This window comes from Numenius arquata, chromosome Z, assembly GCF_964106895.1.
Source record: "Numenius arquata chromosome Z, bNumArq3.hap1.1, whole genome shotgun sequence".
NCBI classification, from domain to species: Eukaryota; Metazoa; Chordata; class Aves; order Charadriiformes; family Scolopacidae; genus Numenius; species Numenius arquata.
The window spans coordinates 28,085,401-28,373,758 of NC_133616.1; the positions used below are offsets into that span (position 1 = coordinate 28,085,401).

The 288,358-nt window shown below is 40.4% G+C and overlaps 1 protein-coding gene across 3 annotated transcripts; it reads right to left on the reverse strand.

Annotated features, from left to right (window-relative positions):
* Window positions 1–26,709: 26,709 nt before the first annotated feature.
* SMARCA2 (SWI/SNF related BAF chromatin remodeling complex subunit ATPase 2) lies at window positions 26,710–141,369 on the reverse strand. 3 transcript variants are annotated; one of them, XM_074165785.1, is made up of 35 exons: window positions 141,219–141,369; window positions 130,935–131,195; window positions 123,198–123,321; window positions 117,749–118,078; window positions 116,838–116,939; window positions 114,382–114,631; window positions 106,880–107,006; window positions 105,499–105,672; window positions 105,097–105,270; window positions 100,618–100,788; window positions 96,482–96,535; window positions 94,866–94,996; window positions 94,572–94,632; window positions 92,965–93,065; window positions 92,522–92,669; window positions 89,698–89,861; window positions 85,260–85,326; window positions 84,610–84,720; window positions 82,861–83,103; window positions 82,439–82,552; window positions 81,674–81,781; window positions 80,983–81,069; window positions 79,478–79,524; window positions 77,918–78,084; window positions 74,989–75,152; window positions 73,292–73,519; window positions 68,749–68,826; window positions 63,829–64,047; window positions 44,643–44,860; window positions 44,460–44,462; window positions 34,524–34,629; window positions 33,613–33,714; window positions 29,554–29,686; window positions 28,272–28,414; window positions 26,710–27,621 (listed from the first exon to the last, which is right to left on the reverse strand). In XM_074165785.1, the coding sequence occupies exons 2-35, from the start codon at window positions 131,157–131,159 to the stop codon at window positions 27,586–27,588; spliced, it is 4,710 nt and encodes a 1,569-aa protein (XP_074021886.1). In that variant the 5' UTR covers window positions 131,160–131,195; window positions 141,219–141,369; the 3' UTR covers window positions 26,710–27,585. The 3 variants fall into 3 exon arrangements, with proteins under 3 accessions (XP_074021886.1, XP_074021887.1, XP_074021888.1); XM_074165786.1 differs by lacking the exon at window positions 44,460–44,462; XM_074165787.1 differs by lacking the exons at window positions 44,460–44,462; window positions 63,829–64,047; window positions 68,749–68,826; ... (24 more) ...; window positions 130,935–131,195; window positions 141,219–141,369 and adding an exon at window positions 46,657–46,749.
* Between the last annotated feature and the right edge of the window lie 146,989 nt (window positions 141,370–288,358).

Here is a 288,358-nt window from a genome sequence, read left to right on the forward strand (position 1 = left end):
TGAGCCATTTGGCCAATTCCTTATCCACTGAGTGGTCCATCCATCAAATCCATGTCTCTCCAATTTAGAGACCAGGATGTCATGTGGGACAGCGACAAATGCTTTCCTTAAGTCTAGGTAAATGACATCTGTTGTTCTTCCTTTACCCACTAATGCTGTAACCACATCACAGAAGGTCACCAGATTTGTCGGGCATGACTTGCCCTTGGTGAAGCCATGTTGGCTGTCACCAATCACCTCCTTATTTTCCATGTGCCTTAGCATAGTTTCTAGGAGCATCTGCTCCATGTTCTCGCTGGGCACAGAGGTGAGACTGACTGGTCTGTAGTTCCATCTGGGTCTTCCTTTTTTCCCTTTTTGAAAATGGGAGTTACATTTCCCTTTTTCCAGCCAGTGGAAACCACCAGGCTGACACAACTTCTCAAATATGATGGATAGTGATTTAGCAAATTATTCTGTCAGTTATCTCAGGATCCATGGACAAATATCATCTAGTCCCATGGATTTGTGCACCTTTACGTTCCTCAGATGGTCTCAGATTTGATCTTCTCCCACAGTGGGCAGATTTCATTCTCCCAGTCCCTTCCTTTGCCTTCTGCGACTTGGGCAGTGTGATTAGAGCTCTTGCCAGTGAAGACTGAGGCAAAAAAGTGATTCAGTACCTCAGCCTTTTCCGTACCCTGGGTGACCAGTTCTTCCTAGATCATCCTTCCAAGACATCTTAGTCTTCCTTTTATCTCTGACATACTTATAGAAGTTTTTCTTATTGCTCTTGATGTCCCCGACCAGATGTAATTCTATCAGGGATTTAGCTTGACTGACCTGTTTCCTGGTTCCTGGCCGCTCAGGCAGTTTCTCTGTATTCTTCCCAGGATACCTGTCCTTATTTCCACCATCTGTAGGCCTCCTTTTTGCTTTTGAGCATGTTCAGGAGCAACTTGTTCATCCATACAGGCCTGCTGGTTTTTTTGCCTGACTACTTCTTTCTTGGGATGCACTGCTCCTGAGCTTGGAGGAGATGATCCTTGAATAGTAACCAGCTGTCTTGGGCCCTTCTCCCCTCCAGTGCTTTATTCCATGTTACCCTACCAAGCAGACCTCTCAAGAGGTCAAAGTCTGCTCACCTGAAGTCCAGGGTAGTGAGTTTCCTATGCACCTTCCTTGCTGCCCTAAGGATCTTGAATTCTACCATTTCATGATCACTGCAGTCAAGGCTGCCCTTGAGCTTGACATTCCCCACCAGCCCCTCCTTGTTGGTAAGAACAAGGTCCTAAATAGCACTTCTATTCATTGACTCCTCTACCACTTGGAGAAGGAAGTTATTGTTGACACATTCCAGGAACGTCCTGGATTGCTTATGTCCTGCTGTGTTGTCCCTCCAAGAGATTGAAGTCCCCCATGAGGACAAGGGCTTGTGAACATGAGGCTGCTCCTGTCTGTCTATAAAGGGCCTCATCCACTCAGCTTTCCTCATTGGATGGCCTGTAGCAGACCCCCACTATAATGTCACCTGTCCCTGCCATCTCTTCAATCCTGGCCCATAAGCTCTTGGTCGGCTCCTTATCCGTCCCTGGGTGGAGCTCCACGCGCTCCAGCTGGTCATTGACATAGAGGGTACACCCTCTCCTTGTCTCCCCAGTTTGTCTTTCATGAAGAGCCTGTACCCCTCTATTCCACCACTCCAGTCATAGGAGCCATCCCACCATCTCTCCGTGATGCCAATGAGATTATAGCCCTGCAGACTTGCACACATCTCTAACTCCTCTTGTTTATTCCCCATGCTATGTGCGTTTGCATAGAGGCATTTCAGTTGGTACCCCAATGAAGCTGACTGGAGTGGCTGGAATTCCTTCAGGTAATCTTCTTCTGACCTGTGACCCTTCTCCAGGCTCTGGGGATCTATTGATATCCTAGGACGCTTACCTTATTCCTCATATAAAGATCTCCAGATTATTTGAGTTCAATTTCAGTTCAAAATGTCTAAACAAAGAAAAGGATTATATAGTAATTGGGAAAAAAAAGGGTCTGCTTGTTTTATGTAATACTGCTGGACCCAGGTACAAAACTTAAGTCAAGTCCTAAAGAAACACGTTTCTCACTAGATTTTTTAAAAATACAGATGTCTATATTCTGTCATCTTAAACTTAGGGTTTTTTGATTTCGAACCTTAGCCCAGGTGAGGACTTCAGTGCTTTTCCTGCAGCATGTATGCCAGAACCTTAATAGTTGCATAAAAAATCAAACCAAGCCTTCAAATTCTCCTGTGATTGCTCAGTTCTGAGCATTACCACTTTCCAAACCCCAAAGCTTGAAAGCATGGTGCAGTGATAATCTGGCAACTGCAATGTGTAGGAGGGTGGTCACAGGTGGTGCATGTTGGGAAATAAAAAGCTAGAATGATAAAGCAAAAACAGTAAAAAAATTACAGGGGAAGAAAAAAAAAAAAGAAAAGAGAAAGGCAAAATCCATGAAGCAGGTGGTTAAATGTTTCTGCGGATGCTCTGAGGTTTTTTCCAGAAGGATGTTTAACAGACACAGAAATTTTGGGACAACTGTTGGTGTTAGGAAATGTGACCAAAGAAAAAATCAAATCACAAAGCAAATACTGATCTCAAAGCAATCACAAAAATATCACAAACCAAAAAAATAATTCCCAACTTTGGTCCACAGCTGCTTCATGCTTGTTTGTTATGGATGTAGGAGGGAGTGAACCATGTGGATGACTTGCCCTGTATCCCCCATTTTGCTCCCAGAGCTCACCTGGAAGAGGGTCAAGCAATGCACCTTTCTAGGAAGAAAAATGAGATCTGAAAGCGAGTTGAGGGTAATAGCATGGCAAACCAAGAGACAGAGAACCAACGCAGGGAGAGAGAAGGAGGGATGTTGTGAAATGGTGGGCGATGCTAGCACATTTCCATGACCTAGGACAACAAGGAAGATGCATGAGGAGAGGTGGCCATCGTAGGGTGGAGAACGAGTTCAGGGGAGAAGGGAGTGTGAGGGCTCAGACTGCTGAACCAGCACTGTAATTACTCATCCTTAACTTGACAGCCAGTCCCAACATTTCATTATTCACTTGATAATTTACTCTTACCAGTTCAGCGGAAACCTGACAAATTCCCTTTTCTACCAAAAAGACTTTTCATTCCAGCCAAACCAAAGTGTTTGTTTTTGCAGCCTGTGTAACAAAAGCAGAGGAAATATAGCACCAAGCTCAAGGGTGAACAGAACAGCAGAGAAACAAGGTCTCCCTTCTTTCTAACCACTGAGGACAAGGGACCCGCATGCAGTGCCCTCCTTCCTCGCACCTCTGCATACTGCCCTGGTTTTGAGGCAGGGTTCTTGCAGGGGTGGTGGAGCTGTCCTCCTCCTCTGGGAGTCCTCCTGCTCCATGTGGTGCCTTCAGTTACTTACCAAGCAGCAGTGCGCAGTGGTTAGGAGACTAGCCACAGAGATAAAACATGATGGTTTACGCCCCAGCTCCACCAATATCACAGTGATTTTGTCACAGAGTTTCCGTAGCAGTCTCCTGGATCAGAGGAAGATGTTGAACCTTGGTCTTGCACACCCTAGGCAAGTGCAGCCCTTGGTAAGAAAAACTGTTTCACTGGTGACATGCCTGTTTCCCATCATCCTTCATCTGACCCCCCACAGACTAGGATGCTTGCTGGGGAAAAGGGTGAGAGTGTACAAATGCCATCTTAAGAGCTGTCTGCAAAAATGATAAAGGGATAGGGAGCCAGTTTCATTTGCACATTACATTACTAACCACTTGTGACCAGCAAAGCTTCAAGATGCACAAGCGCCTGGAATAATTAGGTCAGTCCTGTCTGGATGCAGAGACAGCTACATCAGGTTTTGCCGTGCTGTAGATTTCCCCAGGAAATCACAGCCATCACAATAGCAGACTTCAGGAGAGGAGTATAAAAAATCTGCTTTTGAGGGGGTACCAAAACTACCCTATTGCCAACAAACTGAAGGGGCTGTAAGAGCTGCCTGTATCTCAGCCTCCCTCTGCTCCCTGCAGATTGCTTGCATAAGCAGGTCTTCGACTTCAGAGGCTGGTGTGAATAAGCAGGGGAGATCCAACACACACATCCTGTTTAAACATAAACTTAATTGTCTATACAGCAGAACACATAAGTCCACGCAGCACAGCATGTGTTCAAACTGAAGCTCCCACTCGAGGATTTCTGTGGGTAGGGAAAGACTGTGGGACGGCAGCCTGAATGTTAAGTAGCCTCAGCATCTACACAATATCAAAACGTCATCTTACACTCCAAGAGGATTCTTTGACTAATCTAATTAACACTATTTGGCCTGGTATGTGAGGCAATAAGTGTGTCAGGCTGGAGTTTTCACTGTCTCCTGGTGGCACAAAGAAGGGAACGGGGGCTGCTGGCAGCGGAGCAGCGGGAGCGTGACTCCTGCGTGGCTGGCTGGGAGTCTGCAGTTGCACATGAATCACTGCAGTGGCTTAGTTCTTAGTGCAGGGGTCAAGTTCTTCAACGTCAGTGGGAAACATAACTGCTAGAGGAAGATGACAGAGTGTTTTCTGTAGAGATTTCCAAACCTAACGGTGGCAATTTGTTTTACAATCACATCACTGGGTCTCAGACAGTCCCATCAGTGTCCTTGCACTAGAAAAAGCAAGCAGTAACACCTTTCTGTTGCACTAGTCTCTTTGTTTTCACAATGTAACAAAGCAACTTCACTAACAAGGGCAGAGGAAATGTATCTGTTTTGGTTTTGTCTTGAATAGGAGGTGTGCAGGTCTCTGTGACAGCAAAGAGAAAACTTCCCTAGGTGTAAGCACCAGGCCCAGGATAACTAAGTTCTTGAAATTGGCTTCATTCTTATTTTGAGTCAAATATTCACTGAAGCAACTCTGTTTCCTTCTTTGGTTTGCATTAGAGGCCACACCATTTATTTTTCATTTGATTTGAAGTGAAATGCAGAAAGACTTGCTAGTTAACAGTAGCACAAGACTACAGTACAAGTGGATGATGTTTAATAAGAAGTGTCCACATGGATAAATTTTCCACACAAGCATTCAGAGATTTTTATACCTACACATAGGAGTTCTTCTAGCCTTTGATGCAAATTATTCCGAAGAAACCTTACTGGTGACAGAATTGTGGTCATATCCAAAATAATTAGATTTTGCCTTCAATTGCTGGCCTCAGAATTTTAAGCATTCTCTACAGATTGACGTAATTTCTTTCTTGCCTATCACCACAATATCAGTAAAGAGCTTAGATGCAAATACAGGGCTTTACACTATAAATGGAAATAGATCAATAAAGCGGCATAGAAAATAACTCACAAAACAGCTGTTATTGAACAATATTAGTTGATTATTTAAGGTACTCATCCACTTCCTACATTCAATTTCTCTTTATCTAGTAATTTATGAAGAAAACTATTATATTTTAATATACACTATGCTTATTGTAGACTCCACAAGATTTGTAATATACTAAGACCTCCTAGAAGCTTTCAGTTGTGGTAGTAAAGAGTGTTACCATACCAGGGACATTACATCATATAGTGGCCCTGGCTAGCCAGCAAAAATAATACCTTATGAAAGAGTTGTTGTAAGATTAGATTTTTATACCATAACTCACAAAAGAATACCACCACCTCAGGAAACAAAACATGACAGCAATTGAGAGAAATATACCATATTTCTGGACAATAACTGAAGAGAATATCAGATGGTATCCTGACAGGGACAGGATGACAAACTGGGCTTAACCCTATTAAGCACTGAAAATTAGTTAGAAGCAGTGATTCCAGGATCTGGCTTTCGTTCTCATCTAAAAGGCAGCACATACAATATGCCTATGTGTCTCCTGTTTCACTATTGCTTCAGGAAAAAAAAAAAACTGAAACATTTCCCTTCCTCTTATAGTAATTAGATGTTTCCTGGTGTAAACCCTATGGCCCTCCAAGGCTCCTTACCCTGTTCGCCCTCTGGTATTTAAGAAAGACACAGTACCCGCAGGGGTAGCTGTTCAGGGTTTAGTTTGTTTCCTCTCTTCAAGTCCTGTGCCTGCACTTTGAACACTCTCCCGCCTATAATAGTTATCTTTTCTGCTAAAATGCCAGTTATGTTGTTGGCCAGGGTGAGCAGGCAGGAAGCTACCCAAATGCGATGTTCTTTGGTGCCCTCTTTGGGACTGAGAGCCACAAAGCCCTCAGGGACAGCAGGGTGGGTGACGGATGGAGGGCTGGGAGCAGAAAGTGTGAGAAGAGGTTGGTCCAAGTGTAGCAGCAGGGGAGCAGCTGCTCAGCTCGAGAATGAAGGGTTTATCTGCCAGGTTTAACCTTGCTTTGCATTAACTGTTTGCACACTAAAGCTTTAGGAACAGTTCTCAATCCATCCATACCAGCAAGGGGTTAAACCACAGCACAGGTTGCCCTGAAGAACTGAATTACCCAGGCTCCCTTTGCAAGCTGTACCCACTCCTGGGTTCTCCTGGGGGCTTTCCCCTTTCATGCAGTCCAATCCTGTATTTAAATCTCTCCAATTAATTAACTGAATACTTGTGCCTGGAAAGGGGACCTCTGAGAGCTCTAACAGTGACTGGAGAGGCTGTTTGCCAAGGTGGGGGTGAAGGGGGGGGGCAGGTTGCCAAGCTTGCATCACTTTAACATTTCCAGGCAATCTAGCCTAATGGGACTGACAAGAGAAAGAGGCCAGGAAAGAAAGCCTGGGAACAGCTTACACCACTTGGCCTTGATTTGTTCTGCCAAGTACAAGGCATCTGTTTCGATGTTGTCTTAGAGGTAGGATGGAGCTACGGGGACCAGCTTAAGGCACTTGGGAAAACCACTGTAAAGTCCCCATGTCATTTGCAGTCCAGTCTTTCCTTCTGGAGAATCCCTTGAAAACGGCAACATCTCCAAGCCTGGTCACAGACAGGCATCAAAAAAACAGTATCTTGTCTTCAAACAAAAATTTCATTCATGTCTTGGAAGGTAGGACAATGTGCAAATAGTGCATCTCTCTTTGTCATAATAATGGCAATTAGCACATAAATTAGCATTTAGCTTTTAATGGGCATTTAGCTTCTTAAACAGAATTGCCATGAGAAAAGCAATGAATGGGTCAGTTTGCTTATTTTGGCCTTACAATAAGATGGCCAAAATTGAGAGTGAATTCTTCACAAAAAAATGGCAGCAGTTCAGAACTTGTCTGTGGAAGAAATCCTGTACATCAGCCTTCTTTCTCAGATTACAGTGTCGAAACATCTGCATGTGGGATGTTCAAAGTTACAACCCACAGTTTATTTAATGTTTTTCTAATTTAAGTCCATATTGGTAGTTGTTAGCACTGGCTTGTCAGGAAATACACAACAATAGCATCGCAAACAACTCGTGCAACAAACTGCTTGGTGAAGCACACACACCTAAAAGGGGGCATCTTATCAGTGTGTATACAGACTTGAAGGGAACAAAGCCGTCTGAATATGGTCCTGGGAAGCCAGCTCTAGGTGGCCCTGCTTGAGCAGGGTGATTGGACCAGATGACCTCCACAGGTCACTTCCAGCCTCAGCCTTTCTGTGACCCTGTGAAAAGCTGTGTTACTTTCAACAAAACTAATCCTATACAAAAAAACGCACACAGCTTGTTACTTGTAAGGACAACAGTGCTTCTTCATCTGTAGTGCATCATAGCTCACAGACTGTATCCTTACCTGGAGGATATTGTGTTAGAACAGTTCTTTGGAAATCAGTAGTTTTATGCCTATTACATAAGCAAAGGATGTCCTCCAGGATCTTTTCAAGTGCTATTGAACAATGTTATAAAGGATGTGTGTGAAATCAAACCAGAAAGTGGATGTGCATTGTTTTCTCTCCGTAGTGACAGGATACTGCAACCTACCTTCTATTCATGCATGCACTGCACAAACTGGCGGGACAGAATGAGAACCTTACTTCATCACCACATTTTGTCTTAGATTTCATGTTCCATGGAAGTCCAGTGCTGCTTCCTTTGAAATTGATGTTTAAATTATCATTAAGCTTAATAAGCGCAGGACTGGTCTACCTGCCTTAATTTGAGAAGTGAGTCTAACGCTAGACAGCTGAAATGAAGTCAAAACATTGTACAAGTCTTTTCTGTGTTCAGCATGTTCTTATGAGTGTCTGTGGACATAATCAGTGGAGAACGTTAACACAACAGCCTGTTAGCACAGAATTAATGGTTCACCAATGTTAGATTAGTGCAAAAGGAAAGGCGTAATGCTTATCTGCAATGCATAAAGCACAAGGCCAGTGATAATGCTATGTTTTATTTAACTTTATTTCTCCACAATTGTTTTTGTACATGTTAAACTTTCTTTTTTTCTGAGGGGTGTTGGTGCTATTACCCTTTCTTCCCCTCCCCACCTCCATACATCAGAAGAGAAAGACTTAGTTTTCCACTGGTACGGATGCATCAGCAGACCAATTTTCTAAAGGCAAAATCACTAGATGTTCACATTGGATATACGCTAACACAAACTGGGGTTTTAATCAACAAGGTTATGCTGCAGCAACACAAATAAATGAGAGCCTGATTGACTGGGCAACACTAAGGACTATTGCACAGCTGTACCAAACTTAAGCCAGGTTAGTGTGAATTAAAGTCTTGGGCATAACTTGTTCTGACAAGAGATGAGGCAGTGTGTGTCTGTGAGGCTATTACATTATGGGTATTGCACAGTGGGGTTCGGCAGAGCTATGCTCCGAGAGTGAATCCAGCCCAATGCTTTCAGATCATACACATTTACCCTGGAATGGTGTTGCTTGAAGTTTCAAGCAAAAGGGAATTCATAAGCTCATTGACATCAGATTCATTTTTGCTTGTTTTATGAAGGTAAAAGTAAAGGTGCTGTAATTAGTGCAAAGGTTAACTACCAGAATCAACCATTAAGACATGATGGTTTCTTTATTTCTTTCTTTTGCCTGATTAAGAATAGATTTTTTTTTTTCCTGAAGGCAATACTTTCATTAGACACAAATTGCAAGACTCCACACAGAGCAGCTGAGCAGAACTGCATGGTGTGCATCACTGCAAGTGACCTAGTAGTGCCTTTTGTGCTTAAGATCTGTTAAATGCAGGTACCAAAACCCAGCTCCATTACACTGCATAGGACGAAATCCCTTCAGATTGACATTTCCCCAAAAATTAAAAAAAAAAAAAAAAAAAAAAAAAAAAACAACAACAACAAAAAAAAGCTAAAACTAAATACTGTTTTGTGCACCTGATCAACAAAGCAAAAGATTCCCATAGAAATCTGTGTCTAAGATGATCGTGACTTAAACACAATGTATGAGACAAATTCCCAAGAAAGGGAGTAGTCTAGGAGACAAATCTGTAAATAAAGATACACATTTGGCAATGACTTTATTTTTTTTTATTTAGGCCTTTATCCCACTACTTCTATGACAGTATTACAGCAGAAGTTCATCTAATTCTTATCAGGACACTGCATAAACTATCTGGACTGCCTAATTGTTTGCTCTTTTACTGCTCTTCTATCTCTTTCTTACACTTAACAACGACAGACGTACAATACCCCCCACCAATGTCTCTGCTACAATGCATAACATTCTGATTCTGGAACACTGTGCTCCTGTTCCCTCCTCGTTAGATTATCATCATCAGAGCAAACAGAGCAACACTCACGTCAGACAGAACAGGGGTTTCTCAAGCAGTGCAGACAAAGGAGATTCTTCTCACTAGTCTTCTGTTTCTTTAGCTTGTAGCGTATCTTCATTAAAAAAGCCCAGACCATTAAAAAATGGTTGTCCTCTGTACTGTGTAACAAGGTCATGCCCTCAGATGTTTACTGAAATTCACTTCTTTTGTAGCTGCAGTCCTCTGTCTGCCAAATGTCTTCTCTGCCACTGTACTGCATAAAAGGAGAGAAAGAGCCACATGGAAAATCCCAGAAAGACTCCCTAGGTTGTCCTGTGAATTTTATCCATGTCTGCTCTGAAGACTTCAAGCTAGTCACAGCAGAAAGAATGTTTTATTGGTGCTCAGTTAAGGCCAAACATGCTACTGCTTGACTAGACAGTGGGTCAGTAAGCACGTAATAGCTAAAGTGTCACCTCAGGAACAGGGTAAAGAAATAGAGAAGTATATTATTTTCCTTGTCCTACTTAGGTTGCCTGGATGTGTCACAAAGATAAATGCATTCACCAGAATCCGAATTAACCTATTTTGTTAATTAGACCAAAACCACCTACAAAGCCAAAACATTTCAAGTTATCACCTTTTCCAGTGACAACTGTCCTTCATCATGAAAACACAGTCAAGAGCAAGATGAGTGCCAGCCATTTGGGGGTTTGGTATCAACAAGGAGCATGTTTCTACCATTTTACAAAGGCAACACAATGCAAAGCAAAAAACCTCCTGAGAACAGCTTTGAACAGCACATTTCCAGGCAAAGGTTGCTGGCTCGCTCATTCCCCTGTTTCCCGTGGCCTGAGTTGGAATAGCTGCAGCATGTCTTTCCAAAGCATGAGGTACCTGCAGCTCTCAGAGCTCTACCAGTGTTTGCGCCTTTGTTGTGGCTCACCGGTAAGCTGGAAATGCCACAGGTTACCTGGGCATCTGTAGTGAAGTCCCATACCTACTGAGATTTGCTAGAACACCTAACCTTGCTGGGCTTCTGCACAGACTAAACTTCTGAAAGGAGTCACAGAAAGTGCCCCTCTGTACCATTAGGCGCATATAAAGTTAAAACCTCAGAAATCTACTGGAAATCGAAGACTGAACTTGAATACACTAGTCTTTTTAGATACTTCCTAATATATCTCACCTGATAGTCTATCTTTTTCTTTCTTCCTACTCAGACACACTCAGCTTTTTCTATTCCAAGCAAATAATATAATTAACTGCAGCAACGGTACAGCTTATAAAAAACATTTGGTTTTGCTCACTGTAGCTTGACAGATACAGCAGCAATAGAAGAACAAAAGGAGAGACAGAGCAATGGGATGTTAAGCAAAGTTACTCTCCAAGCAGAAAGTCAGAAGCTCAAGAATCAACAGAAAAAGATATGTGATTTTGTCCCAAAGAAGTCACTGTAGTCATTCTCCCTAGGCAGGATCTCCCCCATGATGAACAAGAGGGATCCACACAAAGGTAAAATACTAATGATAAGCCTGGGAAAAGCTCCCCATTTATTTGGCCTTTGTAACCGTAGAACAGGGACAAACTGAAAGGCAGGTATTTCAGATCAATACCAGGAAACAATTGCGTACAGGTAACAAGCCCACAAAATTTAAGTGAAACCAGTAATTTAGGAGGATTATAGAAGGAATGAATATCAGACATTGGCAGCATGGCATCCTGCTACAGGAAGTTGGTGAAGACTAATTACTATCCAAAAGATCACTGTGCCATCACCATGAGAATGATGAAATTTTTTTCTTTTTTTGTTAGGCAGAGGCAGTGACCAAAGAGGAGGTGGTCAAAGGTGAGGAACATTTCCTCAACCCTTACAGCAAAAGGCACCTCAGTTGCTGAAAACAGTCCAGTCATAAAAGAGATGTCACTTGGTGGCAGTCAGCTCCATTATGGTTCTTCCTAAAAATAAAGCAGTTTCGTTTGTAGTGGTGGGCGTTTGAAGACGCAGATACTGACAAAACAGCACCTCCTTTATCTTCACATTTTCCTCTTGATGTTTCGGTAATGCTCCCATGTCAAATATTTAAAAGCAAGCCATATTTTCCCAATCAACATATTTCCTCCTCCAGAAATGCTAATGGAGACTGAGCACCAGAATAAGAAAGAAACACAAAGAGGGCAGCAGCGCTGTACTTTCATCTGCTACAGCAAGCAGCTGTCAACACTAGTATAGAAATTACCTAACAGACAGGCATCCAAATTTATGCTAAGTAAACATTTCTTGAAGCTATTACATACAGCAGGAACCTAGTTTTTCACTGGTCATTGCTCTGAGTAATTACTTCCCAGTCTTTCTTTCCTATTATAGGTACATACACCAAGCCTGTCACTTCATTGTGGAAAGCCGTCAGGTTGGTCAGACACGGTTTCCTCTTCATAAGTCCATGCCAACTACTTGCAGTCACCTTCTTGTCCTGGACAATGTCTGGAAATAGTTTCCGAGGTTAGCTGCTCCACCACCTTCCCAGGGATTGAGGTGAGGCTGAGCAGTCTGTAGTTCCTCAGATCCTCCTTCCCCTTCTTGGAGATGGGAGAGACACTTGATTCCTTCCAGTCCTCAGGATCTCTCCCCAGTCATGCCCGTCTCCTCCACACCCTTTAAAAATGATTGCCAACAGACCATAATGACACAGGCTACCTCCACCAGCTCTTGTGGTTGCATTACATCAGGCCCATGGAAGTCTGTAGGTCCAGTTTATTTTTATGTTCCCTAACCTGATCACCCTCCACTGAGAGTAAATCTACTTTGCCTGGAACTTTCCCACTGGTGCCTGAGATTACCGAGGGCAAGTCTTACCAGTAAACACAGAGGTGAAGAAGACATCGAGTACCGCAGCTATCTCTGTGTCATATGCCAAAGGTCCCCTGCCCGGTTTAGCAATGGGGCTGCATTTTCTCTAGTCTTTCTTTTGCTCCTGATGTTCCTGTGGAAACCTTTCTCCCTACTGTTCACATCTCTTGCCAGGTTCAAATCCAGGTGAGCTTTGGTTTTCCTAAGCCCATCTCTCCATGGTCAGACATCGCCTCTATACTCCTCCTGGGCCACCTGTCCCTCCTTCCACCTCCTGTACACCTTTTTTTTATGTCTGAGTTTAGTTAGGACCTCCTTGCTCATACATGCAGGCCACCTGCCTCTTTGCTTCATTTCTGCCTGTTGGGATGGACCATTCTTGAGCTTGAAGGAGGTGATGCTTGAATATCCACCAGCTCTTCTGAACTCCTCCCCAGGGCCATATCCCATGGGATTTTTCCCAGAAGATCTCTGAACAGGACGAATTCTGCTCTCTAGAATTCCAGGGTTGTGGTCCTGCTGTTTGCCCCTTTCCATTTAGGAACCTCATTACGATCTCAAGGTCCCTGTAGCCAAGTTTGTCCCTGATCTTCACATCCCTGACCAATTCCTCCTTGTTTGTAAGTATCAGGTCCAGCAGAGCACCTCTGCTCCTTGGCTCCCTGATCACCTGTGTTGGGAAGCTGTTGTTTATTTTTGCATTGGAAATGTCTTGACCATCAAATCTATTACTGCAAAAACACAGTAGGTAAGGAACACTTCCTTTTGGAGAGAATAGCTTGTTCTTTCATAGATGCAGGCTCATGTTAGTGTCCCTGCCACTGTAGTGACACAGCTCTGCTGTTCTGAAAAAAGCTTTTGGACCATCTTATGCACTCTCCTGCACAAACCGCTGCTCTGTTAGCTGCATTTATCACCATCCAATCTCTTCATCAGCTGTAGGATGACATTGAGTCATCCATTTTCCTTAAAAGTCAATCTCTTCATGTCAGTCTTGTAACACTCATGGCAACTACAATTTTGAACCTCTTTGTCATGTTGCAAACAACAACTCTAGGATTTATTTAGCTTAACTTTGCCATAGAGACAGTGTAGGGTTCTCTTGAGAGCACATTCCACAATAAACTCAGCTTTTTCATTCAATCTGTTCACTGTGAACTAGATGAAGCAATAGATATAATACAAAAATGCATTACAGATACAGAGGAGTCAGAATAATTAAAGCATCCATATGGCATATGGTCTAGACTCTGGGAGAGAGGTATCTACAAGAAAAAAAAAAAAAAAAAGGAATGATTGTTTTAACAAATAAGACAGCAAAACTGAAGAAAAATTTTAGAATGGCCAGGAGGTATGAATACAAAAGAGGATTTGGTCAGTGCTTCTCAGTGCGAACAGTAATGGCACCAAAGTCTGGAAGTCAATGTCAGTGTGTGTGAAAACAGTAACAAAAGGTGTACATCAGTTGTCTGAATGTGCATGGTATCTGATCAGTCAGACACTCTGACAGGGGCTAAATCGTAGTTTTACTTTCTTGAACTGACTGAAAATAATTCTTACCTTAAAGATGAAATTTCTTTAACAGGTATCCTTCCTCTAACTTGCATGTCTTCATTGGCAGGAAAGAACTGCCACTTCCTGGACATAGAAACCAGAAGCTCAACAGGATGCCGTAGGTTACTGAACCATCATATGCAATTCTAGTGGGAATGTAATTCTTTATTAAATTGAAATGAATAGGTATGGAAAAGCTGGGTGAAATGCCAGGAAGGAAGTATGGGCTGGATACTCCTGCCGTTTCATTCTTTAACTGCTAAAAACACTCTTTCAGCCACTGCCAATTCCTCTCTATAGCAAAGAAAGAAAATTGCAGGATCTGTGCTACGAATTAAAATGCCTAAACACGGGGACATGGCAAAAGCAAGGCTGTCTGATAATTTGCCGCATTAGAGGTCTAATTACCTCTTGGAGGACCAACAAGGGGCCTGTACGCAACGGTGCCTTTCAATGGGTCACAGTCTGGTGGTGGTGGTGTTTAGCGTATGCTCCAAGGACTTAGCACTAAGGCTGCTTGGCCCCAGGCTGTGATGCTGACCAAAGATGCCAACCTAAATGAGTTAATTCCCAAAGCCATTTCATGGGAAATTGGGAGAAGAGGTCAGAGCAGGAGAAATGGTAGGCTGAAAGAAAGCATAAGGAGGAAAAGAAAAGGAGAGCGAAAGACACCTGCTTATAATGCCTGATTAAACAACTCTTACAGAACTCTTACAAAAAAGAAAACCAAGCCCTCTGACCAAACTTGGGCAGAAACACACAGTAAAAATTCAGGGCTATTGTGCCTCCTAACAGAAGAAAGTTTGTGTGGACTTAATTTATTTTCTTAATTAGTTTATATATACAGCTCTAAACATATTTATTCAAGAAAGCCAACTTTATACAGGAGAAAACTTACAGACCTCCCAGAAAGACTTCAGTTGGCACTAAGGGAAAAAAACACTGCCACAAACAAAGCACTTTATTCCAGTGACTTACTGCAGCCAGAAAAGAAAACGGAAATAGCAGATCTACTTCTTTCCAGACTCGAGGTCAACTGGAGAGGAAGGAACTTCTTTCAGCCTGAGCAGGCTCTTCCAAGATCTGAATGTCAGCTAACTTTATTATGCCAACTAATTAAGACACAGACAGAATGAAGCTTTGCTTGAGCAGCGGGATCCCACCACAGGATTCAACAGATGGTACCAAGTCACATGGGGTGAAACTCCAGGGCTGGTTGACACCCACATCCACATGCAGGCTGCTGGTCCTATGCAGTGATGTCCTCAGGGATTTTATCTTCTTACATTCTGTAGAGAATGTAAGCAGAAAAAGCAGAAGCAGAAAATGGTTGCCTTTCCCTTTCTTATCTGAGATTTCAGATTCTTGTACCATTAAAAGGTTCAAAAGCTCTGTATGCTACAATGGTCAGCTTTGCTGTGCTATTCCTTGATCAACTAACAGCAGCAACTCTGTCATGGAAGGAATATTTCAACTTGTTTTGACCTGAAAGTTAGGAAAGAAATTACTTTTTATGTCTTTGAGTTGATATAGTAAAATGGCTTTGAGTTTCTTGACAATGAAGTCAAGGTTTACATTCTGTATGCTACAAGTTAAAAGAAGAAGTCTGCTCCAATGAGAAACCATGGTCATCTGAAGTTACTATTTTGATTAAGAATTAAATATATTTCATAGGTTGGCTTTTGGATTATGATTACTGGTGCTGTCCTGCTGGTTAAAAAGATGTCCGCAATGAGAAAAACACTCTCCTTCCAAACCTGAGGACAAGCAAAAGAGATAAAGTAACCAGGAACAGCCCTAGACTAACATAAGCTGAAAAGTTTGCAAATAAGAGCCCCTAAATTTGATTTCTAGCCATACACTGACCTTGGGGACTTAAGCACTTCCCTGCAGATTAAGTTTTTGGTACTTTTGGCTTTTGCTCTCTGCTAAAGGTTTATTTCCATGGAAACAGACACTGTATTTATGAAAACAAGGAAGTAGGTTTTAAAAAACAACTTTTAAAGAAAACCCACCTCTTTGTACCTGTATATGCCAAAAGCTGCTAGTTGAGCAGCAAACCGCATCTACACTGCATCTTAAAGGTTGGACTCTATCTTAAATGTCTTTTCCAACCTAAAAGATTCTATGATTCTGTGCGGTCCATCTGCCCACAGAGATGCAAAATTTAGTATTGCAGAAATCGGCCTGGTTTTACACACATCTGCCACATGCAGAAGGGTTTCAAAAAGGCTATTCTTGGTTGGCTGTTAGGGACGTTGTACTAGCTCAAAGTGTGACCAGCCAGCGGGGGCTTGTTCAGGGAATGCACAATTTAATCTCACTTCACTGCTTCATCAGTATAAATTATTGACACTGACTGGTCAGTGCATGAGTCTTCAGGTTGGAGCTCTTCAGAAATTCAGATTATCCCCCCCCCCCATCTTCTGTGGTACAGTTTAATTTATTAAACTGTTGTTTTCCTTCATTTTTTTGCCAGTTTTGTACCAGCAAAATAATTTAGTAGTGACGAAGCCTAGAAGGTGAAGACAGAAAAGACAACTATGGAGTTGAATTCTCCCTTCTGCTACTGGGCGCTGGAATCAAATCACAAACTTTCACCCACAGCCGGGGTTCCCTCCAAGCCATGGGAAGCGGGTGCCACCCTCCTTGCCCTGCGGTCACTGGGAGCTTGAGCATTGTGTGGACCCTCATGATTTGTTCTTCACAACAAGATGCCAGCCCTGCTGGCATCTTATCAGGTCCTCTAGATAAGGTGAAAGAACACGAGCAAGAACTTTTTCTCTATTTGCAAAGGAAAAAATAAAAATTTAAAAAAAAAAAGCAAACCCAAATATTAGGTAAACTGGAAGACCCTGAGATGTCGAAGCCTCAGCATGGGAGATCCCCCCATTTGCCCTGGGAGCTGCTTTTAAGGTGTGCTCTTGCTTTTGGTCCCTGCCTGAGCTGTGTCACCAGCAGGCCCTGCCTGGCCATGGGTCCCACTGAGCTACGGTAACCTGTGGACTGATGTCTGACATGCCCTTGGCCATGTCCCCAACCCCATGGCCAGGCCCTGATCATTGCCATGGGTCTGTCCCGCCGTCTCCTGCAGCTCCCAGCTCCCCTGCACTTGCCCTGCACTTCATTTTCCCTCCCTGAGAGGCCTGTTCCTCTGCTCCAGAAACATTGTCTGTCCTGGAGACATCAAATTTCTTAATTTCTACCTGTAGTACGTTACAGTCATTAATTTACAAGGAGAAAAAATAGTTGAAGAGTCTGAAGTACATGGTCATTAATCAAATTCCTTCCAAGTGCGATAGTTACTGGTTTATGCAATCTTCTTTCAAGTATGCTAATGATTTCAGTTGTTGCACCATACCAAAGCCTGGGTTATGTTTCCAACATGCTGAGATGGCATGAAAATACTCCATTACTACGTATGTGTTTAAACTCAGGATCACCTCTGTCATAAATACAAGAAGATGATGGATTGCTTACTGAAGTGTCACTGCAAAGCGTATTTCTCCCACCAAACCCCAAAAAAGCTAAGTACTTATATCCCTAAACGGTATTTTTTTTGTTTGCTTAAATCGATTTTCTTTGGTAATGTTTGCATTTTGATATAATCCAAAGATTTCCATCAGGCTTGAGATACAATAGTGCTGTACAGAGACTTTTTGGAAAAATGTTTCCTCTTACTTGATTTATTCAAGTCCAGAAAAAAATAGATGCATTTCTTTACTGAGAGGTTTGTCAAGCACTGGAACATGCTTTCTAGAGAGGTGGTGGATGGCCAGGCCTGTCAGTGTTTGAGGCATTTGGACAATGCCCTTAGCTTTATTATATTTATTTAGCTTTTTTAGACATGTTTTAGCTTTTGGTCGGCCTTGAAGTGGTCAGGCAGCTGGACTAGTTGGTCATTTCCAACTGAAATATTGTGTTGTATTGTATTGTATGGTATTCTATTCTATTCTAATGACAGTGAAAAGCAATGAAACATAAGCCAAACATTGAAGCTAACAACTGAGCAAACAGGCACTTTAACTATTTTTTTAAACTTCAATTAAGTGCTTCCAAAGCAAAAGGTAAGTATCTTTTCTAGCATCTAGTGATGCCACCTGTGTCTTAGTCTGCATGTCCTCATGTTCATTGTCTTCATGTTTCTGGCAGTTCTGCAAGAATTCTTTCATTTGGTATGTTGGTTTTGTTTATTTTTGTTGGTTGGGTTTGGTTGAGTTTTTTGTTTGTTTTGGGGGGGTTTTTTGTGGCTTTTTTTTTCCCCCAGCATGTATATCACAGAATAAGTCAACTCCACAGGTTGCTTTATTTTTCAGTGAAAAACACTACAGTCTGTGTTATGTCAGAATATCTGGAATCTGGTGTTGGAGCAGAAAAGGATTTCTGGCCTATTAGGAAAGCCTGACATATTGAACCAGCACCATGCTACAACTGCCTTCTGATGCTTTGGGAGGAAAAGAGGTCAATGAGCAAGATCAGTCAAGATTTTGAGGTCTGTAAAAGTTCATAGGTGCCTGAGAAGGGAAATTAAATCATATGGCATTTAGGAAAAACATAAACAGGGGGAAGGAAAGGATGTAAATCTGGTATCCAGGGTGGAGCAGGATGATTCTGTAATGGGGTTACACACGCATGTAAATATTGCTATTTCCAATTGTAGCAACATATATTTTTCATCTATTTCAGTAAAGATTCTAAGAGATTGCTTTTTCTAGTATTTTTCAAATGGACTATTTTTTTCCCATTTCTCCTGTATCTTTAACATAAGAATTTCCAAACCTTGGCATACTTTGGACAGGAGTTTTGGCGTTCAGTGGAACTCTGCTGAGGAATGCGCACTAGCAAGAGCACAGCGCTATTCTGCATTAGGATAGCGTATGTCTCAAGTTCAAACCAATCTTCTATAGACAGTTGCCTTCCAAAGTTGTTTTATGAGTCCACAAATGACACAGAGGAAAGACATAAGCACAGAATGATGTACATAATATAACCTTCTCTTTAAGTTAGCTGTCATTCACTCCTACATCAGGATTTCAGTGAGTGCTAGGTTGAGGGACAGCTTCACAGATTCACACTGTGAATCCTGATCTGCAGATTCAGAGGTTTAATAGAAATTGCAAGTCAGAGATACAGAGATACAAACACAGAGAGATACAGGAATATTTCTGTTCCTTCCATACATTATACTATTTTAGTCTTTACAATGGAAGCCTATCACAGTGGGCTTTGCAGGGGAAGAACATGAATTTCAGACAAAACCTCAGTGAGCCTGACTTTTCTTTCTTTCCTCAAGAGCATTAAAACCAGTCTGCTTTCCACTCACCATACACTTGCAGGTAGATCCTAGCACCGTTGGTCCTCCCAAAATATTTCCTGTTGTGATTTCCAGACTCTGCTTATGCTACACCACTATTCACATGGAAGTAGGAGCAGTCATATAGATGTGAATTAGACGAAAATATTGTTCATTAAAAATAAAAGCAGGCTACTAAATAGCTCAAGGGATCAATAGTAAAATCTGAAACCTGGCAGCTTAATTTTCATTCAGATTGGAGGAAATAAAAGACAAGCTTGACTTTATTCAGCCAAGAACTACTACTAGTTGTCATTCGTTTGCTGGTTCACATGAAATATTGACAGCATAACTCAAATTCCTATTGGACAGTATCCTCAGTGCAAAGCTGGCAGTGACTGAGATACAGTGGACATCTAAAAAGACTCATGACTAGGAGCGTAAAGAGCAAGATCCCTTTAGCCTGTAACAGTGGTTTCTCCCATTCAGACTTGAAAATATTTTCATGGGTACCTGACCATTTACAAGCAAAAGATGAAAATTCAGCTGTGTATCTTCTACAACAAATATTTTGTTGCCAATTTGTAACAATCTGCGTGAGCATTAATACTGACATAAATAGGGCTAGGGATTTTATTTAGTATTAATTCTACCTAGCTGTCTCCCAGCCTGGACTCCCCCAAGCACAGGCTGCTTGAGCTGCCTGTTTGAGGCCTGTTGCTTGAGAAAGCACATTTCCCTGGGCTCTCCTCCCCTCCTTCCCCTGCAGCAACGAAAAAGCTCCTTGCTGGGATGGAGAGACCACGTGGCCAGAGATGGCCCGTAGAGACTCCACGGACTATCACAGTTCCTCACAGCCCTCTGAAGGCATATCTGCAAGACCTTTCATCAGGCTGAAATCCATTTCTCTGTTACAGATCAAGAGACGCTTCAGCAGAGGTCTTGAAAATTACTTTCTCAATCATGAAAGTAGGTATTTTTTAAAATTCCTACTCATTCCTCATGTACCGAGTTTCATTTTCGTTTGAAAGTTCCCCAGGATTTGCCCTTAGGAAAGGCAAATCTAAATCTGAAAGGCAACATACAATCCTCTCCGAAGAGGGATCGTTTAATACACAGCCAGTGGGTTACTGCCTTTGACATGATTGAATCCAGTGTAAACCTTGGCACTGATTACTAAGTGTAAAGGCTATCAGAAGACAGCTGACACATTTACGTGAGACAGAGTGTTTTCTGGCAAAACTAGAGGGGAAAATAGGCCCTACCAGTGAACATGCAAAAAGATAAATACCTGTCCCACCTGAAAATGTTTGCACCTGGAATGATACAGCCTTCAGAGAAGAGTATTTTCTGTAGCTGGCCTCATGGAAGAATATTTTCTGTAACCTCTGTACCAGGGATAAAAAACGTATAGTGAAATGTCATGTTTATCTTTCCAGCATTTTTCAGGTTACTTGTATTACTACTTGAACGCTGTAGTCAAGTCAAACAGTGACATCACATGGTGTACCATCAGACCTTGTGCTCGCTGAAGAGCACGCACCCGGCACTGCAGCTGAACCCGGACAGATGAATAAAGTCTGGCCTTAGTCAAATAGCTGTCATTTTCTGGGTCACAGTGCTTATTAATGAAGTATATGGTAAGGCTGAGGTGGGGACTGATGGCTGAATAGGGTGACAGGACATTAGGAGGCATGATGCATTGGAGACAGTCTTCTGGCAAGCCCTCAGGGGACCTTTCGCTTTCTTTTTGAGCAGAAAAGTGTGAAGTTATCTCATATGAATAATCTCTTTTTTTTTTTTTGAAACGGTGTGTGAATTCTGTGTAGTACGTGTATTTTGGAGTGTAAAATTAGGATCTTTTCATGAAACTGTCACTGTCTGGCATTGTGTTTGTTCATCCTGTGTCTGAACAGAAACAATTCTGGGGTAAGTTAAAAAATATTTTGCTGTGCAAGCTAGCACAGCTAGTTTATTCAAAAATAACTAGAGATTGCTTTTTGCTCAGCAACTCCAAAGGCCAAACAGCCTCAGAGAGGTGGCCTGACAGGCCTCAAGGCAGGTGAAGCGGCTGAAAGTGAAAGACACAGCATTACGCAGTGCAGATGGTGCCTTTGTCATTTTGTAGGGTCAATGTCTGTGATCCGCTTTACCTACCTAACGTTACTGTGGCTGATCCCATAGAATCAGACAGATTAAAGGCTGATTAAAGCCAGATTAAAGGAGGGTACCACAGCAAGGAAGTGGGAAGGAAAGCAGCAACGCGGACATCTCCAGGGAGAATGCCATGAACTCTTGGAAAGCGGTGAGAAAGCCAACCATGACCGCCTGTTACAAGAGAGCTAACCCCCTGTTCCTCAAGGCCAGAAATCTCTTCTCAGGCAGATGTTAGGCCATTAAAACAAGCAGTCTCAAGGAAGCAAGCAGCGTTCTGTGATCAGAGGAACAGTGACACAGGCAGAACAGGCAGCAAGGCCACTTGCTGAATTCAGCCGGGATGTCACAGATGGGTATGAGATGGTTGCACTCACCTGAGCTGCGAGAGGTGATAGCTGCCCACTTTGTCTCCTTTATTAATCCCTGCGCACCATCCAGCGAAACATATTCACCTGAAAGAGCTGCTCTGTATTAGTTTCTACTCCAGGGACTGTAGGAGCAATGTCTCTCAGCTGCTAACTTGCACCAGGACCTGGCACAATTGGAAAGTCAGAGCATGCCAGCCCCAGACGTAGTCAGAATGACAGAGTAAATGCATGGCACTTCCTAAGAAAAAATGTGTCACTCAAGTGCTTATGAAGAGTAAACTCAAGCTTCTCCCTTTAACCTACAGCTTGGTGGCTGGGTCTTAAGTGGGCTGAACCTGTTCTGGGAATCAACTTGCTACATGTAAGACAAGCTTTTTTTTTTCTTTTTAATAAAAAACCCTGTCCATCTCATGGAAATCATCACTGTAATATACCTAGATTCTGATATGGATCCTGCTACACAGTGTCTCTGTATCTTCCAGATTCCCAAGTAGTGAAAAATTTTATTAACAATGCAAGCTAAGTGGTTTTCCTATAAGCACTCAAGATGAGCAGGATTTAAATCTTGACTGCCACACAGTAACAGTAGGATATATGAACAGCATGAAGAAAGGGCACCAAAAGTTACATTCAGTGGTGCAGCAACAGAAGTTGGTCTAATAAGGGTTTCCAAAAGCAGAAGTAAAATGCTCTTATTTTGATAAGATTGCCCCTTATGTAGTTCACATGAATTGTTAAGTTTTAAATACCTATTGTAATTACTATTTCTAAGTGTTTAAGTGCACTGACATGGAATACTTACCGTCTTTTGTGCATCTGCAGAATGTCAGACATGCTCAGCTTCACTGCTTTGTTCCTTGACCTTAAGAACTACTCAAAGAAACTTCAAGAACTGCAGGAACACTGACGTGTCCCTAGGGTTGTGCCAGCAGACAACAGCACTAATAGCAACAAGGTGTCCTGGTCTCAGAAATGGAGAAGCCCTAAGTGGATGGTCAGACAATGCCTTTTCCCCCCGTCTTCTCTTTCTCATTCATGTTAGGAGGACAAAGGAGGTAGGAAATAATGCTGCACAATGAAGCAGTAACTGCTTAAAGTCTGTAAGGCATCCAAGTGCATATAAAATTGATTGCAATGGAAGGTGACGGACAAAAGAGCAACTCTGCTGGAAGCCCAAGGGGAGAATGTACATAATAGATACTAATACAGTAACATGGAATATAAACCATGATACCAATAACACAAGCAGATATAAATCTGTCTCATCTACCTTCTATCCCTTGTTCAGCAGAGCAAGGTAAGGGGTGAGGGACTCCTAAAATGATACACAGTTCTACTGCGAAGGAGTCAAAATTGTGTATCATTTGCCTCTTCACCTGCCCTGAATCTACTTCCCCCTCTTCCTTATCATCAACACACACACATGAACTACTTGTGCTAACCCCTTTTGTGAACCTACAGAACTTGATTAACAGTCATGTTTGAGCTTACAGTTCAAGTCCCTATTCAAAATCAAAAATGGGTATTTTTGCAGGAATTTTAAAATATTTCAGAGGATGAGCAGAGGGGAAAGTAAGAGACCAGTATAAAAATCCCATTCTAAAAACTTCTCCTTTTGTTTTTTGCATGTTTTCTAGACCACACAATGTGTTCAGCAAACCCTTATTGTCCAAGCATTTTTAATGAAAATGTGACAGTAGCCTGTGCATTATTAATAGTCCTATTAATGAACTCCTTGGGTAGTTGACAGGACTGAGCACGTACCAACAGCACACAACTCTGAGGCTTACTACTACATCACTGTCTTACAGTGCACAGAAGCTGTGGCACTATTTGCCATGATACATCTCTCTGCCTCAACCATTGCTGAATTGCCAGCTTTATTCCCGAGCCGAGTGAGTGACGAGTACACCCTCAGAGCCAGAGAGGCGGTGGTCGGGTAAGACTCTGACACTTCTATTCTAAAAGCAGAATACAGGACAAGGGAAACAAAAATATACGTGGGTCTGAAAACATAGCCAGTGCAATAGTTTGCATTGAGGACGAGACTCATTTATGCAGGAAGCCATTCAGATCAAGGAGTAAAAAGTTTTGCATTTTCTTTGTTTGTTTCAGAAGGTGTGGGAGGGGAAAAGAAAAAATATTAATAGCATTTGAAATGGATAAAAGCTGTTAAATGTTATTCCTCTGGCCCACTTGCATCTGCTTCTCCTGGGAAGTAGGCAGCAGTGTAACAAGAAAACCTTCCAATATCTACTTAACTTTGCATATCTTCCTCCGTGCCCAAGCTACACCATTTCAAGTCCTGCTAGACATTTTTCTGAAATTAAGGTAGGAAATGAGTTAATTTCCCTCAATACGGATTGTGGTACTGTGCTTTTATTTATGTATTGTCCAAAAGGTACCCCACGTCCACATCAATTTGTACTAGAAAGGGAATCTCGTAAAAGTGTGCAAAAAAAAAGTGTGCAAAAATCCTTAACACGGATTTCTACATACCTTAAAAAAAAGATTTCCTCCTCTTTTTTTGTAAAAAATTTGGAAGGTTACATATGACAACAATTTACCCAGAACCTTTTTTTTCATAGACTGATGTGCTGAGGACACCAGAAAAACAACCCATCTTGAAAAATGCGGTAAGTTCATACAGAGAAAAAGCAAGATAATGATTAAAAATTACTCTGGCCAGAGATGAATTCAAACTCATAGCAAAGTAACAGGACCAACTGCAGCTGAGGCATACGCATGACTTACTGCTCATAAATCAATTTTAATCTAATGATAAAAATAACTGCATTTTTTCTTGAAACTAAGAGGGGAAATTGAAAATATTTTGAAATTATTTAGATCCGATAAAACATAAAGTGCAGCTAAGAATTCAAATGTATTTCTTCATGCAAACCGATATCCTCATATGACTTACAGTTATTGACTAAAAAAAAAAAAGTCACTAATTTTTAACAGAAATGTTGGGTCTTCTTATTTAATTTTTATTCTCCAGCTGAACACTCATCTGTAAATAATGAATTCTTGAAAAATAAATCAAACTGGGTCACTGCAAAGTCATCAGGGACTCTGGGGACGGGTAACATGATACTGTGCCTTTTACATCTAAGTTGCCAGTTTAAATCCAGTCTAGGCCAGCAATGTCCTAAGCCTACTGCCAGATGTTTTCTGTCATGCATAATGGGTTGTTAGACTTTTATCATTTTGCAGTGAAAAAGTAACATTTATACATGGTACCACAAAACTGTCACTGAAGACAAAATGGCTTCTGCAAATCAAACTATGCCGTATCATAGAAATGGCTGAGGTTGGCAGGGACCTCTGGAAGTCATATGGTCCAAACCCTCTGCTCACGCAGGGCCACCCACAGCCTCAGGACTATGTCCAGACATAGTCTTTCGACTATCTCCAAGAAGGAAGGGAGACTCCACAGTCCCTCTGGGCAACCTGTGCCAGGGCTCAGTCAGCCTCACAGTAAAAAAGTCTTTCTTCGTGTTCAGAGGAAACCTCCTGCGTTTCAGCTGGTGCCCATTGTCTCTGGTCCTGTCACTGGACATGACTGGAAAGACGCTGGCTCTGCCTTCTTTGCACCCTTCCCTCAGATACTAATTTACATTGATAAGGTGCCTTTGAGCCTCCTCTTCTTCAGGCTGAACAGCCCCAGCTCTCTCAGCCTCCCTTTGTATGTCATATGCTCCAGTCCTTTGACCATATTAGTGGCCTTTTGCTGGACTAGTTCCAGTATGTTCATGTCTCTCTTCTACTGGGGAGCCCACCATTGGACAAAGCACTCCAGATATATCTCACCAGTGCTGAGTGGAGGGGAAGGATCACCTCCCTGGACCTGCTGCAAACACTCCTCCTAATGCAGTCCAGGATACTACTAGCCTTCTTTGCCACAAGTATGCATTGTTGGCTCATGTTGAACTTAGTGTCCACCAGGACCACCAGGTCATTTTTCACAAAGCTGCTTCAGACACAGGTCTCATCAACGTGGCCCTCTGAGATCAGTGGTACCTCTCTGTGAAATACAGGGTCTTCCTATTCAGATAGGGCACACATTAGGAATGAAATGTTTGAAATTGCTAAAATTAAGCAAAGCTAACTTATCTCAGGGCTAACACACACAAATGGGCACCAAAAAACCTCATAAATCACTTTTCAGCTGAGCTAGACAAATCTGAAGCACAGTATAAAAAGAGATAGTGATGTAGATGTACACTGAGAAACACACAGTTCAGACAACAAAGAAAAATACTGTTTACAAATCAACTCCTAGGCTTGCACATTTTCTACTCAATATAAGTTCAAATGTCAGTTTTGATTTTCCAGAGTAGCAACATTAACTGTAGATACGTAGTTCAAATCTTTACACTACTCCTTCTTAATGCATCACAACTGATACCTCAAGATAATACTTAAAATAAACTGACTTATAGGTGGGTTGACTGCCTGAATCACTGATTGTATTCATGCCCACTGAAGCCTATGGACATATATTTCCTGAAAGGAAAAAAAAAAAAAAGTTTATTTTATTTCTTAATCACTTCAATTGTAATTAGGTTGTGAACTACACTTTTACTTCAAGCTATTATCTTACTACTTCAATTTTATTTTTCTTATTTTATCATATATTGCGTATCTTATCTTGGTCTCTGAAGATACTTCTATGGTATTTGAATGAGTTCTTATTTTACACACAAGACAGAACACAGTGGACCTCTCTACAGGAGACATTCCTGCCCTCTCATCCCTACTATAAGGTGACTTTTGTGGAATGCGTAACACAAGGCTGCATCTATTGAGATAAATTATCTCTTTATTTAGGAAAGCACCAACACCACACTCTTCAAAATTACTGGAATTTTATTTGCCTCAGGCTTATGACTTGCAACCAAAGACATTGTGCAAAGAAAGCAAAGATTAAGTACACTTTAGGGAAAAGGTGATAATCCACATTGGTAACATAGAAGATCAGTCTGATGAAAGAAGCCATCCATTACACTATAGAGATTGCAATATTCAATAGCATTTTTTTAACCCAACTTTTTTAATTAAGGAAAAAAAAGTTAAGCAAAGTTTACAGTAGACATAAATTTGATACAATTCAAAAAGCATTTTTCTGAAGATCATCAAGCATAAAGTGGAAAAACGTATATGGGACAAGGTGGATGAAGGCTAACTACTGTACATTTATAAGCTATTAAACAAAGTTGCATATATGTACCACAGTGTAAAAAAACAATACGGAACAAATAAAGACTTTTAAAACTGCCTGATGAAAAATAAAATAACCAGTGGCTGTTAATGGCTTCTCCTGGTTATCAATGCTACAAAAGATTTTTTTTTTTTTGTCTTTCTGATGCCACTGAAAAACATCCTATCAAATGACAAAACCAGGCACAATCAAACCATTACCGAGTTAAAACCAGCCCATAGAAATATACTATCAACCCACATTTTCCATCAAAAGCTTTTTTTTTTGTTGTTTTGTTTTTAAATCTTTTGAGGCCCATTTGGTCACAATATTTTACATTTTTTTTTCCTTTTTTACACCATGATATCATATGTTTGTCTGGCACTATCCTAAAGCTAGTTTATAGAGAATGAGCATACAGAAACAACCCAATGTCTATTTGACAAAATGAATTCACTGGGTGTAAAATAGGAGAAGGGAGAAGAGAAGGGGAAGGGGTCAGTTCTGCCAAGAAAATAAACCCTATGGATCACTCATCATCACTTCCGCTTGCTTCCGACTGGTCCTAGAGGTAAGAGACACAAGACAAGTCAGAAATTCTTTGCCAGCTATTCTGTGGAGTTTGTTAAAGAAGGAAAAATAAAAGAACGTAAAAGGAAGAAAAATGACAAACTGACAAATCAAGATAGCCTTAAGAAAGGTACTACGTTATCTAATACTTCACTCTCATGACATTTCATTTAATTGCTGTAGACTTCTTTAAAGAAGGAAAGACACAGAGTCAGGAAACACTAGATCTTTCTTTCTCCCCAGACACTTAAAAACAACCAGGAAGAGGTCTGTTTTCATTTGCTGCAATAGTAGAAGCACCCACAAAAAAAACCCCCAAACAACCCACGAAGAAAGAAAGAAAGAAATCAAGCTAAGAGTTTTTCATCTGTGGACAAAAGCAAACAGATCATGAGGTTTAAAGGTTCAATGAAAGTAGGAACAGCTCCAAGAAATAAGCTCCAAACTGCGTGTCTTTCAGCACTGGGACCAGATCTCACAAGCACACCCAGATACAGTTAACACCCCACCCAACTTTCTCAAGATGATAAATACAGATTAAAAATGTGCTTAAGCATGAACAGTTGAGAATTCTGACAGCAAGCAGGACAGGGTAGAGACGCAATCACTGCAACCACTTCCACAGTCTCAGTCAACAAAACTTACATTTTCATCTTGATCCTCATCACTATCATCATCACTCACGACAGGCTTGGCTTTTGCTCGACTTTGCCTCTTCTTGCCTTTTCCTTTCTCCCGACTTTTTTCATCCTTCTTATTTAGCTTGATTTTGACTTTCACTGATTTTGCTGAAAAAAGTTTAACAGCATACATTAATGTAACTTTCACTTATCAACTTCTAAATGCTGTCTCTGTTCACAGAAATTCACGGCTGCTATCAGCCTGGAAAGATATTCCCCTCTGCTCTTTATCTAGACTGTGGAACAATGAAGTAGAGGTATTTGCTTTTGCTTCTCAACTTCTTGATAGTTTTGTAACAATAATTTGTATTAAACTACAAAGAATAACTTTAAGTTGACCATGCACATCTTTTCATTCTCAGAATGCATGGTGTCTACAGGTGGTGGTATATAGTCCTGTGAGAAGATACACATCCTAAAATATTTTCTTCCTTGCACATAGAAATGCTTATCCCTTGCACAAAACAGACAATTTTTTTATTTTAGAAGTACAGAAACGCAATGTCGAGGTGACTGGCAAATTTTGAGTTGATACCTTTCTGAAGAACATGTTAAATTCCCAATTCCAGAATATCCACTAATTTCCAAATGAACTGCTTAAGTCGCGTGCTTTGCACACCCATGTGACGTACTTGAAAGAATAGCTCAGGACCACGTACAACAGTTTCTGTCATACTGATGGGGTAGCTGGAGGGTACGGGTAGATGTATTGGGTGGCAGGAAGTGGAATGAAGGGATCCCTTCTTTTCCACTGTATCATGTTTCCAAGGCTACAGAGACTGAATGAGTGTCACCTCCTGCTTCTGAAACAATCAGTTTCACTTGTTGCACTGAAGAATATTTGCAATATCTTCTGGTTCTTAACCAGTTTTATATGTCACAACATACCTGAAGGTTGACCACCCATGGATAAAGACTGTCTCTAGCCTTTCCAGGCACTACAAATAACATTAACAGGACCAGAAGGGTTTATAAACTACTCATGGCCAGTCAGATCTACTTCCACAAAGTACCTCTGTGATTTGCTTCTGGCTTAAAAATAGCTTAGTATACTCTAAGAGGTATAGCCAGAACACACAGCCAAGAGACTTAAGATGAATGTTAACACCCAGAGCAGCAAACTTAGGAAGAAGTTACTTTCACCTATGGAAAATAGAACCTTAAAATCAGTCTCCATGCAGAAACTAGAAAACCTCCCCCTGCAACCCCAGATGTACTTTCTTCTCAGTATTTAGCAGGGGACTCACATTCTGACTCTGATTCTTCTTCTTCATCATCTTCTTCGTCATCATTGCTTTCATCCTCACTTTCTTCTTCTTTGGCAATCTTCTGTCGTGCACTTTTGAACACAGACTGAAGAACAATGGAATCCTCATAGATCTACAGTGTGAATACAAACCTGTATCAGAACTGTAAAGTCAAGCAGTATAAAAAATTCACAGCACAGACCTAAATTTCCAGTGCAAACCCACAGAGTATATGGCCTTTTCAAATACTGAATAACAATGCTTGTTGCATGAATTTTACAAGAAATGCCAACGTTAATTATTCATGCTCTAAATTAAGAAATTTGTCAATAGTGAGCCACAAAAATACAACTCAAAATGTGTTATATCTAAAACGTTCAGGTAGACTGTTTTCCTTATTATTGTTATTATCACAGGAACTATTAATGCGTCTTCATTGGATCATAACAGCCTTGAAAAACTGCCAAAGCAACAGACTTCAGCAGTAAGCACCTTAATTAAAAAATGGGTTATAGTTAGCAATACAGTTGATAATGACAAATGGCTAACCCTCATGTTAATTATCCTTAGTTTTTTCTAAAATCCAAAGTGGCTACAAAGAAAATAAATTATCCCAATCAGCTCATTCCTTCCTTCCTATAAGATCTAAAATGACTGGGGGGAAAAAAAAAAATAAAAATCAGTCTTGTTCTAAACTTAGCACCTGTTCTCAAACATTCTGTAGCTTGCCAAGTATCCTGGGTACATCAGATTTTCTCTTTAACCTTAAGCATGAGGGGACTCTCAAGAGTCAGAGAACTACATTTGGCTTGTAACACATTTCTCAGATTAGCACAGTAAAAATCTTGTTGTCTTGCTGAGTATCTGACTGGGACTCCATAATCACCTTAACAAATGAGCTTGTACATTTAGTTTTGTAAAACATCAGAAGCCAACCACTGGACAATTCAACACCAGACAATTAAGAACAGTTACTAGAAGGGTGCAAAGCCTTTGTATTTGATTTTATCGTCATTATCACTTGAACTACCTTGGCTGTCATACTACTCCTACAGATTATATTTCTTGTACAAAGACTCACTGGGCATTTGTGAGACAGATTACAGAAGGACATTTGGCTGCCATTATACAATCTGTATGTCAAAACCGGTAAAACTGCTCTAATACTTTGCAGGTTCAACAAAATGAATTGAATACTTTACATGAAATACATAATGTCTTGTTTTCACTTGACCACCAAGTCCTTTTTAGAAAAATTGCCTCTCACTGCAGATTGTTCCCCATTCTGTAAGTACCACTGTGCTTCTTGTTTTGAGATGTTTGACTGCTCTTGACCATGGTAAAATTTCTTGACATGTATATAATGATCATGAATGTTTTGAAAAGGCTTTTCTCCTATTATCTGATGACATTAGTGGGCTGAGTGACCCCATGGCTACCTTCCTCAATGTCAAAGGATTATTGACTTTCTCTTATTCCTACTTCTTTGCAAATCAGCTATTGATAGAAGCCCCTGAGTTCCTCCTGAAGGCCAATCATTTTTCTTATGCATAGGCCTAGTGTATTCCATTGTTCTTAGGAATGGCTCTTTCAACTAACCTTGTCCTTTCTCAGACCAAACACTTTAAGACAAAAAGAATTAAGGACATGTACAACATTACATTTTTTTAACGGTCACTACATATTTAAGGTATCACTGTGACCCAAACTTCTAAACAGAATTTCTTAGGGAAACAAAGGGTTTTAAAAAATTATTTTAACCTTCTTAATGTGGAATTCTTTGTAATATTCAGTATTTGTTTTGATCCAGAAAAAATATGGGGCTGCTTCAGGATAATCTGTGCAAATAAAAGTTTTCTTCTTTGGACCAAAATCCAATTCCAACAGGTTTCAAAAAAAACCAAGCAGCAGTGACAATGGAACTTCCTTCAAAAAGGGAAAAGCAATGACAACAGAACTTCACGACCAAGATTTGTGTGAATGTTCTTGATATACACATACTATTTTTAACCCCTTGCATGTCTGTGTTTCGTTTGACCATTACAACATGAAAAACTTTTCAAATTGCTGAGGTTGCACTGACGACAAAAGCCTTAAAACACAAAGTCTGTCTCTCTCTGAAAACCCCTCATAAGCAGTACGCATCACACAAACAGAACAAACATAGAATTTCACTTGAAGTCACTGTGTACTTAAGCAACTGCCTGAATTAGTCTTTTGGTTTCGGGTGCATACATAAATAACCTCGTTTACTGAAGTGAACTGGTATGTCAAAACAAAGGGGACCCAAACTATTACAAAGAACATGAGGTAGCCTTAAAAACTGGAGGACTGCTGTTAAGTGTCCTGCAATTCAGTGGAAATCAAAATGAATGCTAAGAGAACTTACCTGAAAGAAACCTAAAAAAAATCTTAGATACAAGTTATTTGGGCTTCATGCTATAAAAAGTATTACTAGCTCTGGTAATTAATGTTGGCACATTGGACTGGAAAATAATACTGCAGCACTCTGACACAGGTTAGGTTATTTCCAAACAGAGCAGCAATATCTACTGAACATTTCTACCCACTCAGGATAATTCCTGTCAATTCGACCACCTCTGCCTAACAAAAGACCAGTTTCCCATTAGCAGCTTCAGTCATTCTGATGAGAATAATTTCATTATTTTTCCCATTTTGCTAGTTATTTTTCTTTGTCTCTTTTTATTTCCTCTCCCAACTTTTACCATTTTCTACAGTCTCAGTGATACTTTTTGGTATTAGCTTTCCTTTTTTTTTTTTTCTTTTTTTATTTGCTTTTGTTATCATTAGATATTTATAGCTGTTTTACCACTATGTGACTAAGCAGTAAGCTGGCAATTTACATTTGGACACGTAACAAAATTTTGTCCCATGCTTCCTATAATCATTCATTTTCTCATTAAAATATTTTTTAGCTGATTTATTTATAGGTTGTTTCCATATAACTGAAGACAGTAAAAACACCACACATACATATTACAGAAAACATTTTCTGTCTCTAGATAGCAAAAATAATCACACAATGATCAGCTGTATTCAACAATTCTTCATAATTAATTGCATGCTTATTTTAATTTTTAGTTCTCAAATTTTAATATAAACTCCTCAGTTTAGCTAAGGGTCATCAGGAATGTTTAGGAATTTGAAGGATGCATTAGTATTAGCAGCATCAGCCTTAAAGCTTACTTTTACTTAGGTTTCTTTTAACATCATTTTTTTCCTCTTGCATATTATGGGAGTTGTCTTCATGTTCTCTGTTTCAATATAATATTGTGTTTGCATCACTCTATTTGGACCTCATATATAAAAACAATCACCCAAGATTATGTTTCACTGTACTGTGAGACAACTTTCTTATCTGTCATCCAGATTTTGTAGTGTCTCCTTTTGTGTCAGTGTCCTGCTCTGAATCCACAGCATTGAGCGCATTCATGTGTGTGAAACATCTGTTTGAGATGAAAGATTTTTGCCATCTAAACCTGTGAGACTCATCTGGGATTTATTATTACTGTCTGTTAAAAAAGATACTGATCTTTAAACATTAAAAAAAAAATGAAGAAAAAAAACCCAGAGGGTTCAGAGAGTATAAATCTTCATACACAAAGCTTTACTGCTGGACAAACCTTGAACTTATTTCTTCCATTAGAAGAACTGAAGAGTTCACTACAAGGTATTTCCTCATCATCCCATCCTAAACTGTACTATTACATCTGTTCCTTCTGTTATCCGCTGTGGTAAACGTAAGTATCACTCTACACGCACTGCCTTTTACCATAGATTCAAATAGTCTTACAGCAGCTCTAAACTAAACTCACAGATCAGAAAAATCTGATCCCAGAATTAGAGTCAAAATCAATTTCTCTGCATGCACGCTCTGCGGCTGTGTCCAGTGAATTCTGGATGATTCTAAGAATCTGGGCATTTTTCTCTATTCGGAGTAAAAATTAAAGCACAGGGTTTCTATACATATAATAATCCACAAGCACTGATAGCATTAGGTAGGGGAAATATGCTTAACACAAAGTGCTTCATTCAGACCTGTGATCCCTCCAAATTGAATGTCTGAGCATTGTGACACAGCAACATGACATCTTTCTCCAAGTCTCCAAGGCTCCGATACTTATGGTTGCGAATTCTTTCCTGTTGCATTTGTTGAGGAAATGAAGAGAGGTATGGATGGGCAGTGGAACAGAAGGAAAAAGAGCAGACAAGACACTGAATTAATATTTGATTTCAACACATGAAAAGCTTTCTTTTTAAAAAAATGTACGTAACCATCAAGACAAGTATCTGTTTAAAACAAAGTCTTAAAACATGTTGATAACATAACACTCAAAAAATAGACCAGGGTAATAGAGAAAAAAATAAGCAATTGCTGTGTGAACAGGGAGGGACAAAAGCAATAGAAATGGAGCTCTTTTGGTAAAGGAGTTCCAGTTTCTTCTTTCTATCACAGAAACCAAATAAGCTATGACATGAATTAAAGTCATAGTTATGACATCACGTAATGTTGCACCATGTGCAACGAACAGGCTACACCCCATTTGCCAAACAATGTTTGGATCTGACCTGATTGCTCCAAGTTGTGATGTTAGTTTAGGGATGACTACATTCCCCTAGAACCATTAAACCTTTGCAAATATTGTATTTTTACCGAACATGTGCTTGCAGATTCACAATAAGGTTTTTGCAAAAAAGACACTGAGATGTCATCTCTGAAAGTGTTCTTCATGTCACACTGCTACATTTTGATTTCATGTTGCAATTATAGTGTTATACTGTAATATACACTAAATGAAATTCCTAACAAGGTAACAATGTTTAAAGTCTAAGCGTAAATACAGGTACGTGCAATATTCATGCTGTTGTCATTTGAAAGACAACTTCATGCTCATTTTCTGTATAACAAAAAGAAACAGAGGAATCTCCACTTCCAAAAATGTCCTTACCTTTATCTTTTTGAAGTCCACCGGTTTTCTAATCAATTCATAATACTCTGGTAATTCTTTCCTAGATGGGAGCTGAATGAAGACTTCACTTAGCTGCCGTCCTGAACTGTTGAGAAAAACAAACCCATAATGCAAAGAATTACTACAACTTTCTCACAAAAAAACCATGCACACATATAAGATCTAATCATAAGGAAAAAAAAAAAAATTTTAAAAAATCAAAATTTTTTCTTTCAAAGAATTAGAAATTGAACCCTGCTCTGATTTTTAAATTTGGTACAGATAATTAATCTACAATTTAAAACATATCCTTTGTGCTGTTGTCCTAACATATCACCACTATTACAGGATCATATGTGTTTAAGGCTTTATGGAAGCAAAATGAGGATTTGAATCTGAATCTGACAGCGGTTTGTCAAGTACAGTCTTATCTTTTCAGTTTTGCTTCATAATTTTTAGCAAGTGTCCCTCCTATCACTACAAGTTTATCTTCTTCTTCATCACTTTATAGTTGTTTTGTACCTCCTCATCATAGCAAACTATTTGTTCATACTGATGTCCATTATACTAGACGCTAATTGCAATCGGATCAACAGATATTACAACAAAAAAAAAAATTATTAACTTCCATTAATGACTGTTAGGTTTCTGGGAAGATCATTGTAACTATATTGAAAATCACTTCTGCCATTTGTACTTCTTTAGTCATCTAAAATAACATGACGGGTTATCTAAAAACCTTTCACACTCTGTGAACATTGCCTATCATTACAGGTGTTCCCGATTTCTAAGATTTCCAGATTTCCCATTGTTCATCCTTTTTTAATAGCTGTTTTAACACTTCCAAATTGAGGGTTTTTTTAATCTTCTTATTTGTGGCTTCCTAAGTAATACATGGCTGTAAGTCACCTGGAGAGGAAATCTGCTGATGCCACTTAGGGGATAGTCTTTTTTTTTTGTTCCCCCCCTCTGTGTATGTCATTTTTCTCACAGATGAAGTAGCAGAGAAAAGCTCTGCTGACAGGAACTGTCATTCACTGCACATAGCACTCACAAAGCATTTCCCAGCCCACATGCACATGCCTCCTTCTCTCACAGCTACTCCAAAAAGACCCTCATTTGCATCTCTGGATGGTAACCCAGGGGTACCAAAACTTCACAGGAGTTGGGCAAGAAGGCTGTCAAATCCTGGTCCCCACCTGAGCCTCTCTCTTGCAGTCACCCTATGGGATCTTATCAGACACATTAAACTATTACCAGATCCAAGGTTAAATGAGGCAATTCTGCCATGGAGGATAAGGATGATAAAAAGCACAAAACAGCTCTGCCCTTTAGTCATGAATACCTACTATACCTTAGGCATTCTTTAATGACTGAAATAGCATCTGAATTTAAGGAGACGCTATTTTTCTTATGGACCTGATAGGCCAATGAGCAAGTAGGTATAAACAGGATTTCCTCATTTCCTAAGTAGTTGTTCACCTAATCCAAGATTTGTTACTGTTCTCTCTTTAGTCCTGGGACACTGCAGCTCCTTACACACCTTGCATCAGAGAAGACAACAACACACACGTTCTAATCGCAGCTTGCTAATCAGTGTTGTTCAGCCAATACCTGGGGCTCCAACTGGCAGCTACAGTATTTTTCCATTCAATGCAAATCTAGAAACCAAAAGCCTCTGTCTCATCCTGACAACTTTTGTCTGACTTGCAGCAGCGGACGCCGCTCCCCTTGCCTACTTAGCAGTACCTGCCGGGCTGCCCCCTGGGTTACAGCAAGACGATGGCACGTGGAGGAAGGCGCTTCTGGGCACTGCACAATGAGACACGGTGGCAAACCGTGCACCTGTCAGGGAAGATGAGAGTGAACTCTACCTACTCCTCACAGCTGTCAGGGTAGATGACCCTACAAGACCACCCGCACCTCACACTCCAGGCAGTTACTACCAATTTCAACCAACAGATCTGATTTATTTGGGAAGTACCCTGTTACTGAAATAGAGGAAATCATGAAAAGACCAGGTAATTGTTATCCCAAGTCTTGCTATTGCTCTCCTGCCAGCAAATAACTGTGAGACTCAGGCCACTGCACCTCCCATCTCCTTTGGTACTAATTCACACCAAAGAGACAAATTCACTACTTTCATACTTCCCCTGTCAAAATCGGAGGTGTTTATAATATGAATTTAAAGGCACCAGTCCTGTTAAATGATCTACGCGAGTGACTATGTCATGCCACATGACAGAACTTGTCTTCATCTCAGACTACCCTCTCAAAGAGAAACTGGAAGCTATACAAGGAAAAACAATGCATTAAATACACATTACACAACTGACTAAATTAAAACATGTTCTTTGCAAATTGAGGACTGTATTTTTGTTCTTGTTAACAAAGAGAAGTATTGAGCGCTCACAGCTACAACTGAGATCAATGAAATTTGTTCTGAACCTACAGAACACTAAGTACTCTGAGAAATCAGAGTACTTGGAGATCCCTGGTGTCCAAATGGTGTCTTAAAATTTAAGTTTCTATTCCTCATTTGTAAAAAAAGAATAAAATGCTGTGAAAAAAGTTCTGTATCTGCAAAGCATTCAGACTCCTTATGAGCATTATAAAGAAGCCCAGGGGGAACTCAACCATTCATTAAGCGATCAGTGCCCACTTTGTATATGCAATGCACTGGTCCTGTGGAAAAGCAAAGCAAAGCATAACACAGCATACTGTAACGTACCTTCCTGAAGGAATCACATTAGGTTTTTTTCTGTTATATCCTATTCTTCTATGTGCTTGACTTTACAAAATTAATATTTATTTTAATAAATCTGTGCAATATACTGACATGATATAGATGTAAGCTAATCCTTTTGCTAAAAGTTTGCCTAAAGTTGCTTTCAAAACTTTGTGCACTATGAATGTGGATTTGCTATGCCGAAGGACTGAGTTATCATTTCTGTGTTTTAAACTTCAGCAGCTTTTTTTTTTTAACAGTAATATCTATTTGAGAAAAGTTACTAAACCACTGGTGCTGGTGTTGCTTCAGTGTCTAACAACAAATAGAATTATTTAAGTATAAATGAAACAGCTACTAAAAATCTAATTTTGAACAAATTTAAAAACATGTTTAGTATATTTGTCCTATTAAAAAAGCTCCTGATGATTCTGGAGCTATATAATTTTTTTCCCTTTTAACATACACCCCCCCTTATATTGTATTTTATATTCAAAATATAATGGTAGTAAATTATTAAACAGCAATATCCTATTTTCAAGATATAAGTCTAGCCAACTGTGATTTGTTAACACATTCTATTAAACTAAGAATGCCAGAGAAAACCTTCAAGCTTTTGCTTGATATAATTAATTGCTGAGAATCATGTAAGGCCGTGAAAGAAAAAGCATTAAGGGCATGAAATATGCAACAGACAGAAGACTGGTGCCTGATTTTGTCTACTCAAATCAATAACAGCTTATTCTGTTCTATCATTTTTATAGAACGCCCTCTCACAAAGAAATATTATCTTCTGCTCCCTTTGTATATGTGCATCTATACTGTAAATTAATGTGATCTTTTCTTACATAATCTCAAATGGTTGTGTTGTGGATACAACAGGAGAAAATTAGTAATTAGTAACGCAACTCTGATTTCAATCCCTGTCCCCAGTTTTGCAATTAGAAAATAATAACCACAACAACTACCACATAAAAAATCATGCGCAGTAAAAATCACTTATGGTTACCTAGCAACTAGCAGGATACATGCCGAAGGGAAGAAGGACCAGAATAAATTAAAAGACCTGACTGCAAAAGAACTGTGAGTGACAGTTCACTGCTACTGCACCAGCTCAAAATGCTAGTCCTGTGCATGTTCACATAACAAATACTCACACGCTGTGTGAGTTAAAAATCATTAAGAAATACTGCTCATTTAAAAAATATTTTTGCTTAGAAAAATGTTTATGCTCAGTAATTCTGATTTTCTCTCATTTTTGTCAAACTGGTTACAAGGCACATAGAAGCATGTATTTCCACCCACTTATTCAGCATTATCTTCAGTGGAATTAAATGCAGGAACAACTAGGCCTCACTTGTATGAGGCTCTTTTTGCATTTATTTTCCCTAGCAGTATGTGGCCAGAAGCAAGCTGCCACCGACCTGTCAAAAGTATTACTATTATCAACACCCTTTCTCCTTTGGAATCAAAAGGAGAGACAACTATGAAGCTGAAACTACGAGGAGTTCTCGTATTTCTGGCAAATCTCAGACTTAACAAATACTGCAATTCAATTTAGAATGGGTAGAATGAAGGGTCCTGCACACTTGCCTTAGAGCACTCAGAACCAGAACCATGGCATGCAAGTTACAACTCCTATTCAAATGCAACTCACAAGGATGCTCTTTAAAAAAGAGCATGGTGGCAGGAGGAGAATTAAAAAAGCTTATATAGCAAAGGGGTTCCTCTGCATTGAACGACTTCAACACTAACTGAGCTATGCAGGGAGATGATTCATTTTCATTAAATGTATTTAACGGCTATTCCTTTTTGGAACTACGTGCAGTAATACATGGTGGACCTGTCCCCATCATTGAAATGGACGTGGGTAAAAATACTTTAAAATATAATTCCTGGTTTTGAAATATGGCTACGCGCTCCATAACTTTGGCTTGGCTTTAAATAAGAATTATTTGCTTTGCATGTTTGAATACTCAAGAGTACCAGTTGGCATAATTAATTACTAGTTAGACTAGTAATGGCTAATTACATTACTCACCATTTTACAACAGTTAAAAACTGGCAACTTGAGAAAACAGCTGGTAACAGTCTGAACAAAATCCATTCAACCCGGAGAAAAATACTCTCTCCCTGAGCTATGTCCTGTCAAAAGTAGAATACTACAGGCACGAATTTAAACATTCTGGCTTTAATGATGCAGTGATCAAAATGCTAAGCACCACAGACAGGGGAAGTCTCTTACCGAGCAGGAAGCATGGACAAGGTACAACAACCCCACCCTCCAATTTTCTGATCAGCTTTATTAAAATGTGGTCAACAGGCACCCACTATGGCGAGGAGGCTTTGTGAAGTTAACTGGTAAACCATGTAAGTCCTTATGAGCAGGTAGATCACAAATGAAAATCACTGTATGTAATAGAGCTATCAGTGTTCTGGGACTCTTGAAGTCAGCTGTTGCTATCTAAACAAAGCTGATGCAAACTAGCAGTAGCATCAAGCTGGCACCTAGACACGAAACATCAAACTGTGATGCAAGGCAGAGGAGGACAGTGGATTTGCAGGGAAGCTGAAGGATTGCAAGGAAGGAAGTATCATTCTTTTTGTCCACTTCATTTTAACAATCAGGAAAGGGAAGTTACACTTGTCTTCCTCTAAAATAAAAAATAAAGGAAAACCTTCAAAAGAGCAAAAGAATAGTTTGGGGGACTAAGCCTGCATGTGCATGATGCAGAATCAGCAGCTGAGGCTCAAATTTGGGATACAAATTCCTTATTCTGAAAAGAAAATTTATCTCCAGTAAAATTGTCTCTGCTTTCAAAAGACTAAAGCATTTAAACTGGACAAACTAATTTTGCTTTCTAAAAACATAAAATACGGATTAAACGTATGATTCTGTGATTATCCATTTCTATGGGCATTCTTAACTTTAGAGGGAAGGAAAGACAGGTTAAAAGCATCAGAACTGGAAAAAAATGTGACAGTAAAATTGGACTGATGCATTTCAACTTGCTCTCTTCTAAAAAGGTGTTTTATGCTGCAGGATTAGAACAAGGTACAAGGCCACAAAGGCACCTAAATCTTAGTTTAAGAAATAATTTCAACAAAATCCCAGATTAAGGTGTATTATTGTAAATGGAGTCTGCAAAGGTGATGCATATACTTTCCACTGGAGAATCGGGATCAGCTGTTTAACTGGAAAGGTGTTTCTAGGTCCTTGAATATGGGGTCTTGGTTTTGTGAATAATCATACAGTTTTTTAATCAAGGAACAAAGCCCAAATCTGTGTAGGTACTTCTGCACCATGATTCCATATGGAAAGTTTCCAGAACTTGTTAATATTAATGACTTGAATGTAGTCATGATTGTTTACACTCATATAACCTTGTGATCGCCATCCTGTATTTTACATATTTCCACACTCACCCTCTGTTTATGCTTCCCTTCTTTCCCAGGTGAATTTACTGAGAGCAATCATCTTCCCCTCTCAGATTGTGCTGTCTAGATAAATAAACCAACCTGTTTTCTCTTGCAAGAGTCTCATATGCTACTTATCACCGAAATAATTATTTACACTTGTCTCAGTGTAAACTAATCTTTCTTGAATGGAAAAGTATTCTAGTAGTACACACAGCAACTCAGAAGCAGTAGTGGTGTCACACATAATGGCATACACATATAATGAGTAATTTCCTCATCCACACAGGTAATAGTTCAGGGCCTATTTTCTTACAGCTGGACAATACTGATGGCTCGTATTTAGCTTTGATCAATAATTTCTTTGCCCAGGTCATTCTTTTTCTGCCAGTTCCACATGATGAGCTGCCAACTCAAAGAAAAGTCTCCTATTTTTAGTCTGTAAGCACCTTATAATGCACTCTGAGGTACTATATGTCATGCCAGCTCTTTTACTCCAGACTTGTGTTCAGTCCTCCATGAATACCATCCCAATATTGGTACTTTACAACTTTGTATTTTGGCTAGAACACTCCTCATCTTTTTAAATAATTCTTCAAGAACTTTCATGGCATCTTCTTTCCAGTTTGACAGTTCCTTTTTTAGTAGTGCCCTCAGTTACATCTTTTTCTTTGTTTTCACTCAGTTTAGAGGGTCCAAACAGCCTGAGTTGAACATTTTCACTGTGCCTCACATCACTGTCCTTTTTCTCCTTTTTTACTATTTCGTTTATGACATGGGAGACACCCCAGGTACCAGAATTCCAGGAAAATAATGCAGTTAGGCTGCCAGTCAAGTCAAATCTCAGCGAACACACTGAAGTTTTCTCTCATTCAGTGTGTTCCTAGTTCTCTAGAAAGATCCAAAGAAACTCAGCTTGTAGCTATAAATTGCTCTGTAAGAACTATTAAGCTTATCATTATTGGAATGTTTAATTAAAATCAGTATCATGTTGGGATGCGGGATGGGAATAAAAGGAAATATGAAAGTTGCTATATAGTACTGCATAAAAGAGGAAAACTTAAAGAAAAAGCTTGAATTTGCACTGAGGACATGACAGAGATAAACAGTAACTTGACCTCAATGCCAACTTCCACTGTCTTGCATGGAGTTCTTTAACTGGGGTTTGCAAGTAGCTGGATATCTACCTCTGAACTTCTTCAAAGAATCATATGCTGCATTTCTCTACAATGAACATCTACCTCAAATGTTGCTAATGTGTCTCTTTAATCTTATTTTGACCTTTTATAATAATCGTGCAGCTTAAACTTCAGTTTACTAGAGCTTATGGCTTCTTTTATTGTAGCCTCTAGCATTCCTAGAAATACGCAACCCAGCCCGTTTTGTTGGATGTTTTTTAAATAAGAGAGGAAAGTACTGTACTTGTCCCCAGTTGTCTACAGCAGAAGTCAAATAGAAGAGTTAGGAAAGTATTTGGAGACTCCTTCTGTGCATCAACATTATACAGAATCACCACACAAAGCAGCCAACTGGTACTCCAGATTTTTGAGGGCACCATGGAAAAATTTGTTTTTAAAAAGAAAGATTTTAACAAGAACAGAGAAGTGGTTCTGTATTTAACAAGGAGCTCTTCTCAAAAGCAAGGGGAAACATGAGAAAAAGCACGGAGATTTATTGGTTTAACAACAAGTTATCTTGATTTTTTTGCCTGCTGGCTTATTAACTGCAACAAAACTTACTAAAGACTGTAGAATTGGTTTTGACAAAGTAACTTAGGCCAAAGTCAGTAAGATTTTGAACGGGTGTCACCTGACCACCTTTTGGGACACAATCAGCTCTCCATGGTCCGGATCAGCCTTCTGGACTATCATAAATTAGAGACGAAACCTATATTATCACTGAAAATTTAAGCTAAAGACAAAGATAATTTCAAGCATTCAAATACTAAATACATAAACCCCTTTTTTTTTTCCCCCCAGATGAAGCTCATGGCCTACTTTTCTTCCAATTAACCTGTCCCTCTATACTTGTCCCAATTGCCTTCATACACACAAAAGCCCAGAGCTGAACAAACATGAACCTCCAGCAAAGATGAAGGGTTCCAATGCCTAAAACCCACTTAATTCTAAAGCTGCAAATCCTGAAAGTGTTCATCAAAATCTAGCACAACCTTAACCCCCCCAAATTTTATGATATTAAGGTTTCTTGATGCCTAAATTTACAATTCTGTTCTGTCCCAACTTTCATAAGATTGGGTGGTTTGATGCTAGCTCACAAAAAATTCTGAATACAGGAACTTGGAACTCTTCTGCACAGTTCATTGCACTGAAGAGCTCAGTTTAACAGGCATTTTTAATGCCTAACAGAATAGAGCTCTTTTTAAAGTGGGAACCAATTCTGTCTTGCATAAATGTTGTCTCCTGGGAGAAAAACAGTATGCCTTATCATGACATAATAGCATAATGGTTAACTTGTATGCGTGAGGATCAGATACGAACTTCCTGGGGCACAAGCAATGGGCAAAAATCTTTTACTTCCCCAGTAGCTATCAGTTACTATCAGTAGCTATCCCCTACTGGAGGCCAGCGGAAGTAACTTCATTTGCTATCTGAAAATGAGAAATAGGCACCCTGATCAGAAGTGCTTGGCTTCAGGAGAAGACTCAAAGCCAGGGATCCAAAATGAAGGAATGGTTCCTTGCAGCCCTGACTGGAATACCTGAACCTTAAACACTTCTCCCTTCTCAGCTATTCTGTAAGTTGAGAGTCACAGCAAGCTGAATACCCTGTAGCCAGCTTCCTGCTCATCATCATCATTGCTGTGAATCCTGTTCCGATGGAACAAACTTTTCAATGTACGCTAGAGAGAGCTCACAAACCACAGAATGCTACATTTCAACAGTTACGTGCCAGAAAAATCAGGCATCCCGATTCTGTGTGCTTCACCAGATAACCCCGAAGTCAACCTTGTGCAGGCAGATCCAGAACAGCAGTTGCAAAAAAGGAAGAAGTGCAATTTTCAGTCTGTGACTTCAAATGGGAAGTCGTTTACATGCAAAAATTATATTGTTATGTTTGTGCAAGTCATCTAATACAAATACTTCTTGATTTACTCTGAATGCATTTAATATTCATTGAGCTTGTAATTGCTCTTTATATCATTTAAGTAATTCAGTGCACATCAAAGAAGGCACAAGTGCACAAGGCAGCTTTCCTGATTTTTGGCAAATAAAGGTTGAGTTAAAAAACACAACGTTCTCAAACAAGTCTAATTCAAAGATGCTATTAACTAATTCTCAATTTCTTCTTCATGAAGCACAGATGATTTTCAGTTTGAAAGCATGCAAAACAGAAGTCTTCAAATGACATCTCAGATTAGAAGCTGTATTTTTTCCTAAGGTCCAGCTATTTGGGATTTTGTTATAGTGAAAATTGGGATTTCTTGACAAACAGGCCTCCAACTCACCTGCGGACAATATATTGTGCTCAGTATTTCTACAGTTTTCCCTTTAGCAGCTCAGATGCTCATGACATGAGCCCTGCATTTTTTGGGCAGTGTTTCAGGTTATGGTGAGACCCATGTTAACCTGCCTTAATAAATATGTAGCCATGTACTTGAAAAGATTGATCTTAACACATGCCGCATCATTAAACTGAAGGAAAATCTTTCTCAAGTTAAATGTTCTTAAGTACACCTCCTCAGCAGAATGACTTCATTTCTAAGCAGGAGCTCCATGCCTACTTTTTCTATTTCTGTTTCAACAACTTCCTATCGATGGGTCTTTAAAAAACCCACTACAAAGAGTAAGACTTACAGGATCAGGCCCTAAGTGAATTACTTTTCAGAAATGCTGTGTCAGCAAATCCTTCTAAAGACTCAAAACAAAAATGAAGCCACTAAAAAACGCACCGAGAGAGATATCAACAGAGAGGGAGAGAGGATGTGCAAAAGAGAGACATGGCCTCCAAGCTTACCTATCTTTGTAGTTTATCACAGTATCAATGATAGCATTCATTTGTTTTGTCAGTTTGGGTGGGTTGGGTGACAACTTCTCTGCAGGAGGTCTGCCTCTTCTTTTCTTTGCTTTCTCTCCATCCTCCTTCCCAGAATCTTTATCCACATTTCTTCGTCTCTTCCGCTTTTTAAGCCGGACTTCCTCTTCCATTTCTTCCAAATTGCCGTCTTCAATTGCCTGACAACCATGGATTCAAAAAGAATGATTTTTAAACAAAGAGATATTGCAAAGGGAAATAACAAACCGTATTTAAAAACAAAAATGCAGCCCCACAGGATGCAGACAATTCAACTCAAAATGTTCAGCTTATTTATAAACAAGAGTACAACAAGAAATCGAGTCACTGGCAATCAAAGAAACACTGAACATTAATTTGTTCTAAGAATCCCACTATCATCTGAACAGATGCATGTTTATCTGAACCTTGAATTCCACACCAACTCACAGTTTTACACACAATAATGGCCTGTGGTATTGCGTCAATAAGTGTACAACGAACGTTCATCTGTTCATGTCAACGGCAGTTCTGGCTTACGTAGTTCCATGCACAACAGACTTTGATATCGCATGTTTTCAAACAGGACAGTCTAAACCGTGCTTGCTCCCAAAGCCAGATCACACACAGTTCTTTCTGCACACAAACAACACACGGATACTTTACGCAAAACAACTCGACCTCACTTCCAAATAGTTTAAGCAACTTCCAAATTGCCTAAGCATTAAAGCCATCTCTAAAATGTATCCTTTTCTTCTAGAATAGTAACCAACACATAGGCAGAAGCACTGGCAGTACAGTGTTTTACTGTGAAAAGCACTCATAACGTGGGATGCAAAAAAAACCCCACCAAACCCCGAACCCCACACACAATGTCACAAACAATGAGCACTAGTTTCAATTACCTGGATGTATGCTTTTAACCAGACCCAGCAGCACTATGCAGAGGGATAAAAGAATTGCTACAGAAAACCAAACTAGGAATAAAGGGAACCTGTTCACACAATGACTATCAGATCCATGTGAAAAAGCAAGAAGCTGAACTTTTCTTTATTTGGGAATACCAACAAAAGAAACGAAATAAAAATACCGGGTCATAAGAGAACTAAAATTAAAAAGAAAAAAAAATATAAAAAAAAAAATCTTAAAACTAGGCTTTCTGATTAATGCTTTCTCAGAACATAACTGATGTTGATATTTGTCCCTTTTGCCTCTCAATATTGCCTTGAATACATGCAAATGCTAATCAATCCTTTCTCGTAGCTGAAAAGAGCTCTAATCATAAGGCAATTATCTTCATTTCTCCACAGCAAAAAACATGGCTAATATTTATGATCAGGTGAGCATAACAATCAATATAAAAAGACTGATTACAGCCCAGACATAATTTTTCTCAATTGTGTACAATGTCTCTTGAAAAACATTTTGTGAACAAAACCTAATGCACAACACAAAACAACCTCGCATGTTAAAAACACTATTGGGATTTTGAAAGCTGTTTCCTATGCATCCTCCGATATGCACATCCACAGAACAAACACAAATGCAGAATCCTGAGGGACAGCCTGAAACTAGGCCTTAATAATCAAAAGACAATTTACATCATGCTTCCACAGCATTCAGATAACCACTATGAAGGAGGCTTGAGATCTGATGAGTTAGGAAGAAAAAAGAAGGAAAAAAAAATAATCTGCACATAATTCATTAATATTCATTTGGCTAAAGCAGGACACCCACTATAAACCACTGCAGCTAATGAAGATTAAGAAAAGGAAATTTCTCTGCATATCTTGGAAGCTAGAAAAGCTAATAATAAATACAGCATGCAAGGCTGTCAACAGTTAATATTGCTCTCCTTAAGCACTCAGTTGTACACTGAAATACGGAGAACACCGACTTTTCATGTGTTACACACCTACACATGCCTGTGATGTAGTTCTACTGAATCTTCAAGACGGCAATGAAAAAGGATATTTACCTTACCACTATCAGCAGGCCGGCTATCGGAAATCACAGTTAGTGGGGATAAAATTAACAAGCCAGCAAAGCAGCGAGCTGCTAGTCTCTTCATCAGCTGATCAGGAAAAAAAAGAGAGCTGGGGAAAGGCTATGTTTTCATATACAAGTAATTTTATTTTACTGAAAATTTAATACTGAAAGGATTGTGGATACTCAAATCTGCTGTTTCATTCTACCTACTACAAGGCCCGAAGCCTTCCTCCTTCAGCCTGCTTTAATATTGACAACTACTTATCATATTTCTCCCCTTATTATTCTAGGCATCCAAATTAGATTTTTCGCTGGGCAGTTACTGATTCTTGTTAGCATTTTAATTATAATAGTACTATTAGACAATTTAATGTATGATTTTAAAACTAAAATAGGTTGCATGCATTTTAAAAATGGATTTGTTACAGAAAATGTATTCCTATTGCTCCACAGTAAACAGATCAGGTTTTGGTTATTGAAACTGATAAAAAAAAAATCTATTTTGATTTACAAGAAATTAAGAAACCAAACCAAGTTATCATTTTGTTAACTTTGGTAACATTTTTATGTCCTTCAGAAAACTGGCATTCACTTAACTAAAATATATTTATATTTTTGATTGCTTGACAAATTTTCTGCCACCAAACAAATAACATCACAGAGTTATGGTACTCTCACCATGGAGTTTACTAACATCTCATTTTAGAATTCTGCATAAAATTCTTGCTCAAAGTAGGAAATATTTTGGAATAAAATATCAGGACAAAGAGATAAGATAAAAGTAAAAAGATTTTTTTAATATTACACATGGAAGTGTAGTAAAGACAAAAAATAAAAATAAAACCCAAGTAAACTAACATATACTCTTCCACTCTTAAGATTAGTGACTGGCAGATAGAAAATTAACTCTTAGCATATTACAGATCTGCAAACAAATATTAAACTGTCTACTTAGCTAGTAATATATCAATCGATTACTATACTCAGCTTTCAAAATAACATGCATGAATGTAAACTTGGACAGCTTTCCTTAGTTTAAGACTTTAGTGACACCACTTGAAAATCAGTGTGACAATACCAGCAGTACAAAAATGTTGTTATTGTGACTCCTAACATTAGTTCTCAAGTGGCAAATTTATATTTTGTATATAAACAGTAATATTTAAAACTAAACCTGTAAGATTTATGCTGCCTCAAAAGATGGCTTAAAACTGTATCACATAAATCAGTTATCAGCAGACATTCATGCTCTGTGCATATGTCTACACATATAATCCATGCATGTGTGTATGAGCAACAAAATATTTATTAAACTAACTCATATGACTGAGCTCTTTGTTAGAAAAGCTTACTAGTCTAGGGCCGAAGTGCCACACCGAAGAGAATACCCTTCCAAACCTTTACCAGTACGATAATGATACAAATCCCAGACACAAATCTCCAGTTCCTGACAGATGATGGCTGTGCGAGAATGCAAGATACCACAGACATTTCCCATGCTCAAATGCCTCTGGATTAGTGAGGTGAACAGTAAGGGAGTCAAGGAAAATAGTACACAAATAAAAATTTAACACTTTCCTTCCCTTAAGGAAGCAGGACAAAAGAGTACAATAAAGTTTGGAGAATTCATTTTTTTGAAAGAAAGCTGTGAAAATTTAATGTCAGATTTTGCAACGGATTGGACACCTCATGAAGGGCAAGAAACGCCAGTGGTAGTGTGAGTATCCAATGCAAAGTCCAGTACTGCCAAAATCTTCCTGCTTTTCTGAACCTTATTGCTGTATCCTGGTCAATATACACAAAACAATTTCTTTGCTAAAGACACAGGCTTCTCAGGGCACCAGAATTTTAAGAAAGAGCATACTAACCATGGATTAAAGAAACCAAACCGCCTTCCTTCAAAAAGAAGTGCGTCCTTACCCCCCAAAGAAACCCTAATGAAAGACAAAAACCAACGCAAAACAGAAGTGGATTTTTCAGAAGGGAAGCAGAAGATACTTCTGAGGCTGCTAGCCTTCCTATTGCTACTTGCAATTACATTCTCCCCTTCATAAAGGAAAGTAGCTGTTTTGAGGTGGAAGTATTCTTGGTGAACATGGATACAGCTACACCAGCACCACAGAAACAAAGTAAAGATCAAATGGGAACTATTTTGTTTCTCTAACTGAAGAGCAGGAGTTTATGGATGTATTCTTAACTTGTTGAGAACATGACACAGCACCACGAATGAACACCCTTTCAGTTGAGAATTACGGACGCAAGTAAGCACTAAGACCTACAGCTCTGAATTTTGTTTCATGACTGCCTTCTGCAAGTTATAATTGTGTTAGTCTTACATTAGTTTTAAAATTCATTTTACAGGAATCGGATAATTTGAGTGTCATCACACAGTGAATCAACGGAGGTGCTCAGCATAAAGTTAGTTTTAATGGCCACGGCCTGTCTCTATTATACAGATGACCCAACACTGTAAGACATAGTTGGAGATAACCACAGTATTGTTGTGAGAAAGCTGAGGTGTACTGAAAGCTATTGCTACTATCTACAAAGAAACTGTACACACTAAACAGAAGTGGTAGGGAGCCATATAACAGATCTACTTGATAATGCTGAAAATACGTTCAGATTAAATGGGAAATGGGCACAGAACACGAGATCTGTTCCTGCGCCCCTCTCTGATTTTATCTTAATGAAAAGAACATTTAAAATAGCTTGCCCCCTTCCCTTCAGACATCAACGCCCCGTATCTCTCCAACCTCCAAAGTTAGAAGAGAGCTCGTGACTTACATTCCTATGTGAACAGATTTGCTAGCATGCTAACTAAATTCCATGTTTCCATAGAAAGCATATAAAATATAGGTGAAGAGAGGAAAAAAAAAAAAAAGTCATCTTCCCAACTCCCTGAACATAAATACTAACCCCATCATACAAAGTTTCGAAAAGAATGACCTTTTCCAGGAGCAACAAATAACTTACCTGGGCGCTGTACTGACTATAGGCCAAGAGACACTAAGCTTAAGGGCTGTTAATCACTTAAAACCAAAAAACATGTCAGTAATGAACCTAAGATGACTGCTTTGCAAACTGAAGTTCCCATTTACTAATTTGCAAGAGAATAAAGAAGTAAGACCCCACAGAAGGCTAATAATAAACACTGAAAGCACTAAAATGTCATCTACCTGCCCCGACCAATTTCACTCTTCAGCCTAATTCTTCAAGTCCTACACTAGTACTCTGAGAAATTCTACTTTATTTTTTTTCATCTTGCTCTCTTTGAAATCCTACCCCTCTTAATTTTACATTTTTGTTCTCAGATTGTATCTGACTCCTGATGAAGGCTTCAACTTTCCAACCTGAAGTTCATCACCTCCAAAAGATCTCTTCAAATTCCAGTTCTCCTGCTTAAATTTCCTGGGACTGCTTCTAATTTCCACACATTGGAATTATTTCTTGGCTCTCTACAGCAAGTTCCCTTACATTGTAAGTACTTATCTCTTGCTACACTACAGCATACCAGTCAGTATAGTACTGATGAAGAATGTGAAGAACACCAGCATAATACCTGACAATTAGATGAAAGGGTGTTAAGATACTCTACCAGCAGTGCAATGACTAAATACCTGAAGATAATTATAAAGATTGGTAACGAGTTATTTTAATTGAATTTCCTCTCCTAGTTGGATAGTACCACACAACAGACTTGCTAGACCAGTTTTGCTGGAACTGAAGTAAAACAGAGTATAGCTTAAAATCTGCCAAAGGCAAAGAATTACTGAAGACATCCAGTTTTTCCTTGCTTTCACTGCTGACTCATTTACCTCCATATAAGGAATATTCCAAAAATTCTCCATCCAGTACTTAAGTAAAAATGAAAGCACTGTTTTTTTTTAAAAACTTAAACAAAATGCAATTATTGCAACATACATAAACTTGTAATAAATGGTCTTCTCAGATATGCTGAACTTCCAAAAAATAAGTAGAAGGAGTCCTTCAGCTATACGTTCATCAGTCAGGGTCTGTATCTTCACATCACTGAAACTTGTTTCTTTTTGAGAAGCAGGAGAAGATAAGATTGTTTTCTGGTTTGCATTTGAAAACTAATAATAGCTGCTTAATTATTTGCACAGGAACTTCAGGTGCCTATTTTTAATTAGACATTAAGGAAAACAATAATGCAAATTATAAATAGTTTTTCCTTGCATTTTGATTTAAAGACTGATGACAAAAAGACCTGATAGAACCATACAAGACATACTTACCTTTAAAGAGAAATGGTCTCAGCCAAAGCAGAGAGCATAACGTTAAAAAAAAAAACAAACCTATCTATTTAAAAGTATTTATAGAATCAAAGATTTTATCTTTAGTGTTTTCTTTCTGGTCTGAGAAAAACATATCTGATAAGATATCCTAATATTTAATCTTAATGTAAAATATCCAAATGCTTAAGCTTAATCTTTAATATGACAATTACTAAGTAAGGCATGATGCAGAGCCAGCACCAATAAACTTTCTCCAAGTTACGGCAAACTACATTGGCAAGGACAAAAATTTATAAATCAATAATTATTCTCATTCCTCCCTCCCCCAAAAGGCAAAAAATGATTTTTAAATGGAACCACTCAAACTGATTTTGCACCTGTAAGCTTTTCATCAATTTTGGGGACAGAGAGGCTGAAGAGTACAGTAATGACCAATGATACCAGGACCCAGGGCCTGCTCAAGGAGCACATGGAAAGTGCTCCATTAAGGGGAAGGAACAGGGTGATAAGAAGAACTGTATCATGCTGACTATAAAAGTACTTTGCTTAGCCAATTAGACCATTGAGAAAATCATACTGTATTAAGACACTGAACATGGAACTACCAAACATCATGATTAATCTGTGGTCTACAGCTATTCAGCCATACTCTTTAAAGATCTACAGAACTAACTCTTAACTTTCTTCTACAGTTTTCAAAAGGAAGTGTGATTTACCCCTCCCATTTGACATACAGTTGTACTTTATGTCTTATAAGAAGATTTACTTTGAACAGCCTCTTGACCAAGCCAACCTAACCTAGGACCAGCAGAAAGAGGGAAAAAAATGCAAAAGTTGGATATCAGAAACTGTTGGTATCAACCTCTTACTCCTTATCACTGACCTGTTTTGTTGTGGTAGAGGGTTTTTGTTTCTTTCTTTCTTTTTTTCCCTGACTATTCTCCCCTTCTTCTTAGAAAGCCAGGTCACCTGCTGAACAACTCTTGTCACTTGGAGTAATAGCCTGTTTCTAAACACAGTGGAAAAATTCTCTCATTCAAGACTGGAAGACAATATGTAATGAACTTGTGAAATATTGTGCATGAAAGCTGCCAGATAATAAGCAAACATATTCTGAAAAGGATGCTATAGTAGCAGTTCTGAACTAAAGGGTATCTTGTGCAGTTCAGACTGCTCAGAACATTAAACCATATCAATGCTTCAAATAGTAAACATTGTTAATACATTGGCATTGGAAACAGTTTCAGGTACCTTTGGAAGTAAAATTTACAGACAAGAAGATGTAACTAACTTAAGAAAGACTGCAAGAATATCACTTATGAAAATCCTGCAGGCAAATTTATGGGGGAAAAAATAATAACCTTCAAAGACTCACAGTTGTAAAGGAATAAACTTAATGTGATCAAAGCTATTTTTCAAGACTGATTAAGCTGAATTAATTTTATTTTGCAATTGTAACTTCAAATGTTGTTACTAAATGACAACAAAACAGGAAATAACTATGATTAAGCCGTGGCGTGTATTTTTTTGACGTTAATACGATATACATTTTTCTATATATACTTGTTCTTTAATTGTCTGGAGAAAATTATCAATTATTTAATGTGCATACATGAAGATAATATTCAGTCGATATAATTAAGATGCATAAAAATGGCGATTTGCTTTTGTACATTTGCTTTTGTCTAAAAGATTTATAAATAACACACTTTTTTTTTCTGTACAGAAGGTCCTGATTTCTTCAAGTTTCCCTTGCCAAATGTGAATCAAATCAAAAACCAAAGACGAAAAACTGTAAGAACCTCTCAACAAGCTTGATAAGGACAGCAAAAGTCTGGGGGGTTTCTGATGACTGCAGGTGCCAAAGGCTTGCTGAAGTAAAATGGATAAGCAAGAAATCCAAGGATACCTTTGACAGGAACTCAAGTAGGAAGCATTTTATTTCACACTAATCACACAAAGGTCCTATTTAGGAAAGAGGGCTCTGACTGCCAACAAGTCTTCCTTGGTACCTGCTGCAGTCTTTCCATTTGTGAATGATTTATTACATACAATTTTCACCAGCACAGAAAAACAGCTGATGGAAGATACATGTTTCCTGGATTCAGGTTCATAAGCAATCCATCTTGAAGTCAAATCTAACATGACAGAGATGCCTCATTTTTTCCCCTTTATCTTGTTCAGTATGATGGAGAGGCATACGTCTATTGCACAGACAAGATTCGGGAGCATTTAGTGACTGGTTTTTTCAGTGAGGAAGAGTGGAAGGGGAAGATTTTCTTCCTTTTTTACTTTTAACAGCATATTCTCCCAGACTCACCCAGATTTTGACCCAGGAAAGCCTGTTTCAGCCATGTAGAGGACAGTATACTGACAAAGGTATTGTGAATTAATCGGTACTGCATCATGCTTTTTTCTTGACCAAGGACATTATCTTCCCTAGGATAGGGGGCAAGGAAAATTAACTGCATGAGGAGACTACCTTTTCTGAGAGATGCCAAGGGGAAGTGAGGGAGATTACTTTTCTCACTTTTTCCTAAATTTCTTTAAAATAACAAGTATGGTATTTAATCAGTAACATAACACTCTTCTGTTCTGGAACAGGAGATGTTCCATTTTCCTTGGCATCTCACAGTTTAGAAGGAAAATAAAATCAAGTTTTTATGGCTTAGTTATGGCTTAGTACTCTGGGTTTTACTTGCAGATCTTCCTTCTTAGGTCGAAAATAAAACTTTTACTGGAGGGATGTATCATTCTGTTGTCCTTCTGAGATTTCTTCTTCCATTTTTAATGATTGCTAAAACAGTTGATTAATTACTTTAGAACTTAAGAAAAAAAGTTTAAGGCAATTTAGTAGTATTTCTGCTAACAACCACATTCCAGTCAGGCTCACCAACAAAAGGTGTACAGCAGGAGGAAAACAACTCTAATGAAGCCATGAAGATACTCAACAGTAAAGACCAGACCCCAAATCAAGGAAAACCAGGAATTCTACAGCATTCCAAGTATTTACTGTCTGTCAGATAAAGTATTGTTTATTTTACAAGGAAGATCACGAATACAGAAAACAATCAGAAACACCTTTATATACAAACACTAATAAACAGGTAGGAAAGCTTCTCTTCCCAGTCTTGAAACAAGTATTTCCTGTTGGCCTTTACCTTGTCTTTCACAAAATACCGTTGCAGTTGCCAAAGGCCCTTGGTTTCTTAGTACCGTACAATCTTGCTTTATCTTTTTTTTCTTTGACTAATAGGGCTGTTTTTATGGACACTTACCTTTTTTTTACGGACATTATATTCTTCAGTTGTGGAAAAAGGTAAGAAATCCTTACTTTGTAATGTTACATGTCCTAGAAGGCTGGCACTGTAGCAATGTTTTGTAGCTCATAAACCAAAGACAGACCTCTTATATTTGATTTTGTTCCTTACGAAAAAAATCTCAAAATTCAATCCTTCAGAATGGGAATGAACGGATTATTTTTAAATTTATTTTAAGAAACTTTCCAGAGTTTAGCCTTTCTTCTTTCAAGAGCATTGCTTCCCTTTTCTTCTGAGACCCTAATAATTAAATCAGGGCTATAAAGGGTATAAAGACAGGGTTTATACCCTTACCAGCTCAGTCCTTTGGAAAGAAATTGCAGTCTTGGCTCTTTCTGGGACCACATTTGCTCCCAGTTAACCTTTCAAAAGTTTGCAGTGACAGTTTATCTTTTTCACGGTAAAAATAAATTTGACAACTCTAAGCACTGCATAACTGTAAGTAGACAGGACCAACTCTAATTCTGCAACACATCTGACACTGGGATACCATACCCTAGTAGAAAGTTTCCTATAAAGAACAAGCCACCTTTCCTCCTACCTATGGAAACAACACAGCTGAGGACTGTAACACAAAGGGAGGATTAGCAGATTTCCAGTGTGAAATCACTCATTTTAAGCCAAACCTCTAGCCTTAGAATAAGTTAATTACTTGGCTCTCAAGTGAACAGATATCCAGTGATGCCTTCTACTTGCTCAGAAAAACATTAAAAATATTTTCTCTCTTTTTGATCAACAGACTAACAAAAGGCTTCTATTTTACAGGTGAGCATAAATTTTATGTGTGCCCTGAAACACTACCTTTCTTAATGATAAAAGATGAGAAGCTTTTAATACAAAACTTAAACTGCCATTTTTATGTATTTTTGAAGAACAGTAGGAGGTAGCCCTTTAAGACAATTCCAATACAGGTTTCTTTTAGTAACTTTGCAGAATTTGGAGGAAGACAGCATAAAATGAAACTACGTCAAACTTTTGACAACTTGCTGAGAAAAGCTAAGTTTTATACCAAAACAACATTTTGTGAGGCTAACTTCTATCAGTGATGCAGTGAGTTCCATGTTTTCAGGATGCTTCTAAAGCTGCAGTTATCAGAGCATGGCAGGACTTACAGTAAAGCTCAACCCTCTAATATAGAACAAGGGGTAATGGCTTTAAAATAAAAGAGGATAGATTTAGACTAGATGTAAGGAAGGCATTTTTTACGATGAAGGTGGTGAAACACTGGAACAGGTTGCCCAGAGAGGTGGTAGATGCCCCATTGCTGGAAACATTCAAGGTCAGGCTGGACAGGGCTTTGAGCAACCTGGTCTAGTTGAAGATGACCCCGCTCACGATGATAACCTTTAAAGGTCCCTTCCAACCCAAACTATTCTATGATTCTACAGTTCTATGAATACGCACATCACAGTCTAAAACTGAAAATCTAACATGAACAGTATCTGTCTAGAAGGCCTTTTTGGTCTTCTGGGATAAATTACAATGCAAATCACAGTCTGGCAAGCAAAAACTATTACCTAAGCAAAGGCTAACTTCAGAATACAAAGAAGATTCCTGGAAAGACAATGAGGCTTAAGAAGAAGTGAAGTTTCTCAACAGAATAATGTGTAGTATAGTCTAAGTGCATATACAAAAAACTACAGCAAGGCTCTAAGCAGTAGCAAAGTCCTATGGTTCTGAGTTTGAAATCCAGCTAAAAATATTTTATTACATTGTCAGCTGCAACTGTATGTAATGGATATCCATTAAACCAAAATTTGTAACACTAAACTTGACAATTTCAGAGTACAGGATGAAATTACAGGTTTTACAATTACTGGAAAACTTTTGTAGAATTTTCCTTTTTTAAAGTTAAAATTCCACTAGAGTAAGGAAATACACCACTCCACTCATCAAGCAGAGTACTTCAAGATAACTCAGGAAGCTGATTGCCTAAGGCTTATGGCATGTCTAAGGATAGGCTCAGGAATTTTTGAGAAGTTCAGTCTGAAACTTTCCTGTTCTTCTGTACCTGCTAAGTTAGTACTTCCATACTTATTTGCATACAAGATGACACAAATTTCTTTCATTTAAGTTGCAGATTTCTACAGAAGCAGCAGAGCTCTGTGTATGTACACTGATCCATCCAAAGGATTACTTTTGCCTGTCATGCCTGCTTCATGGAAAACATCAGTGTGAAGCTTCCCATCACCTGCACAGATCTGCTTTCGAAATAACAGTCTCTCAATTTGCTCCTGATGACAAGGCAAAATATGAAATGCTTCAGCCTGTGCAGAGTGAATAAATACTTTGGCAATATAATATGCTTGGAAAGGCATAGGTAACTTCTTATCCATGTCGTAAATGCAAATCAACATAGGAAAATTTATTGCCTCTATTCAAAAATTTGATAGGTGACAAAAGGTCACCTACTGTATATGACCTACCACCACTACTGTCAAGGCATGTCAGAGAACATAACACTGACGCAGACTCAAGTATTAAAATATTTGCTGCTTCTCTTTCCGTTGCCAAGTGCCCCTAGCAACAGTAATATTTTAAACTTTAAATCAGATTTTGGTTTTTTTGTGGAGTTTGTGAAGTATTTAATAATTGTTCATGTTTCAGTTTTGGAAGTTCATTTGAATTTTGACCTTCCACATGAAGATTATTTCAGGCATTTTAACCACAGGGTCAAATATTTGCATGCAAAATTTTGCACTTGAAGCAATAATATTATAACAATGCCTGAAACCTAGAGTTTTAACTCACGGCTGCCAGGCTAAATAAACTTAGTATGTCAGAAAAGTATAGCTATTTCAAAGAAAATACAGTTTACTGTAGTCTAACGTTAGCAATACTACTCACATTTTTTTAAAAACACAGAAAGTTGTTTTATGACACTATTATTTAAATGTTTTCTAGGGCAGAATAAATGTACAATTCCCATTGAAACTGTGTTAATGTTTGTTATGGTACTTTACATGTAACCTCATATGGACAAAATCACACTAAAAAAAAAAAATCCTATGAAAATATGGCAAGATGTAGGTATTCCTCTGAAACAGGTGTTCAGATGTCCTGACCCGAAGTCTTTCTCACACAAAAACTATTTCTGGACCACTAAAAATTGTCTTACTGAGAGTATCTCTGAAATACTGAAGAGGTATTTCAAAAGAACTTTTTTAGTTTCCAAAATTAATACTCTCAATACTGCCTCCAGATTCTGAGAAAGATACCCAGAGTGTAAATCAGGTTCTTTTCTTTATAAACTAAAAAACCCATCTTGCCAAAACAGAGAACCAAAACTATCAGGTAGATGCCTTTAAATTCCCTCTCATACATCAAAAACCAAGAAAAGCCCCTTTCATCTAAACTGCTTCATTGTTTTTCATTTCACTGCAACTTACAAGTATCTTTTGTTTTTTTTTTTTCATTGTCTTAAATAGATTCTGAACTGAATTTCCTGAAAAGGGCATGAAAGTTAGATAGTATTACTCAGAACATAGACACAGCCTGGCTTTGTGAGATCTTAAAGTCACGCCCAACTTCCTAATCCTTCAAGAAATCAGGTTCCACATGCATAAAACTTAACAGCCTTATCTTGCACATTAAAAAATAGTACCTGGGGCATCCTGATGATTGCTGGTCACAAAACAGACAACACCCTGGGACAGTGGACTTTTTAAGCTTCCGGTGACAAAGTCTTTTAAAAGTGACTTTGTTTTTCCCTAGAGCTTAACAAATTCAATTTGATCTGCAATTCAATACTACAGAGCAGAGTTTAGATCAGAATGCAATTTTCTTCAAATGCCCTGGGCAAATACTCACCTACTCGACTGTTAAACAGGTTTAGCAGCAAGTCAGGACACTCTGCAGTTGTAACCAGAAATGGTATAGGGGAGTAAGGAAGAGAGAAAACCAGTGGTGGAGGGCTATCACGTACACCAGGTAAAGTATGCTCTGAGTAAAAGGTTATTTCTTTTCTCCTTCACAGGACCTCAGCCTTCAATATAGACTATATATATAAAAAAAATCTCCATTACAATTAAAAATAAAAACCAGTAGGTAAAAAGTGAAGCTAAAACAATTATGAAATGTAATGCTGATTTTCCACACAGCTATTTCAGTATCTAACAAACGCTACTGTAAGATCAAATTCCACCATCATGGTTTACAAAACCACATCTTGAAGTATTTCCTTAGTATTGATTCTAAAGTTGTATACATAAAAGTGAAGCTCTCTCAAAAAACACAAACCTCACTGAAAACTGTTAGTAATTTATGTCAAGTTATAGTAACAAGCTGGCCCAACTGCACTAGCTCTGATGCCAGACATAACTTTCAACAGGTCTAAAACTATTAGAGAGTTTGTAAAATCCTAAAGTTATGTAAAGTTCCAGCTGATGAGAAAAAAGTTGAAAATATGCCCCACATCTTCCTGCTAGGTAATGTGATTTATTATACCACATATTTACTTTAGTTAGTGAACATAAACAAAAAAAGCAAATAAAATCTATGTCACAACTCTGTTAAACAGTATTCACCAGATACTCTGTATGTATGAAAGCCAGCACTGGTTTTCTTTAAATATAAGTAAGTTTAACTAATTACAGAAAAAAATCTTGAATTTCACTTACAATTTTTAAATCAGCAAAACAAGTAGTCCACCATAGTTGACTTTTGCACGTCTACGTGAGGTAAACAAGACACTGCTCATTTTGGACTCAAATATGTTTCCCTGGCCAATATGCAAAACTATTTCAAATTAAATCCACAACTAGGGAATTAAACTTTATTCATGTCACCTAGCCAGCAATTAAATTGAATGAGAAGCTCAACCTAGGTGAAACATCTTAAGAGTTCTGCAAGAACTCAATCAAATCCTCTGATTCTTGAAGCCTGCCTTAAGCAATGCAGTCCTGAGTAGATGACCCCTCTAGAAAATAATCAGTCATGGGATCCAGCAAAGTATTTTGCAGTCCTGTTAGAAGTGGTGCAGGGATAGAATCTGATAGAGCATGAAATACCTCCAGAATATAAATGCTTTGTAGTAGGATCAGGAAGCAAATTCCTTCTTCCTGTGGGTTTTTTTTTTTTTTTTTAAATATGGTTGTCATGCCAACAGCTACAGAACATCAGGCTGCAGCGACAGCTAGTGATGAAGACTGCTTGTGTCTTACAGCTTCCCTGGGAGGCTGTTACTGAATTTCAGGTTCATTCAGGGCAGCAGCACAATCTCACTAAACACTGCGTATGTCCATAGGTTTGGCTTCTGTAATTATTTTGCCTCCCGCTTCCAAACTGCGATAACCTGACCTCCTAATACAGAGGGAGCTGACATACTTTGTCAGAACACATGCATGCATATCAACCTTGAGGTATATGGCAGATCCTGTGAGGATGTGCCATGAACTTAACTAGACTCTTCAGTGTTGGGTGTATCAGCAGATGTCTCAGATTCTAACTAAAAAGGAGCAGGCAGCTGATCATCACTGTCCAAGTTGTGGCTGCTGGCTGAGGCAAAACTCCACAGACACATAAAGACAAGAGACAGCTGAGGACTGGATATTCATATTATGAAACCAACTTACTAGTTAGAAATGCAAAGTTTTACTCCAGAAAACCCCATGAGAAGATGGTTATAAAGCTGTACCAGCAGCCATAGCAAGAGATAAAATGAGGGGCATCCCTTGCTGCTGGTAAATAAATTTCATTCTTCTGTAACACTGCAATAAAACCAGAAGTATCTATAGTTACCTTTGGAGAGTGGCATGAAACAAAACATGGGTAAAAGGATGTCTAATGAATTAAACTACCAATCTTAATTCAGAACTTTCTGGCTCTTCTATTTTATCCAGTCTTACTGACAGAAGCAGTTTACTGCATCCAAGTTAACATGAAATGATTAATTCAAGGTTTTCATGCAGTATGCACAATACTGTTAACCTTACAAGTTAAAGTGACAAAGCCACAAAATACAAATGCTTATAAACTATCTACCACAAATTTCTATGTTTACATAGTCAAAGATTCCCCTGAAAATGTTGTACAAGATTATCGCTTTTTCTTCAGTCTTCCAGACATGTCATTACTGAAGACAAAACTCTTACATTCTTTACATTCTCAAAGAAGACATAAAAGTGATGGTGATGGGAAGCCAAAGACAAGACAAGCCAAGACAAAGAACTGTTTCACACACACAAAAAATAAGATCGTGAAAAAACCCAGAAAACTTTAGATTTCAGTATCCACCTAATGGAGAAGAGTTTTTGTCCTGAACCTGCATAAGCAGTGTTACACTATAAATGTAATTCCTCTGAATAAAAAGTGTAAACAGTATTAGTAGTTCCTACTACAAACAAATGCATTTGTTTCAACACACTCTCAAGTCCATCTGAAAGCACAAGTTAAAATATGTATACAGTACAGTCGCTGTCGTGACTGCTATGCACTGTGAAGCAATCTGACTTAGCTTTAATTTAGCTAATTTGAGAACATGATGAACTCAATAGGGAGGAGGAGGGAGACTAATTTTTCTCAACAAGCCACTTTGAAAAAGGCATGTACCATCTTGACTGGCAAGGTTTCTGACCTGGCCTCACACAACCGTCTCAGAAGCAAACAGTGAAAACAATTACTACAAAGTAAATGGAAAATTGGTAAGAAATTATTTCCAGAATAGTCCTTAATGGCTCTTTATCAAATGGTCCAGTGCTTTTTAGTGGTTTTAGTGTCTTTAGGAAGACAGAATAGAAAGTATGCCTGCTAAATGTCTAAATAGCACCAAGCTGACCAGAAGTTCACCTGGGGACGGGCTTAAAATCCAGAATAATTTGGGTGAAGAAAACTTGGATATCATTCAACAAGGGCATATGCTAAATCCTCTTCCTAGGAAGGAAAGACTGCTATATAAAATATGATTCTGAAAAACTAGCCAGGAAGTAGATGCACAGAAAAGAATTAAGGGCTTATACTGGATCAAAAATTCAACACGAGTCAATACCTTTACTGTTAATAAAGTGAAATAGTGGATCATGGGGTGTAAGTATCCTAGAAGTTATGCATAAGAACTCCTCCTCCTCATTCAAATGAGGCTGCACCTGGAATTTTGATATCTAGCTTTTGACCAAACTTGCAGAAAGACATCAGTTGCACATGGGAGAAACACAGATCGGGGAAATCAGTGAAAGCAATCAAGAGATCTAGAAAATAGGAACTATGGGAAAAGACTGAATGAGCAGTGGTTGTTAATCTTAACATTTAACTGAACAGGGAAACAACTCTTCTATGACATAAAGATATGTTAAAAAAGAAAGGCAGCAGCCTGTTCTGCACAACCAGAGTGATCAGAAGAAAATGTAATTGGCTTAAAATCCAACAAGAGAATTCAGATAAAATATAAGGGAAAGCCAAGCAGTTAAATACATTCCCCCGCGGACTTCTAAATTCACTGCTAGGGAAGGCCTTGAAGAACAGATCAGATGAACATCTATTATAAATAACACAGGACTGGCTGATTCCGCCCTGAGCAGGAAGATGGATTAGATTTTTTTTTTTTAGAGCTACCATTTTTGATAGTAAAGTGCTTAACACAAATATCAGAGCCAACTCAAGACACAGAACATGCAAGCTGAAGCAAACTTCTATGTTCTTGTAGCCAGAGTATTTCATCATTAAAAATAATTAGCTTTAAAAGGCCTTAAGCAGAATGTACACTATACTTCCACTGAAGGAAAGGGTAAATGTTCAAGAATCCAGATGGGAGTTCACATTTCTAGGTCTTTCTTCTCCACTGACTACTTGAAAATGTCAAGTATCAAATATATGTAGTTTCATAAACTTGCTTAGATTTACAGCTGATGTATAATTCAAACCTTTGCTCCCCTAAGCTTTATACCCAGCAGCAGACTCTGGATTAGCTCTTAGAATAGTATTGCACCATGCACAAACATCACATTTGTAACTGAAGTCGGTAAGATATCTTTTGCAAAGTATACACTTGTAAATTCATATACAAATGTATATTCATGTTGACATTGAGTCTGTAAGTATTTTACGACAAAACATACTCTGTCAAACCACTTAGACTAGTTTTTCAAATAGAACACTTGATGTTTTTAAAATCATGAAATTATCAAACTTCCTGGTTTGAGAAGACTTTCCAACAATCAATCCTCACCTCCTTACCACTCCTGTTACTACTATTCTGAAAAGGCACATGCATTAGAATTCATTAGGTATGTATTTTGCAGAAGAACGGGAAGAATCCTCAAGTACAAGTTCTGAAGTTCTGAGTCAAGTTCTGAAGAGAAAGATCTGGGGGTCCTGGCAGACAGCAAAATGACAATGAGCAAGCAGTGTGCTCTTGTGGCCAGGAAGGCCAACGGAATCCTGGGCTCCATAGGGAAGAGTGTGGCCAGTAGGTCGAGGGAGGTCATTCTCCCCCTCTACTCTGCACTGGTGAGGCCACAACTGGAGTACTGCATCCAGTTCTGGGCTCCCCAATTCAAGAGGGATAGGAAACTACTGGAAAGAGTCCAGCGAAGGGCAATGAGGATGATTGGATGATTGGAGCATCTCCCTTATGAAGAAAGGCTGAGAGAGCTGGGACTCTTTAGCCTGGAGAAGAGAAGGCTGAGGGGAGACCTTATCAATGCTTATAAGTATCTAAAGGGTGGGCTGAAGGAGGAGGGAGCCAGACTCTTTTCAGTGGTTCCCAGTGAGAGGATGAGGGGCAACGGGCACAAGCTGGAACATAGGAGGTTCCACTCAAATATGAGCAGAAACTTCTTTATGGTGAGGGTGACAGAGCACTAGAACAGGCTGCCCAGGGAGGTTGTGGAGTCCCCTTCTTTGGAGATTTTCAAGACCCACCTGGATTCAGTCCTGAGTAACATGCTCTGACATGCTCTGGGCAATCCTGCTTCGGCAGGGGAGTTGGACTAGATGATCTTTATGGTCCCTTCCAACTCTAAAAATTCAGTGAAATTCAGTGAAATACAACAAAACCACAGATTTGGTGTGAGTTAAATTTAGAATTTTTACTTTCAGGTCCTAAATTCTTACATCATTTATCAAGGGTTTTGATATCAGTGGAGGAAAGAAATGCTCAAGACTTGGAAATGAAACAAAGACAACTTTTGTGAAAGTTTCCAAATTCTTAAAAGGGTTAAATTCAGGTATTTTTAAAAAAATAACAAAATTAAGCTTCTGCAACACAAAAAGCTGTAATACATACTGATCGCTGGTCTTCCCCACTGTAAAATAATTCATCATATATCTTAAAGATGACACTTACTAAAGAGTCTAAAGACCTAAGAAATATGCCAAGATCCGTGGCAACAGAAAGCTACCATAGTCCTGATTCAGCATTTTAAGTCTCAGCAATGCAGCTTTAAACTTACTTATGCCCTCAACACAGCAGCTAAAGTTAGATAATAAGAGTATTTAGGCCTTAACTATGACGTTATGCTCTCCCTAGTGCAAATTTGTAGTCTTCAAAAAGAAGAAAAAACCCAACACAAATCAATACATTTCAACTGTAAAAAAAAAAACCAAACCAAACCCAAACAACCAAAGAACAAAAAACAGACAACCTACCCGCAGCCATTGTTTCTCTGTGAGAGCATCACTGTAGTCCACATCCCTGCGTTGACGGGATCCTCTTCCGAATATTTTCTCTTCTTCTTCTTCACATGTAAGCCTTTCAACTTCAGCATCATCTTTAATAATCCAGGATGGTAATTCATCCTCCTCCATCAAGCGGGGCTTACGCTTGGGGTTTCTGGCATCCTCCCTGCGACGGTCCATGTCCATGCGCTGCAATGGCAGGTGGGAAAAGATAAAACAGTTTTAAGGGCAAATATCAAAATGAATCATGGAAATTCCTGGCGATCTAGCGATACTTGAAAATTTAAACCAAGTTTTTCACAGGTATTTCCCTTCCATGATACTTCTAAATACTTCTAAAATGCAACCAAACAAAGAAGCTACACTTGATCATTGATCTTCAGTCAACTTCTGTACTCCATAACTAGTTTCTACAGAAGTAACTGAGACAACACAGTACCCTAAGTGATACAAAGCAGATCATGAAAACACTATTCCATTAATTAAACAACTCTCTTCCTTTTGCACACGTTTTATGGTTTCTTCGTATTCATAAAGGTGATCTAAAGTTACTAAAAAAAGTAACTGCAAACACAGTAGTTTTGTAAGCCTGAACAGCAGAAGAAGAAAATTTAAAAGCTCTTATTAGAAAAAAGTAATCAAGAGAGAGAATTAAGGAATTCAGATAAAAGCTTGCCTACACAGTGCCAAGAGGTCAACATGCTTAAACCACTCAATTTTTCCTAATCTTACTGCTGTACTAGGCAAAATCAAAATACATACAAAAATATCAGATAAGATTAGGTAAAGAATATTAGAAGGTAGTGTTAAAACTTTAAGCTGAAATTGAAATAATTATATAAATTAATTTCAAGTGTGATGAACAACTACCTCAGAAAACAAATACGGATACTCAGGATACATTCCCATAAGCTACTGTAGACTCATCAGTGAGGTGCTTTATAATCCTCCCAGGGAAGCATCCACCTCTCTCCGTTGACTATATGCTGACCTAGGCTCCTATGGTCCCGTGAATCTCATTTGCATTTTTTAAAGTAGCTCGAATCAGATAGTACCAACAGCCTTACAAATACAATTTTTGAACAGTCACACTGTACTTAAACACTCAGTAATCAGTTGCTAAGCAGAGAAAACAAACAGGTGGCCACTGAGCATTTAATTTTCATATTTGAAAAACTAATATAAATACACTAGCACTAGAATTGGCTGTAGCGCCAGAACAGGCTACTGCTTTGGTCCATAAGCATTTGTAAAAAGCATCCTTGATAAAATGCAAACCCCTTCCTTGTGTACATGATGCCGCACTTTTACAGGATACCAACTAGACATATCGTCCTTTCACACCTCTAGCCAAGACACGGACATGCATAAATTCAGAGATATTACATGTGTATAGGGGCAGCTCAAATCCAGCCAAATTTACTAACTGAAGCTTCATGATGGCACTGTTGAATATATTGAATCTTCTCTCATCTTGGCACTTCTCAAATACAAGCATTCCCAAAATACTACCTCAGGCACAGCATCTTATAAGTGGTCTTCATCATCTTGTCTTGTGCCCTATCTGATTTCTAAACTCAGTGAAAAGCAGAATGTAAGGTGCGTGTCTTCAGTCTGCTGATCCAACTACATTCAAGAAGCAACTCTAAATACATGTGGGTTTTCTCCATCCTTCATTACCTCAGACAATGATAAATGGGCTGTATAGCCTTTAGTTTTTTATAGTAGACTTCCACAGGTCACCTTTTGAAGACCATCTCATTCAATCTGAATTAATTTCAAAAAATGTCTCACTCAAGCCAGACATGCGGCTTGGTTCATTGCTAACTTGGCAACCAGCAAGCTGCACTGAGAGATAGCCCAAACAGGATAGATCGGATAGATTTCTCTACTATTCAGCAGAGAAATTCAGGACATCATACTATAATGACACTAAGTATATGAAATTAATGCTGAAACTTCATTTATTTCCCCTGATGACCACATTTCTATCTCTAAGACAAAGACTGAACACTACAGTAGTATATTTTGATAGCTGTTTTCTGAAACAAAAGCACTTGGGAAGGAAAACACTCTCAGTTAATCTGAGGTGTGAGAGATACAAACAGCCATGAATTTTTTCTTACGATACTACTCAAACCACTTTTACCTCTGCGAAACCTCTTGTCCTATCTTCCCATGTCTTACCAAAACATGTATTTCCAAACCAGATCTACCTTATTTTATTATAACTAATAAAGTAACTGTATTTACACTGTCCTCAATAAGGCTTAAGTGCTGGAAATAAAAATATCCTATGTTGCTAATGATGACACATAAATGAAGAACTTAAAAGCGTTGGCAGGCTCAAGGCCTAAAACTTCCAGTTTAGAAAAAACACAGGACACTGCTGTCCTGTGAACGGTTATCTTAAACTTTCTAAATTGTAACTAAAATAGTTCTTAAAAAAAACACCTCAGCCACACAGTGTAAAACCAAAAATTTATATACACAGCTGCTGCCATATTGCCAATATGGATTCAAGGAGATTTTGTTGAGAGACCTCCCTTGAAAGGCCACTCTTCCACTTGAAAGGCAGTTTTCACATCAGGAATCTTTATTTAAGTAAATATAACGTTAAAAATATGTATTTATTTTTTCCAGGAAGAGTAACACTTGTTGAAGCACACTATTATGAAATGACAAGAATTGTACAGGTCACATTGAAACACTGATTTGTCTCTGAATATTTTCTAAACTTTTTTACTATGTGATGAAATGCCATCATTTGCAACGGATGCAAAAGGAAGGACAGCGTGACGTTTGAGGCTATCTCAAGTTTTTACTTATTGTTACATACGTGGAGCCTCTAACAGGGAAATTAAGTCCACTTGTACACATCCTCTTTCTGAACAGCATACTTAGCTCTACAGCTACATCTCAGAATCTATGCCAAAGAATACTCCTGACTTGAAAAGTGACAAAAGAACAGCTTCTCAAGGAACTCTCTTGCCTATTGTTTTGGAACCGCTCACTTTAAATAGCAAAATACATGCTTTTACACCTCTAAGCCTAGTTAAGTGAACAAACCAAAACACATTTTTCTTGGATATTGCAGTTTGCTGAATTCTGATTACATCTGCACAACCTTAACAGAGGGAACGAAGTCGCACAGTCATCATTGAGGTAAGGAGAATACGAACCTATCTTTGTGCTCTTTATCTGACTATGCAAGACCTAAAATATTGATAAAAAGAAGACAAACAACACTGACTGCCAAAGTTGTTTTTCAGACTTTTCTTTTATAATTAAACAGTTTAGTAAAATGAAAAAAAAATTCTTCATTAACAATTAAAATTATTTCTTAGCCATTAATATTTAACTTCACTGTTTCTAGTATTTTCAAACCCCTAGCCTTCAAACCATGTTAGCTTTGCATCTTCAAATTTTTATTACCTACTACTAACTCTTTACTCTCCCTTAAAAACTTTTATGTAAATTATATGAAAAACATAAATTCAGCCCACAGAGTGCTAGAACTGTCTTCACTCTAGGCCCCTCAACTGTTTTACTGAATGGCTGTTAATAGCCAGTTGTAGAAATTTTCTCCAAACAGACATAAATTCATCAGCTATTTTCAATCCATGGATTAGTTCTTTCCTTCTGTGGCTGAACAAGAAGTACTGAGAAGCTTCTTCCAATAGCTTTCACACAACTCAGGGTACTCACAATTTTCAGCCAATAATTTGGCTGAAATTACTGTTTTTGAGAATTGGATCAAATAGCCACCTCTTGCTTTCTGTCATGTGTATCTCTTTACACCCATATCGCTGAAGGAAAGTTTAAAAAGACAGGTGTCTGTAAGCACTCATTTTATGTGCAGCCTAGTTTTAGGGATTTCAGTTCTTCTGGGATAACATGAAATGTAACAGCGCAAAAGGACTAAACTGCCAAGTAAGCAATGACAAAGGGCACAGTCATGTGGGTGAATATGGCCTTTCAACTATGCACCTGAACAAACGCCACTGATGTAAAAAGTGCCCCTCCATGCTTGCGCAACAATGAAGTTTTGCACATGAATCCTTGAGCAGAAGATTGTGAGGACTAAAAACCTGTGGTCCGATCAATGGTTGTTTCTGTGGATATGCTTTCATTCATGCACACGTCAGCGTCTCTCTTGTTCCACCTTGCAGAACAAAGCAGCCTCTATAGAATTAGAGGGCATGGTGCTTTACCTTCAGTACTTAGGTATTCTCCTGTTGCTGTGTCAGTAACTCTCAAAGGTCCCTCAGCAATCCTTACAATGTACACACACTAAAAGTCAAGACCCATGCCTACGCTGACAATTTAGTAATTATTCCATCACTGTTGTAGCAGCACTAACAAAAAGGGAAGTACTAATAAGTTGCTTGCATTTGAATCACTGTCACTAGCTCTACTGCAGTAACTGTTCAACTGTTGTAGGAGCAGAGATGCAGCTTGACAAAACCATCAGCAAAGCCCAGTTAACTCACAAAGAAAACAACACTATCAATCTATTAGATTACTATCTTGTTAAGTTCCTCATAGCCCAAAAGTGGCAAGAAATTGAAAAACAAATGTATTCTGTAGATTTAGCAAGCCAAATCGTGACTATCAGTTTTGCACTGTAAATTTTTCAGGTCATGCCAGACTCTTACTCTAGATCGGCACCGTTCCACTATACTGTTCGCAAGCATCTCTGAAGCCTTTCTGTCACATAAGGAACTCCATATTTAAGCAGACTACCCTTTTTACTTCAGATAAACAATGCAAGTAAATAAAGCCTATTCCTCCAACAAAGTTTTCCAAAATTTGAATGACAAAAGCTGAAAGCCTTTTTTAAAAACACTACTTCTATATGTACTCTACTTACAATCATATCCTCCTTACCATAAAGAGATCAAATTCCTCTTCACGTCGAGCAATCATCTGATTCAGAGTTTCATCATCAGGAACTTCATCTTCCTCCTGGTTATATGGATGGATAAAGGTATTAGAAAGAAGCTACATGCAACTTGAAGTAACAACCTCCGTCAGGTCAGTGTTGCACTGACTCTCCTTCTGTCATGACACGTGTGAAACACTCAAAATGAAACTAAAACTTTTAAAATGTTCAGCAATTCAGAACTAACGCAAAATAGACATAATTAGAGAAATGACTGGGACCTATTACGACCTTCATAAATTGAGAATGAGGAAATGAGCAAATATGCAACCAGGAAATTTTGGGTTGTGGTTTTCCTGGGTCAGAAGCACAGTTAGGGCTTCAGTTAAAATATATGCATTTCCGTTTTGCTGTTCTACAGTAGTCCCTCAGACATACCATTCTGCATTATGAGCTCTTTGCTCTCTAAGCAAGGAGAATCAAAAAGTCCTCATTAAATGAAGGAAATAAAACATGTCATTATACTGGAAAAAACCCTGCTGAATCCCTCCTTCTCTTGACCATTATCTGCTTAAAAACTAAGATATGAACCTCTGACTTCAGACAAAACAAATTATTTCATAAAAACAGAAACAGTCCTTGGAAAAACAATTTAGAATGGCAGAATTCAACTAACGATGTTAAAACTGAACAACTCCGAGACCCTTTTTAACACAATCATGAGTCCACTGTGTTCAGTTTCCCTCCTTGAATTATTTTGAAAGCACATAGCATTTCAAATAGACAACAGGTAATTGGAAACTATAAAACTACAGCCCAGTTCCTACATAGGGCTTACTGAACCTGTGTTACAGCATGCTGCAGAATTTTTCTTGAAAACTCATGTTTTGTACTCAGTGGGAGTATAGAACGCTACAAATAGCATCCAAAAAACTAACATTTTGTAGCTTTCCTTTTTTCCAGAAATAAACAGAAAAGGCCTTCATCTATATCCACACATCTTATTTTCCCTCCACTGGCAAGATTTCTACACTTCGGAAAAAATACAGTTCTTACTAATGTAATTCCCAACAAACACTTCTGTACCTTAATATCCATATGTACACAAAATGTACCTATAATTTAGATTTTAAGATGAAAAAGGCAACACGGAAAATAACAGAGAGCTAGTTCTTCTCACTTCTAGTCAGCACTCCTTCAAGTGTTCAAGAAAAGGAAGTTACATAGTTACACACACAGAGAAAAAAAAAAAAAGAGTACAGATCCCTTCCTTTATGATCAATGAAGAACGTGACCCTCATGAAAGTTTCACATGCTTCCTATCATGTCAGAGCAACTTGTTATCTAAAAAAAAAAAAAAAGGCATCCCACAGCAGAAGCTGTAACAAGAGTGTCCACATAAGTCCTCAGGGGTTGTTACTGGGACCAGTGCTATTTAACATCTTTGTCGGAGACATGAACAGTGGGATAGAATGCACCCTCAGCAAGTCTGCTGACGACACCAAGCTCGGTGGTGTGGTCAACACGCTGCAGGGAAGAGATGCAATCCAGAGGGACCTGGACAGGCTTGAGAGGTGGGCTCGTCAGCCAGGCCAAGTGCAGGGTCCTGCACCTGGGACATGGCAATCCCAGGCACAAATACAGGTTGGGCGGAGAATGGCTGGAGAGCAGCCCTCAGGAAAAGGACTTGGGAGTGCTCATGGATGAGAAGCTCAACATGAGCTGGTAGTGCACACTGGCAGCCCAGAAAGCCAACCGGATTCTGGGCTGCATCAAGAGAAGTGTGGCCAGCAGGTCGCGGGAGGTGATTCTACCCCTCTACTCTGCGCTCGTGAGACCCCACCTGGAATACTGTGTCCAGCCTTGGAGTCCTCCACACAGGAAGGACATGGACCTGTTGGAACGGGTCCAGTGCAGGGCCATGAAGATGATCAGAGGGCTGAAGAACCTCTCCTACGAAGACAGGCTGAGAGAGCTGGGATTGTTCAGCCTGGAGAAGAGAAGGCTCCAGGGAGACCTTATAGCAGCCTACCTATATCTGAAGGGAGCCTACAGGAGAGCCGGAGAGGGACTCTTTGTCAGGAAGTGTAGTGACAGGACAGGGGGTAAGGGTTTTAAATTGGAAGAAGGGAGATTTAGATCAGATATTAGGAGGAAATTCTTTACTGTGAGGGTGGTGAAGCACTGGAACAGGTTGCCCAGAGAAGTTGTGGATGCCCCATCCCTGGAAGTGTTTAAGGCCAGGCTGGATGGGGCTTTGAGCAACCTGGTCTAGTGGAGATGTCCCTGCTCATGGCAGGGGGGTTGGAACCAGATGATCTTTAAGGTCCCTTCGAACTCTAACCATTCTATGATTCTATGATAATCTGTGGTTAGTCTGAATATTCCTGTTGCCAACCAGGTAGACTTGGCAGAAGAAAAAATTATAAACACCACTGCCAACGAAAAAATGCCTCCATGAACAAGTTACTTCTAATCACCTGTCATACATTCCTATTATTCTAATATATCCTTCTACATATACAGAAATTACCTCTGCTTTATCTAGTACTGCTAGAATTAAAAACAGGAGAGGAAAAAAAAAAAAGAAAAATACAGAGAGATTTCATGCTGAATTTATGAAAACTTCTAAAAAACTATGAATAGAATATGGTGCTGTACATTCAAGTGCAAAAGTTTTGATATGGAAGTTTAAAGCATGATTAGCATAGGAATATTTAACTAGATGGTCACTAACCAATCTCTTTATTAGATATGCTAGTCCGTATTTGCAAGTCAAAGTTGTTCTGATATTAAAAACTTAACTGAGAGATTTACTTTTTCTTGTCAATCACTCATTTGATATTCAAATTTTGTTTCCAGTGCTGTTGCAACGAAGAAGCAATGGCTGACCAGTGCTGGATAGACGGTGCAAATTCAATCCCTCTGACTCCCTCAGCAGTTTCAGTTTTGCATAGTCTCTGTCCGCAAAGAAATTTTACTTCAAAGCCTCATCTTCAGTCTGACCATTAGGCATCAGACTGCAGTATCAATGCTTACTTTAAAGACTGACGCTGGGTTAGGGCAAGCAAACCTTAGTTAAATCTGTGCTTGCTTCAGGAAGGCAGACCAAGTGTATTTGAACAACCACACAAGAAGTGAATTGCTCTGAAGTCATCTGTGAAATAAGGCATGTCAATTAGGTCTAAACTACAGTCCTGACTTTTGAAATACTTTCAGATAAATATTTTCTAGGGATTTGAAAACATAACAAAACTATGTCAATTTTAGAAACAAATCACAGGCTTACTGAAAATTGCTATTGGTTTCAAGTTCATCTATCTACTCATACAGATGGTGTTGGCTGCTTGAGAACTACAGTTTCACATAATCAAAAATGGTACACATAGATCATTCTGTTTCTGCATTCACACCCTAAATAAAAGACAATTACTGATAAAATTGACTGTTTGACAGCCTTCTTTAATTTCTTATGAGAAGTACTAAAACAACAATACAAAATTCTATCTTAATGATGTACAAGAAGACAAAGAGTTTAAACAAAAAGTTCAATTACTGAAGAAGTAGACTCCTTGGTCTTTGAAACTTTACACCACATAACGAAGGATGCCTGTGAAACAAGGCTACAGAATCTTTTCTTTCAGCATGCATATGGTACAGATGTACAAGGCATACTCAGGGGCAAAAACAGGTTTCAGACCTCTGTGTCTTTAACCGGTACAGGGTATTTTCAAGGTGGGAAAAAGTCATTGAACAATGGCATTTTTTTGTCTGCATTTTCAATGTAATTGATATGTTTATACACTCTCCCCTAAGTGAGGCTTTCATCCAAACACTGAATTTTGTTCACATTAAGAGAAGAGTCTGTAGTGATAGGCAAAAGAAGGGGCTCACTATTCCACAATCACAATTCCAGAGAATGGAATGAAAACACAGGGACATACAATCAGTAATTCTATAACCTCACTTCCCACTATTATAAGGAAAAAATTGACAGCTATTTTTAAACACCTATTTGTTTCTTGAAGAGGAAATGATAACCAGAAGTCCAGGTTGGACACAGCACCAGAAAGAAACAGCTGTTTTGCTGGCTTGTCCTAAGCACACCAAAGCAGATTTTAACTCTTACCCAGGATCCAAAAGAAGCTCTGTAAGCAGGGTCTTTCATGATTGACCCTAAGTAGTGCTAGTTGCTCAGCCTGTCTGAAAATCAGATTACCTAGTTTAACATATAAACTGGATTTCAGAACTCTTATAATCTGTTTTGGAAAAAAAATATTTGTTTGAATACAATTTTTTGCCAAAATTATGAAAGGGCAGAATGGGTTTAAGTTGCAATGCCTAATTCTACACTAAGATTTAATAATAACCATTACATTATAAACTATTACTGTGACCAAATAAAGAGAGAAAAATTAAGTTTCTTTCACTAGACGGTAAGAATATGATGACATTTCTAATTTCAAAAGGAGATGACAAACTTTGTAACTGACGAAAAAAATAACTTAGTACTTCCTGAAACATCCTCTTACTGATTAACTACCCTACCTCATTTTCTTCTTCATGCTCCAATATAGCCTGTAGAAAGGCTCTCCTTTCGTGGCTTGAAGATTTCTGATCAAACATTCCAGCCTGAATAACTTTTTGATCTACATTCAGCTTATACTTTGCAGCAGCAAGTATCTTTTCTTCCACACTGTTCACAGTGCACAGTCGCAGGACTCTAACTTCATTCTGCTGACCAATTCGATGAGCTCTATCTTGTGCCTGTAAGTCCTATTAGGCAAAGAACATAGAAAGTGATTTATACTGTAAGTGTACTACAGAAATAATTCTCTGCTTAAAGGACATTATAATGCTGAATTCTTTTTGGTATAGAAAGGAGTACTCAAACAACAGTCCACCACAATTCAGATGGCTCATTCTTCACTGCTTTCTTTCCCACAACTTCATCAGACCTAAGCAAGGGGAAAACCAAAAGGCAAAAAACATGGACATGCTCTGTATGGTACAAATGAAGTAAGCCAAAAACTTCTTGAAAGCAGGTGTAGTGACTGAGAATGGCTAATGTATTTACTTTTTCCCTTCTATTCAAAGCTCATCACCTTCCAAGCCAGAATGAACCCAGTTAAGTATCTCTTAACTGCAGGAAAAGAAAGCAACAAAATTACTAGGAAAAAAACCCATACATAAATTTATCTACTAAATGTCATTGCTAATTCTTAAATATGTTGACTAAAAATTATTTGATCTATTGAATCAGCTTTGGAATATTTGTGCTAAAACAGCTTAAATCTGATCTTCCTGATTGAAATCTCATATATACAAGACTGTGAATCAATGCCACTATTTTTTGGTCAGGTGATCGCACATAAAAATGGTGGAAGTAAAAAGTACACCTGCAGGTCATAGGTCAAGAATTTCTTCTATTAATTCAAAAATCTTATCTATTTTCTTTGGGGAAAAGAGAAATCCGTAACTCCTACAAATGATGTGTTTCTACTTCAGCATAGTCAGATAATGAATGGTATCACAGTTTTGTGCTACCTCATAATACAAAGTTTCTTAACATAGAGAAAAAGAAAACAGGCAATGACTTTGCCTATTTCAGTCCAGCACCATTTGTGCTTTTGCTACCGTTGTTAGCTCTTCCCTTCTACAATTCCCTTCCCAAGCACTACAAATAATGCAGCTGCTGCAACCTAAAGGTGTATTTTTAAGTTTGCATTAACAGGGAAGCTGAAGCTACAATATGAATTTGCTTATATAATCATTCTCAGAAGCACAGGAATATGGTAAAGTGAGGAAACAGAAGTTTTTACTTCTGGAAATATGCCATTTAAGTGCTAATTTCCTGAGATGCACAGCGCTCTGCACAGCCTTTACTAAAATATTGCAAGCTGCCTACCAAAGACTCAAAATGGGGCGATATATATTAATGTCCTAAGGGTTAAAGAGTGAGTACAGTTATACAAATGAAGCGGGTCTATAAGGCCCCTGGCTCTGAGTATTCCTTGAGACTCAGATAAAAACCATACACAGACACAGAATTACTTCATTGATTCAAACCAAAACACCTCCTGATTGTAGCAGTTTGCCTCACTAATTCCTCTCAAAGCATCATTTTTTGACTTACCTGAATCTATTGCTGTCACCCCAGGCTATATCCCCAATTTAAACAAGAAACCGCAAAAAGCATTACGATTTCTTTGCACATTTCATGAAGATAAGTAAATAAAAATAACCTGGTGAGGATTCCAGTCACTATCAAAGATTATAACAGTGTCAGCAGCCTGGAGATTTAAGCCTAGCCCTCCAGCCCTTGTACTCAGCAAGAAGATAAAGTATTGTGACCCAGGTTCATTGAACTTCTTCAACAGAGCAGCTCGATCCTCTGATTTTGTTGTGCCTGAAAAGAAATTAAAACAAAACCCACTCTATAACAAACATGTGAACTGAAATAATATAAACACAATGTCAGTTGCTAAAGGTACACATGGAAGGGAAATTTTAGCTCACTTGCTCTTTGCCACCTCTGCCACATTTTCCATACACACAATAAACACTGGCCACAAATGCTTTGGTCAATTGGCTATCGCATCTAAGGTACAGACTTCAAAATATCTCTTTTAAGTATTTCTTTCAACATTTCAAAAGTTGCCTTTAAAATATTGGCTAACATTGTTACACTGTTTTATGACTGACATAAATTTCAACTGAAGTTATATACAAAAACAGGAGAGAATTCCAGTTTTCTTTAGTGCCTTCTGGCCACAACAGCATCTAAATATTTTTATAAGTGACTTACAGAGAGATTTATCAAAATGTTGGTGTTGGGCTTAGAGCCGTTGAAAACTCTTAAAATGTCTTATCTTGAGGGTGATGGTGTACAATGGCTGAGGGAGAGCAGGCAAGGAATTCAATTATGGTGAAAACACAAAGTTCTAAGTAAAAACCAAGCCCTGTGCGCTCAGGCGACTGGATGAATTTCATGTACTTCAGCAACATTCCACATTGATCACCTTAAACCTGGTTCACTGTTTGCCCTTCCTTGTTTACACTTCTGTCTGTAACTGAAAGCCAAAGAAAGTCTGCTATTTTTATTCAGATATTGATGTATGCACAGAAGATGAAGTTTTTCTATTACTGGGATGGCAGCTGGCTGCCAGATGCCCACCCTCCCACACCTCTCTCACTCCCCCTCCTCAATAGTATGGGGGAAGAAAATAAGATGGAAAAGCTCCTGGGCTGAGATAAAGGCCGTTTAATAAGAAAAGTAAAAGCTGCGCATGCAAGCAAAGCAAAAAGGAATTTATTTACTACTTCCCATGAGCAGGCAGATGTCCAGCCACTTCCTGAAAGCAGAGCCTCAGCACCCGTAATGACTGCTGTAACGAGGAATCTCCCTGCATTGTCTTCCTTCCCCTCAGCTTTTATTGCTGAGCATGTCCCTTTGGTCAGTTTGGGTTACCTGTCCCGGCTGGGTCCTGGCTCACCCCCAGCCTACTGGCCTTGAGGGTAGAGGGGTGGTTTGCAGAGAAAGCCTTGACACGGTACAAGCACTGCTCAGCAATAGCCAAAACACTGGAGTGCTATAATTGCTGTGTTATCAATATTGCCCAGCCGCAAATGCAAAGCACAGCACTATATGGGCTGCCAGGAGGAAAGTTAACTTCAGCCCCGCCAGACTCAGTACAATCACACAGCCAAACTGCTGGCCCACAGAAACCCATTCCCTTAAGAAGCACATGACTTGGGTTGAAAACATTCTATGTCAGAAGACAGTTGAATAGAATCTACATATATATTACATTCCAGCACAGAAGGTATCTGTCATCACAAAACTGGAAAAGAAAAAAAAAGGGTTCATCTCACTAATGAATTACCAGCAAAATTTTAAAGAAAACAAGGAGCTGTATTTATCATACTGCATATTGCCTTAGACATTCTGGCATGAAAAAGAATTAGTTTTAAAATACATCGTGTAAAGTAATTTAAAATGTTTTAAATGTAACTAATATAATTAATTTCTCTTGAGTGGAAGCATTAAAAGACCTGCATGTCAGAGGCGCAAGGAGGGTTTTGTTAGCGTGGTATTATGTTCTTCAGCCAGTTTTGACCAAGACATCCTGTGGCACAGTGACAGAGCTCATTTATGCCTCAGTTTCATTACCCTGTTTTACAACTGAGGATAACAGTGTTTCAAGTTTATGTTCATTAATATTTGCATAGGATGAGAATACTTCCCAGCATTACTTTTTCTTCCAATTAGAGCGTGAAGCAAAGAGCCAGCTTAAAACACTGTGAAAAGAACATTCAAAAGGATCTTAAACTCTCATTTTAATAACGCTGCTCTTTATATTTTTCGTAAGTCACTGCTTTCTATTAAAAAGATACTCTGGTAAATGCTGCTGATCCTATGTAATACTATAATGTGTGAGATACATATTCATTATTTTTACTTAATGAGTTTAAGAAGGCACACATCATTAGCAAGGAAAACGGCCAAAATGGAAACTTCTTTCAAACAGGTTTAAGCCTCAGATAGGATATGCTATTTTTAGTTACTTCCCTTTCAATATAACTCCACTATGTTTCTAAACCATCTTTTCATTCAAAGGTAATAAGACATATCTACACATGAAGTAATTGAGGCTACTGACCTTCCTGTGAAATTCAGGAAGAAAACTACAGGTACTAGCTTACCTGTCACTGAAACTCAGCTATCCTGTCAAGAACAGCAGTTGAACTTTAAACTGGTACAAATTAATTAATTCTACTTGCATTATTATCTCCCATCATCAGAATACTTTCAGGCAACTTAAACAGTGACAACTGATGGAGACACAGAACTACTTAAGATCAAATCTACCGAGAGAGGCAAAAGTACACCTTGCTCAGTATCTTGTCTGTAAGAATAGGTAAAATTCTAGTAAGCTGCGGCCTAAGGGTCTACTGTCATAACTTCATAATAAATATCCTTAGAGACTCTTCCTTCATGGATTTGTCAAATCATTTTTTGTACCCGTTTGCACTATTGTACAAAACTTCATAGCACTGGTGTGCTAGGAAGACCCTAGGAAGAGAACCCAGGCCTCCCATGTTCAAACTAATGAAATATGCTGCTTCCTAACTCATTATTTCTTTTTTTTTTTTTTTTTTCATTTAGCTTACCATCAAGACGCAGGTAAAGGAAATTTCTAAAGGCAAAGTAGTCTTCCATAATGGTCATGAGTGACGTCATTTGACAGAAAAGAAGTACACGATGGTTAGTAGCTCGTAACTTTGGTAGAATACGATCGAGTAGCTCAAACTTCCCTGAGGCCCGATAAAGTTCAGCTCTGTTAAAGACAAAAAGCACAGTAAGTGCCAGAATAGCCCTCATTTAGAAAAGTTTTTAGTCATTATAATGCCAGTGTATAATAAGGGAGATTAATTTACTTAAGATAAACAAGACTAATGGCACTTTCTCTCTTTAAAACTGTTCAATTTCGTTAAAATAAAAAAATAAACACCCATGCGAATTCCTATTTGGAAAGTACTTTTCTTCAATTACAAAAACTGTATGGAGTTTCAGCCACACAGAATACCTTCCTTTATGAAACTTAATTCTGTTTCACTATTTATGAAAACAAACATTATTTCTCGGCTACATAAGCATTTTATTGATTAAGACATTCACCTGCTAGTTTTGCTTTCAACTGGCATTTACTGCAGCTGTGAGTTGTATTCATCAGGCATGTGTTAAAAACAATTCCCTTTCCATTCAACTACTATGTACATGACAATGAAATATTCCAAACTGAACTAACATACAGGGATAATGGGTGGAGTTTGAGAGAGAATATACTCTTTAGACATATAACCTTCGTAGTCATGAACACTGTTCAGTTGTTTTGATTAGCTGCTCTTCTGTCTTCTATGCTATGAATTGCAAAACAGACTCTTAGCACTGAAATTCAGTGCTAAGTAACTGAGAAAAATCAGTAAAAGTAAACAGGATGTATAAATCAGCATCACAGTGATATGCTTTAGAGAAGGAAGTTTCATGTAACTTTTTTCTAACCTTGAGCCTGTACTCTCAAAATACAATTTATCATTAGCAATGGTATACTTAAGTCCACAAGATTCACGGTCTTCTCATATGCACACATAGGTAATCAGCAAAAGACTAAGCTGTTTAGGAGACAAGTAGTCTGCTATACTAGTTAAGCAAAAACAAGAAATGTAATTAACACCTGAACAGGAAGCGGGTCAGATGGAAGATACACACCTTTCCTTTAGAAAGCATCCGTTTCTAGTCAGCTGCACAGAGAAGTGCCAAGAACAAAATTTAAATCTATTTCATTTCAAAGAATGGAATAAATGCTACTTTAATTTTGGAATAAAGATGGTAAAGAGGGAAAAGCAGAAGACAAAAGTAACAAGAAAGAGAAGAAAATCCTCACTGATACCTCTCTAAGAGTCATTCCAATGAATTTCAAATGGTACATAAGCTATTCATAAGTAAGTCTACAATCTCCTCTGCCTGTCCTTCTGAAAGAGATGTCAGGTCATAAAAAGCTCACATAACACTAATAGTACTGCTATCTTTTGCTTTAGATATGTGCCCTGCGGGTCCTCTGCCTTTCTATAAGCTGCTCAAGTTTGTTAGCATGCACCTTCAAGAAAAAGAATGTGATACATTAGTTCCAATACAACATTATGAGCAGGAGGAAAAACTGAAAGAGTTACCCGTTGATGACACCATTTGAGTAGCCTAAATGTTCAGCGAAGGACTCCTGCAGAGTTATAAGCAATAAACAGATTATTACAAACTGCACAGTAACCCAAAATTATGCATTCTTATATCAATTAAATTGGGGTTTGAGTTCATACTCTTGGAAAACACTGATCCGCTTAATGTTTTCCTGTGTTACTACCATTTAAAATTCATGGTTTGCAGAAGTCACTTCTGTCAGCATGCGGTTTACTAGGTTACAAATACAGTAGAACCTAATTAATTGATACTAATTACTGGAAGATCCATCTGCAAATTACTCTAATTAATTAGCATACAAGAGAACAAAGAGTGAAAGCTACAATGATAATACATCACAGTATGTATTTAATTATTCATTCATAAATGTAATTACATTCCAGAAGTTTACAACATTTTCTGTCTTTCCAGATATATTATTATATTTATGTATTTTGGCTCCTATTGAGAGATGCTATATAGATAGTACATTGTCGGTGAAATAAACAAGGTGGGTAGGACAATTTTTGTTGGTATCATAAAAGATTGCCTGCTAGTTATTAAGATCCTACACAAGGTGTTTTGAACTAGTGTCTCTCCATCATATATTAGGTCTAAGTAGAGATTAAGTTGCTCTAGAACATCTAAAATTAAAAAAAACCACCTTCATTTTTTTAAAGACAGTGTCTCCACAAGATTAAATGCTTTAAAAGTAGATTTTGGATTACCAATAAAAAGCTGGCAGTTGGCCCATTGGTTTGTTGAGAGATATTAGCTGTTTAGCTTAAATAATTAAATTTTAATTAGAATAAATTACTTAGGGTTATAATATTGTGTGATTTCTGCTATTTGCCTAGCTTTACTTAGCATGAGTAGTTAGATTCGCTAAAGCCCTTTAGGCTGCAACGGAGTTAATTTTCTTAGTAATTTTCCTAGCAGCTGGTACAGTGCGGTGTTTAGTCTTTTAGTATGAGGAAAATACTGACAACACACTGATGTTTTGGTAGTGTTTTCCTTAAGTCTGGAACTTTTCAGTTCCCCATGTTCTGCCAGGGAGCGCAGGTGTACAAGGCACGTAAACCAGAAGATAAGGAGGCTAGAACCGTAAGCAGAGACTGCAAATCAACAAGATAAGAGCAGTCAATGGCCTGCCTGCCTGGACACAGAAAGAATCCAAAAAGATGTTAGAAGACCCCAGACCCAAAATCATCATTGGACTGAACGATGCTTGAACAGTGCGTGAAGAGCGCCTGAAAGATAGGTATAGAGATCGCAGGGACCCTGGTCCTAGCAGTTGTGTGAATGCTCAGGCAGTGTCTTCTCCTTTAACTTGTTTATAAAATAAGTGACCATAATGACTGTGTTTTTCAAATGAGTCTTTTCAGCACAAATGATGTGGACAGAGATGTCCCTCCCATACGTGTAAGCTTCAACAGCAGTTTTCCATTACGTTAGCCATCTGAATTAAAGCAACTCTCAAAATCAAACCTGTCAGTCTTACCTCAATGTGCTGAAACATGTATGGGTGATTGCATATCTTTCTCAATTGCATGATAGTGTTCATAAGAGTTTTTGCTCCGCCTTTTCCCTGTGGGTACCACCAATGCAAATCAAATGGTTAACTGAATTTCTTACTTATTAATGAAGTTTTTGAAAGATATTTTAAATATTATATACTAATATATAATTATTAGTATATATAATTATTATTATTAGGCATAATATACTTCTACCCCAATCTGAACACTGCATCACTAATAAAAAAAACCAACCAAACAAAAAAAACCCCTCCAAACAGTAAAAACCCAGAAGCTACTGTGCAGTTGTCTTGCTGTATAAATCAATCTATCGTAAGGATGCTCCATAACAAAAAAGGAAGACCTGGAAGTAATCCACAAAGTGGAAGGTATGTTATTGGATTAAACTCGGCCAGGGGAAATGCTGGGGTTTTTCAAACATTGCCTGTTTGCAGAAAGGCACTGTAACTACAGTGAATACAAGTAGTATCTTTCCTTGTGAACAGAGCGCATGAGCTGCAGTCTTGTAAAAAAAAGCATGTCTGACAGAGATTTCTTTTCCCATAAAAGATACCTGCAGTAACAGCGTACATACTAATTTTATAAAACAGAAATCATATTGTTAACTTTTATCATAACACATTGCTTCCTATGTGGTTTAGTCTTCACTTGTACCTTCTTGTCTTTTTCAGAACCATCTGTGAGGAGGATTCCCTTGGCTTGCATGTGACGATACAGGATCTTCTGAAGAGCTGACATATCACATTTGATCACATATTCCACCTAGTTTAAAAAAAATGCCAACAATAAACACACGGACTAATGTTAGTAGAATGTAACTGTAGGTTCTTGTCATCCTAAAACACAAACCATAAACCTACTAATTAATACCATGTATGATTTCAGTGAGCAGCAATCCAACTTCAAATCTTTCAAATCAGAAGAGAATTTTATGTTCTGAATTAAAAAACACTTGTGCAATTTCTACAAGACACTTCTCAAGACTCTTGGAATATTAATGCAGGAGCAAAACCTGCCTGCTTTATAAAGTCCAGCAGTCCGTTAGGAATCTCAGTGAACTAGCTAAGGTTTTAACTAGTGCAGGAAGGATGGAACAGGGCAAAATCTAATCCTCAGTGTATGGCTGACTCACTCACAACTTGAAACCAGGTATTGTGGAAATAAGTTGCATGTCTTATATGGATGACTACAAACAGAATTACAGCTGTAAGACCGGTGAGGAATCCCGAGAATGCAGAAACTTCAGGTATTCAGAGCTTCCTCAGTGGCCAGCTTTCTTTGCAGAGTTATAAACAAACAAAGCACAGAAATAATAGATACTAAAGAAGTCCTCTTCTGTACAATAAATCTCAAAAATGAACATTACATAATGCTTTAAAAAAGTATAAAACCCCTTCCACAACTCCTCTCATTGCAAACCTTTTCTGGCAGTTGAGACTCAACCTCTTTCTTCAATCTTCTCAGCAAGAAGGGTCGGAGCACTTTATGGAGACGACGGATGATCAGAATAGTTTCCTCCTCATTTAAGTCAACCTACAGAAGTTTATAAAAGTCACTACATGACGACTCAGCATATTAGATAATGTATTCTCTCACATGAAAGGTTAAGTAGGTGCAACAATTACTTGCATGTTACAACCAAACTGACTCTGAGTCAAAAAAGACACCAATACTAAAATTTTCTAGCTTTATAAGAGAGATGGCTTTTAGTTACATCAATTCCCTAGAGTACCAGAGAGAGTTCAAAGACAAATCAATCTGTATAAGCTCCTTTCTCTTTTCATCAAAGTGTTTTGTTTCTGATGTTTTTAAAAAAAAAAACAAACAAACTGCCACAGTACCCTTTCTCCAGTCATGGCAAATGGAGCGTTGAACCACTGTTCAAAGGTGCTACAGCTCTTGAAAATGGTTGGGAGGAGGAAATTGAGAAGAGCCCAAAGTTCAGGCAATTTGTTCTGCAATGGAGTCCCAGTCAGCAGTATTCGCCTAGGGGCCACATAGTGAGTATTCAAGACCTGAGTCAGCTTGCAGTGATGGTTCTTCATTCGATGGCCTTCATCTACTATCATGTATTTCCATCGAATCTGCAAGAAAAGGAAGAAAAGTTGGCAAAGTTAAAGCAGGTCACTGTTAGTCAAATTCCTCCCAACAGGTAGAACAAAAATGCTTCAAACCTGAGACATCATTCTCATTTACAAGGAAAGTCTAATCATGCATTCTCCAAGTACCAGTGTCCTTGCAAGACGCAAAAATAGAAACAAACACTAGGTATGCTGAATCTGATACTGAATTTTGACTAGAATTACAACAGCAAACAGCAGATTCCTCTCATTTCTGGGAAAGAGATTAGGATGACTGGCTCTTTCTCTTCAAGGCCAGAGTACATTTCACAGGGAAAGTAAGAGACCACATAAACTTCAAATAAACCTATCTGCAACAAGAACCTTGAGAGGAGACAAAATCATTTTCAGACAAAAATAACTATGCTCACAACCAAGAGCCACCCTGAATTTTGTTTTGTTTCAGCTAATCCTATGTTTTTACTCAAGAAGGAGGCAGCATAATTACAATTATCTCAGTTTCTATTTCTTAATGTGAAAGCTTAAATGCGGTCATAGCAGATGCTGAAAGTTGCTCAAGCTCTCTGTTAGCACCTGGTGGGCAGTCAACCCATGTGCCACACTGACAATATGACTAGGAAAGCCTTGGTTTGTACTTTCATAGGTGCTAACTAATTCCATTTCCAGGACGGAATGAATGGCATAGTGTTGTCCTTCCTATCTTTTAAGAAGGGTGGGCAAAAACTAGAGGGGAAGGAAAATTCCACAGTCTCAAACTGTTCTCAAGTGTGCAGAATTATGCTAAGAAAATTCACTGCCTTTGTATCAGAGAGGAAATACGAATAATTTAAATGTATAGTATGTAAGAGAATAAAATAAAGTGAAAATGAACAACAAAGGGACAGTACGACCGTATGGTTTCTCCATATGGCTAAATACCTCCTTAGTCTGCTTTGTATGTACATGAAATAGTTTATAGTACAGTAGCTTTCAAATTAATTCATTACATTTGAGGCATGGCTGTTGACAGTTAGTGAGCCTTCGAGAACTGGGTCACGTATAATAGAGTCTGGATACCAAATTCATGATACAGTTAACTATTCAGTCATTTGTGAAAAAGTGCCCATATAGCTGGAAAGTCTCTAGTAAGAATGAGCTTCAGGTCAGAAACAATGGAAAAATAGTTGAAGTCAGGACTGCAGATTAGGCTAAATGCCACTATGCAGAGAGGAGAACTGTCATGTTTTTCCAAGGGTAGGCAGGTATACAGTACTGAGGGAACTGCATAAAGGAATAGTCTCCTGGCCACATTCAGGAACATGCTGGTGTCTACAGGGAGAAGAGGGAGAAGAGCTATGACTGAGAAGTCCAATAAAAAAAGAGTAACAGGAAAGTAAATGAAAGGTTCAACTTCTACTGAAGGACAGAACAACAACTCAGGACCTCCCTATAAAACAAAAATATTTTGTGCTATGCACCATTTGAAGGTGTCTTAAAGGTCTTGTTGTTAGGAGATGACAGTCATATTACCTTAGCAAGGATGTGTTTGTCCTTTATTATGTACTCATAAGTAGTCAAAAGAACATTAAATTTTCCACTTCGAAGCTGAGGAACAAGTGAGCGGCGCATTGCAGGTGTACCCTAAAAGAGAGAGAGAAGTAATTACTCTTTCTTCTGATGAAGAAAATCTATCATTTTTATTAAATAGCAGATACAGAAACTGTAATCCTACTGTACTGCAAACAATATATTGATGCCTTCCAGACTTCAAGGTGCTTTCCCTAAACTGTTGTTAGACTGTAAAGCTCTGTTTATGGGCACAGGAAAGATGTAGCTAGCGGTCTCGTCTCCTTACAAATTGCTTGGCCGTACCAGTACTACAGTAGCCAAACAGCAAAGTATTCTGCTGTGTATAAAATCTGAAGTAATTATCATTTGCATTACTCTCATCAGAAGCCTTGCAATGTGATAATTAACAATTTTATTCTGCATTTCACTAACCGAAAGTAATTACAGTTTACTATAGTCTTCTAAGTGTGATGAACTCTCACTGCTCAGTACTTGATATACACAACAAAACTTTACAAGCAAATAGTTTAGAAATGCATGCAGAGGCAGAGGAAAATCTGGGTCTATTCTCATTTCTTCAACTCTATAATCATATAAAAAGCAAATCAAACCTTGTAAGATATCTTCACCACAGAAGGAGCCCATTTGTCAAATTCATATGTCCAATTGGATAAAGTCCTATCATAGAGATTATAAAGAAAAAGTAATATATTTCATCATTTGCAGGTTAAACTATAAATGTTTCCAAGTGATTGCCAACTTTTCAACACGTCGTGTAATCAATCCCCATAATTAACAGTATATTTTAAAAAATGCACTTAATATAATGTAATAAAATACAAGCATCTCTGAGAGGGGAGTAACGAGAAAAAAGAGTGAAACTCTCTTTCAGCTCATATTCAAGGGCCTCTTTGAAACCAATTCAGAGTAGTATTTTATGAGCATCTTTGTATTTTGTAGTATATTAAGGATAAAAATGATAACCCTGAAGAAAAAATAGATTTGTAAGTTCTTTTATACTACTTATCATCCGAAAACTGACGTTACAACTTTTCACAGAATCACATGGAGTTGGAAGGGACCTCTGGAGATCATCTAGTCCAACCCCCCTGCCAAAGCAGGTCCACCTAGAGCAGGTTGCATAGGAACGTATCCAGGTGGGTTTTGAGTATCTCCAGAGAAGGAGACTCCACCACCTCCCTGGGCAGCCTATTCCAGTGCTCTGCCACCCTCAAAGTAAAGAAGTTCCTCCTCATGTTTAGGTGGAACTTCTTATATTCAAGTTTGTGCCCGTTTCCTCTTGTCCTGTCACTGGGCACCACTGAAAAAAGACCGTCCCCGTCCTCTTGACACCCACCCTTTAAGTATTTATAGGCGTTGATCAGATTCCCCCTCAGCCTTCTCTTCTCCAGGCCAAAAAGACCCAAGTCCCTCAGCCTCTCCTCGTAAGGGAGATGCTCCAGGCCCCTAATCATCTTTGTAGCCCTCTCTGTACCCTCTCCAGCAGTTGCCTGTCCTTCTTGAAGTGGGGAGCCCAGAACTGGACACAGTGCTCCAGATGGGGCCTCACCAGGGCAGAGTAGAGGGGGAGGATAACCTCCCTCAACCTGCTGGTCGATGCACCCCAGGATGCCATTGGCCTTCTTGGCCACAAGGGCACATTGTCGGCTCCTGGTCATCCTGGACAGTCCTGTCCACCAGGACTCTATGACCATGTGACCCGCTTTCTCGATGAGGGGAAGGCTGTGGACGTTGTCTACCTGGACTTTGGTAAGGCCTTTGACACCGTCCCTCACGGCATTCTCCTGGAGAAACTGGAGAATCATGGCATAGACAAGTGTACCCTCCGCTGGATAAAAAACTGGCTGGATGGCCGTGCTCAGCGAGTTGTGATTAATGGAGCAAAATCTGGTTGGCGGCCGGTCACCAGTGGTGTCCCTCAGGGCTCAGTTTTGGGGCCAGTCTTGTTCAATATCTTCATTGATGATCTAGATAAGGGGATTGAGTGCACCCTCAGTAAGTTTGCGGATGACACCAAACTAGGTGGGAGTGTTGATCTGCTTGAGGGTCGGCAGGCTCTACAGAGGGACCTGGACAGGTTGGACCAATGGGCCAAGGCCAATGGGATGAGGTTTAATAAGGCCAAGTGCCGGGTTCTGCATTTCGGCCACAACAACCCCAGGCAATGCTACAGGCTTGGGGAAGAGTGGCTGGAAAGCTGCCTGGCAGAAAAGGACCTGGGAGTGTTAGTGGACAGCCGGCTTAACATGAGCCAGCAGTGTGCCCAGGCAGCCAAGAAGGCCAACGGCATCCTGGCCTGTATCAGGAATAGCGTGGCCAGCAGGAGCAGGGAAGTCATCGTGCCTCTGTACTCGGCACTGGTGAGGCCTCACCTAGAGTACTGTGTTCAGTTTTGGGCCCCTCACTACAGGAAAGACATTGAAGTGCTGGAGCGTGTCCAGAGGAGAGCCACCAAGCTGGTGAGGGGTCTGGAGAACAAGTCCTATGAGGAGAGGCTGAGGGAACTGGGCATGTTTAGTTTGGAGAAGAGGAGGCTGAGGGGAGACCTCATTGCCCTCTACAACTACCTGAAAGGAAACTGTAGAGAGGCGGGGGTTGGCCTCTTCTCCCAAGGGAATAACGACAGGACCAGAGGAAATGGTCTGAAGTTGCGGCAGGGGAGGTTGAGATTAGATATTAGGAAGAATTACTTTACTGAGAGAGTGGTCAAGCACTGGAACAGCCTGCCCAGGGAGGTGGTGGAGTCACCATCCCTGGAGGTATTTAAGAAACGTGTAGACGTGGCTCTTCAGGGCATGCTCTAGTGCCCGGGATTGTTGGTTTGTGGTGGGGTGTTGTGTGTGGGGTTTAGTTGATGGATGCTGCTTGCTTTTTTTTTTTTTTTTTTTTTTTTTTTTTTGGGGGGGTGTTGTTGTTTGTTTGGTTTTGTGTTGTGTTTTTTTGTTTGTTTGTGTGTTTTTGTGTTTTGTTTTGTTTTTTTTTTTTTTTTAATGTGGTTGGACTCGATGATCTCAAAGGTCCCTTCCAACCACTAAGATTCTGTGATTCTGTGATTCTGTGACTCCTAGGTCCTTCTCCTCAGAGGTGCTTTCCAGCAGGTCAGCCCCCAACCTGTACTGCCACATGGGGTTATTTCTCCCCAGGTGCAGCACCCTACACTTGCCTTTATTGAAGTACATCAGGTTCCTCTCTGCCCAACTCCCCAGCCTGTCCAGGTCTCGCTGTATGGCAGCGCAGCCCTCCGGTGTGTCAATGACTCCTCCCAGTTTTGTATCGTCAGCAAACTTGCTGAGGGTACACTCCATCCCCTCATCCAGGTCATTGATGAATATATTGAAGAGGACTGGGCCCAGTACTGACCCCCGGGGGCCTCCACTTGTCACAGACCTCCAACTAGATTCTGCGCCCCTAATAACAACTCTCTGAGCTCTGCCTGTAGCCAGTTCTAAATCCACCTCACTGTCCATTCTTCTAATCCACACTTTCTAAGCTTACTGTGTCTGTGTAAGACTGTGTCAAAAGCCTTGCTGAAGTCAAGGTAGACAGCATCCACTGCCCTCCCCTCATCTATCCAACCAGTCATGCCATCATAGAAGGCTATCAGGTTAGTCAGACCTGACCTGACCTATTTTGAAATATACTCTCATGAAGCTGATAACAGAATTCATCTGTGTTCTATTTGAGTAGAAGTACTCATAGTGCCACCCACTGCCACTATGCAGGTCCATTTTCACACTGTGTTTCTGCTGTTTGATCACAACAAATAGGTTTTTATGGCTAACCTAGTTGCTATCATGATACAGTAGCAATAATAACCTTGAGGATTTTTGGTTGCTTTTTTTTTGTTGCTTTTTTTTTTTTCCTCCTTACTGGGCCTGGAGCAGCAGTCCTAGCTATTAAGAAAAGGTAGAGAAATGTGGCTTTTAAAATGTATGCAAGAAAGAAACTTCAGCTCCTCTCTTTTAGAAACATATGAAAAAGTATTACAGAGTACTTAAAAAAAATAAGATTTTTTTACTGTGCCCATGTGAAATCTGACATAAATAACACTCTCCCTTTAACTTTTTTTTTACTTTATAGGTCTTCTCCCACTCATTTCTTTTCCCACTAGAGCTCATAATTTTTATTCATACAATTATGAACAGCTGTGGTATTTATGTTAGTTAATCAGTACTGCAGCACAGCTAGAAGACAGGATACCTCAAAAGAAATCAAGAGATGGCCACAAATAAAGTTTGTCCCAATCTTACAACAGATTTGCATGCTCAGCACAATTGGTGGACATATTATCTAACAAAAAGGCCAGGGAACTTCTGCACATCAATCAAGTCACACACAAAAATAAGCAAAAAACTCCTCAATAACCGACATCAGTTTTACAATGCCTGACAGTTCTTATTTAAAACATAGCACTTCTCATCACTAAAAGCCACACCTCACCTCTGGAGAAAGGAAAATGCATTAAGATAAATGTGTAAAATAAGTGGCATCTTGGAAAGCTAAGGATAAGCAAAAGGGAGCAGCACAATGAACAATCACAATCTGGACACCTGACCAAAGTGTCAATATCACTCATCAAGGCTACATTCAAGGCTTTGAAAGATCATCCAACCTCATTAAAGCATGATTACTTGATATCACATGGGGCGCCAGCTGTTTAAAGAATTAAACAAAGATTTTTAATATCACAGTTAAAAGCTGAATAGGGAACTGCAGGCATGTAATATGAAAGAAATACCATCCTCCTCTTGTGGCTTAAGAGTGAATTACAGTAAATTTACTACTCAGTTTGCCAGAAGAGTGGACAGTGAAACTAACGGAACCAAGCGCTTAATCAGCCTTCTGGTCACCCTTACAAAGCCAGACAATTACCTGGGAAGAAATGATAAAAGAAAGCACTGAATATATGCTCAGTGTAATCCTACTGTGCATCTGATCTTGTCATTACATGAAAAACAAGTGTGTGTTCCAAATAAACCAACCTGCAATGCTTAGAATAGTAACAGCAGAAAGAGATCCTTCACTTACGAAAGGGGAACAATGATGAGATAGGGGCCATTGAGTCTTTTGTGCTCCATCAGGTAAGTGATAAGTGCAATGGTCTGTATTGTCTTTCCTAGCCCCATTTCATCAGCCAAAATTCCATTCAGATTATTATTATAGAGTGAAACCATCCATTCCAGTCCCTGGAGCTGAAACAAAGAATAATAGTTTCAGTTATTTAAAACCCAGACAAATAATTAACACCAGTACTACAGAACCAAGGTTCTGATGTCCCTGACTACTTAGACATGGGATTTCCTTTAATAATACTATATGCATGAGGATCTCTGGCTATCTTAACACCTTCTCCCCAAAACAAAACAAAACGAAAACCAAGACAAATTTCTGGTAAGATCTATACGGAAATCATCACTCCTGTTTAGCAGAGCCCGTAAGAAGTCAGATTTCATACATGGAGGTTTTTTGGTACTGCATTCAAAGCAACAAAGGCACTCACATGTAAGGCTGATAAATACTTAACAAGAGTTTGTTCTTCAATTTTAACACTGTCAAATGTTAAACTTTCTGTGTATATTTCATGTCATTTGCTTGTGTCAATTCAAATCTTTCAAGACCAAATCCATCAAGTTTGCACAAAACATGTAAGCCTCACACTTGCCAACTGCATCACCGGTATGCTAAAGCTCTTGCAGCACATTTCCATTTAGTGTCTGCTGCCCATATCTCCACATGCCAGAGTAGGCTTCCTTTGTCCAATTATGCCTGGTGTATAAAATCCAAGAAAGCTGGAAGAAAGCCAGAGTACTGTAGCTAAGAAACTTCTACATCACAAGAGTTTCAAACTCCAAGGAGTACTGCTAGAAAGCACTGGCTCAGAGTATTCCCTGGTTGCACAGACTTTCACGTATGCGTGTACCACATTACTCATGCAAGTGCAGAGCAAGTTTTTGCTTTTAAGATCCAGACTCTTGGTGTGTCTCATGCATGGAGCGAGAAGTAAACTAATAGGCCTAAGAAAGTTCAGAGAGAAAACACTACAAGCTTGAAGTAACTTTCTGCTGTCCCTGCAAGAAACTATCCAAAATAACATTGCCATCTTGCTGGCTTTGTGTACACGCTGACTGATTTATATTTAGATATTACTCAAGTCACCATCAGAATTTGTTCTGCAACTGCATGTCCCACTTACAAAGCGGCTTCAGAATTGAGAATGGGAGAACGCTTTTCTACATCATTAAACTTTCTCTACTGACAAATACCAATATGAAGGAAGAGACAATCTGACTAAAACTGGCAGTAAGAAACATGAAAAAGCAGAAAAGAAGTTGAGAAGGATATAAAACGCAAAATCTAGAGGACAGGGAGATATAGGGAGTGATGGGGAGAGTCACAGAACAGTCTCCTTCAAAACGTTCTTGCTAGAACCAAAGCCAAGCCTCAATGTTGCTGACATAAAGCTCTTTAGACAAGTGTGCCTCCTACGTCTGGTGCAATTACTATATAAAACAGACATCATTGAGAACAAAACTACTTACGCAATTGCTAGTTATCATATTGAGCAGATAAAGGACCTGCTCTAATTGGTAATCCCTGTTACCAAATCCCTGTTGGGTAACTCTACAGACTGAATTATTTTGCTTTGTGGCACACAGGGAAATTGCATTGTAAAACACAGATCTACATAATTTAAGAATATTTCTATGTTCCATAAGTAATTACAATTCAGGAAGTAAAGGGATTATCACTATCTTAATTTCCCATCCATGAGTACTTTAAGTCAATATGGCCATCAAATTACTATTGTTATACACTATTCATTTAGTATATCTGGTAAACCTTCCCAGACAGTGAATCAGGATTATTTAGTAAAGAAGACTGCTGCCTCCACCTGTTGGCTCCCTTTCATTGGGTGCACAAGCTGGACAACGTATCGACATTGAGGCAGCAAAAATAAAGAGGGCCTCATAGCTGAGAAACTGGCATATTTCTCTACATGGTTTGTCTTGTCTTAGTCATGGTGTTCCTCAGTGGTGCCAGAAAAGTTATTTAGCCTATCATGTTCAAAAATCAGTCACTGAATGACACATTGCTCTTTTTATTGAGGGCTCATACTGAGACACCTCGAAGTGCCAAGGATTCACAGCAGAACTCAAATTCAGATGCAGTTTTGCTATGAACAAGTAGGATCATGGGATTATTCAGTTTGGAATAAACTTCAGGCAGTCTCTAGGCCAATTCCCTGCCCGAAGTGGGTCCAGCTAGAAAGCTGTACAACAGCAGAACGGATGAAAACATGTACTAATGACATTTTTAATCATACACGAATCTAGCTTATGTCAGAATACAGAAGTTCCTAATTACCAAGTCCACTGAATGTCTGTAAAGAATATGAGACATCAACCTCCATAGTAAAATATTTTTCTTGTTTTCAAATTTTATCTATCACTACAGTGAAATATGAGGATCTTAATTAAAAAATAAAATCCTAAACTTTTTAACATTAGAACAAGATAGATACTGTTAACCCACCACAAATCAAAACAATAAGCAGAATTGAAATTCCAGGTCAATGAGAAAGATAGCAAAACCAAAAAAATATTGGTCTGCAATGAAAAACAAAAAGTTCCAGGTATATAAAGAAAGAAGGTATTATTATTCAAGCAGTATATACAAAACATTATCTGTGATAGGTAGCTGTCACTGCATTGTCCATTTAATTTCCAAATTCTAACCTACTAGAGATCTTGCATTTCTTAACAAATTTTCAGCTTGCCACTTGAAATACCACATTGAAATGTCGAGCATAATTCCAAGTTTTAAATATTTTAACATTTTAATGATTTGTCACCTGATAATGTTTTAGTGTGCCATTAATAAGAAGAGAAGACTGCTTTTCCACCCTTTCAGTGATCGCATGAGCAACTGTGTAGTAGGACTGAGACCCTCTAGCACTATATTGCATGCTATATTCATCATCCACATCTTGCTTGGCTGTCCTGGAAAGCAGAAGAAGAACTACAGTCAATTCCCACAAACAGTTTTTTTGAACACAGGCCACACATGTATGTCTACAGAAACTCTGCAAACCCCCACCTGTGGCAAGTACACCAACGGGTGCAAGCTACTTTATAAACAGTACACAATTAATACCAAATGATCATGATCTCCTGCAGACGTTCATGCCAGAGAAGCTACCACAACTCACTGTAACCTAGAGCAAGCTACTCTTGGGAAACACCACTGTAACAAATCACAATTCCTAGCAAAAAACAGCACCTAAACAACACTCACTCAATGATTTGCTTTGCATCTTTCTCAGAAACTTCCTCACTGTTCGGATCCAGGAGTATCTTCTCATCTGCTTCCAACCTGCTTGATTCTTCTTCATCATCCTACAGAATATAGAAAAAGAACAGGATTTCTGGGAAGTGCAACATCTTCCTAAGTCATGCTTTTAACTGGCATTCACATATTCGTAGCTTTCATTCACCAACTCTTTATGAGAGAAACCTAAATCACAAAGTTCAACTTAGGCTTATTCTGCAACAGAATTGCGCTGCAGCAAGTGCAGAAGACCATTTTTGACATACATTAACCCACAGAAAGCCATGATACTTTGAAATAAAAAGTATTTTCCCCTTTAACGCCATTACTTAAAAGCCTTACTCTGTCTATCATGTTGATGGAGAGGATTCCAATACTGTGTATATATTTATATCGTTCCAGATGCGTGATATTTTAATAAAGCTTAAAAACTGCCAAGAATTGCAGTCTTAGGCTTCTAGTTTCTTAACTTTTTTAAAATAGACGACATTTCTACTCTTTCTAAAACAACGTGATGTTTTCTGACTACAGTTGCAACAGATAATGAACAACTTAAAATCTCACTAATGCAGATGAACAAAACACTGCTCTGAATCATGCACATTTAATCTCCTAAGAATTATTTCCCTAGCTCTAAACAACACCACTGCTGAAGAGTTTATGCTAAAAATGTAGTAACATCTCTTTTAATATTCCTCCTAGAATCTGACAGGTATCAGCCCCCCCCCTCCTTTCTTACTACTGAGAGTCTTATAGAATTGCGTTAGCAGTAATTAGCCATACAAAGGCATGTACATCATACAGTCCAGTCAGATTCAGTGGTCATTTAGTGTAGTATTGTAAAGACTGCCAGACTTAGGAGTTCTGAGTTCTATACCTAGTTCTGTTGCTAGCCTGTTGATTGAACATGGTCGTTCTCTATTCCTCAGTTTTGCTCTCCTTTAGAAAGTACTTGTCTGAAAAATGCTATGCAAGTATTGGTATTGATTATTCATAGTGTCTGGTGTTATGACCCTGGAGTATAGGGATCTTTGCATGTGTTAATTTTAAGATTCTATTCAGAATTTCTGTAACAGTAATATTTAAATTACTCTTAAAGTACTGAATCAAGCCTACCCTAAACAGTCTGAACCTAAATCCTTGATATAATCCCTTTTTAATAAACATAATATATAAATAATAACTGTGTTATTCAGAATTGTCAATAAAACGTCCACTGCGTAAACATTAAAGATGTTAATTTAATTAAGCACAAAGCCACAATACAGCCTTTTATGACATATATTTTAAAATAGGAACCTGCTGATATCCTCTGGTTCACAATTCTTAAAAGTCAATTTAAAATATTTACTTTTCCTGAGCCCGATTACCAGTTTGGCATTTACAGCATATATAAAGGACAACTGCTATGAACTGAGAAGAATTACAAAACCAGTTACTTTTCCTGTTTTTATTATTCTTAAAACACCCACTATCACTTTCCCTTCCTTCCTTATGAAAAACAGGAAAACACCACATGGAGTAAGTACTTGTTTTTACTGTATTGCTTGTATATTTTTTTTAAAGACACATACCTCCTCCTCATATTCAGAGCCACTTTCATCTTCACTGTCTGACCTGGGAGCAACTTCATAGCTGTACAAAGATGACAGAAAGATTATGAATTACAGATAACATGAGGAGGGATTAGGTACAACACACCTCCTACTCAGCTTATACCTAATAAATTAAAAAGAAGAATAGACTAGACAAGCCAGAACAGAATAGAACAGAACAGGTAAAAAAGAAAAAAAGAATAACTAAGAGAAGCCCATGAAAAATATAAATGCAAATAGAAAAAGCAGCCTACTTGTATGCTAACTGCTTACCCGGGGTTCATTTCCAGCCAAGCATCCAGCTGACTTGCTTTTGGTGCTTCTGGTCCAAGAAGAACTTTGCCTGTTTCAGTGTGAGTCACTTTGACTGGAAGGTCACTCATCTGACTGCTCTCATCTATGGGCTAAAAATTCAAATGAAATCTTATACCATAAGGCAACTGAATTTCATGCTTGTCATACATAATAAAAAGAACTAATAGCACTTCCAAATTCCAGCTGTAAACAAGCAGTGCAGTTTTGTTATAAGAAGCCACCCCTTCCCACGTGGCTATCAAGCAAACACTGAGTCACAGTATTTCTATGTGTAATATATTCTAAGTGACATCCACAAATACATCACAGTACTCCAAATAAATTAACAAGAGCAGCATGGAAAAAAATACACCATTGGCTTCTGTGTAATGACACAAGGTATGTATGTTTATAGGCATTTAACCCTGTTATTTATACCAATATACACCTATAACCAAAAACATACATTGACCTTATGACCTTTTCTCTTAAATAGAGAAACAAGGATGTAATACTGTAGCTAACTTTTTAAGTAAAGGCCTATATTAAAGATTCGCTGTCCTGACTTCTTTAATTAAGCTGATAAAGTACCAGCAATAACAAAACTTTTAACTTATTCTGGTGATCTAACAAAACCAAGATGGCATTACTTTTTCTGTTTTCTCTTTGCCCTGTTTTCTTTGCCCACAGATTTGCTACTTTAAAACCTTTTTGCCTTCTACTACTGCTTCTACTGAAGAATCTTTTCCTCGTATATATATATATACACAAACAAGAAAAAATAATTCTGAACGTTTATAAGTTCCCAAAAGTAATGAAGTTACAAGAATGTTATATGCATTTTTCTTGTGCAACCATAACTATATTAAAGGATTTTGCTATAACTCTAACTACATCAGCAAAAATATCACTTGCAAGTATAAAAAAACCCTAAAAGTAAAATAATAAATACAATTCTAAAGTCTTTATATAAAAACAAAATGGAACAGAAAAATGGCATTAACAAAACAGTTCTTAATGAGGCAGCATATGCTCTGCTACTGAATGAAAAATACTATTCAAAGAATGACACAGAAAAATTAGTCATTTCCATTTTCTTCTGAGGAAAAAAGAACTTTTAAATGTCTTAAGCCATCATACTACTATAGTCTGTTCTGTGTCTGAAAGCTAAATACATGCAATGACAACAATGTATTTTATAAAAATGGGAAGCTAGACTATATCATGTTTACAACCTCATTTTATGAAGTAAATTATGCCCACACACAGACTGCAAGAAAGCCATTTACTTTTAAGCATGTAATAAAGCTGAGAGGGATTCTTCAGCACACTCAGTGATAGACTCAATATATTTTTCTTTTGTCTTCAACTTTCTGAAGAGAAACAGGCCAGCATAAAAGTTAATCCAGGTAATTTTTATTCCTGGTTATAAGCAACAGCTCTTTTTAGAACACTTATGGTGATGATTTTTTTCTTAAGCTGTAGCAATGGCACACAGAACAATCATTGGATATTAAAAACAAACAAACAAACGAACAAAAAACCCCCCAAGAAACATAAAACAAAACAAACAAACCACCTTGTAAAATTCATACCTCTCCGTCAGGACCAAGACCAGATGCCATTCCTTCTGCATTTTCTTCAGCCTTCTAAAACAAATGAAGAATTGAAAAATATCACAGTCAGATTACAGGTATAGAGAGAATATTTTATATGAGATAAGCGTTTTGGACCATGAATATGTTCCACTCTATTTCTGAATTGCCTGGGATGCATGTAATCCAAGGTATGGTGGATATAGGTAGAGATAGCCACAGAATAACTACCATACACATAAACCATATACTAGTATGAACAGGGTACCTACAGCACCTCTAGTCACTGTAATAAACTGCATTTAAGTGTCTGGCCTACTGAATTTCTGGTTCAGACAGTTCAGTTGCTTAAAGACTGTGCTAGTACAAATAAAATAGTAATTAATCTTCATGGGATTTACTATTGATTTCCTCTAAAGGCATCACAAATCGTGTATCTGTGCAGGTACTTTTATTTTAGGTACGTACACAATTACTAGAGAACTAACTAGAAGGAATATTTGGGAAGTTCTTTGCACTTTATCTCAATTTAGTCTAGGCCAGAGTTACTGAAATTACAAACAAAAAGAACCTTGGAGTTCTTAGCTGGAGTAAGCTGGATTTTTTTTCTCCCCAGGCACCACTGAGAAATAAGCAGTATCTTCATCAGAGCCTATCCTCATTCACCCTACTTAAAAATGTCACTATAGTATGAGATAATGGAAGACCTACTTTGCTTCTGAATTGGGACTTTCCTAAACAACTCTGGCAATGAGCAAGAAAGGATAGAATACAGCTTCCGCTCCTGTCACAGTGCAGGGCTTGTGGTACTGCAGCACAGTTTTATTTTGGTTACCAATGCAAAACAGATCAGACCAATAACAATATCGGATCTCTTATACCATGTTTTATAGATAAACGACTTCCAAGTATGATTAATGTGTATGATAAATTTACATAATCCAGTTGTTTCTTTTATTTAAGAAATATACTTCAGAAATAGGTGCATTTCGGACTATTGAGATGACCCTCGATATCTGCTTCAGATCAAGCCTTAAGCCTCTGTCTTTGCCATTGAAGCCCATTTCCCAAGGCATGAACTTCAAATGAGCATGCAGCAGCAGGCATGGGTCAATTCTATATTTTAAAAGAAGTTTATTCTTATTTCATTTATATAGCCTTCAGACTTCAAGACACATGCCTAACCATCTTTGTTAAACACTTTTTCACTAGTATTATCAAAAATGGAAGTCTGGCTAATAAGTCAGAAAATTCACAACCTACAGTTAAAAACAATTTTGGAAAGCAGAAACATATGTTACAAAGGAGATAAATGTAAATAATGACAGATATCTTGCACTTGTATTTTGGGCTATGCAAAGATGTCTTTTATCTTGTCAATTTAATCCTTGACAAGGAAATAACAATTTTGCAATAGCAGGAAGCTACATTTTCTTCATTTTCTGTATAATGTCAAGAAAAACTACAGATATAGGTGAAAGGTTGCATAGCAAGTCAAACAAAGGGTAATATTTGTGTACACTCCTGTAACCTTCATAGATGAGCAAAAGGTTGGTGGAAAGAACTTAGTAACAAACAAAAAGCTGCAGATGATCAAGACTGAGCTAAGATTTTTTTTCTCCTAATCTTTCTTTAGGTTTTAGGCCGGGGTATTTATAAGCACTGAATATTTATGGGGCATATTTCATTTTTGCTGCAGTGAGAGAGTATTATCTCTGTACCGACATGGCCAGAAGACACTCTGTTCCTCATACATACTTCAGCTAAACCTACGTAGAAATAGAACCATGTCACAGATGTGGACTGTTGAGGGAATTAATGTTTTTCATTAAAGCAGTGCATTTACTCCACACATTATCCCATTAAGGATTATCTCTACTGTGAATTCCGTACATTAAATCAGGTCTGTTCTCACTGTTTATATACAGATCAGGAACACCATTTAAGTTACATCTTTACCTTCTAAGCGGGGGATTGTTCCCATGCCCATGTTAAGAACATATTTTCAACAAAAAGTACAGAGGTTTTGGAGAGGGAAAGGAGAAAACATGGAGCATTTTTTAGACCATTAATGTCCAAAGTCAGAATGTTTTATATGCTGGTATGTATTAGCATATTTAAAGTGCTGCTGGTAAACCATGTAAATATATTGTTTATATTTGTATCAGTAATTAGTAGCAAACCAGGCATGGAAACAGATTATAAAAATCCTCTTATCCATCCTGCAAGAGATAAAAGGTACTGAGAGGTCACAAAAATGACAAGTCATTACTTAATGATTATTTTACAAACAGAATTATTTTTTCAAAAATAGCACTGTTCAGTTTCCACACGTCTCTCTCAAGGGGTAAAAAGCTTCATACAAAGAAAAGTAATTTTGAAAAGCTTCAATTAAATGTTATGAATGCACAATGAATGATACTACTGGCAGAATATTCACTTATTGTAATAAACTTACCCAGATTCTTTCCCTCTTCTCGTTTCCAATGGTCTTACAAAATGGACTGAGCCAAGTGTAGAATGTGGAGGTCTAGAAGAGTTCCCCTCTATGAAACAGCTATACAAACCAGACTTTTCCCATCTTTGTACAATGTAATTTGGATGCACTGGATCCTTTCGGGGTACTTTAATCCTAATTTACAAGCCTGTCCCAATTTTGCCTGTATAAAGTTTATTGGCAGATCAATGTTAACAGCCCACAATTTTCTAATCCTGCCTCCTTCTCACTTTCTTTGGAATTAATGACAGCAAATTTCATCATAGAATGGTTTAGGTTAGAAGGGACCTTAAAGATCATTGATTTCCAACCCCTCTGCCATGGGCAGGGACACCTCCCACTAGACCAGGTTGTGCAAAGGCCCATCCAACCTAGCCTTGAACACTTCCAGGGATGGGGCATCAACAACTTCTCTGGGCAACATCTCCCAGTGTCTCACCACCCTCACAGGAAAGAGTTTCTTCCTTATACGTAGTCTGAATCTATACTCTTTAGGTTTAAAGCCATTACTCCTCGTCCTATCACTACACTCCCTGATAAAGAGTACCTCTCCAACTTTCCTATAGGCCCCCTTTTGGTATTGGAAGCTGCTATAAGGTCTCCCCAGAGCCTTCTCTTCTCCAGGCTGAACAACCCCAATTCTCTCAGCCTGTCCTCACATGAGACGTGCTCCATCCCTCTAATCATCTTCATGGCCCTCCACTGGACTCGCTCCAAAAAGTCCACGTCCTTCTGAGGTTGGGGGTCCCAGAGATGGATGCTGTACTCCAGGTTGGGTCTCACCAGAGCGGAGTAGAGGGGGAGAATCACCTCCGTCGACCTGCTGGCCATGCTTCTTTTGATGCAGCCCAGAATGCAGTTGACTTTCTGGGCTGCAAGTACACATTGCTGGCTCATGTTGAGCTTCTCATCCACCAACGTCCCCAAGTCCTTCTCCTCAGGGCTGCTCTCAACGCATTCTCCACTCAGCCTGTATTTGTGCTTGGGATTGCTGTGACCCAGGTACAGGACCTTGCACTTGGCCTGGCTGAACCTCACAAAGTTTGAACCTCACAAAGTTTGCACGGGCCCACCTCTCAAGCCTGTCCAGGTCCCTTTGGATTGCATCCCTTCCCTCCAGCATGTCGATCACACCACACAGCCTGGTGTCATCAGCAAGCTTGCTGAGGGTGTACTTTATCCTACTGTCCATGTCACTGACAAAGACATTAAATAGCACTGATCCAAACACCAAGCCCTGAGGAACGCCACTCATCACTGGTCTCCCCTTGGACATCAAGCTGTTGACCGCAACTCTTTGAGTACGGCCGTCTAGCCACCTCCTTATCCACTGAGTAGTCTGTCCATCAAATCCATGTCTCTCCAATTTAGAGACCAGGATGTCATGTGGGACAGTGTCAAATGCTTTGCACAAGTCCATATATATATGGAGATAGATAGACAGATAGATAGATTTCAGTGGGGAGATATATATCTTATATACATTTCAGTGGAGAGAGATAAGTATTAAGAATTTGCCAGTGTAGATGATTTTAGATACCCTGGTATGGGTATGACAATTGGATATTACTACACTTATCAACATTAAAACTGGATTTGAAGAAGAGATGGACTAAAAATACCGGCTGCAATTACTTGCCTTCTTTCTTCTCCTTCTCTTCTTCTTCTCTTTGGCTGCTTGTGCCTGTTTGTGCTCCCATACCAGGTTAGTCAAGTTAGCCACATACTCATCTGTCTGCTGCAATAGGTAGGCCAGTCGTCTATCTTTCTTTTGGTCAATCAGCTTACGGTAGCCTTCTTCATCTTCAGCCTAGCAATACAAACCAGACATCAGTCATGACAAAAATGCTTTCAAAGAAACATCAACCAACTCCTGTGTCCATAACCATGTGTTACCTTAGTTAGGTCATTATGATCTGCATAGGGGAATAACTAGATGGGTAAAGAATTTGTCATATGATCAAGCCCAGAAGGTCATATATTTGTGTTAATGGGTCATAGAATCATCATGGAATCATAGAATGGTTAGAGTTGGAAGGGACCTTAAAGATTATCGAGTTCCAACCCCCCTGCCGTGGGCAGGGACACCTCCCACTAGAGCAGGCTGCTCAAAGGCCCACCCAGCCTGCACTTGAACACTTCCAGGGATGGGGCATCAACAACTTCTCTGGGCAACCTCTTCCAGTGTCTCACCACCCTCACAGTAAAGAGTTTCTTCCTAATAGCTAACTAGGTTTAAAACCGTTACCCATCTTCCTATGACTACACTCCCTGATAAAGAGTACCTCTCCAACTTTCCTGTAGGCCCCCTTTTGGTACTGGAAGGCTGCTATAAGGTCTCCCTAGAGCCTTCTCCAGGCTGAATAACCCCAACTCTTTCAGCTTGTCTTCATAGGAGAGGTGCTCCAGCCCTCTGATCATTTTTGCGGCTCTCCTCTGGACCCACTCCAACAGGTCCATGTCTTTCCTGTGCTGAGGGCCCCAGAGCTGGATGCAGTACTCCAGATGAGGTCTCATCAGAGCAGAATACAGGGGCAGGAATCACCTCCCTCAACCTGCTGGCCACACTGCTTTTGATGCAGTAGAGGATGCAACTGGCTTTCTGGGCTGCAAGCACACATTGCTGGCTCATACAGCTTTTCACCCACTAGTACCCCCATGTCTTTCTCCACAGAGCTGCAGAGGGTCATACTCTATCTGGACACAGTAAGAGGGATACCACAGGGTTCTATCCTGGAGCATGTCGTGTTTAACATCTCTATCAGTGACCTAGAGGAAGGGATGGAGGGCACTCTAGTCAACTTTGCAGATTACACAAAACTGAGGGATAGCAGTCAATATGCTTGCGGGCTGGGCTGCACTTCAGAAGAACATGAACAGTCACAGAAGTTGTGCCACTTCTCACCTTAGGGGTTTTCATGACATGTCTGAAAAAAGCCTTGAGCAACCTGCTTTGAATTCAATGTTGGCACAGCTTTGGGAACGTGGCTGGCCTAGAGAGGTCTCTGTCAGCCTGAGTGACTCTGAGATTCAGGGATTCTATGATTCTAAAAATCTCCTACTCTTATGCACTAATGACTGGAAAATCTACAGCAGTTGCAACACGTAAGGAAAGGTGGGAGGAGGGGGGAAAAAATCACTTAATGTGACATTGAACAGATTACAATGTCCCAAAATGGAGATGCTTGGTAAGTCGCCTACAGAGATGATTTTTCCAAGACATGAAGCGTAAATAGCCGACACCAAGAGGAACAACATGGGAGTGGGTACGAACTTGTGTTCAGTCCTTTGTCCAGTACAAATACAGATCTTTTTCTTTTAGGTGTTAGAAGAAAATTTTCTTTTGAGAAAATTGTCATCTTTCTACCCTGGTGTTATTTCATCTTTGATACAGGTCACTATCAGAGACAGGATTCACCAGATAAGCCATATCTCTGAGTCATTCTGGCAACTTCTGCATCCTTATGGCACTGCTGAAGTGTGTTGTTAGGGCTAAGAGATACCAGGAAACACTGCTTTCATGTGCTGCAAAGAGATAATGCATTTGAGCATGCCGGAAAAATACAAGGAAAGCAGCAGACATGCCTTTGTCAATTTTGGCTAAAACAGCAAATAAAGGAAGAATACAATGTGTTATAAAAATCAAAACACAACTAAGAAAAATTTTAAAGATGATTAATTTCAAAGACAGCACTTTGGGAGATAACAAGAGATCTTCTTTCTTTCTGGAGACACACCAGAAATGCAGGAAGTTGGCAAGAACAGCTGCAATATTCAAATTGAGCTTGTGAAATTGTTTGTAAAATTCAGTTGTAATGTTCAAGCCATTATAGAAGTACAACACTCAAAACCTACCTTTTAGAATAATAATAATTATAATAATACTATTATTACTGAATACATAGTCATTGGTATCTAGCAAAGGTATTTCCTGTATACATTCAATCTTGTCTTGGCAGTATCTTTTTAAATTTTTTAAATCATTCCAATGCCCATTCCTGCATGTGATATATACTAGTATTAATGAGCTGTGACACGATCACCATTTTGAATCGTAGTCAATGAAGGACAATCTGTGGAATGAATTCAACATGCCTTAAAAGATATGTAAAGAGTTTTAGACACAGCACATCTTCCTAGATAACACTAAGCATCTGAGAGGAGAAGATGTTTGTAAAAATCCCTTGTACAGATCTGCAAATTCAAAATCACAACTGCACTAAAACTAAATAGGCAAAATAACCCCACTACAATCACACACTCTTAGCTTTTGCAGAAGGATTTAACTGAGCAAAGACTTCTGAGTGCAAAGCCCTAAACTGAAAATGCCTATGAAGTGCTGTATCTACGGTAAGAGTTTAACCACAGCCTTGGTGAAGGAGTCTTAGGGGAAAGCACGGATATTCTGGACGCGTGATATCCTGTGACATTTCTGGATATTGAGATCCACTTCATACTCTTCAGCAGTGGAAGCCAGAATCACAGAATGATATGGGGTTGGAAAGGACCTCTGGAGATCATCTAGTCCAAATCCCCTGCCAAGGCACGTCCACCTAGAGCAGGTTACACAGGAACTTTCCCAGGCGGGTTTTGAACGTCTCCAGAGAGGGAGACTCCACCACCTCCCTGGGCAGCCTGTTCCAGTGCTCTGACACCCTCCAAGTGAAGAAGTTCCTCCTCACGTTTAGATGGAACTTCTTATGTCCAAGTTTGTGCCCATTTCCTCTTGTCCTGTCACTGGGCACCACTGAAAAAAGACTGGCCCCATCCTCTTGACACCCACCATTTAAGTATTTATAGGTGTTGATCAGATCCCCCCTCAGACTTCTTGATATTTTTATTATTTATGGTACTACATGTTAAGACTGACATAAGCTAAACATTGCAATGCACAAAAATATTTCTAACGAATCAAGGTTTTTTTTTTAATCAGCTTTTTTTCCTCTAATAATTAACATTTTTATGATCTTGGTTAGATAGACTGCTGACAATTATCTCTAATTATAAAAAAGCTCTATAATGCAGATTACTATGCAATTTTAAGAAATGCTCTAGGGCCTAAACATTTTTTATTCTCTTATGCAAGTCCTTCATTTACATTTTATACACACTGTTATTTCTCAGTTTTTATCATTTTTATATTTTATTATTTCTACATTTTGTTTTGTGATTTTTAAAACCAAACTATTTAGTCCTCATTTATGGTGGGAACAGATTCATGCTGGACAGGGACTAAAGTTTTGCATTACATTTGCACTCATACTAGATACTTACTGTTTTTTACCAGCCTGTTTCAAAGTAGGCCTGTCAATTCCCATTCAATTCTATGTTGGCAAAGTGTTAAAAAAGAGGGAATGAATGTTTTAAAAAAACCTTTTTCAATCCTAGTTGCTAACATACTTGTACATACATTTCACTCCAGAATTATTTTAACTCCTGAAATGTAGGCAGCCCACCAATTGCTTCCACGGTTATACACAAACCCATTCTACTCTATCCTAAGAACATTACAACTGATATTGTGAGGGTGCAAGGAAGGGAAAACTATGAAATAGCAAGGAATACAGTCCTGGAGCACTAATGGGCAGAACTGACTGCTACTAATTCTCAAGATACATGCATTACTGCTATTGGTTATGTATTTTTGTGTGTGAAATCAGCTTTATATAGAAGTTGCAGAGTAATGCCATGAACTCATGGAATTCATACGGGATCTTCAAAATTACAAACCTAGTAATAAAACACACTCCAGTATTTATATAATGGACCAATACTGCTGCAGTTATATAACAGTATATGAAGTTAATGAGATTAAGTGATGTTATATAGAAATGGCTGTGCTAAATTTCTGTGCTGGCAGAAAAAGACAATTATCCTTATCAAAAACCTTAAAAGAAGAAGTAGCTGTAGGTTAAAATGAACAGTGTCACCTTCATTACCATCATCAGAAACACACATAATTAAATTGCAGCAGTTTTAGATTTATACTTTTTGCATTACAGAGGCTTTATTCTGCAAAGGAAATACATGGGTGTGGCTGAGATAGTATATGAAATATTAAAAGGATACAGTATGCAATTTTAGCTAAAATAGCTATATTACTTCCTTTACTCCTTACCATTAGTCTCCTCATTCTTTCTTTCTCAATTCTCTCAGTTTCTTTTTTCTGCTCACGCTCAGTGTTGGCATGCCAAGTTGCCACAGCTTTAGAAAGCTTCTGAATTTTCCCAGCAACTGACCGGTGGTACTCTTTAAAATCTTTAGCGTGCTGCAATATGCTATTCAGGTATTCCTAAAAAGAGAAACAAGTTAGTGCAGACATGTGGGCAAAGCACCAGATTTGAAATCAGGAATAGAGAAGTTCTAATCTTATCTTTTTTCCAATTGCTTATCACACGATTTGGGTTTTTTTTTAATCTTAGAAACTCCGAAGGTAAATAAAATATCTAACAGAGAAGACCAACACAGCAAAGCGAAGTGCATTTCTGCCACGGGGCAAACAGCTTATAAGTTAAAATACCTGATGCTTCTGCCTACGCTTTCTCTCCTGTTCTATCTTCTGCTGTTTCTCAAGCTTTTCTGTCATACGGGCCTCCCTCAGAGTCTGCCGCTTGCTTCGTTTGTAGGCTTTGGAGTTCAATGCTGTCTCCAGCGTTGTGTCACGACGCATGCAGGCTACTACCTCTTGTCTTAGCTACCAGAGGGGAAAAACAAAAAAAATTTTAATACATGGAGGAACAACTTTATACAGGGGCATGGCAGAGTAAAATCGTAACAGTCCAGGAGATGTCCTAGCCTCCTCTTCCTTTCAATTACAGTTAGAAAAGATCCAGCATCTATACAGTTGCAACAGCTATGCCTGTCTCCCTAAACAAATCTTCAGCCTCCACAGGATTGCCAAAAGTGTTAGTCTTAATTGTAATTTCTTCCTTCTTTACAAGATGCTGCAAACGACTGTCCTGCTGCAATGAAAGGGGCTAGCCAAGACATTACACAAAGTAACACACGAATAAACAACATACATAACATACTTTCTAGAGCTGGACCTCAGGATAGCTGACAACTCATTTAACTGCCAGTCGCACAGGAGACAGCAGGGAGAGGTAAACGTTAAGGGCTTGCCACAGTCCCAGCAGAACAGCAGGGAGGTCCTGCTGCTTTTCATCTGACCTCTGACAAAACCTCATTAAAAACGAGTGCCAACAGTAGAGGGAAGGAAGACTTGGACATCGTGGTACAACTACTGCCAAGGCTTCTGTCAGGAAGTATTTTTGCTTGACCTGCCAAATCACTTCTATGTTCTTCCAAACTAGCTGGAAATGCCAATGGCAAGAGGCCCACAGGAGCCTGGCAGTGTGATTCTTTTTCTGAGATTCATTTGTTGATACATGCTGTCAAGATCCAACTTATATCTTAGATATTATCTTGTTATGCTTAATTTTCGAAGTCTGTGTGCCACACTGGAAATTCTGAAAAAAGATCACAGAGAAATACCACACATAACACCAACATACAACTCTTCCTAAAGCAAGGAGACTTGTGACAAATATGAAGTATGTCCAAAAAGAGGTGTCTATTGGGATTTGTGTGGGAGATCAGCTTGTCGCCTGTACAACTCTTGTTTTGTCTCTGTGCCAATGCCAAGTTCATTATGAAAGACACAGTTACACTTTAGACTGGAAGATAAAGTAGGAAACGAAAAGAACACTTTTATTAACAAAATAAAATAAAGTCTAGGTTAAACATTTCTGTGACTTGCTTATTGGTCAGCTTTGTTCTCATGTAAAACCTCCCGCTTAGGCTCAATGCTGCTGCCAAATCTCTTGCCAGTTTACTCTTTGCTACATGAACACGTTTGGCTGTGACCTCTATGAGAATTTTCCTGATGCAAAAGGCATTACCTGGCGCTGGAAATTCAGTAACCTAAGTGCCTTCAGCTCCACTGTAGCCTTGGTTCGCAGATCAGGGGGCAGAGAACCAGGCAAGTTCTCCAGTTCCTGGATTCTGTGAGCAATTCGAGCCTGAAGCCTAAGTAAAAATAAAATTGAATAAGACACCAGACAAAATCTGTAAGTGGTTATCAAAATTATACAGTAAAAACAGGCACTTTGTCTCAGGCATTTATTTGGCTTTTACTAATTGTTTCTGAACTAAGAGGCTTTTTGCAGAGATGACATTAGGTATCCTTTTCCACTTTGAAAACAAATTGTCAAATAATGAAAATACCCCTTGGCCCTTCTTTTAATTTTAACTAAAAGAATATGCATGAAAAAAAACTTGGGAATTTTATTTTACTTATACTATAGTGGATTCTGTTTTCAAGCTATTTTGATGGGTATTGTTTTATGCACAGTGAGTCAGTGATGACATAGACAGAACCTTCTTTAATATCTGGAATGCTACTTGCTGATTTTATTGACAAATGAAAAGTTCATAAGTAAAATATTCACACTTACATAAGTGTTACACTGTAAATCAGATTCTATTTCACTCTTCCTTTTCAAGCTCCTTTTGCATTCATTTGGAAATTCAAGAGAGAGGGAAAGAGAGAATAATGGACAAGCCAGATAGAATCTGGTTTTTTCTATTTTTTTACATTAAAAACCAAGTCATAGAGCTAACAGTTACATAGTTTTTGTGGGTTTATTTCTAAATCACTTGATCACTAAAATGGGCACAGACCCCAGAATTTTAAGTTATCCAGAAGTTGCATCTAAGTTTAACCGAATCAGTGACCTTCATTTTCCACATACTTTAGGAAAAAAAAATGGCCCCAAAACCCCAGCTAAAACCAAACACACACACGCTCCCCAAAACCAGAGAGTTCTCTCTCTCCCAAAATCAGAAGCCTAAAGGCCCAGGAAGAGGAAGGTATCTTATCTCCCTATACTGCACAGAAGTCACAAAATTTCCCTTTACTTTCACAAAGCACAAAACATCAGATCACATTAGGAAAAGGTGTCCGCTGCCGTTTTCCCGCAATGAGGACTTTGGAACTGCCATGAAGGGAGAAAGAAAACACTTTCTATAGGGCTTCTTTACATACAGTGATTGTACTTCCCCTGCCCTTTCACTCCTTCATGAAACCACAGACCACAGCATAGTGACATAAACTCTCATACACTCAACACATCAGCCTCACAGCTGGAAAGCAGACCACACATCAGGCAAAACGGCTGCACCTGATACGTAGAGCCAGAATAAATTGAAGTACTGGCATCTCACAGTAACTGCATGCATCGTGACTTATGTAAAATTTGAAATGCAACTGGAATCACTTGTACAGTTGCAGACAGTATCTCTTCTGTAATAGTACTCCTTAGAATCATAGAATCATAAAATGGTTAGACTTGGAAGGGACCTTAAAGATCATCGAGTTCCAACCCCCCTGCCATCGGCAGGGACATCTCCACTAGAGCAGGTTGCTCAAAGCCCCATCCAGCCTGGCCTTAAACACTTCCAGGGATGGGGCATCCACAACTTCCCTGGGCAACCTGTTCCAGTGCTTCACCACCCTCACAGTAAAGAATTTCCTCCTAATATCTGATCTAAATCTCCCTTCTTCCAATTTAAAACCCTTACCCCCTGTCCTGTCACTACACTTCCTGACAAAGAGTCCCTCTCCGGCTCTCCTGTAGGCTCCCTTCAGATATTGGAAGGCTGCTATGAGGTCTCCCTGGAGCCTTCTCTTCTCCAGGCTGAACAATCCCAGCTCTCTCAGCCTGTCTTCATAGGGGAGGTGCTCCATCCCTCTGATCATCTTAGTGACCCTCCGCTGGACCCACTCCAACAGGTCCATGTCCTTCCTGTGTGAAGGACTCCAAGGCTGGACACAGTATTCCAGGTGGGGTCTCATGAGCGCAGAGTAGAGGGGTAGAATCACCTCCCGTGACCTGCTGGCCACACTTCTCTTGATGCAGCCCAGGATCCGGCTGGCTTTCTGGGCTGCTAGTGTGCACTGCCGGCTCATGTTGACCTTCTCATCCACGAAATCCATCCTTCCTAAAACTCCTAAACTTCCCAAAACTATGCCTTTTTTTTATATTACCAAAAGACTTCTGCAATTCCTAGAACAACAACAAGGAGGTAATGCTGCATGACTGCTGAAGACTACGTTCTCAAGAGAGCAAGAAACTGAAGCAGCACTAGGTTAGTTAAGTTTTTTTCATACAGACTTAAAAGTAAATCAGAAAGAGTTACTTCCTAATATGAGAAAGTTCCATAAAAAGCTACAGATGTTTGTCCAGGCCCAGAGAAGTTCATGATCTCCAAAGGAAAAATTTCATTCAGGAAGTGCCATTGGCACATTTTGTTCTTTCAAGTGTATATACTTCACTAAAAAAGTCCACATTTTGTACAACTTCACCTGTCACTGCATATTCCAGTTATTTAGAAAAGATTTTACTGCACCTAAGGATGCAAAATCTTGAGAATTAAATGGTTTTTTAAGATATACTATTGTACCTCCATACAAAAAAGCAGCCAAGATGTACAGAGACTACTGCTCTAAATCACTGATGGGTGCTCTGCCTGTTGCTTATTCACACATGGGTGTAATCACACATCACAACTATGATTTATTACTTTATTTCACTCTCCAAATAGCTGCAATGCTTCTCCTGAAACCACCACCTACAAAACAGTTACAGCCAAACCCCAGGCTCACTGACTTTAATGAAATTTTAGGGAGTAGTAACAACCTTTCCAAACTTCTCTAAGCTGTGAACTTAGTTAGGCAGCTGAATACTGAACATTTCCCTTTTTTTTTCTTTTTTGTTAGCATTAAGTGTTTGTTCTTGTACTATACAAAAAGATGAGCATAAAAAAGTTAATCTAGGTTCTTCCTAACATAGCTTGTGGTTTTACGTAACTAAATGGATGAGTAACTTTGCAAACAAACACAAAGTGAAATGTTCACTTTTTAGTTGTGCCAAAATTGGCTTGTTACTTTAATTCCAGGTATAAAATAGGTGAAAGTGCCTGCTGATGTAAAAGTTTACACAGTAGAATTTCAAACAGCAGCCAAAGCTGGGATGGGGTTTATATTTCTGTTGTCTAAATTATTAATAAAAATCCAAATATACAACTTTCTTGAGATATGACTAAACATACTGCAAGCCTATACAGTGTGCTTATTACGTCCCATCATAACACTAAGCAGCCCACCCCCACATAAAAGGCTCTTCACACTGCTAATCATTTTCTTCATTTTTCTCAACTCTGGTTTATAAAAAGGCTGATCAGAGATAAATGCATGTGACATTCTATTATTAAATTATACAGGAGATTATTATTTCCAGGATAACTTTTCCTCCAATGTTTTTGCTCCATATGCTGAAGTGAGTGCAAAAACAGAGGTCTGCACTGAGCTACAACCACACTTCTACAGTTTTGTGGGTGATTACCCTCCTTTTATAATCCAGCCAGAGGGAAGGACTAGGAAAAAAAATTAATACAATCATTATTTCTAAGTCAGTACTAATACTACTTCAGAAAACTCCCACTGAAACCCAGGTCCATTCTCTATTAAAATAAAATCCTGGTCAAAAATGTATAAATACTAATGAAAATCTACAGCACACATGGAAGAATAATGAAAAATTGCAGCCAGATGGGTTACATATAAAACAAAAAAGGAAACTTATTTTGAAGTTTTATTTTGTTATAATTATATTGTTTAGGGCAATTACTACTAGTAGTAATAGAAGTGGTATTTTCTTGAGTAGTCAGTAGGATTTTTAAAAGAATTCTGTGACAGACATCCCAACTCAAGTGAACGCAACAAGTACTTCAGGTGTGTCTCATCACAGCTACCTTCTAGTCTTTAAAGAGAATGACTGCAGTTTGACTACTGCTATCTTCATGGAAAAATACAAATAGCCATTAGGTAAACAGAACCAGAAGAAAAAAGCTTCCTAGATGCTTTTTACAAGCACTTGAAAGATATAATCTCACCGTTTAAAGGATAAATTTAATTAGACTTTGCAGTTCAGCAATTTATCTTCATCCATGCAGGAAGTGGCTAGTGCCCCTTTTCTTCGCAAAACAAGATCTTTTTGCACACCTCTTCCTCATCAACTGAGGTCAACAGCAGAGGTTATGTTTGCACATTCAAACATGTCTGGTATGGATGCCATGCAGTAAGCAATGAAGATACACAAGAAGAGACTTTGCAGATAACAACAAAGAAACCACTGACAATCTACAGGATTGTAGATTGTGTTAGATCTACCACTAACAAGTGGGTTTTTTTAATTACCAATGAGAAGGTAGAAAAAAAGTGCTTCCACACAGTAGAACAACTTTAAATTACACACATTATTAGCTTCAAGGGCTCTACTCATTGAGACTAAAAAGAAGTATGGTAATTTTAAGTAAGTGTTAAGGAGAGTTTTATAAAAGCACAGTATGAATTTGTCATTCTGGCCAGATTTAAAGGCACATAACAAGTTTAACAGCTCTCCACATATGAATAATTTAAACTTCTTATATGTCTAAGAATTTTAAACATCTAAGTTTCCTTTTATCCACCTTTAGTCACACAGAGATTAACAACTATTATCATATAATCTCATCATACATGCTACAAATAGCTTCTCAGCACAACAGCTGAGAATATGACAGCAACATTAACTCTCCGTTTTCTTTCTCTTTGTTAATATATACTGGAGCCTTTTTTATAATCAGATCAAGGCTTTTCAGGGAGAAAAAGCAGTCTGCTGATGTTTCCTTAGATTCAAAGCTTTTTCAGATCCTGCAATACATTAATAGGTGCATTACTGCTTCTCCATCTGCACTGGTCTATTTAACATGTGGTTAGTGAATAGGAATGCTATACTGTACTTTTAAGTGCCTATTTGATGAATTGTTTGATGAAACAAACTACATAACTCCCTAGTAACAAGGACAGGATAAAAGAATTGCTATCACTGAAAAAAAAAAAATTAGATGTAACTTTGTAGCAGCAAAAACTAAAGTACTTCAAGTTTACAATATTGTTCTATGTGTAGGACATGCTCTAATACGTAAAACATGTATATGATCTATTAAGAAACAGAAAAGTGTATGCAGTAGCATGTATTCTCCCCCAAAAGTTTGCCATTACTTGAGAGGTATACATACAGCAAGATACATGGCCAAACACCTCAGCTTTAACATGTAGCTCATAAATTAGTGCTAAATTACTGTCTCCCCAGCAGCACGCTTTACACCTTTAGTCCAGAAACACCATGAAACGAGAGAAAAAAAAATATCAAAGAGAGAAGAAAATAAAACCCAAGATAGACAAGCGATGCAAGTGAAAACAATTGCTTACCACCCATCGACCGATGCCCAGACAGTCCCCGAGCAGTGGGCCACCACCAACCTCCCCACAGTTTTATTGCTGAGCGTGATGATGTCATATGGTACACTAATATCCCTTTGGTCAGTTGGGTTCAGCTGTCCCGGCTGTGTCCCCTCCCAACTTTCCGTGCACCCCCAGCCTCCTCGCTGGGGCACTGGGAGGAACAGAAAGGCCTTGACACTGTGTAAGCCCTGCTCAGCAAGAACTAAAACATCAGTGTCTTATCAACACAATTTTCAGACCAAATCCAAAACACAGCCCCACACAAACTACTATGAAGAAATTTAACTCTATGCCAGCCAAAACCAGTACAGTCACTGAGTAAACCTAATACATAATTTACAAGAATTCCTAACTTAATCAGGTTCAAAGCTCACACTTTCATACAATAAGGCAGTATACCAAAATTTTACCTTTTGGGTCTACCTATATGTTTGAAAAACAAATCCCTGAAACATCTACGTGATAATTCTGTCTTTTCATGAAAATTAGTAATTCAAACAGTTTTCTAAGTATTCGAAGTATAATGCCCCTTTATTAAAAAAGTTAACTACTGAGAGATCTCAAGAGACAATCTTGTCATAAAGCTTTCATTTACTTCACTAGTTTCAGAATACAAATGTTTATATTCACTTTTTTATATTCCCTTTTTATGAAAAAAGTGTGAATACATTATGTTTCTGTATTAAACTTGCCTATACTGAAGCTAAGTCGAGGACTGTCCAAAGCACAAAGGCTGTTAAACTGATTTTTTTAAAGCTTTTTTCTGATGTTACTTATACAGTTTGAAATAATTAGAAGATTTCCAGAAGTTCTAAGCATTCTGATATGGAAAGCAAAACCAAATTCCAGCAGTGTTCAACATTAAAAAAGCTTGGATTAGTATCTATGTGTTGGCATAAAAAAACCCAAACAAACAAAAAAAACCCAAAACCAAACCAATCTTCTGCTGCAGAATCTCTGTCAAACTTCCATCTCACTTACTCTGCCAAGAAGATCAGGGTATTTACAACCTAATGTATATGCTGTATCTGCAACCACTTCTCCACGTTAGTAAATGCAACACTGCTATTTTCTGTCACTCCTCACTTTCCTCCATTTATGCATACTAAGACATAATAGTTTGGCACAAACTCTAGACATGGCACAACATCCTAAAACATTTCATGGTGTTTTACCTTTGTAAAGCCAAAGTCATTAAACCAGGGAGATCACCATCCCTTTTGGCTACCTTCCCTTACAAACTCATTGTTACAGTAACTAGAAAATGCATCATCAGTCCAAAAGAAGCAAATAGGCTAAGTGCAGTTTCTTTCCTCTTACTGATAATGATGAGGAACATATTTTAGGTGCAGGTCAAGATCCTTCTGCTCGGCAGATTCTCAAGGTCAATTGTTTAATAACCTTGTTCATGAGAAGAGGGAAGAAGTCTCTTTCTAACTCCACAAGAAATGTCATCCTCTGTACATTGTAATGAATATAATTCACCATCTAATTAGGGCACTCAGGAGGCAACGTGTAAAGATCATGCTTCCTGGTAACTTTTTTTTTTTAAATCTTGTCTGCAACCTCCTTAATATTCTCTCTACTCTTTGGTAGTCCAGCCAACCCCATCCACCGCCAATAAAATTTGGTTTTGCTGTGGCCACTAACTCATCAGCCTTTTGACTTCCACTGCTCTCTTCCAACCTCCCTTTTGTTTACAATTTTGAAAACTTTCTGCACTGAATTGGTTTCTCTGTAGACTGCAAGGATTTTGATTTCCTAACTTTCAGTGTTTGCAGCATTCAAGTAATACAGTAACCCAGCCAAGTCCTTCATCCTGTTTTAAACTTATCTAGTTTGCAATGATACTGCCAGTATGCTTTACTAGCTGATAACAGGGTAGAATTAATTCATTGTTTGGTCTGATGGTTTTGTACTTCTCTTTGATGTCGCCTCTCTCTGGAAACTCAATTTATACTGTTGTCACTACAGTGGTTGATTCAAGGAATGTCAGTTAAGAAAGTGAAAAACAACAATCTGCATATGCATTTGAATCTTGTTACTCCCTTTTACCTATATTCACGTTCTTGGAGTATTTCAACAGGATCCAATCCTTGTGGCTTCTGGATAGGGCTGATGCGATTCTGCTTTTGCTGCAGCTGAACAATGGGTGAAGGCTGTCCAGGTGGTGGCTGTGGTACAGAAGGTCCAGGCATGGCGGCAGCAGGCTGGGCAGCAGGGGGGGCAGGAGAAGGCCTCCCACTAGGGGGTGGCGCAGGAAGCTTTTGCTGCGCATTGGAGACACTCAGATCTGGGGCTTGGCCTGAATCATAAAAAGTACAGAATAATAACATGAAATATGGAACGCAGCAAGAAAATCAAGATGGTTTCTGAAGACAGAATGTGAAGTAAGGTAAACATTAAAAATTACCAGAAAAAGCACACGGAGGTAGCTACGCTCTGTATTTAAAAAAACATACTGAAATGCAAGTATAAGATACATTTGAGGGAGTAATCCAAAGGAAAACAAACCACCCAAAATTTTATGAAGAATGCCATTTCTTTTCCCATTCCTGTAGTCTTTTAATTCTAGCATTAGAAGCAAAACAGCTGCAGAACTGATTTCATGCAAGTGTACGACCTAATTGTGCCTCCTGTTCACTATCCTTGCATCACTTAGCAGAAGGAATCTCTAATCACAGCCTCACAACAAGCACAACTAAGCCTTCTTTTTAGAGCTCTACCAGAACTAGATAATCATATTAAAACTTCTACAACTGTACTTAGATCCTGTCATACATAAATAGCCTGTTTCATTATTATCTCCTATTAATGTATTTAAGTATTTCAAATATCAGTAATTAAATTACCACTTTATCTTACAGCATTCTAATCATCTTGAAAATTAACTCCCCAGTTAACATGAAAATAGTACCTGCCACTTATAAGACACTAAGGGTCATAGATTTTGGTATGCCTTTAGGACAAGTCATCCTTGCATTCAGATGTTCAAAAACAGGCGTTGACAAGAGACATACCTGCAGTCTTGTAATCAAACTTAATTCAAACCCAACATCCTGAAATCTACATAAAAGGATTCCTTCAGAGGTCACCATTTGTCGTTCACACATCTGCACCAAACTCCAGAAAAGGAACTTGGGCACAAGCTGTAGATTCTGTACTTAGCAACAGTGCATTTCAGCTTATAAAAAATAAGGAATGAAACTAAGCCACCAAAAGCCTCTGTGTAGTCTCAGTTTTCCAGGGATCATGCAAACTGAACTGTAAAACAAACACTACCACAAACAACTATGTAATGAATGAAAAACAAATTTAAAGAAAAAAGGATAATCTTTAAACACATCAAGTAAAACATCCAAACAGATACAGCAGGGACATTTTTTTTCTTATTAAAAAAAAACAGCAATGAAAAAAGACAAACAGTAAGAAGCTTATAGTTAAACAGGACAGACATATTATTATGACATACTCGATTATTTTGATAAACTATCCATCCAGCAAATCTGTATACCTGCCAGCATTTTTTAGTAGCAGTATTTGAGCTAGAAGGCACTGTGCTTGGTAAACTTACATACACAAGCTCTCAAGAAACACTTTTCCCCCTCTTTATTATCCTACTCAAACTTTAAGTATTCATTGGAAGTATTCCAAGAAAAGCAGTTCTACATCTGATTACACACTGGTACTTCATTTTCTTTTTATGTTGCCCCAAGTAGCTGAGTAATGACAGAGAATTTTTTGACATGAACTATCATAGTCATCACTGTCCCTAAATTTACCCACAAGCAACAACATAGCATAACATTTCTAACATACGAGAAGCCTGCGTTATTTGCAAGCCTGCAATATTGTATTTATTTTTAAATCTCTCTTAAAAAAAACAACCAAAACTTCAAATAATATATATTACTAGGGATTTCTAATTCTTTTCAAAACAATACTTATACAATTCTACTTTCAAACAATAAAATCAGCCTGTAAACCCAAATCTGAATTATTTTATTCAAAATCTGATTGCCACACAAGGGGAAAAAAAAGTTACTCTGTTCATTAGATCTCAAAGACTATACTGTACTTTCAAAGCAATCCCATTTAAAAAAAAAAAAAAAAAAAAAAAGGCAGCCTAATTCTACCATGGTTTGAAAACTTTTATTTAAACTAGCAGAAAGACAAGCTTGCTGCAATTAAGCATGCTCAGAACATAACTTATTAAGTAGATTTTATGGGTTTCCTCCGGCAGCTTACATATTTAATTCCGATTGTAAAAAGGTGCTTCATGTTCAGGCTGCCTAGCAATTGCAGTAATTTCATATGGTCATGTCACTCATGGATGAATAACTGGTTAAACCCTCCTTGATTCAAGTGCTAGGCTCAATAAAGGTTACACTATCTCTCAAGATTTTTACCTTCCCTTTCTTTTGCTCCTGCATCTTTTCCCCAAACTCTATCCACACTATTTAACCATAACTTTGTACATGATATAAAATTATCATTATATTCCAGTATACCTTCAGTCCAAGTTTTTGGGGTAATGGCAGCTGTATGTCCAGGCATCCCTGGAGCAGGCCCTGGTCCAGTTGCAGCACCACTCATTGTATGTAACCCAATACCTGCAATTTGACATAGTAAAGAAACTTAGTAAGATACAAAGCGTTTTCAAGTATTCAAAAATCATTCTGTTTTCTGGCATGCTAGTCTATTCAAGGAAGTAGTATTTTTCTTCAGTATATATGGATTTAAGTAGATTTTATTGTGAAAAAATGTATGTAATGAGGCATATTAAAATCATCTCTCCTAAAAAAACCTTATTTGGTAGCAAAGCCACACCCACTGATCCGAAGTGACCAGCGATATTACTAAAACATTACTATGAAGAAAACAGTGTAATCTTAACCCTCGCTTTCTAATGCAAACTTGGTAATGGAAGTGTTCAGAAACTAACAGGTGCACGCTGTTTAATGTAACCCAGTTTTCTTAGGAACCAAACGTGCTTGCTTACTGCACTGTAACATCTATTAGCATAGGAAAAAAAAAAAGAACATTTTGTTTTCCTTATGTTTTTCACTTGATAGCACACTATTCATGTTTTGTTCAACAACCTAAATAATCAGTCAACTTGCTGCAGATTTTTTCATAGCGACAGGAAACTGAAAATTCACTGTAAGAAAAACAGTAAAATTGCAATCAGTAAAGTATGATTAACATTCAAAAAATGTCAAGCATAATCAGGACGGACACATTACTGCACAGTAAGGTCACACTTATCTCAGTTCTGACAATACCCTATTACTAATAAATGTGTTTTACACACTTGCTCAAGCTTACAACCGAAGGTCTGCACAGCACCCATTTCTTAATTTTATACAGGTAGAACTTCAAGAATTACCTGCGCAATGACACAAAGCCTAGATTCACTTACCAGACTGTCTGTTGAAGGCACTGGGAGGCTGCTGCTGTTGAATGCCAGGCAGGGTCCTCTTGCCCTGCACAGCAAGCTGGAGGTTTTCTGGTAAAGGCTGACCTCTAGCTAACATTTTGTATGCTAGAATCTGAGCTCGCAGCTGATGCAGCTGTACAGGGCTAAAAGGGGAAGGACCTCTGTTAGGTTGATTCATAACTTGTGGGTCTCCTGGTATAATAGGTCCTGGCTGGCTGGGAGTCATCTGGGGTGGAGTTGGACCTCCTGCAGACATTGGACTGGACACATGTTCTGGTGCTCCTAGTGGAGATGGGTGTGGAGACATATAACCTAGAACAGGTAAGAGGATAACAAACTTATCTCTCTGGTTAGTCAAATCTAAATTCCATCGAATTTCCTTAACATTACAGAGAGTATAAAAATGTGTCTCAAATCAGGACAGCTGTAGTTTTTTTCTGCAAGAACAGAAGTGCAATCTGAAGTTCCCTGGGATATCACGATAGCCACGTGAGCTATTCTTTGAGAAAAAATATGACTATATAGTCCAGTAATTCCTAAAAACAACAATTACCCTCACATTCGGAGTAAAATAAACTAAAACATGAAATACAATACAGATGCATCAGGATGTGGTACTGTTTCACTAGAATGTTGGACAAATATTTCACTGTGGAACACATGTAGTGAAGTCTGCCGATTTTACAGCTTAATATTATCAGTTTATTTCGATGCACACACATCAAGGAATACCCATTCATTGATAAAAGCCCTCTTTGCAAAAAAATCATAAACATATAGAAATAGAAGTAGATGTATTCAATTTCTACACAATTGCTCTTTTAATTTATATAGATTAGAGGTTTGAGCCAGTCAAAGATTGTTCAATACCTTTTACCATTTGGGTGCTCAAGAACTTGGAACATCAGCTGCAAGCACAAAAATCCCCTTTTGAAGAAGCTTCTGAAGACTGTTACCCTCTAAAGTTCCAGCAGAACAAGCACAGTTCTGAAGCAAACAGTGCCTGTATCTTAATACAGCACTTGTGAATGCAGTTTAAGTTTGAATTTTAATTACACAATACATATTTCTTTGAGCTTCACAAAACATCCAGAAAAGAGATGGCACAGATTTTTAGTGAGATTTCCAAGAATATATAGTATATCAGAGACAAAATATGAAGAGTGATCCTTCAGGTAATGCACAACATTTTAAAGATGTGCACCAAGAGTGAAAAAGAAGTAATGATACTTATTCACTTCATCCTGCTATTGTGCAGCACAAATAATGCTCTTATCAACTTGAAAAGCCTAAAAAAAATTAAAAAAAAATAATCAAGAGATCTTCTGGTTTACTTCCATATTCTTTAGCAAGCCATGGATCACAGAATTCCGAAGTTCATTCCACATTTCATGGTTCTGTGATACCAAATCTACTCTTTCTCCACTGTTCCTGAGACTTTAAAGTGGAACTACATCAATTTTATCTATACACAGATCAGAGAAGCAAGTAATTTGGCCATCTCTTTAGCTGTGGTGTAAGATATTGAGCACTTGCTTTCAGTCCTGACAGTTCCAGCTGCAAGTCTGTGACTATGTTTTGCAGAGAGAAGTTTTTAGAAGTGGACATTTTTTGAGCTTTCTAGATATGTATTAGTTACAGTTTCTCTCTCCCTCAAAGTCCTGATCATTAAGATTTTTGGTAACAGGAAACTAGGAAACAAAATTCTAGTAAAATATCTCAGGATATCCCAAACTTCTTGTAAAAGCTCTAAAATGTGCCATTTACAGAACCTAAATTTTGTGATGCTGTACAGAAGTTTTCCTTTTTAAGTTTGGAAACTTTCAGAAGATCTAGCAGTGCGACAGTACACGCAGTCACAAGCCTGCCCTAATAAAGTTTCTACACCACCTGCTTTTTTCTTATCTTGTTATACATACTCTAATACAGGTGAGCATGTACGCATGGGCTCTGAATAAGGACACATGAAGATTCACAAAGGTTGAGTTTAACCAGTATTTGTCACAAAAGAAAAAAAAATTAAAGACAGTCCGCAGGAATGTTTAATATACAGGCAAAGACATACACCTTTTTGAACTTTGCAAACACACTTTCATCTGTTAGGAAGCACCTCAACTGCATTTTCTGTGGCACACGTGAATTTCCACAGTAAGTGTTAGTAGGTTTTTAAATACCTATTTCATTAATTGTTACTTGCTGAACTGCCAGGTACCCCTTCCTCTAGATTTTCCACACAAAATTGTGTTTTCTATTCTGCATAAGCCAGTCTGTTTAATTTAACCTTCAGGATGGAAGATAGCAAAAGCACTGAGTGATAATGTTGCAGAACATCTGCAAGAGCAGAGTTCTCTGTGTTGGCAAAGGACAACAGATAACCTTTAGTCTTGAAAAAAGAGAGCAGAAGATGCCCAACACCAGGAAAGGGAGGCCAAACAGCCCAACCCATCATTTAAAGCCATGGTAACTTCAAAGCTTTATCAGGTCTCTCCAGGTCTTATCTAGGTGAGTTCTGGAAACATCCAATGATGGTGATTCTTAATCACTCTCATGGTGAATTTTCTTTCCCATAAGTCCCATTAGAATTTCACTTACGTAACTTGTGACCATTACTTTTTGTGCTTTTGCTGTGCACCTCTGAGAAGAGTCTGGTTCTGTCTTCTCCATGTAGAAGAGGCTACATCACAAATCTTTATTAAGTTTTCAGCAGTTAAAAAGAACCGCTTCCTTAACTGTATCCATAATTAGCAACACTCTTTTCATCCCTCTTTGTATCAACTTGTTGTCATATCTTTCTGTCAAACATGTCATAAACAATGTATATTCTTTACAGTATTGACAATGGAAGAAATCCTAGTTATAACACTTGACAAACACAAGTATTTTTGGAGAGCAGATTGTATAAAAAGTTTCTGCTCTAATCACTTTTAATTTCACTTTTGTTAACAGAAGCAAAGAACATCTTTCTCATCTGTTTTAAAGCTCAAGAACCAGAGAGCTAAAAATTGAGAGATCTTTTTTCTCACTTTTAATCTATAAACAAACAGAGAACAACACATATGAGTTCTAAACCCTGGTAACAAATATGAGATAGAAAGAGTCACAGTTTTACCAGTCCAAACGCTGGAATACTCAACAGAGGTCTTGACTCCCCAGTAAAAATTAAGAAGACTTAAATGATAAAGGAGTCTGAGGATCATATATGTCACTTCAACCACCAATTAAAGTTAGTTTAAAAAAAAAAGGAATCAAGTACATGCCCACAACACACAGCTGGAAAGCATAAGGTCTTGGAACACAGTGGAAAATATGTTTATGTTGGACCGAGGCTACAAACCTTCTTAAAGTAAGCAAAATGTTTTGAACTTCTTCAGCTACTTCCCATCAAATGTTTGAAAACAGTAACATTAATTAGCACATATATTTATCTACTTCAATTTGAGGCCTACAAACAACACACCATGAAAAAAATAAACCTAGAACTAATGAGGTGCAATTTATATTTGACGTGCATATAGTTAAAAATTGTACATAACTGCAACGAAAGCTCAACTATCAAGACATCCAAGAATCTGTAAGGAAGTGAACCTTACAGTAAGTGTTGGTTTCTAACAATGTACCAAATGCAACTGAAGATTTTGTCAGGATTAGAATATTCACCATGCATCTTCCCATGGATTCTCAGAGAACTCATAATGTCCTCTCACCATGAGTGTGGGCATTTATCACTCTTTTAACACATTACCTATTTTCACAAAACTTGTAGAGTCTTAGAGGACTCTAATCCCGTGGCAAATCAGGAAAGCTTCCAATAGGCTGAAAGGCTATTAATGTTATCTTGGATATGTACAGTAATGGGGAGAAAGTACAAGGCTAGCAGATGATACTTTCGTCAGCACATATCAGAGTAGCCTCAAGTGCCATCTCCATTTTTTGAGAACAGATAATTGTGTAAAAAGAAAAAAAAGGAGATGTAGAGGCAAAGAAAGGTAAAACACTCTTCAATAATGTCAACTAGAGTATTCAAATATTAGAATGTGGTGGGGAAAGAGGGGTCAATCATTTCTTTTAAAAGCTTGCTTACAGTAAAACTCTAGTATTCCCTGTTTACCTTGCAACAGTTGCTAGCATACACCAAAAAGAGACCAGGGATCTTTAGTCTTTAGCCTGCCACAGCTGCTACTAATGCAATCATTTTTTTGCAGAGCAACACAACCTGGAAGTCTGATCTCAGCACAGGAAAGAAGAATACAACTCAGAGCTACTTATATTTGAGGGATTTCAAACTTATGTTCTTGCATTTTACATATATTATGTTTGAATTGGACCCATCTTCATCATCAGACTATGCGCTCTGTTCATTTAAAGAAACAGGCTCATTACAAGCAAAAGAATGCAAAGTCGGGTAGCATTTTCTGCTGGGTGATCATCCTTACAAGTCACTGAAATCAGTGGAGAAGTTTTAACTGACAAAGAATTTGCCCCTGCAAAGTCAGTTCTATTTTACTAAGTGATATTGAAAGCTGTAATGGAAAACAGTACTTTCTGATGTTCAAGGTCCCAGACAGGAATTCAGTTGACAAATCACAGACTAGGATCTAGGTCATGGCCCACTGAAAAGTTACAATGCAGTTCAGGCTGAGTCATTTTGCTGATCTTTACCTGTTTTCTCCTTCCATCATTTCCCTTACCCTACATAATAAACACGTAAATGCATCAAACAGGGACCATGTCTTATTTGTACAGTGTGTGTCAAAACAGGATCCCAATTTCAGCTGAGATTCTTCAGGTGTTGCTGTAATAGGCAATATGTAATATGCAATATACAAAGCCTTATCTGCTGAACTAATTAATACTAGCAGGCATTACTAGTTAAATCTCTAACATACTGAGCTGCTTATAGAATGCATGTCCTCTTATGTTGCAAACTAAAGGACACAAAGAATGCACGTAGCAATGTGGTAAAGAGTTTCTATTTTCTGGCATAAAAAAAATTGAGAGTAACTTTGATCAGCTCTTGACCAAACATTATAGATACTAAAGAAGGTTTCTCCAGGTTTGCTTGGATTCCTATCATTCCTTCACCACAGGATTAAAATAAATCATATTATATTGCATTTACATTTATAATAGCCACGTAAGCCAGGAAAGAACTAGGTGGGTTTTTTTTTAGAGATGTGAACTGAAATCTGTAATAGACTTAGGCCAATTTTGCCTTAGCCATAGACTTGAACCTTAGCTTTTTTCCAATACATGACTGATGGACGTTCCAGAAAGCAAGGGAATTCAGTTATTCACCTTGCCCTGTGATATCACTTCAGCTTTTCCAAACAAAGCTGTAAGGAAATAATTGGAAACCTGCTACTTATAACTACAAACTCTCTGTGGAATACAGGGGCCCCAAAATCATACAGCATGCACAGTATGGATAAACCTTGGCTATGCTGGTCCATTGGACTCTGAGGTGGGCCCATTCCAGGGTGAGGAGGTCGCATACTCTTCATGGAGCCACAATGAACATCTTCAACCATTCCTTTTTCATGCAAGCCATCAATAGACTGTGAAAACAAAAGTAAGTATTTATATAGAGATAGTATATAAATCCACTATAAAAATCCAAAGCACTTTAACTCAAAATCTCAGCAAACACATCAAGAGTAAAAATGCCTCTTTGCAGACATTCAAAATAAATACAATAAGAACCTTTAACCCTGGAATCAGACATTTGGGGAAGCTCAGAGCACCATTAGACTGCTTGTTCCCTCTGTTTCCTTTTTGCTGTTTTTTTTTTTTCTCTCCATATGAACTCTTTTTCAATGTCAGCGAGGGAAACTGTCTGAATACAAACACACGAACTATATTGGCCTCATATTACAAAGCAGTGTAACACACACCATCTTATGAAAGTACAGCCTGTGGCTTGGCTTCAGTTATTTTTAGCCCAAACTTTGCCCTTTCAGTTACTGCTCTACCGGAATGTCCCAAACACTGTTTCTCTTCAAAAACAAAGCTGACATTGCAGGAGGTATTTTATTCTTTGCAGGCAAAAACAGGGATGGGCAGTCAAGGAAAGGGAAGGCACAGTTCTACTCAAATACTTTTTCCCTACAGTTCCTGTCACCTCATTCACTCCTCAAAAACTACAGTTCCCATGGTACTTGAAACGGAAAACAGGGCCAAGTGCCTTCTTCAGAGAGCGAAGACAGCTTCAGGTCAGAAAAACATGCTGAAGGCATGCAGGGCACTGGGAAAGGCTCCATAATAGAAACTGAAGGACTCTGAATGTGAAAACAGGGCAAAAGAAACATCAGGAGGAAGATGTCTTAAGCAAACTATAAAGTTTTACCTGAAAGCAAAAATTACATCAGGTCCCTAACTAGGGAAGAGATTAAGCTCAGTAACTTCCGCTTAGAGGACTACAAGGCTTTGTAGGAAGGAAATGGCATCACTTATCTTCTCTCTACAAAAATAAGTAGCTCTGCCCCTCTCTGTAAGACATGCATGCATGCACACTAACTACTGTTCTTGCAAACCATACCTGTGAACGGAGACTTTGCGGTGTATTTTATGTAAATGCACACCCATTTATGGAGAATTCTTTTTAAAAAGAGTTAAGAAAACTTACTCCAGTAGAAAAAACAGGCAGTTAACAAAAACAGTGTGCAAGAAGCTACATCAAGTCACAGAAAAACAGTCAAATTTCCTCTTTTTGAACAATTTGTTGCACATGGATCAATTTAAGCAGAACTAAACATAGATCATCCTTTCTACAAAGGAAAAAATAATTCTAAATTTTAATTTTTAAACCCTTCTTATAAATTTTCCCCTTTCCATTGCAATCATCAGGTTTGATTGAAAGTATCTTTAAACACATGGGGTTTTTTGGTTTATCAGAATTTTTGAGGGATTTAATTAACATTTTTCCTGTAAGAAACTAGAGGTTCAAAGGCAAAAAGTTACAGAAAAGAAGTAAAATGGATTTTTTTATGTTTCAGCAAATCATTTAGTTGTCATGACAGTATAAAAACATTTGTGAAAATAATTTGTATCAGAAAAATATCTGTTCCTTGTGAAGCTATTTCTGATTACAAGAACTTGGGATATGGAGTAGAAATGTATAGATAAATGACTGACACGTTAAAATAGTTCCACTGTGCTAACCATTACCCTTTTCTGAGGCATGAAGATCCCTCCCTCTCCCTTCACCCTTACTTACAAAGATAACCAAAGCAGAAGAGAATACTCATTCATATTCTGCCCGCAGGAGCTGAATACTACAAAAACTGAAACCTGTAAAGCTGGATCCATTCCTATTTTATCATGGTACGTGTCGGAGACTTAATCTTTAAGGTCGCCAAGAGGAGGAGGAGGCTGTGCAGGAAATAGGATCTGATTTCCAGAACGGAGGCCTCTAGCCCTACACATCTGTAGTGTGACTGCAGGGAGGGGTGTCACTGCACTAATGGGTGGCAGCCTCTGTGAATGCAGGCGGCTCGGATGGGACACAGCACGCATACCCACCCAGCGTATCAGAAGTACCAGCATACAGAAGGTGGGGAAAGGAGCTGGCATTAATAAAGAGCAGCAGCGAAGAGGAAAATAATTAAGTGGCCTTTCAAAAAGAGAATTTAAAAAAAAAAAAAAAATCAAACAGGAAAAGAAAGGTAAAGACGTGACCACAGAAGAAATCATCAATTGAAGGAAAGAACTGATCAAAAGAACAGGTTTTTGTAAGATAAGTACTTAAAAAGAAAAAATCAACAACAAAAAAATCCCAAACAAACAAAAACCTGTAGCAAACTGAAATGCTTCAAGTCTAATAGAAGGGAGCCTAAATATAGCAAGAACAGGGTTTGCGTCTGTGTGTTTGCAGAAATTATGCTCTGAAAAAACTGAAAGTGAAATTCATTAGAAACATATTAGGAAAGGTACATCTTATTAATGAGGTGGGTTTTTTTTACTAACAAAGCTACAAAAGATGAAGATGGCATAAAACTCTTTGAAGACAAAATTAGTTTTAGTATCACAGTACTGCTAATTTATGCAAAGAGACTTGTATTTCCAAGAATATTTTTCATCTAAAAGCACCTCTGCTGTCTCTGGAAAAACTCTGTAAAATAGGGAAGACAATTCAGCATAGGACTACAAGAACTGAAAACCAGTTCTTTTTCATAACTTCAAGTCACTGTGTAACTACAGAGTTAGATGATAACTTTCAATCTATGTAACAGGCTAAAAATTACAGAAAAGATCTCACACACAATCCAGATTCTGTAAATTCTTTAGTCCTGGATAAATTATTAAAGATATCTTCCACAATGACAATGTTGGCATGAAAAACGTAACCTGTACCACCAATAAAGCATTACTACCACATTGGTACACTTTTTCAAAATTCTTTTAATATGACAAAACAGAAGGGAAACAGGAAGTGGAGACATATTCACCTTTGAGTACACATTATTATTTTCATTGGTCCCCGTAAGTAAGAACAAGCACAGAACAGGCCAGATACATAAACAGTGCTTCCAGAAAACATAACGAGGGATGAGCTTCAACTGTATGCAAGCCCACACCTACAGACTTGGCAGACTTACAGACTTTACATAATGCCTCATGTATAAGGAACATTTTGCCTACACTGCTTTTACTCCGAATTTAGTAACTGAAGTCTACTCACAGACAGTGTTGCATCACAGTTTAACCTATTTCTAGGTAAACCATCAGATTATGGTGTCTTGTTTTGTTCCCTTCTCCTTTCTTAAAAAAACAAACAAACAAAACATCTGCCTTGAAATCAGAGACTGAGTATCAAACTAGATTTCTTCTAGACTATGCATCTTCTATAAAAAAAAAAAGTTACATAGACCAAACAGCAATGTATTGTCACATAACTGCACAGCATAATTGAATGCATCAGTGATGGACAACCAGACTGACCATGGCTGTCCTTGCAGTAGGGACTTGGCCAACAATTTTGTTAATCTTTTACAAAACACTAAAACCACCATTTTACACAAGGTCTCTGCTCATTTGTCAAGACTGTGTCCTGGTTTGAGGTAAAACAGAACTAATTTTCTGTTCAGTAATTTTTCCTTTTTAGCTGGGCCTCTTCTAACTAACTAAACTCTGAAATTAACAGCATATTGTTCAGAAACTGCTCGCTCTCATACTGATAAGACCTGATAATACCAAGGAATGGTATGCAGAGAGGCCCTTGCTTATACTTACTGCTAGAACAACCAAGGTCAGGTAAATTTGTTATTTGCCCCATTGGAGGGTTGGAAGCAGAAATGCGTAGAGGGGTCACACCTGTAGGGAGGAGCGGACAGGACAGGTGACCCAAACCTGACCAACAGGGTATTCCATCCCATCTGCATCATGCTCAGTAAAAAAGCTGAGGGATCAAAGGGTCATCTCTCTTCCTTCAATGGCCGATATCTGAGGAGGACCCTGTCTGTTCATCTGCCTTTGATCCCGATCCGAGCATTCCTGACTCCAGATCCAGAATCCAGCTCCTGTCCACCATCGAGTCCAGCCTGAGACTTTCCCCTGTGTCTGCTGGTGATGTGATCATCACCCTGGGAGCTTGATATGGTTTTGTATATACTGTATACTTCCCCCCCCTCCTTTTTTTTTTTCCTTTTTTTTTTTATTATTTATTATTTCATTATTTATTAATATTTTCATTAAAGTAGTTTAGTTTTTTCTAAACTCATAAATCTCTTTAATCTCTTCCTCTCCTCTCTTTTCCTTAGAGGGGGGAGGGAGGGGCCATCCGTCGTTCTGATTGGTCCATCTGGTCAAAACCACGACAGGCTGACACCACCACCTTCCTTCTTTTTTTCACTAAGGTAAACACATACAACAAAAATAAAGAAGGAAACATGCCTGCTGAATAAAAAGGCATTACTTCCAGGACCGTGAAAAGATTTTACGATTCTCAGAATGCCTAATGTGCACAGGCCTGTTAGCCAACAATATTGGAAATGGTAAACCATTTGCCTTCTGTTTTAATGCAACACCTTAGTGAAAAAATAATATATGTAGTAAAAAATACCATTTTTGTAGGAAAAGATTATTTTCTGTCACTCACTTCTTCTCTCACCCATCAAAAAGAGTAACATTGTCCATGATATCATAAGAATTTTTCCACAGCCAGTAATCATTTACAGCACACCCCATTACAAATTCACAAAAGTGATTATGCATCGAGTCACAATTAAATGGAAGAGAAAGTAAACAAAGAGCTCACAGTATTCTTCCCATCCCTCAAGTGAGAACCGTGCAAATTAAATAGATACAATGTATGTCATAACTGACAGTTAAGCAGTTAAAATCATGTGGCCCAGCTGGTGCATAAGAGCATACAGAAGGCTGTACCAGTTCAGACTAAAATAATGTAACCCTATGTTCTGCATCCAAAGGAGGTCGTATATGGATGCTGAGGAAAAGTAAGATTAGGGCAACCATGTAACAATGGTTTCCTTTAATATCTTCCCAGCTTCCCACTACTTTCACCTCATAAGACTCTCTGAGGCTGTTATGGTTTGATCATTTAGCAGCTTCCCCCAACCCCCAACAGACTTCTAAGTACTTATCCATAACTGTACATGTCTTGCATCCAAGATATACTTCAGTAAAATTTGGAACTGGAAGTATTCCCGTGGCAATTTGATCGATAATCTAAAGATCACTGAAGAAAGCAGCAAGAAAGTTAACCGATTTATTGTTTCTGTCAAAACTGCACTATGTAAATCCATAATAAATTTTCCTGTGGAAGGGTTTGCTGGTTACTACATATTTTAGGAACTGTGATTTATTAATATTAATTTGTATCCATCAGTATTTTCTCTATTGTTGGATAGTTTGGATTTTTTTTTTATTTTTTTATGCATTTTATTATTCTTTCTAAGATAGACACACATCTAAAATAATGAAGGCGTTTCACCACTTAGTTTATGAATTTTAAAAGTAAGAACCACATCCCATTGTATACGTGAGATGTATACGTGAGATTGCATAATTGGGATGCTTTCTGTGCAATCTCACACTTTTACTGCATTTCATTAGGGGAAAAAAAAAAAACAAAAAACCCAAAAACGTTTTACGTTACATCATGACTTGAAAATCAAACATTTACTTGGTCAAAATGCAGGTGGCTGGCCAGTTTTTTAAATTACATGGAACAACACTCAAGCAGTATTTGCAAAATAGTCTAGAGGTATCCTTCCACAGCATTACTTAAACAGAGCCTCCCCTCAGTTGTCACAAAACACTATTTCTGGGGTTACATGGGAAAACAGATCAGAAAACTGATCTAGACTGAAAAATTAACCAAGATTTTTTTTCTCACCTGGATCAGTTCAAGAGACCCCATTTTCTAGCTTAGTCACACATATACAAAGGCACGCTGGAATTTGTGACATGGAGGACAGCAAGGCTGCTGCTACTAAAATAAAGACTTGTGGAATTACAGCCTTTGTTCCGTTATCAGAATCAAGATACAGAAAAGAGAAAGTAACTTTGTCACAACTATACTGACTGGTCATCTTTGAATTAGCCATCCAGAGTCTTCACATTCATGGTGCATTTTTCAAGACGTTTCAATACCACCTCAGGGGAAGAATTTCTACTCTGGCTCGCAGAACTTCTGAGATGCTTCTACAGTCTCCGAAAGAACTTTGTGGGATGACATTTGTATTTGTTTCTAGTACTAAAATAGCGTTAAATGTCTGAACACAAGGTGAAACACAATATAGTAGTTAAAAACATAATGTATGGAATATTCAGCTGTTCTAATGGAAAATTTCTGATGCAGCCCTCTTCTTCTGCAGGTACAGAATCTCTTAAAAACAAAAAGAAATCAGAGAACTGAAGGATGTAAAAACCCTGGCTGTCTATGAAGTCTGGGGCATCCACCAGAGTGCTGGAAGCTTGGACTGTAACTGACCCCACAAACAAGGAAATGCCAATTGCAAATGTTTACTCTGGCTAATAGCTAAATTACATGCTTCAAGATTCAAATGCAAAAGTTTTAGTTACTGAATGTACTGACCTCTCAGAAATTACAACAGTTCAGTACAAACGAGCAGCTGAATCATGGCCTCCTTCACTTCAGCTGTCTTTGTGCTGTTAGAAATTTTAATAATACAGTTCCACATGCAAAAGGTGGTAGTGTCATGTCCCTACTGACTGGATATTGTTTTAATGAATGAAACTGACCCATATGTGAAAAGAGCAACATGAAGAAGTCACCAATTCGTAAGGAAAAATAAAATATATTACCTTAAAAACTAAATTTTTATTGTAAATTTAATTTTTTCTATGTGCATATAACAATTCCAAGTAGAATCAACAACAGTTACCAAAATGTTTTCACTATCTTGGCTCTATAAGCTGTTACTGCATATTTCTGAGAGTAAAACATCAGTGAAGTTGAAATTATCCTAAACTCTAAATTTGTGGTACAAAACGAAATGAAAATGACAATACATAAAGAGACTGTTCTTATAAACAAAACTCCACACAAGCATTTCCTCAAAGCAAAAGACCTTAATGATAGTCTAAGCACATATGTCATTTTAAGTGTACGACAACAACCACGGAATTATTCACATGTTCTACGCTACATAGTTTTAAATTCCTTAGTAAGATGGAGACTTTATAAAATAACTTGGAAGCCAGCTTTTTCATCAACATAGGGGAGTAAGCAAATTCAGAAGCACAAGCCCTTTAAGTGTTAAAAATATTTAAAAAAAAAAAAAAAGCAAAACTAAAAAGCACCCCAGAAAAATGCAAGTCCAAACAGAGAAGGCGGCAGTGGGGGAAGATGGTTAGAATGGTCTACCATAATGTTTCAACACTATAATTCAATTTTTTTTTCCCTAGTAATGTATCTCTTACTAAAAAGTACAGTTTACAAATTAAGATTTGCAAACTACTAACCCTACAGTTCAAAGTACTCTACTAAGTACAAGGAAACTATGTTTAATCTGATACATGCATCATCTTCAGAAATAAAGACAGAAGTGGGAGGGTAGCTGCAGTTCTGCAGGTGATACACGAGGTGTAAAAGCAGTTATGCAGGTCTAAAACTAGTGTTAAGTAGTCCTTTTAATGAGTGGAGAGAACTCTAGGGAAAAAAGGTTCACTTATAATAAACTATTACCTTATGCATTTGGTGCATGCCTTCCTGCTGATAATCAGTAGGCCCCATTGTTGGCATTGGATGCGGGACACTGGGCGGACCAGGACTTGGCCCCATCATGCTGTGAACTGAGCCAGGAGATGGCCCTGGTCCTGGGCTAGGTCCTAGAATCGGTCCAGGTGAAGGTCCTGGTCCAGGGGAAGGACCAGGATGAGGCATGGCGCCAGGGTCCGTAGGCGTGGACATCTATTTTCTGTCTCCTTTTCAATTAGCAGAATAGCTCTAATAAAACAAAACAAAACAAAAAACAAAAACAGAATTTCTATGTGACATTAGGGGCACTGAAAAAACGTCATAAAATCTACTGGCAGTCGTTACACACACATACGCAAGCTGTCATCAGCAGAAAGTGCCTAAATTATCCTTAATTTGCACATTAGTTTAACCATCCTCCTAAAAGCCTACTATAAGGATAAGGATCGTGATAGTTCAGTCAATTTCTGGATGTTTGGATGTCACTCACAGAACAAAGCAACACCAGAGACAAAGGAAGTTCAACTGACTTGCTATCATCAGCTCTATCACGTGTGGTCAAGCACAGTACTACTAAAGGCAGGGACGATAGCTGTGCACCTCTTCAACATCTGAACACTTTCTGAACGTATGTTCAAAAATCTCCTCCTAAACAGATGTGACTGTGTTGAAATTCATACTTATGAAATTCATGGTAATGCAGCAAAACAAGTATTAAAAGGACTATTAAGACTATTTTCTGACTTTTTTTTAAAAGTTAGACATTAATGTAGGACCTCTCTGGTTATATCTGTATGCAATCATAATATCAAACAAAACAGACAACAGAAAAGACAATTACTTTGGACTGAAGAGTTATAATTCACTTGAGGGGTTCTGGCAATGTTATAAACCAGAAGAGTGAGGTGCAAGTAGCTTATAAAACAGTAAGTGCCCCAAGAACAAATGACAGGCTTTTACAGTCTGGAAAACCAACTATTACTATATTTTTATTTCTGTTTTCTTAGTGCAAAAAAAATGATGCAGGCTACAGGCTTGAAACATTCTTCAGTTTTCTGAGAACTTTTATTAATGTCTAATATTGGGAACTTTTTGTTTACTAATGTCAGAGTATCATAATGCAGTGGCACAGCTGCCATATTTTTACGAAACTGATGGTTAGCTGCTGTCAATGAGATCAGTCATGTTTCCTGGTATTCCTCACTCCCAACAGCAGCATTTTTGTGCATTTGATCACACAGTGATTCGTTATCTGAGCAGTTACACCAGCAGAAAAGTAACACTATATTTAAAAAAAAAAAAAAAAAACAAAAAAAAACAACAAAAAAACCCCAACCAACCAACCAAACAAACAAAAAAAAAAACACAAAAAAACCCAAACCATCTAGTGATTCAGGTCATTGAACTGACTTTCTGAAAGGACAGATAAGTCCCAGTGCAAGAACAAGGAAGCAAGTAGGATCACCACTTTCAGCAGTAGCTAACCATTAGATGGGCTTAGACTGTTCCCTTTATTTACTTTGGGTGTATTTTTATAGTGAGGTTACCTGCCCATGATTACTTGTCCCCTAATAATAAAGCAAATACAATGAAAAATGAGTCTTAGTAAAAAGCATTCTAAATTGGTACACTACAAGGTAATTACAACATAATAGTACACTACAAGGCCTAAGATGATTCCCTGTCCCAGCTTCTCTCCTTCAGAGAAGAGTGTTCCACCTTCCACATCTGGGTTTATCACTATCCATAGTTAGCAGTAATTACTTTCTAACATGAATAAGTAGTATAACCCTCCTATGACACTACAACCCTCCTCCACACTGTAACACTGCAAACACCCTTGCTTGTAGTCAAATTAAGAAACAGACACTCAAGAAAAACAAAGTACTCTCCCAAGGCTCCCAACAGCAGAAAGGAGGCCCATCTGCAAGATGTGTAAGGAAAAAAAGTGGACTGGTGCCTACTGCTAGCAATCAGGGAATTCAGAGCTTACAGAACTGATCATCTTTCTTCTTTTATGAGCAAGAGTCTTTACTTACCAGAACCCACACAGAAGATAACATGCTACTATACCAAAACCATTTTCACTTATTTACCCCCAATTACCTAATCGTTCTGTCAGGACCAAAACCTGCTTAATAGCTTTTGCTTATGAACTCCTTTTTGTTATGTTTTCATAGCTACTGCTCTCTTCTGACTAAAGGAAACAATTTAGAACAATGTTTAGCTCATTTAAAATAAAATATCCTCACCTGAAATAAGCTACCTTGGGATCCTACTTCCTTGCAAGGTAAAACAGGGGGATGCCTATGAAGCTTCTCTGTTCAAAACAAAACACTATAGTCATTAATTAGTCCCCTACAGCCCCACGACAGACATTACTACAAAAGGAATTAAGTTATCAAACATTCACACCTGCATACACAGCCACAGCTTCCTATAAGAGGCCTACAGTTTGGCCGTAGGAAGGACAACAGACATTTCCACACAACAAAGAGTTTTTATGAGTCAACCATTATGTTACAAAGTATTAAGACTAACACTCTCACAACTGACTATCTCTGCACCTTACAAGCCAAATTCAGTCCACTTGACAAGGTAAAACCTAGCACCACCACCACCAGTATCCAGAAAGATGTATATGGAACCACAATGCAATCAATTACAAAACTACTATCAGTGTACAGGAACCCAAAATACCCTATTTCACAAGAGACTTCTACCTACACCTAGGTAGAAAAATCTCCCCCTCTATTGACCTCTATGTCAAATTCAACTTGTAGTTCCCATAAAAACTAACTGGCTCCAGTCTCAGCTCCACCAGTTGCACTATCATTTACATATACATTAAGTATGTCCTGTACACAAATTTGGAAAAGTTGAAATTCTTTTTGATAGGCTAGCAAGCGCCCAACCTGTGAAAAACAGCAACCAGAGGGGAATGTTGCATCCCTTATTCCAGATCAAGTCCTTTCATTATCTTTAAGAGCAGATAAACTCACCCCATCTTACATAACTGAATTGTCTTAAACAGATTTGTATTCACAGATTTTTGTATATGAAGGAACATACTTCTATGGGGGAAAAAAAAACAAACAAGAACAAACTTTTAAGATCTATATCAGGAGAACACAAATTCTTGGAAAATACTACCTGAATGCAAGTAATAAATCCTGTCCAAAGATACCCATGGACATAAAGAGACAAAGCAATTTTCTCTGACAATAGGACTCCACAAAAAAACAGCCAGGCCCATAAACCAGAACACATTATACACAGCCCTCCCAACTAAGGATCTGCTCACAGAACAGAACTGCTAAAAAGCTTATGATTTAACATGTTTCAAAAACAGCTTCGTTTATATTTACTAAGACCAAGATTGTATAAAAAACCCAGAGAAATTAGGCACCCCACTCATTAAAATTCAGTAAGAGCTAGATAACTAATTTCTCTAGGTCCTTATAAAAGTCTTATTAAAGTCAAAGCAAAAATCTACAAAGAGACAACAGGTGCAACAGTGGCCAGGCTCCATCCAGAAAACATTGGTATTAGTTTGGGTAAATTCCGGTGCTTATATTGGAATAAGCAAAGTGAACCCAACTCCCTGCCAAAGTCAGTGTTGACCCATTTGTTTGGACTGCTTTTTAATGAGTAGTGCCTGTTAGAATTAGAAAGCAAAGGGGAAGGAAGGGGAAGGGGGGGGGGGGGGGGAGTAAATGCTTCTAACAGATTATAAGGACTTCAATAAAATGAAAAAAACAAATTTCCGTCTCGTTGTCCCAAATTATAAGGCCGCTGGCCCTGGTTCTCAAATGCATTATATACTGTCTAATTGTTTCTCAAGTGTCCAATCTTAAAATTTCCTCAAAACCCTCATGAGTGTAGTGTTATTCACATGACTTCAAACAAGACATATCTCTTCTTGAACTGTAATCCCTCATCACTTCTTAGGTTTATTTTATTAGGCAGGTTTATTTATTTATTATTTTTTATTTTATATTTATATTTTATATTTTTATTTTTATTTTATTTTTATTTTTAATATTTTTTATTTATTTTATTTATTAGGTTTATTATTAGGCATCAACATCACCAAATCTCTTTTGTGAGCCGCCCCAAATGGAACTAGTGGGGATTGAGTTAGTTGTAGTGAATCACACAGTTCTTCCTGTGGTCTCAGAGAATTTCTCCACCTCTGCTGGACACACTGGAGTTGAGACAGAGAGGAAAAAAAAAATATCTATCATTGTCAAGGTAACTTCCTATGCACCAGGTTTTGTACATGTAGCTAATTTATTGTGCAATAGTGTCTCTGTCAGCTCAATGTTTCAGGACCCACAACATCCAAGCATCCAACATTACATATATTTTGGCATAAACTTCCTACAAACCCTACAAACTTCCTACAAAGGCAGGGATTTCCTTCACATGAAGAAAGTATGCAATATTAGTAGACCCAAAACTAGAACACAGCAGGTAACAAACCACCAGCATTACTTTGGAATTCAAGACCAGCTGGACACCCAAAAAGATCCAGAGATTATAGACTGCTTTGACATAGGGCACACACTGAGTCTAAGAACAGATGGAGCAGTAAGTATTTATAGTTCTTCTAGCTGTTTCCCTACACCATCCAACATAACTTCTGCCTCTCCATGACTTAGTCAACCTAAGTTGAACTTCAGCCAGGAGGTTTTGGCCAGTTCCCCTGCCTCGGATAGGTAGTGTAAAGTAAGGGAAGTGCACCGCTTACATCTGATGAGGACCCACGCAACAGCCACATACACACTGCAAAGCAGACTTCAACTTTGCCTTCAGAGAAAAATAATTACAGCCTACTTCTCCCCACATGTCTCCCCCCCTGTCATGATTCACAGGTGGCTTCAAAAAGATATACTGTGAAATTGTAATACACTACAGGCTAAAGGAGTTACCTTTATTACACTAGCACAGGAAACATGAAATGATACTGTCAGTGATTCACAGTATTTGCTTAATCTGCTAACTATAATCAAATGAAGATGTTCAAAGTTTAAGAACTGATTAATAATGACAGCATTTCATTAAAATTAAAACAAATTAACTTAAAATCCTTAGAAGTAAATCAGTGTTTTGTATTGTATGACCCCGTAGGACACTGTGCATTTATCAGGATTTAACTATTGTCATTTCATCAAACAATGATTCAATCAATAAACAGGTTCACATGAAACAACAAAAAAATCAGTAAGGAGTCAAATCTTCAACTAACATAAAAAAGAGTTATTCAGTTCACATAAGAAAAGCCAAACACACTAACAGCTGAGAGATTCTGCCTTTGCATACTCGTGTATGTAACTTCAACACCTTCTGGAAGGAAATTTGCAGTTTAAACTACAAACTACAGAACAAGAAATGCTGCACCATAATCACTTATCCAGACACTTAGGCCAGAGAGAAAAATCTCTGGACACTGCTCATCTAGTTGTCTACCAAAGACTGTCTGCATGCACCCCAGCAGAGCTGGCAGAACGGGTAGTGTGCTTGTATCAGAAACTTTATTGTGGGCTTATGTAGCATAATGCTCCTTTTCACACGCAGAGACAGTTTACTTTAGGATGATAGTCCTAATACCCCCCACCTTCAAACCCTTACAAATATTTTTGTAGAAATTTGTATTCCCACTGTGTAGCTGTTTCAGTTTTTCATAAAGCAACTTCTCCACTACTCCAGCTTACAGCCTACTCTCTTATGAAAATCTAAAATCAGCACTAAGAAATGACTGGCTAACAGAGTCCACAGAAGTTAGGCTAAGCTCTGCTGCCAGACTTTTCAATAAAGAGGCTACAACACAGACATAGGAACCTTTCTGATAGCTTTCCACCAGAAGGCACTAGCCTTCAGGAAAACAGGAGGTCAGATAGCTGCAGTCAGAAGTTTGATTGCTTTTTAACCCCACAGTCACGGCTGACAATGCCCAAGACAAAGTCCATGTTTGCTACATATGTAGACTCCACTGTACATTTTGGGCGCAGAAAACTGACTCATGACAGCACTGGTTACGGATCAAGTTTCCATACTGTAACCTTTACTACAGGTATTAACCACAGTTACTGAACATCATCTTCGTGTTAGATTCTGAAAAACAAAAGCCATAATGAGAGGTAGACAGAACAAAAGGAATTTGTAAGATTACTGACAGGCCTCATCTTTACTTAAACAGCGTAGAAGGAAGAAGGGAGAGGATTGTGTTAAATACCAGCTAGTTAGGGTAAAATATCAGTGAAGATACGAAGAAGTTATTGCTTCAATTACAACAAACTTATTTTTAGCATTTTTTCCCAAAGGTCCCAGCTCTAAACGATCCACCTGGGTGCTCAAAACCTGCAGTGGCACATAGGAAATATTCTCTACCAAGGAGAGACAAACAGAAAAATGTTTACGCCTATAAAGTTATGACTTTGTGTGTGTCAGAAACAAATAAAACAATTTTCAGTATTAGTCTTCTTATTCTGCTATATTTGCAAACTACCAAAGCTGTGTGTGAGTAAGCCTTACTTCTTTCTCTTAGTTATCCTTCCCCATTTTACCTGGCAAACAAAGCATAAGCTTTTCTCTGCTGCCATTGTCATTGCCATGACAAGTGATCTTTATGGCATGATCTTCATGTCATCACATTGCTGCCACTTTCACGACGAGTGATCTTTATGTCCTAGCACTGTATTCACTACCCCACTAGAGGATCAAACAAATAAAAAACTAAACAAAGTTCAGAAGAGGTGGAGGTCCAGGAAACACTCTTTACACATAGAGAACTTGAATTACAGCAGAAAACACCAAAAATGTTATAGGCATCTTAATGAGTAATTTGCAAAAACGTTCTCAGTCATACGAAGAATGAAAAGTCTCCTTCTGCAAAGGATGACTAGTTCACAGCAGTATTCCTAATCAGGACCATGAAAAGTGGACATGCCAGTGCAGACATTTTTTAAAGTTGCTACTGCGTACATTCTGACCTTAACTTCAAAAGCCCAACAAAAATTGAGAAAATATATCTGTATATATTAATTTCATACAGACCTTTGTCAAGAATATATTTAATGTAAGAATAGCTGGAGCACTTCTCTTGTCAATTTTCAAGCCTCAGGTGTTGGTGAAAGCATTTTTCGAACTTGACAAGAAACGCTCACAGACCACTTCAGAAACGAACAAAAGAAAAGATCTAAGAAAAGATCTAACACACTGTTCTGGCGCATGTTCTATGAAACACCACAGAAATACCAGTCCTAAAGCTGAGACATAACTCATGAGAGAAATACTGTATTTAATGAAGCTTTACCCTCACCTCTGTCAAGTCCACATATGCTGTAAGATACACTTTAGATTTATTTTTAAATGCTCATTACCCATACAATCTTTTCGCTTTCTATTACTGATATGTATGGGCATAAAAATCTGCCTCCAATCCTACCCTTCTGGTACACCCCTTTTTTCCTTAGAATAACAAAAGGACAAAAGAAACAAAGTCAAAGACAGTGATAGGGCAATTAGGTTCCCGAAGAGAAAGTGTGCCTTTATTTGCACAACAATACTAACTTACACAGAGGAGCCTGCCCCACCCCGAACATGTAACTGGTATACTAATAAAGCAATTAAATTCGGGTACAATGTTTATTATCTGGGACTTAGGGGCTGTAGTTAAAACCAACTAACACTGAGGAAATCTAAACTAAAACAGAAAAGAGTGCAAGCGGAGCAACGGTAAAGGTAAAAAAAAAAAAAAAATCTTTATAGCTTCAATTCTTTAGTTGCTTATTTACTTACCTATCTAAAATATTCATCAAAAGACATCTTAAAAAGAACAGCGTTAACCTGAAGATTGGAAAGTCTGAATACCAAACATAAGCAGCAGACACCAAGGGAAACCAACTTCGGTGCGATCTATGCAGTCATGCTGACACTTAACCATCCTCTTTACTTGACCATAATGCACACTTGGGGGGGGGGAGGAAATCAAACGAAGAAGGGAAGAAAAAAAACACCCAACAGTTAACTGGAACTTCAGTTCGAGTCGAGAAGAGCTGTAACTTCTCCAGCCGTGTGAAGTTTGTTGTTCCACCATCATAAATTTGGGGGTGGAGACAAAATAAAAAAAAAAATAAAACCCCCCACAAAAACCAGCACCTCAATTTCCCCACGCACCACGGACATAATGAGTTTGGGGGGTGGGGGGGAGAGAAGGGACACCATGTTTCGGGGCCGGGCGCTCAGCCGGGCGGGCCGCCCGCTCCCTCGCTCCGCGGCAGCGCTCGGCCTCCGCGGCGCCCCGCCGCCCTTCCGGCCCTGCTGCCCGGTACGCGTAGGCCTCGGCGCCGCGCCGCCCGCCGCCTTCCCCCCGCAACGGCGGCGCACAACCAGCGGGGCCCTATTCACACACACACGCACTCCGCTCCGGCCTTTCTGGAAAGTTTTCGCCCCGGCCGACAGGCTCTAAAACGCCCCTGCCTGGAGATCCAGCCCCGCTGCCTCCTTCCCCCTACGCTCCACCGAGCAATGGCTGCGCCGCTCCCCGCGGCCGGCCGCGCAGGGCCCCGTACCTCGACGGCAGTAGGGAGGGGGGAGCTCGGCGACGGCAGGCGGGCGAGCGGCCGGGGGTGGGGGGGCATGCTTCAGGGGTGGGCTGGGTCGGTTTCCCCGACGCTCCTTCCCTCCTCCGCCACCATGTCACGCCGAGCAAGCATGTCCGCGCGCCTGTGTGTGGCGGCGGTGACTTCCTGATTCTCCGCCGCTCGCAGGGGCAGGGGGGGACGGGAAAGGCCACCCCCCGCACCGCCACCGGCGCTTGCCACCGCCTCCCTCTGCCCCGCGGAGCCCCGGAGACGGGGGTCCGCTGCCCTCCTGCCCCGCCCGGCCCCGCTGCCTGCCCCCGCCTCCGGCACGGGAGAGAACTTTTCCAGGTGCCGACCACCGCCGCTGCCCCCTCTCTCCCGACGGGGCAGAGGAGCCGCCTCTACCTGTGTACGCAACCTCGCTCCCGCCCGACGCGATCAAAAAAAATAAAATAAAAAAAAAAAAAATTTCCGCGCACACCGGAAATAAAATGCTTTTTGCTTGGAAGGCGATTACAAAATTGCAAGCGCTTGTTTTGTGCTACTCCGCTTCGCGACTGCTGCAAGGCGGGGAGGGGAAGGGAGGGCATGATTTCTGCATGGAAAACTTGGGGGGGGGGGGGGAAGAGGAGAAGACAAGCTATTTTGGAGAAGTAAATCGCGACACCTTTGCAGCGGGAGTGACTGACTGCACGGTTATAAACAGAGACTGAAAAGCAACAGGAGCCGCAGCAGCCTGTCGGGCGAAGTCCCAGCCCCCGCTGCCTCCCCCCCTCTCCGGCGTGTGTAGCGCTTGTGACAGGCAGGCGGGGAGATTATCCGGATCATGGCCTCCCTGCCTCTGCCGGGTAACGCCGCCACTCTCAGCAGGCTAGACCGCTCTCCCACGCACCATCTTCCTCCCTCCTCACTTCCCCTTCCCCGGCCGGGTCCACGCCAGCCCGTGCCACGCCGGAGAAAGACAACACACGCACCCCCCTCCCGCCGCGCCGAACACCCTGAACTTCACCCTGCGACCCCCCGGCAGCCGACGAAACGCAGCCCGCCGGGGCGGCCCACACCAAGTGGTCAGCGGGCGAGGCGCCCCCGGCCCGCCGAGCTGCCCCGGGAGAGCGGGGGGGTGGGGAGGGGGTTTGTTGGCTGTCGCTCCCCCGGATCTATGTCTCTCCCCGAACGCGTCGCCCGGAGCCTGTGACACGCTGGCACAGAGCGGTGGCCACGGGCTGGTTGTTCGTTGCCCGTGCGAGCCCGCGGGCGATCAACGCCGCACGGCGGCTACCGAGGCGCCGGTCCGGCGCCCCGCCGGCTCCCCCCATCCCTCCTCACAAACCAGCCACCAGCGACGCCGTGGGGTTTTCATCGCCAACCTCACACCCTCCCAATCCCGGAGATCTGCACCGTGATTATTCCAGAAACACTGGATGAAAACTTTCTTCTCTCCCTCCACCCACCATGGGGGGGGATATAAATATTTGGGGAGGGCCGGGCGCCGGAGAAGGTGGGGGAGAGGAAGCAGGTGGCACGACGGGGCCAGCGTGGGGAAAGGGAGGGAAGGAAGGTGGGCACGGTGCGCTGTCGGCGCGATCACCGACAATAGAGGCCGGCGCAGCCACCGCCGTGCCAGGGACGGGAAGCGGAGCGGAGCGGGGCGGGAGGGGCGGACCGAGTTGTAAGTGATATTTACCTTCCGCCCGGGAGGAGCGAGCGCCGTGCTGGGTGTCGCTCCTCTCCCCCCTCGGTGAGTCACCCCAGCCCGGAACCGGAGCGAGGGACTAGATTATGAACATGACTTCACCGGTGACAGCCATTCCCTCCTCTTCCGAAACTCTGGCCCCTCCTCCGCCCCCCCTCCCGCCACCTCCCCTTACCGGCGACATCGCCCAGGAAGCGGCCTCCCCATTGGCCCGCCGGCCACGGAGCGCCCGCCCCCCTGCGCAGAAAGAGCGGCTCTATTGGCGCCCGGTAACTGTCGTTCAACCTCGAGACTGGGGATGGGAGGGGCAGGGAGCGTTGCGTGGGTGTGCGGGAGAGCGAGCTTGGGCGCGCAGGCCGCGGGCCCAGCTCCTGCGCCGGCCGAGCAGCGGCGGGGCCGCCCCGGCTGCCGCTGGCGGTTCTTCCGCGCCCCTCCCCAGCTCGCAGGTGCTAAGGGGAGTGGAGGGAAGGAAGGGACGGGAGCGGCCTCCGTGAGGAGCCGCCGCCGGCGGCGGCGGGAGCAGTGTGGGGAGAGGTGAAGAAGCTGCTGGAACTCTGCCGTGCCGTCCCCAGCCTGCCGGGGCGAGCCCGCCGGGGCGGGGAGGAGCTGGCCTGAGTGGCGCTGGGGTCTCCTGTACCTGGCGGGTGTGGGGAGGAGGTGGGGGAGGGAGCGGGAGTCTCCCTGCCTTTAAGAAAAAAAGTTAAAAAAAAAAAAAAAAGGCATGGAAGGGCGTTGTCATTCGTCCCGAAACTTACACCCTGGCCCCCGATGGCAGAGGGTGCGGTCTGGACGAGAGGAGGCTGCCGAGAACGTTCCAAGCCGAAGCGGCCTGTCAGTCACTCACTCAGCCAGCCAGCCAGGCCTGTCAGTCCGTCGGGCTGCCGGCGGCGGGGCGGGGGGTGATTTACCGCACGGCCTCTGGGACGGGACGGCCCGGCCGCCGCTTGTCGCCGGTCTGGAGGCGGCTGTTGGAAATAGTGGCCAGATACGACAAGGCTCTGTGCCAAGAGCGGAGGTGGATCTCGTGTTTCTGGGAGGTGGCAAGGGTAAATAGTGCAATTATCTGTGTTCCGTCTTGCTCACTTCCGTCCTTTCAGATTTTTAACGGTTTGGAAGTACAGTTTTGGAGTCGGCGTGCTGGTGCTGTATTTTTCAGTTTATATTTTTTTTATGTTGCAGATCGCTTACCTGATCTGTAGCCAAGCGCTGCAGAGCTCTCGGGTTGTTTGCTGAAGATATGCCTGTTTATGTAACAAACGACTAAGTACTTCATTAAAGTAATGGTCCCGCCAGTCTGAGGGGTTTATTTTTTGAACGCCAGTTGTAGAGTCAACATTTAAAAAAAAAAAAAAAAAAATAGAGGCAGACTACCGCACGTGGGGTTGTATGTAATTATCTTTTTTTTTTTATCTCTTCGTATGGGAGGTGTTTGCCATTCTGAAGCTACTGTTAACTCTTACTGGGGATTTCGCTTTGTGCGACGGAGCAAAAATGTTAAGAGGAACTTCAGTGTTAAAATCAGTAGCTACTACAGATGCTCAGGTGGTAGTGTTTTAACCTGAAGTTCCTCTGCTGTGGCTAGGTGGAGTAGTTAAGGACCTGAAGCAATGCTGGGAGCACTTAAATGCACTTTGTGGTCATTAAGTGACAGCTATTGTTTGCGTGGTGTTTTTTTGTTTGAATAGGACCAGTAATCACCAAGTTACAATGACGGCTATACAGTGCTAATTAGTACTGTTTCTCTAGTTTCCTAAGGTGGCTTACTTAAGCGTTAACTTCATCTTATTCATTATGTAATGTGACTACCAAAATGATGAAAGATAAATGTGTAAGAATTAGTGCTGGACAGCACTAAGTGTCAAATAAAGCATTAAAAAACTGTATTGTCAGTTCATCATTGCCTGTGAAAAATATTTACTTGGGAACAAAATCAAAGAAAGCGAAACATTCAAATCTGTGTATACAAAATAGCCAGTATCATTATGTAAAACTCTTGATCCACGAGTACTGTATAATGTTGGTTTTAGCTTTGTCTTAAACTTTGAGTTGCAACCTAGTGTCTTGGAGATAAAAGAATGTAGTTAACATTCTTGGAAAATTATGCTAATGGAATGAAAGGGGGTAAAGTGATTCTTCCTTTTTTCTTTTTTTTCTTCATACCCTACTGTAAGTCTCCTTAGGCAGTCTTTTTTTCTTTATTTTTTTGTTTTCTTCCTCTCCTTCATTCCCCAGGGTAAATCTAAGGGCCCTTTGCCTTTTATCTCTCCAGAAAAGAAAACAAGCCTTAGGTAATGGAGGGGAAGCTTCCTTGTAACACAGCTCAGCTGCTTGTTTGACTCAGCGGCACTCAAACCATTATAAAACAGGTCAAGGCATTCTGTTTGGTAGAAGGCATACAGAGAAGAAAAAAAGGAATATAAAATTAATCTTTTAGGCAAAAGAAAAAGATGTCCACTTGACTTTGGGATAAATGCACCTATGTTTAGTTAATTATGCTTATTTTGGGAAGACTGCAGCAGCCAGTTTCAGTTTGGGGCCACAAAGGCTCCAGTTGAATGGGTGTGTTGCTGATGTCAATCTGAAGGCTTTTTCTCTTTGTATTTTGATGAAGTATCATCTAATCTCATTGTAACCTGTATTGAGGGGTTGGAAAACGTGTTTTGTAGAGGCAGGCATGTTCAACTGATGTGAAAATCTTTACTGAAATTGGTAGCACCAATGAGGGCTCATTATATGAGACTTGGGTGGCTAAAGCTTCATGCAGAGTGCAAACATGGTGAATAATCACATGCTAAAGGATAAATCTGTTTTCCCTGATTGCTTTGTCAAGGTTAGCAAAAGATGATGAGGTATTTTAACAGAATTAATACTTTGGATGATGCTGACAACAGTAAAATTGCACATGAAGTTTTCAAACTGGATAAAGTACCAGGATGAGAAGAGTTACCATTTTGCTGTGAAACTGAAGCTTGTTTATGTGAGGAATTATACCACTATAATTAAAACTGTTTAGAAACTGACATACCGGTGGAACTCTTGTAGGGATACTCTTAGACCAAAAGAATGTCATTACCATCAGGGAGTTGCAGATGTTTACAGCACCATTACCACCCCAAAACCGCTGCTGTAACAGTTTGTGGTGGCATTTCTCTGCTTGCTACCAACTCGGCAGAAAGGGGTATTTTTTTAGTGCCTCAGCCAGTTCCTAGCAAAATCCAGCTGCCTAGGTCAGGTGGCCAGTGAAAATGGGTTTAAGCTAGAACATTCCATGAAGACAGCTTCATGGTCCAGTTTGTACGTAAGTAACAAAACAGAACAAAAAGAATTTTTTACGTGTCCAGGGAAGTCATAAGTGAGCAAACTGAAGACTTGCCTTATGGAAATGTGCAACGTTTTTGTGTATGTCTGCTGCTTTAGTGGATAGTGGTTGCCCCAAAAAGCAAAGAGAAAAGCATACTTGTTTGGACTTCAGTCACAGCCTTCAGATGTCAAAATGGTGTGGAGGCAAGATGCTTCAGCATTACAGAGAGGTATGTTCATAGAGATCATCATCAGGAGGGGAAGTAAGACAGGCCTCCATGAGTTTGCTGTTAAGGTGGAAGTGTCTGGTCTTTTACACCAAGATAGTTCATGTGTCTTGGGTAGCTAGCGTACAAAAAACAGGCTTTTAAAAATGATTATTATTACACAGTGAAGACAAGGCCTGTGATAATGAAGTAATCACTGAGATAAGAAACGCTGGGTAGTGTCTGCTTTGCTGGTACTCCCCGCAAAAGTCTTCTCATGCTCTATTGTATATTGGGAACAGTACTTTTCCTGAAGTACGTGAATCCTAGAGGGAAGGGTACTCTTTACAGCCATCTATTGATATTAAGTGTGATATTATGTGTGCCATACTCCAGTGAATGGTGCATCTCAGCCTGATACGATTGACAACGAAGTAATCATTGGAGCTGGTTAGAATCTTTCCTTCTCTTCCGGCAGGTGTGACTGCTTTCTAATTTAAAAGTAAAATTTCTGTTCTCATGCAACTTCTATGAATGTGCCTGATAACTCATGCACTTCTCCCCTCAGCTGTTTGTTTTTTGTTTTTTGTTTTTTCTGGAGACATACATGTTCATCTAATCTTCATAGGTTTAAAATGTAGAGCCCCTTTCAAAGTAGCTTCCTTTGCTCTAAATTCTTGAGGTGTGTTTGTGAGTGTGATGTTGAAAAGGTAGTATTCAGCTGAGATCTTCTCAATGCTAAGTAGAGTGGAATAATCATCTCCTTTGTCTAAAGAGACTTTCTGAATACATTCCAAAATAAGTCTGTGTGTGAGAAAGGTGGGTTGGCTTGCAGTGATAATGTTAGTGTTCCTATTTTGTAGTCCACGAAATTCCAGAGTTTGGTTTGATGCTATATTTTAAGGGAGAGGAGAAGGATACTGTGGTGTTGATCTCTTTCTCTTCTTGTTCTTTTTTCAGGCTGCTGTTCTGCTTCCTAACCAGGTGGCTCCAGTTTTGTGTTTGTGTTTTTGCAAGAGTATCGCTTTACACTTAATTTTATTGAATTTTATCTTAATTCTTTTTGAGCTTCTCTGCAATCTCTCAACTTCATTTTCAGTTCCAATCCTCCGTTCTGAGCTGCTCATCAAATCCCACTAGCTTAGTGTCTGCTGCAGATTTTATAAACAAACTCATCACTGAAGCAATTAAAAAGAATATTGAATAGAACCATGCCCAGAATGGATTTCTCTGGGACTCTGAGATGTCCTCAGTTACTAAGCATTCATTCCTGGGTGCAAACCTGTTCTGGTTATGGCAGCCAGTTATCTTTTTGCACATTTTTGGTCAGATAATCTGTTTCCTAGTTTTGACTACTCCTGGTCTGTTAAACTGCCTGCTGGAAGTGGTCAAACAACTTTTGCACAATGGGACAAACTCAGAATGCTGAGCCTGTGCCGGTAGTTCTTGGAGAGTCCCTTTTGTTGTGCTTTTTGTGGTTAATGGAGTTCCTACTGCAAACGTGAATTTAGTCATCCTTAAACAGTCTCCAAGTTTATCTCTACGTACAAGAAACAGAAGTAAAATCTATGGTGATTTGCTTATTTCTAGTGTTCCCAGTATTAGAGTTGTGCTAATTGCAGGACAGTGAGGGAATACATAACGATAATTACAACTGTAGAATTTTGATCCTATGAGCACCAAAGGTTGTGAATGTACTAGACTGGGAAAATAAATTTTTTGTTGTATGGTTCTGAAGACTATGGTGATTCAATTTAAAACTAGTGAAAAACAAGCATAGAGGACCATGTTGTTTTCTTCTAATAGCACCCAACTCAAGCCAGGCTACTGCTCGAAGAATGGAATATATTACAGGATCAGTTCTAGTTTGCAGTATGAAGTTGGGTGAGAAAGGAAATCTATTTAGGCAATGAATACTGGGGCCTTTGGAAACTGTGACTTGCACTTGAGTTCTGAATAAGTCACAGTTATGTACCAGGGAAATTTTAGGACTGTTCTGTATATCAAGCCTGGTGTTCACAAAGACACAAAAACCTAGATCCTCAGATTAGGGAAATATTCCATAGCTTGCTCTTTTCTCCTCCACTTTTCTTTCCTCTCATCCAATTTTTGACAGTTGTGTTCTTCTCTTTTTGCTCACAAGTATTTAACTTTTCACTTCACAGCTTCTTCCTTTTTATAGTTACCTAATAATTTGCATTTGCATTGTGCTTTCTCCCAGTGTATTTGTTGCTGCATCAATGCTGTTCATGCCAGTGTTATGCATAGTGGCTACAAGGTGCAATTATACTACCTAAGAAGTAACTCATTTAAATAAGCTACCATTCACCATTTATGCAAAATTTGAGAACCAGTTATGAGTGCTATCTCCACTTCTTGAAATATCAACTTGGTTTTCCCCAGATACAATCATGTTTAAGACAATGGGATCAAAATAAGGCTGAATTTGGCCTAAATTTTCTAACTGCTGCTAACATGACTTATATCCTTCCTAAATAGGCATTTTCTCTCATACTTAACTTACATACATAACTTAATAGCACAAAAGAGGGGGTATCCTTGTCCTGGGAACCAGGGAAAAAAAAAATACCACAGGGAAAAATGTAAGTCTGATTCTGAAAAGAAAAGTAGAGATCTTTTTTCCTGTTTCACAGTAATTTGGGGGGATACTATTGCCTGTCTTGTCTGTGTTCAGGTTTGAGAATACAGAGTTGTGAATCCACAAGCAAAGCACAGGTTATATTAATATAATTCCTTTTTTTCTTTTTCTTGAGCAGGAGAATATATTTACAATTTCTCAATCATGGCATCTTTTTTTTGCCTAATACAATAGCAGCTATCAAATAAAATTATAAGACTTACTAGCATGTTCTAAGTCAACCACACAAAAGCCTGTTTTGTATCAAATAGCAGAATATGTTGAGGTTCCCTCCTACCCAAAGGTGGAACTTTTGAGGCAAGTCTAAGAACTTCTCATTAGCCTTCCTATCTCAAAAATGTATTTTATCAAAAATAAACCCAGTGGGTGTGATCATAAGGGAAAACAAAACAGTAAAATGGGGAGGCTAATGGTTAATTGAGAGAGAATTGTTTCAGTATTTGTTAAATATATTTTCAGCATGCAAAGGCATTTTTGGCATGTGTACTATAACACAGTTTCCCCGGGTGAGTGACAGCTATCTGCTCAGTTACACAATTTCATCAGAAAGGCCAAAGGCAAACAGCAGACTTGGGTTGTGTAAGCTTCTCCAGAGGCTATCAAACACCTGGATAAATTGGGGCCATCTCTACTGCCATTCAACTTGTAGAATAATGGCAGGATACAGCCTTCAGGTTGTTCTGTTCATGCTCACTTAGGAGCTCGTTGTTAACAGTTATAGGTAAGTAGGACTCTGGAGTTATTTTATTTTCTATTTATACTTGTTCCTCCCTAAATCAGACGCATGAACTTGAAATGTGGCTGCTTGATAAGGAAGGTGTGTGATTTAAGGTGTAGAGTTCTGATTGCAGCTAGAATATACTGGCCTTGTGAATATGCAGACTTTCCCTAATTCAAAGTTCACACCATGGTTAGGGTATAAGAACAGCTTTCTTCTGTTTAGATTTAGTCAATTGATCTTGAAGCTGAAATAAGTCATTCACCATGGGACAGTGTACAGGACACCTCTAGATTCAGCTATACCAGTGGAAGAAGATGTCAGCTGTCTGCCGCTGCTGTTTACGATAGCCACTGCTTGCACACAGCAATTCCTATCACTGCTCTCTGATAGGAGAAATTCAGATAAATCAGGTTAATTTTGTCTGTAAAGGTTAATGTTGTGAGCCAAACCATCAGATTTTGCCAAAGTAATGCTGCTACAGGCTGTTTTCAACATAGTACGGAGAACTTCATTCTTCACAAGAAATGTGGCGATGAATGAAGGCAACATTCAGTCCAAAAATAGGTGAATACAGAAAGGCATATCCATCAATAAACAGGAATTCATTCAATAATTATTATAATTATTATATTTATAATTATTAGTAATTCAATTGGTATTGATACAATTAACACTGATTAATAATTCAGTTAAATTATTTTTAATTCAATTCACATATTCTAGTTGTCAGGAACATTTCTATGTTAAAAAGATCCATGTGCTGCTTTCAGAAACCCTAATGAATTCGTAAGCCTTTATACATGTTTCACACAAATTCTGCTACCTTAGCTTGCATGGACTTAGTGTTCGTTGTTGCAATGACTTTGCCTGTGGTCTCTCTCAGAATTAGAGCCTGTTCACCCTTTACCATTTCACTCAGTGACATGTACATGTTAAAGACACTTGTGAAGTGTTGTTCTAATACAAAATGTTGTAATCTGCCTGAGTGTAAGTCATGATGATGTGCTTGAAAGCTCCAGGGTGAGATAGCTATAATGATACTTACTGTCCAGTTTTGTCTTGTGCAACAAATGTTAAGTTAAATAGCTGATATAGCTAGGGGCGTTAGCCTTGGCAAAGAAAGTTCTCGGAACAGCTGTAGCTACATACTGTCTTCATACCTTGGAAAATTTATTCATTTCAGCAACTTAGGTATAAATGTGGAAAAAACTGGCAGTACATAAAATTGTGGCACCCAGCAATGAAGACTATTCTCCCCAGCTTTGCTAGAGCCCTCCTGTGAGAAATTACTAATCTCCTCTCAGTTACACTAGACTCAAGTAATGTTCCTCTCATTACAGCTCTAACACAAATTCTGATAATTCATATAAAATATTTTAATTAGATACTACACCATGGCTAGGCTTCTTTTCCCTCACCCATCAGCCACATTACCAACCCTTGATGTAGGGCCGGGAGGAAAGAGCATGTTCCTGGAATTGGCCTACTAGGTTCTTAAATGTTTGTGGGGATGAACTCCTGGCAGAGGCTTGACTGTGCTGTTCCAGTGTAACCTGTGATAGCTGAGGTGTGGACATGGTACTGCTTCTGAGCCAAAACCATAAAATGGTGATTTTTGCCATGGGGCTTTGTGGATGTCTAGGGATGTGGAACAGGATGTAGGTCTATTGCAAAGATGTGGAAGAGCAGTTTGTTCTGAGGATCAGTTGGGGATTTGACTTCCTTGGAGTTATATAACTTTCCAATTGTGAAGGTGTAGGATAGAACTGGATGTATAAGCTGAAAAAGAGGAGAATTAGTAAACATGCAAGCTTCAAAGGCAAAATTATTCCTCCAAGAGAACACTAAAGAGTAGGGGTGCCTGACCCAAAGGAGAAAAGAGATATGCTGTTACTGCCTGTTTCACAAAGTCACCCTGCTATTTTGTTGAACTGAAAGTAAAGCCTACTGAAGAGATTTTACATCACAGTGACTGGGACACTCCATTGTCCTGGCTGGCGGAAGGCAGAACACTCTGTGTGTTAGTTTCCTGCAATGCTTATGAGTCAGAGCCCTACATCTCTTTCCAAGCACTCTTTAATGCTCAGGCAAAATGTAATACATGCGAGAGACCACTATTACATTCAAAACATTGTGTTCTGGCACACCTGTTTGATTTCTAGGACTTTTAAAATCCTTTATCAGTCTGAAAGCCTCTTACTGTGTCTCAAACAGACATATCCTCATGCGCTCTTTTTCTAAGAGAATAATCTGAACTATATTTTAATAAAAAAATTGTTAATAGGGTTACAAATCTGATTCTTTAAGTATTTTTGTGAATAAAAGAGGAGAATTGGATACTGTTTTTGAACAAGGTGAAAATAACCCATTTCTGATAAGAAGATGCTCAGAGGAGTTAAGTTCCGTGTAACAGGCTGATATCAATGGTTTTCAAATACTTCTGTTAGCAACTGTCAAGAAACAGAAATTATTTTTTTTCTTTCACTTCCTCTAGACTGTATGAAACATATGCAGTTAACCAATCTTCCTTAATTTCTGGCAATTTACCACTTCCTAAAAATACCTAGGACTTTTCTGTGAAATTACTTTAATGATGACTCTTTCCTCTATAAAGCGCGTGTAGGGTGACCTGCTAAGAACAATAACAAAAGAAAGCAAAGAACCTTAAATGTCAGGTCACTCCTTGGAGCAGGGCGGGGAAAACTGGGAAAAAGTCAATTACCATTTGTTGTCTGAGGTAGTTGTTTGGGTCATAAAGAGTCTTAAATAACCTGAAAGTATTTGCAAACTATTACTATAAGATGTTGAGGAGAAAGATGCCACAATGTCTTAACATACTAGTAACTGGAAGAGAGTAGATAGATAAGTTTAAAACCTCAGAATTCATTTGTTTAGGTGAAAAGATGAAAGTAACAAAGAACAGACCATCAGGTGACTGTGGGTTTGTACTGGAGAGATTTTTGTCTAGCAGGGATTTAACTCTAGTAGACTTGCTAGTTTCAGTAGATATAAAGGGATGCATTTAAATGGATCATCTCTGCTTAGAAGCTTTCACAAGCAAAGTGATTCCACTCCAGGGAAGCTAATGAGCTAGTTAAACTTACACTCCTTAGTTACAAAGACCCTGATACTAGTATCTTGGAGGATGAAACTGGGTAGATATGTCATTATTATTTTGTCAATAATGCCCATAATTTTGTGAATTGCTTTCTGTATTATTTATTGGCCCTGTGTGTTTACCTCCCGTTTAGCAGGACAAATGGATTTTTCTAGGGATGTCAGGGCTACAGTCCCCTGCCTCAGTGTTGCCTGCATCCATTCTGATATGTGCTCACAATAGCTTTAAGGACTCAGCTGTGTACCTTTTGCCCCTGATTGCCATCTGCCTTCCCACTGGACCCAGCACTGTGAACAAACCATCAAGCAGAGGAAGTTGCGGTCTGGGTGCTTGTGGAAGCCACTAGGATTTTTATGAAAAATTATGCCTGGATATAAGTGTATATTGAAGTTTTAGTTCTTGTATGTTAGCAGCATTTAATGCTGTATGTTACTATGTGTGGTATAGAGGCTGGTAAGTGTCTCAGGTGCATGATTGTATTAAACTTGCTCAGAAGCCTTTCAGAAAGCACAGAGGACCTGCATTTTGCTGGTGAACCTCTGAACCTCCAGTAAGGCTGGATGCAATATAAATAATTAGCAAGGAAGAAAACAAATTTGTGTGTGGGTAGATGCAAGCAGTCTGAGATAGAAGAGTAGTAAGACAACCATCCCCACAGTAACCAAATAAGGTCACGCTTAAAAGACAACTGGAAACCAGTACTGGCCTGTTGTGTAAGAGGGTCCTAAGAACAGGGAAACAAATATAATCATTTAGGAAAAACAGGCTAATATAGCCCTAATTGTAAGGGATGTAACGACAAAATAAAGCAAGCTAGCAACAGTGTAATTGGAGACGCAGTTGTGTAAGGACTGAAACAGATATGAAAGAAATGGAAATATCTAGAAATCTCCTGCAAAACATTCATTATCCCACACCACAGTAAACAAACAGAGCTATTTTGTTTGTACTTAGAACAGAGAGGTACATTATTGTTAATTAATAAATTTTATGATTTATGATCACAACCTTCTCTTGTTTGGGGGGGAGTGATAAAGGTTCTTGCAACAGGAAAAATTGATTTAAAGTAATGGTCACAGGTATGTCTCTCTCTTCCCTCTTTCAGCTCTTCTTCCCACATCTCTCCCACTACAGCTGGGTACTGTCCTGCCTATTAGGCTGCTGAGAAGGGACTAAGCTTGATACTTCTATCATTGCATAGGACAGCCAGAAGAAGAAAAGGACTTGCTACTTTTGTTGCTCATGTTTGTTTCTGCTGCTGCCTTGCATCCCTCAACTTTTTTCCCAGAAGCCATGGTTATGCAAGTAGGAAGTAAAACTGACTCTTCAGGTTGTACAGGCTGCTGAAGCAACTGATTATTGCTGTCTTAGCCCAGACAAAGTAGGTAGTCTGCTGTTCTAAGTTGCCGCCTACTTTGCCGTGGCCAAAAGCTAGTCCTTTTCACTTGCAAGTCTCTGAACAGGCTGCATTTTAGTACCTATGGAAGAGCTAAGTGTAGAGTAATCCAAATAAAGAATGCAAAAACACGCCTGCTTCTGAAGCCACCACAGTGAGGACTTTCCCAATCAGCCCCTGTGAGCAAAGGTGTGGCACAAACTTTTACACAGGGCAGATCCAAACAGGAACGATAATCCTAAATGTACCAGCAGCATGGTAGATTCTGAAACAATCCCAGAAGTTAAATAGAAATTCCCCACTTGAAAACCAATTGGCTGGTTGGACAGGCTTCTAGCTATTCATGTTGCCTCGCAAGTTAGCCTGTACAGCTGGCCTGTAAACCTGTGTTTATTGCCACATGAAGAATTTTGGAAGAAAGAGATCAAATCATATGCATGGGTAAGGGCAATAGCAGCAAGATCTCATTTCAGCCCATGGGCAACTTGACAGTAAAATTGTTACCAAAAGCTCATGGGCTGTTGAGGAACAAGCCAAATACACTGGAGACAGAGGGTCACATTGCTGTGTAGTCAGCACCCACAGAGAATAAAAATCACAGGGTGTAGCACTGCATTACTCTGCCAAATCTAGAGATGAGGCCCCATTATCAGCATTGTGAATATATCCATAGCTGTACACTCCTCCCTGTCTTGTCATCCATCAAACAAGCAAAAGTTTGGCCGTTCTGAAGAATGAAGGATCGCAATAGAGAATGTTGTTCCTTCTAACTACCCCGTGTTCCTTTTTTTTTTTTTTTTTGGTAAATCTGCCTTCAGATGTGCTGATGCACATGAAACCTGTAAACCTGTTAGCTTACTTCTGTACTCCTAGCTGGTATGTGTGGTCTGTCTGGAAGAAAAATGGACTTCTTGTTTATTTGAGGGAGGAGCAGAAGAAAGATAGTGAGGATGAGAAGTAAGAGTGAGAGAGAGGCCATAATGAGACTGAGAAACAAGCAGAGTTAAAACTAATCAATGGGAAGAAATTCAGGCCAAGGAATGTAAAATGGAGATTCTTGGCAGGTAGTGGAAAGCACATTTGACCGAGCCAGTTCTTTTGACTCCTCATGGCTGCTACAGCTTTTGCTGGTGTATAAGCGCACAACTAATTTCTATATTTTGTTTCATCTGATAGGAACATCCTTCATATGGAAGCTGTTATGATTGTAGTTGGTTAGAGGATAATCTCAGGGATAAAGTAGACTGCGTAGAGATTTTAAACAAGTAATCCTCTTAACATTCTACCTTCACTCATGTACACTTTGTTGTTTTCTGTTACAGTTAAAACAATGGTAACTAATTTGAGGAACAAGTACCTTAACACCGCTGCGATTGTGGAGAGGTTACTGCCAAACTGGGGAGTAAGGAAGTCAGCTTTCAGAGAAGATCTCAAATTTCAGTCATTACAAAAGTGCCATTTTCCAGGCAGGGTTATTCAACATGTAGCTGGACTCTTTCTTTTACATTGTTGGGTAATTTTACTGAAGAAACATCCTGGCTAGTAGAAGGCACTGGTGAGTATCATGGAATCATGGAATTGTTGGAGTTGGAAGGGACCTCTAGAGATCATCTAGTCCAACTCCCCTGCTAAAGCAGGATTGCCTAGAGCACATTACTCAGGACTGCATCAAGGTGGGTCTTGAAAATCTCCAGAAAAGGGGACTCCACAACGTCCCTGGGCAGCCTGTTCCAGAGCTCTGTCACCCTCACCATAAAGAAGTTTCTCCTCATGTTTAAATGGAACTTCCTATGTTCCATCTTGTGCCTGTTGCCCCTTGTCCTATCTCTGGGAACCACTGAAAAGAGTCCGGCTCCATCATCCTTCAACCCACCCTTTAGGTACTTGTAAACATAGATAAGGTCTCCCCTCAGCCTTCTCATCTCCAGGCTAAAGAGCCCCAGCTCTTTGAGCCTTTCCTCATAAGGGAGATGCTCCAATCCCTTAATCATCTTAGTTGCCCTACGTTGGACTCTCTCCAGTAGTTCCCTGTCTCTCTTGACCTGGGGAGCCCAGAACTGGATGCAGTATTCCAGCTGTGGCCTCACCAGTGCAGAGTAGAGGGGGAGAATGACCTCCCTCGACCTACTGGCCACACTCTTCCCTATGCAGCCCAGGATCCCATTGGCCCTCTTGGCACCAAGGGCACATTGCTGGCTCATGGATAGTTTACTATCCACCAGGACTCCCAGATCCTTCTCCTCAGAAGTGCTTTCCAGCAGGTCCACCCCTAACCTATATTGTTGCCTGGGGCTCTTCCTCCCCAGGTGCAGGACCCTACACTTGCCCTTGTTGAACCTCATTATGTTCTTCTCTGCCCAGCTCTCCAGCCTGTCTAGGTCCCGCTGGATGGCGGCACAGCCCTCTGGAGCGTCGGCCAGCCCTCCCAGTTTGGTATCATCAGCGAACTTGCTGAGGATACACTCTGTCCCCTCGTCCAGGTCATTGATGAATATGTTGAACAGGACTGGGCCAAGTATTGACCCCTGGGGGACACCGCTGATTACAGGCCTCCAACTTGACCCTGCTCCATTAATGACAGCCCTCTGAGTTCTGTCGCACAGCCAGCTGTCAATCCACCTCACTGCCCCCTCATCTAGCCCACAATTCTTTAATTTTCTAATGAGGGTGTTATGGGAGACAGTGTCAAAAGCCTTGCTGAAGTCAAGGTAGATGACATCTGCTGCTCTCCCCTCATCCAGCCATCCAGTTATAACGTCATAGAAGGCTATCAGATTGGTCGAGCATGATTTACCCTTGGTAAATCCGTGTTGACCACTTCCAATAACTTCTTCTTCAATGTGTTTGGAGATGACATCCATAACGGGCCTGTCAATTATTTTCCCAGGGACAGAGATGAGACTAATTGGCCTGTAGTTCACTGGGTCCTCCTTCTTGCCCTTTTTGTAGACTGGTGTGATATTTGCCTTCCTCCAGTCCTCAGGCACTTCTCCTGTTCTCCAAGACCTCTCAAAAATGATGGAGAGTGGCTCAGCAATAACATCTGGCCAGTTCTCTCAGCACTTGGGGGTGCATCCCATCATGGCCCATGGACTTATGCATGTAAACAGGTGTTTCTGCCTGGGATTGAACCGGAGGCCTTTCACGTGTGAGGCAAACATGCTAAGTGCTACACTACAGAAACCCATGCTAAAAAGTAGAAAGTTTGTTGTGAAAAGGACTGTGATAGCTACCACAAGCCCTGCAAGGGACCAGTATGACCCCCACATCAGACAGGAACTGAGGTCTGCAGCTATATTGGAGTTTGTGTCTAATGACCAGGCTTTCCTAGAGACCTTCTGATTTCAGGAATTGGGAAAGATGTTAGTGCAGACAGGGCTTGAAATGTCATGGGTGGAACCTTTCCTACTTTGTTTATGGAAGCACACATGTGTGATCTGGGTTTGTCCCTCTTTGGAAATTCTTCCCTTTTTAACTTAAATAATAGCAAGTGAATTCCTGCCAAAGTGTTCTGGAACTATACTGCACATAGATACCACATTTTTCTCTTCCTGAGAAATACTGCTTTCATTTCTTTTGTACCTTGGGTTAAATAAAGCAGCATTAATTTGCATTGGATGTTAAACTCTATTAGCAAACTGTATCAATGCTGCTCTTCAGATCCCTAACACTGCCTCCTGCCTTATATACTCCTGGCATATGGAGCCATGTTGACACATGACGGTAGAATTTCTGGCTCAGCATGCCATGGTAGTGAATTTTCTCCCCCAGTGCTTCCTTATGTCTGCAAGCATACTGTGGAGAATAATATTCTTGAGTTGCAAGTCTTATTTGGCCAAGCACCCAAATTCTGACAAGATAGACAACCCCCACTTCGAAAGCACAAAACCAGCATGCAACATCCCTGTAAGAAAGAATAAACTAGTGGCAGAGTGTCCTGGGTTGAGAGACACAGGACTAACTTTTCTTCTAATGCTGGGGAAAATTGCACTTTTAAAAGACTCTAGTGTCTGAATTTGTGAAAATATTTACCTCATAGCCAGCCAGGCTCCGTGGGATTCAAGGTTAGTGTTTTCGAACCTTGCCAGGTGCAGGGACAAGGAGGAGCAAGGCCTGGGCATTTGACCCAGGCTGGCCAACAGGAGTATTTCATACCATGAACGTCACATCCAATATAAATTAGAAAAGTTTGCTGCGTAGCAGGCTCTTTCCCTGATGGCGGCGGTCCAGACAACTCCTTGCCCCGGTGCCGGAGCCCTGAGGCCTTCCCTTCCTCCTGAAGCCATTGCGCTCCCAGTGTCCGATACTTGCTGTCCACTGCTGGGAGTGCACAGCTTCCTGCTGATAGAATTGGCTGAGTATAATTCCTGTATATCTTATATCAGTATCGGGATTAATACTGGTTCTTTAGTATTATTGTTAATTATTTAGTCTTAGTCTATTAAATCTATTTATATTTCAACCCTTGTGTTTCTTTGTGTTCCCCAATTCCCCTTTCCAGGTGGGGAGGGGTCATCGGGTGATGGAATAATTGTCTAACGACAATAGATTGTTATCAGTTCTCTCAAACCATAACACAGAGATATGGACAGCACACAGAGGTCAACTCTTTATCCAATGATCTAACTGGTAGAATTGTTGAATCTTTGTTGACATGGTGAATTTCCCCTTGTAGCTCAATAAATTGCATTAATTGCTTGATGGGAAGAAAAGGGATATTTTGAAGGCACTCTGTGAAACTACCACTGTGAAGAAGAATAACAACAGGTAGGTTTAAAAACTTGCGGGTTTAAATTTGGTTTCCATTTAGTAAAAAATTCTTTAAAAAACAAGCCTTGCAAGAATAGATAATGAAAATAAATAGTGACTTATCCTTGTAACAACTTGCTGAGTAACTTCATGGGGTGGAAATGTTTGTAGGAGGATGTACTTTGATTTCAAATACAAGCAGGGCTTTGTAAACATGTTCAAATTACTGTGCACACAGCGGCTTAGTTTGTGCGTAGAATCTACTCCAGAAGGGTTACATATAAATGGAGTACAAACCTCATGGTACAGCTACGGTACTATGCAATTAACTTCTTTAAAGGTTTGTTAAGATACTTTGCAATTTTCTTTCTAGTCCCACAGAAATTCTGCTATCCATTCAATCATAGATTTTTACATTACTAAGTTATCTTGATGCTATCTCCAAAAGCACATTACAAATCCACTGCAGTATCAGGCTGTGCTGGTCTTGCCTTGCAGCTGGATTGCTGATTGGGTAAGTAAGTGTGTGACTGCATCCAGTTCTAGAAGAGCCAATTTTTGTTTTTAATTGATGCAGCACACCAGGACTCGCAATCCACTATCTTCAAGAACCACCACCCACTTTTTGGCCAAATTTAAGACTGAAAAGAGGGGATCAAGTAGTGGCTGAGTCACTTCTGTCATGTGCCAACAAGTTGCTCATTTGCTGATTGGCCACCTGCCTTTGATCTGGATTATATCATACCACGGACCTGCTCCATCTGGCCACAGATCGAGGAATGTGAGCTGTAGTCAAGGATACCTGCAAAGCACTGGGAGCTGCAGTGAAGAGTCTTTGAAGAGAAGCACAGGGAAAGGCAAATTAGAGGGAAGGCAAGGGAAAAATAGAGGCAAGGAGCCAGTTTCTGATCTCAGCATCACTGATGTCACCAACGAGAATCTGGTCCACAGAGTGCTGGGGAAAGAAGAATAGACACAGGTCAGAGGAAAGGTGTCAAACAAGCACAGGTGACAGAGAGGGGATAATTAATCACGTCTCAACTGTAATCTTAATGACTACTCTGCTTTAACACTTGTAATGCCTCTTACTCACCCAAGAGCACAAAATTAACAAAATCTTTCCAAGACACTGGCTTCTCTGTCATAGCAGCTTCAGCAGTGATTTTTACTGGTGGCACCCTCAGCTGCAGATCCATCTGAAAAGCAACATGCACAGATCTAGTGAAGAGGGAAGGATTTAAATCTCCTCATATTTCAGGTGAAATCCTATAGCAACAAACTTCCTTATACTGAAGATCTACTTTCTTGTGATGTTCCACACATTTCTAACATTCCTTAATTTGCTGTTACTCTAAAGCTAGGTGAATACCAACAAGCTTTTTTTTTTTTTTTTTTTTTAATTTTTTGAAGCTTCAACTATACTTTAGAACACATTCTTCTCAAAAAAAACCCCCAAAAAATCCATAAAGCCACAAAAAACTTAACTTCTTGAAATATTTTCTTTTGAAAGTGTTCATGAATTGGAACTCTATTGGCGATTCAAAATAGATGAAAATAAATGTTTAGTTTGGTGCAAGGATTTTTTAGTTACTTCACTAGACTATTTGTTCTGAAAGTAGTTTTTCATCTTCTAAAAAAAATTATGCACAAAGAACCCCTCATCTGCTTCCATATATTCTTCAAGCTAAAAAAGTTATTTTTAATTACTTATTTGCCTATAATGACTCCATTCCAAATTCTTCCATTTTAGAAACATTTGCCCCAGCAAAAATTTTTTGATAGATTGACCTGCAGGCATAAAACTAAGGCAGAGCCAATAGCTGGTTTTGTGTGTCTAGATACTGTTAGGGCTAATGAGATTCAGTATTAAAAAATACATTTTGGCTACTGCCTTTCATGAAAGAGGACATCATTCTCTAAAATAAGGCTTTGAAATTCTTTATCCATTATTTGAATAGCAGTCTGATTTTCAGAAGTCGCACTGAGGGAAAGGAGGCATTGTCTCCTACTTCTGTTGTGCAGATACGTAGAGGCCTGATCTAGTAACAAAGTGCTAAACCGGTGCATTAGAAAGCGCAATAGTTTTTGCTGGATTTTTTTTTAGTGTGAATTTAAAGGAACTTGTCTTTGGCTTGAAGCTGACAGACTTTGTCAAGGTTGAAAAATAACCTCCCACAAAAAAAAAATACCCAAAGAAAATTCTGCTTCCAATTAGTGACAGTCTTAGACATAGCTAAAACGTATTAAAAATCATGGACCTGCCCCAAGAAACAAAGCTGTCATCTGAAGTCAACACCTCACATGTAAAAGATATTGAAAATTTCCATTTCCAGATATTTCTGTTGCAGTTTTAAAGTCCCTTATCTCAGACTACACCAACTACCCAAAATTGCAAGTGGAAGCAGTCTTACAGCTCAGACTTGAGCCTCTGTAGAACTGCTGCTCATGCAGAACACTTCTTGTGATCTCAGTAGGAGTGCTTGCAGTATGTAAGACTTGTCACATTTACAGATTTCCAGCTTGGAGCCTAAATGAAGCCAGTGTATGATTAGAGAGTTAACTCAGCTGACTGAGCTTTTTAAAACTCATTTGAATATGTAGCATGTAACTCTCCATATAACATACAGACCACAGTTTTTAATACTGCTGGACAAGGTCATTCTAAATTCGAAGAGACTTCAGTAGGGATAGATACCTATGAAGAAGAGTCATTGAGGGAGTCAACAGGGTCATATGATTCTCTGGAATGGAAGTCAAACCATGTTATTCAGCAAATATTTATGTGTAAGTTTAGGAAATATCTGTAGAGTTTTGCAACTCAGTTCCAAAGTTGAAGAAATTTTAGAATGTGAGATGTTGTGCTGCACTAAGTTTACAAAATATCTTAATGTTGTTATTTTGGAAAAATAAATATAATTGTGCTTTGCTTATTGCTACTGTACTTGTGTTTCTTCAGTAGAAATAAAATTTGTTTCCCTTTACAGCACCTGGAGCTGAGTTATGCTCCATGTCCTCCTAGTGTAACTTGTCTAAGAACTCATCCAGCTACAACGATTAGGGACAGAAATTTGCTCTAAGCTGCTAGTATAAACTTCAATATGCCATACATGCAGCCAGTTGACTTCTTACCAAGACAGCTTCTCTACAGATTCGACAATGAAGGATCTCCCCACAGCAATCCTCCTTGGAAGAGTGGTTTGCTTTTTGTTTTACACTCACTAGGGAATATGGGTGAAACCCAGAATGTTATTATAAAGTTTCCTTCCCTTCAAGTGTGATTGGCTTTTCTTTATCGTGTCTTAAACAAAAAGACTATTCATTGCCAAGAGAGCATTCTCCACTTTGCTGGGAGAATGTGTCACAGGATCGTTGTATGCAGCACACCCTCCTTAGTTTCCTCTCAGCAGTTCATCCTCTCCTACCTTGCAGTCCTCACGTCTGCTAGCTTGGAGGTGAAGCCCATTCTGCACTTAGTTTGCCCAAACCAGATTGCTCTTCAGCTGATACCAAATAAAAATAATCATCTTTCAAAGCTGAGTGTGCAGTTTCACCCATAAATTGCCAGCATTTGTTAATACAAAGGAATGCTTAAGATGTGTATTAATGACATAGGGTCATAATTCTGGTTTGGTTTTGAACAAGTGCTTTGAGAAACACTTTTTCAATCTCCTCGTAATATCCCTTTTATATGCTGCTCATTTGAGAAGATTCCCCTGATATGCAGATTGCAGCCAGGAATAACAAGGACGTACAAGGAGCTGTTAAGAAATGAGATGACACCTTTGACATGAATGAGAGGTCGGGTCATGGTACCACTGACATCATAGTGGTGAGGTTGCTGTAATCTGTGGAAGATAGATTGATTTGTTGCACATTACAGAATACATGCAGATATGTTCCTTGCATCTTATGTAGTAAAGAGAAGAGACCCTGAAATCCCTAACAAAAATGTTTCTGCTCTGCATTCTGCAGTGAAGAATGATATCTGAAGAATGTGAAGTATATATACTAGAAATGCATCAAAAACTTTCATTCTCTGAGGCTAAAATTTGTATTTGACCTGTTAGAAAAAAATGGAATTTAACATCATCCAAACAAATATTTTTCTGCTGGCAATGCCTGTTGTTCTCCAAAAGGGTAGTCTGGTTGTGCATAGTATTCTCCTTTCATTCATCTGTTTGTACAGAATTCACTCACAATCTCTCTAAGAGTAAAGAAATTGATTACTTCAAACCCATCTCATAGAAATGTCAGGAAAGACATGATCTTGTCCCCAAGCAAGAATATTCTTTGCACTAGCTTACAAACCACAGTCAGACAACACATGGGAAATTGCTTGGGAGAATTTCCATGATTTCTTGGTAAAGTTATGGAAGAGGTGCCTGTTTCTCATTCTTTTATAGATCAGATTGATATAGAAAGCACTCTCTATATATCTTGAGTAAAAGCACAATATTCTTTTAAGTTGCCTAGATGCTATTCAATCTTAGGAACTGCACTTATGTAACATGATGTAGGAACAGATGCCAGTCTTGATATGATGTTAATAAAAATATTAATATAAAATAATAAATTCTAAATGTAATTTATTCTTCTAACATGTTAAAATTATTTGATTCATTGATAGTTCTTCAGTCCAGTCACTCAGCCATTCTTGCAACTTCAGACGTTCCTAGGTAATGTGCCGCAAATACTGAAAAAAGTTGGGGTTTAAAAGAGGTGCTGAAATTTGTGGATTTTAGTCCTCACCATGGTTTGAAATAAGAAAATCAGCAAGGCATGCTTTAAATGCAAGCAGAAAGTCAAAGATGCTTCCAATATATGGCAGCTTTTTGTACCCTTCAGGAACTGGGTTTATATATTAAATATAAATAGCTGAGCTACAAACCCTTTTGTATTTCTGTTTTCTTCACCTTATGATGGGTTTGGTTGCAGGAAGAAATTATCCCTTCAGACTGCTTTAGAGTTTTGGTAGTCCAGCATATTCTGTGTACCATTGAAGACGTGTAAGGTAGTACTGATAAAATAAGGCTACTGCTGTTTTCCCACAATGACTTGGAAGTACTTCTTTAATGTAAATAACTGTAATGCTTCACAGCTGGTGTAAGTGGTTTGCCCATAACAAGTTCACATTTTGTCCAGAAACTGTAATTCTATTTTCTTCAAAAGTTGGATTTGCATTCTTGTAAAAGAAATTACAAGATGTTGTACTGTGTGTTTCTTAAAGCTTGAAGGTCCTTTCAGAAAAAAGATTTTTCAGCTTCCAGATATAACTACACCTGCAAATATAGTCAGAATGTGATCTATGCTATTTTTCCCTAATCTCAGTCATTTCTTAGCATTTTTCCCATAATGTTTCCCTAAGCATTGCAAATGAATGGGAGAACTGAATATGCCTAAAACAGTAGGTTTTGATCCACTATGTCATTTAGCTTTTTCTGTTACACCTGCCGTTGCACAGGAAAAGGAAGTTTTTATAGCTACGCACATATTTTTTTCCTTTTTAAGCTTTATGATTGAAAATGTAACCTGGCATGACTTACAGCAAAGAACACTGATTTGCATGAGTCTTTGAGTATTAATGACATTGAGTACCATCTCAATGCAGGTTGCTCAGCAGAAGTCTCTGAAAAAAGAGAACAAAGTCATTTTATAGGACTGAGACTACTACTACCACCACAGTTTCAATCACCAGAAATACTCCTCTGTGGGTTAGTATCTTTTCTGACAGATTCATTGACCTTACTTAGTTTAGCAATCATAGGTTTGAAAGGAAGTATGAAAGAGAATCCAAAAAAACTTAACAATTCTTACTTCTGACAGGATATTATAAAATGAGCACTTTGGTGTCCAAGTAATACAGCTGGTGAACAATAGTATACCACTGAGCCCAGACCATTGTTATTTTTTAATTAAATAACAGTAGAATGCATACTAAGTCAGGAATCAGTCTTTCATTTTGCCCTTCTTGAAACATCCAGACACTGTTTCCTTGTTTATGGATATGAAGTATGCAATATATTTTTTCCATGAATATGTTGACACCTTTATTTCCTTGGCCACTGCATCTTGCTTTAAGAAGGTCTATTAAGTTCTGTACTCCAAGAAGAAGGAAACAAAGAGGTCTTTCTTTCATATTTTTTCCTTCTCATTAGAAAAGGCATAGAACAGACATTTAGTTTAAGATTTCAGTTTCACAACAGTACAAAGATGCTGACAATAAGTGTTTGAAAGCTTCAGTGCCAAGGCTTGCTTAAGTACAGCACAGAGATGTAAAGCTGTTTATAAAATATATTCCGAATACTGCAGAACCCTGAAGGCTAGAGCATGAAAAACCATCTGGAAATAAAAGAAAGGAAGCAATATTGTGCTGAGGCTCTAACAGGCCCCATTTCTTTCGTGGGAAAGTTGTTGAGTGAGTGACCATGTGCTCAACAATAGACAATGCCTAAGTAAATAAGTAAGGGCAGCTTCTTAGTACTAATAATCAAGGTCAACATTTTTAAAAGTGCAATCTATTAGTTGTGGAAATATGGTGCCTTATCTTACAATCTTTCTCACAAGGAAAATTTTCTTGGCTACACAGGACTACACAGTGCTCACCAGAGTAAATGTACAGAGGCCAAGCTTTGTTCTCACACTGACTTTCTGCACTGTTGCCACTGACTGACTAACATTGGGCTTTGCTTTAGCAGAAACTGTGGAGGATGCTGGAATTCAGTCATAATGGTGTCTGCTTTTGAAAAAGAGAGCAGTGGGAGAAAGGAGGAGTCCTGTTGCCTGAAAAGTAAGAACATCTGCTAGAGTTATTAACCATTTTTTGGCTGAGTTCAGCAACAGGGCACTTTGTGGTTGATAGATTCTTCACCCAGCAATTCAAAACAATCTACTTAAAGCAAATTTCTCATTTCCAGAGAAGCAAACTTATGAGGCAAAACCTACTTTTATAAATGGGGCACCTATGCCATGACTGACCAGTCGTAATAATCCTCAGACCTAATTGCAGGTGCATGGTTAACCAGGATTTTTACAGCTCCAGTTACATTATTTATAATGTTTCCATAAGTAAGTGATCCATCCATAGATAGTGACAAATCTTTCAAATAGGTCATTTCACCTTCTTCAGCCGCCAAGGAGATACTTGGGCTTAGAAGCAGTTTCTTCTAAGCAAACTCCAAAGTTTACCAGAACTCAGATGTTCCCATTTTCACTTATGGTTTAAGGTTTCCCTCCTGCAGAGTGATTTAAATTGAGCTGGAAAAAGCTGAGCAGATGAAAGCAGGCAGACTTTCACCCTATTTCCATTGTTTATGACAGATTGGGTGGTGCTTGGAGGAAGGTGCATGTATAAACAAGCTCTATGGTAAAATACTGGCAAGTCTGCAAGTGCTGAAAACTGGGCATGCATCATGCTGAAGTGCTTCCTCAACAGAGAAAAACAATCCTTGTGGGTGCTCATCTCAGAGACGTTATACAAGATGTCTAAGGTTTTTGAAAGAAGTGAAGAGTGATACAGGTGCTGGACTTGTTATGCTTTCTTTAAAGACTAGTACACAGTGAATATGAAATAAGATGTGCTAACTTGCACTTTCAATAGGGAAAACATGTTCTTTAGGTTGGGTTAATTGAAATGTGGTAACTAAATTTAGCTGAAAGCCAGACATTTTTCCTTCCCTAGGAGTTCGCCACCGCTGCTGGGATGACTTTTTCCATGGTCCTTCGATTTACAAGAGGTTCTTTTTCTCGTAATATTAAAAGTGAGAATTTGTTTCATGTACTGTTCAACTTTTTCCATTGCGAGCTTTCCTTATGGAAAGTATATCCAAGTTACAGTGTCTCTCTGATCATGTGCTATAGTATGATTGCATGCTATGCCTTGTTTTGTATGCTGAGCAGATATTTCATTAACTTTTGCAAATGTTCAACCATAATATTAATTTTTTTCTGTAGTAAGTTTTCACTCACAGGTTGGGATAAATATGATATTAACTAGCATTTTTGCCCTGTCCCTTTAATTTTTATAAAATAAGCAGGTATTGCCCTTGTTTTGCAGGTTGGCAGTCAGGACAGAATAACTAAGTTTCTTAATGTGGAAGAGTTTAGGCACCTAGAAACTAAATGAACGCCTGCAGCCCATGCAGGTAACAGAACCACAGTCACTGAGGTTGGTGGGCACTTCTAGTAGAGTGAGGTACAGCAGGTTGCTCAGGGCTGTGTCTGTATGGTTTTTAATATCTCCAAGGATGGAGACCACACATCATCTGTGGACAACCTGTTCCAATGTTTGATCACCCTCACAGTAAAATTTTGTTTCTTGTGGTTAAATGGAATGTCTTTTATTTCAGTTTGTTTTCACTGCCTCTTCTCCCTTCACTGGATATTACTGAGAAGAGTCTGACTTCATCTTTTTTATTCTCTCCCACTGGGTATTTATGCACATTTATAAGATCTCATTGAGCCTTCTCTTCTCCAGACGGATCTGCCCCAGCTCTCTCAGCTTCTCTTTCTATGAAAGATGCCCCGGTCCCTTCATCACGCTTGTGGCCTGTCATTGGACTCACTCCAGGATGTTCGTGGTGGCCTAGACCTGATCATCTGCATATGCAGCACCAGCACTGAGCAGAGAGGAAGGATCATATCCCTTGACCTGTTGGTAATGCTCTTTCTAATACAACCCAGGATACCACTGGCCTTTTTTTCTGCAAGGGCATATTGCTGGCTCATGGTCAACTTGTTGTCCACCAGGACCTCCAGCACCCTTTCCAACAAGTCACTATCCAGCTGTTCAGCCCCCTGTCTGTAGTCCCCATTGTGTGGTGGACATAAACCCATCCAGAGGAACCTGGTTTTCATCATAAGGTACTCTAGGTACCTGTCTATGCCTACTCTGCAGCCGGCTTGGCAGGTCTGAGCACTCTGCTTTCCAGGTCATGCCTGAGCCTGTTCAGAGGTTCTTTGATAAGTGATGCTGTGCCTAAAACTCCAAAGAGTTCCAGTTCTGTGATTGTGTTTATAACATGCACCTGAATGTATACTACTGTCAGTGAACCATCCCAAAGGAGAGTGGCTGAGGTAATTTTTATTCTTAAATACAGCTGGCAATCCAGGTAACATCTTTTTTTTTTTTTTTTTTTTTTTTTTTTCTGCAACAGGACTTGCCCAGCAAACAAGGAACTGGACTTCTTGGTTTTTGGCAGTTTCAGCAAGTTCAAAATCACAGCTTCCAGAGAACCCAAGTTCAAATTAACTCATTTTATTTTCGGGCCAGTGCATACATGCTGTTGAACAGCCCTGGCATGATAGTACTTTTAAGAGCTCAGCTAGGCTGGATGCTGTTTGTAGGCCTGCAGCAACAAGCTGCCTTTCCAGTGGTGCTCAGATACCATGGCAACTGTCACTTTATAAATAAGACAGATAGCAACCCAAGACCCTGAGCCATCCTGTTGCCCAGAGCTACTGAAGCCTTGCAAGTTCCTGTAAACATTAAGGGTTGGACTAAGCATGATGTGAGCAACAGCAACTCAGGGAACTTGAAAGGAATTTGTCCCACTGTCACGCTCACTGAATTTACTATTTCAGTGTCAGTGAAATAATTCCCATCAAGTGCAAATTACTTAGAGACAATCTTTTGGGTAGAACTTAACTGGGCAAGTTAAACCTATTTGTCATAGCTATGACAAATAGCTATGTCAAGTATGTCATAGCTACAACAAATAGCTAAGTGAAGATACAAAATCAATCTAATTTTACTGCTTTATTAACATATGAAAGTCGGAAATGGCTCCACTACAGGTAAATCCCTATAGGGAGCTTCCATTAGAAACAGAAGATCCTGGCCAGGAAAGCAGGACCAGGCCATATTAGAAAAGATAATTTCAAGCCATTTACATCTGTTCATTGCAAAAGCAATTTGTCTTACAGTTGCGACATGGAGAGACAAGAGGCATTTGTCTTTGTTTTGAAAATGTAACATACGATAACAGTGGAAAGCATGGGACTGCCAAAGGGCAGACTGAAAGGACTCATGCATTTGCCAGGTAGGCCAAAGTTAGGATCATCTGCCAGTGGTCAGTTACTGATTTAAAGCATTTGTACTGGGTCTGCCAGGGATGGAGATAATTTTCTCCATAGCAGCTCCTGTGGTGCTGATAGCACACCAGTGTTTCAGGTACTGCTGGACAGTTGTTTGCACAGTGTCAAAGCCTTCTCTGCTCACCCTGCTCCCCCACCAGTGAGTAGATTGGGGTGCGCAAGAGGTTGGGAGTGGACACAACCAGGCTGATGACCCAAACTTACCAAAGAGATTTCCCATGCCATACAGTGTCATGTTCATCAATAAAACAGAGGGGAGGGGAGTTTAGGTAGGTTAGCAATCTTTTAGTCGGGAACTGGTGGAGCATCAGTCTAGCATGGGAGGTGGTTAATGATTGTCTTTGCATCACTTGCTTTATTTTGTTTTCTTTATTTCTTTATTTCTTCTTCCACTTCTCCTTCACCTGTTAAACTATTTTTACCTTGACCCATGAGGTTTTTTTGGTTTTACTCTTTCTTTTTATCTGTCCTCATACCACTAGGGTTGGTGGTGGGGAAGTGAGCAAGTGGCTGTGTGGTGCTTAGCTGTCTGCCAGGGTTAACCCGCAATAGTGTTTTAGTGTAACTCATGTAGATATGAGTTTTCAGGACAGCAGTGAGTGTTTAAAAGCCATGAACTAATGGAATCAAAGCTTTTTGTGGATCAGAGTTTTGTGCTATAAAGTGTATGAAAGCAGGGAGTATTGAACAAGCAGATAAATTCCCCTCATTATCTGGAGAGCAAGTGAGGCAGCACCACTGAATCCCTCCAGTCCTGGGCTTGTCTTGTCTTTCATTAGTCAATGGTGGTGACTGACAAGGCAGCATTTAAACTGCTGCAACCTTGACATGACATCTGTCAAGAGGGACGAAGACTGCTAAGAGCACTTTGCTTGCTTTGCTTGCTTATTTCCTTCCCACCTGAAAAAAAGTTTTACTGCCCATTTGTGATTTTCATGTTTCATGGAAAAGATGCGTTCCTTTGTAAGAGAAAGCTGGAAATGTGGGGAAAACTGTAATAACCATCATTTTGAATATCAAATACTTGAAATATTTGCTCAGTTTAGCAGGGAGAAAATTCATTTTCATAGATAAGTGGCATGCCCATAGAAAGCTGGTTAAGGAAGTAGGAAATGTTATTTACATGAAGTTCATACCCCAAGGATCTGATCCTATAATAAGAAGCTGACCTGGAAGTCAGTGCAGCTCTACTCTGCACGATCTGTCTGCAGGACCAAGTCCCTTGCTAAGGGTTAGATATGGGAATCACAGATACTAAGGGAAATGTATTATACTGGGTATGGCTGGATGGAGTTAATTTTCTTCTGGCTGGGGCTGTGCTTTGGATTTGTGATGAAAGGAGTGGTGAGGGCAGGCCAGTGTTGTGGCTACTGCTGAGCAGTGCTTGCACAGCCTTGGGGCTTTCTCTTTTCCCAACTCTGCCTTCCCAGCAAGTAGGTTGGAGAAGCATAAGAAGCTGGGAGAGGATGTAACCAGGACAGCTGACCCAAACTGACCAAAAGGATATCCCATGCCATATAATGTCACTATCAGCAATAAAAATGAAGGCAGCCATTGCGTGGAGACTGGCTGGCTATCAGCCTGCTTGTGGGAGATGAGTGACTGCCTTTGCATCACTTAGGTTTGGGGTTTTTTGTTTTGTTATTGCTTTCTTTCTTCTTCCTCTTTCCTTCACTTATTAAACTATTTTTATCCCAGCCCCTGAGTTTTCTTGGTTTTGTTCTTCCTATTCTCTCCTCCATCCGACTGTGGTGGGGGGATTGATCAAGTGGCTGTGTGGGGCTGAGCTGCTGACCAGGGTTAACCCACAACACATATCCTGCCTAAAGTACTAGTAATCTGTGGCATCTGCCAGACAGAACTCACACACAAGCTGATTTTCACTGATATGCACAAAGTTACTAGTGGCAAAAGTGTTTGTTGAATAAGAACCCAAAATGGAAAAGAGGCACCATGCCTTCTGAGAGGGATGGTGGAACAGAAGAGTCCTATAATATTCAGCCAAAACTATTTTGTGACAACTGGCAAACCTTAGTCTGTGTATCCATTTTATACAGATGTTTTCTGATCTGGTTTTCATGTAGCCATAAGCACTGATTTCTCCCCAGTGCTCTTTTGTCCCCAGAAAAAAGTCTTATCTGAAATCTTGTCTATAGAGTTGTGACCAGTATCCCTATAATGAAAGCATTTTTTAACAGCTATATGTCTGAAGGACTGATATCTTAAAAGGCACCAAGACATCTACATTGTTAAAAGATTTTAATATTTTCTTCCTCCCAGCCAGAAGAACCAACATCAATGGACAAAACAAACTTGGCTTTAAATAAAAGATTTTAATTATAATTTATAAGAAAACCTAAATGCTGAGCAAATACTGGAATTTGACTGCATTTTTCCAGTTCTGTAGGGTGCTATCTACACTGCAATATTGCCATAGTATAGCACTGTATAAGAAGTATTCCCCAGTAACTGCTTACATTAGTGTGTTACACAGCCACTAATACTTCACCTTGGGTGCTCTATCACAGAAAATACTAAAATTTAAATATTTCCTACTTGTGAAAGCTGAGATATCATCTCAATCTTATTCTTCTTGAATTAATGTGCTCTAACCAATGTTCTGTCAAACCGGCATTTGAATGCACATAACACTGGCATATATATATCACTAAATAATCATTTCAATACTATTGAGAAGAGATAGGATATGAATAGTTTACCAAAAAGTACAGATATTAAGCATGGGAAATACCTCTTCGGAGTGGCAGACACAGACTTGTTAATATCAACGATTACTTGCATCCAGTGAATTAGGGTTACTTGGACACGGCTGCCACTTATCAGGCAGTATTAGACATAATCTCAGACAAAAGTGCAGTTAAATAACAGGTAAATGAATTATAACATAAACCAGTGATGCTGCATGGATTTTGTGATTGCATTCAAGATCAGAATATGTAAAAGCAATCAGGACAAAGCTGCATGTTGTTCAGCAGATCCTGCGGTGGCTTTAATCAGGGGTTCGGAATTGAACTTGCTTAGGAACTTGTGATGAAGTTAGAGTTTTCTGTCTTGACTTACCAAGATAAAAATGATCCATGGTCTCTCACCTAAAGATGTATCTCCTTTTGTGCCTTCCTAGATCAGCTGAGCTCAGCTGACAAACTTATGTTCAGTCTGCTGCAGTTCATAAGAGGTGGGGATGCTGTCAGGGAGTTTTCAACTTTGGTCTAATTTCTGAGTCACAGCAGCCTGTAAATCTGTAAAATTCCATCTTCCTGATTACTTGCTAACTCTTTCTGTCCCCTCCCACTCAGTTGTGACATACAATGCTTTTACCAATCACTCTTGATAAAACAGCTTGAGCTAGAAATCAATGCTGGTATAAAAACTCAGAAGAGCAGCTTCAAATCCTCTTTCTCGAAAGCAAATCTATTTTTTTCTAATGAAGACATACCTGCTTACGAAAGTGATGGATGTGGCACTGTGAAAAGACATAAGCATGTGTTTAACTGTAAGTATGTGCTTAAATCCCGCAGCACTCAGTGAGACTTAAAGCATGTGCTCATTTGAGCTGAGGCCTCTATCGCCAATTCTAACAACCACGAAGAAAGTTGCTAAATTGATGCAGTAGAAGCTGAGATGGCAACAGCTTTTAGAATGTTACCTTAAAAAATATCTATTTTGCCCCTTGCTGTGCTTGTAAATACCATGACAGTAGATAACTTGCCTTTCCAGGCTATTTATTTATTTGTTTGTTTGTTTATTGTTAGGATGCATGAAAGGGATGTGGAGAATTGCAATAAAAATGTTTTCCATGTTTTTTGGGTATTTGAGTAGATGTTTATGGTCAAAGTTAGCCTGTTGGCAGGCCTGGTAAGGGTATAAGGAAGCCCAACGGAGGAATTTAGGGGATCAATGTATGTCAGATTTCTTCAGGGCTTCCAAGCAATGTTTTGTACTTGTGACCATTGCACCACCATGAAGAAGGTTCTTCCTCCTCCAGGCAAGGCTAGAATTACTGAAAGAACAAGACAAAACACACTTGTTATCATCATTCCTTCAGGTGTAACTGAAGAATAACTGGCTTCAGGCACTGAATGCTGGCATTGTGCACTTTGAGGTAAGGTGCATCCATTCTAAGAATTAAGCATAGACTTTATTGTGCTTTTTGCCCAGGCATGCTCAGGCAAATGAATTTCACTTGTAAGGTAGTGCTAAGGTGCCAATTTAGACTAACCTCCACAATACTTGAAAGAAAAAGTGTGAGCCTGCATCACGTACTAGCCTAGGTGATCTGTTTCCTTTACATGATCTGGAAGGATTGAACATGCCCATACCACAGGTCTGTCCACATAAGGCTGTTCAAAGCTTCAGTCTTTCAGGCAATAGTGTGGGTATCTTGGAGGCTTGAGTCTTTGCCAGGCTGACCAACAGCATTGCTCCTGGAAAAAGAACAGGTGCTGGGAGCCAGCCTGCTCACGTCTGCTGTCCAGACTGTGCTTCTTCCAGGGTGGGCGAAGTGTTGAGGCTGACTTACGGATGTACCTGCTCCCCTTCTCTCCATCTGCACATCCTCTGCATCTGAATATTACCTGGCCACTGCCTTGTGATTTTTGTTTCAGTCACCGCTTCTTCCTCCTCAGTCATGATAGCAGCATGCATTGTAAAATGTCAAAATAGGATTCAAAGACACAGTATGAATAATTAGACACTTTTATTTTTTATAGTAACAATATAAATCTTTTCTGATGATATCCTTACACACTAGACAGGGTGATTTGTTGTTATCGTATACTCCTTGCATTTCAAAATGCAGTGTGTTGTGTGTAGTGGATCAGGCATGACTCTGACAGTGTGACAAGTGCCTTTGTCACAATTCCTTCTGCATTTACACCACCCACTAGGTGACATATTCTGATAAATGAACTCTGCAATGCTAGATTTTCTGCCAGCACACGTGCTTGAGAATGTACTTGTGCTTTTGCTTTGAGTATTATAGCAGTTCATACAGAAAGTACTGGATTAACTTTATCACCTCCACATTAAGGAAGGAAAATATATGTATGCTGAGTATAATTAACAATAGTTACAGTGATGCATAATACGTTGTCTGTTGTCTCATGAGTTATTCCCAAAATATAAGTTACAGTACAGATACCAAATGAAAGCTCAAATTGGTTGAAGATAACTGTCTAGGTAGCACTGCATTAACCAGCAAAGAATGATGAAACACTAGTACTTATGTTAAACAGCAGGATGAAACCTTTTCACCATTTGGGGAATCCATGAAAAGCTTTCTTGCTATTTCCATTCCAGCTTAATTTTCTGCAACCTGGATTGACTCTGGCATCATTATATTTCAATTTCTCTCTACTATTGTGTTCATGACTTTACTAATCTATCATTATATTTGGCCTGACATTTCAGATGTTAGATACAAGCTGTGATATTTGTCTTGGCTATCACAATGAATGGGTTTGGAAGAGTCACCCGGAATTTTTTGTCAATGGCTCTGTCCACCTCTTGAAGAGCAACCTGATGGAACCACCTGCTATCTGATTTAGTTGTTCCTTCATTCTTCCCTCCATCAACAGTTGTTACAGAAATATAGAAAAAAGACATGTTTTACATACACACACAGAGAGAACACTCCTCAGCTGCTAGACAAAGACCTTTTTCTTCCTTCAGATAAATTGTAATACATCTGTGATAGCTCCTGTTAAAGAAGGTGAGTTACTACCTCAAAGTACACTATAACATACATCTGAAAAAAATCATCCTAATAAAATATGAAAGCAGCATTTTAGTCATAGAGGCATCACAGAACTGTTGAAATTGATCTGGATTATTTCCTTCAGCCTATGAAGGACTCACAGCCAGAAATTATAGGTCTGATAGGCTGTTATTAAGCTGAGGACCATACAGTAAGAGAAAAAGCAATTATTTCATTACTGAAATGCCCAGATATAATTGCCATTATTTTTTGCAGGTTGAACCAAGAGTTATGCTTATATTGATTGCACTCTGTGATTCAAGACTAGAAGGCCAATGTAGAACTAAGGAGTAACTTCCCATTAAGGGGAGATTAAAATTCCCTTGCCATTAATTGATACAATTTTTATTATAAAAGAAAATAAAGAGCCAGGTGATAGCTGCTCCATCTTTTTGCAAGGCAAGCTGATTCATACAAATCATTCACAAAGGGCTGGACTGAAATAAATTGTACAATGTGATTTTCATTGCCAAAGTCTTCTATAAAGCCTGTTACTGCCTGCTCCGGTCAAAGGAAAAATAGCATACATCACTGAATAAAATTAAAACACATAGAAATAGTGTGACCAAGGTATAATGATTTTGCTAGACTTCAGAAAAATACAGTTAACAATACTCAATGCATGGTGTAAGCTTACCACAAGGACTGATAGATGGACATGAGCTTGCATAAGAAGAGGGAAGCTGAAATAGCCATTTCAAATACAACCTAAACCATGAAAGTGGAGCTGGAGGTCTGGGCCAAACTACCTCTTAAGAATCAGGTATCCCAAATGAACAATGCAGCCATAAATAAACTAACAAAACATTCGGAGTAGACAGAAAAATAAAATGTACAGTGATGACATTTTCATGGTCATACATTTTATGGACCTCCAACACTACTTGTTTGATTTACACTTTTTTTTTTTTAATGCAGAAGTATGGAATCTGATGGAAAATAATAAAGACAGTATTAGAATGCAGCTCCTTCTGTGTCAGGGCGGAGGAAGTATTAATCAGAGCTACACAATAACTGCAAACATCTGAGAATACCCATAAATATAGTTGAGAAGCAGAGCTTTCCATGCAACATCAGAGGCATATTGAAGTGACAAGCTGCAAGAATAATTACCAAACTGGTGATGACCACTGCTGCTCAGTATGCTTTGCATAGCAATGAGTATGCTGAGCACCCTCGCTTATCCCAGCTACCCAGGCGAGCTATTGAGATTTTGTAATGTTGCAGGTAAATGAGAGTCAGATGGCAAAGATGTTTGGGATAAGACCTTGTACCTCTTTCATCACTGGAAACAGCATGCACATTCACAATGATAGAGGAAGACTTAATTCATAAAGAGCAATGAATACACTGGAGATTATTTGCTTATTGTGGGAAAAATATGGGGATGAAGCCACTCAGGCCACCTTGCCTGGTGTTAAAGCTGAAAGTGTTTTGAAAACATCTGCAAGGGAGTCTGGGGTGTCCCTGGGAGCCCACACCATTTTGGGAGGAATGTGGCAGAGGGAATAACCTGCAGCCCAAGATGTGTTTCCTTCTGAATTTGAAATAAGGTGTGGAAGTTTCTATCAGGAAAGGAACAAGAAAATGACGTTCCTGACCTTTTTTTTTTTGATATTACTATCACTTTTTCTTCAGGACCAACTTATACATGGTCTCAGTCAGATGTTTTTGAGACCCTGACACTACATTGCTCTCCACAGACAGACATATGAAATTAATTGTTCCTCCTTTGGTACTCCAGAAGTACAGCTCACTTTCAAATGAGGAAGCTGAAAGTGTTCCCTTTTTTTCACAAGGTCCATCTTGTTCGCTGTGGTCAGCTGCACAATCCAAAGAGAGCTGCTGAAAGGACCATGCTTCAAGGCTGTTCATTTGTTGGCATGACTTCTTCTGTATAGAAGGTGTGTTTTAAGGGATCTTTGTTAGCAATGACTCCAGTGAGGCTTATGACAAAATAGGAAGTGACACTGCAAAATATGCTAAATGGTGGATTCCCCCACTATTTTAAAATGAACTTGTATTTCTGTTCAAATAGATCAGCGCTCTGGCATTGATTTGTATTTACATCATTTCAGTCCGATATATTTTTAATGTAGTTTTGGCTTTGTGAGGCTCTGGAATAACAGAACACAAAAATCATATATCTGCATGGGGAATATGTTAATACACTCCTTATAATAATCTCTTTTCCAGACTGTACTTATGCCATTGAGATGATATAATTCAAGGCTAAGGCCTGGTGTGTCTAGCAGGAATCAGCTAAAATGGTTGAGCTTGGCTCTGCTTGGATTAGCCCAGCTCTTTGTGGTTTTCTTATCTCGATGCAAATCCTTGTGATTGAATTCTGGCTGTTAGGCACAAGAGTACCACACAGGAAGGGCAGCAGAAAGCCTCACAAGCCCATTATTATAAGTAAGAACTCCTTTCAACATAAGAACATTATATGACGCATGGTGTCACCAGAAAACATGAAAAAATAGACTAAGATGGCTCTTCTGTTAGCAATTAGAACATCAAAAAAATATCTAAACCAGGCAGTCCAAAGCACACATGAGTGTGTGCTCATATGCATATGGGAGCATATAACGTACATTGGAGGATTCACCTTGCTGACAAGCAAAGATATCTGCTGATATCTTAAATAGACCCCTAATACTTTATAACTTTGAATAAAGACTCTGGATTCATTTTTGATAGACAGTAAAATATTCTTACAGTGAACCACTTGACATTTCTCTTAGTGCTGAATGTGCCCATCTTCTGCTTATGTAAAAGTTGTCTTGTTTATTCATTTGTTCCTGACAGAGATAACATTTCAGATAAGAGCTTCCATTTTCCTTTATTGGCAAGTTATTCCAGGCAGATAATCCTCTAATGAAACATGAAATTATTAGTCATTATTTTCTTCCTGTTAGTCTACCATAGCCTTATACAACGTGTAAGGAGTGCATGAAAAAAGAAGTGATACTGGTGTTCTGCTGTGGCAAATGGAGAAAATGGAGAGAAAGAGGCTGTTTATTTTGTCAGTTCCCATTCTAACTCTAACAATGTGTCAGAATAAAGGGAATATGACTGTTATTAATGGACATTCACACTAATCAGCATAAGATTTTGCCTTTCGAACTAGGCGGTATAACGTGGGATTTTAATATCAAAGAGTTAAAACTTTTAAAAGATTTAAGTTTTTAGAAGCAAACTCTCCTGATAAACCAGGCGCACATGTTGTAATGCTACATTAATGAAGCTGATTTGCACATGAATAGAAGGCCAGCCTTCATACCTGACATAAACCAGGAGAAAACCAGGCTGCTGTCCCCAAGCACAGGAGACAAACATTGAGGCGCGGTGGAAAAGCCAGAGGATTAACTTCCAGGGTTAATTTCTCCTCTTCTCCCCATGTTTGCTCACAAGGCTTTGTCAGGCCTCAAAAAGGCAGCACTTATACTTAAAACTTAGTTTAGTAAGCTGCTTCAGCTCAAGTAATTATCAGGCCATTTGCTATGGAAAAGACATTCCCAGAACAGTTGTACTGACCAAACTTGTTTTGTAGGAAAATCATAGTCCTAACTGAAACAACAACATTGAAAAGCAAAATGTGTACAGGCTAAGGATGACTTGTGTAAGGAGAATTTATTGATGGGAGGGCTGATAAGATGACTTTCTTCAGCTAACTATCCCATTCCTTCCCCATGAACAGTGTAAAGTGCTCCTGAATCATCAGCAGTTACAGTCCAGTTATTTTGAGGTAAAATGATATCTACTTCATAACCTTTTATTTCCAAGACAAATTGAACTGAAATACGGTGTTTCAGAAATAGCCTAAGCCTCCGTGTGGCTAAGGTATGGTATGTTCAGTATTTTCCCTAATATGCATCAAAAAAACAGCTCTTGGGTCTCAGGTTAAAGCCTAGAGATATCCTGATATCCAGGAACAATCCCTTTTTCTCTGTGTTTCAGTACAACTGTTAAAGTAGAAAACCCGGTTTCAATTCCTTGGTGTAATCAGCTTATGTGACATTGCTGATTGTTCACAAGGGGGTACTGAAGTCCCCAGGAGAACTGACAAAGGGGACGGTTCACATTCAAATAACCCTTTGGCTCTGACAGTTTGGTGCTTGACAATGTTTACCCAACATTGTAGCAGAGCCACATGTGAATCTTACTCAAATTTTCCGGCTGCTAAAATTGTACAAATACAAGCCCATTCTGAAATGGGCTTTATCTCTTTCTTTCCCCTACTCCTAAGGTGTGACTGAGTAGAAGCAGGAGAAGCGGAGGCGAAATGAAGAGGCTTTTCACTGGGCAAGGCTGTCTTCAGCTCTGATAGAAGTAGGCCTCACTGGGTGAAAGGCTTGGCTGCGTTTGTGGTTGATTCAAGTTTTTTCAGTGTGCTCTTGCCTCCTTACAATACTGCTATTTATTTGTAGGAGTAGCTGAAAGAAAAGGTCTCTAACCTTTACTGCCAGGATGTAAGTCTAAATGCTGGATGAACAGAGCTGTTGGGAAGGGATCAATCTGCCAACAGCCAAAGGAGAAAGCTGGGGTAAACTGCAAAACACAAAATCAATCAACCATAACCCAAATCCTGCACAGAGACAGGCAAAACGCCAAGTTAGGTTGCCCATAGCATCAGAGCACAGGTTGCAATGGCCATCAGGCATGCTAAACAGCACATTGAGGGGCTCCAATCTTGCAGACCAACCAGCCTACACAATGCAAGTGTACAAAGACTCTCAAGCAGCACCACTAAATTCCCAAAAGATCATGAGTCATATGAAATTGGCAAGGTGGGATGCTCACACATAATTGTCACCAGGATATCTAACTAATGCCCACACAGATGCCCATCAGACCTAGGTGGAGTGCCCACTTTGGAGTTCAGCATCAATGCCAGCTCTTGGTACTCAGAATGAACCTGTCATGAATCCTACTGCTTACGGCCCTGAAAGAGAACCTGACAAGTTTATTTTAACATGTCATCCCTACCAAGGCAGACTTGCCTTGCTTGGCTTTGCTCTGCCCTGTCCCTCAGTTTGCACACTGCTCTCAGTGGCTGATCTGTTCTCATCTTCAACACACTTGGGGCATAGCGGAACTGTACTCCAGGTGTTTGCTTTCTGCACTGTCAGTGGTCTAGTGACATTCTTGTTAGCTAACTGGGTAAGCCAGAGCAAGTGAGGAGCATGACAGAGGATAACAAGTGGCACTGCCCAGGAGAGGAGTGTCCTGGTCCCAGCCCCATCCCAGACCTCACTGTGCTCTCAGGCAGGCTCTGCGCCAGCATCTCTGGGATTAATGCCTCTCCATTCTAGCAGGGCAGAGGAATGTTATTCATGCACTGAGGGTGGACCTACATGTCAAGACACCAAAGTGATTTAAAGACATTTTTAAAGGAGAGCCAAAGCACTGGACGTTGTTGATAGATAAATGTGAGCAGGACCGTTCACTCAGGGATCAGTGTGAAAATTTATCTAAGTCAGAGGTTTTCACCAGATGGCCTTCTCTTTTTTAGAATTTTTATAAACTTCATGAAAGGGAGATCAGGGCCACAGAAAGTTATTTTTTCCTACTTAGCAACTGGCAGGAAGGTAAATTTATCAGTCTCAGTGTGCTCCCTTCTGAACAGCAGCGGCCCACGAAGACGAAAAGCAAACAAGTATTCCAGCACAGCATGGCATGACTAAAATGATCTCCATCTTGTCTTGTGTACCTAGAGGAACAAACTTTTTGTTACAATGCAGATGTTATTCAGTCTTCATGATGTCTCACTCTTGGGACTTAGCTGAGGAGAAACTGAAATATGATGGATTATTTATTTTAGGGTTGGGATTTCATTTGTGTGTGTGTGTGTGTTTGTGTATGGACAGTTGCTGTTCAGTGGGGACTGAGAAACTAATTTTCAACTAGGGTGGACTGCATCCAGAGCAAAAGCGAGTACGTCACTTGCTAAGCCACCAATTCCTCTTTTCTTCTCTTTCTCTTCCTTCCCACTCTCCAAATACTCCCCATATGGCATCTCCACCCATATCCAAGTGCTCAAATATAAACTAAACCACACACTCCCCCCCTGCCCATCTACAAAAGAATTTGTTCCATTGCAGTGGGAAGCCACAATGTTTATTACATCTCTGTCTAAGATGAACCTCAAAGCAAGCATTTCATCCTCTCTCATGTAATCATCATAAGGTAGAAAATGAAATTTCCAAAACCTAAAAGCATGCTGCAGAGAGCTTCAGGGCACCGCATGTCAGTTTTTACTTTGATGTATGCTATGTTTAAAAAAAAGCCGGGGGGAGGGGAGGGAGAGGAAAAAGATGCACTGAGTGTCTTCCTTGAGATTTCCTCTCTATTGCTTAACTCTTTCAATGATAGAAAGAAGGAAGTAATCTCTCCTTGCTGCCTTGGAATGAGAATAGAAGTATTCTGAAGAGTCCTTGTAAGAACTTCATTTAGCACCATGGATGGTTTCACGTTCCCTCTTGCATCTTAATGAAGTAAGCATCACCTCAAGGATTGTAGTGAGAGTGTAATAATTGTTAAAGCATTGGTAAGATCAGCCTGCAAATGCCAGCTACTTTGTTTCCTGATGTGATTTAGAAAAGTAAGAGCTTTATCTCAGACTAGTGAACTTTAGCATCTGACCCAGAAGCAAGGAAGTGTCCTCGGGGAGCTGGGATTTATTGTGTGTGTTTATCCAGGCGCTGAGTGTTACTTTCTGAAATGCCTACTGCTGTTTATTTCCTAGGAGAGCAGAGTGTCACTCCTAAGGGTCAAGTGCAGTTGAATGTATTAATGTCTTTCACTCTCTCTCTCTCGTCTGTTTAGTAAGACGTTTAAGCGCACGCTGTACTATGCTCAGGAAGCAGAGCTGGATGTTTTTCTCTCAGTGGCAACCGAATCCACCCTACCTGCTTTCATCATTTGGGTGCGTCTTCAAAATAAGAGCTCCTTTTCTTACACTGTTTTCCTAAGCCAACCCTGTATCTCCCCCCTCCTCCCTGCCACCTCCTATTTGCACTTACAACTACTATCACTGTCAGCTGTGCCTGCCATCTGCTTCCAGACTATTACAAAGCTGTAATCATAGGACATTTTGAAATTTATTCATACAAATCAAAGACATTCAGTTGCTGTCAGGGATGGATTTAGTGCTTAGGAAGGTGCAGGTCTCCCAGCAGAGGCTTTCAGGGCCAGCAGCTGGCAGAGAGAGGCTGCAGCAGGTTTCCCTGCCCAGTTTGGCTGTCCTGCCTCGCTCCCTATCTCCAACGTTTCTGCAGTCTCAGGACTGGGCCCAGCTGAGATGAGCTAATTGTGCCAGATTATTTGCAGTTTAGTGGTGAGCTCGAATCTGGCTGAGGATGACACCAAAGTGATTTTTCTCTTGTGACTACATTTATGCCTGGTCTGGAGAAGTGTATAGCTACAGCAGTAACCTCTCTGTCTTGCTCCCTTTACAAATATGCTGTAGCTCAGTATATTTTTTCTTTTCCTGTTGTTTGGGACAGACACTGCTTTATTAAGTCTGAGCAGTGCCTATAATAGTGGCCTAATCCCTGTCAAGGGCCTCTAGGTGCTACTCTAGTACACGGTAGTAGTAATATTGGAATGCCAGTGGTGGGCTAGCTGCATCTTCCCACAAAGATAGTAGATGCTAAGGGTTACTCCTGCACTGCTCAGTTTATACTTTCAGCTTTTCAGTTTAATGGGAGAGGTTGTAATAGGCTATGTTTGTATTATAAAGTGGTGTGGACTGCTTCTGCTGCTCTAGGAGAGATTCTACAATGTGAAACAGCTGGTGCCAAGGACCCACATATACAATATGCACAATATTTCAGGGTGGTGGGATCTTTTTGCTTTGGACTTGCTCTACTCTGATCCCCCAGACTGAACATACATTTGGGGCAGGAGTGTATTAGGTGCACTCTTGGTGTGCAACTTCCAATTTGGCTTCATCCAAGTGGGGTCTGATTCATGCTCTGTGGTGCAAACCAAAGAGTGGGTGGTGGAGATCTGCACACTTCTGATCCAGATTTAAGAGCTGGTGTGCATGCACTGGTTTCTGCAGCCCAAAAAGTCCATTCTTGCTCTGTTGCTTTTTCATATTTCTGTTTGCATTATGCTCCACTGACTTGGAAACTATTTAAAATCAGTTTTAAAAACTTTACTCTTTCACAGTTTGACACAGGTGGTGCATTGGTGTGCTTTTTAAACTGTCTCTGCTGGGTCCCCTATTTTCCAAAATCACCTTCAAGTATGCCAGTGTTTTTATAAATGCCCCTAAATAAAAGCATCTTTATGTGGGAAAGGCAACAGAAATTTAAAAAGAGCTGTTACGTATTTCTGCAAAAACAAACCAATCCCCAAGAGGACTCCTTTTCCCCCCAAGACTTGTTGTGAGCTGGAGATCCAGCCTGAATGTAATGTGCCTATGACCTCAGTGAAGCAATGCATGCTGCCTGTGCTGCCCACGGCAGCTAAGCTGTTACAGGCTCAGCTAGTAGCTGGATGCAAGCCAGTTCAGGATCCTGGAGGCTGCAGATGCAAGCCAAAAAGCTGTGGTCAAACACTCAGCAGGTATTAGACCACAGAAACCAAATAAGTAGAAAAGCTTCATTTGGCTCCGTTGTTTCTGCTGAGTTGATGTGTGAGGAAAAAGAGGTGTGATCTAATGATTTGCAGTGGCAGTACAGCACCCAGAGGTCTGCAAAACCAGGGTGCTTTAATCCCAGAGGGTTTATTTTTTTAATTTAGGGGGGCATCTTCAAAACACACACAAAGGAGCTGACAATGACACAGGTGAAAGGGCAGCTATGGAAAGGATCCATGAAGGCAAACAGTAATGAAAGCAAAATATCAGAGACTGGGGAGAGGCCATGGTATATATTACTATCCTGGACTAAATGCCTGAACCTTGGTCCCATGGTGACAGCTTGTCATCTTTGCTGTCAGGTTGTGGGAGTAGCAGCAGAGATCTAGAAATGCTAGAGGAGGAGCAAAAGGTGATTGTGGGTTTGTGGCTGGGGCAAGCAGGAAGGAAGGCACTGCATCCTTCATGCTGCCTTAGGGAGGCCATTGTGGGCATACAGCAGCAAGGCAGGCAGCAGTACCTACCAAAACCCCATTCCAGTCCCAGCTAGTGATTTAGACCCCAGGCAAACGCAGGCTTCTTCATAATGCTAGTTCAAATCACCTCACAAAAGGACAGTATCATTTAAATGATCTGTAGGTTACTTCAGGTGCTGGTCAGAGAGGTGTAAGCAGTTCTGCTACATCCAAGATGCACCTGAGCAACCACTACTTAGCGGAACAAGTTGAACTGACCTTCAGTTCCTTGCTCTTTCCCGCACCTCCTGTGTGAACATATATATGCATGTCTTGGGATGGGATGTGGAGCCCCTTTACCTATTATGCTGCTTTCACCATCAGAAGTAGAAAAAAATCTCATTAATTCAGACAAGGAGCCTCATCACATTCATCACGGAGCTTGCAAGTCTTTGTTCTCAGCCATAACAGGCAGGTGTCACAACAGGGGCTGGAGCTAATGTGAAACATTCCTGTGCTGTGTGGAGTCAGCACATTTTTGGTCTCTCTGGGCACATCTACACTGGATGTTAGGTACTGGGTACATACCTCAAAGAGCCTTGAAGGAACCTGATCCTTTGTTGTCCAGGTCGGAATGGACTGTTTCCTTTCAGGCCCTCCCATCTCAGTTTCTTTTCTGTGGAAACCACAGTGGTATGGGGTGACAGTGTTCCCCAAGAAATAGACACCTCACCAGGACATGTGTTTAGGGTCTCAAAAGCTTTCCCAGGCTCTGCATCTGCATCCCTGTGGCTTATTTCACACTGCTTTGATGGGGACATGGCACCTCCTGACTGATAGTGCATCGCGGTCATCAGCAGGCTTCACAGCCTCAGATAGAGAGGGTTCGTACGATTACAGTCAGGGACACTGGAAATGAACTGATTCTTGGGAAGCAGAAATTCAAGGTGGGGCAAAAGCATTTTCTTCTTCTTGCTTAAATCAGCCATGCATAGCCTTGTCTAGGTTTGAATACAGGTGGGTGGTTGGGTTTTTTTTTAGGAAATGCATTCAGCAAGACAATTTAGAACAGCTTGGTTCCTGGCTAGCCAGAGCTTCACACCTTTGAATTGTGTTAGTTGTACATGCTTAGCTACAGACTCTGTCAGATATAAACCAATATGTATTAGGCCAATATTCTGTAAATTCTGAACCTCAGCCTGTTTCACACAGCTTCAGCCCTCAGTTATCTTATATACCTGCCTTGAAATGGAAAAGTATGCTGAAGTAATTATTGCTGTGTAATGGGAAATACAATTTCTCATTAAAATACTGTAGAAATTATTTTTATATGCAGCCTGCAGTGAAACATAGCTACAGATCCATGGATCATACATAGGCTACACAAAAATCTGTCTTTAGTAGTAAACTATGCAGCTCTTAAATGTTAGTTCTTCAAATCCAGCCCTGTATTCATAGTAGGACTGAAAACAGCATTGACTGCTGACTGTTCAGAGTAAATGAGTGCTCCCAGGACAGTCTTTAAAGGGGCATGTATTTGGAGGAACTCAACACCCAGCTTCCTAAGTTCCTAGATCTGATTTTAAGTAAGTAGTGAAATTAAGATATCCCAGTCTTTTGTGTACTGGTGTGAAAGCTAAGAGCTGAACAGCATATGGAGTCATAAAATAGTAAAAGGCAAATAAAAGTGAGCATTTGAGTTTAATTTTCTTTGTTTTAAAGTCACAGAGTGACAAATAACATAATTATTACAAATAATGGGATTTTTCAAGGAGCTTCTTATTAGCAAATTCAGATCGAGGCTTATTGTTTGCTCTCTACATGCAAATGATAAATATTTTGCCTTTTACAAAATAACTCTTTTCTAACCCAAGGGCTGATACCTGCAGCTAAACTTGTGCTTCAACACACTCTCCTGACATGAAAAGCACTCATAAATTACAATCTAAACTGCAATTTCACATCCTCTTAGAAACCACTCTAACTGAGGCATGGCAAGTCATTGAGCTAGTTGGCAGGGCAAAGCCTGTCAGTACATGAACACTGCAGGCATGTAACCTGTTTTCCCCTTCCTCCATCTGCCACATTAATTTGGGGTTGGGTAGGCATTATGCAAAACAGTAGCTGCTACCATTTCAGAAATATGTGTAATTCTCCTTCAGTTCACAACCCTTTCTCTTGCATCCTATTGCATCAAGATTTTGACATCACACATGTAGTGCTTTAATGAATCTGAAGGAAAGGGAGCTAAAAACATAATGGGAGCCATGGTTTTGCCAGGAACATAGTAGACCATGAGAAGACCATAGACAGATGGTCCACTTAATGCTTGTCTTTTACAAGCATGGGGAATATCACTCACACAATAAAAACCACGGCCTCAGGCCACCCCCACAGCTAGGAAACCTGCAGAGGAGAAGAGTGCTGCACATTTTTCCAGACCAGACTCGGAGGATTTCCAGTAACAGAGACTGGGGACACGCAACCCAGAGGACACTGAAAGGCCAAGCTCCTCTTGACCGCTGTAGGTAGAACAGAGCAAGGGAGCAGGGTATTGAAGAACCACTGGGGAGAGGCTTAGTGCCACAGAGGCTACGGAGAACAGCAGAGCTTCAGGGGTGCCATGATGCACCAGGTTACTAAAGCATTACTTTAGTTTACCAGGTTACTAAAGCATTATAAAGTTACCCGAAGTTTCTGTCTCTGTGCCCTGGGTACAAAGGCATGAAATGTTTCAGTACAACTGAAATTAGCTGCTCTTATACCCCTGTTCTTTGGTGGTCTCCATGCGGGTGCATGATGGGTGCCTTTCTCATGGGAAACATCCCTCTGAGACCACTGTGGGTTTTGAGCATCGCTACCACCCTTTTCTCCCCAGTGCCATCCCCCAACTCTTACTGTACCCAGGTGATGCACTCTGGATGTAGCTGCTTGTTGTTAGAGGAAATGTCAATAGTAAAGTAAAAAAGCTCCAGTAATGGGGGTGGGACATGAGAAAGTAAATGGCAGCAGCAGAGAAAGGGTGAGCGTCTTTCTCATCTAGAGAATTTCCCTTTTTAGAAGTAAAATCAGGACATGTAACAAACAAGGATGAATTGGAAGAAAAAATATCCCCTTGTGTCTTGTTTGTGTTTTCTCTTAGGCTCAGACTTGTACTGTACTGGCAGCCCAGACTCCTATTAGAGGCATCTGCTTTGAGTTTGGTGGTTTGGGTTTTTTTCTTTTCATTTTTTCTCCCTCTTATTTTGATTCTTTTCCCTCTCTAAGTTTCCTCTAGTAATATTTTTTCAGCTTTTGTCTTCTCTTCTCTTCTCTTCTCTTCCCTTCTCTTCCCTTCTCTTCCCTTCCCTTCTCTTCTCTTCCCTTCTCTTCTCTTCTCTTCTCTTCTCTTCTCTTCTCTTCTCTTCTCTTCTCTTCTCTTCTCTTCTCTTCTCTTCTCTTCTCTTCTCTTCTCTTCTCTTCTCTTCTCTTCTCTTCTCTTCTCTTCTCTTCTCTTCTCTCCTCTCCTCTCCTCTCCTCTCCTCTCCTCTTCTCTTTCTCCTCTCCTCTCCTCTCCTCTCCTCTCCTCTCCTCTCCTCTCCTCTCCTCTCCTCTCCTCTCCTCTCCTCTCCTCTCCTCTCCTCTCCTCTCCTCTCCTCTCCTCTCCTCTCCTCTCCTCTCCTCTCCTCTCCTCTCCTCTCCTCTCCTCTCCTCTCCTCTCCTCTCCTCTCCTCTGTCTCCAGGCATCGTTAGCTGCATCTGTTTGCTCAGTGCACTATCTTGCAGTTAGTAGATCATTCAGATGACCATGGTTCAAGCTTTAGAAAGACCTCCTCTTTCCCTTTTTTTTTTTTTTCCTTTTCACCACCTTTTACTGTCTGTAAAACCAACTGTGGAGTGGGAGAGAGGCTCTTTCTCCTTCCGAGGACACAGTGCCACCTTACTGGGAATTGGCTTTCCCTGACTTCTGCAGCTAATGGAATCATTTCCCTTCCTAGCTACTTTGATATGTTTCTTTCTCTATGTCTCAGTGAATGAGGCAGCTGCATGTGGGTTATTGGCAGCCAGGCACTTTATCATACCCTCTCTCAAGTAATGGGTTTGATTTTCATGTTCATTAAGGTTGCTCAACACCTGGTAAAGTGCTGCTTTTAGGACTCCCTAGTCTCCTGAGTTGGTGTAAAAGGGGTTTTGGCACAAGTGAGAATAAAGACCAATACTGTCATTACCTGCTGTTCAGAATGACTTGTTACTTACTTTTCTTTGTGAAATTGGTGCTATCAGTGATACGAGAGAGGCAGGATGTTCTTGCCACTAAAAACAATGCACAGTGACTGGAGGGATTTCAGACTTACTCGCATTTTTTCCTATTAGGTAGTGTGTAATGCCCAGTTTTGGTCTTCAAAACATGAAAAAAATACTTCCCTTTTTAAAGGTGCTGGAGGATTCATCCGCTTTAGTATTAACTTTCATTTGTGCAGCACAGATGGCTCCACCTCCCCTGTCTTCACATGGAATTAACCCAAATGCCTCATCTGCAATAATTATTTCTTGCAGATGCACTCATTTTCTTCTCCTTGGATATGTTCATTTGCAGGATGTTCATGAGGAGGGCTTTTGTGTAGACTGAGCTTTGTCTGTTTCAGAGGTGGATGAAGTCTAGTTACCACTAAACACTTTGAAAAAGATATAATTCCATATGTTGAGTTTGGGTGGAGCAATATTTAGCATGAAAATCAATGGTTACCTTATTTTTCAGTGGTTTCCCTTGAACAAAAATTGCAGAGGAAAATCATGTATTCCTTCTTGCACTTACAAAACATTAATCCTAATCTATGCTTAAAAGTAAATAGGTCCTAAGAGTTTAAAAAACCTGGCATTTTATGTTCCTTCCATAGCTCCTTTTTCAGTCAAAACTTTCCCTTTGAATGACTCACGCATAAGTCATTTCCACTATATTGGCAATTCTTGACCTCATACTTTCACAATAACTGTTATAATTTGCTTCAGTCATTTTCTTTGTTGGTGGGATGACATGTGCCTCCATTAGAGGATGTTTTAAGTCCCTTTTTTTGTGTGTGAAAGAAACAAAAATGAATGTCAACTCTGAGTAGGTTTTCTCTGTATTTTAAAGTCTCCCTGTAAAACTATCTGGTGCATCATCTTGAAGGAGACAAGGAGTGTGAGTTTGCGACCGTATCTGCTTGAGGTCACAGTTTTCAGTGAGTGTAACTATGCCAAAGCACTACATTGCACAATGAAAAATATTGCCAGCCTTTGTCTGCTAAACAACCAGGTTTCAATGTGCTCCACTGGCAATCAGTTTTGTCTTCATAGAGGGTCTTCTGGAGTTTGCAAAACACGGTCGAAGATACAGAAATGCTTCAGTAAAGTAATTACGCATTCAGAAAATCTCATAATAATGGGGTATTATATTTAATTTTATATTGTCCTTATTTTTTAAAAGGTGCAGACTATTAAGTTTCAGAATTCAGGGAGTTCACATCTTTTTGGTGTTTCTTCAGGTTGCCAGAAAACTTTGAAAGACAATGAGATTCCCATACTCTCCACTTTTTCACCTCAGAAACTGTGAATGCTAGAGACATCATTGATAGTAAAGACTTTCAAACAGTTCTGCAGAATTGGGTAAATCTGACAAGAGTTTCTGCAATGGGGGTGAATTTACACGTATTTCTTACATACACACACTAATATATTTGCTGCAAGAGCTCCCTGATTAATTTAAAATTACAGTATGATGTAATGCTTCCACCCTTTGTCCCTTTATTGAAACATTAATACACGCTTTGCACTAGGAGATGAAAGCAGTATTTTATCACCTTCCACCTCTGTCTTTTATTTTTTCTCTAATTCTTTCTACACTGTCATAGAATCATAGAAACATTTTGGTTCGAAAAGACATTTAAGATTATCGAGTCCAACCATTACCCTAGCACTACCAACTCCACCACTAAACCATGTCCCTAAGCACCACATCTACACATCTTTTAAATACCTCCAGGGATGGTGACTCAACCGCTTCCCTGGGTAGCCTGTTCCAATGCCTGGCAACCCTTTTGGTGAAGAAATTTTTCATAATATCCAATCTAAACCCTCCCTGGTTCAACTTATCCTATTACTTGTTACTTGGGAGAAGAGACTGACCCCCCACACCACACCTTCCTTTCAGGTATTTGTAGAGAGCGATAATGTCTTCCTTCAGCCTCCTTTTCTTCAGGCTAAACACCCTTGTTCCCCCAGCCATTCTGCATGAGACTTGTGCTTGAGACCTTTGTTGCCCTTCTCTGAACATGCTCCAGCACCTCAATGGCTTTCTTGTAGCAAGAGGCCCAAAAGTGAACACATTATTCGAGGTGGGGCCTCACTAGTGCTGAGTACAGGGGGACAATCACTTCCCTAGTCCTGCTGTTCACACTGTTTCTGATACAAGCCAGGATGCTACTGCGTTCTTGGCCACTTGGACACACTGCTGGCTCATATTCAGCAGGCTGTTGACCAACTCCCTCAGGTCCTTTCCTGCTGGCAGCTTTCCAAGTCTGTAGCACCACATGGGGTTTTTTGACCCAAGTGCAGGACCTGGCACTTGGCCTTGTTTAACCTCATACCATTGGCCTCAGCCCATTGATCCAGCCTGTCCAGGTCCCTCTGTAGAGCCTTCCTACCCTCAAGCAGATCAACACTCACACTCAACTTGGTGTCATCTGCAAACTTGTTGAGGGTGCACTCAATGCCCTCATCCAGATCATTGATAAGGATATTAAACAGAACTGGCCTCAATACTGAGCCCTGGGGAACACCACTTGTGACCAGCCACCAACTGGATTTAACTCCATTCACGGCAACTCTTCGGGCTTGGCCATCCAACCAGTTTTTTTTTACCCAAAGGGTACACCTGTCCAAGCCACAAGCAGCCAGTTTCTCCAGGAGAAAGCTACGGGAAACAGTATCAAAGGCTTTCCTAAAGTCTAGGTACACAATATCCACAGCCTCATTCTCTAAGTGGGTTATCTTGTCATGGAAGGAGATCATGTTTGTCAAGCAGGACGTGCCTTTCACAAACCCATGCTGACTGGGCCTGATCACCTGGTTGTCCTGTATGTGCCATGTGCTGGTACTAAAGATGATCTGCTCTATCTCCTTCCCTGGTCACTGAGGTCAAACTGACAGGCCTGTAGTTCCCTGGGTCCCCTTTCCAGCCCTCCTTGTAGATGGGTGTCACATTTGCTGAACTGGGACCTCCCCAGTTAGCCAGGACTGCTGATAAATGATGGAAAGTGGCTTGGTGAGCCCTTCTGCCAGCTCTCTCAGTACCCTTGGGTGGATCCCATCAGACCCCATAGACTTGTGTGTGTCTAAGTGGTGTAGCAGGTCCCTAATCATTTCCCTTAGATTATGGGGGCTTCATTTTGCTCCCCATCTTCCAGCTCAGAGGGCTGGGCACCCACAGGACAATTGGTCTTACTATTGAAGACTGAGGCAAAAAAGACATTAAGTACCTCAGCCTTTTCCTCATCCTTTGTGACTGTTTTCCTCCACATCCAATGCAAGCTGAAGATTCTCCTTAGCCCTCCTTTTGTTGCTAGTGCATTTAAGAAACATTTTTAATTGTCTTTTACAGCAGTGCCCAGATTAAGTACTAGTTGGGCTTTGGCCCTTCTAATTTTCTCCCTGCATAATGTCACGACACCCTTGTAGTCCTCCTGAGTTGCCTGCCCCTTCTTCCAAAGGTCATTCTGTTTACTTCTACTTATAAGTTCAGTCTTTTAATTTGCCCTGTGTAGTGTAATTCTTTTCAAATTACCTGCTCCTTTCCTATTTGGCAGTGTGGCTACCTCATTCTGCTGCTTTTCTTTCTCCCATGATCATCCCTCTTTTTTTTTCATCCTGCTGTTCTGTATGTAAAAGTAAAGATCCCTCCTTTACTGCTGCAAAACTTTCAGGGAATGAGACTTTTGCCTGCTCTTTCACCTTTGGCAACAAAGGTAAAAGCTTTATCATTGATTCAAATGATAAAACTGGTAAGAGAAGCAGGGAAAGAAGCCTGAGATCAAGCAATAGTGCAGATATGATTGTCTTCTTGGTCCTTATGAGTCTTATCGTTGCTGGACCTCCTTTTTGCTTTCACATGTGCACGTCAGCGATAAATACTAAGCTCTGGAGGCGGGGCTCTCTGGTAACGTCCTAGGCTGATGGTACTGGGCATAAAATTCCCATTGAATTCCATGCCCTTCAGTTTTTTCCTGAGGACATTGGCTACTCGTTAACGTAAGTAATCAGCATTATTTCTTTTTGTGGAAAAGTACCTCAGTGGGCTTTTTTGGGTGGGGGGTGGGGGTGTGGCAGAATGGGGCAAATAAAAAATGAGTGAGTTGTCTTTTTTATTTCCTTTGTACAGCACATCTGCCCAGTTGTGCCCTGCTTTGCTGCTGACTGCCCCTTAGGAAGCAGGTCCAGATAAGCCTATGGGAGCCTGGACATTTCTGATGGGCGGCATCCCTTTGGAAGCTCCAGCTGGAAAACACTGGCTGCCATAGTCAGGGGGGACGTCTCCAGCACTCAGTTCAGATAACATCCAGACATGCCAGACTTAATGGCTCCCATTAGCTTTTCCATCAGCTATGCAATTGCCTTTTAATTGTCAGCTATAGAGGTGGCATGAATTGCTCTGCACGCCAATACCTTAGACACGTTGCATGAGTTTTGAGGGATGTGTAGCTTCTGAATTCAACACCCAACAGTCAACACATGGATTTCAAAGTTGCTGGAGAGGCTGTTATGATCCTCTTGCCTGACCTTCTGGCTAGCCTGGGCCTAAGAGTTGCATGACACAGTGCCTATTTTTAGTCAGCAGCTCCATTTAAGTGCAGTGTTTTCATCATCAAGGCATAAGAAAGGGTTTTGGAGAAGAAAGAGGAGAGAGGATGACCATCTTCCTGTCCTTCTTTATTATAAATTCTCATTTGTGTACAAATCAGTTTCTGTTTATAGCTTGCATGTGACAGCAAAGATTAGATGTACTAAAATTTGAAAATAGATTCCTTTTGATGTGTACAAAGTTTGGAGCTCTTAGGGGATGTTATCACTACAAATAGTGCACCTAGAAAAAATGTGGGTCAGGCAAATGTGAAAACTTACATTACTTTTGTCATTTTAATGTTTTTTGACAAGAACTTCATACATGTGTTCTTATCAACATTATGCACTGGCTATGGGAAAGGCTTTTGCTTTTTTATGGCTTCTCACACCCTGATAAGAAGTATACTTTATCCATAGTTTCATAGAAGTGGAATTAATATTGTAAGTGTTGAAGTGGGGTCCTGTGTTTCCTTCTTCCCCTGGCTCCCTGGAAAAAGCATAAGTTGTAAATTACATGTAGTTCTTTCTATCTATAAAGATAATACTAGTTCTCCCTTTCAAACTTCTGCTTTTTGCACTCACACATTAACACACTTCACACAAGCCGAGTTTCTTCCCTGCAAGAATGCAAGTTTGGCTGTGTCCCCACCATATTTCTCCACATATTAGGCTACTCCCATTTTCACTTAGAAGTGGCATTAGTGTCATAAAGCTGATTATTTTTGAACCAAGACTCTTCTCTTCATGCTATAATGACTGAAGTAAAGGCCATTTCCCATCACTTAATGAATTACTGCAGGAGCCAATAGCTTTTAGCACAGGTGGCCATTAGCTGCCGAGAAATAACTGACCCCAAGCTTATTATTTATTGGCTGTAAGTGTCCAACCAGACAGTCATTACATCAAGTATGAAATAATGTAATTCCCTTTTTAATGCATTGAAAAGTTGGTGGCTGAACTGCCCATTGCCATGGATACGGCAGCCTGCTAACAGGCGGCACCGGGTGCATCTCAAGGCACTGGTCACAGGAGGGACGATCCCACCCTCCACTGCCAGCCCCATCCTGCTTGTGTGGGAGGCAGCAAGTGCTGGAAAGGCACTTCTCCTTCCCACTTTCAAAGATGTTACTCCTTCAGGTACGAATGGTCCTTTTCAAGGAGCGTGCCGCTGCTCTGCAGTTGCAGCTCCAGACTGTGAAGTATACGAATGGTCCTTTTCAAGGAGCGTGCCGCTGCTCTGCAGTTGGAGCTCCAGACCGTGAAGTGCCAACAGAAGCAAAGTTCACGCTTTTCCTGACCCTGGGTGAAATTATTCTGATTTGAGCCACATTTGGGGTTAAACTTAGAAAAAATCCAAAACACCTTCCACAACAAGAAATGTCATCAATGAATTTTGGTAGATTCTGGCTTTTGTGGGGAGCGGTAGGGAATCCTTGCAATCAGCTATTGTCATGACATTTTTTGGCTTCTCTATTTCCTGCTCTTTAAAGCAGGCTAGTTTCCTTCGAAGGGAGTATTTTCAAGGCTTCAGGGTACATTTTCCTTGAAACTGCATAGTGAAGATGCGCTTTGTCCTGGTTCAGAACCATTCCCAGGTAGGAGGACACACTGTTTCAATATTATTGTCTTAGGCAAGAAGTCTCTTCAAAGGAGAGGCTGAAGAAACCAGGCTGCCTGCACTGGGATGTGCACAGAGCTTGTCCTGTGTGCAGTACCAATTGCTGGGACATAGACAGAGGCCCACAGCCGCACACAGGTAAGAGTGAAGTGTTTCATACCTTTTTTGCACGGATAATAACTAAGGAGGAACTAAGAGTTTTTTTACATGGTTCAAGCTGCCTACAACTGAAGCTTGCACTAAAATTAAACACTACTGCATTACCTAAATGTGTGCGCATTATATGGAATCAGGGTTCTTATTAACAGCCCTGTCCACAAAGTCTCAATGAAACACATTTGAAAATAGATCTCATTCCAGTGTAGAGAATTTTACGATTATGCAGGCTTCTGATTAAATAAGTTTAATTAATAAGTTAATAAGTTAATTAAATAAGCGATCCTTTTTACCAAGAAATAACACAGATAATAAAGTTTTACTTGCAAATAGCTAAAGCAAAAAAACCAAAAAAACTTACATTTCTCCTTAAAGCTTAAAAAGTTTCTGACATTTTCTCCAGGTCAGAGAAATGGCATGCAAATACTTGTTCTGCCATTCAGTCAGTGAGGCAAAAGCTAAAATCAATCTTTTACCTGGAATAATTGCTCAGCAAACAGGATGCATGTAATCCATTTTCAATATTAATACTTCAGTTAAGATTCAGGTACCGTATTTAACTTCTTATAATGAGCACAGTTTTACAATGGATGTGTGGAGTTTGCAGTACATAACATCACTGACAACTGCAGAATTCTTGTCATGTGCACCAGAGCTGGATTAAATATAAGTGCATTTCTCTGGGCAGTAACAGAGCGTAGAGAGATAAATTTGCAACGTATGCCTACTTTACTGTATATGCACAAATCTCATTTTCCCTGTTAATTCATCGCATGGACAAATTTGTTACCATTTTATTTATCCATGAAGCTATGTTCTTGCTGTTATATTGCATCTCAGTTAGGTATGGAAAGATTATTAATCTGTGAGATCTGCTATGGTGACAGCTCTTGTGTGTCTCCAGATCCCAATGATTTGGCAATATCATTTCTAATACCCTCACACAATTTGGGGTGAAGACCCTAGATTATGCACCTCACTCTCTCATTTGTTAGTATCATAGGGATGGGTGTTTTAATTTCTGCAGTAGCAGTGACTTCACTGAATCATGGATTCCTGATTTTCTTTGGTGCTAGCTATATCCTGAGAGGAGCAAACAGGAACCGAGAGGTCATTAAAATAAATCTCTCCACCTACTGCCTAGTTTACATTCAGGTTTTGATGCACTGGTGGAAAATATATTCCTGTTTCAAACAAAGATTAATTCCTAATTGCCACAGTCCTGGTGAGGATGCTTTTGCAGCTGATTAAGAACTGTCCTAACAACCATTTTTTAAATTAAGCTTTTAAGTTGCAAACCTGCCATGATCTATGAGTCACCTTCCTCATGGACTGTTGGGTACTGCCGAGCCTGATTTGAGCCTGGCTTTATAGCATCGGTGCGGGTTTAACTCAGATGAAACAGCAGCAGTGTGTGCATGAGGACAGCTCGGGAAGAGGGGCACGAAGGGATCTTCAGGGGTTTCTAGGGACAGGCCTTCACCTCGCACTGACTATTGCTGCTCATGGGGGGTGGTCAACAGCATGGTCCCTCAGGAGCATGCAGGCTGAAGAGGCATGCAGGCTCTGCCACCTTTCTTGTCCCAAAGAACAGTCCTTTGAGAGCAGAAGGTACCTTATTTAGTGCATTGGTGGGAGGGTGCACTGCAGAGGCAGCACTGAGTGTGGATCGGTGGAAATAACTGTGTCTCAGAGGGTTTTCAGATGGTGATTTTTTCACATGCACAACACTGTAGGTGGAAAAGCAAAACCAGGGGGGACAAACAAAATTTCATTGTCAGCCACCGCAAGGGTGGGAGTAGTAAATATTCTTAAGATGAAGGGATTAATTTTTCTACCCTTTTTTCATGGTTTCCTATCATTTCTGGGGAGGTTTGCTACCTCTCAATCCCCCAAGGCTCACTCTTGCGTCTATCCTAATGCAATCTATAGGGTAGGTTCTCAGGTCCCATGTGTAAATATCTAATGGCTGCCACATAAGTACAGGAAGGTAGGAAGAGGAAGCATGGGGCCAGTGCTTGTGCTTGAGAGAAGATTCCCTCCCCTAGCTTGGATGCTGGGTTTCATGTCATGTTGCCATGTTTCTCCACAGAATATGCAGCAAATCTCTGTATTTCCATCTTCAAAAGTGGACCTCTTGCTGTAATAGAAAGTTGCACAAAACCAGAAGCATGTTTTGAACTTCATGGATATCTGTTTGCCTAAGACACATGTAACTCTAGTAACACATGACTGCAGGACACACAAAAAAGAAACAAACAGAAAACACAATGAAAAACCAACCAAAACAACCCACCAATGAATGATCACAAGATTATTGTTCTCTGACTTTAGGGAAATCTGTTTAATCTCCCATAACAGACTATTCACTAACTAAACACCCTGGTCCAGTCACTGTGAAGCAGCAAACTGCGCACAGCCAGAAATAGCAGTGGGAAAGAATGCACATTGTGCAGCACATTCCTCCCACCACCCTGGAGATACTGAAGAAACAGAAGGGGAAATCTCCTTCATACTGGACCCAAGCCACCCTCAGCAAAACTTTCATCAGAAAAAGGCTATTAGTAATGCCCAGTATTGGAGCCCATCTTCTAATCTATGCCAGGTTTTTATTAGGATTCACTCACAAACAAAACATGTAACAAGACTGTAACATCAAGGAGCCGGTGAATGTAGTGTCTCATACAGAATGTGCTCCATTTTTAAAGCGTGACTCCCGACAGTGGGCACAGCGCAGATCCCAAAAAAGACATTCAGACATCATCCGCCCTGTGGAGGGTGCAGCCTGTCCTTGCTACCACCCAGAGAGAGGAAAAAGAACAGACCCTGTGCCATGAGAGGCAGTTCTTGCAAAGGAGAGACAGACACCCTCTCCTGCACTTGAGTTTGTGGTCACAGGCACAAGATCAAAGGGCAGTACGGTCTTTAATATGGGAAGAAGAGTGTGTGATTCATGATGAAGTTTATCCAACAAAAGGCTCTTTTGCCTAGCAGCTATCAGTGCTGGTCCTCCCTCTCCTCTTTTTGTCATAGTATTTTTTTTCAGAAACCCATTCAGGACTCAGGCAGCAGAAGGAAAACAACAAGATGGGATTTCCCTCCTCTACCCCCCCATCCCACTGGAACGATTTTATCACATAACAGTCAATCTAAATAGTGTTCATTGCAGTGCAAATCATACTTTGCATGCAAATGCAAAGACAGTGTTACCACAGGAATGAAGTCTGTTGAGGTATGGGGTGAGGAGAAGCTGGCTGCTCTCTACCGAACAGATATAAGTGGTGCAGCAAGAGGATTGCAGATTCAGGGAGAGCAGGAGAAGTATCACTCCTCCTTTTACCAAACTCTTAGCTTTGACTTTACCACCAGTAGGAGACATTTTCAGATTCAGGAGGCCAACAGGGAGTTAGCAGAAGGGAGATTTGTCCTCTACGCAGACAGTCAGGCAGTTCAGACCAGCCTCGTACCTTTTATATGAAAGCAGAAACATCTGTGTACTCTCCAGCTGGCATCGCGCCTCTATTTACCATCACTCCTCAGCTTCAGAGAAGCAGTAAATGACTCCTTGGCCACACAAAGACCAGGGCTTTGTGGGAAGACAGATTTAGCCTGCTGCCTGCTGTATTACCTTGGCCCTTTGGACTGAAAACGCTCAACAGCCTGTTTCCATATATTTTATGCTATGCCCCAAAGTCACATCATAATCAGCTAGCCAGCACTGCTGGTACCTTGATATCCCTGTGCTGGAGGCAAGAGCGTCCAAATACACTAATGTACTACAGACCACCAATTGCCATTTCCCAGCAGTGTGCAGCTGATGCAGGCGATGGAGATATTCTGCCCTGACACTTCTCCCATTCCCACAAGAGCATCACAGCATGCTGTCAAAAGAGCTCACTTGTCAAGTGGCAGCCATCCATGTTAAATAACTGGGTGCAGTGTTTGAAATCCCCCATCTTGTTTTTATCGCCAGTTGTTAATAACCCTTCACTGGTTGCCAACAGCTGATGGTATGCAGCAAACATGCGTGTCCAGCTGTGTTTGTGAAACACAAGGATATCAATTTGATCTAAGTATTGCTCTCATCTTGGTTGCCCATGCTTTGTGCACCCTTATCTGAGTTGCTTCAACACTTCATACCTTCTGTTTCTCCTGCTGCTCCATGTCAATATTGTCTGTTTACTCTGCAGAGAACATACAGGCTTTATTTGCACAACAGTGAGTACAACAGGGCCCCAGACTTGGCTGGGGCTTTTGGTAGAGAGAGTTCCTCCTGCAGATAAGGCTTGAATTTTAGTGTTATTCTGGACTCAGGCTGAAAGATGCATACACTCATTCAGGTTAGGATTCAAACAAATAGTGAGGTGACAGATACCACTTCTGCCTTCTGGTATGTAAGCAGAAGAATTAGCAGGCTGCAACCACACTGGCATGCAGAGCCTGGAACAGACTCTGAAACTGACAGGCATTCATGTTTGTGTCAGCTGAAAAAGAAAGCAGCAGCAAAGAATGTAGAACAAAGAACAGCAATACTTCCGAAAGTTTCGTGTTGGAAACAAAGAAATCTCAGCCACTGGCAGAATACAGCAGCTGAAATTTCCAAAAAGCAGAAGGATCAATTTTAAAGTGCTCAGCATGCCCAGTCAGGGCCAGGTTTTCAATTTAGCTCAGTTCCCATGGAGGCAGCTAAACAAGAGCCAGATTTTTAAAATCACTCTGTATCCAGCTGTTTCCACTACAATAATTCTGGCCCAGTTTTTAAACAGACCTCAGCACCACCCAACAGTCTGTGTCATTTCAAAAGCTTGCCCTCGGTGACTTCGCGCCTAGGGTCAATGCTTCACTAGATACTTGTCAGAGGCTCCGATCACCACCATTTCTGTCTTCTTGCTCCCTTTATGAGCCCTGATGTGGTCTGAAGAATATCAACTATCAAATAACTGTTCTGGGTATATGTGGAGAGGGAATATCAAGGGATGCATCACATAGACTGTGGCACGGTGAGCTTCACAGCTCTGCCAATTTACCATGGGCTTTTGAGCTGCAAGAGCCAGCATTATGTTTGGACCTGCCAATCATGCTGACTCATGTCAAATTATGTCATCTTCCAAATGTCTGACTTCGGAGGTCTCAACCTATTTTCACATGCAGACGAAGCCAAGAGTTTCTGTCTCCTGAAGCCTTCAGGAAAGCTGAAAAGACAGCAGACTCCATGATTCAGGCAAGGCTGTGTGTCAGGTGGCATAAAACATTATCTGGATATCAACACATTCGTAGAAACTTCAGTCTTCCTTCATCAGCATGTCAGTGTGAAGTCTTTCAAGGGTGGGAGTAACCCTTTCCTAGGAGAAGTTAGTTAGCCTGAGAGTCCTAAGCCACACACAACTGTAGTTGTGTAGTCTCTCTCCAACTTTCTGGAAATTTGTAAGAAGAGCTTGATAGACAGCCAACACGGATGGGAAGGGTAACGTCGTCTGCACTAGTGCTTACTGTCTTACATGGTACTTGCGTAAGTGGAGAGGTGAATTCGGTGTAGGGGATGAAGTACAGAAATTCTTAGAAATGGAGTGGTCTACAAGAAGAAAAGAAAAAGTAGAGATGTTCCCTTTTTGGGCGTTGTTCTTTTTTGGGGATTTTGTTTTGTTTTTCTTTTAAACGAAGATCCAGGATACACACAGGGAAGGGCAGGAAACAGAGCTGATCAAAAAGGCAGCCCACCCCACAGGTGGCCTCAGGCTGCGCACACTGAGGCATGGTTAGCTGAAGACACTTTTCTGCTTTCAAAGCTAGTTTAAAATGTCCGTTTCTTTCAAAGCTAGTTTAAAATGTCCGTTGCTCAAACCAAACTCCCTGAAACAAGAAAGGGCTTAAAATGCAGGTGAATTTCAGTCTCTTTAAAAAAAAAATATGCTGTTGTTCATTTCCCTGTTGGAGAGGGATGTATCTCCCCATTTGAAGCTTCCTCCTCTGCCACTCCTTCCTTTCATTTCCTCGAGCCCCCTTGCTGTGTGACCGTGTGACACGCAGCCATTCAGTGAGAATCGAGAAAGATATTGGCAGTTTGGGAGCTGTTGTTCCTGCTTATGTATGCAAAGAACATAATTGCTAAGCGCATCATCTGTTGTAATTTACACATCCACACACAGCATAGATGAGGGCAGTCTTCACATAAGAATGCAGTGCCTTATTTTCTTCTTCTCTGCTTTTCTGGATAGGAAAATATTGGGTCTCCTGGACCTCATTGTGCCAGGTGCTGCACAAATGTCCTAAAAGGTGACCCCTGCCCCGCATAGCTTACATTCCCAATATTCCCTGCAAAGGAGCAGGACAGGAGACAATATTTATTGAACTCTGCCACTTCACACACAGGCAGCACAACTGTTTGAAACAACTTGACTAAAATCATATGTAGGGGCCTGCATCAGGTGTGAAAAGTTAGGAATACCAAACCCAGCATTACAAAACAACTCTGCAGTCACAGACTCACTGAAGCAAGAGCTGTGTTGCTGCCAAATGTGACCTAAGCAGGAGGCAACCAAGGAGCAGCCAGTGAACACTGGTCTGAAAGATAAAAATAGCAGCTCTGTAATAATAAGAGGAAAAAAGCCTTAAAAAATATTCAAGAGAGACCACGGGAGGGATTTCTAATTGGTTTCCCTGTAATTGTTTTGACTCTCACTGTGACAGCAATTTGACTTTTCATGACCTTCTGCATCGGAAGCTGAGCCAAGATGCTCTTCTCCTTGAAAACCCTCAGATGCAGGTCAGATAGAGTCCCTACCTGAAAGTGGAGACTGCGCAGCCATATTGGAGACCTCAGAAACCAGCACTGCATTCCGTAATGACAGGGAATCTTCCCACTCCCTTTAAATAAATCTGAAGTTCCCAGTGTGCCTTGAGTTCCTTCAGGTTGCACCTCTGGCACAAGATCTGCCAGTAACCCTTTAGAACCCTTAGCAGTAGATCTTCACTGTCCAAAGACTCTTTTCAGTATGTGGTAGACCCCACAGATATTTATGTTAAGGTCCTTTACTCGTTGGCCTCTGGCTGTGTTGTCTCAGGAGATGACACGGAGCCTCACCTCCTTGGTGCCTGGCATGTTACATCTCCATTTAAACAGAGGTTGAGAAGAGAAAATTTGCCCTTAGACAGCATCCTTTAAAGCTGCATCTTGTGCAAATGCAAGGACGGCCCACTAAGCATTCACAACTATTGGCATGCCAGTTACCTCCCAACCTGGCTGTTCAGCTCAGTAAAGCAGAATGCTGCACTGTTGGATGCTACCTTGTTTACAACACCACTAGAAGCAGGGGATCTGGGGGCTTTCATTGAGCACCAGGCATTTTCCACACATGTGCTTCCAGGTGACACTTTGCATGTTCATGCAAAGTGCTTCATTTGCTCCAGCTGTGCCAAGGGGATGTGCTCCCCCCAAGCCGAGTCACAGCCACTAGAGGGCATTTGAAGGACACCAGATCAATGGGTAGCAGGTGACCAGCCACCAGACAGAATTGCACAGAATCACAGAATGGTAGGGGTTGGAAGGGACCTCTGGAGATCATTTAGTCCAACACACCCCCCCAAAAGCAGGTTCACCTCAAGCAGGTTGCACAGGAATATCTCCAGAGAACGAGACTCCACAACCTGTCTGGGCAGCCTGTTCCAGTGCTCCATCACCCTCAAAGTAAAGAAGTTTTCCCTCATGTTCAGATGGAACTTCCTGTGTTCCAGTTTGTGCCCATTGTCCCTTGTCCTGTTTCTGGTCACCACTGAAAAGAGCCTCGCCACATCCTTGAGCCACCCCTACCTGTGTGACCCACTGTGCCAAGCTATAGCATGCGGCAAATGGTCTTATCCCACTGCTTTTCTCATTCTGCCTTTCTGCAGTTGCCCCTGGTTAGTGGGTTAGTGGTTTGCAGCAGATATGGAATAGGTTGCTCCCATGGCATATCTGAACCTGCTGCTGTAAATGAGCAGTAGCTGGAGCAATGCTGCTGGACATGCCACTGAATAACAACATCTCTTTTGATGGCACTCTTCAAAATAGCTATGAAAGTAAATACCAGACATAGCTTTGCTTGTCAGTTTTAACAGCTGCCTGTGACCCCCTAATTTATTTTTCCTTGACAATAAGTAGGAATTCCATGATTTTCCATCCATTCTCTCTCAATGGAGAGATCTGTGCTGAAAGGACAATATTTAGCTAGACCATACACCTACACTCTCCATACCAACCTCTTTCAAGTCCATTTCAGTAGATGGAGGAGTTGAATGTGGCTTCCTGTATTCTTGATGTAGGCCATAATCTTCAAGACACAAAACATTTGCAGGGATTTCACCACCATGTAACTGTGTTCCATCCAAAGAGAATGTCTGACACAAACCATATGAATCCTTTCAGTTAAGCTTAAACAACTCCTCCAGTGGTGCCCTCTTTTCTTCCTCTTTTTTTTTTTTTTTTTTTTTTTTTTTTTTTGAAAGGAGACTAACATTATAGAAGTAGCTAAGTAGCTACGGGACTACATGCACAGTGGGTTTCTGTGCAGATGGGTCCCCATGGAACAAGTATGCATTAAGGAGTTCCAGGTTTGTACGGCTGGCAGCTGCTCTGCATGTGTTGGAGAAAAGGGAAAGGCAGGATGAGGGTGAGCTTCCACATGCTGTGGGCCAAGAAACATCAGAATGAGAATGCCTGGGTTGATACTTGCCTGTTGTCAGGTTTTTTTGGAGTCTGAGAATGACCAAGTGTTACCTCATTTATCTCCAGATCGCCTTGCCTGGCAACACTTCAAAATCTCAGGAATGTCCTTCTGAAGAGCAGCAGGAGTCTTGCAGGGTTGGTGCCAGGAAACCTAACACTTTCCACGCACATGAAAGACAGGACACTAAGCCAGCATCGAGTAAGACAGGTTAGACTCTACAAAAGCAAAAGGGGAAATGGCTTATCTATCCCTCAGACACACTGGACTCGGGCCAGTTAGATTTGTGGTGGGGATTGGGAGCCCCAAGGGCACAAATCCAGAGTGAGACTCAACCCCTAAGCCTGGCATGGCAGCACAACACTGTGACTCATCACTATGTGCCAGGATGCAGCTGGTGTGGTGTGGGAGTGGTAGGCTTTAGCTCAGGACACACACGTTTGTGATGGTGTGAGCACCTGTCTTCTCCTGGGGGCAATCAGGCTGGACATGTGACATAGTGATGGTGCATTTGTGCTTCTCACTGTGGTTGCTGCAACACCCTTCAGCTTTCAGGAGCCTAGTTTGAGCACATAAAGCTTCATGGTCAAGAGAAGTACTTTTATAAGACATTCGCTCCTCAAGTCTTGACAGCATCTCAGGAGTCAGAGCTGTGATTGTTTTTATGCTACAGGTAAGGACAAGAAATATTTCCTAGGACACAGTAGCAGATCTGTGGATGGAGCCTAAGAACCTTGGTATGTAATTCTGAGCCCAGCACCCAGCTTTTTATGTTACAAATTAGCTTTTACAGCTATTAAGCTACCTGTCTCCTCCATTCATGGATTAAGACCTGGCAAACCACAAACTGAGCTAATTGGTATATTTTTTCCCTTAAAAAGATGTTAAAAAAACACTTGTACTGGGAAGTGTGAGTGATGATACATTCTGCCTGGAGGAAAACAAGTTATCTCTCCAGCAGGCAAACTCAGACCCCCAGGGCTCTGAAGACAACTCAGGTTAACGCTTTCTTGTTTTAGACAGTTGAGGATTTGAGAGGGCTCATTTGAGGCAGGAGCAATGGGGAAAATTCTCTCCTTTCTTTCTCTTGCCTTAGGTGACTGTCACACAATAGCTGATGAACAGGCTTCCTCAAAGTCATTATGGTAAATTATTGGCAGATTACATATCAGATGCAACCGGCAGTTCCTGCAAATCTTGACAGGACCATCCTTTAATGATATACTGGTTTCAAGGAGGCCATAGATGACATTGCTGATCAATAAGCTATAGATTTTCCCTCCCCTGCCTCTCCCCCAGCATGGGGAGCTGTTTGGAAAGAGGACTGAATTAAACAAATTATTACATTATTTCTTTCATAGAGTGAACAGAAGGCACTTGAGTTGCACAGTTAAAACTCTCTACTGCTGCTGGTTTCAGGGTAGCTATGTCAGTTTAGGCTACTATGGTGACACACAGGTGGGAGAAGAGTAGCATGGTACCATAATCCTGTATATCACAGGAACCTGGTATTTTCCTTGGACTGCTCTGCAAATTCTAGACTGGAAGGTGCCTTCGGAAGTCATCTGGTCCAGACCGTGCTCAAAGCAGGGCTATTGCAGATACTACAGTCTGAAAGGACATGTTGGCTAAGGTGGCAGGTCATGCACATCAGGTCTCAGCCACCAAGAGAAGATGCGAGCTTCGCAAATAAAGTTTCATCAGCTACTTTACTAGTAGTCAAGGCTGCAGAGGTACTGGATTTTAAGGTGAGCTGAAATCAGGTGTGGGAACCCTAAGATACCACCTTTGTGGAATCTTCTTGGCTTCTGGTGTGTGAATCTTCCTCTTATGATGTGACAGGGTTACACATGGCTGCCATGCCCCAGTGAAGTCAGCATGAAAAGGTTATTTTTGCTATACCAGAAAGGAATGGGACAAAGGTAGAAATAGACTTTCAGGGCAGCTGCAAAAAAGTCTCGTGTTTGAAAGGTATATTTGCTGCCCTATATATCAGTACAAGTGTGGGAAGTGCTGAGATACAGAACCTTCAAACAAAAACAGTGGAAGATTAGGTTCTGCAGGAATGGACTTCGTATATCAGATTTTCATGTTTTGCAGAAATTGAATAAGTTATCACTATCGTAGTGGAGCTATGGGAAAGTGAAGCTACTGAATGTAGAGATTATAATCCTTACATAGGTTTATATCAGGATTACATCAAGAGGAAGAAGGGCTAAAGTGAACATTGGTCAGACAGTAAATACAAAATGAGCATACTCTACACTGACTTCTGAGTAAACAAATACAAGCTCGAGTAATTTCTTAAGTTATCCAAATCATCTTTCTGACCTGTGTTTGCAGAGAGGGGTATTCTCCTTAGTGTATAAAACGCAGTTTGGTGATGGGTACGCATCACCGTATTTGTCAGTGTTTGTGTGAGTATTTGTGCTAATGCACTTACTAAAACTAGTTGAAATGCCTGTATCTGGGGGCGTTACAATTAAAAATATTTAACCAAAAATGGACATTCTTATAATTATTTTTCTCCTCCAGTGATAACATTTGCTGTCCTAAGATGATAATGAGTTCTGCTATGAAGGCTTTGAGAGTCCGAGTGTAACATGTGGCCCTGAACTTTGTCATCTTCCTGGTAGAAACACAGAGGAGTATTTGGAGGTGTTTATGTTTTCTGGCAAAATACCTAGTTTCCTACAGTTAGATATATTGGCTACTTGTAGATTTTAAAACTTTTTCTAAGCAGCTGTTTCTATTTTATGCAGGGCTAATGCCGCATCAAAAAATCCTTAGCCTTCTCCTCCAACCCCTTCAGTTCAGCCTGCTGGAAGAAAGGTATGTGCTCTGCTTTTTGTGCAGCCAAGGGTCTCTCGGGAGACAAATATTGGTGGGTGAGGAGAGTGCCCCAAGAAGGAACACACAAGCCTGAAGTGTAGAGCAGCTTCTGACTTTGATGGGCTTCCTTTCGTTCTTGTCCTAACCCACTTCCTACACTGGTATTTGGAGTGGGTAACTAACTTAATGTAGGGATTTTTATGCCTCTCAAAATGAGACATTGTTGTACAAAATAACGTTTTTAGCTGGGTAGTGGGATGACGTCTCAATTACACTTTGGCCACCACATTTTTTCAATATTGTAATCACAAGGATCTTTCTGGGGAGAGTAAATTACAGGCAAAGTAGCTTACTGAGAAGAGCACTGTTTTTCTGTACCTCATCCATAGAAGTAAATAATAGCTAATAATGTGAACTGAGCAGATTTCTAGTGTAGCTGGCCGAGGCGAGTATTTGCCTTCTGCTGAACACCTTCTGTTGCTCTCTGCAAAGACAAGCTGCTAGAATGACCTCAGCACCTCTTTAGCTTTTATTCAAAGTCACCAAGATGTTTACTATTCCGTTTCCTCCCCCATCTCAGCAATAAATACCTACACAGCAAAGGCCTGTAAATCTGCCATTCAAGCAGCAAAAACAACAACATGCCAATCCAGTCAATGACTCCCTCACATTGTTTTTATTATACAAAGAGGGCTTTTTCTGTGCTCCATCCAAGAACGCCATCCTGCAGGGTTTACTTTATAATCACAGAATCACAGAATATTTTTGGTTGAATGGGACCTTTGAGATCATAGAGTCCAACCAACAAAAAAAAAAAAAAAAAACCCACCCAAAAAATCCCAGAACACCAACACCAAAACCAAACCAAACCAAACGCCCACAACCCCACCCCACCCACAAACAGACACAATAATAAACCAGAGAGTTCCAGCAGAGGTGGGCAACAGATCAGAAGAAAGATAGGGCCATGTACACTAAAACAGGGTGAAAAAGAAGAGAAGGCGTAACTATTCATGAGCATTTTCTTAAATCTTGAATTACCTGATGATTCTGCCACATTCACTTTCCTACATAGCTTATGTTTTTTGGAACTGGACTTTCACAGCTGTATTTGTGAATAACTGGATATTTAAGTGGTGTTGTGGTTTGCTATTCTTTCCTGCTTTCTAAGAAAAATTACTTGTTTGCACTTTTTGCTGCTGACCCACTAGTATGGGATGATCAGAGAGTTGAAGGAAACTGTTTGCAGGCAAATCATGAACTTGTATATGTCTACAAAGCATATTTCAAACTTATGAACAAAACAATCTGTCAGAATGCAAGCCAGTGCATACGTCATTTGCAAACTGAAGAAAAGACTGTTTTCAGTGGGTAGTCTGCTCATTACAATTTGTTCAGCACCAAAGTGTGTGATAAAGCAGAGAAGAAAACAATCTTGTAATGCCTTTCTCTAGCTGTAGAAGCAGTAACATTGCTCTGATTTATAAACACAGCAGAAAGATGGGGTTAAATAATCTTGTTCCGCTGTTGTTAGTTTGCTTTTGAGAGCTAGGGTAGATGTCATCTATCAGCATTTTTGTTTCCCTATAAAGATAGATAGATTTTCAACATTTCTTTATCACTTAGGAGTAAGGCTAAAACACCTGCAGACAATTAAAAAAAAAAAAAAAAAAAAAAAAAAAGAAAGAGAGGAAAAAAGGAAAGGCCCAGAAATCAAAAGCTGCAATCACATTGGCTCAGCGGTTTATGTCCTTAAGGACAGATTGTCTTCCATATCTCTGGGCTCAGCCCGTGGCACAGGCATCCACACATACTCCTCCTTCAGAAAAAAAGCCAGGTTCCATTGTAGCACAAAATTATGTAAATAGCTTTTTACCTCCTCCAGGAAAAACAGAAGGAGGAGGAAACAACCAGGATGATTTTATTTATTGTTGGATTTCTCAGCATAGACAGCTAAATAAAAAACAAACAAACAAACAAACAAAAAACCACAAACAAGGCACTTGCTTCAGTAGGTATGTTTTAAACCTGATGCCAGGAAGAAGATAGAAGTGGTGGGACTGAGAAATGGAGAGAAGGCTGGAGCCACTCCTCTTTGATGGAAGGATGCTGAAAGCAATCAAGGGGGAAGAATGAGCAGAGAAAGGAGATGTGATCCTTGGGACAAGAGGGAATGGCAGCAGTCTTGAAAACAAGACGAACAGAATTCAACCCTTTCTGCAGAGAAGATAATGTTAAAAGGAACAATCAATCAACCGCAGAAGCTGAGACCAGGAGATCCTGAAACGGGGTGCAGTGTTGGAAGCACGAGAAGAGGGAAAAGGAAGAGGGCAAAAGTCTCAACAATAAGGAAAGCCAAAGTGCTGCATCAAGACAGAAGGAGGAGAAGAGGTCAGTGCTGCTTCTGTTCTTCTGCACGGCAGCAGTGAGGGCTCGAGGTACATGCGCAGCTGCACAGGGAGAAGGGCATAGCAGCACAGAGTATGACTGCACTGCAGCTCACTAAAAGGAGCAGCTTCCACAAGAAAGGAAGAAAGATGCACACCAGAGTGGTTTAGCACCAGCTGTGCTTGTTATTTTTTTAATGGGGTTTTTCCTTGTGTTGTACAAACAAACCTGATTTTGAACAGGATATTGTCCTTTCACTGCTTTTCCCTGCAGCTCATGCTCTGTCAATATCTCCTACCCTAAAATACAGACCACATCGTAATGATGCTGCAGTGCACTGTGTCAGAGACAGCAGCAAGAACTTCACTTTGATAACTGTGCTGCCACTACAACAGTAGGTATAAAAGCCCTTCAAAAAGAGATGATCTATTAAGGTGTTTAGTAAATTTTGTCAAGAAACAGTGCAAAATCACGAAGTAACCCGTTGGGCAACGCATAAGGCCCGAGGAACAATGGGAAGCCAGGGGTGACAGCTTTTTCCTGGCATCAAAGTACCTTGTTGATTGCAGTGTTGTAATAATAGCATTTCGCAGGCAGCTGTGTTCCTCTATAACACGCTGTGTGGGAACAAGGGAAAATTAAGGGATGCAGAGCTGGTGCCCGGCTTCTCCTCCAGCTGGATCTGGCCCCAGAGAGAAGCAGTGCTGCCCAAGGCAGGAATAAGGACCACCTCCATTTTCCTTATTGCATGCTGAAAGGTCAATTCTAAGAAGAACAAAAATGGCAGCTTTTAAAAAGCTGTCATCCTAGCTACTTGAAAATATCCTAACAAAGACAAGTTAACAGCTTGCTCCTATCTTTTTTGTCTCTACCTATTATGAACTCCAGTACCCTGCTATGACACAGGACTTAGAAAACTATTTCTGCAGGCCTCATTTAAGAGCTATCTGTGGAAAGATTATCTAAGACATCTATCTCAGGTACTTAGAAAACCTTAAGACATCTTTATGGCAGAGAGCTGGAGTTACCTGACACACTGGGAATACAATCCAATTACATATCTATTGCAGGAGTGGAGCCAAAAAACCAAAAAAAAACCCAAACTGTGCAAGTTTTTGCATTTTTTTAACTGCAGAAGACTGGGGACTCAGTAACCCTACCAATGTGTTAGCCTCAAGGTACTGTGTTCAGCATGCTTGTGTCTATTCCCCATACCCTTGCAGTGCCAAGGAGGTCAGGACAAAATTTCCTTCAGGCATGGTAGCGGAATGGTGTGCATTAAGGACAATATTCAAAATGTGGCTTGAAGCAAGAATAAAATATGGTGTCTTTAGAGCAGTGTTATTTCACAGAAACACCACCTTGTGTAACTGCCCTTGCCAAATAGCCAACTCATGATAAAAAAGGAGAAGGTGGGTAGGGCTAGCACAGAAGCAGCATGGAAATGCCCCCTGAGGCTACACTGGCAGGTTGGGCTGTGGGGCTCCGCACCGAAGGCAGAGGAGGAAACAGCAACCAAAGTCAGGTGGGCAGCATGAGTCAGGATAATTTTGTGGAGACCCTGGTACTCTTTCTGGAGCCACTGGTCACAGCCCAGGAATGCACTTTTTCAGGAAATGCATAAAAGTGTATATATGTGTTCTCTAAGGACCCGGAAAAGAGGACATAAATTCTGGTGCCAGTGACATTCATTTAGCTGTCTTTCCCAGAGCAAAGTAGGCAAGAATTTATTCAGATAGTTATGATGATCCTCAACATTGCTTTATTGAAACTTGGGTAAAATTCTACTATCCTGATATCCCCTTTTTACTTTGTCGTTGCTCAGGCAGATTCCCAAACAGTAAACAAAAAGGACTTCAGGATCTAACTCAGCAAATTTATTTTCTCCCATAACAACAGGAGAGAATAAGTTTTGTTCTGCTCTAAGAGTACGAAAAAGATTTGTAAAGCGTGTCCATAGAAGAAGTTTCCTCTTCAACCCTCCTTTCCTGGCCACAGAAGGCCTGTTACATTTCTACGTATCCATTTTTCAGCTTCAGGAAACAAAACAGTTCTCTGTCCCTCTGCTGAAGTTTGCTCCATTTGTATTATAACCGGTCATATGATCCTAATTGCAGTGTCACTGCAATCCTTGTTAAACAGGGGGGAATGCTTGATGCATAAATCTTCCCATGCTAAATTTTGCATGCCACATTATTTCTAGAGTATTTAGAAATGCTGCATGTAGCCAGCATTTACCCTCACTGCTGTGGCACTTTCAGTCTCAGTGATGTGCTTGTTCAAGACACAATACTGAGTTTTCTTTGTAAGCAATACCCACAGTGTTCTAGAGCAGAACACCTTAAAGCATAAACTCGCCCACTGAGCAACATTCGCCTTTCTGAAGCGGACAGGCCTATACATCAAGTTCTGCTTGAATCCCTGCACTGATCATAAACCCTGTGAACAGACTCCAGCCCTCTTTTCCAGCCCTCTTTTTTCCTCCAGCACTCTTTTTTTCTGGAGCCACAAGCAAAGCGTAGGAGTACAATAGCCATCCGCTTGCCCATCAGTCACGCAACCTGCTGTTTCTAAGCATGCCTTTCCCTCTGCCTTGACCTCACCAGGTTTCCAAAACGATGCACCAGGAGAAGGAATCCTTATCAGATATGCCTGCGACAGTGGGCTGTGCCTCCGATACCAACCAGTGCACCAGTCCTACCAGTGTATTGAGCTGGGGTCGGCTGCAGCAAGCAGGAACAAGGTTGAGCCCTGGTGAATTTTAGATCAGCTGCAAGATTGCAGGCAGTCCTGCCCACTGCAAAAGTACAACCCTCCCCTCAGGCCAGGATAGGAAGCCTTCACCTCACCTTAGCTAACCTTGACAAATGCTCACAGCCATGTATTCTCATATAAATTGCTGCTGGAGACAGGCTATTGACTTCAGTTCCTGAAACAAAATGGATCAGAAAGAGCTGTACTTGAAATGAATTTAAAAAAAATAAAAATTTAAAAGTCTTATTCTGTTTTCCACAAGCAGCAGAAACTTCTGAGTTTGCTGATGGACATCACAGTAAACAGAGAACAGATGTTGGAAATAAACCCTCTTTTTCTTGGATATACTAATACAAGGCAGTAGCCCCATGGTTCCCCTAGCATTTGTGGTTTATGTCATACTGTGAAAAAATCCACTTAGGGATTTTACTCCTCATCTGTCAGTAGTTAAAGTGCTTGTAATAAGGTCTTGAACCACACATTCAAGATCTGATGATTAAAGATGCCCGCAAACCTGCTCAAGATAAAACAAAACAAAACAAAACAACCCAACCAACCAAACAAACAAAAACAATTCAAAACAAGCTCTTTAGGGAAGAGAAAGTTTTACCAGCATGCAGGTGCCACATGTAAACAAAATTCTCCCAAGAAAACATAACGATCATCATGAAAGATTTCCTTTCTCAAAAGGACAACGAGGCTTTGTGAGGACATGCGCTTTTAAGGGAGAAGGAGTGCAGTAGATGTTTCAGAGTTCTGCTGTTTGCTTCAAGTCATGAAACAACTCACCTCTCATCCTCATTTTCCTCCTTTTCTCAGATCAAGGTCAGGATTTCAGTTTCAGTTGGCACTGAAATTTTTCTCCTCTGAAGAACTCCAGGAAAAGGGTCATGCTTGAAAACAATCATTTGACTTCTTGTGAAGTGAAGCAGCTGGGGAATGCTTAGAGAAAGGACATCCCAAGGTTAAAATGGAGGAAGTGGTCCTTCCCCGAGCGTCTTCACCGGCTGTCAAGCCTTACACCTTTCCTATGATTAAACTTGTGAGCACAGCAATAGCTAGTCTCCCTGCCTCTCTGTGACTGCTTCTATCTGTGCAGTTGTGTTGGGGTCACTACTCTAAAACCTGATGCTGTCCTCAACCTTTCCCTCGCATATTCATTTGTCACACTGACAGTTTTCCACCCGATGGGTCCACTGGTGGCGGGAGAGTCTTTGTGAGAGCGAGTATTTGACTGCCTGCCCTAAAATAGCCATTTCTGAGGCTAGCTGGAGAAAAGGCACTAAGTGGTAATTCCTCCCCTCTATTAACCAGTGATGGGGACTTCCCATACAAAGCCCCAGCACACATTTCCCAAAACATCGTTTTGCATTTAACATGATGAGCGTCTAAATCAAACTCCTGGCCTGAGCAGCCCTTGAGAAAAAGCTCTATCATAGGAGTCTACTCTCAAGACTGAGGTGCATGAGCTCCCGCAGCATGAGTCTCCCTACAGCTATTAATCTCTACTCCAGCCTGCTCTGGGAGAGCCAATCCACCACCGTACAAGTTACAGAAGTGTCTAGCCAAGGGGCCTGACATCTCCAAGGTCCAGATCTTAGCAGTGATGAAGCAGCTTTCTTTGAACTGGGGCCCTATTAAAAGTGCTGAGTTGTTTTATTCATAACAGCAGACACAGGAAGGCCATGCTTCTGCATTCAGGAAGAGGATATACTTAAACAAAAAATGGGACAGGGAAAAAGATAAATCTGTTGGTTTTACCTGAAAGAAATAGCCCATCTCCTGAGCAGGTCACCTGGGCAATGGTCTGGTACACTAACTGTGTAGAACTGATGGGAGATCTTGTGCTTATGTTGTCTTCTTCAGTTTAACATGAGCTGAGTTAAGTGAAAATCCCATCACAAATTCCTTCGTAGAATTTACTATGAGGAAAATTTGACATTTCCTTTCTTCATTCTCTGCTATCTGTGATTTTGTGGCATGTCAGCAGCATTCAGCAATTTGCCCTCATATTCAATCCCTTGAATATTTTCCAAAGACTCTGAAAAATATTATCACAGCACCAAATCCAGATGGCAACTGGGTTCCTCATTGTGTAAGATGCTATGGAGATGCTATGGAGATGGGGAGAGCAGAGCTGTACATGACTCGGTCTACCATTCCTCCCTTGTACCTCCCCGCAGCCAAGGGTGTACCCCACTGCCAGTGGAGTCCTCAGGCTAGTTCTAGAGCTCTTCCACAGGCAGAAGAGTTATAGCACTGATCTCCAGCCTTTTATTTACAAGCTTTCCATGAAATATGACATACATCATTGAGCACGTGTTTTGTGTCCTTTCCCAGTTGAGGAAATGTGCATGAGGAAAGATCCCATCATCTTCTGCTTGTGAAGACAGAATCTGTGGCTAATGTGCCCAGCAGGGTCTTAAAGATTGTTGGAACTTAAAAAAACAAACAAACAAACAAAACACAGTAAAAATTTACAAAGCAAACTGAAGTGAAAACAAATTGATTTTCTTTCATCCTTAACAAGCAGTTGAATTTTTAAGTCTGCTACTTTTATAGCCACATAGTTTTTTCAAGCTATGGGCTGAAAATTCAGGTAACATCAACTAAGAGAATATTAACTATTTTGTGTGTCACATTTGAATTAATGACTGAGACATTTTCATTCTCAGAGAAGTGTTCAATATGGAAAAGTGCCTTCTGGGAATGCAAATAGCCCACACAATATATTTGGCAATGATAAACAAATGAAAATTTGCACAGGTGTAATTAAGAACAGAAGAGACAAACCTGTGTGCAGAACTGATTTACAGTCAAATTCACCTGCCTTGAAAACCCAGATTAGATTGCATGTTGCTGTATTATCAAACTGGTGTTTCAGTACCTTGGATTACCAGGTCTGCAGAATGGTGTAAATTAGCTGATAACTGTGAAGTCAACCCTTTAGGGTCAAATTGGTTTAAACTTTAACAGTGTCAATGGAGGGGCAGGACAGGGTGGAGGGACTAGTGGCTCCTCGGAAGAGCTGAAAGTGTGTTTTCTCAAACACAAACATACAGAACTGCAAGCCATATAAACTACTGAAGCAGAAAGTAGTGTCTACTTTCATGACAGTATGACTTTTCCAAACAGTGCACCAAAAGATAAAGAATATTCTTTACCTTGAAGAATTAGCACTTGCAATGCAGAAGTAAAGACAAAAGACTATTTGGGACATACATAAGATGTAAGAAAATGTCACATCAGATGTGGAAGTCATCATAAACATCTAAATGAACCCAACTCTGCTATTGCTAATGTCAAGAACTCAGTCCCTAACATCACAGCTATAGCTCAAACTAGATTTTCTGCAAGTCAGAAAGCTTACTAAATCTCATCACAGAAACAGACCAGTTCAGTTCTTTACTCCTCCTTTGCATCAATCAGTTAAATCTGATTTCAACTAATTTCAGGAAACAGAAGAAGGTATGAAAGAATCTAAACATGATTTCAGGATTATTCTGTCTTCTTTATAATTAATTAATACTCAAAATGCGTAACAACCAGCAGATGTCTCTGCAGACACCTGATCAGCAATACGCACACGAGAAAAAGCGGGGATGGAGGTAATTTAATGAGTGGGCATTTCTCTCAAAGATTTACTTCCAGAAATGTCAAACCTACACAGAGAATTCTGAAAGAGCAGTCACAGACTGACAGCATTACAGCAGTATTCACAACAAAGGAAACAGCCTCTTACTTGGTTTTACAATAGTAACATGAACGCCTATGAACTCTGCTGTCTGATTGGTTAATCAAGAATAGTAAGTTTCTCGATTTCGTGGTTTTGCCCATATTTTTCAAGCTATTTTTGTTATCAAAAAGGGCAAACTTGTCTCTGCCATTTTCGGAGCTGACCCATGCCTGTGGCATGAGATCCTACAAGTGGGGACGACTGTCACAAGCATCCCCCACTCTGCTCCAACCCAAGGCATGCAGCTTCAGGCTTTCCTTTGCTAATGTATACACAGCAACATGTCAAGAAGTAGTATTTACCCTAGCAAAACAAGACAGTGCTGTACATCAAATTCCCTCCGTGGGGAAAGACCGAGATAGAAAATGAGCCAGATGATAGTTCTGAGTCACACTATTTAACGCACTGTGGTAAGGCACTTAAATGTTATGACTGTGAGAGCAATAAAAGAAGCTATCTGATAACAAAGCACGTATTTCCTACCACTGTGAACTGATTTGTAAGCCCAGTGAGTTGCTGACTTACAGCCTGGGGTCTCCCCATAGCATCATTTTTATTGAACCCTGCTGATATTCAGGAATGCCTGGCAGGTAGATTTGGGTAGTGTTTGTGCCTTGTACAGAGGCAGTCCCTCTTGCCAAAAGGTTATGCCTGGGCTGTTGGCTTCTGACTTGGGACAACTGAGGAAAACATCTCGGGGAGTTCAGCGGGAAGGCAGAACCACTTTGAAGCCATTTTTTACTCTTTCTGAATCCTGGGTGGTCCAAGAACATGTGTAACTTGCAATTGACTTCAATGCAGCCTGCTTATAGACTGCTGTAGAAGGAGCCTCTCTTCCCTCCTGTAACAGATGACATGAAATGAACAATGGAGAGGTAGAGAGGCTGTTGGGTATGAGTGCAGCTGTCGCATCTCTCCCATGCCACACCAATGTTGTGGGTGGTGTGGAGCACAGGTTGGGGTTGCATGCTGAGAAAAGAGCCCGTGCTCTGCCTGCTGTATCCCCTGACCTGTCAGATCATGTGCAAGATACTGCCCTTAATTTGGCAAATGAGTCTCTGGTAGTAACACCTACATGCATATACATGCCATTTTATGAGAGGAAAATATTAACATGTACATCACTGCTTTTGATTCAGTTCTCAGAATATAATATGTGCATAGGACCACAGTTTGTCAACTGTCTTCTCCTGATATTTTAATTATTAAAATTCAAGAACATCTTTTCATTCAGGTAATGCAATAGGAAAATCCTACTGGCCTTATGGTTTTTGGCTAAAGGCACATAACAAAGGTGGTCCTTCTTCTCCTTCCCCTTCCAAGTGAAGTGGTGGGTCATTCAGTTTGCAGTGGAATAAGTCCAGATGGTGGGAGATATCTTTATTATATGATGTATGTTTGTATAAATGTTTTTATTTTCCCCTTTCTTTAATTTCCATGAATTGCATTTTATTCCCTCCCTTTCTTTTAAATAAGTATTTTTATGTATGTTTTACCACTATTTTAAGAAAAGCCTGCAGTTCATACGTGCGATACAGGATATATGATGCTGCCACAGGAAAAGTAGCAAGTGTTGTTACAGACCTTCATCTTAATTATGAAAATTTTTAATTTAAATGTAGGGCTAAGCATACAAAATACAGTACTAGACCATCTGTTAGTTTTCCATCTGGGCTCATTTGCAAAATACTCTGTTTCCCCCCTAAACACTATTTATAATCTTCCTTGGAAAACAAATATGACTAATCTATGGTACACTAAAGATAGCTATTTGCATGCAGCTTTTAATAGAAGTGGCTATATGGTTCAAAGTAGTAACAAAATATATTTATTTTGTTTTGCATGCAGGTGTAAAAGCTCACACGGCTTCTAAACACATACCAAAAAAAATCTTCCTATCGCACTTCTTTTAACTAGCAAAAGGTGAAAATCCTCAAGATGTCTGATTTCAATGAAAATTTACAAATGTGGATGAACAGTTAACATTTTGAAGTCTCTGACCAGGATTTTTGCAGTGTTTCTGAAGTGGTTTGAATTTCTGGCTTGCTCAGTCTGAAATGTCCCCAGAGGCCTGATCTCTGAAGATGAGCAGTCAGGTCATTACAAAGTATCTTGAGCTGAATATCCCAAAATTAGTGTAATCACTAGTCATTTGGTCCAAATCCATATTCCACAGACCAGTAGAAATGTGTATAATGGGTCTGACCGTACCTTGAAGCAGCAGTTGCAGGGAGTCCACTGAAAGCGCCCTGAGAAATGCATGCATGGGACTGACTGGACCCCACCCTCCAAGACCTTCTGTGGGTCACTGGTGGTGTAATCCAGAGAATGAACAGTGGGCTGCTGTGACTTTTGTCCTATTTTCTCTCTCCACCCAGCACCACAAAGAGGCGAAGGTGTCCTTCCCTACTGGCTACTCCCTAATTACTCTTTTACACCTATGATTCAGGTATCATGAAGTACCTTCTCAGGTTCTCCTTGCCAGCCCTAGCACATTGTCTTTTGCCAAATTCTATTTGTGAGTTTCCAGAGTGGAAAGCAAGGAGGGGCTTATTTCAAGGGTTTCATGATTTGAAGAGTGAATATTCAGTAGTATCCTACTTTCCTCTTCCCATTCTCTTCATTTTTCAGTGGACTGAAAAATGCCTTCAGACTCCCTTGCTTTGTTTTAATTCTTCATTAGAAGGCCAAGACTGATTTCTCCTGACTAACTTGCCTGCAGAGTTCTGAATAAGTTCTTTGTAGTATCATGTTGAGTCTTTGTGAGCAAAACTAGAAAAATTGGGTTCTAGAAAATGCATTAAAGACGTCTGGATTAAATTGTCAGGCTCCCTGACATTGCCCCTTCAGGCTGTCACATCATATTGCATTGGTCTTGCCTGTCTGTCTTCCTGCTGTCCCTGTTTGATACGTTTTAAGTTCTCTGCAACAAAAACTGTCTCTTTTTTCTCTCTCACTTTCAGTAGTATCTGGCATTGTTGCAAGCTGAAGCTTCCAGGTGCCATTACAATACAGCCCTCCGCTCCACTCCAGAGTTGACAAAAAAGTGGTCCCTGACTGCTGATTGTAAAATGGACCACACTTGAAAAGATGCGATATCCCCCACACAGAATCCTTACCATAGCACCTGCAAGACCTGAAAACTCTATACAGCAAACCAGTTTTTATTTTATGCTAATAACAACAAAATGATTTGCAAAATACCACCTGCCTTTTTAATTTATCCCTGTCAAAAATTAACAAGCTGGCTTATTTTAGAGTGTCGTATACATTTACAATTAAATAGAAGTTCAGAACAGATGCAGGAGACACAAGAGAGAGAACATACTGCGTTTAAATTACTATAATGCAAACATCAGTAGCTATTTACCAACAATTTAATTAACTTCTCCCTCCCCCCGCCCCATGCCACCTCAATTTCAGTTCTTTCAATAGCATATGGCAACTGTAGAGTGCATTTTTTAAACATTCCCCCTCCAAAATCTTTACATACTTAGGACTGGAGGTGACTCGGGAGCTGAAGAACACTCTGTGGCACATGGTAGGCAGAGGTGCCTGGCTCCACAGGTGAGGCTGAGCAGTGTGATACTGACCTAGACCTCGGTTAAACTTTAGGCTATGTGGTGTTCCCCTTCAAAGGGCTTCAGACCCCTTTGTCTACAGGGAGGCTTCGGTTCCTGTTAGTTGGTGTGTTGCTGGCGATTGCCCTACCCTTTGCTCAGTCACCCTTTTCTGCTCGTGTGACAGCTGCAGTTAGACCCACCACTTCATAGCTGAACCATCCAAAGGTGTTACATTGCTGCGCCTCGTCAGAACCAGCTGTGCAGGCTGCCTTGTGGAGTGTTGCCTTGCAGGCTCCCTTGTTGCTTAGTGGGACTCGGCCAGCACAGGGAGTTCCACATGCAGTTAATCCTTTTTCTGAAGCCTCTCCTTTCAGTTTCCAAGGATAAGATACAAAAACATGAAATAAGACTCTTAAGCGGCTCACTGGTAGTGAAGTTTACTCTCAACCCTTCGAAGGTCCCTCTTCCTGAGCCAGCACCAGTACTTATCCTTTCCTGCTCAGTCAGAAGTCCAGTCACTTTTCTGCTGCACATGTTTTCTGCATCTGCGACGCAGGAAGGAGAAAGGCACTTATATACCCTAACAGCAGCCTCAGGGGTGATATCTGTGATGCTTGCAAAAAAAAAAAACCCAAAACACAGCAGCAGCAGAAAAGGGAAGAAAGGAGAGGAGAGGAGAGGAGAGGAGAGGAGAGGAGAGGAGAGGAGAGGAGAGGAGAGGAGAGGAGAGGAGAGGAGAGGAGAGGAGAGGAGAGGAGAGGAGAGGAGAGGAGAGGAGAGGAGAGGAGAGGAGAGGAGAGGAGAGGAGAAAAGATACTAGCTATGGCAGAAACTGTTTTCTATTTGTGGCGCAGGAGGAAAATTTTCCTCACAAGAAAGTCTTGTGTCTAATTTAACACTCTAGATGTGAGCACTTCCAGCCTCTGGGATAGTATGAGGCAAAAGGCACAAATGGCATAACTTACATTCCTGAGTAGGCCAAGACTGGTCCAAGCAGTTACTCTGTTTATACGGGTTCAAAGGAAGTGATTGCTAACTCTAAAGTTATAAGATGGTATTGTTTCACAGAGATGTAATAAAATTTGCAGTCAGTCTGCAACAGGCATGAGTTTCAGGGTTTAACATGGCCTGTAGGGGCTAAGGGTAAAGCCTCCACAGTGGGTACAATTAAATAGAAATGACCCAGATCTTAGAAATACACAACACCCACATTTTTTTTGCCAGTTCCCATGAGTCCAGATTTTTGAAAATTGTGGCATCAGATACCTGCAAGTTAATTCTTTGGCAAATGCTCTGTTGAGAGGTCTGTCCTCAAGGTTATTGTTATTTTAGCCTCTGTGCTGGTTACTGTCATGCAAACAGTTACTCCTTCTAACAGGATTATGCAGAATCTGTTCTGGAAATTTCTCCACACTTTAAGTCAAACTCTTAAATGTATTTAAAATGCTTTAGAAAACTGCACTTAGAGAAAAAAAAAAAGTTGGATGGCAGATTCATGGAATTCCTTTTCCCTCTGTCTTGCCAGGTTAAAGGAAAATGTTCTATAGCAACATAGAAGCAATCACCCATCCATTAACAAAAAGCCCTGATTTATTTTTTCATTGTAGCAGGTTTAATTGAATTTAATTTATCAATATGTCTATTTCACATACTTTACTACTCAACACTTTTTTTTTTCAGTCATTTGGGTTGCTTATAAATAAACATTTGTTAATGCCAAATGAATCAGCATTATTAACTTTACACAACCTGAAATGCCAGTCTCTCACTTTCTGGGATGTGTGCATATTCAGCAATCCCTGTCTAGAGAATTAAAAACTAGGGTGGTTTTTTTTTTCACTTGTGCAAAATAGAAGTACTTTGTAAATGGGAAGAGTAATTTCTGGAAGAACATTATGCAGCTGGGGATGATGTATTTTAATGCGGCTCCATTTGAAGTTTAATCTTGAAATAATTTGAACAGTGGTTTAGTCTGAACCTTTCCTTGGTGATCTGGTGACATCCAAGCTTAGTTGGTAAAGACCACATGCACTGCATGTGGTTTTACTTTGAAATTAAAGACAGTAGATATTTGACAGGGACTTTTTCAAAACCACCACAGTGGTATGTGTGTCTGAAATTTTTCACAGATATAGTGACAAGAAATGGTCAATCCTGTTCAGACAGGTAAGAACCGGTAAGAACAGGCTTGTATATATAGGTCGTTAAGTCTTCATGTCAAAATCAAGAACCAGCCTTTAAGAGGCTTTTTTGCATTCTCTTCTAGGATTTTTCCACATTCATCTTAGCCACTTCATAATATTTCAATATACAAAACCAATGGCAGGTTTGAGCACATGTGTAAACCTGGCAGATGTTTCAGTTGCAGACATGTCATTTAGGGAGATGCATTGCTTGCGAGCAAAGTAGAACAATTTTGATTCTTCAGAGTGCAAGGAAAAACTGTGAGGTCTGTCTTTATCCTCTGTCCGTATCCTTATTAATTAAACAGTATCCCACAATAATCATTACCACTGAATAGCATCTCTTCATCATCATAAGGCATCGTCAATGGCATTTGGCCATTCCCAAAAGGGACAGATAGGCCCTGCCCTCCCTCCTGGTGGATCCAATACAGATACAAGCTCTTCCTTGAACAGAAGTCCTTACAAGGATTGCATAAATGGACCTCTCCAGGAACGGCCGCATGGCACTCCTACCTTGCTCCCCAAGACCTGTGCTTTTCCAAAAACTACCTGATTAGAGAGACTAAACCAGAAAAGTCAGACTTTGCACTCTCTTGTTTATTCAGTCAGATTGTTGCTCAGCACAAACAGCTCTGAGCTCCACAGTCTGTGGTGGATTTTTTTTTCACTAGTGACTAGAGTAAATCCAGTCATCCTGCTGAAGCTACCTGGAATGTGGGGAAACCAGAGACAGATCAGTCTACCCTGGTGAACTTCACCAGTTTGAGAAAGGAATGGGGATGGGTTTCATACAGCTGTGTGCAAGGATAGTGAATATGTCTCAGATGATGTTTTAATTGCCACAGAAAGATACTTCCTCCCTAATCTGAGTATAGTCATGTTTTTTATTATATCTTCCTTCTTACCATCGTTATTGGACAGAACTGTGCACCCAAAACCCTGGTTAACTTTAATAGGACTTGTAGAAGTAAGATGAGCCCATTGAGTGACAGCATTTTTGAGAACACAAAAAACATCTTGGGAAGAGAAAGCTGCTCTGGTGGGAAGTTGCTTTCCCAATGTGCAATCCCACTAAAGCAGGGAGTAACATTAAGTCTAGCCTGCCATTCCTGAACCCACTTGTCATCCCAAGCCCTCACTGTCCAATGGTTGAGACAGAAACAGAAGAAAGTGCAGATATTACCGTGGGAGAAATACCTGTTCAAACAGCTGTTAACGCTGCTTTCACTTTACCAAGCCTCTTCTCTGCCTTGAAGAGATCATTGCTCCCAGGCTGACATCAGAGGCCAGAGGGGCAGTTGCATCATGAGGACTCCAAGCAGCATGACTGATGTTGGCTGTAAACCAGTAGCAGAGAAGACCTCCAGAGTTATTGCTGAGCCACAGGGTCTGCTTAAGGGGCTCAGGGTCAGGCCCTTGCTCACTCAGTGAGGCAAGGAGCTGCAAACTCTTGAGGGAAGTAAGGGGGAACAGATTTATCTCAGAGATTTGCAGCTTAGTCATTGTGTTCTGTGTGTTTTTTTAGATGGAGACTGCCCTCACGTGCCCTCTGGTGCAAAACTGTGCAAATTGAAAACCAGGGTCAGGATGCTTCCTGGCTTTTGAGACAACAAGACAGGGCAGAATGTGGCTACAGGACCATAGCAGGAGAGGGTGGGACCTTACTGGTCCTTATTCCCCTCTGCAGAGGTTGCAGGGCTGAGGCACCCTCCAGGCCCCTCCTGCTGCTGCAACACTCACCCCCACACCCCTTGACAATACACTGGGGAGAAAACTCTGAACAGCAGCACATCTTCCCACCCCATCACCTCACTGGGAGTTTTATCTCCAACTGTAAGGGTCTGTTCTTTCTTTCCCTTTCCTGTTCAGCAAGATTTTTCTTCCCTTTAATGTCTCACAGCTTCCCTTGGCTATAGTTCTGAAAATTACTCTTCTCCCAGTCAGAACCTGAGCCTATATTTAAGAGATGTTTTACATTAACACAGTTGTATTAAAATGTTCTCTGTTGCGATATTCTGATTTATCTATAGATCTTTATTTTTGGATACTGTTGCTTTCTACAGCTTTTTAATTTATATAGCCATTTGTTTTGCCTGTCAAAACATTTTTAATTTTAATTACTGTGTATCATGCTTCTGGGTATAAAACTGTCAGATAAATCTGTCTGCATAAACGTGTGGGGAACTGCATGTGTTATCACTCAACAATTGCTGGTGGGCAGTTAGCAAACTTTTGTCTGAGATCTGTGTTCAGCTGCTGTAGAAGAGCACCAGTAGGGTGAACTGCTGATTAGTTGTCAAACCATGTGCAGTTATGTCCTTGACTCTGCATAACACAGCAGATTATTCAGACTGCACAGGCCCTCAGCAAAGTAGCGTGCACAGCCAACTTTACTCCAGTCAGTCAAATCCAAAGTGTTGATTTGGCAGGACACCCCAGACAATAGATTTGTTCTCCTTTTAAGAGAAAAAGTGGCATCATTTGCTGCATTGGGTGGCCAGCAGATAGGTGACTCCCTGTCAGTCCCTAGGAGCAAGAAATCATGTTTGTATTTGGCCTTTTCAACAAGGGTAAGCCTATTTCAGCGTGCAGTGACTGGAGTCTACCAGCATCCTGACATGCTTGTTCATCTGGGCCATGCAGACACTTGAGAACCTGCATCCACACTGGGCCCAGAAGAAGAATTGTGTTTTGCCCTGCTGTTTTGTGTCTGGGGAGCTGATCCTCTATCCAGACTTGTGTTTGTCTAGTAGTGCAACTCCACCAAACAAGACAGAACTTTCCAGACCTCCTTGGACCTCTGGACCTAAGACCTATTTTGATTACAACCTATAAAAGTTTTCTCCTCATCTTTTTCCAGTATTACACAATAACTTTCTGTGCACATGAATAGTTAGCAGTATTGGTGCTCCTGTCAAACAGCTCACTGCTTGGGAGACACAAGGGAAAAAGTCCTCATGTATTGCACACACTACCTACTGACCTTATCTTTGTTTGCTGTCCTTGCTCCTGCTGTCACCTCTGGTGTTTATAGTTGAAGCTCTACAGAGGCAGGACAGCACGTCTGCGTATACAGGGCCTGGCACAGTGGAGGAAGCCAGCTCTGCTCTCCTGCACTACAGATAAAACATGATTTCAACCTACCAAGCACAGATAGGGAAAAAAGGTAAGGGAGAAAAAGACAGTGGATGTGCTGGTGTCAGTAGCTGCTCTCACCCAGCACAGCCAAGGATCTGCTGCAATGTTCCTGTCACTGTTCTTTCAATTAATCCTGCTGCAAGTTAGACACAAAGTAAAGCAGATCTTTTGGCACACTTCTCTTCCATTTACTCCTTATTTGGCTTATGTCATACTTGTGACTATTTTGCTGGTTTTGTTATTGAAGATGTATTGTTTCACTTTTTAATGAACAGTCTCTCTGAGGCAAAGAGAGAATTGCAGTGATCTTTTGCTATATCCATCTTTGCTTTTTCATTTTGTGCCTCAGGTGCTCAAATTGAATGAACTTTACTGCCATCTGGAGATGTAGTATTTTCATTTCTGTATGTCATTCTGCCTTTGAATTTCATTGAAGAGCCTCATTCTGGGCTTTAAGGAATAAAAGCATTTCAGTGTTTTTACTTAGTATAATGTTGTACTCCTCTCCATAGCAAATAGGTGCTGAAAAAGTCAGCCCTGGCATTTCATAAGAGCATTTAAGATTGAACCAAGAGAACTAATCCGCCTAAGGGCAGGCCCCTACCCAGTGAACGTGCATTTCTTTTGGTGTCAGGGGAGGATGATGCCAATGCACTGCAGTCCTGCCTGTGGTTGGTCCCAGACCCAGAAGAATGAACATCTGAAACCTACCAGTAGCTGGAACTGGTGGAGTGGTAGATGGAGCAAGTGTCACAGGTGGAGGTTTTGTGTTTGCCTTACTTTCTGCCACCCTGGTGTAAGCTTTTGTACCAGGCATAGTGGTGCTGTGCATGTGTAACAGGCCACCAGCTAGGACACACACCTAAAAGGGATACATGATCTTGTACAAGAGCCAGGAAATGTCATGTCAGGCCCTTGCAAAACACATTTCTAGCCTCCCTTGGAACTAAGACAACATTATTTCAGCACAAAAACTACAGACTATCAAAGGAATTAAGTTTAAATCAAATGAAAGGAGGTGTTTTATTGCTCAGTAGGCAGTAGATCTGTGAAGCTCCTTCCCAAAGGAAGCTATGGACACAAAAGGTTTGTATCCCACCAGAGGAAGATGGGATTAATGTTTAGAAGACAGTAGGTTACTCAGCAAATCACAACAGGCTCAGGAAATGGCCTGTGCAGAAAATAGGTGGAGGATGAGAGAGTCCTGGCGGCATGGCAGGGGAATATGCTTATATTGTTCTTATGTTTTCCTGGACATCTGCTAATGGCAAATGGTGCAGATGGGATGCTGGGCTTGATGCACCCTTTATTTGAGACAGCACAGCACTGCTTATGTTGTATTTTCATCATGACAAACCTAATGGCGGGAGGTAAAGGGATTGATGCAAAATAGGTGGAGTGTTGAAATTATGGATTATTTAACATTACCATCCTTTTCACTTGACACTTAAATGTTGATTAATTTATGAAAGCTGCTGCTCAAAGAAAGTAGTAAAAGTAGGATAGCGTTCTGATATAATTCCACATAAACTCTTTTCCTAGTTGGCATAATGAAAAGCACGTTTCATCAAAGCACAATAACCTTAACTCAGACCCTTGCTCAATACTGCTTTTCACCTGCAGTCATTCTTACCAGTAATCTTGCAGTATTTATACCATATTAGTTGGAACATCTGTGAAGTTATGTGCCTTTTTTTTAAGAGACCCACACTTGTACTTTGATGAGGGAACAGTATCAAATGCAGGTCAGAGTGAAGGTTATTGTGAATGTTTTGCTTTGCACTTGCTGAAAAGGAATATTGCTACAGTCAAATAAATTATAATCCTGGTTATGCTTTTAGTTGCTTTAAAGGGCCTGAATCTGAAGGGAAAAAAAAAGGCAACAAAGAACTTTCTGCTCTTGGAATACCATCAAGGCCAAAACTTTGATTAAATTGGCACGAACTGTTTTATGGCTAAGTTGCACTTGCAGAGAAGAGAACTGAACAAGGTGACAAGCTCTTTGAAACCCATTCCTCCTTCCCCCACCAATCTCACCTGCTATTTTATGCCCCAGCCGGTAGCTGGAATTGCAGCACCTGTGGTGTTTCAGATGTTGTGCACTGAGTCGCAACAAATTGTGTATGTTAAGGCACCATCTATAGCAGGGACATTTTTCAGTTGATTCCCACTGGTTCAGTTTCACTAGCGTGTGACCTCAATGTTCATTCTGCACTCCTCACATGACCCACTTGTGGTCAGTTATCGGGCAACAAAACCTGTGTTAACAGGGATTCAGTGAGACTAACTGTTAGCTTCCAATTACTAGTTGTTCAAGGTTTATCGAGCGTTGTGTCTTTAATTAGGGAACTAAGATGTAAACTGCAGTGTCCTTTACAAAGTCAGTCCTGTGGGAATAATTTCAGGAGCCAGTTGCTCTTGCTGGATAGTAATTGGGAACCCAAAGGGATTCACATATGAATAGTAAATTAAGGTGCACGGTAGTAGCAGGAATTTATACCTGGAACGTTAGAATTCTTAATGACCCCATTAAAAGGAATAAGGTCATTTGTTATTTAAAGGTTTAGGAGATACTGCGTTTTCTAAAGATACAAAGCACGCACAAGGTTAAGAAGTACAAGGGTGAGACACGAGGGGCTTTGGTTGTTCTTTGGTAAGTGCTGCCAAGAAGAGTTAGCCTTCTGAGATGGAGCATTTCTTATATTTTTTTAGTGACACAATGTCTTAAAGTCCCAGGTGTTGACTGCCTAAAAAGAAAGAGTGAAGTTAGGTGAGACTATTTCATATCTCTCATTTTTTAAGTGTTTTACATGCCTGAGTTTCACAGGGCAGAGTTGGCAAGCAAGTGGGTGGGATTTACATCAAAGAGACTAAGGGATTTTAAGTGCTTTGGGTGTTCTGGCTGAAGAACCAGAGTGGACAGCACTTTCTAAAATCAGTAGGACAGACTCAGTTTTCTGTTGTAGAAACACCAAAGACAGAGAGCTCAGTTTTGTGAATCATGCTATGAAAGTGAATATAAAAGGCTGGGATAATCACTGAAGACAGGTGAATATACTGTATGGCCACACTTTGAGATTCCAGCTCACAACAACATTTTCAAAGGCTTGGTTTGAACACATGACTTAGTCCTGAGTTTTTTCACATCTCATCCAAGCACTGACATCACCATTTCTATTCTGGAAGCCATCTCCTTAAAAATTATGCATTAGCATTTAATCCTGACATAAAGGAGGAAATGTATTTGTGTAGCTTTGGTAAATTTCACTGGATCTGAACACCACTTCCCTCTTGTTTCTAGTCACTCTGAAGACACAGCTTAGGGCTAGCCTTAAAACTCAAATTCAAGCCTTCTTCAAAGCTAAATCCATGTGCTAGACCATCTCGGTCAGCCCAAGCAAGTGTAGCTGAAAGAAAAATCTTAGAATCATGAGTAAAAGCAATTGGATATTTCATGACAAGAGCATCATGAAACTGACAAAGAACATCTAGATCTGAGCAGCTCTTTGCTGCCAGGTTCCCCAGCCAGGAGCATTAAGTGTTAGCTACACTCAATAAGTGGGCTACAGCTCTGTAGCAAAGGAGCCCACGCGCACATACAGAAGCTTGCTGGAAGTGGTCAAGCCATTTTAAAATCCTGTAAAATTAACAGAATGCCAGGATGTTCAAATCTTACACAGAATTCTTGGCAGTAAGAAGTTTGGGCCCTTCACAAGACAGAGGTAGAGGTTGTGAAATTTTGGGGAGAAACAGGAGCTTAAGCCTCCAAGCTTCTCCCCTTAATTATTCACATAGCAGGCATTCATGTAACAATGTTCATGTTGTTTCAGAAGGCTGCTTAGGCTGCCGGTCTTCCCTGAGAGCAAGCGCAGTCAGCAGTGACTGTAGGCTACAGCTGGGTCCTTTCTCCAAAGATCTGGGAGGCTCCCAGTCCTCTGAGGAAAGCAGAACACCAGTGCCACAAGAGATATCTTGCCTTTGATCACCTATATTCAAGGTTAATTATGCCCTTCAGCTGGATAAGTGTACTGAAATACTTTTTTTTTTTTTCTTAAAGGCACATGACCAGCTTTCAGGAGCATTTTGTCTTCCCTAAAATTGCATCTCCTAATCTTGGAAAGGTTAGCACTTGGCAGTATAGCATCATGAGATAGTAATACCAGTTCTGCTCACACAACAATGCGAGAAAAGCCTGTGCTAGTAAAGTCTAAAAGCTACAGACCTTCCAAGTTAAATATATATATAGTGCCTTACAACTGGAGCACCATATGATGAACTGTTATTTTGCTTCTGATACCTGTTATCTTGCTTTTAAAAGAAGTTCCATAGAACAAGAAAATAAGCCCAATTTTGTATGGGCTTTTGTCCTATGGAGTCGTGTCCTCTGCAGTCACGTCTCCACAGTAATTAGCTTTCTTTCCCTCTACCCTTTGCCAGAACTACCTTCAGATTCCCTCTGCCTTCCTGGAAAACCTCCTTCACTCCCCATACTATCAAAATGAGACAACATAGTTCCAGGTTACTTACATGATGACAGCTAATGGTCATCCAGCCAAAAAGGCAGTGATTGAGAGCTTCACTTTTTCTCTGCTGTTAGTGGAGAAACCAGTTGAAAATGTCTCCTACAGCCAACTTTCAATTTCCCACAAAACTTCTATACACTCAGCTATTTTTGAAAAATCTGTCCCGATCAAATTTTCTTGAGTCCAATCTCAAGGCATCAGAATGCAGGTTACTGAAAAAGTGATCATTTAAGCTCCTACTCCTTCAGAAGCCAGGGCTAATAAATTTCATTCATCAGCTTTTTGTTGATTAAAATAGCTCAGTCAGCTTACTGTTCATTTTCAAACCATCATATTGTGAAGGTAGTCAATATTTTTAATAGCTGTGCATAGTAGCCAGTGTACATAAGTACATTTATTGATTTAAAAAATGCTTTTTATCAACAAAATGTCAGTTATTTTGTTACCAAGTGTGCCATTAGTGATTCTGCAACTGCAATGAAATGGTCCTGGTAATTTACAGTATTTTGGTGACTGGGTCAAAGGAGCACCCTATATCATGATGTTAACTTTTATGCTATTCATTGCCAGACTTTTAAATAGATAATCAGCTGGGGTTGGCTGCTTATGCTAGTAGCTTGTTAACTTTTCTGGCAGAGGGGAAGCAACCTAAATGGTTAAGTCTGGGTATGAGTGCGAGTTGCATATATGGTTGCCAGCACCCAAGAGTTCACAGTTTCTTTTGGATGACAAGACCCTTTCCTGGTCTGCTGTTTTCCAAGAAGGGATGTTACCAAATGGTTTTATTAATCATCCTGTAAATAAAATATGATAGCCATGCTGAACATACCTTCTAGTGTTGGTCTTGCCTTCTGCTTGCTGATTCTTCCATGTGTATTTCATGTGTGCAAGGCAGGAAATCATCAAATGAGCTACTGGCCTTGTTCCCATCATTGTCAGCATGCTTTTATCTCACTTTTATCTCAAGAAACATGCACTGGAACTTAACTCTTCAAATATTTCTAGAGGCCGCTATCAGCTTCCCTGACTGTGACAGAGCTCTATGTGGACACAGGTGACAACCCAGCAAACTGACATTAGAATAAATAGTCCTCTGACATGCATCTAACTACATGAAGAAGTCTAACAAAATTTGACTGAAAGGTCAAATTCCAGTTTCCCTTCATGAAATTCTGTTTCATCTAACACACCTACAGGTGTTTTGACTGCAGTTCTCCCTGCAAGCTCATCAACTTCCCAATGATCAACTTTGATCCAAATCAACTATTCTTTTTCATGCTCAGCGTTCATTAACTACGCATTTCTCCTGCACTCATCCAAACAATTTTAAAAATGCATCACACTATATGTCCTCTTGGAAACAGCAAGGTTACCTGGGGATAGCATTGCCAGGAGTGAAGAAGAAGAAGTCAGATGAGCGGGATGAAGGCTGGTGATGGTCAAGGAGGTCAGTTGTGGAAAGAGTGCAGACATGAGCTGGATGCTGTGGGCTGTGGAAGGGCACATGCTGGTTGTAGCAGAGGAGAAGATAACTCGCAATAACTTCACATGTCCAGCTCTGAACCATGTGGCCTTTTCTTCTCTTCTTCGTTCTTAGGGGTAGGCAGCAGTGGAAGGTCATTTTTCTGTTTCCTGTCCTTTAGGCAGGGTTCAAAGGGATTTTCCAATCCAATACAGCTGCTACAGTCCTGGGAGTGACCACATTCACCCTCAGGATAACCACAGCTTCCAGGGTGCTCTGCCCAGAAAAGTGAGAATCGTAAGTGGAAATCCTGTAGGAGAAATGAGGGACCTAACTGACTATCCTCAGGAGGCAAGGCAATGCATCCTTGGGGTCACAGTCAACTTTACATCGCATAACCCAGAGCCAGCAAGCCACAGGTCAGAGCAGGACCCCAGCTTCTCTGGGCCATTATTCGTGAAGCTACATCACATTTCCTCTGCATGTGTAAGATTATAAAACCTGTGAATCTGGAAAATCTTTACAAAGATAAAAATAGATAGTATTAGGCACAAAAAATGTCCTTTCAGTACTACCTTTTAATTCCCAAATTCTCCTTAACTTTGAGAAGTTAATTCTCCAAACTTGAACCCTACAAATAGATGGAAAGAAACCCTCTTTGTTGATCAGGATTCATCTCTCTAGTTTCTAAGAGCTGCTCCATCAGGGCTACAGCTGAAATGCTCCACCTGAATCTTGAGTGTCTTCATTTTTCAGATTTCCCCTCAAGAGGAGCATATTTTCATTATGTTCTAACAAGTGGAGGTAGAAAAAAATAGAAAAAGGAAGCAAACTACCCCCTTTCCCAAAACACAGGAGCACTTTAAGCAGGGACTAAAATGATCATATAGGATTCATTAGGGAAAAACAAAGCATGTTTCCTTCACTTTGCTCTACAGGAGTCCTACTGAACTCACAGAACAACTGGCATCAGCTCAAAGACAGCAAGCAAGTTTTCATACTCTTGTCAAAGTGAATCATTTCCACAGCTTCTGCTCCAGCTTGAAAAGAAAACGCCAACATTAAAACAGATTATTCCACAGTCTCTTGCCTGGCTAAGAAAACCGCAGTATGATCAGTGCTAAGGACTGCCTCACAGCAGTGATTACCTACACATTAATTTCTTCACATTTCCTTCTCCACGTGTCTCTCTTTTCTCAGTCAAATAGTTACCAACAATAATTGAAATAAAAAGCAGAAGGAACCAAATGCAGGCACTTTTTTTCTGTGCTGACAATGCAACCCAGTTCTTCAAGTATTCATGAGACACTTGTAGTCACAGCCAAAAGGTGGTATTACACAGTTACTCGCCAGTAACAACAGCCTTAATGTTCAGATGAGCCATGATCATTCTCATTATGCACACATTTTCTGGTTGCTGTGATCTGCAAGCAAACATGAAAAGGGCAAGTAGAATACCCCTTAGGGATTTTGGTGAAGCATTAAAAAGCCGAGCAGCAGAACATGACTTTCATTTGTCTTGAAGTACAGACTACCAGGGCCTTCTTTCTTTTTCTTTCTCTTATGAGGTTGTTTGTGTTATCAAAGGTAACTTAAACTACTTGGCCTGAAAAGATGCAGAGGTAATTACCTCCTCTGTGAAATTTCCACAGCCTTCGCCTGAGCAGTAATGCAGCTGAGGACAAACATGAGTAAAAGCTGTTTGCCTCCCTTTACTTAGGACAATACAGAGTTTATTCACTGCCTAGCCTGGACTATCAGACAGGTGAATTTTATTCACTTTTACACGTGTTCTTCTCTGCTTAGTGGATGTGGAGGAGACAGGAAAAACAGAGGGAACAATAGCCAGAGAGGAGCCTTTCTTCCACAGAGGATAAAAATGATACAGAGGAAAATAGTAATGGCTTCTATTTTTCTATCAGATCTTCAACTACCTCAGAAACTTTTTAAAGATCTTTCTAGCTCCTTGGGTTTTCTAGACAACCTATAAAGGATAAGCAAGTTGATTATGTTACCCTATAACAAAGGCTGGCAAAGTTAAAGGAAACATAAAATCGTGAGCAATCTGTAAGGTTAATAACAAAGTGTCTGTATATTTAAAGATACTCCACTGCCACAACATTTGTAGACAAGTGGCCAGGCCTTTGAGGCTGCTCATTCATCACTTTCCTTGAATATGTGTATAGCAGGAGGGAATCAAGCTGAAACAAAATTGGGAGTTGTTGCTGACAATGTTTGTTTATATGCTTTTTTATATACATCTCAGATTTTACAAATTAATTCTTCCTATTTTCCTTGCCAATAGATTATTAATAGTAAGCTAAAAGATACAGACAGCAGCTTATAAGAATTATTTGATGAGCTATTTAAGAATGTTAAGGATACCAGCACTGTATTCAAAGCCAAACTTATTTATAGCAGAAAGTAATTTCAGTACTAATGTAATGTTGGATCTGATGTACACTGTTATGTTCTCTTTTATTAATGAAATCGTAAGTTTTTAGCTTCAGAGACCTGCTGCCATTTCTGTGGTTGTCTTTCAGCGAAGAGATTACTTTAACAAATGATGCCACAGAGTATCAGTAAGTCAGCTGGGTTTTTACTTTAGGACTTTTTGAATTAATGGCCTAATCATCATGGTATTTTATTATAAAAGCATTAATCAGGAAGAACACATTTGCCACAAGTAGAGGATGTCATAGCACTTCTCCAGGATTTTCACTGTAATTCAGCTTTCATTACCTGGATCATTATGGCAAAGTGCATTTTCAGACACTGTGGTGCCATTATCAGAAGTACTATAGCACTTTCGATAGAAGATACTTTCAGAAGATGTATTAGGAATGGAGGGACTTGGCAGCTGGTGAACCAGGCATTTACATTTATGTCACCCAAGACACACATGGGATACACTGTTGTAGGTAAAGCAGAAATTTGACTGTGAAAACAAGTACCTTCACCTCTGAGGGTGTGGCCCAATATAAAGTTAATCCTGTGATCAAGTATTTTCTGTTATTATACTTGCTTTCACTATGCTTTCTTCACTGAGCTTTCTTTTCACTTCAGGATTGCCTGAGGGTACAAAAATGAAGGATCATGCAGAGCACACTGAAAAGAAAGGACATGTAACTGGTCTGCTGCTTTGAGAGGTTATCTGTGTGATATTTTCTTGTTAGCTGTGCCCTCCAAGTGAGGTGTCCAGCACAGTAAATCACAGTGCAATGGGCTCTTACCTTTTTTTTTTTCCAGTTTGTCACTGAAGGATGATATTCTGTACTTCTCCTTTGCATTAGTCGTGTACATCCAGAGTAGCCAGATTCACTGACCACCCAGCATCTGCTCAGGACAGGACTAAATACTCTGACACATTTAAGGCATCTCTAGTTCCATGAATGCATTAAAAATAAAATTTCTGTAAAAAACTTTTTTAAAAGTTCCAGAATATTTTGGAAAGGCCAACAATTTCATACAGAATTTGCTTTTAGATGAAAACTCCTGTATGTACTCATGCAATTTTTCAGCAACAGCAAGACTCTTTTTCTTCTAAAATGGTGGCCAGTACCTTCATAAGTAACATGGCCACTACGAAGACAAATCAAGTAAAATCTTTATTCCAAAACAACACTATCCTGTATCTCCCACAGAAAGGATTTATTTCTATATACTTAAACATCTATCCCCAAAACAGAGTAGCCAGAGATCAGGTTAGGAAAGCTAAAGCCCTGATAAAATTAAATCTGGCCAGACACATCAAGGGAAACAAGAAAAGCTTCTGTGGGTATGTGGGTCATCTTTGGAAGGAAAAGGGAAACCTGGTCACCCGGGATATGGAGAAGACAGAGGTAATCAATGACTTTTTTGCCCCAGTCGTCACCAGCAAGGGCTCTAAGCACACCACCCAAGTCACAGAAGGCAAAAGCAGGGGCTGGGAGAATGAGGAACAACTGACTGAAGAAGACCAGATTCAAGACCATCTGAGGAACCTGAAAATGCACAAGTCCATAGAACCTGATGAGAAGTATCCGCGGGTCCTGAGGGAAATGGTGGATGAAGTTACTAAGCCACTATACATCATATTTGAGAAGTCGTGGCAGTCCGGTGAAGTTGCCACTGTCTGGAAAAGGGGAAATGTAACCCCATGTTTCAAAACGGAAAAAGGGAAGACCCAGGGAACTACAGACTGGTCAGTCTCACCTCTATGCCCAGCAATGTCATGGAGCAGATCCTCCTGGAAACCCTAATAAGGCACATGGAAAATAAGGAGGTGATTGGTGACAGCCAACATGGCTTCACCAAAGGCAAGTCATGCCTGACAAATTTGGTGGCCTTCTACATGGTTACACATTGGCAGATAAGGGAAGAACAACAGATGTCATCTACCTGGACTTGTACAAAGCATTTGACACTGACCTGCATCACATGTTCTTGTCTCTAAATTGGTGAGACATGGATTTGACAGATGGACCACTTGGTGGATAAGGAATTGGCTGGATATACACAGTCAAAGAGTTGAGGTCAATGGACCAATGTCCAAGGGGAACCAGTGAGAGCGGCGTTCCTCAGGGTTCAGTACTGGGACCAGTGCTGTTTAGCATCTTTGTCAGTGGTATGGACAGTGGGACTGAGTGCACCCTCAGCTAGTTTGCTGACAGCACCAAGCTGTGTGGCACAGTCAACACACTGGAGGGAAGGGATGCCATCCAGAGTGACCTGGACAGGCTTGAGAGGTGGACCGATGTGAACATCATGATGGTCAACAAAGCCAAGTGCAAGGTCCTGCAGCTGGGTCACAGCAATCCCAAGCACAAATAGAGGCTGGGCAGAGAGATTGAGAGCAGCCCTGAGGAGAAGGAATTGGGGGTGTTGGTGGATGAGAAGATCAAAATGATCCAGCAATGTGCACTTGCAGTCCAGAAAGCCAACTGCATCCTGGGCTGCATCAAAAGAATCGTGGCCAGCAGGTCAAGGGAGGTGATCCTGCCCTTCTATTCCGCTCTAGTGAGACCCCAGCTGGAGTACTGCGTCCAGCTCTGGGGCCCCCAACCTAAGAAGGACATGGACCTGTTGGAGCAAGTCCAGAGGAGGGTCACAAAAATGATCAGAAGACTGGAGCACCTCTCCTATGAGGACAGGCTGAGAGAGTTGGGGTTGTATAGCCTGGAGAAGAAAAGGCTCTGGGTACACCTTACAGCAGCCCTCCAGTATCTAAAGGAGGCCTACAGGAGAGATGGGGAGGTAGTCTTTATCAGGGAGTGTGGTGACAGGATGAGGGATAATGTTTTGAACTGAAAGAGGGTAGATTTAGATTAGATATTAGGAATAAATTTTTTACTGTGAGGGTGACGAGGCACTGGAAGAGGTTGACCAGAGAAGTTGTGGATGCCCCATCCCTGGATGTGTTCAAGACAAGGCTGGATGGGGCTTTGAGCAGCCTGGTCTAGTGGGAGATGTCCCTGCCTATGGCAGGTGGGTTGGGACTAGATGAACCCTAAGGATCCAACCTGAACCATTTTATGATTCTAATATGGCAGCAGTCCAGAAGGAGAGATTTTCATTGATCATCCTGCTTAATTATATCTGTGTGAGAATTATCATGCACTTTAATTAGGCACCTGTTCTCTCTCCACTTACAAGGAAAAAAGTTTTAATTAGAGTAAAAAAAGCAAATAATTAAAGCACTCTCCTTCTCACTTTTCCCCCTCCACCTTCCCCTCCCCCCCAGATAATTAAAGGAAAATTGGCTTTAGTGTTCAGGCATTCATCCAGGACTCAAATCAGTTTTTATATATAAAAACAACAAATCTAAACTAGGTTTTCCGTTAAATAATGTAAATGCGGAGTTATATTACGGGCATTTGCAGATACGATGTTTACCACTTTCAGTACTGGGAACCTCTGGTCCTTTACACTCATAGGTCTGGGGAAGTAATGCTGTTCCTTCCTTTCCCAAAATACCTCAATGCACATTTACAAGGGGAAGAAGACTTTTCAGAAGGTGGTATTTGTAAGCAACACTGAATACTGCAAGTGGTTAAGGTAGCTAATAGCTAAGCAATGAGCTGCAGCTCTTGTGCAAAAGACAACATATTTTCCCCATTTTACAAACAGTTAGCTCCCACCAATAGAATTCATGGATGCAGGTAGTTACTGGGTTGAATATTTTCATGTGATGTGTGGAAAAGTTTGTGGTTCTGGGTCCACGTAGGTTTTGTGGGTTTTGTGTGGATAAAGACCAGAAGCTGGCGGGCTGAATTTCTATCCCCTTGTTGTGGCTCTGAGAGCTGACCACCTTCCAAGGGAAGGCAAAAAAATTCAAAATTATAATTACAAGCCAAATTTTGACCGTTTATCTTATGTGTAGGGCTGTATATTGTTATATTACATAAATAAGTCTTAGGAAAGCAGGCAGGTGTGTTATATTCCCTTTTTCCCAGCATGTGCTCCTGACAAACACATACACCTGACGTGTCTGGAGCCACATGCGTCTGTTCCCTGATGAGCACGGAGGTACCACCCTGATACTATGCAAGGGCAGGCTGCCAACCCAAACATCTGCTGAGCCGCTGCCTCTCCTCATTTGCTCCTCAATTGCTGTGTGCACGGAGGGGCAAGCCCAAAGAGCTGCTTCTCCTCCCCTCCCATTCCTCCTGATGGCTGATGCAAGAGCCTTGTGAAATTCACTCCCCAGCTGTCTTGCTCAGACATGTCACCCACGCCAGGATTCAGCCCTGGGGCAGGTAAACGTACTGTAAGAATTATTCCCTGGCACCTTTTCTTGGCAGCAGGGGAAGGCTGGCAGCCCCAGCATGAGCCTGTTGCCTCTGCTTCGGCAACAGGCACACTTCCAGCTCTTGACATAGCCCAAAGTCTCATTCCTTTCCCTGTGACCACCGCTGACCTGCAGTGTTATCCATGGGGGTGGAGGGGAGAAGAGCAAATCAAGGGAAGAACGCGATCCCTAAAACCTGGGCGAGCTGCAGAATGCCTCTAGGAGGAGCTTGCTTATTATTTTCCATCTCTCCTGGCTCCTTCCACCACCCCTGAGCTGGGGCAAGCCCGGGCCTGTTGTTTAAATATATTTTGTCAGAAAGTAACACTAGCTTTCTAACACCTGTTTGCATTTTCATAGAGACTAACATAGGAAGGAAATGTTATTCTAAATCAGCACACACATGGTCCTATCTCAGGTTGCATCCTTCCTGGGGGTAGAGAAGCACTCAGATGATTTTCATCTGCTTTCTTTTGCACAGTGCGGGCTACCCCACCTTTCCCACCCATTACTGTGACCATCCCTTTTGGGGCCATAAGGGAAAGGCTGTACTAAGGACCTCATAACTAATATTTCCATATCAGAAGATGGAAGATATTATTTGTATTAGAACTAGCATAACAGCCCTTTAAATAAGACTGGTGTTTTATTGTCTGTGAATGCATTCAATATATTTTAAGAGACTTATTCTGCTATGAAGAACTTGTACTCTAGTCAGACCTGAATGGGTGAATATGATTTGGGAAACTGAGGCACAAAGCAGCGCTTTCATGTGTCCCTAGTCCTACAGAAAAAAACAGATATGCAATTCTGCCCACAGTAAAATAAATCTTTTGAGGACTAATTTTGTGCTCAAGGAGATGTTAGAATATGGCAGATAGAGGCAAAAATGTGTGTAAACATGTTCTGGAACCAGCACCAAGTTCTGGGCAGTATTAAGTTCTACTATGGGCACAAATTAGTCCTGGACTACAGAGGGACAACAGCGTGCACAGATTAAAGGCTGGAAGTGGCAGCCTTTAATCTTAAAGGCTGGAAGTAGCAGATTAAAGGCAGCAAGGCTTTTGACACAATCTCCCACAGCATCTTCATAGGTAAGCTTAGGAAGTGTGGATTAGAGGAATGGACAGTGAGGTGGATTTAGAACTGGCTACAGGCAGAGCTCAGAGAGTTGTTATTAGGGGCATGGAATCTAGTTGGAGGTCTGTAACAAGCAGAGTCCCCCAGGGGTCAGTACTGGGTCCAGTCCTCTTCAATATATTCATTGATGACCTGGATGAGGGGATGGAGTGTACCCTCAGCAAGTTTGCTGATGATACAAAACTGGGAGAGGTCATTGACACACCGGAGGGCTGCGCTGCCATACAGTGAGACCTGGACAGGCTGGGGAGTTGGGCAGAGAGGAACCTGATGTACTTCAATAAAGGCAAGTGTAGGGTGCTGCACCTGGGGAGAAATAACCCCATGCGGCAGTACAGGTTGGGGGCTGACCTGCTGGAAAGCACCTCTGAGGAGAAAGACCTAGGAGTCCTGGTGGATAATAGGATGACCATGAGCCGACAATATGTCCTTGTGGCCAAGAAGGCCAAGGGCATCCTGGGGTGCATCAGGAAGAGTGTGACCAGCAGGTCGAGGGAGGTTATCCTCCCCCTCTACTCTGCCCTGGTGAGGCCCCATCTGGAGCACTGTGTCCAGTTCTGGGCTCCCCACTTCAAGAAGGACAGGCAACTGCTGGAGAGGGTACAGAGAAGGCTACAAAGATGATTAGGGGCCTGGAGCATCTCCCTTACGAGGAGAGGCTGAGGGACTTGGGTCTTTTTAGTCTAGAGAAGAGAAGGCTGAGGGGGGATCTGATCAATGCTTATAAACACTTAAAGGGAGGGTGTCAAGAGGACGGGGACGGTCTTTTTTCAGTGGTGCCCAGTGATAGAACAAGAGGAAATGGGCACAAACTTGAATATAAGAAGTTCCACCTAAACATGAGGAGGAACTTCTTTACTTTGAGGGTGACAGAGCACTGGAATAGGCTGCCCAGGGAGGTGGTGGAGTCTCCTTCTCTGGAGACATTCAAAACCCGCCTGGACACATTCCTGTGCAACCCACTCTAGGTGGACCTGCTTTGGCAGGGGGGTTGGACTAGATGATCTCCAGAGGACCCTTCCAACTCCATGTGATTCTGTGATTCTGTGAAGTGCATTAGGTTTCACCCCCAGCTGAGGCTGGGGAGGGGGCAGTGTTGATTCCCCCGTGGCTCCCAAGGTCAGTGGGACCTGGTACTGGTGTGTTGCTGGGGTGAGGAGCCAAGATGGCGGGCTGCTAGTGCAGCGACACCTCCCTCCCAGTTGAGACTGGGCAGCTCAGGGCACAGGTTGCTCCCTCCTGTCTCAGTTTGCCTGCGGAGATGGCTGTAGGCAGCTGAAACCACTGCAGCCAGCAGGCAAAATGGTTGTTGGGCTTCTCTCAGAATAAGACAACTAGAAAATACTGCTGTATAACAAAATTCTGTTACTCACACACAGAGCAAGCAGTGTTATCACTTGAAACAAGCCATAAGTCTCATCAGTCACGTATACCTGGGTTTCTTTCCCCTGCACACATCCTCAATGAGAAAGGCAATAATCCTTTTCCAAAGCAAAACCCTGCCTCTTCATCTTCAGGCTAGAAGGGAAGACAGCGTCAACAACTTAGGAGTTGGATTCCTACCTGAATCTCTGCCTGAAATGGAAATGGTCTTGCTGTCATGGTTTAACCCCAGATGCCCACTAGAACCATGCAGCCACTCACTCACTCCCCACAGTTGCTATGGGGGAGAGAATCAGAAGAATAAAAGTGAGAAAGAGCTCATGACTTGAGATAAAGACAGTTTAATGGGTAAAGCAAAAGCTGCACACACAAGCAAAGCAAAACAAGGAATACATTCACTGCTTCCCATGGGCAGGCAGGGGTTCAGCCATCTCCAGGACAGCAGGGTTCCATCACACATAGCGGTAACTTGGGAAGATGAACACCATAACTCCAAACATCCCCCTCCTTCCTTCTTCTCCCCCCAGCTTCATATACTCAGCATGACATCATATAGTATGGAATACCCCTGTGGTCAGTTGGGGTCAGCTGTCCTGGTTGTGTCTCCTCCCAACTTTTTGTGCGCTCCCTGCCCACTCGCTGGTAGGGCAGTGTGAGGAGCAGAAAAGACCTTGAGAGCTTAGCAACAACCAAAAACACCAGTGTGCTATCAACGCTATTTCCCATCCGAAATCCAAAATACAGCCCTACATCAGCTGCTAGCAAAAAAGTTAACTCCATCCCAGCTAAAACCAGGACACTTGTTCTTCAAACGTTCTTTTTTCCAGCATTACATGTCTATATGTACCTTCTGGACTACACCTGGAAAAACACACCGAAGACCTTGCTTGTCTGAGATCTCACAGCTTCTTTCCAGACCTAAGGAGTTTTAAATGCATTTGCATAAGCAAGCCAAGTTGACTTGTCACTGAGCAGTGATTTGCTATATATCTGACAGGATTATAAAATCATTAACCGGTGGAGCAAAAGGAAAAAAAAGGAATCAATCTGTGCCAAGACTAAACACTGATCTGATTGAAAGTTTCCTCATTATTTTATTCACTGATAATGTACTAGATATCTTTCATAGAACACATACATGAAGGAATGTAATAGCAGAGGACTCATCTAAATTATATCCCAGTGCATGTAGCCATCTGGCAAATCACTTAAAACATGGCCTTGTCCCACATTATCTACATTATGTTTTAAATCAGTAAAGGCTGCAAAAATTCAATCTAGATGCAGAGATCCACTCTGCTTCATCAATTAAACCAGTACAGCAAGTAATAAATCATAGAGGAAATGTATTCTTTCATTATATTGACAAATTATTTAGAGTGCTAGAAAAGGTCAGGGAGGTCATCTGGTAATACATATGAAGTTAAAAACACTTCTAGGAAAGTAAACAAAGACATTTTTTTTGTCTAAAAGAGCAGATGATGTGGTGCAGAGTCAGATAATGTATTAACATCAAAACAGGAGAGCTCCATTACATTTGCAAAGTAGACAAAAAGTAGATGATTGTCTATGATAAAAAAAACAGCACAAAACCAGAAATAGTCTGAAGTAAGGCTAGATTGGTATCAAATTGGTGGAAGTTGAACAGATGTGAATATGAAGCATTTTTACAGAATCACAGAATCACAGAATCTTCATGGTTGGAAAGGACCTTTCAGATCATCGAGTCTAACCACAAAAAAACCAAACCAAAACAAAAAAAAACCAAAACAACCCCACACATACCCACAGCCAGACACAAACCAACAATCTCGGGCACTAGAGCATGCCCTGAAGTGCCATGTCTACATGTTTCTTAAATATCTCCAGGGATGGCAACTCCACCACCTCCCTGGCAGGCTGTTCCAGTGCCTGACCACTCTCTCAGTAAAGTAATTCTTCCTAATACCTAATCTAAACCTCCCCTGCCGCAACTTCAGACCATTTCCTCTGGTCCTGTCATTATTCCCTTGGGAGAAGAGCCAACACCCACCTCTCTACAACCTCCTTTCAGGTAGTTGTAGAGGGCAATGAGGTCCCCCCTCAGCCTCCTCTTCTCCAAACTAAACATGCCCAGTTCCCTCAGCCTCTCCTCATATGACTTGTTCTCTAGACCCCTCACCAGCTTGGTGGCTCTCCTCTGGACATGCTCCAGCAGCTCAATGTCCTTCCTGTGCTGAGGGGCCCAGAACTGAACACAGCACTCGAGGTGAGGCCTCACCAGTGCCGAGTACAGAGGCACGATCACTTCCCTACTCCTGCTGGCCACGCAATTCCTGATACAGGCCAGGATGCTGTTGGCCTTCTTAGCCACCTGGGCACACTGCTGGCTCATGTTAAGCCGGCTGTCCACCAACACCCTCAGGTCCTTTTCTGCTGGGCAGCTTTCCAGCCACTCTTCCCCAAGCCTGTAGCATTGCCTGGGGTTGTTGTGACTGAAATGCAGGACCCGGCACTTGGCCTTATTAAACCTCATCCCATTGGCCTTGGCCCATTGATCCAACCTGTCCAGACCCCTCTGTAGAGCCTTCCAACCCTCAAGCAGATCAACACTCCCACCTAGTTTGGTGTCATCTGCAAACTTACTGAGGGTGCACTCAATCCCCTTATCCAGATCATCAATAAGGATATTAAACAAGACTGGCCCCAAAACTGAGCCCTGAGTGAATTATTTGACTTGGAAATTATCCAAATTCAAAATTAGTGTTATGTTTGCTAATAAATTAAAGATGAATCATGAATAGTGCATTTTGCTCAGTTACAGTGATAACAATACAAAGTGGTCAGGTTTATGATTCTTACAGCAAAGTATCCAGACTGATGTTGAAAAAGACCAAAAATTGAAGTCCAAATAAACTAATTTGTCTTTGTTGGTGAACCTGTAGGATAGTATGACATCTTATGTAACAACATCAGAGGTGTAATTCTGGTAATTTCTGGCATTCGGACTTCTTAATCACCTGTATGTATAAATGAAGAATTAGGAAATTTTTGCAGCCAAGTTTAAAAATTTCATGTGGCAGATATTAGCTTAGGCATTTTCACTAAGCCCCACATAAAGATTATAATCAAAACCACTCCTCCACTGGTTGTTTTGCTAGCATTAACCATGCAGTTTTTACTTACTGTTTTTATCTAAACCCACTGATTTTCAATACTGAGTCTTAGGAAACTTCTTACTCAAGTGGTTTTAGCTGAAGAGAACACTGCAACACAACATCTTGATTTGTGAAATCACCTGCTTCTATAGTAAGATTTTCCAAAAGAAATGGAAATGTCTATTTGCTAATTTTACAGACAAGCCGTGACCTCTTTAAAGCCAGCCTCAAACAATGTAGTCCCTTTCATAGGTGTGTTATAGCCGTATCTTTTGATGCATGTGGAGCAAAAGACTTGGACTTGCCACCTAACTTCAGGCAGCTATGGCTTCTGTCGTATACATTGCAGCCCACTGGTAACAGGCATAAGACAAGGACTTCCACAGCCAAGTAGTTCAGCTGAGACCTAGATCCCTTCCAGGGGCAACTGTCCTTTATACTGTGAGCACTGAGTGGCTACAGCCCTGCTTTTGGTAACGCGGGTGCTTAAAGCAGCTGGGATGAAGTCGAGTGCCACGAGGATGGCTCCTGACTAGGAGACAGTTTGTTCAGTGGCATAAGTCCTTTCCTTTCCCAGAGAATTGAAAGGACTTAACCCACATAGATGTTTAACTTGGTCTGTGTTGCCAGGTTTGGGGCAGGGAGTGCTGAAGGAGAAGACAATCAGCTCAAGGAAGAAAATAAACTATTAACCTCACATTGCTGTAAGCATTGGCAGAGGAAGAGAAAGCAGCAAGACATGCGATATACATTTGTGTTTCCTACTCATCATGCAATCCTGAACTGAGGCATGCAGGAGTGGCACCCTCTCCTGCAGACTTTTGGGATCAGAAAGAGCAGAACCAGAGGCAGAGAAGCACCTGGCTGGAGACTGGGGACTGCTGCTGGAGCAGGGAAGCATGCTCCAAGTTGTCAGGAATCTCTTCTGATGTGTGCCTGAGAGACACCTCCCCACCTTGGCAGCACTATTTGTGGGGATGCAAGGAGCTGAGTCTGTTGCTGAGTCTGTGAGTTTGTGGTGAGCCACATGATCGTCCATGGCCAGAGACATTAAATTGAACTTTTGGCAGGGAGCAGATAGCCCATCCCCTGCAGAAGCACAATCTCAGGGGACATGAGTCTGGGCAGGATTGCAGTTATTGCAGGATTGGAGGCTGTAGAATTGCAGACAGCATCAGCCTTTGCCTTTCTGTCTGTGGACATCCTCTGGGTTTTCCTGGAGGCTTTGGATTGCTGCACATTTCCAAGGATATGTATTCTGTTTCTCCTGCTACTTAGAAACTTTCTGGAGTGTTGCATGAAATTAAGTGACCTTCAGACCATGCAGTCCCATTCAACTTTCTCATCCTCTCCTTCTGTGAAGGAGCCCATTAGCAGTACTTGCACCATCACAGTTGAATTATGACTTATTCTTCCCACAAAGGTTCTTTGGGACCCTTTGGGTCACAACATTCATGATTTGAGAATCCTGGTGGTGCCATTCAACTAGCAGGATGAGCAATTCATTCTCCATTAATTACTTTCTAGGCTCATTTAATTGCAAAAAAACCCAATTATTAGACAGGGACAAAACTCACCCTATTTTTATCTCAAGCTACCTAGTTCCTGGACCTTGACAGCTTTCACTGAGGTGGTTCCAGCAGAGCAAGTCTTAGGTAAAATTATCCACATCACAGGCGGCACAGACCCACAAAATGCAGAACAACCCTCTCCAGTACAATCCAGGGCAGTGTTCCAGGGTCTGAGGCCTGAAAATGAGAAAATTGCTTCATGATGTAATATTGTACAAGGCAGGCAGAGGAAATGATTACTGTAATAAGCTTCCAGAAATTATTTTAATGTCTTGTGGGTAGATTAAGATATCTGGTGCCCTTTGTCACTGCCAGGGGATGACGCAGCATCACTGCAGGAATTTGCTCAGCACACATTCATAATTTCTTGTCCTTTCCTTGGGTAGCAACATGTCCTTCCCCAGTCCTTTCTCAGATGGGCCAAACTGTCAGTCATGTTTGGCCATGGTCCTGACAGGGACTTCTGCAAACAGGTGTCTTCTGGGAGTCCGTACTTGTAATGCATTGCTCCCAGTGGCTTCAAAATTAGCATTCAGACATCAGATGGTTGAGTTAAGGGAGAACAAGGAGGAATCCATAGAAATTAGCAACAGATTGGTAATATCAACCAGCCACTTTAACTCTTGATAATAATACTAACAGGTAATAACATATTCCCAGCTAAAGCAAAAGGAATTGGCAGTAAGGCAAACACCACTCAGGGCACACAGCAAACGCTGGCCTGCTGTGCTTACAGATGCTATCAAGCATCAGCTCCTGAGCTCTCAACGTACAGTTCTCTCTTTCACCCTAAAGATCCAGCTGAGCTCAAAGGCTAGACATAGTTTGATGCTCCTTTGAAAGGCTGAGTAGCAATAATCAACCGCAGCATTTACAAAGTGCTTCTCTCTGGTGTTTTACAGACATTAATAGATTAATTCTTGTGTCTCTCCAGGGAAGCAGGAACTAAAACATCCCTTGCAGGAATGAGGAAATTGAGAAAGAGGAGCTAAACACCTTCACATGGCTTATACAGATTCAGTCTCAGCAGAAGCTGTTGAATTCAGGAGTCTGTGTCACCCCCATCTGCATGAATGCTGCTGGTCCACACCTTCCCCTCTCGGCACAACAGCAATACAGTTGCCTCCTCCACTGTGTGTGCTTGCCGAGACCTGGGGCAGCAGCATCATATTCTCAGGTATTCCAGTGGATGTGGTCATGCCACTGCTAAGATTATTTATAACAGGTACAAAAGCTTGTTCTTAGAGTGCTGGTAATATATATAGACATAGTAAAGGCTCATTAAAGACTAAGCCACACTAATAAAATGCAAAGGTTGACATTTAGACTGGAAAATACTATGATTTAAAAGCAGTGGCCAAATATTGGATCATCTTATACATTGTTAATAAATCAGAACAAGCAAGGCACACAATATCTGGTGTAAAAGTTATAGCTCTTATCTAAGTCTCCCAGGTAGGGACTCTAAACTTTCTGTGCCAGGTAAAACCCAATGCCTGTGTGGGAACCTCCTGCATGTACACTGATGGCTTCATGTACAGTTTGACAGTGCTGAAATGGCTCAGGGGATGACATTTTGTAGAGAAGGTCTTGCTGTCACCCCTCTTTCGGGTCCCTTTGTTCAGGTGTCTGTAGTCAGGTGCAAAGAGGTTCTGCAAATAGCATATGAACAATTTTACAAGTACACACAAGTATTTACTGACTGGTACACACGAAAGGTATGATTTTATGAGCTACAAGACAGAGCTATATCCAGCACCTCTCATAAGGCATCCAAGGAGCCTTTGTTGGCCCAGCAGGTAACATCTGGGGAAAAGCACCCACTGCTGTGGCTCCCTGGAGCAAACCCTTGGCATTACAAACCCAACATCTTCCACCAGCTCCATCGGTACCAAGGACTCCCCATAACCCGGCAACCAGCTTCCCATTTCTTTCATCAGAAGTTTATTCCTCCTCATGTCAATATCTTTCCTCTCAAATTCTTGAGCTACCTTGATCCCCTGCCTGTAATTTTAACTTTGTTGTCCTTATTTCTTATTTTTTGCAGAAATTTGCAGAGGGCTTTGCCACAGGTCAGCAGCTTCACCAGCAGTTTGAGTTGAGGTTATACAGCCAGCTCTGAGCAGAGTTGAGTCTCGAATCCCTGGACCATGAGGGGCAAAAATGTAACACAGAGGGAAGTGCAGTGCCCTCTGCATCACTGTCATATTTACCAATCTGTTCCGTACCTCGTTGGAAAACATTTAGCCTCAGACATTACCCACTGTTAAGCACTTTATGTTAGACTGTGCACTGATTTACTCACCAGCAACCCAACTGAAGTCTGAGATTATGAGAGGGGTAAAGAGCAGAAAATTTAATAGAAAATTAGAGCACCTGAGCAACTGAACAAAGTATTCCTATACAGGCTGTAGTCCTCTGCAAACTCAAGGGAAGGAGGAAATAAAAAGAGGATTTATGTCTTAAGAACACAGGGTATTCCCCAGCGCAAGTATCCATGCTTATCAATGCCTTCTCTGCATAGTACTGCCAAATGCAGTGTGAATATTCATGTGAGCAGATTATGGCTTATACAACTGTGGCCTTTGGTGTTTCACCTGTCACGGTCTGGCCTCTGAGGCATTGACATTTAATCCACAGTCTTGAATAATGTCATCTTCTGGTGATGAGCATAAAAATCTTTTTATGCAGAAACCCTGCCATTCCCACCTCCAACTAGGTGCATCCTTTTGCCTTTGGATAGCTAGGACATACTGGTGACTATGACAACGGTCTCCAACTGGGGTTTTTAAGACACCCATCCCCTTGGGATTAGCGTGCCTTATGTCCGATCATTCTTTCAGCCCTAACGCTATTTAAGTTTTGCAAATAAGAGAACACTTAAAAGTTGTAGATTCACAATAATAGAAGAAATTTACCAAAAGATCAAATTTGTTAATGATGAAGATTTTTCTTGGCTACTGCAATGATGTCAGTTGCCTATGATTCTGACTAATCAGTCCCTGCAGTGTTCTTTAAGGCTTGCATGTCCTGGAGAGTTTTAGATCTGTATCTTTTCTGCTTTTATGACTAATGATGTCTACAGGAGCCACCTCTGACAATTGCTTTGGGCAACCTGGTTTTTTTCCCCCACTATGTGCAGAAATACCTCCTCCTTGTCCCTTCCCATCGTTTAGTTTAACAGCTCCTTACCTCCAAAGACCAGCTGGAGAGGTGTTATGTGCTGAAGAGGAGCTTGGGTCATTTTTTATCCGCTTTCCATTAAGGTCACTTAATTAATATTTCTATTAATTAAGAATTAATATCTGGAATAATAGTACCTGAATTAGAGCATTGCTAGCTTCAAGCTTAAACCGTATTTTTAACTCACCAGTCTTTTAAGATTCAGGGGTACAACTTTACAAATCATATATTCAAGAAGTTATTAACCAGACAACAATCATATATTCTACTAACCTGGAAATAAGTTCACTCTCACCACCACAGAAAGTCTAATCACAATCTCTCAGCATCATAGAAAGTCTCACCTTGATCTTTTGATCTAAATGAATAACAAAACTGGAAAGTGAATTATCTTGATTGGGTAAAATTTCTTTTACCCCTCTGTAGTTTCAGAGAGGAGCATAGTCACACCAACACTGCCAAATATTCATTATTTAAGTGCTGTGCTATTAGTTTTCACCATTTCCAACTAAAGTGCAGCTGTCTGCATGACCTGATATGTTCCCCTATACAGTATTTCAACAGCTGCTATAGAAGCTGGTGCATCCCCTAGAGTTCCCACTTGATGCCTTCAAACCACAGGCTAAGCTGTTCAAGTTTTCTAGTTTAAGATTTATTTTACTCAATTACAAAACTCCCAGAAGCCCTCCTGCTAGCTCATAAATGACAGAATATATTCGTCTTCTTCTAGCCAAATTAAACCAGGAAGGTTATAGAGTAGCACAACCAAAGCACACAGTGTGTGAGCAACCAACCAACAGTAAGAGACACAGTACAGGGGACATTAATTATTTTACATCCACAAGAAGTTCTCACTAGGTTCATTAATTTTTTTTTGCATACATTACGTTGGTTGTGTAGAAAGCTTAGGAGTTTGTGTGAGAGAGAAAGCAAACCAAACTGACAAAACAGGAAGGGGTTTGGCTATTGCAGCACGGCGAGCGACAGCAGCCTTTCAAAAGGCTGGGAGTGCAGTGGAGGAGTGCTGAGTTTTCATGCCAACTCTTGCTATGTGATACTCCTTTGCCTCCCAGGATCTCAAACTGCACCACCAAAACAGGCATAATTATTTCCATTCCTAGCAGAGTACCTTGGGAGACAGAGATCACGCTTTGTCTCTGGTGAAGGGAAATAACACCTGGCACATAAGGCTGCCTCCCTCTTGACAAGCAGTTGTGCCATCAACGTGAAAGTCTCAAAAGACAAGGTTTTGTTTTCCAGTCAGCTGTCTGACCTGCTCTTCTCCCAATGAACAAACCTCATTTCAGAAACAGGCATTTTACAAAATCTCATCTGAGGTGCGTTTACACCAGTGTAAGGCTCTGACCTCTCTACTGGCTGGACCACCTACAGAGGTGTGTATGTGGATCTGAGCTAATGGAGCTGTTCAAGCAAAAATATCTGCAGGGCTGCAGGTATGACTTCCAACCCCAGCCTTCAAAAGGTAGGGGGGGTATAGTTAAAACAAAGGCCAGAGCACATTTTTGCAACCCCTAGAAGGTGAGGATGAAAACCTAATACTGGATGTGAAGACTGGAAAGTGAGTGAGCAAAATAAGTCAGGTAGAGCACCACATTGGTAAGGAGATGTCTTTCGCAGTGTTGCTTTGAACAGACTGTGGGGAATTAAACATTTACAATATGTTCAGCTACATCCTTCCAGAACTGCAACCTAGACAAATGATGAAGGAGACAATGTGTGAGGGCCTCAATGTGTGAGTGTCACTTCTGCTAAGCTTTTTGACTTTAAAATAGCTAAGTCTGCATGTTCGACAAATTCTGAGAGTTACAGTAAAATAAAATTCCATTTTTACTAAAAATAAGGACTCTTTCACCTCCTGCCACTTCATCTATCTGCTCTCTGTTGTGACAGCCCAACTCTTCCCTTAGGTCCTCACTCCTGTGGAGAGCTGCCTCTGTCAGATGATCAGGCTGTAGCTCTGGCAGAGATCCGTAAGCACAGGAGCTCATAACAGTTGTGGATGACACAGACTGACAGGGTGGCAAATAACCATGACGACTCAATGGGTATAGTAGTGCATATATATTAAGTATGTAACAGTATCTATAAAATACATAAATACATAATATGTATATATAACATATGAGGTTTATGTATACACACACAACTATTTGTGTGTATGCATGTTTGTTTGTGCAACCTGGATTGCTTGGAAAATTGGAACTAGTCACGGAAAATATGCATTTAGTACACAGCCATGGTCATACAAGGAAGGCCTGCAAGTCGTGCCAACAAATGAATGGGCTGCAGTATGGACAAAAGTGTGAGAAGTAGAAGACAGCTCAACAGGAGTTCATCTGTCAGTGCAGAGGCAAAGTAGATTATTACAGCTCTTGGATGGATAAAGAAGAAAAGCGGGTAGAAGCTGAAAGTATGTTTTTCCTTCTGAGTGTGACATTGATGAGCTGGATACGGGGTGTCTGTACTGTTTCGAAGTTCACACACTCAACACTCGGATATGCACACACACAGAGAACCATCAGACATGGACAAGATACAAAAAAGACCTGTAAAATGATCTGATAGTGTGAAGAAATGTCTTACAGCAAGTATTTAGAGACTCCTTCCTAAAGTCTTTAATCATTTTAAGTTATAGAGAAAAAAAACAAAAACAAAAAAACAAAAAAAAAAAAAAACCAAAAATGACATATAGTTTAATTACAGCATACAGATACCTCCTTGGACATAAAACACTAGGTATTCAAAAGCCCTTTAATTCAGCAGAGAAAGACAAAGCAAGAACCAGTGGCTGGTTGAAGGATAAAGCTAGAAATATTAAAATGAGAAAACAGATTTTTTTGTGTGATTTTTAGCTGCTGGAGAATGCTATCAAAGAAAGTAGTGGGACTCACAACATGCCTTCCTAGAAGATACCCTGCAGTCTAATGGTACTTTTATACTGCCCTCAGTGTATAGAGTGGAGATGGTCAGATGAAATGAACTTCTCTGATCTTAGACTTTGTGAAGTGAAAGAAATGAAGAAATACCTTCATTCTGCAACTCTTCACCTATAAAGTGTGGATTACTGATCATTTTCTGGTTTGGCTTTTTGTTGCTATTTCTTTTTTTTTTTTTTAATGTTTCACTAGCCAGCATGATTATGATTTAGTCAGATAATTTATATTTATTTTGTCTCCTGCAACCACTTTTCCCAGTGGCGAGCTGGCTACTTTTGGCACTGAGGCCCAGCTCATTCCTGCAGCAGCATGATGGGTTAACAACTGGCTTAAGCTTGTCAAAGGCAAAAGTTAGGATCTTAGTGATGGCCTTTAACAAACAGTGTACTAAACATCACTGGCCACATTTGACATTACAGCTTCTGCTAGCTTTCTTTCAAAGGAAATGCTGACTTCTCTAGTATTCATTTTTAATTTTTTTCCACTCTTGTGGTGCTGACTGATGACTCCAGACAGCAATAGCCGGTGCTGGTGAAGATGTCAGAAGACTAGCAAAACTAAGGGTAATGCAGCATGTTTGCCCGAAGGGAACATTATGCAATGAATTAAAAGTAGGAGCTGGTGCCTTTTTGTGATTATACTCCAGGGCCTACTGTTTTCTGAACTATTAGTTACAGTTGTATTGAAGATAGTCGTTACAAATACACAGAAACTTTTCTGCAGTGGCATTACCTACAGGTAATGGGTTACAAAGGGGCTACAAAGATGATTAGGGGCCTGGAGCATCTCTCTTACGAGGAGAGGCTGAGGGACTTGGGTCTTTTTAGTCTAGAGAAGAGAAGGCTGAGGGGGGATCTGATCAATGCTTATAAATAAAGGGAGGGTGTCAAAAGGATGGGGCTGGTCTTTTTTCAGTGGTGCCTAGAGACAGGACAAGAGGAAATGGGCACAAAATTGAATGTAAGAAGTTCCACCATGAGGTGGAACTCATGAGGAGGAACTTCTTTACTTTGAGGGAGGCAGAGCACTGGAATAGGCTGCCCAGGGAGGTGGTGGAGTCTCCTTCTCTGGAGACATTCAAAACCCGCCTGGACACATTCCTGTGCAACCCACTCTAGGTGGACCTGCTTTGGCAGGGGGGTTGGACTAGATTATCTCCGGAGGTCCTTTCCAACCCCATGTGATTCTGTGACTCTGTGATTACCTCTACACAGCTTAGGAATTCCATAAAATATCAGTCTGATTCTCTGCAGACATGCAGATATGTGAATCCTGTCTGACAGTGTTGTTCATGTCATGGTGCTGAGCTCTTGAAGATACATGGAGCCAAACTGTGGTTCCAGTGCCTTAGGCAGCTTGTATGGCTCTCTACAGGGTCTGGTTGCAAGGGAGCTTTTTTCTTCACAGCAGCTGGTAAGATGATGTGGTTTGGATTTTTGACCAAAGCAAAGTTGACAACACAGTGATGCTTTATGTATGCCAATCAGCTCTTGCACAGTGTGAAGGCTTTCTCTGTTTCTTTCTCTGTCCCTCCAGTGAGTAAGCTAGGAGTGGGCAAGTGGCTGGGAGGGGACACAGCCAGGACAGCTGACCTGAATTGACCAAAGACTTATTTTGTGCCATATAACAGCAATAAAACTGGGGCAGGGAGTTTTTCTAAAATGGATGTTTCTCGGAAACTGGCTGGACATTAGTGTGCTGGTGGGAGGTGGTGAGTGATTGCCTTTGCATTAGTTGGAGGTTTTGGGGTTTTTTTCTTCACTTATTAAACTGTCTTTATTTCAATCCATCATGAGATTTTCTCATTTTTGTCCTTCCAGTTCTCTCCCCCACCTGCTGGAGGGAACCAAGCAAGCAACTGGGTGAGGGCCTGGCTGCTGAGGTCAGTCTACCACAGGTGCCCACATATGCTGATAGCAGATGATAGGAGGAAACCATTTTGGCATAGGTATGTTGGCTGTCTGACTCCTTAGCAGAAAAAGAATCAAGTCATGAAGAGAGCTAAGGCCATCATCGCAACTTGCCCCAAGTCTGGACTCCAGCTCCACCCTGTAGCAGACAAGTCAACTGGGGAGTCTGTGTTGTCTCCCACCTCTAAACAAGGTATCCACCTCTTTAACCAGTAAAATACACCGAGCATCAGTTATGTTCCTACAGCCCACTTGGAACAACAAAATAATAGCTGTGGCTAATCCTGATTGTATTAGAAATGTGGATAGGGCTGTTGTTTGAATAACTTCCCTTCAAACTGTGTAGTGAACTGGCACAAATACACCATTTTTTAAAAAAATATTTTTTGGTAGTAAAACCTAAGCAAGTAAACTTCCTGAAGGACAGCCCTCACCCAGATGGAGGCTGGTGGGGGCACACTTCTTTTTCCCCAGCCAAGTCCACTTTGGTCATTCAATGGTAGCAAACAAGAGGAGGGCAGACTCTTTTCAGTGATGCCCAGTGACAGGAGAAACGACAATGACTAAAAACTGAAACACTCTGAACATCAGGAAACTTTGTTTTACTGTGAGGGTGACTGAGCACTGGTACAGGTTGCCCAGGGAACTTGTGGAGTTCTCCCTCCCTGGAAATTTTCAAAAGCCACTCACTCAAACATGGTCCTGGGACACCGGCTCTAGGTGGACCTGCTTGAGCAGTGGGGGTGGACCAGATTACCTCCAGAGGTCCCTGCCAACTTCAACCATTATGTGACTCTCTGATCTTCAAGAACAACCAGTGCCCAGAGGGTTTGATGAATATCCCAGCTACATCTACAGCCACTAATTCTCCACACCCTACCTGGGGTGCCCTTAGGGTGATGGCAGCTGGAGCTATGACCTGTGAAGCGAAATTATACATGGTCAACTTTGCCGGGTTTTGGCTTTATTGGCAAGTAAATAACCATAACAGGATTGATCATATGCTGCCTTTTCCTATATTCAGGTCTCCTTCTCCCTTTAACCCTACTGTACATCTCCCGTCTACAGGAAAAAGTCCATATAAGTTGTAGAGCTACTGCCTACCAGTACTTGCTAGCAATTCCATTTGACTGCATGTGAGCATAAGATACCTAAAAACAAAGTAACACAAGGGAGGAATCCTGCATCTCAGTGCAGGCTCCCAGACTCTGCCTTCCCCACTATTAAACAGTCCCATTGTGAAAAGAGTTTTGTTTGGGATGGGCTCTTTAGAGATACTTGTTAAACAGCAGAGATTGAAGCAGGTATTGCTCTTATTCCAACTTTCATTAAGTTTACACAATACTAAGTCACAAGTGCTTGTTAATCACTTTCAATAGCATGAACTTCTCGAACATCGCACTTGTGTTGATATACAAAATAAAATAATTTATTGAAATAAAAGGTCAACTGAAAAAATCATTGTCTCTTCCAAGCTTTCTGTATTTGAGTTACAAGGTTATTCTCTTTACTGTAGGAATAATAAGGATTATGTTTCACCGAAGGCTGCAGCGTATTATCCATCTCTTCCTTTTATACCATGGAAGATGTTATTTCAGGTTTTGTAGATTCCTAAGGTAGAAGAAGAGAACCTTATTGTCAAGCCCGAATGTTCTGCATGTGCAAGCATGCTCTAAATGAAATAAGACAAAACCAGACCAGCCTGATACCTGAGAGAAGAAATTCTGTGAACTAGGGCAACATCTTGCTGTTTGCCTCTTGGAGTGGATCCCCAAAACCATAAAGAAGCAAATCAGATTTGCATATTTGTGATTTCCTTTGAAGCTTAAATTTGTGAAGTATGTGCTACTTTCATTTACACTGTCAGCTCTGCTCCGTCTCAGATCTGCCTGAGCTTTCTGCTCCTGAAAGAGGGCTAGGACACTTTAGAAACCGTGTATGGGTTGAATATTTGAACACTGGCCAGGCTAAGCCTTCCTGAGCCTCCTGATCCTTCGCATAGACATGATGCTCATCCTGCTGCTGTTGGGGACACAGAGGGAGAGAATTCGCTCTAGTGCTGCATGTGCCACAGGACAGAGGAGGCACTGAGCATCCGCAGTGCCACGACAATTTTGTGTCTTGGAATTTTTTATGTTACGGCGCTTGTTCCCAAAAAGTTTTTGCCAGTTATTTTACAGCAGATATGACAGGCAAACAATGTGATTTTTTCAGTATCTTGTGCATAGATTCACACTGACACAGGCAGAGAGCCAACTAATGAATCCAGGTGTTTTCCTGACTGGCCTTGACTTCTTGCCCCACAAAATGCAACAAGACATAGAAGGGATAGGGCAATTCAGGCTGGAAGGGACGTCAGGAGGTCATCTGGTTCAACCTCTGGCTCACAGCAGGACTACATGTCTTTAAAGCACGCAGGACACCAAAGCCAGTGTTAAAATTACATGCTCCACTGAGGAAGTGATTAATCCTATCAGCCCTATGTTAGAAACAAACGAAGGTGATGGAGCTTAACAGCTTACAGGTGAGAGCTGCCCACATGTACCCTTGGCATCAGCTGCAGCTGCCAAGAAGAACCAACCATGAAGAAGTAGATCATATCTTGGCTTGGCCCAAGGTCCCCATGCACTGCAGTGTGTGAAGTCACTTGTGACCTGGCTATCCTTCTCTTTTCTCTGCAATCTGAAGGACTTTAACACATGATATGCTCCTTCACAGTATAGTTTCAGATCTGAATTTCATCTAAATGAGCTTAAAGCTTGATATGGAAGGTAGTTTCAGGGTTACTCAGAAAAACAGCATGGGTGGAAGATCTAAATAATCTGTTGACTTGCTTTTTTGGAAACACCTCTTTTGTCTAATAAAAGTTAAATGGCATTTTGCTAAGAAATCTCGCACTGTCACCTGTGATTCTTCAGCTCCCAGTGAAGGTACAGTAAGTAGTGAGAACAGTCAGATCTGAGTTTCAAAGAATCTCTACAATACATTAATTTCTATTTCTATCCTCAAGGTCTTGAATTATTATTACCACATACCTTCTTAGAAGGCTGAAAAGTGCTTTGCCATTGATGAAGATAGAATATCCCCAAATAAAAAGGTTTGTATCAGTATCTGAAATTCCATGTGGTTATTTGGAATTCTTGGACCTGTTTCTTTTTTCTTAATTACCAGTATAAGTTTATTTACACCTCTGATTCACCCAAGAGAGATATGCAACACAGAGTCTTTACATCTCAGTGGCTAATCTTGCAACAAAAGCATTTTCCAAGAGATACTGAGAACTTCCTGCATTCAAATGGTCTAGTAACAAGAATTACAGAGACCTGTGGGAAACTGAAAAGGATGGAGCTAAAAAGCTACAGTAAATGCAATTAATTTAAACTAATCACGAGGGGTGTAATCTTTGGGGGAAGAGGGGGATCACAGTAGTCATTATTTCAGTGAATGGTTTCTAAATACATTGATAAAACAAAAAATACTGTAAGAATAACAACTTGCTCAGAGGAAAGCAGGAGTGTTTGGCTTGTTCCTGACTCACCCTTTCTTTCTTTGACACTTCTCCTGTCCTCTTGATATTGTCCGTAAAAGTCACCCTTTGGTATTATTTCTGACCACATGCTCTTGGCAGCTTTCAGTTTAAATTTTGCATCATTCTCAGTGAAGTTTCTGCCAGATTTTGATGTCCCTCAGCACATATGGGAGCCCATAAATGTTGAGGAGTGAAAACCTGGCTGTCCAGTGCTTGTCAAGACATGGCAAGGATGTCCAGCCATTTTAAGCAGCCAGGAAGAGGCACTGCACTGTCACACAGTTGTTTTCCTTCCCTTCCAAAGATCCCAGAGTTTCCCCAGCCTGACCTAGGTAGGAGAAAGGAGAAATCCCAGAGATATTTTTAAAGCCAAGTCTCCGGCATGATCAGACAGGTTTGGTTTCTTTAAAATGAATGGGTGGAGACAGGGGAAAGGGAATTGAAACTGTTTTGAAGTAATAGCAACTTTGACTGCCACAATGGGGTGCAGAGATATGTGATATACTGTGATTATTGCAGTTTAGAGGCTTCCTCTTCAGACCACGACATTTTTCACTCTTTTCGGAAACAGTATTACATTACAGGTGTTATAACTTTTCTTCAGAATCAGACTGGCCAGGGAACTGTAAATCTGAATCATGGCTGCCCTCAGGAAACCTGCCAGCCTGTAAACACAATGAAATGAGTGAGATGAAAGCATCTGAGTGAGAAAATGAATTTTAGGCATTCCACTGAAGTCTATTTAGTTTTTACAGTCTGGCTCAGCATCTAGAAGCAACAGCTGGGGAGGACATACTAATTCTCAGTGACTAATGCTGGGAAGATTACCTTAAACTTGAAATCTTTGCATTGGGGTCCAAGAAGGAAGGGAAAGTTTATTCCCTCAGTATCTCTCATATTTTTTTTCATGCTGCAAAGGCATGATATGCCACCTTAAATAGCCAGCTTTCCCACTCCTGAAAACTTACTTGATCAAACTAATGAAGTTTGCAATAAGGAATTTATGTTGAAAGGTAGCTGAAAGTGTAGGTTGACCATAAGAGTAACTCTTCAGGACATTATTTGTTTTGCAGCATATTTCCTTCCTTGGCATATTTGCTTTCAAAGGTCTGTCTCATTTTTAAAGGGGTCTCTCAGAGACTTTTGCTCACAGCTCCAGCCTAGCAGGGGTAGGTGAACATAAGCCAACAATGTGGGAACAATTCAGGATGGTTTTTTCATGTTCCTCCACCTGAACCTGAGCAAAGGTTACTTTTAAGGTACAAAATCCTTCTAAGATACAAAATAATGTCATTCCTTAACATGTTTATCCCCAGCTCTGCTCCATCATTATTCATTTTTGCACATTCCTGTGTGTCATATGAGCACAATGAATGAAGCCAAAGCACTGCAAGTACATTTCCTGTCCAGACTGTAACAGACTATGAGTCTCATGTTAGCTCATTCTCACAAAATTTCCAGAGCGCTTGCACAGATTTTGAAGAGTGGAAGAGCATCCAAGAAAAACCCATTGGTACCTATGCCAAATGTTCCTGGCACTGTAGCAACCTGAAGAGTCACCTGAATTCCTCTAATATCTTTCAGACAATACTCATATCTGTTAGCTTAACTTTTTTCCCCCTACTTCCCATAATCCCTAAGACCCTCCTGGATACATTCCAGGGGCTATTTCTTTCCATCTCCCTTATAAAGTTTCCTGTGAAGAAGGCCATGGGGTTTCGCAGATAAGGAGATACTGGGAAACTGCAAAAGAAGAGGACAATGACTTCACCACTGTGATTACTTATCCCCAGCTACCAGGACCTTTCCTTCGTTGCCAACCTGTCATTAACATTCCCACTGATTTTTTTATACAATTGCCATCAGTTAAAACAAACTTTCACTGTCCAGCAGAAACAAGACTAACACATTGTCCTTCAACCCATTCTCTTTTTCTCAGCTGGAAGAAATAAACTGCTGCTTTATTTAGCTCTATCAGGCTCATTTTGACACAAGGGTCCTCACGGAGCAATAAGAGCTGCCATAGGCTTTAATGTGACGAAGAAATTCAGAATGGTCATTGATTGCCCTAGAAAACAGAATTCCCTATTATAGGGCCAAATTTTGATTTCTGAATGAGTGTTGTTTGGTGCTGGTAAACCACATAAATGAAGCAGCAGATTCTTCTGCTGCCTTCTAGGAATATGGTTTGGATAGAAGACTGTGTCTGAACTAGGGGTAGAGATGAGCCAATCCTACAGTGACAATTCAGACTGTCTACGTGTCAGCTGCTAGAAGGCAGCACTGTGCAGTGCTATTTTTCAGGCAGTCTCAACACAGCAGACCACCTGCTTTTCAGCTCAACAGGTCGTGGAAACAGAAAGGCTGCAGTCACCTCATCACTTCTCAACTAAATGGGCAGTTGATGGAGACTTTAGATGGAGATGGAGACTCCCAGAATTACTTCCTTGATTACCAAAGTCAGAGGGCCTGTCCTGAGCATCATGGGGACGATCCTATGTATGACTCCTAAGAGTCACCAAGTAAAAGGAAGGTATTTGCTAGTGAAAGCAAGTATGACACACATTCGTATTAAAAGTGTTTACTGATGGAGACTGAGGATGGTGGGGAGGGGAGGAAGGTGTATCAGAGCAGGAAAGAAATGTGGTATAGGTGTCAGAATTTGCACAGGTGATTCCTGCTGCACCAACTTCTTTGGTAGGTTGAGCAAATGGACATAGAGCCAAAAAGCTGTGATGGTCAACTGCCAAACTTCACCCATTCTGGATTTGTTCTGGTCCAGTGCAAAAATTGGCACCAGTTGACACCAGTGCAAAAATTAATCCCTTTCTGAACATTTGGGAATTTACTGAGTTTGGGGTACCCAGCTGTCCCTTGAATAATGAAACTCTTGTGCTAGGAGAGATAAAAGGCTCCTGAGCTTTTCCTGCAAGGTCAGTAACAGGCAGCAGATATAAATAGGGCAAATGTCCAAAGGGTCTTTCAACTTTCTTTCCCGTTGGATGACGGTTTCAGTTTTTCTGAAAAGAGATGCTGGAATTAAGACACCCTTTTTTTTTCTTTTTTTTTTTTTTTTCCTGAAAAGGATCTCCCCCTCACTGTCTTTCCTCATATCCTTGTTCTGAGATGTGGATATATGTTTACTTTGCAGCAAATCTAATTTGGTGCACAATATTCACTGACATTGAGGATTTGACCTTGGACCGATTAGTTTTAGTTAAAGACTCCTAAATAAATAAATAATGATGTATCTCTCTAAGAGTCATGCAGTCTCCAAAGCTTATAAAACAATTGAACACCTAATAATTTTACGTGTATACTTACAGACATAAAAGCACACAAAATTTGGAAAGAATTGGTATATTTATAAATTGATGATGTTATTTTTAAGTGCAGATATGAAAAAAGCACACATAGGCATATTACGTGTGTTAATTATAACATTATATATATAATATGCTACAGAAATTAGGAATTAGCAAAGTGTTCTGCTTAGAAGTGTGTTACAGAGCAGTAAGAGCAGTTCTATCCACCTATCCCGTATGCAATACTGTGAGAGGCGAATCTGATTACCTCACAAAACCAGTTATGTTTTGTGATCATATTATAAATGGTTTTGATTAAGCTGTTAAAACATTCTGGAAAATAAATTTCTGTCTTAACCATAGTATGTGCTTCTATAGAAGCTTGTCTACTTTAAGATTATTTCTGCTGATAATGGGTCTAAAATAGTTTTAGAACACTTTAAAGAAGGTTTTTAAACTCTTGTCCATCTACATGATGGCAGGTAGACTACAGTGAAAACTTTAGGATTCAGAATGATGTTTTGTGAGTTTCCAACTAATATCTTATATCATGTCAAAATACAATGAAAATCACAAGACAAAGTCACTTCTGTGACTGGGTCTGTGGCTTATTATTCAGCCCTCCAATGGTAACTGAGGTTGCAGCTTTCATAAGCTAGACCCAGATCCTCAGCTGTATTTCAGCACCTGCCTCCTATGTGGCACCAAGAGGTACTATGTCAACAATTTCACAGCCTGAGCCTGTTTCTTTCCAGGCAGCACAGTTCAGGCCACCAAACTCTATATCTCAGATCATATAGTCTCTTGGATACAGTAATGAACACCAAGCACTGAGATTATACAGAGACGGGGACAAGCCAACTCAATCTCCCACTGGTCTTGAAATGTCTAGGCTTCATATGACATTTTATGTCTTCATAACAGCCTATAAAGCAAGTTCACTAAATTTACCTCCAGATAAAACCAATAAAAGAAAGCTAATAACATGATCAGTTGTTATCTATGGCAAATGTCAACATTTATAGCCAAAGGAGAGGGGGAAGTTACCCACAGTTTAAGTTAAATACTCACTTTCTAGCATAATGATTCTTAAGCGCTTTGAAGAATTAAACCAGAATGATGAAGTCACTGCTGCAAAGACCAAGCTCAATATTTATGTCTGTTCCCTAGGATGAGTACTTTGAATGTAAAGAAAGCAAAAATATGTTTCAAATCAGCCCACTGCATGGTTCTAGCAAATTTTCTGTAAACCTGTGTTCTCTATTAATTTGGAGTTGTGTGTCACTTGGGCCTCTCTCACAGATAAAAGGTTTCTTTTCCTGTTCTTTGTTTCTTGTCTCTGATTTCTAGATAATTGAAACAAGAGAAGCGGAGTGTACTTGGGACTGATACTTTCTAAGCTGTTCTTGGCTGGAATCCCTGATGCAAGGCTTGCCCTTCTGAATTTTTTCAAAACGTGTAACAAGCTGTTGGACTGATAAACAGCAAGCTGAGTGCAGTCTGAAAAGATTAAAAAAGAAAGAAAACAAGTTTACTCCAAATCCTTCACTAGTATTGAAGGGATAACTTTCTGGTTTTATTCAAAGGTATTTCACTACTTCTGTATTCCCAGAAAACAGGCAGAAAAGTGTCAGGGTGACTTCAGATAAGCTCCAGGGTAAAGAAACTTGCTGCCCTCTCACACTTTGAAGAAAGTGTGTCCTTGAAATGTGCAACTTATGCATCCACATTTAATTATCTACAAGGTTGTTCTGATGTAATTCAGTTCAGGTTAACCTCCGAGTTCCACCAAAGAATTCCACTTTGTGTCCTTGGGCAACTAACTTACAGGTCTTGAAGATTTCTTTCCCAGTCAATTTAGTGGAGAAAAAAAATGAGTTATCATAAGCCTGACTTCCAGCATTTTCTTAAAAATGACTTATTGCCATTTTTACTTCTTTAGTAGTTGCATCATAATCATGCCGAAGGTAACAATCAGGCTTGGACCCAGATTCAAGAGTTGATGTGAGTTCTGTCCCTACAGATGGTAGTCCATACTTGTACAATAAGCTGCAAAATGAAGTACACCAAGCAAAACTAATTAGCTTGCCACTGTTTGAAGCAGCATATCAGAAGCACTAAACCACTGATTTTTAATGGGTGATTCTATTCTTCTTCATGTGAACCCTGTGGAAGTATCAGAGAATCATTTTTTTTGGCCATATAAATTCTTCCAGTTTCAAATGACACCAAAGAAAAGAGAGGTGGACAGAAATGCCAACACCAAAGTATTCAAACCTCAGAAAATGCCAAATTCAAATGTGGGGTGCAGGTTTGGGCCTTTCATTGTTCTATTCAAACTAATATACTCTTTTCTGATTGAGATGTCATGAATAAGTTTGTTTTATATGAACAAGATGAAAATGGGGATTCAAAAACAGGGTGTTTGTGAATGTAAAAGCATGTGTTTTCTCGCGCAGGTTTTCCTTAAGAAACTTACTATCTTTCAAATACGGGATCTGGTTTCACCTGGAAGATAGTTTGAAAAACTTTATGCTCAATGCCTCCTATTCTACTCCTTGCTTTTGTAGTTGCTAGTAACACCAACAAAAGGCTCCACAAGTGTGTGCAGAGAAAAGTGTTGCTTAATTTAGCCCGCAGGCATTCCAACTTTGCTGAACATTTTGTTCGAAGCATTCCTCAGTTGATGCTGGACGTGTTTTCTGAGACATACAGTAAGAATAACTTATACTGCCAAAGTGACATAGTGTAGGAGCAGGAAACAAAAGGTAGCAGAGTGCAGTCCCCTAGGGCAACTGTGGGTTTGTGTCGGGATAGACGACCTTCCCTGAGCGGCCCGGACGATCTCCTCCAGAGCCACAAGATGGCAATGCACACTACGTAACTTTCTGTAACTTCTAACAGCCGCAGCTGAGGCTACCAGGGAAAGTTTCTTTTATTTTTTTCACTACAAATACCTGCTACCTTATTAATTGCACATATATGTGCTGTCCACCTGGGTGTCATAACGCCACCTCTGCTGTTATGATTTAGGACAGGAAATTGGAGTTCAGTCTGTTTTCAGTTATCCATTTTTTCAAATGCCTCAAAAGCTTTCAACTGGGTTTCTGGGAGGGTACCTTGTTTCAGCTTGTAGATTGGTTGCTTGTTCTCATTTTTGTGGTGGTGATGCATGTGAAAACTTACACTCTAGCCTGGCACACACCCTCGGGCAGACCCAGCTAGTACAATCAGCAGGACACTGTTAGCTAAACTCATGCAGTCCAGAGAGGTGGTGTAACTATATCAACTGGAAAACTACTGTTAAAGTATACAAAATCTTTGTAAACACAGCTTAAGCCAATTTAGTGTTTGCTGGCTCCACTGTAGCTGCAAAGACTGCAAGGTATAAGGGGCCACTACTGACTTAGATAAAAGCAAGGGAAATAATATTTATTTTCTAAACACTGTCCAGTGGTACAGTCATCTGTCAAAACAGCTGGTGTTTTGGGAAGTGTATCTTGTTTAAAAAGTGCAGCACTGACTTATTGACAGTGTTTACCTATAGAAAAACAATCCTTACTTGGGAGGAATTTACATTAACTCGTTGGGTTTCCAGTTTTTGATGGTGTTTACCACATCTTAATTTAATTTCATTCCCCTCATTAGCTTGCTCACAAGATTACTATGGCAACTAGGGCGTGCTCCTACCTTGTATTAAGTAACAAGTTAAGAACATCCTGATGGATATTTAACTCAACCGAGTTCAGTTCAGAAACTGTAGCCAATAGCCTTCCAGCAGATAGTGCCATCAGCAATCCAGAGCCTGGATATAGGATTAAGGTATATAGTAATTGCTACATAGGTCAGACTGCTGAGACCTTCCTCTGTGATCACAGGGCTTTACAAACAAAATGGGTGTGTTATCTAAAAGCTGCTTAAAATATTATGTTGTAGCCTGCAAGAGGTGATTCTGCCCTGGATAAATGTCTTTAAAGACCACCGGTGAACATAAGAGGATAAACTGCCTGTTGTGGGCCAGCCAAAAGGTCAGCCTAATTCTGTAGCCTGTCTCTGGCAGAGTACAAGAGCAGGTGCCCAAGGAATAGTGGAAGAGCACATCAAGAACTTTATATAGTAGTATTTTTCCTGTCTATACTCATTTGACTCCTGTGCTACCCTGACCTCAGGTTATGTCTTTTTACTCTAGCCCTCCCTTAGTATTATATCCTGTTAATTTGGTCAATCACTTTCTGAAATCACATACGCTCTCAGTTTCCATGTCTTACACCAATCAGGTCTATTTCCAGAGAGTATTTTGTTTTAAACTTTTCCTTTTGATATTTAAAAGTACACAGGTCAGGTATGGAAACACATTGGATGAGGAAACACATGCACACATTTGGGCGAGGGGTAAAAGCAGGACTCATAGCCCTGCTCTGTAGGATGCACAATCACACGTTGAGCACCAGACTGTAGAGGAGGAATAAAAGGCTGTTTCCATCTCTTACACAGTGTGTGGGCCAACTGATGTGCAGGCTTCTTGACCATAGTCTCAGACGCCATCATTTCCCCTGAGTCACCCAGCTCTCGCCCTGCGCAGAGGAATTGGCAGATGTTCGCAGATTCTGCACAAGGGTGCTCTGTATGGCACGTTTCCCACAATGCTGAGATATAATGTCTCAGCTGTGCCCAGACTTTCTGCAGCAGTAAGGACTAGGCTTGCCTTTGATGGAGGTTTATATACTGTACATACTGTACATTTTTTGTGAGAAGAGATGTATTTCAGGGTTTTGCTTTGATGGCAGATTGTGGCATTTGTGCATTTTGTAAAGTGTGTTTTGGAGGCATTTCCATTTTAAACAATTCCCTATGCAGTTGAGTCCAAGAGCATGAAATAGAATTAACACCAACATTAGCTGCATGGTTGCTTTCATTAGGGTTGCTTTTTGAATGCTAATGTTACCTGACCTGTAAGCAGCTGTTACCAGTAAATGTAAATCAAAACCAGAAAAATGAATTATTTTATACAATAGGAAAAAATCTTTTTTTGCTTTTGGTATACAAAACATTTTTGTTTCCCTCTAAATAGTTCAGTTGAATTATTGTTACATAGTTATGGCCACACTTCTCACTTTCCTTTTCTTTTTTTTTTTTTTTTTTTTTTCCCTTAATGGTTCTGCTTTACTAGGCAGACACTTTTACTCCTGCAACTAAGTATTTTTGGGTATTGATGACAATGACATAGTAAAGAGGCTAAGCTGAGCTGAAATAGATGAGATCTGTTACACTCATTCTGATTTATCTGGCTCCTTTGCTGATTTGCCAGCCTGAAATCTTTGGCACAGTTTCAGACCATGTCTCTGGCAGAGTTGGGATATTTTATTCTTTCTTCTTCACTGTTGTTGAAAATTCTTGCTCCATTTTTGTTACAGGTTATTATGTGGTTCAAACTTAAAATGCCACAAAGTAAAATCCAAGAAGTCTTAAATCCAACACTTTTTTTCCTGTTTTCCCTACAGCTCTAAAAAAGGAAGCAAAGCAACCTGGGGAAGGAAGGGAGTTTCTATCAGTCTCTCGACCTGAACAGACACACTCTGCTGTTTCCACACAGAAGCACCTTAGAGCTGCTCTGGAACTCAAACATCTGGACACAGCAGCAGTTTATGGGTTATGTCCTCTACTGAAATCACTGTTATAATTGCAGTCACACAGATGTACTGAGCTGTCTTGAAGCTTTGTGTGCCAGCCAGTCCTAGGCAACCAGCCTGGGGCTGTGCATGCAGACACGCTAACCCAGTAGCCCGGTAGTCTTGCTAAGGACTGTTCCCACTCCTGCTCTGTTGTGCATGGGTAGGTACCATTCAGGTTTGATAAACCCTCTGCTTCTTGAAGCGAAAAGGAGTTTTGTCCATCTAATCAATGGTTTGATCCACTGACTTATCTTTTTTCTCCCTTTCTGACACTAACCAAGGAAGTACCTTTTTTGCACACTGTGAATTTAACACGTGGTGATTAATTTCATTACAAAGTAACCTCAACAAGAGAAAAAAGAGGGTGGCTTTTTAGACCAACTGGTGTTCTGGAAGTATGTAATGAAAGGAAGCCGAGTGTACAAATATTTGGTGTATGAGCCATTCGTAAGACTAGTCATTTTTTCCACAGGCACCACATACTTCTGGGAGCCATCTGTCCAATGTGGGAGCTCTGATATTTCTCCATTTGGTAGCAATTGCAACATGTAAAGCTAATAGAAAAGGTAGTTCTTCTTTCACCTTCATAACCCAGCATAAAATAATTTGCATAGATCTTGTTGTACTTTCATTTGTTACTGTTGCTACTTCTGTTTGATAGCTTTTCAGCTTGGTCATGAAAAAAAGATCAATTCAATACAAACTACTAGTGAAATTAAAGAATAATCCAAATTAATAGTGTTTAGAGGCAATACAGTCTGCACCAAAAGTAATATCTTTTCTTTATTAAGACATTTTGAGAGACAGTAAAACAGAAATTATTAAGCAGATATTTTCCTTAAAAAAAAGAAACAATAAATGCTAATAAAATTGCTATTGACACAAATCTGTAATTATCATGAGAAATGTCTCATGACATAATATGCTAATAATGACTCACCAGAGCTCTGTTCCCATGCAGGAGGAATATTCTCTTACCAAATGTATTGTATTCAGTAAAATTATTTCTAGATTTGTTTTTGAAAAGTATGTAATGCATGAGAAAGTCTCACAGTACAGATCCTTTGGCCTACTAAAGGAATTAAATTAGTAAGACTGCAGATAGACCACATGGAGAAAGGTCAGAGAAATGCCAGGCCCTGTTCAAGCAAGATCATCAACCCAATAATGTTTTCAGAAAGGAATTTGGAGTCCTTCTTGAGCCACAGGGACTCAAATAATGCTCCTAGCTGGCCTGAGTTCACATTCATTCTTGCTGGGCTTTGGGTGGAAAAAACACCTATATTGTTTGGCAGTGCTCAGATGATTCATTTACATTTTGAGGGTTATGTATGACAGGGAAAGGATGAGAACTTTAGCAAAAAGCAAAGCTAAATACTGCTTCCTCACTGAACAGTTTTTGGTCTTTGGCAACCACTTGATACACCATATATAAAAGCTACACAACAAAAAGTCAATATTTTTATCACAAAGATAATTGGAATTACTTTGGAAAAAAACACATACAATGACCACAGGTAATAAAGAGCAAAAGCATCATGTCAAATTCAGATTAATCCCTTTTGCTCCTGAAAAGGTTTTAAGTAGTACTGTATTCTGAACATATTCCTGTGAGCAGACGCTGTATCCTCCATCTAATTCTTAGGTATATGACAACTGTAGGCACAAGGAAAGTTTGTTTGCAGGGAGTAGTTTTTTGTGGCTTTCTTTTAGTGCTGTTTTTTTCACCCTGTCTGCTTCTAGTGATTATTGAAATCTGAGGATTCAGCCTGCTTATATGTCTTGCTTCTTTTTTTAATTCATATGGATAAGCACAAACAGCCATTTCCGTGGCATATTGTATTGCCATAATTTAGAGATTACCTATGAAACTTTCAATACAAATCAATTAACATAAATTATCTGGGAACAGAATGATTCATTTTTGAGGGATACCTGACAGAAATTATTGATTATTTGGCCCCCACTCAGCCAAGTACTTAAGAACATGCTTTGTCAGGGCCACTTTCACTCTTGGAGTTAATTGGGATTACAATTTATCTTTCATTAAAGCAGAGCGATTAAGAAAAGAAACCTCCTTAAAGCATTTGAGGAGAGAAACAATTCAAATCTCTTTTGACACAAATACTTCCTCAAGAAATACATCAGATGGGTTAATAAAAAGATCAAGACAAAAAAAATAGCTCTGCAGCACAATCGTCATCTATGTTTTATGAGAAAAAAGACAATTGTTTAGGAGCCAAAATAAAACTGTCAGATGCAAAGTTGCTTCATCAGCTCACCAGCTTCTAATTTAGAGGGTTGTTGTACAATTAGAGTACTGCCTGTCAGGAAAGCAGTCTAGGAAAGTCAAACAAGGAAAATTTGTTTCCCAAAGAGGCTATGAGAATAAGAAGCAAAGATAGTAGTCTGATTTTCCATCTACTGTGGCCTAGAGCTGATCTTTTCACTAAGTAAGTCCCCTTCCTCTTAGGAAGAATACAATCTTTCAATGTTGGAAAAACAATATAAGACAACGTTATTGATCTAAATACACCAAACCCTTCACTCAGGTTAGGACCACATAAATTTTCACATTCCAGAAGCAGGAGATCCAGAGGCCAAAGCCAAGGACGTGTCAGCTCTGGTGGCAAAACCATGGCCACTTGAGTGCATGTTTTGTTCAAGAGGTGATGGGGAAACTTGACAGCACCCATTTTTATGTACTAGTTACTGCAATCTTGCTGGCTTCAAATGCCTCCTTGTGTCAGTTTGTAATTTTGGGGTGAAGCAGGGTTTGAAGTAGCTTCTTAGTTGGTTGACACTGTTGAAGGCACTGCTAGAAGAAGACTATTACATATGTAGGGAAATTGGCATGCCCAAGTTAACGAAGGGAGGAAATGTTACTTAGAGGTGCCTGACCATCAGAGAACTTACTTTTTCATGGGACTGGTACTATGCCCTGCTGTCAATCTGGTCCTATAGTCTTTGTTCTCAACATAGAGAATATCTCCAGACTAGACTCAAGGAGGTCCCTCTGTACTTTCTTTCTGTGGCATTTTTCTTCCTGATTATCTCTCAGAGACCACTGTCTGTATGCCTTCCTCCAAACAGTAGTAGTCATTAGTTCCAGTAGACCCACTGCCATCAATATCCTACCTGAGACTTAATCTTTGATTTTGCCTTTGAGGTTTGTTACTGAAGATAGATTAATCCCCTTCCTTTGATGGGGGAAGGGAACAGCAGAAGATTCTTCATTTCAAAGACAGTGTCTTATCCAAAAACTCGGTGCCACATGAGCGGTGGGAGAGCCTGCAAAACCTGTGAAACATTGAAGATGTCTTACCTACTCTTCCCACCTCTGTCTCTTTGTTCCTGATCACTTTGGGATTAGCTGTTTAACCAGGCCCTATTATATATTTAGATACTTATGTTTATATAAAAATATAAACATTTCATATATACATTATTTTTATATATATAACTATATAGCTATAACTATAACTATATATATATATAAATAAAAGCAACCCCTGTCCAGCAGCAGGAACAAAGAGATGCACATTAACATTGGGGATCCAAAGTGCTTTGGGAAATGGGCTGCTTGCCCAGGAGGGACAGGTGAGGGTAGCAGGGATTCAAAAGAATGCAAGGGAGAAAAGACAAGGACATAAGGGAGAGGAAACAGGAGACCAGAACAAGGGCACTCTAGGCTGAAAGCAGCCCTCACACTTAATTAATAGGATCTGGTTTAGGGGCAACAGAAAGACCCGCTCCCCCTCCCCAGCCCGTTGCAACTGCAACATCAGAAGGTCTGGTACCAAGAAAGGATGTAAACCAGCAAAATCTGATGTTTTAAACATTTGTCATTACCAACAAAAAAGTTAAATGGCTTTCTGAAAAATACACCATATGCAAGGCAAGAGGGAGATCAGACAACATCTGTCCAGCACCCAGACCTTATTTAGGCATTTCTGCATGGTACTGTAGTACAGCCAGGAACTATTTATAATAACAGCTAAGGAGGCTTTGTAACGATAGGTATTTTGTTCCTTGGGAGAAGCAGCTCTGAATCTCCCTGACCCTAGCACAGCAAACAGTTCTTTTTCCAGGCCTCCCAGCCAGAGTCACAACACAGTGTATCCATCTCAAATTGAGACTTTATTTTATAGGTTTGTTTGATACTTTCTCAGAGTTCACTTGGAACACAGCTTTCCTGATATTTTTCATGCCTCTTTTTTGGCATAATAACATCTAATAAGCATGCAAGGAAGATGGGGGAAAGGCAAGTAAAATGCTATCTATTGAGTACAAATTACTTGTAAAAATCCAAAGACCAGACAAAATACCAATCCAGGTATTTTTTGATTCAGGAGACTGCCTTACAAAACCAATGCCAAAAAGCTATACATCAGACACCGTGTCAGACACATCACATGATTATTGCAGGAGCCATTGTTAGCAAGTTGAAATCACATATCACTTTTCAGTTTAAAAGGGGGGAGTATCAAATGAACAGCCAGAAACAAAACTTGTCAGTTTTGCCCAGAAAGACATTATTCTACACTCACTAAATAAAACTAGGTGATTAGCTTTCAAATGGATGGGCTCCCATGGTATAAAAAAATCAAATACTATCTAGTTCCTTCAATGCCATAAAATCACTCTACGGACTGAAAAGAGGGGTCTGCTATAACAGTTCTTCCTGTCACAAGATAATAACACGTTTTCTAACTTCAAGGACTAGGAATGTGAAGGAAGTTTTAGCTGTTTCTGTCTCAGGTATGTGCCCCATCTTAGTGCAGCTGCGTCTGCAGAAATGTCAGTTTTAGTGCTTTTGTGACATCTTGTTGCTTTTACCGAGCAAGATGTTCATGGCTCTGTAGAACACTTGTGTTCAACAGTTACTACAGCCAGATGGTGGAAAAGTTTATGAGTAGCATTTTGATCAGGACTATCACGTCTGTTTTTCAGGACAGAACCTGAGCAGATGGTACCTCTTATATTATCCCATACACCCCCTCCTTTGAAACATTACTTAGAAGGACAATTTCACCATTAACAGTGGGTAAATCGTTTTACTCTGAAAAGGCATGTACATATATATGCATTGCGTCATGCACAATAAGAGAGACCCCAGTAGCAGAAGGGACACTATAATATGCAACACATGTTTTCTCCAGTAGTTTAGAAAACATAACTTCTGAAACCACCACTAATTCTGTTGCCTAATAAAAGCACATCAGGCCAGCTTTTTATCAGCTCAGCTGCAGCATTTATGTCAGGCCTACAAGAGTTCATACTTTCATCACTTAGGAATGGTGCAGCACAGCTTTTGTATACAGGAAGGAGAAGGCTTAGAGCAAGATGGTGGCTATGAAGGAGGAAGAATGATCGTGCAGGAAGCTGCGTAACCTCAGGCTGTTGAAATGCTCTCCTCTTTGTCAGCAGGGGTTTGCATTTGTAAATTCCAGTTACAGATGCCTTTGCTGCCTTTTAATCACACTTAAGAACAGTGATGTTTCCAGCAGTTGTGACCTGACTGTGAGCACTGATTTTGCTCTACCATACCTTCAGCAGAGAGGTGTATCTTTTGGCTCAAAAGCAAGGGTACAAAACAATAACATCAGAAATAAGTAATTGCTAGTAATGATCAGGGGCTGATTGATGCAGCACTGGCAAAGCTGTTATTATAGTCCAGCACCTGCAGAAGACAAAATAACAAGAATCTGATGACTGCAAACTTTCAAATTCTGGCTGATGAGTGCAGACCTGACGGCGAGCAAGGAGCTGGTGCTCTTGCCTCAGATAGAGCAAATAGATTTACAAGTGCCATAGACATCTTCCCATTTACATCATACTGTCAAATCTCTAGACGCCTGCAATTAAGAGGACAATTTTATGTATTATCCTAAAATATTGCTTCGGTGGTGAGATGGTGCAAGAGACACAGGGAAATGTTCTGTGGTCCTTGTCATTCCTGATATTAAGCCAAATGGTCTATTGGTACCTTCCTACTCAAAAAGGTACTCGGAATACGGCTTGGGAGACGGAACACAACGACAAAATAACCTTTGCAAGGTCTTCCAGAATGCTTCAGACAGAGCAAGAGTTTAAATGTAACAGGTTCAGAGCTAAGAGATTAACAATGGGATCCATCCTCTGGTTAGTTGTTCAGTGATACATACCTCCAGTCCTTCAGCCTGTGACGAAAACTGCTGCCCAGAGACTGCTGGGATGGGATCCCTGTGCCTGCAAGTGAAGCCAGGTACAGTCGTAAATGGGAATGCAGCTGATATCCCCATAACAGCCTAGGAAGTGTCATTGTGTTTATAGTCGCTGGAATGGTTTCCTAAGTTCACTTCTGAACTACATGTTTCACTCTGTTTGTCTGTTTGAAGCCTGGAACAAGAGCTTTGATATATGTATTTGTTTTATTTAGCACCTGCACTGAAACATTAGTAATGCTGCACTGAAGTGTTCCACATGTTTCTCTTACCTCAGACTAGTTAAGCAAGAGCATTCACACATTTCCTTAATCCCAGGCATCATAAATCCTTTACAAGATCCCTGTTTCATTGTTCCTCTCTCAGGGGCTTAGCAAAACACTCAGTATACACAATTCTTCTCTCCCAGAGCCCACAGGGTTTACAATAAACCTCATCATTGTCTTGTTCTGGAGGGATTAATGGTGCTGCAGATGAGAAAGTCAGGGAGAAGTGGTAGAGAGGAGTTGAAGTACTCTTCCAAATGGGAGCAAGGACCCTAATATCAGTCTCTTGCCCAAGAGCTCATGTTGTGGTACTATTACATACAGAAGTACCTTTCCACATTTTTGAAGACTGGAACTCAGCTACAGCTGTAGAAAATATTGCCATAGCAAGGTTTTAATTAGTTGCATAGAAACAGCTAGCATTAATTAAAGTGTTTCCTTAACAAAACAAAACTCTGGCCAAAGTTCATTATTTCCTATCTGAGCAGGTCTTCAGGTATATTTTGTGTACATTTAGAGAGAGCCCAACCAGCTTACCATGTCTGCAACACTCCTTTAACTGGGTTTTAACAGTGAAATATGCCATAGAAAAATGCAGCAGTGAAAGTGGCTAGTCAGCAAGGTTTCTCTTCAGTAGTTTGCTTTTATGTGTAAGGAAATGCGTTCAGCAGCAATTCCACCAGAAAGAAGATTGTCCCAGTGTTCTCTCACTACACTGACTCAGAAAGCAGCCTTCAAAGTGTTTCATTCCACCATACATGCCTGCAATAGTATTTAGGTACTTTTTCACATTGATATTTACAGAACTTTCTAAGCCAGAGACACATAACCAGGTCCGGGAAAAGACGCCTTAGATTTTCTTTCTCATAAAGGTTTGCTTCTTAGTGATGCTTGTACATCACTAGAAGGCACAGTGTATTCATCAGAATTTCTTAAAGGTTACTAGCACTTTTCTCCCTTTTGATCTGGTAAAACCTTTAAACTGAAAACCTGTTGATAAAACATGAACCTTGATGAAGTCAGTGAGACTTGTTCTCGTGATTTCGCTATGGTCAGGCACTTGATTTAGTGGTCTAGACAGTCACTCAGCCACGATCAGGCTAAAATAAGCTGGTTATATGAATCGTTTTATGGATCAAATAGTTTTACCTTTGTAAACCACATTAGCACAAGAACTCACACCACTTAAAGTAAAGGTACTCCACTTTCAGAGAAGGCTTTTGTGGAGGTGTTATAAAAAGGAGAAAGCGCAGCTCAGTGTAAGAGCTCAAAACACTTTTCAGTTCTAGCATCTACTCTGCCCTGCAACATTTTCCTGCTTCACTCTGCTTGCTGGTCATGCTTTGCCCTACACCTGTGTAAGTCTGAGCATTTAGAAGCCAGCTTACTTCATGTTTAAAGAGACTTGCTCTTTCTTTTGATTAAGGATTTTCTATGTCTCACCTTAGAACAGGCTTGCTTTTTGTTTAATGCAGCAAACACAATTGAATCATAAGACTAGAAAGAAAAAGAGAAAGAAAAAAAGAAAAAAGAAAAAAGGAAAAAAGAAACAAGAAAAAAAGAAAAAGAAAAAAGAAAATGAAAAAAAAAAAAAGAAAAGAAAAAGGAAAAAGGAAAATGTTTTCTGTTTCATAGAAACTGAAGAAATATCCAGTGCTTTTTGTCTAAACTCAAGAGTAGAAAAACAAAAGGAAAGAGTTTCTGTCATGCAATTTGGGTAGTTTACTGTCTGAAGTTACCAGTGTACCTAGAACCTATGAAAAACAGTTACTGAAAGGCTTAAGTTTTCAGTGGTGTTGTGTGAATAAATTATCCTGTTTCAATTTCTTTCCAGTTCAGTGTTCTTTCACAAAATTGGTTATAGACCAGACTGGTCTGAGTGCCCAAAAATGCTCCCACTAAACTGCCAGAAAACTTTTAAGTATAAAGTAATTCAATTAAGAATTTGAAAAGAAAACTTTAACTTTCTTTTTTCCCAAGCAAACTGGACATTGTTACGGGCATGGGAAGATCTAATTTTGAAATATCACACCTCTAAAAGAAAGCAAGGAAATCTAGATAGCCTCTGAAGCTAAAAATATAAACAAATATGATAATTCTCCAAATTGCAATGAAGAAAGCAATTATCTAATTTGTCTAGTGACTTTAATGAAAGAGCAAATACATGTATGGGGAGAAATACCAGCCAATCAAGGTAGCATATTTTTGAGACTTTTTTGATAGACCTTCAAGAGCAATAGAACTAGTTTCCTTTCTGAAAGGAGGCATGACATAATCTCATTTCTAACTGAAAGGTTCCTTGAGTTAGGATGATATAGCGAAAGATACTGGTTTGTGTCAGACAGGGAGGTGTAGCTTCATGGCTAACACCGAGCCTCGTCTCTCTTGGGGCTAACTATGCATCATGACTCTGTCGAAGAGACTAGACTGCACAGCTCAGGTTTATGAAAAGAAATTTACACATATGATGAGAAAATGCTTCATTGCATTTTCTTTACGGTTCACTTTCCATTAGGAAATCCCTGTGACACTTCTTCTAACCGCTGGTGTAAGGGGAGGAGAAAGGCTGTGCTGGATGGTGGGGCTGAGGCATTCCCATGCCTTCTGCACCCACAAATGGCTGACATTGCCCAAGAAGTGTTGACTGGGAGAGACAGGGCAGATACCGTCAAGCCTGACACCTAGGTGGTGCGTGTTGTTGGTGAGGATATCGTGGGCTAAAATTCCTGGAGGAGTACTTAATTTCCACAGGTGAACCAAAATACGAAATTCGGAGAAGATAAATGGTTCACTGTGTGTTGAAGAGGACAACTTCACTGCGTAATTTTGCGTGGTTTTTCCTCTTATTTGTTAAAAGGATAGATTGAGAATAAATACAGAAGTGCTGGGAGGTAAAATTTACATAAGAGTTTCTAGTGTCTAAGAGTAACCATGTAAAATTTAGGCTTTATAGGCCAAATTGTATGGAAGCTGAGAAGGTTCTTCATGCAGTGAAGAAGACCCAGACCTATCCTAAACTGAGAGTCCTAAAATTCCCAGAGCATCTGGTACAGGATTTTGTTAATGCCTTGAACAGATCTATTAAATAAAGACACTTTAAATATTGAAAAATATAGCTTTGCAAAGCTTCTGAGTCAGACAATGACCAGTATCTAGGATGTCAGGTCTGGGCTGAAGCCTCTTCAGCCCAAGCATCAGGAAGTGCAGGTATGTACTGTTCATCCTCTTGTCTTAAGGACACCAATCTTGTCTTGGAGTGAGCCTTTTGAGGTCGACTAGAGCAGACAGCTCTTGAATAGGCAGGAGTGCAGACTTCTAGTGATACCCAAGCAACAGTTATTCTGGTATTTTACAATGGGACGGATTAGAATACCTGGTCCATGCACAGCAGATTCTATAGAAATAATACAGCACAATACACCATGGAAACCAAAAGTTTTTCACACAGTAATTCTTTTTCCCCAAATTTCCACTTAAACCACCTCAGTATATAGACATTCCCACTATGCAAAGGTTTACACGATATCTGGCACTTGATTCTTTTGGCTACAGCTGCCTGTTTGTTGTACCCATAACTGGGTATGAGGACTCAGAGCAAATGGAGAATTTTTGATTTTCCCTTTTCCACTTGAGTTTTCTCTCCTGTCCTACATTTCTGAGGTGAGGAAATTTAACAGATGGAATCGGTTAATTAAGGCTTAAGTTTACCTGCCTGCTACTGCATTCCTTCTCTTTAAGGGGGTTTGTCTATTAACAGTTGACTTCTCTCATCCCTCTGCTGACATTGCTGGGAAAGCATTTACTAATTCAGATGTAAAGAACACAGGGCTAGTCTCCTGCCTTTCTTTTTGGTTTGACATCGACAGTGGAGAGCTGACAGATAACCCAGAACAGTAATTTGCTTAAAGTAGCTCTTCAGATAATGGCATAGGGGTGGAGGGTGGGACACACCTTCCATTTTCCCCTCTTTGTTGTCATATTGTTAAAAATAACCAGCACTTGCAATGCAGGGTGGGAGATTAAATGGTATTTGTCATAATAAACACAGATGTGGAAGGGCTTTTTCACCCGTATGCTGTGCCTGCAGGAACTCGCATAGGATTTGCACATGATGGAGGGTTTTTTCCTTCCTTTAAACTTCAAAACAGAGGCAAACACCCATGTGTCACTTGGTCTGCTTAACTATTTCAGAACTTTGATACATGTTGAGGGTAGGGAAGAGAGGTTTCTGCTGCATGGGGGCTTAGGTAAGACCTGATTTTAAGGCATCAGGGGAATATATGTGCCAGTAAACCACAGGCAAACTTTCAGTCTAAGACCTTGCTGTTCAGTTTTGGCACTTTCTAAAGCATGATCTTAGTATTCAGAGTGTGACAACAACAGTGATGTTTGAAGGAGTCTGCCCTAGCTGATCAGTAGAGAAAGTATTCTTTTCATAATTAGCATTAGCTTCCAGAAGGTTTGCTACTAAAACCTATCCTGGTGGGTTTGAGTGCTTTTGCCTCACAGATCATAGATCATAGAATCATAGAATGGTTTGGGTTGGAAGGGACCTTAGACATCATCGAGTTCCAAACCCCCTGCCATGGGCAGGGACACCTCCCACGAGATCAGGCTGCTAAAAGCCCTATGCAGCCTGGTCTTGAAAACATCCAGGGATGGGGCATCCACAGCTTCTCTGGGCAAACTTTTCCAGTGTTTCACCACCATCACATTAAAGAATTTTTTCCTAATATCTAATCTAAATCTACTCTCTTTCAGTTTAAACAATTACCCCTCATCCTATTGCTCCGCTCCCTGATAAAGAGTCCCTCTATCTTTCCTGTAGGCCCCCTTTAGATACTGGAAGGCCACTATAAGGTCTCCCCAGAGCCTTCTCCAGGCTAAACAACCTCAAGTCTCTCAGCCTGTCCTCATAGGAGAGATGCTCCATCATCTTCGTGGCCCTCCTCTGGACTTGCTTCAACAGGTCCATGTCCTTCTTCGATTGGGGGCCCCAGAGCTGGATGCAGTACTCCAGTTGGGGTCTCACCAGAGCAGAGCAGGGGAGCAGAATCACCTCCCTTGACCTGCTGGCTACATTCTTTTGATGCAGCCCAGGATGCAGTTGGCTTTCTGGGCTGCAAGTGCACATTGCTGGATCATTTTGAGCTATATACAGGGAAAAGAAGAACAAGATAACGATAGCTGTGGTGCTCAAGAGAGTTTTGCCTTCCGGTCCTTGGGAGCAGTCTCAATCTCCTCAGAATTTTGCTGTCATTGTTATTATTGTAGTATGTGCTGTTTTGCTCGTAAAGTTATCCACCCCATAAAAACAAGATACCTTGTTGATTTAATGGAATGCTGAACTTCACAGGCTGATAGTCTGCTATGTACAGTAGTATTTCTGCCTTCTATGTGTCTTCATCTTGCTCCCTATTAATTTCACAGGATGCCATCTTCCAGAATAGGGCAAGAAGAAAGTAATAACTTTTTTTCTGCAGAACTGGAGTTCTGCTAATGGATTACTTTTAAAGGTCTGCTGTGTTGCAGCTTCACTATTTAAAACATGGTACACATTCCTTTTGTTACCCTTTCTTCTTCATTGCTGTTCTGTGGAGATTAATATTCAGTGATAAAAGCTCAGAAAACTATTAAGTTGACAGCTAAAAAATATCTAAACATATTCTAAAGTCAGCTTCAAGTAGTTAGAGGTATTTGTTAAGTGTAAAGCAGTTTTCCTTCTTAACTTTCTAACAGGTCTGAAGTAATACTGTCTGTACACAGAAACTATGGGTATGATATGGCAGATTCCAAACAAAAAAAGGAGAAGTTGGTTTCCATGCAAACCAGGACTACTCTGTGAAACAGGTTGTGATGGGACAATATGGGTGTTAAAAATTTAAACAAGTTCAAAAAACAGCTGGACAAACGTGGATGAGAAATCCATGAAAGTATGTAAAATACAAAGGTACCACCTCTGACTCAGAAATTACCTGAACAATTCATTGGAGGCTGAATAATTATTCTGGTGAATATCACTACATGCTTGTTCTTGTAACTCATTCCTTTTCCGGAATCTGTGTTTGTTCACGGTCAGATGCAGTGATAGCTGGGATATTTTGATTTGATCAGAGATTGCTATTCCCATGTGTCTGTCCAGCTGTAAATGCACAGGGTTTAAGACAGCTACGAATCTTCATACAATGGTTATCAAAAGAAAAATATCACAGTTTGCCATTGCCATCTGGTTGAAGCTTTTGCTCTAATTTGATAGCCTTCAATTTATTTCCAAGGTAAGAATCAAATACACTTCTTGTTCATGGATTTGGAGACCTCTGTAAAATGTCTCCTGTTGAACCAATGTCATGAGTCTGTAAATCACCAAATTTCAAGCTTTATCCCCAAAAGAAACACAAGGGACTGCTTCAGTCCCTCATGATAATCCATAGGATGACTAGATCTTTCCACACTAAAACTAGGCTGTCACCAGAGCCACTGCTCCTTAGTTCTTTTGTAATGCGATGCCTGCATGCATCTGACACAGATGGACATTTCTGACCACTCATGGAAACTAGGCTGGTCTAGTTCCATTTCACACATTTTCAATCATTTCCAGGAAGCTCACAGCAACGTACTAGCTCTAGTTACAGGAGAAAGGGCTTAGGTACAGAAATCAGATCCTATCTTTCATTTTCTTTGTTAGACTGGCAGGGCTCTTTCTGACACAAATCTCAGCTTTTCAGAGCAGAACGTCATTGCTGCTGCAGAGGAATTACACTTCAGCAAAGTTCTTGTCAGATTTGACAAGAGGTATGTTCAGTTTCATTCTTTGAATATGGAAGATCATAATTCTCTTCACTAACAGTGTGGGTTTGCTTTTGTTACATGGACACCTAAAGTACAGTTGTCTTCATTTTAAGCAAATATATAGAAAAATGCAAAAAGTTTCCTATTATCTGAGAATAAAGACAGTCTTCGCAGTCTTGGGACAATAGATTTTTGACAGTCTGTCCTTGTAATCCTCTCAAGTTTTTTGATGTTTATCAGAACACCAGAGACTATGCTGCGCTACCAGGAACTGTGTCTGGGTCTCCTTAGCAGGTGCTGAGGGTAGCATCAGGAACCAAGAGGACGATCAAGGTAAAAAGTATGGCTTGGTTTTCAGTTTTTGCTGGTCTTCTCTGCTTACACTGATTTCATATTCTGGCTTGCCTCTTCTGGGCAGTCAAAACACTGGCCGTAAACCTGCTAAGAAATCTACTTACATCATTCATCCTGCCTGTAAAATTCTTCCCAGGTGACCCACACCCAGGTGAGCAGTCTCTGGCATGGGTGTAGCAACCCAAGTCAGGAGTCTGCAAAGAGCCCACACAACAGCAATGGGGTCAGCATCCTACATCCTCATGTGTGCACCTGGGGAGACTGCTTCTTTCACAGCATACAGCTCCTTTCTCCTGTGTGACTGACTTTCCAACTGTCTCCACAGCTGTTGTTTTTTTCTACTTTGCTTCTTATGTTGCACCTTGAAGGCAGGTGGGTGGTACTTAAGGAAGTCCATGACTGCCTTTGCATAAAAGATTTCTTGCTGGCAGCATTACCACTTTTCAAGGTAACTACTACCATGTCCTTTTTAATATGCAACATAAACCTTTACAGTAAAATGGAGTTGGAAACATACTAGCACCTTATCATAGAGGTCTGAAATGTAAAGTTCCTTTCATGAGCAGAATTGCAATATTAAATGCTAACCAAAAGAACACAAGGAATCACAGAATCTACACTAATATAATCAGCACTTCCTTATTAACAGATCGTTTTGAACATATGATTTCTTCAGGTCATTTTGTTCTTAGTTAAGGTTTAATGTTTGTTAAAAATGGGTCTAATAGACTCTTTTTTTCCTAAATTTTTACTTAATTTTGTGCCAGAAAAAAAACCGTAAGATTCTCACACCAGCAATTTTCAGTTGCTCTTTCAAACAGGCATTTCCCCAATGGTTTTCTTGGTCTTTGCATTTTACCATTGTAACAATGCTATAGTTTATGAATTTGCAACCTGTGAAACTTAAAAGTGCTCCCTCACTCTCGCCTAGAAGAAAGCACTGTATCAGACATTGACAACTTACAGATCTTTTTGTTATGTTTCAGCAATAATTGGTATAATGTACATATCTACTTAACTTCTAAAGAATTTTTCAGAGGAGACATACGATTTTTTTTTCCCAGAGCTTTGCAGTAACTGTGTGTCTGTGTTGTCATGTGAAAGCTGCAGAATTTGAGTTGAGCAACCAGGACTACTGTACAAATGCTGTCTCTGGAAATGATTCTTTCTAACTTTCCATTATCTGTAACAGATTTTCTTCTTTGAACCCAGTTGTTCTGTGGCCAGCCATATGTTAAGCCTGATCTGTTATACTTAATCCTTTGCACCTACAATTACTGGAACTCCTCTCAGGCAAGGAAAATCCATTGCTTCAGCTCAATGATCAGAGTATTATTTTATAATACTCCAGCAAATATCAGAGTACTATTTTATAATACTCCAGCAACTACTCCAGCGCAACAGAGATGTTGAGGCAGAGAAGATACATTACAGAGAACAGAGGCTTCCTGGCATTTTAAAAATGAATGTCAGTATTTCAGCTTTCACTTCCTACCCCTTGTGTCAGGGCTACTGCTGTCTTTTGACCCAGCCTCCTCACTTCTACTGGCTTTTCAAAGTGCAATCACTGGAGCACAACACAAAAGCCCAGACTGAGCACGTGCAGAGCAAGCTCACGTCTAGGAAACCTCATCACTTATGCTCAATGCCTTCCTGATAATGTGTAGTTATTCGCAGTTTTATTCTTGAATATCCAAATCCAGGCAGAGCACCAACCTAGTCATGCAGAGAAGAGCAGCATGAAGAGCTCTCTCAAACACACACTCCTTACCAGCTTTGCTGGGCCCAGTCCACCCATTTTCCCATTTGGAAGTACACAAAAACTGCCAGACACATCCAGCACAGACTGGACAGCGTGACATGAACCCAGCCCAAGTGCCAGAGAGGCCACTGCCACTAACATGGCCTAGCTGAAGAGAATTCAATCTGTGCTGCACCCCTTATGGTACCTCTTACCTTTCCAAGAACTCCAAAGAAGGATTCATGCTGCTGCAACCTGGGAGTGTTATCATCAGCTTCTGGATGATAATAATCAACTGTTTAGGGACTTCGTATCTTCAAATGAGAAAGAGTGAAAAGCTGAACTGGCAGCTTGAAAATTTCCACCATACACCCACCCACTGTTGGACTCTATTCTTTTTTAATTGCCCTCAGGTCTTTTGAAAGCAGTCCCAAATGTTACCCACTGTGCAGTATGCCTATCCTGACTGAGCTTGGGGGAGTTGCATCATTTCAGTAAACCACGGAAACTCTTCAGAAGAAGTTCCTCTGCCTCCAAGTAACAGCTTTGATGCTTCTTTCTTTTGGAATGTTACCAGCCCTTCAGGTGTTGCTTGACCAAGTGGTGTGCTTGAAGCAGCATTTAGAAGATGTTCCTGTTTCACTGTTTCTCTTCTTCCAAGCTGGTGTGGTCTTGTCATCTCTCATACAAAAAGCCAGCTGTTCACTCTGACTTCCAGTGGTCACTTCTGTCTTTACACTGGAAATAGACATTGCATGCATGTGTAGTTTAGTGCTTTTTACCAACATCTCATCATGAACAAATCACCCACAAAACAGAGAAAGGTCTAGCCTGTTCTTGCTGGCAGGATAATGTTATTAATTATCCTTATTAGAATATTATAATAAATTAGTTAGAAAGTAAATATGCTGAGAAGTAGTTGTGAAAATGTTACAGAAATTTTCTTTGCCTCCAAGACCTAACCATAGCAAAATTTACAGAGTCAACATAGTCATTTTAGTCTTGTTACGGCTTGTTTTTACATTAGAGTAGTGAATCCCCACAGACTGAAATCAGTAATGTTGGAGTTGATGGTGCCCCAGCTGTTGACTTCAGGAATGATAAGGAATGAGGGTTGGTGCTAGCAAATGCTCATTCACGTCTTTGCTGATTTTTCTGCCAGTATTCCTCCATGGTGGGTGGTGGAGAAGGTGCTTAACATATTGTTTGAGCCTCAAACTCTGTGAATTTTTGTACTAAGCCTTAGGGTCTCACCTCAGCACTATGATACATGGGTAGCTCTGTTCATCTGCAGTTCTCCTAGCAGTGCAGGCAAGGTGGAAAAGGACAATAAAACTATTGTAGGTACCTATATGTGCTACCTACTTAAGTTTCTTGTGGAAAGCTACTAAGGGTAAAGAAGACAAGACCTTTGAGCATGAGGCCTTTGGTTTCTGCTGTTGATGGGCAGGCAAAGGTGAATGCACTGTCCCCTGGGACCAGAGCAAAGAAGTCTGAGACATGTACTCTACTGGCTGCTCTGTTGGCCACGTTTGCTCAGACGGGATGTTGATGTTGCACAGCTGACAGAGATTTCTGCATGCCTCTGGGTGTAGCTCTCAGTAACTATTACCAGACTTGTTGAGCCCTAATCAAAATTTTCTGGAAGTTTGGATTTAGATCACAGCCTGTTATATGGCTACACTTCTCCTGGTCCTATCTTTCCCTGGCTTGTCATGAGACAGAAGAGTTCTTTCAGACCCTGGTATCCCTGGATGTGGTTGAGTCCTGACTCCTCCTTGATGGGGAGGGAGAGGAATTCACTCCTGGGTTGGTCATTTGGGGTGCAATAGAGACCAGAGTCAAAATATTGAGGGCTTGCACATATTTGACACCAGGGATGGCAGGGGCACTAGCAGCAACAGAACAGGCCTCCTCCACAGGGGGCTCCAGTATGGATTAACTGAGAGAACAGTTTGATCTCCAGCCCCTAGAAGTCAGCAGCCTTGCTGCGGTGGTCAGGAGAGGTGGGTGGGTGTGAATACAGACCACCAGGAACGGGGCTGAGATTGCGTGTTCCCCACGAGCCTTTCTATGACTATTCCACGTGGTCACAGGGAACCTGGCTGCATGTCTGGTGGGACCTTTGCCCTAAGCCCGGGCACCCCCAACTCCTCCTGCTACCATCAGGGACAGTAATGCACCCTTCTGCATCACCTTATGTGGGAACTCTAAGTCCTGCTGACGCACGCGGCCAGCTCCAGTGACAGATCTCCTGATAGCACGTCGCTGCAAGTGAGCAGGTGCTGCCTAAAGCCAAGGACACATAAAAGGAAAGAAAGTTTATCCTGTCAGAAGCCCTCTCATTAATCATCTTCAAATACCATACCAATCAGATGTATTTCTCCCCATTAACAAGCTTACACAAGCAAGCCTGTTTGTCTACAGCCGGGAGTGAATGTAAGCCACTAGGAACCCACTGTAGAGTGTTTAATTTTTTAAGTTTTCTCCTTTCCAAGGGTGTTGAAAGGTCTCATTTGTGGGTAACACTGCCTGCATTGTTCACCCTGCAGAAACCCCTACATTTGTCAGTCTCTGGAGAGCTTGTTTTGTTCCTTCCCCCGCGGCCCTGCCTTCTGTGGTCACCTGCAACGGAGGATGGCAAACAGCAGCCTGAGCTCGCCCACCTTCCTTTCTTACCTCCACAAAGTAACTTGTCACAGCCATGAGAAAGGTTTCTATTTAAAAACAAAGAGCTGTGACCACAGAACTGTGACTAATATTGGAATTTAGCAAGAAGTCAGCTCTTGTTTCAAGAGGTTGTGTTGCAAGTTTGGGAACATTTGCAACTAAAGCTCTTGACGAATGACTCCAGGAAGAGGGAGTTAGTTTTTCTTATTTCTTCTTCTCTTTTAGTGCTCGTTTTGCACAGATGATAATGAGGAGTGTCAGGCAAGCATGTAGCAAACTGTTTTCTCTCTCTTGACAGAGGAAAGCTATCATTATGTCAGTCTGACATTGAGAACCTGCTGGATTTGGACAATAAATAGATTTAGAGAGAAGAGCATTTAAAAAAAATAAAAGGAGTAAGCATTATAAATCACTTTGCTCTTTCAGGACTGAATCATTCAGGACGCCACGCAGGTATCTGCTTTTCATCCTCCTGCATTCATTTTTTTCTGCCTCCACCATGTACAGTTTACTCTCTTTTTTCTTTTCTCTTTTTTTTTCTTTTTTCTTTTTTTTTTTTTTTTTTTTGCTTTTGACATCTTATATTTACCATAGACACTGACAGTGTAAGAACAACTTGCAAACTTCCAATTCAGATGGAAGTGGCTGCCCAGATCCAAATCAGCCCTAGCCCAAAGGGTCTCTGCACGTTCTCAGAACCAACATATCTCCTTCGCTGTCTCTGCTGTCTCTAGCAACAAGGTCTGCACCTACGTCTCCATCTGGATTTGCTAAGCAGACAACAGTCTCTCCCATAGAAAGTGAAATGCAACTGTATGTACTTCAGATTTTCTGGGGAATAACTACCATTTTGGAGCTGAATTTGTTGCTAGTTTCTGTTACTAGGAGCCTTTTTTTTCCAGCGTGCAATCTCCTCATCCATCTCTTTCCTGGAAACAAAGGGGAAGGTGTGAGCACTGCACCTTACACAATTACCTGAGCTGTGCAGTTTTGTCCAACAGATTGTGCAATGACCATTGCAATTTCTGAAGGCAAAGATTATAATATAATATAAGTCCCTGTTTTCTTTTCCAGGCTCTGGCCTTCTTGTCTCCCTGTAGGGCATAAGGGTTTTTTACCTGTGGGAAAGCCTCGTCTGCCTATCTTTCCCTCTGCTCCATCCCCCCGCACTAGCCAGGTGATCATCACTGCAGGGTGGAAAGACGTTTTGAGACTTGTCTGCTCTCCTGCACTCCTTTTGCACACTGTTTCAGCTACCGTGTCCTTGCTCTGTTTTGCTTACAGATGTGCTGATTCCCTGGAAATTGTGTTGAAGGCATCAAGCTACACTAGGAGATCATCTTTCCTCTGTTCCAAAGCCTGTGTGCTCTAATCTTGTTAATGGTGACAGACGCATCCCTTAAAGCAGGCCTGGTGTCCACACCTCAGTTACTAATCATGAAAGACAATCTTGTACAAGAATTTACCAAATTAACACTTATTTCATCTGGCTCACAATTCCCAGGTTGACTTTGCTGGAGTTGTGGTTTCAGCATTAAGATGAAATCAAAAATATTCAGTCTGCAGAGCGTCTCAAAATGAAGTTAGCAGAAAGTGCAGTTGATTGCTCCACCACTCCTACCATCCACCTCTGTGTTTATTATTGTAGCAGACTGCTCAAAGCACAGTGGTTACTCCAGAGACACAGAAAAAGGCACAGCCCCAGCTGCACTGAGGTGGTCAGCATCCTGCTGCCCCTCAGATAAAGGGTGGCCAACATTGGGACATATTCCACTGATAGAGACAGACTGGCATCACAAAGCTATACCCAGTGTACACAGCGTGTAGACGTTCTCTTTTTAAGCGGATCCACTTGCCCTGTTAGTTTACATTCTAGATAAACTCTATAAACCCCAGATCAACCACCCTAATCCACCATTCCATTTCTTTCCTTCTGAAGAGAGGCAGTTCCTCTTGTTAGAGGACTAACAGCACATGCTCCAGAGGTGGTCTGATCCAACTCTCCCTTACCTTTCCTTCTCAACTGTAGTGGAACTAATGCTGACCATCCTCTGTCTTACTTACAGCACATTAAGATGTCATTTAAAAAGCCTTAATTTAATAAATAAGTGAATTGATTTTTGGTATTCTGATAAAGCATCATTAAATCTAACTTGCTTCATACCTTGAATATTTAGAACTGCTTAATAAGCATGACATAATGAAGTTCCAAAGTCACCCAGCCAGCAGTTCTGCTGTGTTAATCTCTTTTGCATTCACTGGTTTATTCTCATTTATCATGACAATGGTGCCATCCAGCACTGCCCAGATCAGGAAGTGATTATGCAAGATTTATAAGCATTAAAGCTGATCCTTGCTGATACATACACATGCACCTATTGCATCAAAGAAAGACCTGTTTCCACAGGAGTCAAAATGATGTAATATTGAAGATGTAATAGAGGATAATACTTATCTGGACCATCTACTGCTTCTTCAGAAGGCATGTCTAAGTGGAATTGACACTAATAGTGGATGTATGCAAAGACTGAGGATCATATTTATGGCCTTAAGAGATATTTAAGTTGTTGGCTGTGTGCCATTGTCTTTTGGCTTGGAACAGTTCCAAATCAAAGTAAATTTAAATATGTTAGAACAAATTAAATGATTGATGATTTCACAAGAACTGCTGCATGTCCTTGGCTCCTGTGCTCATCTCCTACTCAGTTTGCCTAGCCGCGCTACCATGGGCTTCATTGGCCTTGCACCTCACTAACTATTACAGAAAGGAGATTGTAACCATGCTCAGAAAGCTATGTGGTCCACACAAGGCCTACTGCAGAAAATTAAAGACTCATTGCTGCCTTCAGGAGGCTTTGAATAAAGGCCTGTGTGGTCAAAATAAAGCCCAGGGCTTGCTCAGCTAAAGGTTGTATGTAAAAAATATTATTTAGTAATGTTTGTTGTAACATAACTCTTGTTGTTGATGCAGGTCATTATTTCAGGACACACAGCAATACAGAACGAGTATTTCACGTGATGGCTATGTATTTATACATGTGAGATTTTTTACTACTCTCAAGCAAAAATTTTGACCCTCCATTGGAGATTTCTTTTTGTTAGAGTTTTAAAAGTATGTGGGCAAAATGTGATAATTATTTTTTTGAAGGCTGCAGAAACCAGCAAAACCAGTTTCTTGCCATACTATATGTATTCTTATTTGAGCAAAAGTGTTGAGCGAGTGAGACAACTTCTTGTAGAGGTACTGTATATTTTGGAAATGGGTGCATGCAGATGCCTCACCCTGACACACAATCCATCACACAACAGCACACCAGTGAATTCTGTGAGACAGCAGCCACCGAGAAAGGGAATGGCACCATGTCAAGCTGCCAGCATCAGAGCCACTGGTGTTCGGGTTTGCCAGTAATGAATGATCAAGTTTTAAACTCCACGGCAGTGCTTAAGGCTGGCTCATTTCTCTATTGCACCAAAACACTGCAGTGCAAACTCCTTCTGTGTTGCTGACATGGTGTTGAAGGCTGCTGCCACAGCCTGGGCTTACATTTATCTTCAAAGCACAGGGTTGCTGACGTGATGCCAGCAAATCATCTTTTGACACTGCAAATGGAAGTTTTGTGGGCTTATGTCTGGAAAATGCACCAGATATGGTACCATTCACATCAAGGAAATTTCTCATTGGCCTCCCCCCTAGAAGTACATTTCCCTGCTTAAGAACAACTCTCAGTGCATACCCTAGCTAAACCCCTGTATCCTTGACTGCAGTGATTTACACCCACCTTCCCCTGGAGTATATAAGTCTCTCTCCCCAAAATGTTCGTCTTGTTAATAGAAGAACGTAAGCCTGGATGATAATTTATTTGAGTCGTAGAAATAATTCATTTAGACCCTAATGTGATTTTTCTATCAAGCCATGAAATCTGATTTTTTTTTCTGTCACCATGTCCAACTGATTGAATGTGTTTTCTGTCTTCGTGATTTACACTGTACCTAATTGTAGCATGAACAGGTTAGCTTCTCAGAAATAACTAACAGGTGTACAATTATGTGCACTCACATTACTCCCATCCGGGTGATTTCACACTCCATATCCAAATGCAGCAGCTTATTTTTCTTTTTTGGCAAGTGGTTGAAAACTAGCTCAAGGTGGAATGTGCCCTGCTGGAAATCAAACTGCAAGCATGAAACTTCACCATTATCTTAAGTTTGTGTCGTGACATAAAGTACCATAGAAAGTTGTCAGTCAGGTGACTTCTTTATTTGTGTATCCCACAAGGTATATTTTAAAGGCAGATCACCGTCTATGTAATTATTGGGAAAGTATAAGGTGGGAGAATCATATCAGCAATGACGGTCCAAACTGTTTTCTGTATGCTTTAGCTGGACATACAGTGCATGAGATGCTAGTGATGTGACACTCATAGAATCATGAATAAGAGCCAATAATTTTGCTGATATTTATATTGTATTGTATTTTATGGAATATTTTAACTTTGCAGCTGGTTTCCAGTTGCTGTTGCCATTCCTATTATGCAAAATATATTATACATGCAAACTGGAAACTTCAGTTTACTCTTGTATTTAACAAAATCAGCTCCCTAAATTAAAGATAGTCTTTGATTTTCCAGATAGTTCTTTCCTCAAGTCCTTCTATTGGCAACTTGTCTGTGCAAAGCTGTGGGACAGGCTGCATTTGAATTCCAAATAACAGAGGCGGTTTGATCTCTGACATGAGGTGAGCGTGGGAAGATGTGGCCTGCGGCGACTTGAAAACTAATCATTTTAGAGAAAGGGTTTAATTATATATTTAATTATATTTTTATATGACTATGACGTATCTTCATCTATTTCTTTTCTCCTTAAAGCCAGCTGACTCACCCGTATTGCTTGATGCTGAACACTACCTTGAACAACAACCAGAAGCCTTCTTTCTACTTCTTTCTACCTTGTGTGTTCCTCAAGCATGTTAATGCCATACATAATGCAATGTCTTTAAGATAAAGACTTCCATGTATTTTGTCCTAGCAATGAAGACAATTTCACCTTGTGGAAAATTTGTTTACTCTGTGTTGTCCTACTGGAAGTGTACATGTGGGTTTTGAGCACTGAACTCTCCCTTACTTCAGTTGTTATTGATTACTCTTCTGCTGGAAAGCTAGCTCCAAAGACTCAGGACTCTGCTACCACTGGTACATACTGATTTGAGAAACATGAAGTTGATTGTAAGAAAAAGTTGTGCCTGAAGCATTATAAAAAGATACCCTGTGGCCAGAATAACTTCAGAAGTTTTTAGGACTTACGTTATTAATACTTTTTATTAAACAAATCTCCAAGTGACTTTAACTGAGAAAAAGGAGCTGTCAGAGGCACGTGCAGTAAATTAAGGGAAGTTAAAATCCTACAGGAGGTACATGGATCTTCAGAACTGGGTCTTAAGTTTGTTCACAGTGGGATCAACCAGCATTTATTACATACCAATTTTAGCATGAGATGGACAACAAGAAGGGCAAAACAGAAAAAAAATGCACACATAAGGTGATTTTTAAAAGTCAAGGAGAGTGAGGGCAAAGACCTCTTTCCAAAAGTCAGAATTTGTAGCATTCTTTATAGAACCTACAGTTTATGTACACGTTGAATACATAACGTCTGCACACTTGGCTCTTCTGGGCTCCATAAAGATCAAAGAAGAGCCAAAATACTGCAAGACCTTCAAGAACAAGCTCAAAATATATGGCTGCCCTCCAGAGGTCTTTCCCTGGTTTTGTTCAACAATAATTGGTAATAATAGGCATTGCAAGAAGGCCAAGTACATACTGTGTCTGTTCGGTATTTTGCACACCATTCAGAAAGGGCTTTCAGGACAAGATGCATTCTTATGTTCCCTGGAATGAGTTCCCCATTTGAGTTATGCAGATCTCCTTTAGATCAAAAAAACCCTTCAAACTCCTGAGCTACTGTACTTTTTCTGAGGGACTGCGAGCCAGGCAGTGCTCCACGTTGGGCAGGGTTAGGCTCCTGGGCTCTGCCAGGTGGACAAGGAGCTTGCCAAGCTGACCAGGTGGGCTGTATGGAGGAAGCCACACCTGAAAGGAGGCATTAGAAGGTGGCTGAATAGTTACAACAGGAAACAACCTAATCTTTCTTTCAGGTGAGAAATCTGGTAACCTACTGTCTCCATACAACTCCTTGGTTTCTTCAAGATAGTCAGGGGCATTTCTGTGCACCAACAAGCACAAAGTTCTTTCCCCTTCCTCTCCTCAGCTGCAAAGTTGAATGTCTAGTCTGTGACAGTCTGGGTATCAAGGCAAGTGAGGGGTCCATTGTCTGCTGTTATCCTGGTATTCTCTACAGCCTGGTCAGACTTCAGGCAGGGCCGTGTATCTGAAGCATGGAGATTTAAGTGACTCTCAGGCAGTCATAAAGGGACAAGTGTTTTTCATCTCTTGAAGAGGTTAATGTGCAGAACTGTAACTTTTTAAATGAGTTACCTTGTGAGACACACTTGGAACAGCTCATGTTATTCCAGGACTCGCGTTACGAGCTGCCAACCAACAGAACCTCCAGTACCAAGGGAAGGGCATCTCTGCCAGACTCCTTAGCAACCTGAAGTACCAAGAGTTTAAGGGACTAGAAAATATCCACTGTAGCAGCATGGAGCAATGAATGTCATCATCACACCTGAGTGTAGACAGAAGCATGGAGGGAAAGTGAACAATTTTTATGCAGCTGAATGTCCTATATGTATCTACAAGCAAAAAAGAAGACACCTGATGGAAGCTTTTTTTCTGACAATAGCCATCCATAAGGAGCTTCATGTTTTAAATGTTTTCAAGTGATCTGAACAGAGGATGCTAAATATGATATGGTAGTATAGACATTTGGAGAGAGGTACATTCCACAGGAATGAGATAATCTGTTTTCAGACAAGGACTTTAGAAAGAAGCAGGAAGGTGAAATATATATGACCAATTCAGGGTTGAAAAGCCAGCCGTCTCATTTTGGAGAGCTCCTGACAAAAGAACCAAAGGGTGACATAGGCATGGAGTAAAATACTCATGAACAAATTAATGCAAGGCCCAGAACTGGCCACTGACAAAGCAAAAGCACGGGGAAACCTGCTCAAGCTGGACTGCAGGTTTATCAAGGTGGCCAGTGCACAAAGTCCTCAGAAAGCATCCCCAGGGCTACGCTCGCACTGGCAATCTACACCAACAACCAACAGTAAGAGAAAGGCGCACAAACCTCAGTGCATCACAGCTCTTTGCAAGAGGTTGCCAATGCCAGTGATCAATGAGGACAACTCAGCAATGGCCTAATGTAGTTAGCTCTTGCTAAGGCAGAAAGATGGAGTAGGTGGCTTTTTGGTGCCTTGCAAGGCCGTCTTCTATGACTGTGTAAGAGCATCATGTTCTCAGGGGAATTCTTCACTGGAGAAACAGGAACATTGCACAGGGAAAGCATGGACTGTCAGCCTGAGATAGGATGAGCTGTTCAAGTTAAACTCAGGCACTGGCAGGCAAGCCTATAGGCTCTGAAACAAGTTGCAGACAGTATAAGGTAAATGGGAAATTTTAGG

Coding starts and splice junctions, on each gene's coding strand:
- SMARCA2 (XM_074165785.1), bottom strand. CDS start 131,159: ATGTCCACGCCTACGGACCCTGGCGCCATGCCTCATCCTGGTCCTTCC. Junction 84,721..85,259: donor TGGTGAAGATATCTTACAAG/GTTTGATTTGCT, acceptor TCTCTCTTTTAG/GGTACACCTGCAATGCGCCG. Junction 73,520..74,988: donor GTGACTGGAATCCTCACCAG/GTTATTTTTATT, acceptor TTTGCCTAATAG/GACTTACAGGCACAAGATAG.